Source organism: Bacillus rossius, chromosome 2, assembly GCF_032445375.1.
Source record: "Bacillus rossius redtenbacheri isolate Brsri chromosome 2, Brsri_v3, whole genome shotgun sequence".
NCBI classification, from domain to species: Eukaryota; Metazoa; Arthropoda; class Insecta; order Phasmatodea; family Bacillidae; genus Bacillus; species Bacillus rossius.
The window spans coordinates 133,832,140-134,120,497 of record NC_086331.1 but is presented as its reverse complement, the minus strand read 5'-3'; the positions used below and the strand labels follow the sequence as shown (position 1 = coordinate 134,120,497).

At 40.2% G+C, this 288,358-nt stretch overlaps 1 protein-coding gene and 1 long non-coding RNA gene across 3 annotated transcripts in view; one reads left to right on the top strand and one right to left on the bottom strand.

Annotated features, from left to right (window-relative positions):
* Positions 1 to 48,230: 48,230 nt before the first annotated feature.
* On the bottom strand, positions 48,231 to 229,647 carry LOC134529003 (collagen alpha-1(I) chain-like). The gene is made up of 42 exons (XM_063362670.1): positions 229,460 to 229,647; positions 149,834 to 150,050; positions 139,954 to 140,159; positions 116,391 to 116,621; positions 110,543 to 110,760; positions 94,041 to 94,323; positions 90,117 to 90,216; positions 89,964 to 90,077; positions 89,811 to 89,924; positions 89,658 to 89,771; positions 89,505 to 89,618; positions 89,352 to 89,465; positions 89,199 to 89,312; positions 89,046 to 89,144; positions 88,890 to 89,006; positions 88,734 to 88,850; positions 88,581 to 88,679; positions 88,428 to 88,541; positions 88,275 to 88,388; positions 88,122 to 88,235; positions 87,966 to 88,082; positions 87,810 to 87,926; positions 87,657 to 87,770; positions 87,504 to 87,617; positions 87,348 to 87,464; positions 87,195 to 87,293; positions 87,039 to 87,155; positions 86,883 to 86,999; positions 86,730 to 86,843; positions 86,574 to 86,690; positions 86,418 to 86,534; positions 86,265 to 86,378; positions 86,112 to 86,225; positions 85,956 to 86,072; positions 85,803 to 85,916; positions 85,647 to 85,763; positions 85,494 to 85,607; positions 85,341 to 85,454; positions 85,188 to 85,301; positions 85,035 to 85,148; positions 84,832 to 84,995; positions 48,231 to 49,379 (listed from the first exon to the last, which is right to left on the bottom strand). Exons 2-42 carry the CDS (start codon positions 150,004 to 150,006, stop codon positions 49,330 to 49,332), a joined length of 5,175 nt encoding a protein of 1,724 aa, XP_063218740.1. The 5' UTR covers positions 150,007 to 150,050; positions 229,460 to 229,647; the 3' UTR covers positions 48,231 to 49,329.
* A 55,532-nt stretch (positions 229,648 to 285,179) lies between these two features.
* LOC134529866 (uncharacterized) overlaps positions 285,180 to 288,358 on the top strand; it is a 5,721-nt gene continuing 2,542 nt past the window's right edge. The window contains exon 1 of one of the 2 annotated variants that reach the window (XR_010074724.1): positions 285,180 to 285,758. This is a non-coding gene — a long non-coding RNA (uncharacterized LOC134529866). Of the gene's footprint in view, positions 285,759 to 288,242 lie in introns of those variants that run through there. The other variant, XR_010074723.1, reaches the window with a different exon arrangement.

Here is a 288,358-nt window from a genome sequence, read left to right as displayed (position 1 = left end):
CTGCAGTTTAACGTAATATTACGTCATTCCTATAGTAAATTCTTTTTATTGGTTGCTGATTCTATACGCCATTGTAAGGAAAGAGAGTCCATTATTGGACAGTGAATTCTGCCTTCTTGCTAACGAAATTGCTGTGTTTGTGGACGGGAAGTTCGAGCTAACGATAATACGTAACTGTAATTAATGAGTCGTGAATGAAGTAACTGAATGTGCGCAGAATAGTTGTCTGGGCAAGCGTGTAGGTAAATGGACTCGGATTTCAACATGATTATCAATTACAAAAGGACATATTTAGGAGTGTTCCAATTAGAGACAGTAGTTTAAATCGATAGTTTGATATTTATTTTAACAATACTTTTTAATAGAAATCTAAGGTTAGTGTAGAGTAAGGTGTTTGAGATAATAATTTTATGATGTTTATATGTACCAGGCATGCCGAGATTATTAAGAACGCCTATACATTTTCTATACAAACTGCGTATATAAATTATTTTAAATGTTTATACAGTTTTATTCGCATGTGGGTAAAGTGGAAACGTCCATGTTAAGCGACTTTACCATTTGCAGCGACGACCATGAACCTTACGAATGTGATTTTGGCATTTAATAAATTTCAAAGTACATGATAATCTTTAACTGCAATTTTTTTTTAATCTTATAAACCCATTTCACACTTTTTCATATATGTGAAAAAAAATATTGATATCTGGTTTGTTTTGGTTTATTGAATCTCACATAGTTTGCTCAAGAGAACACTCAGGCTTCGCGGAATCGAGTATAGATATGTTTGTTTCGGGCAGCTGAGTGCAAGCTTGTTAGCGCGCGTGTGGGAAATCTGTCAACCTTGACCGTCAAGTTGAAGGTCAAGGTTGTGACACGTCTTCCTGTAATAGAGTAGAATTGATGTAATAAATTTTTATTTGCAATTTTATTGCTTTATTTCTATAACCTAAGACTTTTTTTTTTTAGTAATTTGCGGCGATATTTTCAAGGATCGAACCAAAGACGAAAATCTATCGAATGAAACATTATGTCAGTAAGCAATTTTTTGATGAATTTGGAATTTTTTCAGTATTTGTAGTTAAAAAATTACAGATTTTCAAGACGGCGGCCAAGATGGCTGAAATGATGGTTAAAAATTAAACTAGTATGGTGGCAGCGAACTCTAGCCAACGATGCGTGTACTAGTGCACCTTGTATCGATTACTGAAAACAATATGGCAGCATCCAGCAGACGAAATCAAGATGGCCGCCATGACGTTATACTGGCTGATGTAGGTAATATCCGCTTTGGCATTAGTGGTAGGTCAGTCTGCCAGTGACTTCCGTGGAGGAAGGATCCTTTGTCATTTTTAATCTAATGACCTCTCCGAGTTCTAACACAGTACTTTTTTTATCAATTTTATTATTAAAATTTAATATATTTTTTTTCATTTTATAGTTCAATAATTACGTATTTTCAATATGGCAGACAAATTTCGAAATAGCGGAATTTTCTTTTTGTTAAAATGTTATTAAGTAAATTTTTAATGAATTTTAAAATTTTTCCCGATTTTCTAATTTACTGTTAATGGATTTTCAAGTTGGTGGACGTGACATCATCCAAGATGGTGACAATGACATATTATTGTAGAGGTAATGACCTCAGTGGCTTGGAGCGGCTTGTCGATAAGGAATTTACTCTGCTTTAAGGAATTTTCCAGCATTTTTAGGGGCTAAAACGATATTTTTTTCTTAAAACAGGCATTTTCCCCTTAAAATTGGGAAATTTCTAGGAATGTTGAGGAGTTTTGATTAATATTTGAGGAATTTTGATGAATTTTTGAGTTATTTTGAGGAATGTTTGACACCAAGTTGGCCGCCGTGACGTCAATAAATCCAAGATGGTGGTCGGTTCCTCGACTCAACCCGGCTCATATTAAGAAACTCTGTGCCCGGGCATACCAATACGGTTGACTGGTCTGGATGAGTGTACAGCCAGTAGTATTGAAGCTGGAGGGGTGGGAGGTAAGGCCGGTGACTGATTTGATTTAGGGAGGGGCAAGAGGTAAGTATGCTGCTTGTCCCAATCGAGGAATAACTAAACAAAAAAAACATTAAATTGCCCTCGAAGGGTTAGAATCAATGACTCTGAGCTCTATGACGTGAGTTTTTTTTAATATTTGATTAAATATGTATTTAAATAATTGTTTTATAAATTTTGCAATTTTTTTCCGATTTCCTATGTTAATATTTATTGATTTTCAAGATGATGAACCTGACGTCATAATACAAAATGGTGGAAAGTCGTAATGAAAATTGCAACGTTCGAGGATTGGGGAGTTAGATGATATCAAAGTGCAATGTTCGGGGAGTGGGGCACTCGATGATGTAATCGTAACCAAAATTGTAATGTTTGTTGAGTGGGATGTTAGCTTCCAAAATGGCGGAAAGTTCTGGAATTCAATATGGCGGGTTAAAATATAGCAGAAGGTTCTAGAAAACAAAAGTGGGCCAAGGTCAAAGGTCAAAGGTGAAGGTCAAATGTCAATGTCAAGGGCATCCAATAGGGGCAACGTGACGTCACAATCCAAGATTGTGGACAGGTCATTGACCGGCACCACGCAACACAGCCTGAAGCCTGCGCAAGACTTCCCTATTACCTACTGCTGGTAAACCATATCCGTTCGAGGACTATGTGAAGAAGTGCGTTTCCAAGATTATGATTACTGCTCTTTACCTATCGTACGACGTATACCTAAGAGTCATTTGAATACAGTATCAAGAAACTATGTCGGTAAGTGGAAAGACTGTGTCATCAAGGTGTCTGTTTGCATCTTGTCTTTAGTAAACCAATTGGAACTGAAAATTAGTCAGTTGAAGCCAATGCAGATTTAAATGTGCATTAGATTCCTAACTTTTGCAAGTGTTCCTGTAGTAGAGTAAAATTCACATAATAAATAATATTATATTTTAATGTTTTGTTTTATTTCTTGCACTGAAACCTAGATTTTAATGGTGAAACATCAAAAAGAAGTTATTTTAGTTAAATAGACTAAATATTTTTAAACAAAGAAATCATTCCTTATATTAACAAGTAAAGTTTTAAAATACTTTTTAGTATGTTTTCTGAATTTCTAGGATAATATATACAGATTTTCAATATGGCGGCAGAGATGGCCGACAAGATAGAGGATGACACGTCTATCTTGTAATAAATACTACTGCACACTATGTAGTTGGTAAAAACTTAAACTTATATGTCGGCCACAAACTCTAGCAGAAGAAAACAAAATGCCGGCATTTAATACGGCCGCCATGATGTCCTACTGGTTTGCGTAATATCTGCCTTGACGAGCTCTGGTAGCCTTCATGGTTCAGAACCGAGGACTCCAAGTACCACGACACAAGTGCGTTTATTATTAAAACTCAATTGAATTTTTCATACATTTAATTTCTTTTATTTTTGAAGTTATACTTCTTTAAGCGCGTTATGAAAAAATGATGGGAATGAAATTTGAATTACTTTCGGAAAAATTATATTTAATTTTACCTGGCCTTTCGAAATTCTAGAATTTCTGAAGGTTTTGACAGCTGAACAAAATAAAATAAGTTTTGTAATATACATACAAACCCTATCATGAAGTAGCAAGTATAATTGCCTTTAAAAATTAAAAAAAAGCTGCATACAAAAAATAATACATACAAATAAAATTATATGGGTGCTTTTATATCTTATACTTTAGTGATTGATATTGAAAAATGGTCCATATCATTAAAAACATTTATTTATTGTAAATATTAGTGATATAAATAATGTTTTTAACGTTTTTAAGTGTGTTTTCAAGTTTACATTTTTATATCAGTTAAATTAGTTTATACTTATTTAGGCGCGTTATGAAAAAAAAAAAAAAAAGAGAATGAATGTTTACAATGCGCGCCCAGCATGCAACGAAAATTGACGGGATGAATAAAGGCTATACTAAAAATAATTCTGTATGTGCTCTTAAATCATATACCTACTTTAGTGATTGATATTAAATACTGATCCATGTAGTTAATAAAAAATTATTAGTTTTAGAAATTTCTGGTAAAAACGTTTTCAAGAGTAGGTATTTTCAAGTGTTTTCATATAACTAAAGTTATGTTCCCATATGTATAATTTAATTGTATTATAAAAATATAAATTATATTATAATTAAATAATTAAAATAAAATATAACAACGAATAATTAACATATTTATTGATTTACATTATTAATTAAAAAATTTCTCTATTATTTTCCTAAATTAAATTATAAATTTTAAGATGTGTTTATATTAATATTTAATACTAAATTTTATTTAAATACTTTAATTTGAACGAATTTATACTTCACTAACCGTATTTATAAAATCACCCTAGTCCTTTTATTATTTTATTTCTGTTAATAATTTGCATGTAAAATTTAGGTATTTTTTTTATTACGCCAAGTAAGTCAAACTTCTAACACACGTACATTAGTTCATGCACACATTTTTTTGGATAATAATTACGGATTTTCAATATGGCAGATTTATAAATGGCGGGAAATTTTAGAAAACTAAATGGCGGACTTGGCGTCAAAATCCAGTATGATGGAATCCAAGATGGCGGTCGGTGTCAAGTTTGAGAAGTCACAGTAACGAAAAGTGCAAAGTTGGGGCACTCGATTACAAAATTGTGGTCTTGACATCATGATACAAGATGGCGGAAAGATCTAGAAAACAAAATGGTTGAATCCAAGATGGTGGAAATAAAAATAACGGCATGGGTAAGGTAGAGTTCAAAGGTCCCCTCCAGAGGCTTATTGGATGCTGGTAAATGGGGATTGGGTACATATCAAACCTACGAAAATTCTTTGGATTGAAAGGGAAATATTTAGTAATTCAGAGAGATTTTTGAAAAATTTTGTGTAATAATTTTCACCAAGTTGAATGCAGAAGTGACGTCACAATCCCAAATGGCGGTCGGCACGTCAGCACCTCAACCATGAACCAGCCGCTGCCCCCAATTCATACACTCTTATAAACATACTCTACAAGGCAATAACCACCTAAAAATATACAACATATTGGCATTAAAGCACATTAAATAAACAAGTGTTAATTTTTTTTATACACAATAGCTGAGCTTGTGGTTTTGAATATGATATTTCGGCATATCATTAAACATCCGCAAGTTATATATATATATATGATTTTTTTAAGAATTTGCTCAAATAGGGGGCAGAAGTTAAGCTATGCTTACGAATATCCACCAGTACCTATAAACAAATGAATTATTGAAGAACCGTAATTTAAAATATTTGAAAAGAAAAATTTTACCAAGAATTAACTGAATATATTATATAATTTTTATCAGTAGACTATATAAAACGGAATATACTTATTAACTTTTTGTGTGACATTGACTAAATTTACAGGTAAAACAAACTACATACTTTGGGAAAATTTTAGGTACTTAGGTATATTGCATTTAAGAATCATTTTATTGCAGATAATAACCGTCAATTTTGTGAAATTTTTCCATACACTCGAGAAAGTAAACAAATATAAGCGTTTTGTAAAAAGAAAACGAACAGTTTAAGTTTTATCGTTCTAGTGTTTAAACGAACATAATTTAGTTAAAATTAAAAAAAAATTCCTAAATATTTGTAAGCACTATGTAAATTAAATTAAAACTTTTAATTAATTTTTGTGATAGAGTTAAAGCCAACATTTTAATAACACACAATTTACAGAACTGCTTCATTTTGAATTAATTGGATTACTTGAATTAATTTTTTATATTTTATTTAGTAGGCCTAATTCCACCTATTAACCAATAATTAAAAAGTAATATATGCACAACAAATTTTTCACTAACAGAAGGAGGTAGGTTCTGTTCTATATTTTAATATGTGATTGTTTCTTATTTTAAAATCATACAACCTAATTATAGTTCAAGAAAATAACTTCTTAAAATATTTTCTATCCGAAAACGTAAAAATTGTAGCAATATGTTGTTACCATATATAATTGTAATCAGCGGAAGAACTTTCAGAATAACACTTTAACAAATGCAAAAATAAATAATAGTCTTGATTACAGAGATTTGATTACTGACTTGCAAAGTCGATGACGTGTAGGTACTCGGCGCAGCGGGACACGTGTTTTAAAGTTTATAATCAGTGGGCGCTTATTACGTTTCCGTCTGGCGTCCGGGAGTGATTGATGTTTTATATGACATTGTTGCGTAAAGCTTTAGACCGAGAAAGCCTATAATTTTCGACGAAGTTGGGCCAGGCTCAGCTGATACCTCTCTCCAGCTCTCCAGATGCGGTCGACTCCGAACCGAACAACGGGTCAGCCACTTGTGCCGGACTCCGTGCAACCTGCCAGAGCCTGGCCCGGCTACTGTCAGTTGTTTCCAGCGTACACAGCTTCTCAACCAGTCAGTGCGTGCACAAAATATGATTTTTTTTTTTGTGAAACGTCTAAGTAATTTTAAAACAACGTTTTCGTGGCGAAACGTTATTGTAAAAACTTTTCGTTGCGAAAAGGACAAATAATATGTACTTGGCCCAAGATATATAATGAGAGCACTATGTCATATATGTTGCTGGGCTCGTTTTCGTTCTCTTCTTTGTGCGATGATTTGTCCCCCGCCCAGAAAAAAAATAGAACCGATAGAGATAGATGAACGAAAGAATAAGGCGGAGATAGTGCGCATGTGCTTGTTTCAGAAAATAGGTATAGGTATCTTATACGGTCAGTTGTGAGCGCCTTGAATTTTATATTTGCTACCAGCGCGCTCGCATTCCTCCTTGTTCAACCAGCAGCGTAGAGAGCGCTGTTGAGACAGTCCCTGCATTTCCCGCATAGATATCGCTACCTGTTATGAATTACAAATTTCATTCAGAGATTTAGGGTGTTCCAAACGGCAGGATTATTTTAAGACCCAGTAACACGCACAGTTTTTAAGAAAATTGTCCTCTTCATCACTTTATATTTCTCTCTCTCTCTCTCTATATATATATATATACATATATATATATATATATATATATATATATATATACAATTTTACCTCTTACGATATATTTACGAGTCTAGGTTTGAATTGCGAAAGAATTTTCACTGGTATCACGTGTCCTGAGTTACAGGCGCTCTTTTTTTTCTTAATATCTCGTTAAAAAGTTTCATACGGGAACTCTACAAAGTTATTTCGACTTTATTTTTATGTCGGAGAACTTGCGTTTTCTTCACGAAAGGCACTCAGTCGCTGTTCCATTTCACCGCAACACCCTTCGCCCGTCTCCGCTTACTTCCATGTCTACGAATCGCTTAACCCTAATTACTTCGTTCCTTCAGGAATACATTTTTATCATCCTCAAAAATAATTTAGTTTCATCCGATACCAAACAAATATATTAAGATGACATCGCCAAATATGTAAAACCAGACTATCTGATAAAAACGAGGACGAGTGCAAAGCGCCAAGGAAGTGGGATAAGGTCAAACTGTTAGACCACTATTATGATCTCGAACGGTGTGCAAATAATGATGCTGAAAACAAAATATCCCAATTTCACAAATTATTTCAAATTGAAAGCTAACGAAGGAAGTAGCATTAACACAGGAATTGAAAAAAAAATCATTTACAACAAATTCTAGTCGCCTCCGCAAATTTGAGAAAATATAGAAGCACCTGAAGCCGAGAAGATCAAAGACTTTGACGAAGCTCTGAGACCAAAACGAAGGAAACGACGCATTAGAATAAAATATTCTGATCATACTTATGATAATGACGATATCTGGGATCACGACGATTTTAATGGCTATGAAGCAGTTGTTACAACAAAAGCCTTTAAAATATTATCAATTAACATTTAAGTTAACATAAAAATATCACAAGAGATAGATCATAGGAAAAGTCTAACATACTGTTAGACAGGTTGAGACGTCTAATTGCTCGAGAAAATGCTGAAAATTTATTCTTAACCAAATAAACATGGATGCGGGCTACACACAATGAATGACTTGTTTATTATTCTGTATGCGTTTGTTAAAACCAGTCACGTGAAACAATGCAGCTTGACTAAAATTGTAGGTGGCTGGAGCAACAATCAAACATATTTGGCCAAACAATATTTCAAACAAAATGAACTGTATTCACGTATTATATCAATTACCGCGATTATATAAGAGGAGGCCAGGTGACAGGTCGCTTGTGGCTTTGTTAGAGTGATGATTGAATCCTTCTTCTAAGTATCCTGTGTTTAGTTTCCCATGACGACTGTCGCTTGCGGGGAACCTGATGACAGTGACGTCGACGATGACTGCGAAGATCCCGACTGAAGGTTTGCCAACGTTACCGACAACACGGATGAGACATTCATGCCCGCAAGGTCGTCAGCTGTCGTTATCACTATAAAAACTATCGTCCTACAGTTTCACTCGCTTTCGCTCAGTATATAAAAATGGTAAAATAACAATATGTAATTAAATATTAAAATAATTTATGCTTAGTTTATTACATCCAGCTTTATTTTCCATGGAGATATAAGATTTTTTATGATGAAATAAAACTAATTCCCTTTTTACAACCTTAAAAGACGAAATCAGAAAAACTGAAAAAGAAAATACAAGTCGTAACTCTAAATGCTTGTTGTTAATTCTTAATGTCTAACCCTTAGAACAAGCAGATACGGAAATATGCATTTTTTTTTCTTTAATTCAAATTTAATACCTTTACACCCTTTAAGGATGGAATTTTTCAAATAATTTAAATAAGTTTCAGTTTATTAATTTCCCCATTTAATTTTATGTCTTATATTATTAGTTTCAGAAATACTTTTTTTTAAATAATTGAAAGCTAACTTCTTTTTCACCCATATAAAAATGAACTTTAATAAACAATAAAAGCGATACGTAAATCTAAATATTAAGGTTTTTTAGTGCTTACTTCAACTGAATATTGGCGGTGTTAGTTAATTTTTTATTAAAAATATACCTAACTGTCTTACCAAATTACGGGTTTAAATTTCACAAAATGGTAACATTGTGGTTGCTAGTTTTTGTATATTAATTATTGGCACCCGATTTTTTTATTATGTTTTTTTAAATTCAAAGTTAAAATTGTTTATCTTAAAACCATATTCACCACCTTTTCACCCATTTGGGCTGGAATATCAAAAAATTAAAAATTGTAGTTGGTACATTATGTGTGTTTATTATTGGTTTCTAGTATCTTAAGTTATGATTGGTTAGTTTCGAAAGTATATTTATCTATTTTTCACCGCTTAGGGGTTGAATTTCGCAAAATTTAAAAATTATTGTTGTTAGTTTTTGTATGATTATTATTGATACATAAGAAAATTTATTTAGTTAAAAATTACGGATTTTTAATATGGAGGATGTGACATATCAATTCATAATGGCAGAAAACAAAAAGATGGAAGTTTCTAGAAAATAAGATGACAGCACTTAATATGGTGGATAATTCTATAATCCAAATGGTGGCAATGTCGTCAGAATTCAAGATGGCGGACAGTTTCAAGGCTAAGGTCGAACTGCCAAGTTCAAAGTGTCAAGGCTAAAGGTACCAATCAGCTTAATGGCCGTTGGTAGATGGACAATTTAAGCCGCTTTCAGAACATTTAGTTCGTTAAAGGAAAAAAAATAATAATTTGCTAAGTTTAGAATTTAGAATTTTTTAATTTTTGATGGAAGATGTTCTCTGAAAAATGTAAAGTTTGGAATATTTTTTTTTTTTAAAGATTTTTGATAGCAAGTTTATCCTTAAAACTGGAAAATTTTATCAATTTTTGCGAATGTTTTATCTTTTTTGCGAATTGTTTGTCAATTTTGGCATATATTTTGGCAGAATTTTGTAGGTGAATGTTAAGTTTCAAGGTCAAGATCATCCAATATGGCGGCCGTCACTCCACAATCCAAGATTGCGGACACCCGGCTCCAACTCCTTAGTCCGACTGCTGTACCAGGATGCACACATATAAACTACTCACGATAAAAAAAAAAGTGAGTTTCTATATGTATTTAAATCATAAATTAAAGAAAACCTGATTTCCTGTTATAGAAATAGTGATTTTATTTTCAAAAGACAGTTACCGAAATTGTGTCCAGTAAAAAAATTTGTGGTAGTGAAAATAAACGCTTTCCTTCTTAAACATACATCGTATGTAAGAACACGAAGCTAAAGAAAGTACTATGCTAGTCAGGTATCGCTTGAAAATTGACATTTAATTTTATAATGTTGTAAATCTTAAATTACTGGTTGAAATACGTTATTTTTAAACTATAATTTTTATCATTTTTATTGAACCAAAAGTAAATTATAATGTCTATTTCGCAAATTCAGAAAAGTGAACACTTGCAAACAATTTAACACGGTTTGAATCTCTTTGATGGCAGTTGAAATGTTTATGACAAAAACATGTCAAGCAAGCGTCGCGTACGAAAGATTTTGCGTGTTCATTGATCATGGCCATAATTGACCTGGTATGATTTAATGAGCATTTTAATCAATCGTGTTTAGGACCTGCTATACGTATAGGGGAAAAAATTTCGTTGAAATTACATTTTATAAAAACTTGAGTCGAAAGTCACCGATAAACTATAGCAATACATATTTCACCTATTGTAAATACATTTAACATTGAGATGAAGTGACAACTAAATGATGTTAACGTCAATATCGCTTGTCAACATATTTATGCCACACTTGTATAATTAACTTGAAGTGAATTTCGTAAGTGGATTGTTCCATTTACATAATATATGAAGGTATCGAAATGTATAACAAAAATATTTCACGTGAATGATTCTTTTCCAGAGAAGAGTATGAATGTATGTATGTATTACATTCGCTAAATACATATTACGCTGTCAGTGTTTCAATTGTATGCTACTGATTATAAGGGGGGTAATATTTTGGTGAACTTTGTAAAGTCGATATGGACGTTGGTATTTTTCAGTTAACCGACCAAGCGGATTAGTGAACTCGTCACATTAAAAATGCAATTATATTTTTGCTCCTTTATAGATGTTCATCCTTTGCTACAAATGTTCTTTTTCCGCAGCTGTTGTTTTTACAGTGAATTTATGACACGTTCGTATCATGTTTATTACGTGCAGCAAATTACGTAATTTTTGTTCGTAACTTCATCAAAACAGGCTACCTCCATTTTTGCTGGAGTTTATTTTTTACCATCATGACACTGATTTAAAGAACCACTTCCTGACAGACTCAAACGTTTTGTGATGTGGTATTTACTGGCGTTAACACAGCTTGATGTTGGTAAATATCTGACGCTCGTTGTGCTTTGTTCCCTGTGGTCTCGTGAACCAAACGCAGGTTCGTATTTAACCGTCACACGCAATGCTGCTTGGATAAAGCAAATTACATCTGTGCTATAGTGGTCAGCATAACAGACGACTAGTGTATGGTTAAGGTTCTGGTCTCAGTGTTTGCACGGGTAAGTTTCACAAGTAGTAGTTTTGTAAACATTCCCTTCCCAAGTGCAGTGGCTAAAGAGAGCTTGTATTCAAGCCTGTGAGCAAACTTCCATTTAACGACACTGCAGAACAAATTAACTACCAGAAAACACGTGGTCTCAAACGCCTTGGTCTGTATATGAGCGTTTGTTTCGGCTCTTTATTATTATTATTTTTTGCTGTCTCCGGCAAGTTTGTATATGCAGATTATAATAAGTAATTACGACACTTAAAATTTCTATACGACAATCGCATGCAAATTACGTGGTAATGTCTACATTTAAACTTTAGTAAACATTCTCTAAGGCACCTAGCCCCTAAATGACACCGCACGCCTATAATTCCCGAATAAAATGCTCAGATTTTAGTCTCCTCACTCTTCCCGCCTTATTGGTGTTTATTTTATACACATTCTACGTACATAAAATTATTGGCGCTGTGAAAAAAAATATTAAAATTACTGACATACGAACTTGGCCACATCAAGTCAAACTGTGCATTACACATGCTTTGTGTCATACATTTTATCTGCTTTAATTCAACGAAAATTGCCAAGATATTCTGTTATAAGCTTATAACCCAATGCTTGGCCCATGTCAATCTCATAATATTATTGATATTGTACCGTTTGTATGAATTTGTATGAAACGTATGTGAATAATTCCAAATGTTTTTACTAAATAAATTGACAAAGTAAAATGTTAGGGGATTATAAGATTAATTCAAAACAAAACCCAATTGAGAATTTTTATATTTGCTGATTTTTCTAACTCTTGTTATATTATTTTCGAGGATATACATATTCTATATGGGAGCCTATTTTAAAATGTGTGACACACGAGACTGTTATATTTGAATTTAGGTTTGGCCGTCTTTTACGTTTACAGATTAATTTAATGTGATTATATAATAGAATAATTTAAATAAAACTTCCCAAATTATTTTAAGGTTTTTAAACATTCAAATCTTTATTTTAAATGCATAATGCAAGTAACAACATTTTAATGTCAAGTTTAATAGAAAAGTATTTTTGTTAAGTATTAATTTAAAAACTCACAAAATTTTCACCCCTCGACTAATATCTCACAAATATGACTATGTAAAAATTCAGATCTACAAATTAAGTCAATATGGCGATATCCTTTAGCCACATAAAACCAAACTCATCCCGCTTCAACAATGGTTAGGTGTAAGTAGTATATAATAATAGGTCCGGCGCCAGGAGTGAGGGTGTGGTGTCGGTGGTGGTATCCGCCATCTTGGATTCTGATGTCACAGATGCCATCTTGGATGACATTGAACTTGACATATGACATTGACCTTGAACTTTCACCTTGACCTTTGACCTTGACCACAGTGGCCACATTTAATTCCACCATCTTAACATCTGAAACCTTCAGCTATTTTTTTTCTGATGACACGTCCGCCATTTTAGATCTGACATCGCAGTCACTTTTTTTGAATCTGACATCATATCCGCCATTTTGTATTCGTCTGCTGGAGGCCACCATCTTGGATACCAAAATCTTTATTTACGAGGTTTGTTCCTAGAGATCGCCAGCATCGCTCTGTCTCATTACATAAGGTCGATGTTCCATTGCCTATCAATGTTGTTATGGCCATTATCGACATATTACATTTAATTTTTTATACAAAATGTATTGGAACCGTGGGGATTATAACCTTGGAAGCTCAGACCTCTGGGTTGGAAAACATATTCCTTTGACCGCACGGCCATCGAGAAATTTACCAGACCTAGGATTAAATAAGGTATATATAAAGTAACACACATATTTGGACTTTTAATACTTTTAGTATGAAGGAATAATAGCATCACTTGCTAGAGGGCATTGCAGCCATATTTATTTCAATACTTGCTACCAGGAGCACTAGTTAACACATATGGTCTGCTATATTGCACTACCGCCATATTGTTTTAATTTTTACCCACTAGAGTTTTCATCACCAGACCATTTTGGCATCTGCCATCTTGCCGACCCTCTTAACTACTGTCTTGAAAATCTGTAATTATTAAACTAGATTTCGGTTACCATAACAAAATTAATAAAATAAATCACTTGTTAAAATGATATATAATTAGATTGATTTCCTTCCATTGTTCGATCCGTGAATGCTGCAAAAAAGGTTATTTTATTAAAAAAAACACTTATTTAATAAAACATTGTCAAAATCCTAAAAGCTTTTCATTCCTCTTCCATTAGCCGCCAGTAAGCTGCCGATGCCATATTGGCCGCCATTTTGAAAATTCTTAGGTAAAAATTAACCCAGAAATTAGAAAAAATCCAAATAATTAAAAAAAAACAGAAATGAATATACTAATTTATTCGATTGATTAACGTTCTTAGTTCAATCCTTGTTCGATCCAAAATTGTATATGCTGGTTAAAAACACATATTTATTCAAATATGTTCAAAATTCTAAAAGTGGCTTAAATTCCTCATCCACCAGCTTCCAGTAAGACGATGATGGCATATTGACCATCATCTTGAAATTTTGTAATAATTCAGCTGGAAATTCGGAATAAAAATCCAAAAATAATCAAAAAATAGCCTATAAATGTATTTATTGACTCGATCGATTTTTAGTCCTTAGTTTGAATCTCGGCCAGTGATAAGTATAATTTTAGCTTAAAATAAATTTTAAGTTATGTTTCCTATTATCTTTAATTTTCTCAGTTGTTTTAATTATGAGTTATCATCTGAGCAATGAATATTTTTTTTTTAAATTTTACATGAATAAATATATTGTAAGTGCTGATTAGGTAACAGAACTTCAGAAAGTTATACAAAACTGTGATAAAATTACTTGTCTCATTAAAAAAAAAAGTACACGCAGAGATGGTTATCTCGAAAATAACCCAGAGCGCACGGAGAAATCCAACAAAATATTGACACAAATAATCAGGAGCACACAGTGAAAACCAACAGAAGTCTTGCAAAATCCAACTCAGTAAATTTTACTTTAAACCATTAATACATATATGTGTATTATGCATAGCTTAATAATACGCGCAGCATATATCTGTTATAAATGTGTATATGCATTTAACATATTTTAATATTCTAAGCATATAATTATATTAAATATGCACACATACGGCTAAACTCTTGCATCACCTGTTCGAGACCAAGCTGGTTTAATTTTCAATACGCGCTACCAGGAGCCCTAGTGTCTTCTGCTAGAGTGCGCTGCCACCATCTTGTTTTCAGTACTCGTTACCAGGAACGCTAGTGTCACATAGTACACACATCATCTGCTAGAGGGTGCAGCCACCATATTATTTTAATTTTCACCCGTTAAATTACAATCGCTAGACTGTCGTGGCATCCGTCAAGTTGGCCATCCTATAAATTTGTAATTATTTAACAATAAATTCGGAAAAAATTCCACAATTCATCAAAAAATAAATAATTAATTTACTGATTGAATAAATCGAATTTCTTCTTTATTTCGATCCCTTTACGATGCAAAAAAAAAAACGTATTTTAGGGCAAAAACACTTATTTAATAAATCTTGGTGAAAAATTCTGAAAGCTGCTTAGATTCCTCATCCACTAGCCGCCAGTGCTACCGATGCCATCTTGGCCGCCATCTTGAAAACTGTAATTATTTAGTTGGAAATTCTGAAATTGTTGTAGTAAACGTGACTATTTAAATATTTAAAATATTAAAATAAAATGTATATTAATTTAATAAATTTACATATTTAAAAATGTAAAAAAACGAAATAATTTTATGCCATTTTATCAGTAGGTTTAAAAATTTGTAAAATTAGTTTTTTAGTGAGTAAACGCCAACAAAAGTTTGACTTAGACGTTTGATGATAAAATTGGTTTTAACTAGCGAACATGTGTCTGGAAAAGATTACAAAAATTCCCATGATTTGTTAAGCAGGAAAGGTTTTCCATATTATGAAGTGTAATAATTTTAATTGCGTTATTATTGAAGTTTTTATTTTATTTTTAAATGTTAACATCTTGTACCTTTTAAAACACATTGTAATATTAATGATTATATACATGAACAAATTTTGTAATTTGTTTAATAGTTTTCTCTGTCTCAAATATCAATTTTTTTTAAATAGTGTTTATATCTTGTCTCCGGTGTATTAAAAAAGCACAGTTTATCAGATGTATTTGGAAATTCATTGTTTTAATATTCAAAAAGTTATAATTGTACATATTCGTATACACCATATTTTTCAGCAGAAAACTAATGACGATGCAGGCCGCGACTTAAGCGCATTTTGCAAAGGAGTCACTGTATTACGCGCAGGTAATGGGTTGAAAGTGGCAGGAAGGCGTAATGACAGTGGAGATTCTTTTGCGCTGTTGTGGGCGGGCAAATGAGCGCCAGCTAGCGAAGTTCGTAGAAGCAAAGTAGTTGATGGAATGCACGAAAGAGTCGGCCAAGCCTGTGTTTATATCAAGGTTCGGTGTACAGCCAGGAACTGGTTAGATAATTTTATGTGCTGCGGCCGGAACCTAAGTACAGAGCTCCCGGCCTGAGGTAGTCTCGACCGCCGCGGACGTGCTCGGGGTGCTAGTGGCCTCCGCGGCTGCCCTCGCCTCTAAACTGCTTCCTCCCACAAGCCGCCACCAGCACCCGCCACTGCTTGCATCCAGTCTGAGCCGTGCTGGCAACACGTGCTTTCATCAACCCGCCGTCGCTGTTTACCACCAGCACCCGCCACTGCTCGCGTCCAGTCCGAGCCGTGCTGGCAACACGTGCTTTCATCAACCCGCCGTCGCTGTTTAACCACCAACACACGCCACTGCTTGCGTCCAGTCCGAGCCGTGCTGGCAAACACGTGCTTTCATCAACCCGCCGTCGCTGTTTAACCACCAACACACGCCACTGATTGCGTCCAGTCCGAGCCGTGCTGGCAAACACGTGCTTTCATCAACCCGCCGTCGCTGTTTACCACCAACACCCGCCACTGCTCGCGTCCAGTCCGAGCCGTGCTGGCAAACACGTGCTTTCATCAACCCGCCGTCGCTGTTTAACCACCAACACACGCCACTGCTTGCGTCCAGTCCGAGCCGTGCTGGCAAACACGTGCTTTCATCAACCCGCCGTCGCTGTTTACCACCAACACCCGCCACTGCTCGCGTCCAGTCCGAGCCGTGCTGGCAAACACGTGCTTTCATCAACCCGCCTTCGCTGTTTACCACCAACACACGCCACTGCTCGCGTCCAGTCTGAGCTGTGCTGGCAAACACGTGCTTTCATCAACCCGCCGTCGCTGTTTACCACCAACACCCGCCACTGCTCGCGTCCAGTCCGAGCCGTGCTGGCAAACACGTGCTTTCATCAACCCGCCTTCGCTGTTTACCACCAACACACGCCACTGCTTGCGTCCAGTCCGAGCCGTGTTGGCAAACACGTGCTTTCATCAACCCGCCGTCGCTGTTTACCACCAACACACGCCACTGCTTGCGTCCAGTCCGAGCTGTGCTGGCAAACACGTGCTTTCATCAACCCGCCGTCGCTGTTTACCACCAACACCCGCCACTGCTCGCGTCCAGTCCGAGCTGTGCTGGCAAACACGTGCTTTCATCAACCCGCCGTCGCTGTTTACCACCAACACACGCCACTGCTCGCGTCCAGTCCGAGCTGTGCTGGCAAACACGTGCTTTCATCAACCCGCCGTCGCTGTTTACCACCAACACACGCCACTGCTCGCTTCCAGTCCGAGCTGTGCTGGCAAACACGTGCTTTCATCAACCCGCCGGCGCTGTTTACCACCAACACACGCAACTGCTCGCGTCCAGTCCGAGCTGTGCTGGCAACACGTGCTTTCATCAACCCGCCGTCGCTGTTTACCACCAACACACGCCACTGCTCGCGTCCAGTCCGAGCTGTGCTGGCAAACACGTGCTTTCATCAACCCGCCGGCGCTGTTTACCACCAACACACGCCACTGCTTGCGTCCAGTCCGAGCTGTGCTGGCAAACACGTGCTTTCATCAACCCGCCGTCGCTGTTTACCACCAACACACGCCACTGCTCGCGTCCAGTCCGAGCCGTGCTGGCAAACACGTGCTTTCATCAACCCGCCGGCGCTGTTTACCACCAACACACGCCACTGCTTGCGTCCAGTCCGAGCTGTGCTGGCAAACACGTGCTTTCATCAACCCGCCGTCGCTGTTTACCACCAACACACGCCACTGCTCGCGTCCAGTCCGAGCCGTGCTGGCAAACACGTGCTTTCATCAACCCGCCGGCGCTGTTTACCACCAACACACGCCACTGCTTGCGTCCAGTCCGAGCTGTGCTGGCAAACACGTGCTTTCATCAACCCGCCGTCGCTGTTTACCACCAACACACGCCACTGCTCGCGTCCAGTCCGAGCCGTGCTGGCAAACACGTGCTTTCATCAACCCGCCGGCGCTGTTTACCACCAACACACGCCACTGCTTGCGTCCAGTCCGAGCTGTGCTGGCAAACACGTGCTTTCATCAACCCGCCGTCGCTGTTTACCACCAACACCCGCCACTGCTCGCGTCCAGTCCGAGCCGTGCTGGCAAACACGTGCTTTCATCAACCCGCCGTCGCTGTTTACCACCAACACACGCCACTGCTCGCGTCCAGTCCGAGCTGTGCTGGCAAACACGTGCTTTCATCAACCCGCCGGCGCTGTTTACCACCAACACACGCCACTGCTTGCGTCCAGTCCGAGCTGTGCTGGCAAACACGTGCTTTCATCAACCCGCCGTCGCTGTTTACCACCAACACACGCCACTGCTCGCGTCCAGTCCGAGCCGTGCTGGCAAACACGTGCTTTCATCAACCCGCCGGCGCTGTTTACCACCAACACACGCCACTGCTTGCGTCCAGTCCGAGCTGTGCTGGCAAACACGTGCTTTCATCAACCCGCCGTCGCTGTTTACCACCAACACACGCCACTGCTCGCGTCCAGTCCGAGCCGTGCTGGCAAACACGTGCTTTCATCAACCCGCCGGCGCTGTTTACCACCAACACACGCCACTGCTCGCGTCCAGTCCGAGCCGTGCTGGCAAACACGTGCTTTCATCAACCCGCCGTCGCTGTTTACCACCAACACACGCCACTGCTCGCGTCCAGTCCGAGCCGTGCTGGCAAACACGTGCTTTCATCAACCCGCCGGCGCTGTTTACCACCAACACACGCCACTGCTTGCGTCCAGTCCGAGCCGTGCTGGCAAACACGTGCTTTCATCAACCCGCCGGCGCTGTTTACCACCAACACACGCCACTGCTTGCGTCCAGTCCGAGCCGTGCTGGCAAACACGTGCTTTCATCAACCCGCCGGCGCTGTTTACCACCAACACACGCCACTGCTTGCGTCCAGTCCGAGCTGTGCTGGCAAACACGTGCTTTCATCAACCCGCCGTCGCTGTTTACCACCAACACCCGCCACTGCTCGCGTCCAGTCCGAGCTGTGCTGGCAAACACGTGCTTTCATCAACCCGCCGTCGCTGTTTACCACCAACACACGCCACTGCTCGCGTCCAGTCCGAGCCGTGCTGGCAAACACGTGCTTTCATCAACCCGCCGGCGCTGTTTACCACCAACACACGCCACTGCTTGCGTCCAGTCCGAGCTGTGCTGGCAAACACGTGCTTTCATCAACCCGCCGTCGCTGTTTACCACCAACACACGCCACTGCTCGCGTCCAGTCCGAGCCGTGCTGGCAAACACGTGCTTTCATCAACCCGCCGTCGCTGTTTACCACCAACACACGCCACTGCTCGCGTCCAGTCCGAGCTGTGCTGGCAAACACGTGCTTTCATCAACCCGCCGGCGCTGTTTACCACCAACACACGCCACTGCTTGCGTCCAGTCCGAGCTGTGCTGGCAAACACGTGCTTTCATCAACCCGCCGTCGCTGTTTACCACCAACACACGCCACTGCTCGCGTCCAGTCCGAGCCGTGCTGGCAAACACGTGCTTTCATCAACCCGCCGTCGCTGTTTACCACCAACACACGCCACTGCTCGCGTCCAGTCCGAGTCGTGCTGGCAAACACGTGCTTTCATCAACCCGCCGGCGCTGTTTACCACCAACACACGCCACTGCTTGCGTCCAGTCCGAGCTGTGCTGGCAAACACGTGCTTTCATCAACCCGCCGTCGCTGTTTACCACCAACACACGCCACTGCTCGCGTCCAGTCCGAGCTGTGCTGGCAAACACGTGCTTTCATCAACCCGCCGGCGCTGTTTACCACCAACACACGCCACTGCTCGCGTCCAGTCCGAGCCGTGCTGGCAAACACGTGCTTTCATCAACCCGCCGTCGCTGTTTACCACCAACACACGCCACTGCTCGCGTCCAGTCCGAGCCGTGCTGGCAAACACGTGCTTTCATCAACCCGCCGGCGCTGTTTACCACCAACACACGCCACTGCTTGCGTCCAGTCCGAGCCGTGCTGGCAAACACGTGCTTTCATCAACCCGCCGGCGCTGTTTACCACCAACACACGCCACTGCTTGCGTCCAGTCCGAGCCGTGCTGGCAAACACGTGCTTTCATCAACCCGCCGGCGCTGTTTACCACCAACACACGCCACTGCTTGCGTCCAGTCCGAGCTGTGCTGGCAAACACGTGCTTTCATCAACCCGCCGTCGCTGTTTACCACCAACACCCGCCACTGCTCACGTCCAGTCCGAGCCGTCCTGGCAAACACGTGCTTTCATCAACCCGCCGTCGCTGTTTACCACCAACACCCGCCACTGCTCGCGTCCAGTCCGAGCCGTGCTGGCAAACACGTGCTTTCATCAACCCGCCGTCGCTGTTTACCACCAACACACGCCACTGCTCGCGTCCAGTCCGAGCCGTGCTGGCAAACACGTGCTTTCATCAACCCGCTGTCGCTGTTTACCACCAGCACGCGACACTGCTCGCGTCCAGTCCGAGCTGTGCTGGCAAACACGTGCTTATATCAACCCGCCGTCGCTGTTTACCACCAACACCCGCCACTGCTCGCGTCCAGTCCGAGCCGTCCTGGCAAACACGTGCTTTCATCAACCCGCCGTCGCTGTTTACCACCAACATACGCCACTGCTCGCGTCCAGTCCGAGCCGTGCTGGCAAACACGTGCTTTCATCAACCCGCCGTCGCTGTTTACCACCAACACACGCCACTGCTTGCGTCCAGTCCGAGCCGTGTTGGCAAACACGTGCTTTCATCAACCCGCCGTCGCTGTTTACCACCAGCACCCGCCACTGCTCGCGTCCAGTCCGAGCTGTGCTGGCAAACACGTGCTTATATCAACCCGCCGTCGCTGTTTACCACCAACATACGCCACTGCTCGCGTCCAGTCCGAGCCGTGCTGGCAAACACGTGCTTTCATCAACCCGCCGTCGCTGTTTACCACCAACACACGCCACTGCTCGCGTCCAGTCCGAGCCGTGCTGGCAAACACGTGCTTTCATCAACCCGCCGTCGCTGTTTACCACCAGCACCCGCCACTGCTCGCGTCCAGTCCGAGCTGTGCTGGCAAACACGTGCTTATATCAACCCGCCGTCGCTGTTTACCACCAACACCCGCCACTGCTCGCGTCCAGTCCGAGCTGTGCTGGCAAACACGTGCTTATATCAACCCGCCGTCGCTGTTTACCACCAACATCCGCCACTGCTCGCGTCCAGTCCGAGCCGTCCTTGCAAACACGTGCTTTCATCAACCCGCCGTCGCTGTTTACCACCAGCACCCGCCACTGCTCGCGTCCAGTCCGAGCTGTGCTGGCAAACACGTGCTTATATCAACCCGCCGTCGCTGTTTACCACCAACACCCGCCACTGCTCGCGTCCAGTCCGAGCCGTCCTGGCAAACACGTGCTTTCATCAACCCGCCGTCGCTGTTTACCACCAACACCCGCCACTGCTCGCGTCCAGTCCGAGCCGTCCTGGCAAACACGTGCTTTCATCAACCCGCCGTCGCTGTTTACCACCAACATACGCCACTGCTCGCGTCCAGTCCGAGCCGTCCTGGCAAACACGTGCTTTCATCAACCCGCCGTCGCTGTTTACCACCAGCACCCGCCACTGCTCGCGTCCAGTCCGAGCTGTGCTGGCAAACACGTGCTTATATCAACCCGCCGTCGCTGTTTACCACCAACACCCGCCACTGCTCGCGTCCAGTCCGAGCCGTCCTGGCAAACACGTGCTTTCATCAACCCGCCGTCGCTGTTTACCCCCAACACCCGCCACTGCTCGCGTCCAGTCCGAGCCGTCCTGGCAAACACGTGCTTTCATCAACCCGCCGTCGCTGTTTACCACCAACATACGCCACTGCTTGCGTCCAGCCTCATGCGCCATGGTCAGGAGTTAAAAGCACTTAATGACCGGCCGCCATATTGCATTTCAGTGATCTTTCATCTTTATTTAATACCCCTTTTTTTCTCAAAGAATAACTAAAATTTACTTTTGATAACTAAACATTTGCCTTTTTTAAGGAAATATTTCTCTTCTTTCGAGGTAAAATATCCTGTTTAATAAAAGGTTTTACCCCTCTTTTCTCTCATAACATCTCATCTGAGTAAAGACATCGAACTTAATTTCAAACAACTATTTTAAAATAAGACAAAAGTTTTAAAATCTATAACCAATTTCAAAAAAATATATATATAATATAAACTAACTTACATAATCGACTATAGGGTACTGGTTAAAACAATGGCAAATGCAAAGTGAAGTTAGTAAAAATTTATTAAATAATCACTTTGTGAATTATAGCACGGGATCAAAAGCAAGGACACTGAAGTAGCACAGTATAGGTACAAGATGGCTTTCAATGTTTGTCTATCTGTGTTAATGAAGGATAATTTTATGCCTATTATATTTTATCAAGAAAAACCCAAATTTTAGTGTAGTATTCAACGTATTTCACGAAACGATACGTTTTTCCGTCATTGACGTTCTTCCGGAAAATGATTAGTTATCAAAGAGCCGTGCGATAGCGTGACTTTGAGAAACGTCTGGATGGAGAGTGTTCGCATAAAGCATATCTTCTCGCCCTAGAGCCAAAATAATTCAATAAATGTGTTTCATTAGGGGATCGGAATGACGGTTATTGGGCCGCGGGGTCGCGTGTTTGAGCAGGGGTAGCTGATAGCGGGGTGTTAGCAGGTGATGTTTACTCTCGGCCGGGGCGGATCTGAGACCGAGTCGGCAGCACAAGCCCGCGGCAATGACCCGCCTCCATCCTGGGCGCATAGCCGGTGTTTTTGTTGTCAGGCCGGCGGGAGGTGATATTTCACTTCTAACAGCTTCCCAATAGTTGCATCCATGCAGCTAGTGACGTACCGCGTCATTATTTCGCCCTAAACTGCGAAAATAACTGTTTTTTTAATGTCGTCATTGTCTTCTGGACTCTTACAACCCTAAAATTAGCAAATAAAATATTAGACTTTTCATCTCTTATATAAAAAAATTGAATAGGTTACTTTTTTACATTTTTCTGAATTTTCTGTCATTTTAGGTTAAATTTATATTTTTTTTATCCTTTTGATTTCCCTCCCCTTATTTTTTTTCTTCATATTTTCAAGAATATGGTTAAGATTAAATATTTAAAAGAAAAATGTTTGCAACAAAATGATATGTACATCTATCACAATCATTTTAATCAAAACTAAGCTCCCACTTCGTTGCTATTTTAAGTCGTAGTAAAGCCTTACTTAAACATGGATCCAGTGTTACTGATCAGCTTTTGTTGATAACACTTCATATATTAGTTTTAAACTAATATTTACGTATTACTTATAAGAACCCACCCACGTGACAATTATTAGGCAGATCTTGAATATTATTATCGAAGAAAAGTAGGAGCACCGGAAAACGACTGCGAAGGCTAAATATCGCATTTTTTAAGTGCTAATTTTATTACTGTGACGTAATATGCAAAATATATTTTAAGATACATTTTGATATTTAAAAACAAAATAAATAAAATACAGTATTTAATAAAAATACGTATATTTATCATTACTATAGATAACTTTACTTTGGGAACCACTCACAGACAATATATAATTAACCTTAAAAATAGCAATAAAAAGTTTTAATTAGTTTGGTAATCATGTGTTTTTAAAACTTTTTCCAAATAAAATAGTTCATAATATTTTATTTAGACATTCATTAGATACGTATCAAATTTTCGTTTAGATAATGATAGATATTTTCTTAAAAATAGCCAATATTAATATTGAAAAAAAAAAATCTTGGGTAGCTAGGCCTATATGTTATGAGATTGTGGGTTAAACTTTGAATTTAATTAATAAACAAATCCAAGATAGGTACTTTTACATGTTTGGAGAAGCTTTGAAAATTTTTGAGAAATGTTACTAATAAAAGTTAAAAAAAACAACTGTACAAGTTCAACGGGTTTGGTCATGCTATATTAACTGATTCGTATTTTAGACCATCGTACGTTTAAAAATAAGGAAAAGAATTAATTTTTGTTAAAATGTGGCAATGTTATGGAAGCGTAAAACCTTTAAAGCGTTTTTTTACTTGGAAATTTAATTTAAATTACTTGTCACTTCCCTCAGATTGTATTTTAGAATTATGTTTTCACAATTGTCTTTATTTGAAAAGTTTCAACATATTGTGAAAAGGTAAAACCACCATTTTTGAAAATAAAATATTAATAATATTTACAAATTAAAATTCATAAACTAATATGAAAATATTATCAATATTTAGAGAAATAAATATTCAATTTATGATGATTATTTTTAAGGAAAAATTTGTTTCGTGCCAAGCAGATATAACAACAAGAAAGTAATTTTATTCTTTATTGACAATGTATTTTACGCCGTTGAATACGCCAGATAATTTTATTTAATTAGTGTGTAGTATCTGATACGATAGTTTATACTGATATCTGATACTGATATTTATTATAGGACTATGAAGCTTGCTAATTGAGGGCATGTCCATAGCTTAATAACTATGACCTGAAGCTACTCACCTCCATTGTCACCTTCATCTTTTAATCCGATATTCTGTCCGGTATTTCGATGGTTGTACACTAGGATATACTACTAGCTAGGCGAACTACTCTTTCCGACCACCATATTTTATATATATATTTTTTGGCATTGCTACTTGTAACGTAAAAAGTGCTCAGTGCTAGTTCGTACAAAGGTTCTTGTAAATTTTGAAATAAGTCAAATATTTTTCGAAGGTTAACGGATTCGAGACTTCCACGTGTGACGCCTCTAAACGCACGGCTACAAGAACTGTCAATCATCACGAGCCGGACAAAAAGAGCAGTCGTTTCAGTGATATTGACCAATTATATGTACTCTTAATATTCATTTTTTCGAAGGAAAAAGTCCAGTTTTGAGGGACGTTTTTCCTTTTTGTTCCCCGAAACTGTCAGGGGCTTGAAATGCACGAAGATGGTTAAAACCCCGTAGAGATATTGCAATTTTTATCACTTGGTGTAGGCCTCAAACCTCAGCTAAAATATGTCATCGTTGGCTTACTAGAGGATGGTAGGTGAGCAATTTAAGCCGCTTTAGGATTTTGATTATTGTTTATTAAATAAGTTTTTATTAACTAAAATAATCATTTTTGGGTCGAGCAGAGATCGAATCAAGAACATAAATCTATCCAATCAATACATTAATTACAGATTTTTGGGTGATTTTTGGATTTTTTCCGGAATTTCTAGCTAGATAATTACATTTTTCCAAGATGGATGACAAGGTAGCATTATCGGCTTACTGGAGGCTGGTAGGTGCGTAATTTAAGCCGGTTTTTTTTTAGGATTTTTAACTTGTTTTATTACATTTGCGTTTTTTTTACCTAGAGTAATAATTTTTCAAACCAAGTACTTAAATAAATCTAATCAATTAATATATTAATAAATGTTTTTTTATGAATTTTTGGAATTTTTTAGAATTTTTAGTTAAATAATTACAGATTTTCAAGATTGCGGCCATGATGGTCGACAAGATGGCGGATGCCACAGTAATAATTACTGCTGCACTCTAGCACGAAAAAATAAACTAATATGGTGGCAGCACTCTCTAGCAGATAAAGTGTGCACTACATGACACTAGCACTTCTGGTAGCAAGTACTGAAAATAAAGATGGGTGCCTCCGGCAAACTAAAACAAGATGGCGGCTCTGATATCAAATTCCAAATTGGCTGCCTCCAGCAGACGAAAACCAGATGGCGGATCCAAGATGGCGGACTTACTTCATACTGGCCGATGTAATATAGGTATGCATTGGTGTAAGTGGTTGGTAAGTCAGTCTATCAGTGGAGGAAATATCCGTCGCCATTTTTTTTGACGAAGACTCCATGACGTAAGTGCGGTTTTCAATTGAAATTTTATTAGAATTACAATAAATAATATGTATATAATTTAAATAATTCAGAATTGTTTGGATAATAATTACAGAGTTTCAAATTGGCGAATGTGACGTCATACTATCAAAATTGCGAAATATATTTTTATTTAAATTTGATTAATTATTATTTCTAAGTTTTAAAATTGTCCTGATTTTTTTTATAATAATTACTGAGTTTCAACTCTGCGACGATAACGATAATAGCAACAATTACATCATAATTAAAGAATTGCGGCCACGACATCCATACAGTCGAGGTCATTCATTACCTACGCGGCTTAGGGAGACTTGTCGACGGGGAATTTAACCCACTTTGGGGAATTTTAGTTATTTATATTATAAATTATTTCGAGGCATTTCCAATTTTTGAAAATTTTACAATTTTTTCACTCTATAATTGAATTTTTTATTTTACAGATTTTTTTTTTTTTTTTTTTTTTTTTTTTTTTTTTTTTTTTTTTTAGTGGATTTTTGAAGTGAAAACTTATTTAGCCGCGTGGAGCGGTTTTTGGTAGGGGCAAAACTGATGGGTTCGCGTCACCGACATGCTAGTGACGTGTTGCGCCAGACTGGCGACGCGCAGCGGTCTGTGTACTTGTATACGCATATATACACTAATACATTGTATATACTCGACTGTATCATGTGCGTGTTGGACTCATTTTTTGGATGGGTAAAATCTTGAGTTCGCGTCACCGACATGCTGTAGTAGCAGTACGTGAAGTTAAATTGACCGCGTTCAGCGATTTTATTTTGTTTATTTTTTACGCAGTGAATGTTGATTATTTGTGGATTAAGTTCATAGTTTTTTTTTATTTTTCAAGGATAAAACTTAATTTATTCTATTTTTAAAGTTATAAGTTTTTCATTTTATTTTATTTTATTTTCCAAGGAATTTTAACGTTATTGTGTGGTATATATTGCGAGTAGGCCTATTGGCTATTTTTTTAGTAGGTAGTTAAGGTGAGGTTATGTTTTTCTTTTGTTTATTTATTCAAGTAGTGAATTTCTTCAAATTTCAGGTTATTTATTTATGTGATGTAATGTTGATTATTTGTGGATTTAAGTTCTTTTGAAGTGAAAACTTCTTTAGCCGCGTGGAGCGGTTTTTGGTAGGGGCAAAACTGATGGGTTCGCATCACCGACATGCTGTAGTAGCAGTAAGTGAAGTTAATTTGACCACGTGAATACATGACCTAGGTCGGACATCACTGGTAAGTCATAGCTGGGTAATGTATTTTTACGTAATTTTTACATACCACTGACATCTGTTGTGACAAAAATATTGGTTGTCTGTAAAGTCGGTTTACGGACGATAGTTTAACGTGACAACGTCATCACAAAACATTGATGAAATGATTGATCCAGAAGAAAAGGAAATATCATATTCGGCCTGAGGCTGAGCCGTAATAGGTTTTTGCAACCAAACCATTTAGGCATTAAAAATATTATATTCTTTGAGGAAGGAAATATTTTTTAATTTTTCTTTCTTTTGTATGATAAAATCTACCTCTGCATACTTTTATGAATAAAATTGAATCATTTTTATTGAATTATCACTATTTTGTATGGATACAAAGGAGTGAAATGAAATGTACAATTTAATTAATAAATTTATTTTTATTTGTATTCATTAATTCAAATATAGCCTATTTATTACTTTTGAAATGTTGCGTGCACCGTACTTATTTTTACAAGTACATAAAACAAATTGAGCAGCTGCCGGGATTCGAACCGACAATCTTTGGAATGGAAGTTAGCGATGCTGACTGCACTGCCACGAGGCCATACTTGAAAAATAATAGTTTCAGATGTTATACATATAGTTATAAAAATTTTGCTCACGGTAGGGGAATAATATTATTTCGTTTTTATAACACGATTTTATAACAAATACGCATCCCAAATACACCAAACTTATTTATAATGTGTTACAATATTTTTTAAAACATTGTGCAAAAGATCCCGGGTGTAATTTGAATTATTATGTGTAACTGTAAAACACCATTGTTGGTTCAAAACGTAGGTGAATATTCAACATTACTTTTAAATAACCGTACCGATTGTGCTGAAAATCGTTGGACGATCGTTAAATTACATAATATTAATAATTCAAACGACGAAAATATGATTGAAAAGTCAAATCGATGGTTGTTCCAATCGAGTGGAAGAGAAATGCCACGCATGTGTACAATGAGCAAACAGGACACATCCGTAGTGGGACATCCGTAGTGGGACACTTTTTCGTGCGTGCAGCCGGCGTTCATCGATTTATTAGACGTTGTCACGTCAAAAATGATGTAAGGATAAATGATATCATGCTGACATCGTACTGATATAATACCAAAATCATTTTCTTACGTACATTTGACGTAGAAATGATGTCATATTACACATTTAAAAACAAAGTTTTAAGTTTTCACTTCTGTTGACAGTTCCCATGACTGGCTATTTTTTTCTTTTAAAAACTGAACATTTCCGGCGAATTTATGGCAAATTTTGAAGGCCAAGGTCATCCAATACGGCCACCGTGACTTCACGATCCAAGATGGCGGACAGCGACCCCAGCACCAGGGCTCTGACCGGCGAAGCTACACCACTAGTGTCTCGTCGTTGTTAGTCCAGTGTGCTCGTCCGTGCCGCTGTATTCATTTGTCATGTCTAAATTCCTTCAACGGAACTCTTGTGTGTCTGACATTCAAGTTTGAATGTTTTCGTCTGTACTGTCGTCGTTGTGTTGTCCGAAATAGCGGTTGAGTTTCATCGTTGGGTTTATCTGCTTGACATAGCTGATATAGGCTTGCTCCCTGTGGGGTTTTTTATTCGCTTTTATTTGTTAATTTGCGTTCTTGAATTGTTCCCACGACAAACAGTGCAGAACTGCAGTGGCGTATGTGCAAGAGTTTGTATGAATTCTAAATTCGCCGTGTGTTGTCGGACGTGTGTGCGCACAGGGTGGCCGCCATGTTGCCGAGATGCGGCCAGAGGAAGCGACCAGTGAGGGTGGCACACTCCCCTTCGCCCCCTGCGTTTCCGCCGGCAGCTCCTCTGGCGTGGTCCACTCATGTCACATGTGTTCGGAAAACACTCGATAAGTGAATTTTCTTTCCTGCGTCTACGGTCTACGTGCTTCATCGCTGGAACAAGTACACCGTTAGAAATTACAGTAAATTTGCGGACTTTTGAACGTCGAAATTAACTCAAATAAACGAAAGGTTCTTCATCATTTCAAATAACTGAATCTTCGTAGTAACCACACCGTAATGTACATAATCTTTGAAAGATTTGTGCAATTGGAGTGCATGACTTGATGTAAGCTTTTGGACATACGCCATTGCTAAGCACATGCACGTGCTTAGCAATGGCGTATGTCCAAAAGCTTCAAGTCACCGTAATGTATGTTTCGTTGTGCACAAAGGTAAACAAACGCACAGGCAAACGAAATTTAACCAGTTTTTGAATGTTTTGTTAGTATACAAAAAAAATCTTATTTTGGATTCATCGGATCGTTACAGAGCGACGAAAATTAGGATCAACACTGCAAAATGGAAACTTCAAAAATATATGAAAACTGATAAAAGGAACAAATCCGACTGTGTAACGTTTATTGTGAGTCGAATGGTGCAGGGCGTGTGTGCTACAGGTTGGTCCAGTTGAAAGAAAACATGAAACAACAATTGAGTGAGATGAAATGTTGCTGCAGGTGGGCTGCGTGTGTCCCGGCCAGGGTCGGGCAGAGCGGGCTACTGCGCATGCGCAGAGGACCAGCGGCCTGACACAGCCCCTGCGGGGACAGGCAGCCCGCACGACGATCAATACCCCTGCCGCCCCTGCTGCGGCCGCAACCAGCAGCACGCGCGCCGCTGCCCGCCCCGTGCTGTCTTCAAACTGGAACACAGTGTTTAGCAAACATGCTCTAGTTTCAAAACAGATCAACAAATTATTAACTTGGAATTCCCGGTGATAAAAAATAAACCTATGCTTTCAATTCAGTTGAGTTTACTTTAAATTACATGTTTACTCATTTGGGATTCATAATTTAAAAATTTAAGATCATTTCAACACAGAAAGTAACTAAATAACTGAATTTATTTACGTCCAAAGTAAACCACCAAGATCAAATAACACTTTCGTTTAAAAATCTACATTTTCTCCTTTAAAGAATTTTTTGGTAAAATAGATTTTAGTTTGAAATGTTGTTAGTTTTGAGTCATATCACATATTATATTTGTGCCAATTCTTTATCTAAATAAATTATTTAGTATACTACCTTAAATATTTTTTTATGTCTGTATGATTGTGACTGCAGTGCAAACTTCTTAATTTATTTTTCCAGAAATACGTAATCAGCTTTTTTTTTTTTGGTTATTTTTCAGTTTAACTTTGGTTTTCTAAGAAAAATGTAAAAATTTAGATTGTGAATTAAAATAAATAAATTTAATTTAAAACTATTATTTAGTTCTTCATATAGCAGAAAATCAAGCAATCAATTTCATTTGCCGCTATAATTTATGGGTAAATTTAAGCTTACGTAAAAATTAACATGCATCTATTACATTAGGATACAAACAAATAATTATTTTACCTAAACCATTTTTTATTTTTTTAAAGTATTTACTTTGTGTGCGAGCTTGTTACAATTATCAACCTGTTGAACTTGCATACTCGGCTATCGAGGTAATGTAGTTATCTTTGAAAGATTTGTGCAATGGAAGTGCATGACTTGATGTAAGCTTTTGGACATGCGCCATTGCTAAGCACTTTTTCTGTAGAAGAAAACTAAAAATACCCAAAAGCAAAAACACAAACTAAGCAAAAAATTGCTGTTGTCAACAGGATATAAACACCACATAATATTCCATAACAGGAATATGGTCAACAAACAAAGAAACAAAGAAAAATGGACTAAGAGAACGAAAAAAAAACCACAAATGATGACAGCACAAAAATATTGAACCCAAAAAATTCAGCACAACAGTTGAAACGAGACAAAAACACGACAAAACGAAAAGACGAAACAAACACTCAGTCGCGCCTGTTTTCGTACCATGTTCGTCTCTGCCTGAGGACGGGAGCAGATAGCAGTTCCCGAAACGTCGCTTGTTTCTGTTTTGGAAAAATATTGTGTTTGTTTCGTCTTTTCGTTTTGTCGTGTGTTTGTCTCGTTTCAACTGTTTGGCTGAATTTTTTTGGGTTCAATATTTTTGTGCTGTCATCATTTGTGGGTTTTTTTTCGTTCTCTTAGTCCAATTTTCTTTGTTTTTCTTTGTTTGTTGACCATATTCCTGTTATGGAATATTATGTGGTGTTTATATCCTGTTGACAACAGCAATTTTTTGCTTAGTTTGTGTTTTTGCTTTTGGGTATTTTTAGTTTTCTTCTACAGAAAAAGTGCTTAGCAATGGCGTATGTCCAAAAGCTTACATAGAGGTAATGTAGGTTCTGTTTACGGTGAAGTATTAGGGAATAGGGAAGACAGACTCTGGATCCAAGGACGTGGAGCGTGGAGCGGGTCTTGACTTTCCGCCATCTTGGATTCTGATGTCACCGCCCTCATCTTGGATGACCTTGACCTTTCACCTTCAACTTTTATGTTTATGTTTAACCTTGACCTTGAACTTAAACCTTGACCTTTTACCATCAAAATTCCGCGATCTTAAAATCGAGTGCCCCACTCCTCAAACATAGCACTTCTCACTACGGTAGAACTTTCCGCCATTTTGGCTTTTGAATTCACGTCTGCCGTCTTTGATCTGACATCACAGACACTTTCTTCGAATCTGAAGTCATGTCCACCACCTTGTTTTCATCTGCTGCAGGCCGCCATCTTGGATACCACCATTTTAGTTTCTGCTGTTTGTTCCTAGAGAGCGCCAGCATCGCTCTGTCTCATGCACTTAAGGTCGATGTTCCATTAGCTACCAATGTTGTTATGACCCTTATTGACACATAAAGTTACATTTTTATACAAAATACATTGAAAGCGAAGTTACAACGTTCCTTCCATATGATAATTATTCGTCAGTGTTAATGAATCCAAGCAACCCACGTGCAGACACATGTTGCGATTATAGTGCGCTTTTAATAAGCATTGAAGTGATAAACCTAGTTTGAAATATTTTACCAATCACTTTCGAAATGGTAAACCAAGAGTAGTGAGAGATAACCAAGTTCAGTTGAAAACGTTTGACGAGATTAAAATACTAAATGATATCTTACGTTAGACTTTGCCGAGTACAAAGCTGGAATTTATAAATAAAAAACACTATTTGTTATGTTTTAATGTGTTAATTTTATGTGTAGTAAGCACATGGTGACTTACGTCGAGGAAATAAACGTAATAGTAACCACTTCAAAAGTTTAGTAAAAATCCTATAATGAAAATAAGGATAAATAAAGAAATTGAATATCATGTGAAAAAAACCGTCAGTTGGCTAATTGAAAATAAACAATCAATTCAAATATTATTTTCTTATCAGTTGAAATATTTCTTGTTCCTTAGCAATCTTCGAGATTATCCAGCACGTGACTTTCAAGTATAAACAGCAGGCAAGACCATCTGGATATTTTCGGTTCCCGAATGCTTTCTTACAATTCCAATAAATTCTCGCCAGCATTATCTAAGCTTATATTTTAACTGTGGATGCCATAACCCGAGACAGCTGTTTAGTTCGACTTGATCCACTTCCTCCGCTCACAGTTCTCTACAGTCCGAAGTGTAGACAGGGAGAGCGGGTGACAGTTCAACAGGAATTCTCACGAGCGGTAGAGGTTTGTGAACTGTCAAAAGCCACGTGTGTAGTACAAGTGCACTGCGGTTCGCTAGAATCGATGATGGAAGGAAAGAGAAGTTCCGTAATAAAGCAGAGCGTAGGCTATGCAACCTGTTAGCACGCCTGCTTCCCTAACACGTCACCGACTCCACTGAGCTCCCCCTGCGCTGGAAGAAAACACGTGCGAACCATCCATTTATCCAATATGTCACCCGCGACAAGTCCATACAGCAGCCCTCTTAACTTCAAAAATCGGTCGCTTTGTTTGTCCTCTCTCCACTCGTTCATCCCGTGGTCAAATTGGGATGATCAAGCAACCTTCCATGGATGTTAACTGGGAGAGTCATCGTGCCGTGATTAATTACCCATTTTAGTGACTGCATTATTCCCCCGCTCTCTCGTGTCATCAATCTTGTTTCGTGTGTGATGCAGGCGTGCTAGACCCTCTCAAAGTGTTTTCAACTAGGTTAAGTGTAAAAGGCATTAAAAACCTCGTGCATTTGTAATATCATTTATGTTTGTTTAGTAATTTATAGTAAATATTTTTAATTTTTGTAGAGTTATTGTAGTACTTACATAATTACAAGAATTTTTTTATATTATAATTTTTTTAAAGTTCATGGGGTGCTATTTTGAGTCCATCTCTCAGTTGTTAACCTTGAGTCATTGCAATCGTTGTTTTGAGTACAAACGATCTTGCGCACAAGTGATATCTCCGCCGATATTTTTATATAGTACACACCACTATACATAGATATTTAATGGAATTTTAAGTTGCCTCTCATGAGTCAAAAAACATGCCAAAGACAGTATTACACATGTTAATAAAACTCAGATACAAAAAAAAAACGATCCAACAATGAAAATATAAAAAAAAGATAAATTTAAGCAAGCAAAATATCAATATACTTTTTCTTTACAGTTGATGTTGTATGCTGCCAATTTTGCTACGAATTTTTAACTGCTGTTATTTACGTCACTTTTATTTTAAATTTAATTTATCTGTTATCCTAACGTATATTTTACTCATGTTAAAAATTAAAAAAATATTTAAATAAAAAAATATATTAATGAACTATCATAAAATATCAAACTTATGTTTTATATGCACATTATCATTTTACACACTTACCAGCTCGTGAGCAGGTCAATAAAACTTGGTATTCTTCAGGAGACTCGAAGTAACTCCGTACTTATCACCAGGCAAGCGAGTCTGCGGTTCAGTGTTCTGCCTGACAGAGACTGCATCAATCCTTCAAATATAGGCTTTGCTAAGTATTTGGGAAAACACAAGTGTATTTTGGAAAGATTTAACTTTTATCTTATTCACCCAGCTGATGAATTATTAAAAATTCTATATGAGTTAATTTTTTGAATTTAAAACTCTCAATTTGCATCTGTTATTAGTCCGAAAAACTAGTGTGGACCATAATTCGATGCCTGGAGCGTTATCGAAAGGACACAGGTGTAATTTCTGCAGCAACGAATTTTTCCTGAGAAAGAACGTCAGTCAAAGCGAGAAAAATTACTCTGTTAATAACACACTACGCAAAATAATAAGTTGTGTTCGGTGTAGCAAGTCATTTACGTGAAGAGAGAGCTTCAAAAGAAAGGCAGAACTTGTAAAGCCAAGCCTACTTACATGATAGAGGACAACGATGGAGCTACTATTCTAAAGCAGTGTGTGCTACATGACGACAATAATTTTCCTTGTCTTGAACATGATAATGTTCATTGCTTTCCTGATCTCGACGAAGAACTGAAATTGAATTGAATTAAATTGAATTGAATGACGATGATTTAAGGAAATCTGAGGATAATGTAAATATCATTACCATAAAATTGAGAATACATTCAAGGACATCTGAAGTAGATCCTCCGAATTTTGGAAAAATGATGGAAACTTAAAAAATAATCATGTAGATAATGAAGAAGCTTGAACATCAAGGGTTTCGAATTTTTACAATAATACAAATGAAGATGCTGACTTCTACGATGGTGGCGATGATGACTCTGAAGCTGGGGACAAGACCAAAGACTGTGATAAAGCACCTAAAGCTGTCAAGATCCAAAACTCTGCTGCAGCCATTAGGCCAAAATTATGGAAACACCATAATTAAATAAATTATTTGGATCAAGCTTACGATGATAACTGGGACGATACTTACTATGCGGACGATATTAAAATACTTGACTTCAGAGATATTAAATATACAACAATAATTACAGGAAGATGATGGCAACACAAGAGATAAGTTATACTCATGGGAAGATCCTAGCATATTGGTCGATCGTCTGAGACTGCTGCGGCCATCGAATAGTGGAGGGAACTACAAGCACATCAACAAAGTAGCCTTCATTCGCAAAGAACAGAGGGAAGCGGGCTACATACAATAATTACATGTGTTTAAAATTTAAAAATTAATGAACTTTTGGATTTAAAAATAATTTTGACGTTATAACGTCTTATAAATCGATGAACGCCGGCTGCACGCACGAAAAATAGTCACGTTCCGCTTGAACCGAGCGTGCAAGAACCGGCCAACCACCGTGCGAGAAAATCTTCTCTAATATAAATCAGGTTAAGGCGGGCTTTCTAACTAATTGTTCCTGATTATATTTAAACAAATTATTTAAATTAAATTTTCAAAAACTGTAAATAATATTTGAAAATTAAAAAGAATGCAATTTTTCATCAATTTTTTCTTATGACGTTATCACGTTAAATTATCGTCCGTAAACCGACTTTACAGACAACCCTCTTTTTGTTATTTCTCGAAATCTTATTTCTAACTAAGACTGGGTTTTCGGAATGCAGCTTCCCTTTTGTAAATGTACTTCCAAATGTGATTCTTTTTTTTAATGTGTTTTTAAATGTGCTGCCTTTTTTTAATATCCTTCCAAATGTGTTTCCTTTTTTGAAAGTGCTTCCAAATGTACTTACTTTATCAATGTGCATCCAAATGTGCTTCCTTTTTTTATTGTGCATCTTTAAGTATAAAGTCGTATCATGATTGGCCTTGTTTTACCTGGTTTTTGAACGCCTGATATTGTACATGATCTGTTAAAAATGTTCGCCGAATATTAAAAAAATAAATGTCATGTGGTTGGGATTCGCTTGGCATATGTGAAGATTTGCTGTTTTTTTTTTTATTTTTCGTGACGGTGTTTTTATGTTCCATATGCGCTGGGTTCTGCTCTGTGTTAGATCACAAGCAATACAACATTTTTTTCGGGGTGGCAATTTTACTTTTGTAGGCTGTTTTTGTACTCTCGTTCCGTTTTTCGTACTTTGAAGCGATCCCAACTAGTACTTTTCATGTAGGTACTGGGATATGATTGCAACAGTGTTGTTACTGTCAGCACGATGGCCTCGGAGCGGCGTGTTGCGCGTATAGGGCGTCTCGGTGCTTCTGGGGTCCAAGTCTTCCTGTTGGCTGACGTGCTTTGCTCCCATGCTTGCTGCAGGTATCGAACACATGGTCCTTAGCACGTGAGTGACTAGCACTTCGTGTGTGCGTGTGTTCTATGACTTTTCTCCTCTGTCCTGCTTTTACGTGTGATACTGATGTGTTTCAGTTATTGTACCCCGGACCTTAGACTGTTTCATATATAATAAATAAATTTAATTAGCTCTGTATAAAACTGGTATCAAACCGTGGACATTATTTCATCGAATCAATCATAATATTAATAGGATTTTTTTTTTAATTTTGGGAATTATTCCCGAATTTCTAGGTTAATTATTATGAATAATGTCCGCAGGCTTTCACAGCCATTGTCTGAAGTATCTTGGCTTCTGGGTTGTAGCCGTGTCCTTGGCGAATAATTCACCAAGGATACGGCTACAACCCATAAGCCAAGCTAATTATCATGAATTTCCAGATGTTGGTCAATATGTCATCATCAGCTCACTGTAGGCTGGTAGGTGAGGAATTTAAGCCGGTTTTAGGATTTTGAAGATGTTTTAGCTAATACGTGTTTTTTGCCAGAATAAATATTTTTGTATCGAACAAGGATCGAGGCGATGGCATAATTCAATCGATTCGAATCAGTTAATTAATGAGTGATTTTTTGAAGAAATTTGGAATTTATTCAAAATTTCTTGCTTAATGATTACAGAATTTCAATATGGCAGCCAAGATGGTTTTACTTATATCTACTGGTTGACGCAATATCTGCCGTGGCATTAGGGGGGGGGGGGGGGTGTCTGTCGGTGGCTTCTGTGGAGGAAGGAAACATCGCTATTTTCACCCTCACCGTGTGTGAGCCGAGGTCTTCATGACGCAGGTGACTTTTTATTAACATTTTGTTTTTTAATTTTTTTATCAATTTTAAAATTTTGGTCGATTTTCTAGCACAACAATAACCGAATTTAAATGTCAACCGTGCCATCATAATTTCAAATGGCGGAAGGTTCTGGAATATAATGTGACGAATGTGACGTAAGCAAGATTGTTATTAGAAATTTATTTAAAATATAATTAAGTAGATTTATTATTTCCTTGCATAAATTACATGTTTACTCTCGCCGGGAATCGAAGCGAAGTCTGAAATTGATTAAAGAACTGAAAATTGAAGTAAACTTTTTAGTTTATTTTTTCTTTCGCAATTTTATTGTAAAAATTAAATAATTTCAAGTTTAAGTTCAAGGTCGTCATGACATCTTTTGGGGCTTTTGAGTAAAAATGCTCCTCTCTGAGGAAATTTTCCCCACTTTTAGGAAATTTCTTTTTCATGGATATTTTGAGGGGAAAGTGGAAAATTTTCTCTAAAAACGGGAATTTGCCCCTCGAAATAGGGAAATTTATAAGAGTTTTGAGGATTTTTCGTTTGATTTTGAGGAAGTTTAAGGAAATTTGACACCAAAAATGGCCGCCGTATGGTCACAATCCCAGTCCACGCACCAGCACCAGTTTCCGCATAACGATTTATATACTACTACGGATGAATCACGTCTGTCGCGTTTACTGAGAACTCCACAGATGACAGCACCGTGCTTACATATTTCTGTTCAATTCACGAAACTATTCCTACCAAAATTCTGTATACCGAGAGCTCAGATGTTACACATAATAGAAAAAAGTAGCAATTTAGCGAAAGTTCGGTTTCTTAAAGGGCGTGCCCACCTCGTCGCAGCGACGCAGGCAGGCGGCTGGTACCTCGTAGTCCACTACCGAGTAAACCAGGCCACCGAAACTTCCTCAGTCATCTAGTCCCCACTCTCTAGCCCATCGACACACACCTGTGACGCCACTCAGTCCTCGCGGCGCGCAGATTAGGCAAACACACAGGTGGAACATGTGTATGGCGGCCGTCAGCTGTGCCTGTGTTGGAGCTTAGATTGGAGGAAAACGCCAACTCGTGTCATTACGTTTGTATTATGAAGATTCCTTTTGGAATTTCAGTACACATATAAACCAGTAATATTTTGTTCTAATTTTCTTCCGAACAGTTTAGCTACAGTCGTTAATAAAGCAGGCCAGAACAGCGGATACAAGTACAAACAAAGTCCGCCATGTTGGTATATGAAAATAAGAAGAATGGCGTGGGGGGGGGGAGGCTTCTCGTCTGACGTAAAGGTAGGCGCCCACTGGCGCGAGGCGATGAGAGGAGAAGCGAAGAGACACGAGGCGGCCAGCGACACAGCAGGGATCTCATTCCGCGCTTCTGCTTTGGGGCCAGTGAGGGGACAGTGAGGGGCCAGTGAGGGGCCAGTGAGGGGACAGTGAGGGGACAGTGAGGGGACAGTGAGGGGACAGTGAGGGGACAGTGAGGAGACAGTGAGGGGACAGTGAGGGGACAGTGAGGGGACAGTGAGGAGACAGTGAGGGGACAGTGAGGGGACAGTGAGGGGACAGTGAGGAGACAGTGAGGGGACAGTGAGGAGACAGTGAGGGGACAGTGAGGGGACAGTGAGGGGACAGTGAGGAGACAGTGAGGGGACAGTGAGGGGACAGTCAGGGGACAGTGAGGGGACAGTGAGGGGACAGTGAGGGGACAGTGAGGGGACAGTGAGGGGACAGTGAGGAGACAGTGAGGGGACAGTGAGGGGACAGTGAGGGGACAGTGAGGAGACAGTGAGGGGACAGTGAGGGGACAGTGAGGGGACAGTGAGGGGACAGTGAGGGGACAGTGAGGGGACAGTGAGGGGACAGTGAGGGGACAGTGAGGAGACAGTGAGGGGACAGTGAGGGGACAGTGAGGGGACAGTGAGGGGACAGTGAGGGGACAGTGAGGGGACAGTGAGGGGACAGTGAGGGGACAGTGAGGAGACAGTGAGGGGACAGTGAGGGGACAGTGAGGGGACAGTGAGGGGACAGTGAGGGGACAGTCAGGGGACAGTCAGGGGACAGTGAGGGGACAGTGAGGGGACAGTGAGGGCACAGTGAGGGGACAGTGAGGGGACAGTGAAGGGCCAGTGAGGGGCCAGTGAGGGGACAGTGAGGGGACAGTGAGGAGACAGTGAGGGGACAGTGAGGGGACAGTGAGGAGACAGTGAGGGGACAGTGAGGGGACAGTGAGGAGACAGTGAGGGGACAGTGAGGGGACAGGGCCTACCCTAAAATAAAAGCCTACCAATTGGTAAATTAACGATACATTGAGCTGCAAGAGCAATTGTGCGCACTGCATTATATTAATATTACTTGTAAATAAAACTTGTTCTTATTTTACCGGTATAAAAACAAAAACTAGACATAACACAATGCTTCCTTTTACGCGCAACTTCTGGTAATATGACAATTTTCGGGTAATACGACGCACTACAAAAAATTGTGGGAAAGCCTTTAAATTTTATTAGGAAGGAAACATTATATTTAACCTAATTAAATAATATATAACGGACTAAAGTAATCGTATATGAGAGTAATATTAATATAATTACTAAAGTTTTGAATATTTAATAGTATAAAAAGAACTTAAATATAGCAAGACAATTTTTCTGCTCTTTATTTAAATATTATTTTTGGCATTCTTTTAAAAAATTATATTCTACAGGCCGATTGTGATTAAAAGTTAAGGTTCATAAATAAATTTTTCTAATTCTCAGCAAATACACATAAAATTGCTAAATAATTTCCAATAAAAACAAATTTTATTCAAGAATAAAACTAAATATCAAGTGCACTATTGCATCATAAAAGCATAATTTATAGGCAAGGGCAAATTTTTTGATAGCTTTCACACACTAAATCATATAAACACGAACACGAAATTTTATTGGAACTATTCTAGAGCAGATCATTTAAAAATGCATTCAAAAATTAAAATACCTGCTGTTTAATAATAGCTTACTGGTAACAATGTTTTAAAGTTATACTTATTTAGGCACTTTATAAAAAATAAAGCGTAAGTAAATTTTTACAATACGCGCGCACCATGCAACGGAAATTTTACAGGATGAAAAAAGAAAGACTACATACAAATAAAAAAATTATATGTACTTTTAAATCTTATACTTTAGTGATGGATATTAAATACAAATCCATGTCATTAAAAAAAAATATTTGTTGCTTATATTAGTGATATGTTTTGTGTTTTTGAACTGTTTCAAATGTATTTCTAAGTTTATTTATATAAGTTGGCTTAGGTTATACTAATTCTTTAGGCATGTTGTGAAAAAATTATGAGAGTGCATTTTTAATATGCGCGCACAGCATGCAACAAAAATTGACGGAATGGAAAAAAGCTTCATACAAGTAATAATTATATATACACGTGTGTTTTTAAACATATACTTTACTGATTAATACTGAATGAGTAGTATAGGAATGGGGGTCCGAGCACAAGGTCCAGGGTCAATATTGTTGATTGTTGATCGCTATATTGGATTGTGACGTCACGGCGGCCATCTTGGATAATGACGTCAACGTTGCACTTTTCGTTACGGTTGCCATCATGGATTGTGACATCATGGCCGCTATCTTGGATGATCTTGAACTTGACCTTGACCTCGGCAGCCATCTGGGATTCCGCAATTTTGTATGCTGCCATTTTGAATTATAGAATGTTCCGCAATTTTCAACAAAGAAATCATCTTTGCACTTTATGTTACGACAGTTGTATTGAAAATATGTAATTATTTGAAAACTTGATGAAAAATTTTAAAATTTATAAATATTAATTAATAAAATTTTAATATAAAAAATTAAATTCCACCATTTTCCAAATGATGGCATCGTTGCTATTTTCATTACGGCCGCTATATTGAAAAATCGTAACTTCTCTCAGCTTGTGAACTTCTCCTTTGTTCAGCAAGGATAAAATTCTAGCACATGCCAGAATTGTTTTGTATTTTTAATATTTTTTTTTTTGTGATTCATTGAGCTTGATTTAACAAAATGTACAATGTTTTTTTCCATGTGCTCCTGATTAATCTTGTTATTATTTTTGGGTTTTCTCCAAGTGCTTCTGGTCATTCCCTATGTGCCTTCGTTGGTTTTCTCCTTGTACTTCTGGTTATTCCTGGCGAGACGACAGATGGTTTTCTCCGAGTGCGTATGATTATTCCTGAAGAAAACATCCCTGCATTATTTTCGAGATGAGACATGCAATTGTATTCAACAAAATAAATAATATTAAACTTAAGAAAACTTGTGTTTAGTATTATTTATTTTGTTTACTTTAACATTTATTTGGATAGAGGAAATTAATCTTACATGAAGATATATAATATGCATATAACATTAACTATGGGGACAAGTCAATATAATCTCTCACTAACCCCGATAAACCTTTTGAAAATAAGTTAATATAAAGATTATATGATTTGAAGATAAAACTATTACTAGATTGATAAATCTCCTATTATACCCTAACAGGGATTACATATAGGAACGAAGCAATAGAAATATGCCTTTATTATTTATTGGAGAAATCTGTATTCAGAGTTTCGTTTAATTCATGAATTCAAGTAACCAAATCAGCACTTACAATATTATTTTATCAGGTGGAATTCAGACAAAAACTATTCATTACCAGATCAATACAATTTGTAGGGACTGAAAAAATTCGCGATTTGAATGACCTCTAGGATGGACTCCACGATCCTCTATGTACGCGGGAATATTACACCATATCATTGGCTACTGACTCGAGACACCTGCTAACTTGGATGCTTATGATTCGATACTTCTTACATTGAGGGTCATTCATTGGCTCACAGTCATTCAGGCAAACTGTGTTCCAATCACTGAAACGGCAATAAGTAGAGACCTGTAAAATTCGCTGATTCATTTCGCGATAGGATAGAGTCCAAATACTTTTAACATTATTTTGCTTCAGTGATTGGGCCAAAGTTTATCTGAAGGACTCTGGGCCAATGAAAAATCTTTAACAGAAGAATTAGCGAATCACGATCATTCCAGTCAACAGGTGTTACGAGTCGGTAACCAATCAGCAGATGTAATTTGCACGAGTGCGTAGAGGATCATGGAGTCTATCCTTTAGGGATTTGAAATCGCTAGAGACCTGAAAAATTCGCGGGTTCATTTCGTGTTATGCTAAAATTCAAATAATTATACCTTAGTGCTGCTTCTGTCATTGGTTCTCTGTTAATCTGGAGGACTGAGGGCCAATTAGAGACCCTCACTCATAGAAGTGTCGAATCACAGGCCACCCAGTCGAGACGACTCACAAGTCAGCAGCCAATGAACAGTTGGCATTTGCCCGAGTGTGTAGAGGATTTTGAGTCTATCCTGGAGGTCATTGAACCCGCGAATTTTTCCGGTCTCTAGAAATCGCGAATTTTACAGGTCTCTAGCAATAAGTTACACGCACTTGGATTCTAGCCTATCGCGAAATGAACCCGTGAATTTTTCCTGTCTCTAACCATTTGTCTTAAAACCACTGTAAAACACTATCATATGGAATTACAACAAAAAAAATAGATTTATTACTCAATTGATAGGGACCGGAAAAATTCGCGGGTTCAATGACCTGCAGGATGAACTCCAAAGTTCTACGTACACTCGGTCAAATGTCACACACTCATTGGCTGCTGTCTTGTGAGACGTCCCAACGTAGCAGCCTGTGATTCGATAAAGCTTTGGTCGGGTGTTTCTCATTGGCCCAGCGTCATCCAGGTGAGTTGTGAGCCAATAGCAGAGGCAGCACTGAGGTATAACTATTTGTATTTTAGCCTATCGCAAAATGAATTCGCTAATTTTTCCGGTCTCTATAAATTGATTACTTTGCCTTGAGACAACTGAGAAACACTGACATGCAAAGTGAATTCCCTTCCGCTTTAGGTCTCGCGAAGCCCCCTTTTGCGAGCGTGAGTGAGCAACCCGCATCCTACATAAAAAAATAAATAATATTTACATTTACACAGCACGTGACGACATCTTTTGGCGAGAATAGTAATTACTTCAACATGTTTCTTGTATGAGATAAATTAACCCTTGCTGACGAAATATTAAAAATTCTATTTATTTAAATGCTTGAATTTTAAACTCTCAGAAAACATCTGGTATTAGTCACAGAAGCTAATATGGATCCCAGTTCGAAGCCTATAGTATTATTGAAAAGGACACCGCTGTAAATACTGAAACAAGGATTTTTCCTGGAGAAAAAATATTAAACATCATGAGAGGACTGAGTGTAATAAATACACAAGGAAGATGACAGCAACAGAAAAGGTTGATTACGCATCGTGGGATAATCCTAACACATTAGTCGATCGTCTGTGACTGCTACTGGCATCGATAAGAGAAGGAAAATATTTCCACCTCAACAAAGTATCCACCATACTCCGTGAACTTAGAAATGCAGGCTACATAAACATTTTTATGATTTGTTTTACTTGCATGTGTATAAAATTCAAAAGTTAATTTTTATTTTATTTAAAAAGTGAATGTTTTATTTCACGTAATCTTATTTCGAGCAAAGAATGAGTTCTCATAATTCAATTTCTAACTTAAAGATGTAAACATTAAAACTAATGAATGTGTGACTAACTAAACGGTGAGTAATAATAAAAACATTTTAGCAATCGAGGAAAGTTCGATAAAATGCAATTAAAATCACTTGGAGCTGTTGGAACATTTTGAGCAGTTGTAGCATTTGAATCTCTTGGAGCACTTCAAACATTTGGCGCTTTGGAGTACTTGGAGCGGTTGGAGCATTTGGAGAATTTGGAACAATTGGAGTTTCGTAACCATTTAGCCAAGTTCGAATCTGATTTGTTAATCTTGAATTTATAGACAATAAAATTATTACATTTAAGAAATGAATTAAAACTGGCTGTTGTTTTGTCTCATGTATGAATGGAAAATGGTTGTTGTTTTCACTCGCGTCTCACGCAAGTCGTTGCTAGTATATAAGTGAGGACTAGAAGCTGCGTCTCTCAGTCTACTTCTGGCTGTGGTGCAGTGCGGATCGTTGACTCACCTCACATATTAGCCTGGTATCACCATTATTAACGTCGACCTGGTTGGAAGGCCTGCCATCAACAGCGCAGACCCCGATGCCTACGACGGTGGCAACCACGCTGATCCTGTTGGCAACGGCGTCAACATTTGCACCTACCATTCCAGCAACTCCTGCAGTGTCTTCAGCAGCAGGACAATGGATGCCAACAGTGCCAGTGACATATATAAAGGTCGCTGCAAAGAATGAAGATCCATCATTCAACTATACGCACTGTGGCAACATAAAACTTCAAAATTCGTGTTGTTATAATAACTCTGAAGGCATAAAATATAAGATCAACAGTTGTTGTAGCCAGTTTATAAACTACGGAAGATTAAAAAGACATATCAGGAATTGTGACATACTGGTTGCGCATTCAATTAGAATAAAACTGTTTATACTGTGGCAAGACTTTTGTTTGCATAAAAATTGCAAATCATTATGAAATATACCACTGTCCTTTTAATGAAATCTAAAATTCTTCTCCGCGTGAAAAATGTGGTAATCAACTGTCATGTGGAACTGCCCTGAAAAGACATGTCAAGACATGTGAAGGACTTCATTCCTACTCTAAGGAGACTGTATAAATCAAGAAATGTTAGTGATGCGTTTGTTTATGTTCTTGTAGTAAAGTATAAATTATTTAATAATTTTTTTTTGTAATTTTGTTATTTTATTTCTCGAATCTGTAATTATATGGTAATTTTAATTAAATTATATTTTTGGCATCAGTCAAGAATCGAACCGAGGTCACGCATATATCGAGTCAATCACTTGTTTAATAAGCGATTTTTTGATGATTTTTTTAATTTTTTCCATTTTTCTGAGTTAATACAGATTTTCAATATGGCGACCAAGATGGCCGACAGTATGGTCGGCGCCCTGGAACAAATAATTACTGCACTCTAGCGGGTAAAAACTAAAGTAATATGGTGGTGGTGCTCTCAGCAGATGACGAAAATGAGATGGTGATCTCCAGCAGACGAAATCAAGATGGCGAATCCAAAATTGCTGCCATGAACTCATACTGGCTGATGTAATATCTGCCTTTGCATTAGTGGTGGGTTGTCAGTCTTCTGTGGCTTCCTTGGAGGAAGGATTCGTTTCATTTTATTTTTTGCCTTTGCCTGGTACTAACCTAGTATCTTTTTATGAATTTTACTATAAAAATTTAATTAAGTATTTTTCCATGAATTTGAAAATTTTACCTGATTTGCTAGCATAACAATTATGGATTTTCAAGATGGCGGACAAATTTCAAAATAATGGAATCGTGTTTTATATATAAAATGTTTTATATTTTTTAAAATATTTCCTGATTGTGTAGCTAAACATTTTTGGTTTTTCAATATGGCGGTGACAAAGAAATTTCAATGGTGATGTTATAATTTTCAAATTGTTGGAATCGAGTTTTTATATTAAAATTTTATTAATTATAATTTTATATATATTTTTTTTTTAATTTTCGTCACATTTTTCCAACTATTACAGATTTTAAATACGGCGGTCGTAAACGAAAAGTGCAAAGATGATTTCGTAATTCAAAATGATGGGAAAACTAACTTCAAAAAGGGTAGAATCCATATAGCTGCAATGGTCAAGGTCATACAAGATGGCGACCGTAACGAAAAGTGAAATTGTGACAGCATCATACAAGATGGCCGCCGTGACATTGCAATCCAAGATGGCGGGCTAAAATCAGCAATCCGAACCCTGGACCCTGCGCTCGGAGTCTTATTCCTATATTACCCGAATGGTGGTCCATATAATTAAAAACTTTTATTTATATTATAAATTAAAAATATAAATTGTGTTTATAAACTTTTTCAAGAGTAGAGTTGCTTGGCTTCTGGGCTGTAGCCGCGTCGAAAGATATCACCGATGACAGAGAAGAGGTAAAATGATGCAACAGTGATGCAACAGTGATGCAACGCTGATTGTGTTTGTGTGCTCCTCAGTTTTCATAAGGATAATGATTGACGGTAACATACTTATTTTATTTTACTAAAAATATTTACAATATATTAATTTGTGTGGGAAGTGTTATTGGTTTGTCCCATTAACATTATAGGAATCATTCATTTAGTGTGATTGAAAATGTAAAAAAGACGCATAGACTTAATAGGTTAGGTTTATAAGAGTAATTTATGTTCGATTGAAGTGTTTTTTTGTTATTTCATTTTATTCAGCTGTAGATCGTGATTTAACATCATCAAAATAGTTGCCAAAACATGTGTCAGTGAACGGATGCGAGAATACAGAGCACGTAATAGTGCATTTTTTTCATTTTATATCATTCCAGCATCCTTACAGTTCTCATTTATTATCTCTTGTTGAATAAAAACACTAAAAAAATTGGTTGTCTGTAAAGTTGGTTTACGGACGATAGTTTAACGTGACAACGTCATAACAAAACATTGATGAAATGATTGCATACTTTTATGAACAGAATTGAATCATTTTTATTGAATTATCACTATTTTGTATGGATACAAAGAAGGAGTGAAATGAAATCTACAATTTAATTGATAAATTTACTTTTATTTGCACTCATTAATTCAAACATGTTTATTACATTACTTTATGAAGAGATTAATTTAACTATAACTTTTATACATGTTTGCTATTTAACTTCTTCCAATCTGTGTTATTCTGTTAAGGATAGGACTATGATAGGAAAAGTAGGAAACGAATGGGAGTGTTTCAAGTTTAACGTGCCTCGAAAAAGTCAAATCGATGGTTAGTGGAAGAGAGATAGATGCAGCGCAAGCGTACAATGAGCGTAACGGGACACAACGTAAAGGGATAATGTGCCTAACGGGACACTTTTTCTTGCGTGCAGCCGGCGTTCATCGATTTATTAGACGTTGTCACGTCAAAAATTCTACTAATCCATAACTCCCTTAGTTGGCACAATTTAGAATCCCTTCAATTTTTTTGTAAATTGTATGATTTTTTTCCAAACCTTTTCTCTGAAAATGTTTGATAAACCAACCAATCCCACCAGGGGATAAATAACACAAGGGTAGAATTTTTAAAAATGCATAATTTCCGTACCGCATACTCTATTAAATCAGTTCTCATTTCTTGTAAAACCTTAAAATATTATCCACAGTTTTCGTTAGAAATATTTTTTTATACGAACAGCCATTTATAGCAAGGGGCGGACAAATAAATCATAACTCCCTTAGTAGGCTATTAAATCCTTTTAAATTGTTTGTAAACCTTAAAAATATTGTAAAAACTTTTGTCTAAAACAAAATATTGTTACAACCAAGCGTTGCTGCAAAGGGATGGAACAAACAGGGTTTAACTAACAACAAAAATCATAACTCCATTAGAAAGCATACTATCAAATTCGTTAAAATTATTTGTAAATATTATATTTTTAATCTAATTTTTTTCTGAAACAATTTTTTATTAGACTTACCATTACTGCAAGAGGTTGAAAAAAAGGGGAAGAAATAAAAAGATTTTAACTTCTGTACCATGTACACCATTAAATCAGTTTTTTTATTGTGAAACCTTAAAATATTATCTACAAATTTCGTCTGAAGTAATTCTTTATACGACCAACCATTACTGCAAAGGGTGAGCCAAAACAGGGAATGATTGATAACAATATTCATAACTCTCTTAGTAAGAAAACTATCAAATACGTTCAAATTGTTTGTAAACTTTAAAAATCTGATCCAAAACTTTTGTCGGAAACTATTTTTGATACAGACAACCTTTGTTGCAAAAGGTGGAAAAAAGAGATTAAAGTACAAAAAAATGTATAATTCCCTTGTTAAACTATAGAATTCATAACATTTGATTGTAAATCTTCTAAAAACTATTTTAAATCTTGGGCTAAAACAATATGTAATAAGATAAACCATTACTGCAATGGATTGGAAAAAAACAGGGGTTGGAATAAAAAACTAAATAGATCTCCCATACCATTCACACTATTGAATCCGTTCTGTTTATTTTAACTTCTTAAATATATTCTAAAACTTTTGTCTGTAATAAATTTTTATGTAACCAACCATTTTTTATGAAAGGAGTGGAATAAACGAGGGTTGAAGGACAGAAAAAATTGTAACTTCCTCAGTAGGCACACATAAGTTGGTATTTCGAAATCTACATACGCCTATAGGCTGTATTGAAAGGGTGTTTTGGTTTTTTTAAGAAATTTAATTTTTTTGTGATGTTGGTCAAGATATCGTTTATTTCTTCTAGAACAGTTAACTTGTGTTTTCTTTGTGATAAAATATTCAAAAATAATAACTTGTTAAATCTTAATTATACTTGCTAACATTTTTTGGGATGTTCTAATTTCGTAAATTGAAATAAATTTAGATTAAACATAACCTTTAATTAAATTAACTTAACAAATAATGGCACGCATCTGTAAAAATTGACACATGAATCACTCAGAAGTTACACAAAACTTTATACAGATATTAATTCATTTGTGTGCTTTTAGTCGGTGAATATCGGTTATCTCACAACAAAAGGGTTCATTAAACTGCAACCTATAAAGGAATCTTGAAAATACAAACACAATATAAAAGACATATGGAACCACTTACCCTTAATTAAGAGCACTGAACAAACTTTTTCTTATATTTCTTATACAAAAATACAATAACAACACTTCGCAATGACATGTATAGCTGTACCTATTAATGTCATTCTAAGCATAATTATAAACATTAACCTACAATGTTATCCTTTTTAACACATTCTTCAATAATTAATCGGTCTTAATCTTTATTTATGTTATAGTTAAGATCACTAAGCAAGAATTAAACACATTTTAATTAAATTGTTTTCAAAAAAACTCACTTGATACATAAAAGTTATTCGACAAATTTCATATAAATATTTTTAGATGTCTAAACTTATACTCTAGCACTTCGGAAGTAGTGTTCAACATTTTTTTTAAAGATATGTCACAGATTGTGTGGGAGTTCACTTGTAGGTTAAACCAAAATACAATGTAAACAATTCACTCGAAACAGTTTTATTTTAAATTATTAAATTTTCGAAACTTACTCTGAAATAATTTTAAATTAATTTTATTTTTCGAACAGAAGAATGGCACATCAAAGGCAACGAACTCTCTTAAGATATTCTAGTCTTGATTTTTATGTAAATCATATTATACTGTATCATCTTTTACACACTGTTTCAAAATGGCAACAGGAATTATAGCTGATTTTATGTTTGCTAAAATATGAAGTTCTTAATGTGAAGATTCACTGAATGCTGGCAGGTATGCCGCAAATGATTATCACCACACCAATCCTTCGTTCTGTAGCGTCTGCGGCTCCGAGAAACCACCTGGAACACAAACAAGTTGTCAGAACAAACTATTCATTAGCGCATTTTGATTTGCACATAGAAATGTTACATAAAACTTCATTCAGTAAATAATATAAACTACGATGTATTTTATATTTTAATTTTATTATGAATCATTAAAAAATATTTTTTTATTAAAACTATTTTTTGAAAGCAAAATGTTTTTGTTATTCTAAAAAAAAATTTCTAGTAATTTACTTGGCAGAAATTAAAAAAATAATTGTCCAATTAATTTAAGTGATTGTTAAAAAATTATTCATTAATAATTAGTAAATTATAAAAACTTGTCCATGTATGATTTTAATAGGCTATTAATTTACAAAAATGTATTCAAAATTTTAAAAATAATAACTTAAAAAAATTATGTATTTTTTAAAACTGCAAAAATAACATACTTTCATTTTACAATATTTTTTTTAGTAAGGAGTCCCTAACTGATTTCAGTACTAAATAAATTAAAAATTATTTAGTTAATATGTGAAACAAAAATTATAAAACGAAATTTTCTTATTCATTATTTATATTATAGTTTATTCTATTAGGAACTATTTGACACATGCTTGACCTCAAATATAAGTTCCACTATGTGTTATTTTATACAGTAATTATCAATATTTCGCTATAAATTAAAGTCAATTTTCTCGGAGAATTGAGGAATTCCACTGTATTAGCATGCCATTGTAACTAAACACTTTCTCAATAAAGTTATGTTAAGAATTTAAACTTTGAAGTGTCAGTTTGGCAAAGCTACATAATTATGCCAGATGTATCCAATTGAAATCTAAAATTTATACGTATTTTATAAGAGACGAAAACATATATGCGTAAGTTAAAAATTCTGCATCAGAATATAATAATTTAGACATTCCATAAGTAATAGAAAAATAATCCATTTTATGATCATACCATTTCTTTTTTTTATTCTGCAGAAACTGAATTTAATACAAGCGCTGAACGATGCTCTACTGCCAGCAGTCCATACTAGAGAGTACATACATGTTCTTTACACAGAAAATAACTTCAAGCAATCGAGCAACGACTAGAGTATCATGCACGTCTCTTCATGTGGGAGGGAGGGCGGTATACTTAGACTCATGCCCGTCTCTTCATGTGGGAGTGAGGGAGGGATACTTGTACTGTTTTCCGATAAAACAATAATTTACTCTAATATATGTAAATTTTATTATTTTTTAAAATTTGTCTATCATTGTTTTTTAAAACAGTACATTAATATCAACAGGATACAAATTGTGTCATATGATTTTCTTACAACACACATGAGTAAACAAGGATGTGATTTAAATATGTGTCAATATTCAATCATTTGTTAGGTACCTTGAATATATTAAATTTTACATTACTTACTGGGGAAAAAATGGGTTTGATCGTGCTTAAATAAAAAACCGTTTAAACAACCATTATTGTAATATTTTAATTCAATTCTATAGTATGTCTGAGGAAGACAATGGCTCTATTTGGGAAGAATTTTTAATACATTTGATTAATCTTAGCCAAAACAAACAGTAAAAATCTTTGGTCTGATGTATGAGGTCTAGCAATAGTTCGTTATAGCTGGTATTAACAACATAAATTTAGATTTAACTTAAGTTGAAAATTAAAAGTTTGCTACTTATATCCTAACATTTTTCTGTCAGTAATATGTTCATTTCCTTAAAAATTAACAATCAATTTTCTAGTTATTTGTGTTTTTTTCTCTGCTTCTGTTTTAATAACTATTAAGGTTTCCTCTGTTGCGGTCAATATTATTTCTTGCTATATGATGAATGTAACAATATTTTAAAAATACTATTTTCCAACTGTTTGAATGCTTATATTCTAAATTTTACTATTATGTACACAAAAAATTGTAGGCTAAATCTTAGGCGGAATGTATTTCAAATTATATAAGAAACACACAATACTCTCACATTTTATGATTTTTAGTTTAGTTATTTCTTTTTTTTTTATGTATTAGCAAGATTCTATAGTAATTTTATGGTTTTGGAAATTTAACAAATAATTTGATGCTTCGAAAATCAATTATTATTTAACTTGCGTATTTATGTCTTATTTTTTATTTTTTAATATTTATTTAATTTAAGATGATGTTTCAACAATGACTGTACAAAATTTTATATTTTATAATTTACTGACATCCTATACGTCTATAAAATCAGATAAGAACGTTATAGCTATGAAACCACCATTTTTCTTCTGAATTATTGAATTTTGTAACAAGGCTAGACTAATACTTCTATTAATAATTCCAAACAGCAAAAACCGTTGAATTTGAAAATAAATAAAATAATTTAAAAATATCATTATAAAATACCTGTTTTGATAATTTGTTGACGATACATATCTACACATATAATAAAGAATAGTGTTTGTCTCCCGGTAGTTCGCGTAGGCACAGACAGAGAGGCCGAGGCCGAGTATACCACTTAAAGAATAATTTTTAGAAACAGATAACTATCAATATCTTGGCAGGAATAATTAGCCATGTTTGTTCCAACTGTGAAAATATTTTTCAGCATATTTCCCTTTGATTATTTTTAATACTTTTCTTTACTGCAGTCGTTTATGGCACTTAAAATTACAGTGTCGAATGAAGATCTGAATAAAATATTTTGCATTTTATTACTTTCTCGGTAATATTTTGTATATTACAAGTTATTTCTTTCAATAATTAATGCTAAATATTTTTTAAAAACTTATAAAATTTATTTGCAAATGGTGTCTTTAAGTTTATATTTCTTCCCGTTAATCTTACTTCAAACATCGTTTTGTTTCATAAGTTTGGGATCCAAATTTGATTGAGTTTTTTTATTGTAGGTTGGCAATGGTGGACCCACGAGAAGAGGCAGATCTAATCACATTTTCCCCATCAACATAGTTTATAATCATCTTCAAATAACAATCATTACGCCATTATAGGCGTCATAAAAAGTTTTAGCATCAGAACGTATTGGAAATTTCTCAAATACTAATATATAGGCTATATATATATAGCTTTTTTAAAACCAAATCGTCATATAAATATTAATTAAACATTTTCAAATGAATTTTTAATGTAAAACTGAATCATGTCCACGCAATTTAAGAACTTTCTATTTGTTTTCGATTAATCATTTTATTTTTATCCAACAGGAAACTGGCTTAAATGCGCTATCCCCCTTATGCTGGATGCAAAAGTCCTAAAGAGCTGAAATTTATTTAATGGTTTTTATAGACTCCAATCAATCATTAATAAATATTTTTTTATTTCACTTATGAAATGGTTTTGGTTGTCTTAAGGCCAAAGCACAGTGAACTAAGATTTTCAGAAATATTTTCGTAACTTGAAGAAATGATTTTTGGTGTAGAAGTAGGCTTCGTGGTAATTTGAACAATTAGAACCAGGTCTATTTATACATGCTTAGTATGAAATCTAACAGGCACACACTCACTAACCAATCATTGTACATTTATTTACAAAACTGTACAAAGTTAAAAGAGGTTCATCGTTGGTCACAGAGCAGCATTAAGATAGTGTACTCCGCACTCTTAGTGTGCAGCGATAAGAGCGAGTGATTTCTGCTGTGCAAAGAACGAATAAATAAGCTATTATAAAATAAATTCTACCTTTATTACCTAATCACTTGTCCAATAAGGATGAATTCATAATATTCATTTCCCTGTTTTGAGAAATTACGATTTGTCAGCGGAAGTGACTCAAATGAAAACATTTGTAAAACTAAGGCAAGTAAAGTAATTTCCTTGAGACCTGTGTGTGTGTAAATTGTTATAACTAAATTTATGGTTTTAAATACCAGTTAGTCTGTATAGGCTATGCTACTCTAGGTAATTTTTGTGTAATTATTCTTATAACAAAGCACGTCAAATATTATTGATACTATAATTTACCATCAGGCATAAATTTATGAAATTTAATGAATTTTCTTGTTTTCTAATAAAATAAAGTAAACAACAGGTGAACAAAATATTTGCGTTATGATTTCTTTACCTATTGAATATAATATTTAATTTTAAGAGCTAAAATACTTGTTGAATTAAATGTTTCATAAACTCTCATGTCCATATGTATTGTATTTCATGCTAGTAAACATTAACGATCGTAATGAATGCAAGCGCGGCTACAGGAATACGTTTCGGGAGATGCTATCGTTGAAAGAATGGAAGCAGTTGCAAAGTATAACATCAAACAAGTCAGTTATTGGCCTTGGAATATTACTAATCCATGGTCTAGTTCTATAAAACGTTTGATGAAAGAAAAGTTTTCCGCAAGATTGTATTGACAAGTCCTCCAAACAAACCCGGCACGGGAGGCTATGCTCCTAGCTCATACCTGGAGTCGCACTTGAACGAATTTGACTAAGAAAACTGACTGTAATTTTTAATAAAAAGTGATTTAAAGAATAAAGTGAAAACATTTTAATGAAACTTCAATTTTAAAAGTTTAATCATAGCTTATAATTTTTTGGTGGTTTAAGTTTTCCAATGATTCTCCCGCATAGAATGTAAATTGTGTTTTTGTATCGTCTAGTATGTTCCGCTTATTTTGGCAACCGATCTTTTGGGAAATTAAGTGTTCTAGTTTTATCATTTTTCAAAGTAATCTTTTTATGAGGACTTTTAAAAAAATTTTACAAGAGTACTTCTGGAAAAATATTATTCCACGGACAGATTGAACAACAGTATTCCACAGAGAGATAAAGTTGTACATAATAGACGATATTTGGTTGACATCTTTTAATTGTTGCCATATTTTATTGAAGGGTACACAAGGGTATGAATGTTTCAAGGCCATGAACCACAGCCTTAAGAACACAAGGCAGTAGAACGCTGGGTTACTTCTAGGTGTAATTATCTTTGAAAGATTTGTGCAATGGGAGTGCATGACTTGATGTAAGCTTTTGGACATACGCCATTGCTAAGCACATGTATGTCTGTAGAAGAAAACTACGAAAAAAACACAAATTAAGCATAAAATTGCTGTTGTCAGGATATAAACACCACACAATACTCCATAACAGGAATATGGTCAACAAACAAAGAAAAACAAAGAAAAATGGACTATCAGAACGAAAAAAAAAAACCCCACAAATGATGACAGCACAAAAATACCGAACCCAAAAAATTCAGCACAACAATTCAAACGAGACAAAAACACAGCAAAACGAAAAGACGAAACAAACATAATAGATTTCCAAAAACAGAAGAGAACGAAAAAAACCCCTCAAATGATGATGGTGTTTTCGTACCATGTGCGTCTCTGCCTGAGGACAGGAGCTGATAGCAGTTCCCGAAACGTCACTTGTTTCTGGTTTGGAAAACTGTTGTGTTTGTTTCGTCTTTCTTTTTGTCGTGTTTTGACTGTTGTGCTGAATTTTTTTTGGGTTCAATATTTTTGTGCTGTCATCATATGAGGGTTTTTTTCGTTCTTTTCTGTTTTTGGAAATATATTATGTTTGTTTCGTCTTTTCGTTTTGCTGTGTTTTTGTCTCGTTTCAACTGTTGTGCTGAATTTTTTGGGTTCGGTATTTTTGTGCTGTCATCATTTGTGGGGGGGGGGGGGGGTTCGTTCTGTTAGTCCATTTTTCTTTGTTTGTTGACCATATTCCTGTTATGGAGTATTGTGTGGTGTTTATATCCTGACAACAGCAATTTTTTGCTTACTTTGTATTTTTGTCATTTGTGTTTTTTTTTTGAAGTTTTCTTCTACAGACATACATGTGCTTAGCAATGGCGTATGTCCAAAAGCTTACATCAAGTCCTTTGCTAATAGTGATTACAAGTAAACTTCTTTGCTCTTATTGATTACAAGTAAACTTCTTTGCTAATAGTGTTTGCAAAAAAATGAAATAACTAACCAGTCCGTAAGAATGAGTCTTACAGAAAATTATTAAATACAAATTCTTGAACGATAGTTTGAGGATTTGCTTAGGTTATATCGAATTGTATTTCAAGTGTTTTTTAACTTGTAAATCATAATTAAATTTTAAAACTTACATCTCAACTGCAATTTATATGTATTTTATCGTTTTGAAAACATGCAAATGTTTTGACTTTGTTGAAACATCTTGTGTCGGTTAGAAATGTTTGGATTTATTTTAATTATTGCAACTGGCATTGTATTAAGTCCTTAGCGTTAAGAAGGTTTATGATTAGTACAAACACTGTTTGAATGCACTGTCGGTTACAAATAATCGTAAAATATTTTAACATGAAACGCTATGTGAGACTTCTTAATTTCACGAAATGCATTTAATTTGAGCGATTTGAGTCAGAAGTATCAATTACTAAAAATAAAGTTTTAAATGACAGCATTCTAGAGCATGCATAGTTGATTATTTACGCACGATAATTATTTGGTAAAAAGTAAAATAAAATGTCCTGTTTCATGTTTCACAACTGACATGTAGAAGGAAACGGAGATATATATTTATCTACTCTTGCAAAAGCGCAAACTGACAGCTGATAGCAGGAGCTCGGAGGTGGTGTGATGTACTCGGCAAAGCAGCGAGCGACTCAGCTCTTCGTTATCAGCGAATGTGAGGGACTATCCTGATACGCGTCACAATGGAGTTCAGTTTTGTTTTGGGACGAACCTGCATCTTCACGACTGCAATTCCTCGCTATTCATAACCAATGTGCTTACATCAAATATCGTTTTATATTTCATGGATAACAGTCTCTTAAGCTCAAACCCCTGCAACTTGTTAATACTCCTTTATACAAAGTGTTCAAAAATGCATAAAGTCATTTGACCCCAACACAACTTTTCTATCAAAAAACCTAGAAAAAGGGGATTGTCTGTAAAGTCGGTTTACGGACGATAATTTTACGCGATAACGTCATAAGAAAACATTGATGAAAAATTGCATACTTTTTAATTTTCAAATAATATTAAAGTTTTTGCAAATTTAATTTAAATAATTTGTTTGAATATAATCACGAACAATTAGTTAAAGCCCGCCTTAACCTGTTTGATATTATAGAAGATTTTCTCGCACGGTGGTTGGCCGGTTCTTGCACGCTCGGCTCAGGTGGAACGTGACAATTTTTCATGCGTGCAGCCGGAGTTCATTAATTTATAAGACGTTATCACGTCAAAAATTCATGATTTAAATATTTTTATATTGTATTATGTTTTACGTGTTTTTTTGATTCGTGAGAAAATAAAAATTATTTATGTGTGGACTATTAAAAATATCCCTTTTAAATAATAATGTACGTTAATCCCGATCTAGATATCACTGAAAAACACAAAATATTTGACTAGTGAAATTTCTCAATGCTGAGAGGCAAAAGGTTACACTCAGTCATACAAGCAACATCCAATTAAAAATTCACAAAAAACAAAAACTGCAAATGCTATCACTAGTTTAGAAATGAAGTTCAATATCCGCAAAATGTGGATTGCAACTTACACAGCGTAACTTGAGTTTCCAAAGGCTACGGCCACCCCTGGGCATACTGAAACTAGATCAGCGCTGGGCGGAGGTCAATCGCAGAAGAAGTTCTTGAAGGACAAGCGAATGGCTTGAGAAGTCGCCCAATCGTAACGAGCATTCGCTGAAAGGAGGGAAAATATGGCAGACAAAACTACGGTACGCCGTCATTCAGCAGCTGTACAAAGCACCTGGCGACCTACTCAACGAGACATGAGTCCGGCAGTATGTTACAGAGACCAATAAAGTACACTTAGGGCCACAATGAAATGAAAAGAAAAACGTCATAGCATTTATGTTATTGAATATAACTGCGGGACAGTTTAGGTGGTCAAAAATGCAAACTTCTGCATTATTATGCATTACATTGCTTACTGCAACGGTCCAAATCGTTTATGCATATCTTATTAATACGTCATATGACGTAATAACCACGCAACAGTAAAAACTACAAAAAGGTATTAGTAAAGTGAACACGTGATTGTGGGCTCTGAGCCAGGGCCACGTACGAGGAGAGACCTCTAGGGCCCAGTGAGACCTCTAGGGCCCAGTCCTCGGCAGTTCCACGCCAGGCCTCGAACAGGAAGTCCCCAGGCGCGGGGTATGATAACTGTTAATAACTGTTACAAGAGCTTACGACTGCACGTCGACATTTCAACTTACAAGCATTATACTCAAGCTAGTCATTCCTCAAAAGAACAAGCCAACAAATGTCAAAACTGATTTTAATAATTCACATTTAAACTAGTCACAAAAATCAACGTACATTTGTGAAGCTATATTTTTCAAAAGTTTAAGTAATTTTATTCGTTTCAGAAATAATAATTGTTTGTAAATATTCAACTTATTTTTTTTTGTATTCCTGTATATATATTTATTTTTACTTATTTCTCAAGTTTATTTTCAATTAAAATGACAATAAAACAAAAAGACATCGCAATTCAGACTTAATTAAAATTGTACCAACATTAATATTTAACAACCTTACAACCTACATTACATGCTTACATTAAAGGCCATTACGTTATTGGGATAAATAACTTGTGGTATTTTAAAATATATATAATTTTGTCCACCATATTGATAGTGCCTTTTTTATATTTCAATAGCTTTTTTTTCAGAACAGGGAAATTAAAACAAAATATATAGATATTAGTTGAATGCACAAACTTTTCATTAAAGAGGGGTGGTAAAAAATGTGGTGAAGACGCTTGACCTTGAAAAGATTACAACTGAATGGACATTTCACCTTTCCTACTGAATCCGCGAAACATGAGTAGACAACCTTTAAACATTCTTTGTTAACTTCTTTAACTACTGCTAACTAATTACATAGAATATTTTAACTCAAGAGCGTATAAATCAGTGGCATCCTTGAGCGTTCATGCGACGGCTAAAATGACCTCTTTCAGGTGACAAGAGCGGGGTCACGCAATTATTACTATCTGATTAGCATAAAGGAGAGCTGGGGTCAAGTCCCGGTATATTCATTCAGATTCCGGTTTTCCGCGCTTTCCTGAGTTCACTGCCGTTTCTTACGATATGTCTTTCTCTGATTTCACTGTTTTGTGTTAGTTGTGTGTAAACTCGTAAAACCTCGATGTCAACAAGATGTACAGCTTAAGTAAAAACACATTTCAGGTGAATGCTTGGCGCGGCCTGTGCTATGAAAGTTTTAAACATCCAAAGCTTTACGGAAGAAAAAAAAAAAAGAAAGTGTAAAAAATTCAATAATTTTTAATAGTAGAAAACACCAAGATTCGTTGAATTTACGTTATCGAAATTGTTGGAGTGTGAGTTTTGAGCATTTGAAAACTTTTAATGCAGCCAGAACCCACGAGTTAACTCACAAAATGTCCACTGAACTATTTATAGCGGCATTGAGCAACTGTAGCAAGTTGAAACCATATAGCCTCGTAACCTTGTAGCCTCGTAGCCTTATAGGCTTTTAGCATTTTAGATTCGTAGACTTGTAGCCTCGTCGCCTTGTAGACTTGTAGCTTCGTAACCAATTAGCCTTGTATCTAGTAAACTTGTAGCCTCGTAGCCATGAATCATTGTAGCCATGTAGCCATGTAGCCATGTAGCCTTATAGTATTGTAGCCTTGTGGCCTCATAGTAAGGGAGCTTTGTAGCCACTAAGCCTCATAGCCATGTAGCCTCGTAGCCCCGTAGCTGTTGTAGCTTCGTAGCCAAGTAGTCAAATGGAGAAAAATGCATCGTATTCTACCGTAACCTGTGACCTATCGTATCCTATTGATAGGATCGTATTGTACTTAATTCTGCGATAGTATTCTACTGATGAGATCGTATCCATTTGATGGAATGTATCCTAATGATGAATCGTATCTTTTGGCTGATATCGTATCCCTTCTGATGGGATCGAATACCTTTGTTGGGAACGAATCCTACAGATGGGATCGAATACTACCGATGAAATGTGTGCCCTAGATGTCGAATGTGTTTCCAGTGTGTATCCCTTTTATTTATTATGTGTCCAATATGTGTCCTTTTTGACGAATGTGTTAATTGACCTTTATTCATGTGATAGTTTATATTCATACAATAGGTCCGACAGTTCGGAGACTATTGTTTGCCGGCTAGAAATATGAAATAATTGTTTAAAATATATATAACAAGTTTTGAACAAACAAGCCGCGTGGTTCGGATAGGTAGGCCTGATATTGGACATGTTATTGGTTGAAATATATTCCGAGCATTGAAAAAGACCTCCTTGGTAAGCAAAGTGATATCGATTAACATATTTATTCAGTCGGACTTCCTTGTCTGCAGTGAGTATAATTAATTAAGTAAACATTTTAAAGCATTAATTATATTTTCATTGGCCAAGGATCGACCCGAGGACTGAAATAAGTCAAATCAATTATTACATTAATAGGTGATTTTTAGAATTTTTTGAATTTCTATTTTAATAGTTACGATTTTTCAAAATGGAGGGTTAATATGTCATCATCGGCTTATTGTAAGCTACTAGATGGGGAATTAAAGGATCTTTTAATGTTTTTCGCCAGTTTTTATTAAATAATTATTTTTTAACTAAAATTATTTTTGTTGTATTGTTAAAGGTTCAAACCAAGGACTGGAATATATCGAATCAATCATTAACTTAATAAGTGATTTTTTAAATATTTTTGAATATTTTTAGGATTTTTTGGGGGGAAAAATTAAATAATTCCAATTTTATTTTTAATGTTATGACCTATTCCCCTATCTGATGAATATTGCCTCTCTCCAAGGAATTATGGCCCATGTGGATTTTTTTATGGAAAATTTGGGATATTTTCCAATAAAGAAAATTTTTCTCGTAAATAGAGAAAATTCTTAGATTTTTGAGGATTTGTGAGTCTTTTTAGAGGAATTTGGAGGAAATTTGACAAGAAGATGGCTGCCATGACGTCCCAATCTAATATGGTGGTCGACACCTGACACTGCGCTCGGACATACTACTGTACACTACTAGCGAGGATGAACAGCTCCTTTAACGGCGGGAGCACGGCAAAATGTCAAAGGAATGTGAATAATCACTATATTTTCTTCAACAGTTAATTTCAAAGCCAGTATAACCAAATTTTGGACCTAAGGATCGACAATTATGTAAAAGCAGAAATTGTTATCAATAAGTACGCTAGACAGAAAAATAAAGAATAATAGATAACAAAAATACAGAGCTTGTTTGCAAAACAAGTAAATAAAAAATACATTAGATACCTATTTGAAAACTGTTGTAGGCTGGACAGCCTTTTCTTTTTAAATCGGCATTTGTTTATGTTTGCAATTTGTTTCTTTAAAGGAAAAAAAATACACTACTGTTCAAAATTAAATGAATGATTAATCTAAAATAATATTCTTTTATTAAAACCTAACCACTTTTCAAACAGTAATAACGATCCACTGTATAAAGACATCTAGGTTAATTCCGTATACAAACACAAATATAGTTTGTACGGTGGTTCCACCTCAGGTTTTTAATAGCTTATATTTTTATTATTTTTTCTCCTTTCATTATTCATTCATATCAAGTAAGCTTTCCATAATTTATTTTCCATGTATCCATAAGTAGTTCTAAAATAAATTCATATGCTGACGATATTGCATGCATTGTTAGATCAGAAGATTAAATACAAACAGTTGCAAATTGTCTAGAACTTTTCCGTCGTGTATAAATTTTGAGAGTAAATGCTACAAAAACGGTGGTATTGAAGCTGGGAGGCACAGAAGAATTTTTTGAATATGTACGCCCTTTTCGATCCATGGATAAGATTAAAATACTAGGTGTGTATTTTCAGGCAGATATAGCTCGCACTGTGCAAAGTAACTGGGGCGTCGTCACGAATAAATTGCGCACTATTAAAATAAGCATGAGATACCGATGTACGAACATATTGCAAAGGGTATCGCTAGTCAATTGTTTTTTACTTGCAAAGATGTGGTTCGTGTCACATATTTTTCCTCTACCCAGAGAATATAATGCTCGTGTTCTATCGTACGTCGGACATCTGGTGAACTCGTATATTTTTAAGTTAGCCAGGCAAGGGGGGCTGGGACTAGTCGATCATGGCGCAAAATGCGAAGCGATTTATCACGCAACAGCTATCGCCACTGCATTACGCCAGACGGACATGTCTGCGTATCTCAAATGAAACAGTCTGGGCGGAATCATATGTATCGAAGAGCCCAAGAAGCCATTGCTACTGCCGTCCCAGCTATGCCTGAAGATTCGACTGCCTCAGTCAAAAGCCTGTACCACAGAACAGCAACATCCCGAGAGTCAGCACAGCCATACAAGTATCCCTGCACGCGGACTTGGGGGTCTCGCAGGCGATACTACCACAACTGCGAACCAGCGGTCAGGATTGTGCTGCCCTAACATGGTCGACGAGGTCCCGATTTTATTCGAACCGACAACCTTAGGATTGGAAGATAGCGATGCTGACCGCACGGCCACGAGGCCATACTTAGGTCCCGATCGTAGGCTTCGAGAGGCGGACACGCCCGAACAATGCCGAATACTCACGATTGGCAAGCCAACACTAAAAAGCGTAGTCCCATAAGAATAAAATTGAGCCAGAACATTATTGTATATGCTGCTCTAAGACATAATAACTATGTACAATATGATGCACAAGACTTTAAATGTTATAGTTTATTCAAACATTTTGTTAGATAATTCTCTTTTTTTTAATTTAGAATTTGTTACAAAAAGGCTGGAACATATTTATGAAAACGAAATGTATTCACAAACCAATTAATATTTTATAATTTTTAAATGTTATACTTATTTAATATTTTACTAAGGTAATGAGCTTTCTCGTAAAATATAAATAAAACTTAAACCAAATATGTGTAGCAAAAAAAAAATTATAATTTTTAAAAGAAAGGCGTAAATGGTCATGTAAATGTAACGGTGTCAAATACGATACTTCAAGCTCTTGAACATTGTGTGGAATTTCCTGTGATTTCCATAGGCGTTTTTAAAAATATTTTAATTTTGCAAAATAGTGCGAGGAACACAAGGACATGACTGTACATGCTGTATGTTATATTGACAGAGAGTGCTTACATGTGCACGCCCTACGGCGCAGGGACTACCATGAACCCGACAAGGGCTTAGAGCCAGCGCTAACCGACACAAGTCATCTCACTGGGAGGTCTAGGCCCACATCAATGCAGTTAGTGGACTACCTTTTAATATTCAAAACGTTTCTTAAACATTTTTTGGCGTTACTATTGCGTCACTCCTCCTATTTCACACACTGTTAGAAATCGCAGTAAATTTACGGACTTTTACACGAAGAATCTAACTTAAACAAACGACAAATTCTTCGTTATTTCAAATAACTGAACTTTCGTAGAAACTACGCCTTATTTCCACTTCCGATTTGTGTGTTTCGTTCTTAACAAAGGAACACATACGTGAAGAAAAGAGGAGTGTTTGTCGTAGACTTAACATGTTTTTGAATGTTTTATTAACATACCAAGAATGTCCTTTTGGATTCATGTTCAAATTAAGCGTACTCTGTGACCATAAATTTACGAAGATAGCCACAAATATACGAAGTTCCCTGGATAAATGGTAAACAGGTCCTTCGTAAATTGAAGGTGACATTTTTAACAGTGCAATTATTATTGTCTCCACAATAAGGGGCTTTTAAATTTCTGAATACTGTAGGGGGTGGGGGAAACTGGCCTCATTGGGGTCTACGCCTATAGCAATGCCTGCACATTAACAAATACCTACTGAAACTTATTAACAAACTATTTACAACTCTATTATAGGATATGGTTTGCGTCCTTTTGTAAATGTATCCATTATAGTTTTTTTGTTACGTTAGGATAGCGCATTTCAAGCCTGAGAGATTAACATTCGAAATAGGATTTATTATATTGACGGAGATCTTAATTTTTTTTGTTAGGAAGTGCCGATATTATTGATAAAATTTCTCAAAAATTAACAATAAGACTCGTTTATATTTTACGAAGTAAAAGTATTTTCACTTAAATCATTTCATGGTTTGCGAATAACCCGTATTTTTATGTTATGAATAAAGATATTTTTGCCGCAATGTCTGTAGATTTTACGAAGAAACCGTACTTCAGCATACTGAAGTGCTAGTTGTACTACAACATTACTTATGAAATTAACACAAAAACATTTTTTTTTTGCTTTAAAATTTTCTTTTATTATTTTTACAGAAATCCAAGTCGAAGTAAAATTACAAAGAAACAGCTTTTTTCCCTTTAAGTACTTACCGTAAACGTTACGAAGATCCATGATAAATATTAAACTGGTTATTCCTTTAAATTAACGATTCATATTTTTACCGTGAAGTTGGTACTATGTTCAATTAAAAATCTGTATTATTGATGTGCATAGCCAGCAACTTGACATGAATAGCTTACTTCAATATGTGGTTGGTCACAGACTGAATGTGTCTGGCCACTGACTGAATGTGTCTGGCCACTGGCTGAATGTGTCTCGCCACTGGCTGAATGTGTCTGGCCACTGACTGAATGTGTCTCGCCACTGACTGAATGTGTCTCGCCACTGACTGAATGTGTCTCGCCACTGACTGAATGTGTCTCGCCACTGGCTGAATGTGTCTGGCCACTGACTGAATGTGTCTCGCCACTGGCTGAATGTGTCTGGCCACTGACTGAATGTGTCTCGCCACTGGCTGAATGTGTCTGGCCACTGACTGAATGTGTCTCGCCACTGACTGAATGTGTCTGGCCACTGACTGAATGTGTCTCGCCACTGACTGAATGTGTCTGGCCACTGGCTGAATGTGTCTGGCCACTGGCTGAATGTGTCTGGCCACTGACTGAATGTGTCTCGCCACTGGCTGAATGTGTCTCGCCACTGGCTGAATGTGTCTGGCCACTGGCTGAATGTGTCTGGCCACTGACTGAATGTGTCTCGCCACTGACTGAATGTGTCTCGCCACTGGCTGAATGTGTCTGGCCACTGACTGAATGTGTCTGGCCACTGACTTAATGTGTCTCGCCACTGACTGAATGTGTCTGGCCACTGACTGAATGTGTCTGGCCACTGGCTGAATGTGTCTGGCCACTGGCTGAATGTGTCTGGCCACTGGCTGAATGTGTCTGGCCACTGACTGAATGTGTCTCGCCACTGGCTGAATGTGTCTGGCCACTGACTGAATGTGTCTGGCCACTGACTGAATGTGTCTGGCCACTGACTGAATGTGTCTGGCCACTGACTGAATGTGTCTGGCCACTGACTGAATGTGTCTGGCCACTGGCTGAATGTGTCTGGCCACTGACTGAATGTGTCTGGCCACTGACTGAATGTGTCTCGCCACTGGCTGAATGTGTCTGGCCACTGACTGAATGTGTCTGGCAACTGACTGAATGTGCCTGGCCACCAGTTACATGCCTGACTACTGAATAGACTTGCCTGACTACTGAATAGACATACCTGGCTACTGAATAGACATGCCTGGCTACCAACTGGTTGCCCTTTGCGTTCCTGGCCACTGAATATATGTGCCTGTCCACGACCGAGCGAACTTTGCCACCAACTTGACATGTTAGCCTGACCAGCTGACTGGACTCGCGTGTCTGATCAACCTATCTGATGTCCCTAGACAACCAATTGGATGTGGTTGGCTACCGACTGTATGTGCCTGGTTAATCAACTGTCATGTATAACTACCCTCAAAACACATGTCAAATCATGCAAAGGACTCGCTTCGACTTCTAAGAAGACACTAGAAATCGAGAAACACACTTTTTTTTGTACTTGTAGAATTTCTGAAATAAAATTTTTATTTGTAATTTTGTCACTTGTTTCCTTGAATCGGTTACTTCTATGTTAAATTTAATGAAATATTTTTTTACATAAAATTTACTTTATTTGCAACGTTCAGGGATCGAACCTAGGGCAGAAGTATTTTTAATCAATAAGTAAATTAATTGCAGATTTTTTGAGAGTTTTTGGTTTTTATTTCGAATTTCTAGGTTAGTAATTACGAATTTCCCAGACGGCGGCCAATATGGCATCGTAGGCTTACTGGCGGCTGGTGGATGAGAAATTTAAGCTTCTTTTAGGATTTTTCACAATGCATTTGTTTTATCTAAAATTACTTTATTGTATCCAGCAAGTATGGAAAACAGACAAAAATCGATCTTATCATTTGTAGAATAGACGATGAAAAATGTATCCATTTTTTTTTAGGATTTTTCACCGTATTTTATCAAATAATTTATGTTGCCTAAAATAAAAAAAAATATCGAGCAAGTATCAAACAAACCACGGAAATCAATTTAATTAATCGTTAATTAATCAATCAGTTTTGTTTTGATTTTGGAATTTTTCAAATTCATAGCTTAATAATTACAAGTTTTCAAAATAGTGGATTCCAAGATGGCGAATGTGGCGTCATCCAATATGGCCGCAGGAGTCCTAATCATAGTAATAGTTTAGAAAACACGCTCGAACATAGTCGAATCCTCACGATTGGTAAGATACAACTGAGTAATCCACCAAGCCATAGTCATAAGAAATACATTGTGCCCGAACATGCTTTTATATACTACTAACCACGATTTTACTTTTTTGCGAAATTCCAGCCCTAAGGGATAAAAATGGGTTCAATATGGTTTTAAGATAAATAATTTTAACTTTGAATTAAAAAAGGGATCGTAAAAAATTAGTAACAATAATAAATTAACGAAAACTACAATCCACAATTTAACATTTTTTGTGAAGTTCAAACCCAAAATTTGGTAAAACGAGTAGGTGTGTTTTTAAAACAAAAAAACTAATACATCCGATTCAATTATAAATATTGTAAGAAACTAAAAAAAAAAAATTACCACTAAAGTTATGTATTGCTAATTTTTTGCGTTTATTAAAATTCGTCTTTAATGGGAGTGTAAACGGGGCAATATAACTATCATTGAATGAATGTTTGGTATTTTACTAAAATTATTTTTATAACAGTACTTTGGCTGTAATGTTAACTTAAGCATTGTTATTCAAATACTCGGATATATTTATAGAAAATAATTACCAAAAATAACAAATTGAGCAATTACATGTGAATAACTTAAGCTTTAGTACTCTGTTACAAAAAAAAATATTTTAGAGTCACGAGTAGGAATGTTTGGTTCAATTGAGACACTGAATCCTGGGTCGGGAGCTGAACAGCCACGGCGGCCATTTTAATTACATCATTTAATGGGGCCATCTTGGATTATGTCAGTTCTGGCGACCACTTGTATTATGTCATTTCCGGCAGCCATTTTGGACTACCTTAACCTTGACTTTGACCCTGATGGCCAGCTTGGATTCCACCATTTTGTTTTCTAGAACATTCCGCCAATTTAAATAATGATTTCAAAAACAAAATTTTTTTTCGTAGGATTTCCGATAATCTTAGTAATATAATACCCCACTCCTGGGCATAGCAATTTTAGTTATGCTACCGTCATCGCATGCCCCACTCCAGTCCGTTGCATTATTAGTTACGATGACATATTGATTTCGTCTGTTGGAGCCAGCCATCTGGTACTCATCTACTGGAGAACGACATCTTGTTTTTATATGAAAGATATCGCCATCTTTGTACCTGGTGTTGGTTCCTAAAGTATGTCACACTCACTTTTCCTCATGCATGTAAGACTGAGTTTCACTTCATACCAGTTCTGTTATAAACCTTTTAAACCAAAAATTTCTTAAAATTTAAATGTATCCCCAAACTTTTCACAATCTTCAGCCATTTTGTATATGATTACAGATGAACCGCCAATTTTTTCTTAAAGACATACCATTTCTTTTTTCTTAATACATAATAATTTATCATATTTACAGGCGTGGACTCTGATATATGTTATCATATATCAAATTAATCTTCTTATCATTACACAGTCGATGAAAACTTATATTTTAAAGTGAAAATATATCTTAATTTTATAATTCCTAGTAAATTAATATCAATTTTTCCATACAATTTTATTTATTTAATGCTGCCTTCATAAGGACGTTGAAAAATTTCTGTTCCTGAAGGTTTAAGGTTTAAGGTTTATGATGGCAGTACAAAATATATAAATTAATATTGATGGAATTAAATTTATTAATTTTTTAAGTCTTATTAAACTAAAAAGTATTTTTACTTTAAAATAAAATTAATCATCAAATATGCAAAGTTGAGATGATTAATTTGATGATTGATAACATATCTGAGATTATACATTTAAATATATATTATGTTTTTAAGAAACAATGGTTTTTTCTTTTAAAAAATGGTGGTTATGACCATCATCATAAACAAAATGGCTAACAATTAAAAAATGGAGGATTTTATAAAATTTTTAGATATTTTTGGTCTATAAGGTTCATAGCAACACTGGTAGGAAATATAAACTCAACCTTTTATGCATGAGGAAAAGTGACTCTGACGTACTTTAGGAACCAACTCCAGAAACAAAGCTGGCGACACCCAGCACATGGAATCAAGATGGTAGTCTCTAGCAGGTGAAAACAAGAAGGCTGCCTCCAGCAGACAAAATCAATATGGTGATGTCATATTAACGCAAAATGCAAAGCACAGGAGTTGGTATCATCATTACTAAAAGTGCAACACACAGGAGTGGGGAGCTCGATTACAAATATGGTGGGAAATTATAAATATAAAATGGAGGCTGTGATGTAATAATTTAAAATTTTAAAATGTTTTAGGGAAAAAATGGTGGATTCCTAGGTGGACATCGATTTCAAAGTTCAAGGTCAAGGTAATCCTAGATAGCTGCAGGAACTGATGTAATCCAAGACGGCTTTCATGGCTCTTCAGCTCCCAATCTAGGACCCAGTGTCCCAGGACGAACTAAACTTACCTACTCTCACGAATAAACCAATATACAATGGAATTCTTGGAAACAACATTTCTGAGAATCACATAAAACTCTTTAGCTCCAGTTAGTAGTAACTTGCATACTGTACCTGAAATTGTGACCCAGGTTCGTTTCCCGGTTGATTCTAATCCATATTTTAGAATCAAGATGAACTTCGTGAACAATATTTTTTGCCAATACGTTTTAGTAGATAGGAATAGCCGATTTTGAGACAGGTAGAGGAGTAAGGAGCCGGCCACCATTTTGCATCTGCCACCTTGGATTTGTGACAGCAATATTGTGCATTATGTTACGGCAGCCATTTTAGATTTTTCAACGTCACACAGTCGCCATCGTGGATTAACTTTACCTTAACCTGGTGACCATTTTGAATTACCTTTACCTATCCAAATTTGACTGTATTGATTTTTCAAATTAGCCTTTTTCAAATTAAGTTTATGCCTCATTTGCTATTTGGTAGTCTGCAGTGGGCCTCTATATTTTTGTCTGTTGTCTACTGCCTACTTAGTTCCAAAGCTTGGAGGTGGTTGTCGCCAGCAACGCCGATTATTTTTTTTGCACAAATATCTAAAGTGGTGGCTCAGAACCGACCCAAGAGATGTCAGCATGTTGGGGTTTGAAGGCAGAGACTTCAGACACATTATTTTGTTAAGTTTTTGTTGACAAATATATTTAGGCAGCTGCAAAACGTTTAACGTAGAATGGGAAACTTGTCGGCAGAGGCTCAAGTGTGTATACCTAAAATCACTTTTTTCAGATTTTAAATTTACAAGGGCATTAATATTACACAGTTTACTGACAGATAAAAAAAAACTAGGTAATGGCCAAACTTCTGTTGGAATTGTTGTTTCTGCTCATAGACCACCATCCACTACAAAGATTTTCTACAAATTAACATACTAAATAAGGCGTTCGTGAGTGTAAATTCAATCAAGTTCATTATTAGCAAGACCGTAGGTCTCTGACGATGGGAAATAGGGTAAGATTCAGAAATCGTGTTCTCTGTACATAAAAATCATGTATCGGGAGTGATAGTTGTCTTGCAACACACTCCCCATCGGGCAATTCACTTATGGACCTTCGCAACTCTTATATCGCTAATAAATATTTTTGCAGAAGAATCCTCTCTGAAGTCCACACTGGATGATGTAATGCCACGATGTCTTCGGCTTCGGTCAGTATTTGATGAACAATTGTTTTATTAAACAAGGGTTTGGTTTATCTGCATCAGTCACTGCATGTAATCCTATGTTCTTCAATGATTATTCCCATTAGCGTTGCGTGGAGTATTCGGATCAGTGGTTCCATATATAACACAAATTGGGCCATGGACAATGGACATCCTTGGTACATGGACGATCTGATATTAATTTATTTGCACAATCTCCCAGAAATCTGCAATGTGGATTGATTTCTAGTGTGTTTAGTATGTTTACCATATTTTGGTAAAGCCTACATTAATAAAAGTCTGTTGAGAAAGCCCTAATTTACTCTGTCAAGGTCAATGTTTACATATGCAGCTGGTCAAGGCATGGATTTAGTAAACAGCTGTATATGACATAGTATTGAAATCCCCTATATAATAGATGTCTTCGGAACTGCGCAACATTGTTTGGTCCAACTATTTTAGGCACGACCAATTTTATTCTATGAAAGAATGCACATGCTATGATTTTACAGTCAGTGCAAAGCAGAGTGATAGGTATAGTCCACAGTATATTCCAGTAGAACACCGTTCCTTTGGGATTGGCAAAGGTCTCTTAGGAGAATCACTGTATTTAACACAAAAAAATCCTATTTATTATTGGTTAATAATGTGGGTCAAATTCATGTGGTATCCTGTCCTTCCATTTGATTTTCTTTTTGCTGCATTGTGAACATTTTTTTTTTGTTATTTCCTCATTTGTAATCTCACCCTCCAGAAGATTCCGCACACCGCTCAGATGAGCTGTGACACTTTGTATGAACGGCATGCTGGCATCGCTACCCATCTGGTGCTATGAGTATAGGTTCATGTAGTGTTTGCCAAAGGTGGTCGCGATTGCTGATGTCTCTCGCAGAGTACTGCCATATATGGTTTTAAATGCATCAATCTCTTTTTCCGTTTTCATTTTTTTTCGCCAAGACGTATGCTTAGCATCTCATTTTGTAATGTGCTATTGTTGTTAAATAATTGCAGCAGTTATTCCGTGCATTTTCAACTAATGGTCGTATTTTCTCCTTTAGCTTCATTTTTTCCCTGATGTTTGTCACTGTCGGCGATACAGCTTCAAAGTATCGAACAGCCTGCTTGTATAAGTACAGGAGCGAGGCTTGCTTCCATCTCACACATGCTCAGTTATATTGGAGGAGGCACCAGATACCGATTTTTACTCTGTGTTCCCACCCTGCCACCATCGTTGTTGGAACGATATCTTGTGTCAGTAGTCTTGTCTGCCGGCGCCTTTAGTTTCGTCTGCGTATTGGGTTTAGTGTGGCGTAGGAGTAAGTGCAGAGGGCATGGGAATTATCTGTAAGGCTGCTGGGATGACGTCATAGCTTTTAACTGAAATGCAGTTATTATTTTAAAGTAAAAATGGTCCAACCTCATACTGAAAGCTTGGCCATGAATAACAAAGTGGTGTCGAAGTACTTGTAGCATATAAACATTATTTGCAACTTGCATAGCTCTAACTAATTCTTGTAACCTTGTGTACTTTGCCATTGTGGTCAAAAGGGTTAAACATAAAATAAATATCACTGCCAAATATTATATTTTTCTGGTCATCTTCTAAGAACAGTAAATTCTGGTCTGTAAACGTCTGTTCTGGCTTGCCTGTTTTGCTTCCCCGAAGGAGCATTCACCAAGTCATTTTCAAGTGGGGTTGAAAGCATGACGAATGTTCCCGATATGATCCATCCTGAAGTATGTGTTCTAATATTTAGAAGCTGATGACCATTATGTGAAATTATGTTCATCCCTCTTCTTTGGGTGCCAACACCTGTAGAAAAATTGTATCTATGGACGTTTGGGATACGATTTTGAATTAATTTTTTTCTATGAAAATTACATACATAGCAAAATTTCACTCTAGTTTATACAATATAAACCAATATTTATTTGCCATCTTCATGGCAAAGATATTTTACTGTTGCTACTGTCAGAACACTGACCTTTACACCCAGCTTGTTTTCAATATTTTTTACCATTACTGAGTTTGTACCAAATGTGAGCCTTGGGAGGCCTCCTTACAGTGTTCCAGACCTACTTATCCATGGCTAGAGAGGGAGCTCTTTGTGTTTGAGGGATTTTCAGGACAACTTTAACTCATCTGGAGATACTATTGTTATGACGAAATTTTTTTTTCTTTATGCCATACTCCGTGCATATCTCCAGTACTCCATTTCTCCTTGCATTTGATTTGTCTTCATCTTTCCCTGTCACTCCCCATGGCATATCATCTTCCTGTTCCTCTTTCCCCATTCGGGCGTCTAAGGTCCCTGCATTTATTTTCCTGTTGTGAGTGTTTAGCTCCACCAATTCTTCTACTAGCAGGGGCGACATATTGCACAGTATTTGCTTTATGGGAACCATTTGTCCAAAGTTTTCGGCTGGGTGTTTGAACTGGTGCTCTCCGGTTCCGCATGGCACTGCAGTTTCACTCGTGCCATGCTTGCCCGAAGCCATGTTGCGCCTGAGCCCACAAGCACCTAGGCACGGCATGCACAGTGCAGTGGGGCAGGTCGCCGTGTGTGTCCCGGCATGTCTGCGGCTGGCCATGCCTGTGTCACCTTATGTTATGCCTTTTATAACTCAACCTTGACCACGTGTACTCCAGTTTTTACCTTTCGTATTTGTAATGCAAACCATTTTCCCTTCTCAGAGCTCGTCAGTTAAAGACATACTTTTCTGTATGATGTCAAAACATTAAAAAAATTCATTTTCAACTCCAACAGGCAGGTTCAGCACACATACTGATTTAAGGTTGCGTGGGGCAATTGCAATGTCAGCCAAAATGGACTCACCTGATGCTGGTCAAATCTCGGATGTACTGCCAGTCGTTTGTATGATCTTCTAACAGTGTGTCATACAAGTCAACTTGATAAATACCCATCGTTGGCTACTGTCCATCTGGACAGCCACAGTTCGTCTTCCTGTATGTGGAGGGTCTCATGCGTCCAGTTGTGTAATTACATTATTTGACACTTCACACAAAGTTTGTTGATGCATTTTGTAGGTGAATGCACATCCACGTTAACAGAATAACATGGCGCTGTTTGTTATGTAGGTAGATGTATGCAGGCAGGGCCTAGCTGAAACAGTCTTTAATCGCACAGACTGAAATTTACACATCTATGTCGAATCCACCCACATATATTCGTGTATATGTACCTCGAACTCCCGAGGCAAAATGCCACTATGCTACAAGAGCAGTTGGTATTTAAAGAACTAAAAATATTATATATAATTTCAAAGTATGTCTCAGTACTAATGATATTTGGTAGGGAGTGCCACATTAAAATATAAAAAAAATCATTTTCCTAGAAGGTAGCATATTTAATTCTAGGGGATGCTGGTGGAGGCCACCACATTTAAAATTAAAAGAGTACCAGATAGATAGTGCCGTTGTTGGCCATCTTTAATTCCAGCCAGGCTACCAGAGAGCACTAGTTTCGGCCAACTTTAATGGAAGTGTCGTCTGCTAGAGAGTGATAGTGTTGTACCACCCTCTACCTTCTTTGATTCAGTACCCTGCCATCTGAGATGGAGAAGTGCAGACACAGTTCATCTAAGGAACTGTTCCATAACGTAGGCTACTTAAAGTTTACAAGAAATATTTTAATCCACCACATCTCCCACCTAATTTTATTCAGTACCACATCGTCTTGGATGCAAAGGTGTAGGCTTAGTCCATAAGCATTCCATAAAAGATGCAAGCACGAGATGCATAAGAATGTTTCCAGCTTATTTCTTGATTAGGGTTCTGTGACATTTTAAAATTAATATTTAAAGTTATGGTACACACTCTGTCCTTTTGTAAGACTTTACTTATTAAATAGTTTATAGTCTAATAGTGCAGTGTTCACTCTCTTTCTCTCTCCTCTTGTAATTCTTTGTTTATTAAATAATTTATAGTCTTAAAGATTGTGTGGACTCTCGGTCTTCTTCTCGAAGTGGTGAAAGACGTCTTGCAGGAAGTGATAAAGACTCGTTGTTTTCATCTTGACGAAAGCTTGTATTTTAACTTTTGGATTACAAATCAGTAAATTTATTGAAATAACAGAGGCCACTCAAGGTGATTCATTATAAACCTGTAATTTTTTGTTTAAAATATTTTTTTATAGTGAGCAGTCTTGTCAACAACACCTGTAGTGATTGCAGTGTGGCTGTACTTTCGAAACAACCAGTATAATTATGGTGATCGAGAAATAGTCCAAGTCCATGCTCATAACACATTCCAGGAATACATTCTGAACATTAAGTTGTCCCAAAAAACTGTTTCTAATACTCCAGAAATGATTTCATTAGCCCAACAAAGGTAACATTTTCACAAACAAACAGCTAATAACAATGTAGCCAGCTTGGCGAGATGTGAACTGGTTACCCTAGAAGCGTAGAATATAAACCAATACAGAACATCACATGAAACAATTATTAATTTAAATTTATAAAAAATTCAATGGTCCTATATCATTTTTGAGGAAACTAACATTATCATATCGTTTATCATTATCCAGGTCTTCAGGGTCTCGGAAATCCTCTTATAAGGAACTTGGAAATGTTTACCAATCCATCGGCGAGTTATATTTATTAAGAATGTGTCAAATAATTTCGTGATTTGGATTTACATCCTTCTTATGCGTAGTTATGCCTAGTACTGACGAAGAAAAATACTAGTGGTTAAGAGTCCTTTATTATCACCACTTCAAAAATTCCATGTGACCAATTATAGAATTCCCCTTTAAAAAACAGTCTTGTTTTGTGACACATGTGTGTGGCCCCCACACGTGTGTTTGGTCTTCTGGTATATATCTTGATTTCATTGTATACTGATTTTAGCAAAGAGTCAACCTTCAATTTGTAGCCATTCCAATAGAGTGATGGAACCTATTATTGTAGGCATGCAAAACCTTTGGTAAGAGTTTGAGCCACATGTAAATTCCTTGAGGTGAAAATCCACAAAAAAGCAAAGATTTGACAGATCTATTACACCTTTCAACCAAATTTGCTTTAAACTCACTGTGATTGTAATAATGATATATATTTTAAGTTTTCATGAGAGCTCTAAATTATGTATTACAAATTTTTGCCTCTGCATCACATTGAATCTTTTTGGAAGGCCCAGCTTCTTTTAAAAATACATCTCATGGCAGCTTCAACCATCATCCCTGCATTTTGATAAACGGGAACTGCAGAGGCATGTTTGCTATAAACATCTATAACTGTCAGGATGTACTTGGAAACACTGTTTATGCATGCCAATGGAAGCATCTTTACTAAATCAATCTGTAATAAATCATGAAGACCAGTTGTCAATACTTTTCTGCAGGGAATATTTTACGAGAGCTCAGGAGAAGCTTACATGCAATTTTAAACTGAGCACTGCTCAATTTGCAATGTAACCGGATTCTTGTATTTCATTAATGAAATATAAGACTTTATTATATGCCAAGTGTGACCAGAAGCCTGGCATGCAATTTAAAATATGAGTCGAGAAACCATTCATTTGAATCTTCACAATATATTAATTCCTTTTTGAATTGTTATTTTTATGCTTTTTGTAACAAGCCAGGTCCTTTTTGCTGCAAGTGAATATTCGGAAACATTCCTTTAGTAACATCACATTTTCAAATAATTCCGAAACAGGGGTATTATTTCATTATTAACATGAATTATATTGTTTTGGTGAAATAAAAACTTATATATTCCCTTAGTAACATCGATTATTGCATTTATAAAGTCCGTAGATACCATCACTTGTTTTTAGGTGAAGCTTGATAAATAAGATAGTGCTTCACCTAGGGATTAATCATAAATAACCTTTGAATAACTAAAATGTTTATCAGAGCGAGCATGAAAGCTCACATTATCACCATCAATGCTAGATTCATCTTTAGATGAACTCCGGTTAAAATAGTATATTTCACGAGGTCTTGATTCACATCCACTTCTTTACCATTATTTTCATTAGGCTGCATGGAGAAAGTAGTCGGTTCAAACTTAAAAAGATCAGAATTTACAGACTTGAATATGTCTTCATTAATTCCATATCGATTCATACAAACGAGTTTCGCCCGAATATATTTGCCCGAACATTCTTAATGACATGACCTAAAACCCGTGCATTGGCAGAAATTATTAAACCATAGGCTGATAGCAAATAGCATTTTGAATACAGAACCCAACAGCAGCAGTTTAACTACCACAATTAAATAAGTCTAGGCGTTTTCACAGTTCGTCATGGAGATGTGGACTTCGAGAAATATGTCCATTCTTACCAGTTGTGGCTGGTTGTTTTACATTTTGAGTTGGAGGCATAGATTTAGAGCATATTACGCTAGATGAAATCAATTTGCCAACATATAAGTACTTTTAAGCCTTCTATTGAGTGAACCAAAGCAGCATTCAAATATTGACCTTACGTTAATTCATGACATCTTCATAATCCTTATGTATGGACAGTGGACAGTCTTTTAAAAGCATTCCATTTAAATCACAATTACCATCGAGATTAGGTATCAAACACGAATCATGCTGAATCTTCAGAGGATCACCTCCGGTTTTTGATATGTTGCAGTTCATGCTTCAATTATGCCCAAATATGAAGGGATATAAACCACAATGATTGTTGCTTTTTTTTGAACGGACAGACTTTAAGATCACGAGCGCAAAGAGCACAAACCTTTCAAGATCTAAATGTTATATGGCTCGGATTCAGTTCGTCAATATGAAAAAGTACGATAACATTGGAATCGTCGCAAAGCAAATGTTTAGGTATTCTTTTATATTTGACATCGGTAAATACTGTAATTTTTTTTGGATTTCTACTCATTGAAAAGTACTCTTGTATTATATCTTGTTTCTCACAAGTGATATCATCGTAAACTACCATAAAATATTCTCCCGCACCACTAGGAGGCACCACATCTGCATTTGTGGTAAATGGGAAGTGTCAGACATTAATTCCTCGGCTGTTGCAACTTTTTAATACAGGTAGGCCCTACATGTTCTCGAAGTGAAGAGAGTGTGACTCCTGCAGTAAAATGAGCAGCAGACAAGTTTTTTTCCACAATAAGATGGCCCTGCGGTTATGCAACGAACAGTTGATCGTAATAAAGATCAATGTCACGAATCACGAGTCCCGATTTCATTATTGGGTGTGATGCTCACTGGCAGTGTCTCGCGCTGTGCCATAATCTCTTTTCCCCTAATAATCTAAAAATATATAAAACAGGTATACCTACTTATGCACAAACCACTCAGTACGCTTTTATGTGTTGTCCAAGAATGAATGTAAAGAGTGCAGAATTAATTAGTTCAGTAATTAAGAAATTACCCATAGCGATTCACTTATATTCTAATCAATAGGGCAGGTCAAGGACAAAGCTTTTTGTGAAATGACCATCGCATGGTTACACGAGGATTAATAAACTTGAAATAGCTTGCAAGCAGAATGACATCAGTTATTCACAAAGCAACAATCTAAGTGACAGACATGTTGCAGATGGTATATTGTTTAAAAAAGCTGCATAAATTACATACATCTCGGAGATTAAATTCTGGGAGAAATTTCCAGCTTGGTGTGTAAATTAATTCATGAGAGTTAAAGTAAACTCAGATCTGCCATAAGATACATAAGTCACAAAAAATAGGAAAGCTTGCGCAAATACTATGGAATATTGCTTTTTATCTTCTCATCACTGGCAACACTAAGCAGTTTGATTTGTCGAGTTGCGGAGTGTAATCAGAAACAATATTTAATTTGAATTGATTGGATATTTTATTTTTAATTTACACAACAGCGCATGTATTGACGAGACTGCTTGCTCTTAAAATTTAATTAATTTTTAAAACAATAAAAAATGTTATAATGAATACCTTGCTTGTCTACATAAATTTACTAACATTACTGATCTATAATCCAAAAGGTAGGGGAAGGTTGGGTAAGATGACGAACATAAGTTTCTTACTTATCTAGCCTTTGGAAAATGCTAATATTTGATGTTCCTATAGTATATGCAATAAAAACATTCCTCTAGTAAATTTTAATAGTTCCAAGAGCACAGTGCAAGAATTTTAATAAACAATTTTTTTTTTTGCATATGTATGCAAAGTCGTTATCTTACCCGTACAGGTGGGTAAACTGACGAACCAGTGAGGATAAGAAGATGAAAATGAATTTAGTGCAGAAAACAGATTGTTCATCACACAGAAAAAATATATATTTTCTAAAAACTATTATAATATTCCGAAAAATATATGTTATACAAGTAGGCCTTGAAAACGGAAAATAAAAATATTGGATCTATAACATCATTGGTTATATATTCATTCATGAATTGTTCCTATCAAAATACATTATAAATTTTAATATTGTTAAGTAACCATTAATTTGTAACAAAAATTATTATAATTAATAAGAATACAAAACTAAATGGCCCTTAAAAAATTAATTACAAAATTCACGTTCCCATGATATAACATTAGCAATAGCTTTATCCCAACCAATGCACTGAAGATGAGCTCAGTATTTACAATAGAACATTTATACTGCAGTTCATTCTTCCCACTCTTCCCACACAGAATACAGTATCTCTCCTTAACAAGTTATATTTCGTCTTCTGTTTATATGTATACAACACTCTCATAGGCAGAGGTCTCTGAGTTATCATTTGTCTAGCTAGTTCCTTTGATTTTGCTGATAATCGGTTTCTTGAAGCTGTCTTGCTTTTTCTTCGAGTCAAACTTCTTTCTTCCTTGCAGTTTCTTCTTTAACGGTTTTGATTTTCTTTAATACTCGCTTTACGGGTAAACTGGATATCAACAATGGAGGGGGTTTCCTGCGCTTATACTTAGTTTTAAGGTCTGCAACAGGAAGAACAGGCAATTAATTTCTGCAGCTTGGTTGGGAGATGGCATTTGACATGTCCGAAGTATGCAATGTCTCTTCTACCTCAGGTGCTGTTGACTATTGTTGTCTATCTGTATATGAAGTTTTTTCTTATTATCTTAGGGAGAAAGCTTTCGTTTCTTAGCCACTGGTGAATCCCCTGGTCCTACAGTATCCACCATTTGTGAGTCATTTGGTCCTACAGTATCCACAACTGGTGAGTCCTGTGGTCCTACAGTATCCACAACTGGTGAGTCCTGTGTACCTACAGTAGCCACAACTGGCGAGTCCTGTGGTCCTACAGTATCCACAACTGGTGAGTCCTGTGTACCTACAGTAGCCACAACTGGCGAGTCCTGTGGTCCTACAGTATCCACAACTGGTGAGTCCTGTGGTCCTACAGTATCCACAACTGGTGAGTCCTGTGGTCATACAGTATCCACAACTGGTGATTCCTGTGGTCCTACAGTATCCACAACTGGTGATTCCTGTGGTCCTACAGTATCCACAACTGGTGAGTCCTGTGGTCCTACAGTATCCACAACTGGTGATTCCTGTGGTCCTACAGTATCCACAACTGGTGAGTCCTGTGGTCCTACAGTATCCACAACTGGTGAGTCCTGTGTACCTACAGTAGCCACAACTGGCGAGTCCTGTGGTCCTACAGTATCCACAACTGGTGATTCCTGTGGTCATACAGTATCCACAACTGGTGATTCCTGTGGTCATACAGTATCCACAACTGGTGATTCCTGTGGTCCTACAGTATCCACAACTGGTGATTTCTGTGGTCCTACAGTATCCACAACTGGTGAGTCCTGTGGTCCTACAGTAGCCACAACCGGTGAGTCCTGTGGTCCTACAGTATCCACAACTGGTGAGTCCTGTGGTCCTACAGTATCCACAACTGGTGAGTCCTGTGGTCCTACAGTATCCACAACTGGTGATTCCTGTGGTCCTACAGTATCCACAACTGGTGATTCCTGTGGTCATACAGTATCCACAACTGGTGATTCCTGTGGTCCTACAGTATCCACAACTGGTGATTTCTGTGGTCCTACAGTATCCACAACTGGTGAGTCCTGTGGTCCTACAGTATCCACAACTGGTGAGTCCTGTGGTCCTACAGTATCCACAACTGGTGATTCCTGTGGTCATACAGTATCCACAACTGGTGATTCCTGTGGTCCTACAGTATCCACAACTGGTGATTTCTGTGGTCCTACAGTATCCACAACTGGTGAGTCCTGTGGTCCTACAGTAGCCACAACCGGTGAGTCCTGTGGTCCTACAGTATCCACAACTGGTGATTCCTGTGGTCATACAGTATCCACAACTGGTGATTCCTGTGGTCATACAGTATCCACAACTGGTGATTCCTGTGGTCCTACAGTATCCACAACTGGTGATTTCTGTGGTCCTACAGTATCCACAACTGGTGAGTCCTGTGGTCCTACAGTAGCCACAACCGGTGAGTCCTGTGGTCCTACAGTATCCACAACTGGTGAGTCCTGTGGTCCTACAGTATCCACAACTGGTGAGTCCTGTGGTCATACAGTATCCACAACTGGTGATTCCTGTGGTCCTACAGTATCCACAACTGGTGATTTCTGTGGTCCTACAGTATCCACAACTGGTGAGTCCTGTGGTCCTACAGTATCCACCACTGGTGACTGCTGTGTACCTACAGTAGCCACAACTGGTGAGTCCTGTGGTCCTACAGTATCCACAACTGGTGATTCCTGTGGTCCTACAGTAGCCACAACCGGTGAGTCCTGTGGTCCTACAGTATCCACAACTGGTGATTCCTGTGATCCTACAGTATCCACAACCGGTGAGTCCTGTGGTCATACAGTATCCACAACTGGTGATTCCTGTGGTCCTACAGTATCCACAACTGGTGATTCCTGTGGTCCTACAGTATCCACAACTGGTGATTCCTGTGGTCCTACAGTATCCACAACTGGTGATTCCTGTGGTCATACAGTATCCACAACTGGTGATTCCTGTGGTCCTACAGTATCCACAACTGGTGATTTCTGTGGTCCTACAGTATCCACAACTGGTGAGTCCTGTGGTCCTACAGTATCCACAACTGGTGAGTCCTGTGGTCCTACAGTATCCACAACTGGTGATTCCTGTGGTCATACAGTATCCACAACTGGTGATTCCTGTGGTCCTACAGTATCCACAACTGGTGATTTCTGTGGTCCTACAGTATCCACAACTGGTGAGTCCTGTGGTCCTACAGTAGCCACAACCGGTGAGTCCTGTGGTCCTACAGTATCCACAACTGGTGATTCCTGTGGTCATACAGTATCCACAACTGGTGATTCCTGTGGTCATACAGTATCCACAACTGGTGATTCCTGTGGTCCTACAGTATCCACAACTGGTGATTTCTGTGGTCCTACAGTATCCACAACTGGTGAGTCCTGTGGTCCTACAGTAGCCACAACCGGTGAGTCCTGTGGTCCTACAGTATCCACAACTGGTGAGTCCTGTGGTCCTACAGTATCCACAACTGGTGAGTCCTGTGGTCATACAGTATCCACAACTGGTGATTCCTGTGGTCCTACAGTATCCACAACTGGTGATTTCTGTGGTCCTACAGTATCCACAACTGGTGAGTCCTGTGGTCCTACAGTATCCACCACTGGTGACTGCTGTGTACCTACAGTAGCCACAACTGGTGAGTCCTGTGGTCCTACAGTATCCACAACTGGTGATTCCTGTGGTCCTACAGTAGCCACAACCGGTGAGTCCTGTGGTCCTACAGTATCCACAACTGGTGATTCCTGTGATCCTACAGTATCCACAACCGGTGAGTCCTGTGGTCATACAGTATCCACAACTGGTGATTCCTGTGGTCCTACAGTATCCACAACTGGTGATTCCTGTGGTCCTACAGTATCCACAACTGGTGAGTCCTATGGTCATACAGTATCCACAACTGGTGATTCCTGTGGTCCTACAGTATCCACAACTGGTGATTCCTGTGGTCCTACAGTATCCACAACTGGTGATTACTGTGGTCCTACAGTATCCACAACCGGTGAGTCCTGTGGTCCTACAGTATCCACAAATGGTGATTCCTGTGGTCCTACAGTAGCCACAACCGGTGAGTCCTGTGGTCCTACAGTATCCACAACCGGTGAGTCCTGTGGTCCTACAGTATCCACAACTGGTGATTCCTGTGGTCCTACAGTATCCACAACCGGTGAGTCCTGTGGTCCAACAGTATCCACAACTGGTGATTCCTGTGGTCCTACAGTAGCCACAACTGGTGATTCCTGTGGTCCTACAGTATCCACAACTGGTGATTCCTGTAGTCCTACAGTATCCACAACCGTTGAGTCCTGTGGTCCTACAGTATCCACAACTGGTGATTCCTGTGGTCCTACAGTATCCACAACCGGTGAGTCCTGTGGTCCTACAGTATCCACAACTGGTGATTCCTGTGGTCCTACAGTATCCACAACTGGTGAGTCCTGTGGTCCTACAGTATCCACCACTGGTGAGTGCTGTGTACCTACAGTAGCCACAACTGGTGAGTCCTGTGGTCATACAGTATACACAAATGGTGAGTCCTGTGGTCCTACAGTATCCACAACTGGTGAGTCATGTGGTCCTACAGTAGCCACCACTGGTGAGTCCTGTGGTCATACAGTAGTGCTGATCAATGTCACTGGTAGATCAGCCGTGGTTTGGGGCTTTTCTGTAGTTGATGAAACTTCAGAAACAACGAAGAAACACCTTTGATTGTTATAATGGTTCCAGGCTGGGAAACAATACAACTCTCATCGTATGTTTCACCCTGCTGTGTCTGTCTGTTTTTCGTTTCAAATAACATACCATTTTCCTGGTGTTTACTCCTATCATAAAACAGAAACAAATAAATAATTTAGAGAAAAAAATATTTATATCGTCATCGTGCCCCTTTCATTAATTCATCTTGCCATAAATGGCCATTTTTACAACTGTGTGTACAAAAGAAACAAATACTATTTCAACATAATAAACATAGATCGCATGCACAGATGTTTTCTTAACACAAGAAAAAATATGGCTGTTAATAATTACTTACCTTGCCATTCTCAATCCTTATTTTCTTGGGCCGAAATCTTACATTGGCCACTCTAAGAACCAACTTTTCGTTCCACAGCACCACAGGTTATAGTCAATGGCGTGCCACAATACATTTCACAAAGTATCCAGCAGGGTTCTCTTTTTCACCTTTTACTATACTGTGCTATGTTATCTGGAAGGAGAAATTCTCGACTCATCATCTTATCCGCTTCGTCATCTTCTTACCTTCCCTTCCCTAATTTGTAAGGTTTTATCAAGATGGAACAACAGAGACTTTAACACATCATGCAGTATTTCTTTCACCGCTTCGAGAATAAGAGAATCGGCCTAAAAATTACTTAATAAACAAATTATTACAAAAAGAGAGAAATAGAATATACACACCACTAGTAGACTATAAACTATTTAATTAACAAAGTATTACAAAAGGAGAAAGTGTGTACTATAACTTAAGTATTAATTACAATATGGCACAGAAAAAATTAATCATGAAATAACCTGGAAACATTCTTATGCATCACGCGCGTACATATAATTAACAATAGTAAACTCTTATGCTATGTATACAACTCTCCATCCAATATGGCACCATTTCCTAATTCCAAGATGGCTGGGGATGTAGAGCACAGAAAGATTTCTTGTGCACTCTATTCATCATATGGAACAGATCATTAGATGCATAATGCAAACAATTATCCATCCAAGATGGTGGGACACTGATTCAATAATGGCGAGAGATATAGCAGATTGAAAGATACTTGTGCACTCTATGCACATTACGGAACATGTCCGTAAATCCACAATAATATCTAATATGGTGAGGGATTGTTTCAAAGATAATGGGAGATAAAGCACATTGAATGATTTATTGTGCACTCAATGCACAATATGGAATGGATTTATAGGTTTACCATTCCTAAACCTCTCCATCCAAGATGGCAGGGAACTGAATCCAAGATGGCATGGTGGTAAAACACATGCGTGGTCTAGCAGATGACACTGCCACGAAAGATGGCTGAAACTAGCACTCTCTGGTAGCCTGTTCTCGAATTAAAGATAGCCGATATTTTTACTATCGTCAGGTAAAATTTAAAAGTGGTTCTCTCTGCCAACATTACCTAGAATAAATGATGGCACCCTCTCGGAAACCAATTGTTGAAATTTAAACGTGGCACTCCCTACTAAAAATTCACTCGTTTTATAGGTTTCCTGAGTGAAATTTTGAAATCGTTCATACTTTATTTATGTATTTAATTCCCAGCTGATGTAGCTTAGTGTCTAAGGTTTCTGCCTTGAAACCTTAACATGCAAGCGTCCCTCAGATCGATCCCGAGCTAACACACTCAAGGTTTTTGTACAAATAAAAACTTTTCGGTAATACTGACAACGCCCACCTCCAGGCTCCGGAACTAAGATGGCGCTCGACAGCAGATAAAAAAGATGGTGGCACTCTGCAGACTATGAAATGGCAGCTGAGGACAAAAAAAATTAAAAAGGTCTAATAAAAATTTTAAAAATTAGAAAATGTCAATTAAAATTTGGGTAGGTCGAAGTCATTCAATATGGCCGCTGGTATGAAGGTCATCCAAGATGTTGGCTGGGTCAAGGTCAAGGTAATCCATGACGGCTTTTAAACATTACAAATCTAAAATTCCGGGTGTAACAAAATGCGCATATATCCAAGATGGCAGATGCATTATGGCGACCAGCTCCTCACTCCTCCGCCTGTCCCAGAGTCGGCAATTTCTATCTACTTGTTTTCTCGTTGTACTAATGTTTCACCCAACAAAGCTATCCCTCATTGATTAATTTTCAGGTCTTGTTTTGTCACTTTCGTGAGTGATAGGTACTAACGGGTAGGCTTACAAACCTCAAGAATGATCAGAGCACTAATTGTAAAATAATTGTTGCTTTAAAACTTAATAATGAAATACAACTTAAGGTTTTGGAACTTATTGTTTGTAGGCCTTAAGTAAGAAATATTATATTTGCTTTAGTTAACTTCAAGTTTCGTTTAACACAGATGCTCGTAACTTTTAGACTCAGGCAGAATGTAGTTACATTAATGGAACGTAATATATAAGGTAACCATAGCAGAGACATCTGTGTACAGCAACATATTCCTTTATCATATAGTGCACGCCTCATGTCTTGTCCCTTTGGTCTTTGCGAGTTTATTAGTACCGAGTGACGGAAGTTATTACGCCGGCTTGAATTAAGTAACTTCGTATGTGCCACGTCAAGGAACTCAGCTTAAAATGCATTTATGACACATGTATGAAAGGTCTGAGTATAGGTGAAAGCTTGTTTTTTTTTTCTGATTAAGCCTGGAAGAGAACAAACAGTTGCGATGGACCGTGAGGACAGACAGCAATAGGTGAGAGTGCGTGGAGGACTGACCTTGCGAGGTGATGAACTCGGGACTCGCTCGCTGGGAGATGAGTTGATCGTTGGGCGGCGGCTGGGCCAGGAAGCCAGGGGGCGCCTCTGGGGCGAGGCCCCCGAACTCGCCGGCCATGTGGAGGCCTGCACCCGGGTCCATGGGGCCGCCTGCACCGACACACCTCCTCAGCCTCGCACACATCGCTACATCACGGCCCTACATGATGGGCGGCTGGGCCAGGAAGCCAGGGGGCGCCTCTGGGGCGAGGCCCCCGAACTCGCCGGCCATGTGGAGGCCTGCACCCGGGTCCATGGGGCCGCCTGCACCGACACACCTCCTCAGCCTCGCACACATCGCTACATCACGGCCCTACATGATGGGCGGCTGGGCCAGGAAGCCAGGGATCGCCTCTGGGGCGAGGCCCCCGAACTCGCCGGCCATGTGGAGGCCTGCACCCGGGTCCATGGGGCCGCCTGCACCGACACACCTCCTCAGCCTCGCACACATCGCTACATCACGGCCCTACATGATGGGCGGCTGGGCCAGGAAGCCAGGGGGCGCCTCTGGGGCGAGGCCCCCGAACTCGCCGGCCATGTGGAGGCCTGCACCCGGGTCCATGGGGCCGCCTGCACCGACACACCTCCTCAGCCTCTAACACATCGCTACATCACGGCCCTACATGATGGGCGGCTGGGCCAGGAAGCCAGGGGGCGCCTCTGGGGCGAGGCCCCCGAACTCGCCGGCCATGTGGAGGCCTGCACCCGGGTCCATGGGGCCGCCTGCACCGACACACCTCCTCAGCCTCGCACACATCGCTACATCACGGCCCTACATGGTGGGCGGCGGCTGGGCCAGGAAGCCAGGGGGCGCCTCTGGGGCGAGGCCCCCGAACTCGCCGGCCATGTGGAGGCCTGCACCCGGGTCCATGGGGCCGCCTGCACCGACACACCTCCTCAGCCTCGCACACATCGCTACATCACGGCCCTACATGATGGGCGGCTGGGCCAGGAAGCCAGGGGGCGCCTCTGGGGCGAGGCCCCCGAACTCGCCGGCCATGTGGAGACCGGCACCCGGGTCCATGGGGCCGCCTGCACCGACACACCTCCTCAGCCTCGCACACATCGCTACATCACGGCCCTACATGATGGGCGGCGGCTGGGCCAGGAAGCCAGGGGGCGCCTCTGGGGCGAGGCCCCCGAACTCGCCGGCCATGTGGAGGCCTGCACCCGGGTCCATGGGGCCGCCTGCACCGACACACCTCCTCAGCCTCGCACACATCGCTACATCACGGCCCTACATGATGGGCGGCTGGGCCAGGATGCCAGGGGGCGCCTCTGGGGCGAGGCCCCCGAACTCGCCGGCCATGTGGAGGCCTGCACCCGGGTTCATGGGGCCGCCTGCACCGACACACCTCCTCAGCCTCGCACACATCGCTACATCACGGCCCTACATGATGGGCGGCTGGGCCAGGATGCCAGGGGGCGCCTCTGGGGCGAGGCCCCCGAACTCGCCGGCCATGTGGAGGCCTGCACCCGGGTCCATGGGGCCGCCTGCACCGACACACCTCCTCAGCCTCGCACACATCGCTACATCACGGCCCTACATGGTGGGCGGCGGCTGGGCCAGGAAGCCAAAGGGCGCCTCTGGGGCGAGGCCCCCGAACTCGCCGGCCATGTGGAGGCCTGCACCCGGGTCCATGGGGCCGCCTGCACCGACACACCTCCTCAGCCTCGCACACATCGCTACATCACGGCCCTACATGGTGGGCGGCGGCTGGGCCAGGAAGCCAGGGGGCGCCTCTGGGGCGAGGCCCCCGAACTCGCCGGCCATGTGGAGGCCTGCACCCGGGTCCATGGGGCCGCCTGCACCGACACACCTCCTCAGCCTCGCACACATCGCTACATCACGGCCCTACATGATGGGTGGCTGGGCCAGGAAGCCAGGGGGCGCCTCTGGGGCGAGGCCCCCGAACTCGCCGGCCATGTGGAGGCCTGCACCCGGGTCCATGGGGCCGCCTGCACCGACACACCTCCTCAGCCTCGCACACATCGCTACATCACGGCCCTACATGATGGGCGGCGGCTGGGCCAGGAAGCCAGGGGGCGCCTCTGGGGCGAGGCCCCCGAACTCGCCGGCCATGTGGAGGCCTGCACCCGGGTCCATGGGGCCGCCTGCACCGACACACCTCCTCAGCCTCGCACACATCGCTACATCACGGCCCTACATGATGGGCGGCGGCTGGGCCAGGAAGCCAGGGGGCGCCTCTGGGGCGAGGCCCCCGAACTCGCCGGCCATGTGGAGGCCTGCACCCGGGTCCATGGGGCCGCCTGCACCGACACACCTCCTCAGCCTCGCACACATCGCTACATCACGGCCCTACATGATGGGCGGCTGGGCCAGGAAGCCAGGGGGCGCCTCTGGGGCGAGGCCCCCGAACTCGCCGGCCATGTGGAGGCCTGCACCCGGGTCCATGGGGCCGCTTGCACCGACACACCTCCTCAGCCTCGCACACATCGCTACATCACGGCCCTACATGATGGGCGGCGGCTGGGCCAGGAAGCCAGGGGGCGCCTCTGGGGCGAGGCCCCCGAACTCGCCGGCCATGTGGAGGCCTGCACCCGGGTCCATGGGGCCGCCTGCACCGACACACCTCCTCAGCCTCGCACACATCGCTACATCACGGCCCTACATGATGGGCGGCTGGGCCAGGATGCCAGGGGGCGCCTCTGGGGCGAGGCCCCCGAACTCGCCGGCCATGTGGAGGCCTGCACCCGGGTTCATGGGGCCGCCTGCACCGACACACCTCCTCAGCCTCGCACACATCGCTACATCACGGCCCTACATGATGGGCGGCTGGGCCAGGATGCCAGGGGGCGCCTCTGGGGCGAGGCCCCCGAACTCGCCGGCCATGTGGAGGCCTGCACCCGGGTCCATGGGGCCGCCTGCACCGACACACCTCCTCAGCCTCGCACACATCGCTACATCACGGCCCTACATGGTGGGCGGCGGCTGGGCCAGGAAGCCAAAGGGCGCCTCTGGGGCGAGGCCCCCGAACTCGCCGGCCATGTGGAGGCCTGCACCCGGGTCCATGGGGCCGCCTGCACCGACACACCTCCTCAGCCTCGCACACATCGCTACATCACGGCCCTACATGGTGGGCGGCGGCTGGGCCAGGAAGCCAGGGGGCGCCTCTGGGGCGAGGCCCCCGAACTCGCCGGCCATGTGGAGGCCTGCACCCGGGTCCATGGGGCCGCCTGCACCGACACACCTCCTCAGCCTCGCACACATCGCTACATCACGGCCCTACATGATGGGTGGCTGGGCCAGGAAGCCAGGGGGCGCCTCTGGGGCGAGGCCCCCGAACTCGCCGGCCATGTGGAGGCCTGCACCCGGGTCCATGGGGCCGCCTGCACCGACACACCTCCTCAGCCTCGCACACATCGCTACATCACGGCCCTACATGATGGGCGGCTGGGCCAGGAAGCCAGGGGGCGCCTCTGGGGCGAGGCCCCCGAACTCGCCGGCCATGTGGAGGCCTGCACCCGGGTCCATGGGGCCGCCTGCACCGACACACCTCCTCAGCCTCGCACACATCGCTACATCACGGCCCTACATGATGGGCGGCTGGGCCAGGAAGCCAGGGGGCGCCTCTGGGGCGAGGCCCCCGAACTCGCCGGCCATGTGGAGGCCTGCACCCGGGTCCATGGGGCCGCCTGCTCCGACACACCTCCTCAGCCTCGCACACATCGCTACATCACGGCCCTACATGATGGGCGGCTGGGCCAGGAAGCCAGGGGGCGCCTCTGGGGCGAGGCCCCCGAACTCGCCGGCCATGTGGAGACCGGCACCCGGGTCCATGGGGCCGCTTGCACCGACACACCTCCTCAGCCTCGCACACATCGCTACATCACGGCCCTACATGATGGGCGGCGGCTGGGCCAGGAAGCCAGGGGGCGCCTCTGGGGCGAGGCCCCCGAACTCGCCGGCCATGTGGAGGCCTGCACCCGGGTCCATGGGGCCGCCTGCACCGACACACCTCCTCAGCCTCGCACACATCGCTACATCACGGCCCTACATGATGGGCGGCGGCTGGGCCAGGAAGCCAGGGGGCGCCTCTGGGGCGAGGCCCCCGAACTCGCCGGCCATGTGGAGGCCTGCACCCGGGTCCATGGGGCCGCCTGCACCGACACACCTCCTCAGCCTCGCACACATCGCTACATCACGGCCCTACATGATGGGCGGCTGGGCCAGGAAGCCAGGGGGCGCCTCTGGGGCGAGGCCCCCGAACTCGCCGGCCATGTGGAGGCCTGCACCCGGGTCCATGGGGCCGCTTGCACCGACACACCTCCTCAGCCTCGCACACATCGCTACATCACGGCCCTACATGATGGGCGGCTGGGCCAGGAAGCCAGGGGGCGCCTCTGGGATGAGGCCCCCGAACTCGCCGGCCATGTGGAGGCCTGCACCCGGGTCCATGGGGCCGCCTGCACCGACACACCTCCTCAGCCTCGCACACATCGCTACATCACGGCCCTACATGATGGGCGGCTGGGCCAGGAAGCCAGGGGGCGCCTCTGGGGCGAGGCCCCCGAACTCGCCGGCCATGTGGAGGCCTGCACCCGGGTCCATGGGGCCGCCTGCACCGACACACCTCCTCAGCCTCGCACACATCGCTACATCACGGCCCTACATGATGGGCGGCTGGGCCAGGAAGCCAGGGGGCGCCTCTGGGGCGAGGCCCCCGAACTCGCCGGCCATGTGGAGACCGGCACCCGGGTCCATGGGGCCGCCTGCACCGACACACCTCCTCAGCCTCGCACACATCGCTACATCACGGCCCTACATGATGGGCGGCTGGGCCAGGAAGCCAGGGGGCGCCTCTGGGGCGAGGCCCCCGAACTCGCCGGCCATGTGGAGGCCTGCACCCGGGTCCATGGGGCCGCCTGCACCGACACACCTCCTCAGCCTCGCACACATCGCTACATCACGGCCCTACATGATGGGCGGCTGGGCCAGGAAGCCAGGGGGCGCCTCTGGGGCGAGGCCCCCGAACTCGCCGGCCATGTGGAGGCCTGCACCCGGGTCCATGGGGCCGCCTGCACCGACACACCTCCTCAGCCTCGCACACATCGCTACATCACGGCCCTACATGATGGGCGGCTGGGCCAGGAAGCCAGGGGGCGCCTCTGGGGCGAGGCCCCCGAACTCGCCGGCCATGTGGAGGCCTGCACCCGGGTCCATGGGGCCGCCTGCACCGACACACCTCCTCAGCCTCGCACACATCGCTACATCACGGCCCTACATGATGGGCGGCTGGGCCAGGAAGCCAGGGGGCGCCTCTGGGGCGAGGCCCCCGAACTCGCCGGCCATGTGGAGGCCTGCACCCGGGTCCATGGGGCCGCCTGCACCGACACACCTCATCACGTTCCCTATTTTACAGCTCGTTGTTTGTTGGGGATGTAAGACTAACTGAATCTAACCGTAGTCTACTTATCAAACATACTAAATCTGCCAGGACCAAAATAACTAATCAACCATTCATTCTACTTAAGGGCGTCATCTGGTCGGGGTGTATGTGTGTTAGTTAGGGCGGTATCGCCTCTAAGAGCAAGGCTCTGAGCTTCTCTTCGTCCATACGTCACCATAACATTGCATGGCGGAGAAATGAAGATGAAGGTGTAATGCAATTCCCTTAAGTGCTTTCTAGAATCTGTACCGGCTGTTTCACGCCTAAAAATTACTCCGAAAACACGCCTTTTAGCCATTTTCACTTTTTTATAAACACAGTTAAAAAACTTACTCCCAAATCAAAAGTAATTCTCGGCCCTCAGCGAATTCTTAATGATTTTCGTAAGCAGACCCCGCTCGGATATCTAGAGTAGTTTTGAACTCGCGTTGTTTGTCCTGAAGCTCTGCGCACCGCGTGTGTGCCCGGGTGGGCGGGGGCCTTAATGCTGCATTCACTGAGGCATGACGGCAACTAATGATGTAATAGCACAATACCATGTAAAAAAGCTTATTTTTTTTACATTCAATTTTAATTATTTTAAAATCATTGTTGTGTATTAAAGAAAATAAAATAAAATTTTGTTTTACACATTCGCTGTATAAAATACCTGCATCGTGTGATTTAACACCAAATGTAGGTGACTAACCTAAAAACCCAACATTGGTGTTAAAATACACGATAATAAATTGAGCTTATATTATGTATCAAAAATAAATTTTAATCAAGTCTTAGGAATAAAAACATGTGTCCAAAAGGCGTATACGCACCTTTGTAAACCCAACACCCGGACAGCCTCAGAAAAAATATAGTCAAACCAATACAAACAACATTTATGAAAATACTAACAAATTTAATAATATTCAAAAACAAAAAATAATAATAAAATGGCAATGGAATGGTATGACAGGGATATAAACCCATAACGAGAGTGGAATGTATCTAACACAATTATTCTTACTCGCCAATCACAAAAATTAGAATCTCAGCATAAACATATACACTAAATTAATCAGTAATAATGTAAATTGCAAATCCACTAAAATAAACGCACACAATCCCCCTCAAAATGAGCCTCGCTCACTGAGACAAAAGTATACAGAGAGTCAATACAAAACATCATTACGAGAAGCGAGAAAATCGACCGTAATATAGGCATACAAACTTATATGTAGATGGATAAAACAACACAATACCAAAACAAATATGGATACAAATAAAAATCAAAAACAACAAAGTCATCATGCGTTATCTAAATAAGACAATCAACACAGAAAAACAAATCTCAATGCTTTCAACATAAAGTAATTCAAAAAGAATGCACCCCTTAAAATAAAATCCAAATTGCAAAAAAACAAAATGTATTTAGATAATAATGTCCTGTAATTGATGAAAAACAAATGAACCACAAAGAAAAATCAATGCAAAAAATTATGCCAAGCATAATCGCAAGACAGATAATTAACATACGGTTGCAGTAATACTCTAGGGAAATAAAAGCATACATGAAAAGACGAAACCTATTTTTTAAAGGAAGAATCAAAACAAAAAAAATGACTTTAAAAATTCACTAGACTTTACCCAGACATAAGTTGATCAGCATAATTACTTTTCCAATACAGCCAGACAATAATAATAATATTAACCACTATACAAGCATTCTAAATCCACCCTGTCAGAAAATAAATCGTCGATATATATATATATAAAATTGAATACTATTGTAAAATTTAAGGGCCTCTAAAATATATAGAACCACCAGATTCTCAAGTATGCACATGTACTGCACCAACGAACATGGCTCGAGAAAAAAATGCTTAAAAAGACACGACAGAATCCGTAAAGCCAAGTCCACTTACACGATGAAGGACAACGATGGAGCTACTATTCTAAAGAAGCGTAGGCTGCGTGAAGTAGATGATCTTCCTTGTCTTGAACGAGATTATGTTCATAGCTCTCCTGATCTCGACAAATAACTTAAATTGAAGGATGCTGTCGGTTTAGGTCTTAAAAAAGGGAAGTTAGGAAGATTGAAGACGATGAAGAAGCTTCGACATCAACGGATTCTTACAGTAATTCTTTCAGCACCTCTTGGTATTGTATTATATTAGACCCATACAAATTGGACTGACAGTTCGAAGACTCTTGTCTGCTAGAAATAAGTCATTACTTTTTTTTTTGAAAGTAATACCAAGTATCAAAAAATATTTCCTCTAGTTTCGTATAAACTTAGTCTATATGCCTGACATTGTACATGGCCTGTTTAGCCAAGTATCGACGTAAATAAAAACCTCTTGGGACGGGGTAACGCCGTGCGCGGCCCGCCTGAGCAGGAAAGGGACGGGGTAATGCCGTGCGCGGCCCGCCTGAGCAGGAAAGGGACGGGGAAACGCCGTGCGCGGCCCGCCTGAGCAGGAAAGGGACGGGGTAACGCCGTGCGCGGCCCGCCTGAGCAGGAAAGGGACGGGGTAACGCCGTGCGCGGCCCGCCTGAGCAGGAAAGGGACGGGGAAACGCCGTGCGCGGCCCGCCTGAGCAGGAAAGGGACGGGGTAACGCCGTGCGCGGCCCGCCTGAGCAGGAAAGGGACGGGGTAACGCCGTGCGCGGCCCGCCTGAGCAGGAAAGGGACGGGGTAACGCCGTGCGCGGCCCGCCTGAGCAGGAAAGGGACGGGGTAACGCCGTGCGCGGCCCGCCTGAGCAGGAAAGGGACGGGGTAACGCCGTGCGCGGCCCGCCTGAGCAGGAAAGGGACGGGGTAACGCCGTGCGCGGCCCGCCTGAGCAGGAAAGGGACGGGGTAACGCCGTGCGCGGCCCGCCTGAGCAGGAAAGGGACGGGGTAACGCCGTGCGCGGCCCGCCTGAGCAGGAAAGGGACGGGGTAACGCCGTGCGCGGCCCGCCTGAGCAGGAAAGGGACGGGGTAACGCCGTGCGCGGCCCGCCTGAGCAGGAAAGGGACGGGGTAACGCCGTGCGCGGCCCGCCTGAGCAGGAAAGGGACGGGGTAACGCCGTGCGCGGCCCGCCTGAGCAGGAAAGGGACGGGGTAACGCCGTGCGCGGCCCGCCTGAGCAGGAAAGGGACGGGGTAACGCCGTGCGCGGCCCACCTGAGCAGGAAAGGGACGGGGTAACGCCGTGCGGTGCCCACCTGAGCAGGAAAGGGACGGGGTAACGCCGTGCGCGGCCCACCTGAGCAGGAAAGGGACGGGGTAACGCCGTGCGCGGCCCACCTGAGCAGGAAAGGGACGGGGTAACGCCGTGCGCGGCCCACCTGAGCAGGAAAGGGACGGGGTAACGCCGTGCGCGGCCCGCCTGGGCAGGAAAGGGACGGGGTAATGCCGTGCGCGGCCCGCCTGGGCAGGAAAGGGACGGGGTAATGCCGTGCGCGGCCCGCCTGAGCAGGAAAGGGACGGGGTAATGCCGTGCGCGGCCCGCCTGAGCAGGAAAGGGACGGGGTAACGCCGTGCGCGGCCCGCCTGGGCAGGAAAGGGACGGGGTAACGCCGTGCGCGGCCCGCCTGGGCAGGAAAGGGACGGGGTAACGCCGTGCGCGGCCCGCCTGAGCAGGAAAGGGACGGGGTAACGCCGTGCGCGGCCCGCCTGAGCAGGAAAGGGACGGGGTAACGCCGTGCGCGGCCCGCCTGAGCAGGAAAGGGACGGCGTAACGTCGTGCGCGGCCCACCTGAGCAGGAAAGGGACGGGGTAATGCCGCGTGCAGTCTCACCTGCGCTGGAGAAAGGCAAGGGCTGGCCGGGCGGGCCCTGGTGCGGGTGGTGGCCGGAGAAGAACTCGTGGTGGAAGGCCGCTGGCCCGCCGTAGCCGAACTCGAACTTGCCGTCGGCGGTGGCGAAGTAGGGGAACCCCGGCGGCGGCTCGTCCAGCCCGCCGGGACTCAGGTTCATGGGGAAGCCTCGCATCTTGCGCGAGCTGCCGAAGAACGGGCCTCGCCCCATGGAAGTGAGCTGCTTCAAGCGGCGCTCTTTGCTGCGCTTGTTCTGGAACCACACCTGAACCCAACAAATAAATCATACTACTGATGGCTTGCAAACCATTTAATTACATACTTATGTGGATCCATAGACAAAAAAAAAACCTTTAAACATAAATTTAAATAGAGTAAAATAGTGTGTTAAATAGAGATTCGAAAAATAATTTTTAGGGAGCAACATGTGTTTCCCGTTAGAAACTACATTTTCCATACCTATGAATATACTACACTCAATTGTGAACAAAACTAAAATAATTAACTCTTTTTTTTTTGCCCTTCAGAAGATGCAATAAATTACAATGATAATAGAATTATTACCTACTATTGAAGATAACACTTTACCTTAAGAGGGAAAAATCATTTTACTAATCTAATTTTATTTCATTTATCGAAAAACTTTGGCCACAGAAAAGTTACAGCGCATGTACTATACAGTTCGTTATCATGCAAGTGGTTTTACAAAAATTTTAAATATTTAAATTTACTTAACTATGAGTTTTTTAATACATTTAACAAGATTTTCGTACAAATAATTAGTCAATCTTTATATTTTAGTGTAAGTTAATAAACTTTTAATAGTAAAATAAACGGGCCTTTTCTGTATGTTGAATCTAAGACAAGGTCCATCCGCACTCCCGAAGCATCCAGAACAGTGGCATGAATAGCACGTCAATCCACGCAGCGGGCTCTGAAAGGCCGCCGAATTCCCAGGCCACTAAGGGAAATAGACGAGTTCGGGCCGCCCTAATCCCGCAAGGTATGCGCGGGTGACACAGTGGCCAGGCCAGACTGCCTCTGGAAAGCTCGTTCAGGTACCTGACACGCGTCACGTGCAGTTCGCTCGTAAAAGTATTTATAAACATATCACAAATTAAACTTACGCCTTAATGACACAAAAAAAAACAGTCCACCAATAGTATTTCTTTGGCATACATTTGCACATCCGATGTCACAATTGTGACGTCCTGGCAGGCATGTTTGTTTCTATTTCCGTGTGCTTGAGCGTGCAAGCGTCCACCACTTCTATGTCGATCATTAAATAGTAATTTGCCATACTGAGCGACCACCTGCTGTCCATCTTGTGTCCACCATGAAAATACGGGTTCGAACTGAGGCGAGGTCAGACTTGAATTATTTGCACGTACACGAACTCCCGTTTCCCGCTCTCACCGATGTTGTCAGTGCACCACTCATCAGTAGTTTACAGTAGTTCCGCCCGTGGCTGTTGCTGGTGCGAGAGGCGTTACCATGACGCCGGGCGAGAAGCCCAAGATGTACATCAAGTTCTGTCCCTGCCCGAACACGCCCGAATATTCACCTTCGGCCAACCTCGGGATTTGTTTTATTTTTGCGCAGGAAATATGAATTCAAATATTAAAAGTGGTCGGTTAGGTTAGCTACATTAAAACACTTTAAAACACCATGGACGGTTAGTTAGGTTAGTATAGCTACATTAAAATAAACAGAGAAATATAACTATATGTAAATAAACCCGAGGTTGGCCGAAGGTGAATATTCGGGCGTGTTCGGGCAGGGACAGAACTTGATGTACATCTTAGGCTTCCCTGCGCGGACACCCTCGCCGAGTGAGCGACCTTATGCCGCGCCATTCTGCCACAAGTGCGTGATTTCACAGACTGCTGCCAACTTTGATCCACGCATATTTACCGGTCTTCTAGTACCGCTGTGTTTGCTAAAGAGCTTCAGAAATTTTTTTTGCCACTTATTATTATTTTTATTAACGCGAGAAAAATTACATTCTGTGAAATAAAACTGAAATATTTCCTACCCATAGGGAAAATACATTTTAAAATTTATTTACCGACTATTTATCGGCATTTTTTTTTTTTGCTAATAATTATGAAAAATCGTATTATTACTTCGCGGTTTCACCCCACTAAAAAAGTAAGTCTTTCGTTTTAAATAAAAATAGTATTAACTGCGCGCATGTGAGTACAGAAATATCGTTGTTTTGAAACAAATCAATGTCATCACACTTCATGTGGCGTTTAAATGGAAACTTATTAGTTTGGAGAGAGCTTATGTCAGTCGGCTTGTTAAAAAATATAACAATTCTTTTAAAATGTTTATTAACGACTGTGCATTGAAAACTGATTTATTAGCAAGAACACTTTGCAATGCGGCCACTTTTGGTTTAAAAGAGGTAATCGCCTCTATTTAATGTTATATATTTCAAAAATTATCTTAAAAATGTTTTTTTTTACTCTTAACTTTAATTTTCTCTTAATATCAACAGTAAAACATAAAGAACGCCTTGTGCATTTTAATGTAAATAATTTGAATTTACAGTGTATTTTTATTTCTGAGAATTTAAAATTAAAAAAATAATAACTAATATATAGCTCGCTTTGTTTTTTGTTGTGAGGGTGAAAATGGGAAACATTTTACAAGTCATTTAAAACTTGGGAACACAAACGACTGCTCTGAAGCGAAATGAAATAAAAACGATGTAAAAAGGCGGGCGGTTGTGGCGGCGGACGGTGAGAAGGGCCAGGGGCGGTTGTGGCGGCGGACGGTGAGAAGGGCCAGGGGCGGTTGTGGCGGCGGACGGTGAGAAGGGCCAGGGGCGGTTGTGGCGGCGGACGGTGAGAAGGGCCAGGGGCGGTTGTGGCGGCGGACGGTGAGAAGGGCCAGGGGCTGTTGGGCCGCGGGTTTCACGAACGCTGGCTTCGAGGTAAATAGTAGACGAGGCGCCCCGCTGCGCGCTTCGCTCAGACACGGGCCTGGCTTTGACGAGCCGCCGGCCGGCGCGGGAGTCTGCAGCGCCCTCTAGCGCAAGGGGCGCATAACCAGCGCTTGTCCGCCAAGTCGGTTCACGGACGATCATTCTACGTGATAGCATCACAAGAAAACATTGATGGAAAATTGCATACTTTTTTCATGTTCAAACATTGTTTATAGTTTTTTTTTTTTCAAATTTAATTTAAATAATTTTTTTAATATAATCACGAACAATTAGTTAAAAAGCCCGCCTTAACCTGTTTGATATTATAGAAGATTTTCTCGCACGGTGGTTGGCCGGTTCTTGCACGCTCGGCTCAGGCGGAACATGTCTATTTTTTGTGCGTGCAGCCGGCGTTCATCGATTTATAAGACGTTATCACGTCAAAAAAGATTTTTAATTACTTTAAAGTATGGCACATTATTCGTGTCCCTGTGTAATAAGTCTGGAAGTGTTGTGGCTGTTTACAACCACAGGTATTTACCGGAAATATGCTGCCACCCGGTTAGCGTTTCAAGGGATATCACTGTCCAAGTTGCGTTGTCTGCCTGCGTTTACTGGTATTGTTCACATGTCTCGTCGTTGTTAGTTCACTGTGTTCGTCTGTGTTGTCGTTTTTTCATGACTAAATTTATTCCACGGAATTCTGTGTTGTCTGATATTTAAGTATGAATGTGTTTATCTTATTTGTCGTCGTTGTGTTGCCAATAATACTTGTTTGGGTACAGTTTTTGGTTTATCTGTTTAACAAAGCTGATGTAGGCTTGTTCTCTGTGGGCTTATGTTTTCATTTCTTAATTTGCGTTCTTAAATTTTTTTCCATGACAAAAAAGTGCATGACGTATATTAAAAAATATTGTATCAAATTGAAATTCCCCATTGCACGAATAATTTATAGAACGTACCACTTACATCATTTTCATATCATTTGGTAGAAAACTTAAAAAAACGTTAAACAAACGCATATTTCATTTTAACTTTTTTTTATGTGATCGGTTACATTAACACTTTCATATACTATTGTTTCAAGCTATGCTTAGAATAATTAAATAATTTCACCGTATTACAAATACTTCCCATTGTTTAAGGATATTTGATACAATCGCACCTTTATTTGAAATAAAGAATACAGATATCAAATATATTATAAAACGTTTTAGATGATTCTTAGTTTGCTTAGTATAACTTAAATAAAATCTCCAATTTTTATAAAAAAGTTCCTCCGAAGCGTGATAAATATAAGAAAAATTTTAGTATTCGCCATAAATTAAATAAAAAAAGCGCTCATTGCACGGCGAAATGTAACAGGTTGAAATTCCAATGCGCATGCGTGTAGAAACTGCTATAGCCACGAGCCTATTCCGTCAAAATGGCGGACCCACGTGTGGTAACGTGCACACGTATATATTAACTTTCGCAAACATCAAGGTGTGGACTGTGCGTATTGGCCTGCTACAGCCAACGTTATGGTATTGAAACTGTCGAGGAATACGTTATATAAACTTGAATAGTCATGAGATATAATCGGAACTTAAAAGTACCTATCAATTATACCTAAGCCAGGAAAACTGTGTTGGAACAAACATGGCGTCATAGATATTTGAAAATTGTGTTGGTTCTTTGTATCATTGCGAACACGGAGCTATATGTTAAGGCCGGTCCACACGCAACGTGTTCAGCAACGATTTACCTGCGCAGGTCACATCGTTGCAGACAAGACGTAGCGTGCAGACAGGAAAACTGCGCAGTTTTGTGAACTGCGCGGAGACGGAACACGGAGAAGGAAAACTGCGGCCAAGAGAATTTATGTCCGCGCAGTTTAGTCGAGCTGCACAGACTTGTCGTAGCGTGTGGACACTTCCTCCGTCTTCTCCGTACACGGGGCTCAGTTCTCCCTCGGTATTTGTGCCGGAACAGTGTAATATGCTCAACGATGACCGATTTGCGACAGTGTTCACGTGAATTTCTAACAGAGTTCATTGGTCTGTACAAGTCCTTTCCGTGTTTGTGGCGGGTCAAATCAAAAGAACATAGCGATAGGGACAAAAAAAGTCAAGCGTATGAAGCACTTGTGCAAAAATACAAAGAGGTTGACATCGCGGCTAACAGAGATAAAATCACACAAAAAAAAACATAAATTCTTTGAGGTCGGTATACCGGAAAGAACTGGCCAAAGTAAGAAATTCTCGCAAATGATAGTGATAGGATAAAACTTGGCTGCAAACTGTGTTGTGTGGACACGGCTGAGCTGCAACCTTTTGTTTGCACAGTTTTGCCTGCGCAGTCAAAACTGTGTACAAAACGTTGCGTGTGGACCGGCCTGTAAGTACTGTTCAAAACAGGAGAGGGGGGGAGGGGAGGTCTGGCAGGCGGCAAGCGCCGCAAGGGTGCGTGGGATAAGTGGCGTGGCCGTGTTTTTGCTGGCAACAGATGCACCGGTGGAGCAGAGACGTTTATAAAGCGGCGAGGCGCTAATCGAGGCCGCATGAGCCTCTGTCTGCAGGTGGCTCGCAGTATGCTTCTTCAACTCCCGGGCGCGTTTTCACTTGTGCTGCTTTTCATGCGTAAAGTACACTTCACAACGTTCTTAAAAACTACACTCATAACTTGTGCAAGTACAGGGTTCAGTGTTTTTTTTTTTTTGACGAGACAACGTCTAATAAATCGATGAACGCCGGCTGCACGCACGAAAAAGTGTCCCGTTACGCACATTGTCCCGTTATGCTGTGTCCCGTTACGCTCATTGTACGCTTGCGCCGCATCTATCTCTCTTCCACTCGATTGGAACAACCATCGATTTGAATTTTTCGAGGCACATTTAACTTGAAACACTCCCATTCGTTTCCTACTTTTCCTATCATCGTCCTATCCTTAACAGAATAACACAGATTGGAAGAAGTTAAATAGCAAACATGTATAAACGTTATAGTTAAAATAATCTGTTCGTTAAAGTAATAAACATATTTGAATTAATGAGTGCAAATAAAAGTAAATGTATAAATTAAATTGTAGATTTCATTTCACTCCTTTATATCCATACAAAATAGTAATAATTCAATAAAAATTATTTAATTTTATTCATAAAAGTATGCAATCATTTCATCAATGTTTTGTTATGACGTTGTCACGTTAAACTATCGTCCGTAAACCGACTTTACAGACAACCAATTTTTTTTCTTACAAATGTTCAATATGTGCACCTTACGTTATACGGCACACATCCAAACCTAAAGTATAATTCTTCCAACACTATGTTTAATAAGTCCGGAGTAATGGAAGCGATAGCCTATTCGATTCTGTGTCTCAACTCTGGCAAATCATTAGGTAATGGCGGAACGTAGACACGATCTTTTATAAAGCCCCAAAGACGTTATGTCAGGTGAACGTGGAGGCCAGCAAAAAAGAGCTCTGTCGTCTCGACCATTACGACCAATCCAACGGCCAGGGACTTCGACGTTCAACCGCTCTCGTGCATTATAGAAATTCCAATGAGGAGGGCTGAAATTACATATTCATTCCTAGCAAATTGCAGAACACTGAACGCTTTACGCTCAGGAGTCGCCATTTTGCGCAAGTGGCGCTGCGAGCGAGAAAACAACAAAGCAGCACTCGCGCATGCGCTTATCTGTTACTCTTTGATTGTGACCTTGAACCAAAACCCTTCACCACTTACAATTGAGACTAATAAAACTAATAACTGGGACATTCTTTTATGGATAGACTGTATATAAATCCCTTTTAAATTTTAAGTGTGGGTAATTTAACTATTTGGAAATAAATTTCTGTACAAAGCTAAGCTTACGATTTTTTTAATTTGTTTATTCATTTTATGTCGTTAAGCTAACCAGGGGCGACTTACAAACTAAACATAACATAGTAAAACAAATAGAAGCGTCCAATCAGGACACGAAACCAAACACCCTCGCAACGAAATGGGCGCTTCAAGCTACTGTGCTGTTTATACTGGCTGTAGTTCAACAGCAGTTATAAAAACTAACGCGAACGCTTGATTTTAGTGAATTAATTACATAAATATCATAATTTTTTTAAAATTTAAATTTGCTATACAGTTGAATAATTTAAGTTTTGAAGTTTTACTTCTTTGGATGCGCTGGGGGTAGAAATTTAGCGTGCAACGGAAATGGAAAGATCTGCGTACGCTCCAAGAACGGAAGTGTAACATGATGTAGCCTACCGCGTGTGCAGCGCTAACGTGCATTTACTCGCCTTTACGAACATCGGGGGCTGAACCACGCGTGTAGGGGTGCCAAATAAGTACCCGGTGTACCTTCCATGTGTGTTGGCAGCCACGGAAAGGAACAATGACAACTCTACTCTCTTGTTCCTCGCTCGCTCCCACGCTGTCGCAGTCGACCCTCGATGCGACCGGATAGATTCTCATTGCAGCAGATATTTTTAAAAAATATCCATTCCACTTCTTGTTCCGTCTTCATGAAATTTCGAAAAAAAAAAAAAAAAAAAAATCCCTTTCTCCTTTCCCTTCTTTTAAACACAACTTTGACACTAATTGATGATTTTTTAAAATTTTCATTCCAAATAAAATGAAAATTTCAGACTACAACTAATTTCTAAAACAGATGTAAATCACTCCCCACATAAAATTAAAACAAAAAAAAAACCTATCCCACTTTCCCACCCCATAGAGCATAATTTTTGTAATTATTGAGTCAATTTTTTACCTTTTGACATGGCCACCATCATGGGTGACCTTTAACTTTGACCCAGCCATCATCTTGAATGATCTTGAACGGGCCATCTTTTGAATGAACTTGACCTACCCAAATTTGACCCTTTAGATTTGTCAAATTTGACATTTAACATTTCATTTGGATCTCAGCCAACATTTCGTTATCTGCCTTCGATCACCATCTTGTTTTTGTCTGCTGTCAGCCGCCATCTTAGTTCCGAAACTTAGAGGTAGGTAGTCTGTGTGACTGAGGAATTATATTTTGTACAAAATCTTCCATGCGGGGTCTCGGGCTCGACCAGCATGTAGAGGTTTGAAGGCAGAGACTTCAGACACTTCATTAGTGTATTGCGAGGGTTATTGCTGGTAACATCACAATTGCGAACAAAGCAGAGATAAAGTTATACCTACATAGGTTACATTATCTCAAACCAACAAACCAAAATGTTCTACCTTTTAAACTTTCCAAAACAGGAAAAGATAATGTCCATATCTGTTCTTAACGTGTTGTTTCTGACAACACCTATCACGCGCCGTGTCACGTGCCGTCCACTGACATAAGGAATGCACGCGTACCTGGCCGGATTACCAGGGTCGTCGCTACCCCCTCACCCCTCCGCTGCCCGCGCATTGTCCTTCCTCAGTGCTCTTATCTATCGCTGAGCGGCCTTGGGAATTCCGCGGGCCACCGCGCGGAGTGGCGTGAAGGGGCACCGCCTCTCTAGACTTTTCGGACGTCGGGCCGACCGACCCGAGATGACGCAACTCGTCACTGCCGCTCTCGTCGGTTCTGGAAAGACGACCCCACTAGTATAAAAGGGTAACGCCGGCCTTTGCGGAAGATCCGAGTGGGTTCCGAGCAATTATGGTGAAGGTAAGAAACTCAGCAAGAAGGACCTACAAAATAATGATTTAATATCATATGTTAACCTTTACCATTTTTTATATATTCAACCGCAAAAGGGGCGAAAAGTTTGTCAATTTTTTTACTTTAGAATTGTATCTGGGAATCTAATCAAGCACATTGTAAGTTATGTGATATTATTTATAAACATGTAAAATCTGCTAACTTTTTTTTACAGTTTGCTGAAGTTCTGCTTTTTTTTAATGTGAAATATTGTAAATATGGTTTTAACATTAACAAAAGTATATTCTGATCAACTCGAACTTTATTTATGATATCTTATTCAACGTTCTCCGAATTATCACCTCTGAAGATTTAACAGGGGCTAATATTATTTTTAAAAATATATGTTATGAAATCCATTTAATCAATATTTGTAAGATCAATTTAAACTTAAACAAATATAAGTTTTTTTAATAATAAATTTGGAATTCACATCGGCGGCAAAAAGGAAAATACGGGATGAGTTTAGTTTTTGTTTGGTTAACGGATATTGCCATATTTACTTAGTTCTACCATTTTAGTTGGGCATCCTTGTGGGAAAACAGGAGAGAAATAAAACATTAGGGGATTTTATTTACGTAATATTAGGCAAACTGTGGATGAAGTTATTTATACGTTAGATAATAAATTTTATATGTTTACTCTTTTTCAAATAAAGATTCAATTGTATTAAATATCCTTCAATACTGTGAGGTATTTGTAATAAGGTGAAATTATTTAATTATTCTAAGCATAGGTAACTTTAACCTAAATAGAGGAAAGTGTTCGTTTAAACCAAATAGGTGATTCATTAACCATTTTTAAAATGGTTTTCCTCATTAAAATGAATGGATGTAAGAGTGATTTCATTAGGTCATATATATACTTGAACACTACAAAACAGAAATTTTTAAAATCAGACACTTCATCTATACTAAAAATTATAAAGGCCTACGCATATCAACATTAAAAAATATTCTTAAACAGTTTTGTTATGAAATAAATATTTTATGCGAATGAAAAATTAATTGTGTATATTTATTTAGAAAAAAATGTTTCTAATTAATAACATACTTTACTTTTAACAGTAAATTTTTAGAAATACTTTGAAATGGTGCAAGTGAAGCCACGGATTTTAAGTTAGTTAGAACTATAACTAAAGTAGATATTTTGTGTGCTTTAAACACCCACCTAACAACTGTGCCAAAGCCAGTATTGTGTGGAAAGTCCGCAGCGGGTAACAAATAGTTTCGTGCGATAAAACTGTCATTACAGTGTTTATGAACCAGGCAAGTATCACCCGTAAATTGACAGCTGCTTTGGAGATGCTTAACGGTGACATCTTGTTTGAAGCTACAAGAATATGCGATGATTGTGTATTTAGTCGTGTAATAAGTCAGTTTATTCCCTACTTGCTGTGCTGTCGCTTACCCTTCTCTCATACTCTTAAATCGTTGGTAATGACGCCATTAGTTTATAGATGTTCTTAGCGTATATTGTGGATGGTAAATTTTAAAAATGTAAATTATCAAGGGATTAATGAAAATGAAAGAAAAAAAAATCTTTTAGAGTAATTTCAAAACTTTTTTTCCGATACACTGATAAAACATTTTTCTATCGTGTAATAGGTTCATTTAGCAAAGCACCGCTGAAGCCAAACCATACGATGCATACATAACTATATTTTGCATACCATTATGATAATAAGTAATTTTTCAACTATATAACCGAGTTATAAATGCTCAATTATGTATTATACACGTGTTATAAAATTATTTAATGTGGAAGTGGGTGAAACTGTGTAAACAGCTTATTTATATTGCACCTGTCTGTCGGTTAACGGCGCTGCATACATTATGTGACCCCGCTTGTAAAAAATAATTTGGGTCCATGTATTTCCTAACAGACCTGCGTTTTATGAAACAACAAATTCTAGAAAAATTGTAGCTTGTGTTTAATCGTGTTTTCTAATGGACGCTAGCGATCCTTCACTCATCAGCGTGTTGGCACACCTTGGAACAGAGGCACTCTGTGAGTAGCTACATGCCAACAGGGGTTTGGATATGGTTTTCTAATGGACGCTAGCGATCCTTCACTCATCAGCGTGTTGGCACACCTTGGAACAGAGGCACTCTGTGAGTAGCTACATGCCAACAGGGGTTTGGATATGGTTTTCTAATGGACGCTAGCGATCCTTCACTCATCAGCGTGTGGCACACCTTGGAACAGAGGCACTCTGTGAGCACATGCCAACAGGGGTTTGGATCTGGTCTTCGTAAATGCAGCGTATTCAGTGAGAATAATGAAACTTACTAGTTATGTGTTAAAATACACTAAACTTATTCCTATTTCGTGGTATAATTTATATTTTGCTCGCTTATATTCTTTCAGAGAAAACCCCCACCAAAAATACCGGGTCTCAAAACTACACTGAATTTATAATATATATACAATATCGTTGAATATCGTAATATATCGTACAACTGTTTCTGTAACACTACTAACTAATATAGACTACGGTTTAAAAAATTTAGCCCACATACGGTTAATTTAATTGCAAGTACTGAGTGGTTACTGTAACTAGCCAAACCTATTACAGAATTATTCTGTTGTCCTTTATCAGCTCATTTTTCACAGAATACGGAACAAACGTAAAGTGCTAGGATGCGTCACGAAAATGAACAAAAAGAGGGAGTTACATTTACGACATAAAAAATGTTTTTCCTGCGGATAATTCATATTAATTACAAAACCATGACAAAATCTAAACGTTAGAGCTCTTACAAAAACCATCAAGTCTTCATAAGCGCCTGCAATTAACTCGCTGGGATAGCGAGTGAATTCGTCGCTCGCATTAGGAGGAGACGTGGCAATCATCTTCGACTTGATCACAAGCAATTTGCGACGATTATACCGTGACGAGAACTTATTAAAAAAGAAAGATAAATTTTAAATTGCCCTTCAGTGACTTCTCTAAGCAAGGGCTTCGTCCACGGTAGCATGGCCATTTTATTTAACGGTAATTTATAATAGTTTTATCGACAGCTGCCGAGTCTAACAAGTGTTTATTATTTGATGTTTAGTAGCCACACGTGTCTTTAGTTCACACTGCTAACATACTTTCAATGGAAGATATTATTTTTCCGGCAGTTTACCGAATTCGTTCACAAAGAATTAAGAATTTCTTTGCGAGATTCTTGAATTTTATTTAACCTAGAGAATGACCAGCGTTGGATTATAAAACTATAATGAAACCTTTAAAATATATATTTAGGATAGCTTTAAGTACCTTTAATTGTTATTTTAGTTGTGTATGTTTAGATGACAGTCTGCTTATCTACGTAAGTTGTAATATCAGGCCACCGTGGTAATTAAATGATTCCAGTAGTCTGTATTTCAAACGTCATATTTATGGTTCTTATTCTTATATATTTGTCAACCTAATGTATGACAAATATTTGAGGAAAATTAATTTTTTCGTTTTACTGTTTAAATTAACATTTTATACATAATCATGGCATAAAACGAATGTTATTGCTTCCCATATTAAACTTACGTTCCAATATTTTAAAATGTTGAGATTAATCACTTCATTTAAAGTTGTTAAATACGAAAACTGAAATGCAAAAAGTTTAAAGTTGGCCATACTCTTACGTTCAGTAATTGCGAACCACGTAGATCACGCAGATTAAGCACACTTATCTGTGGATACTTTACTTGTGGGTCTTTTCTTGGTGTTAATGCGTCATTTACTAGCTTGGCGTTAGAGTAAAATACCTTGTATGAGCTTTAAATCCAAATACATTTAATATAGTATGTGCAAGAAGACAAATGAAACCTGATGGACCATGTTTAAAAATATTTACAGGAATGTTAAGAATTACTTCTTCTATGAATTTAAATACACAAAAAATTATTATGTAAAGCAAATTTGACTATTTTATTGAATTTTAAACGCCATAACAATTGTGAAATGTTTCCGAATATCCTGCGTGAGTGCTCTTGGGCACAATTAACGTGTGTTTTAGTCACAATCTTCACTGAAAATAAGGAACTGGATACCGGTATTCAACACTCGCACTCCGTAGTATCCGGGCTGGAGTCTTGGCCCGACTATGGTCTTCGTGCTTCCAGGCTCACTGCAATTGTTACATCCTCCAGGTCACTGCCGGACCATTGCTGGTGTCTCCTAGCTGTGACGTGAGGTTGATTCAACTCGACCACTGTGTTTCATTTTACTGGTTTGTAATTACTTGATTACATGTTTGTTCTTGCAGAAATTCAGTGTATAAATATTATACACTAAAATGTAAATCTTATTTTAATGAAGATAAGTTTAGTTATGTTAATGGTGTTTGGTCATCCAACGTAATACACCAAGTTAAAATATTTTTCAGTGAGGTAAAATTGATAGTGCAAAGGCTCGGTTCAAGGTTGTTTACCTTGACTTTAACCTTGACCTACATTTATGAATGGATAAACGTTACTCGAGCTAAGTTTGACACCTCGACTAAAATATTACAGCCTAATTACATTTCTATGTAAAATTATCAACATGTTTTGGTTAGATGAACATTTTTGAATTGAAACTTCTTTGGGCGTGATGGGAGTAAAATTTCAAGGCCGAATTTTAATGCAACGTTTTCGTGAAACATTGTTATGAAACGATCTCTGACGCTAGTAGGTTGCGGACGGTGCAGAGAACTCGTTCCCTTGAGTGGGCTCCACGTGGCTTAGTGCGGCTCAGGTTGAACCCCGCCATGCTGCAGGGACAGGCGGGTCGCGGCGGTAGGTACACCCGACTTGCTGGCATCTAATAAGGGAGTGTTTGGGCAGAGGGCAACACAACGGGGTTTCGGCTTATTGTTGTGCACCGCGCCACGGGCCATACTCACAAGAAAATGGTGTTCTTTTAAGTACCTATTATATTAATTACTAGTGTAAATCAGTATTGTTTAACAGTGTTATATGAGTACTGTTTTAGCTGCGTAACTAAATATTTTTTTTCATATCTTGAGCATTTATTTTGCTGTGAGTAATAATTTTGATAATTCATGTTTATTTAGAAAATTGTCTTCTTTTTTTCTTTTTCTCTTTGTCTCTTTGTCGTTTTACCCCTTACGATTTATTTAAGAGTCGATGTTTGAATTGCCATAGAAGTTTCGCTTCTATCACGTGTACTGAGTTACACGGGCTCTTTTTATTTTTAGGTCTACTTTTTTCTCTCGCATTCTTCGTAGTCGTCCGTTGTAACTTATTTCCAAGGAATATATATCTTTATCTAACATTACTTTATAACACATTTGAATACAAAATTTAGAGTATAAATACAAACATTTTATTAGATATAACTCGTGTCGTGTAGCTTAGATGCTATTCCAAATGGGTTCTCTTATAAAAATACCAAACAGCTTTTTACCACCATAAATATAACTGGATTCTTCTCCACACTCTCTATCAAGGAATAAATATGCATGGCTACTGTGACGTCACAACGACCATATAGCAGCCATATTTTGTCCTGTCGTCTTCTAGTGTGTGCTAAAGTCGGGCGCCGTGTTGCTTCACGTTTTCTCCGCTAAAGTGCACCACTCTAAGCAACCCATTAACTGGCTGCCATCTATAAAAATTCCTAAATAACTATCAGAAATTCTAAGAAATCCCAAAATTAACAAAAAAAAATTGTTTTCAATTACAGTCATGAATTCAAGCCCTCGACAGTGTAAAATAGAAATTAAATTTAAAATTAATTATTCTAGTGTAAAAAAATTATCTACTGCCTTACTTTGTGCATAACGGTTTATACTATTTAATTCAAGGTACCGGGTTCAACTATATGTACAATTACGAGTATAGCTGTGAAAACTATTTTGTACATTTTTATATCCATTTCGACGACCACACTGATCAATATTACTATAAGGAATTTTTCATACAAGGCAAATACACGAACGAGTTAATGCGTCACTAACCATTTATGCATATCATGGATATATGCGCATTGTGATTAACCCGAAATTCACGGCCAATTACAATCTTATGGCACGAACATCTCCGAACCACGACCAGTATAATGTTCAGCAACACAAGGTAAACATTACACCTACTGCAGCACCATAATGTCTCAAAACCATGAAGCATAACGTACATCTACACTCACAGGACTTCATACAAACTACATACAGGCATATCAAGACTCTTCGAACCACGAGGCCTATTATATGGACATTATCAAGGAGCTTTATTCATGCGATAGGGTTATAATTTGTGCGCTTTAAATTATACATGTTGTTCATAAAAGAACGTCCAGTTATAAATACTAATAGCATCAACTGTAAGCGTTGTGAAGTTTTAGTTCAAGGTCATAATTAAAGAGTAACTCAAAACAGGTTTAGATAATCGCATGCGCGAGTGCTGCTTTGTTGTTGTCTCGCTTGCAGTGCCACATATGTTGAAAGATTAGCTATGTGCCCAAATATTAGGGGTGAACCTGTAAACTTTATTTGTCAACAGGATGGAGCCCCTCACCATCGTAATCTCTTTGCACGAGAGTGGTTGGACGTCAAAGTCCCTGACTGTTGGATTGGTCGTAATGGTCGAGACAACAGAGCTCTTTTTCGCTGGCCTCCACGTTCACCTGACATAACGCCATGGGATTTTGCCTTTGGGGCTTTATAAAAGATCGCGCCTACGTTCCGCTTCTACCTAATGCTTTGCCAGAGTTTAGACATTGAATTGATGATGCTAATACTTCCATTACTCCGGGCGTGGTAACCAAAGTGTGGGAAGAATTGGACCTTAGGTTGGATGTGTGCCGTATTAACAAAATGTGCACATATTAAACATTTCTAAGAAAAAACCATGTTAGGTTACCTTCAATGTGGTATATGATTTGTTGTAAATAATATAAACTAAACTGTTATACTATACCATTGAAACTGGGACAATCTTTTATGCACATTCTTTATAGCTACTTTTAACACCATGAAACTGTTTTCCTTACAAGATTTCTTCAGTTTGCATTTTATGATGTGGAATTTTCTGAGCATATTTTGAAAAGCTTGGCTTCATTCAAACTCTTAAAAAGAAACAGGCTACTCAGAGAAGGAAGTAATTTTAAATGATGTTATAGCACAGATCTTTATTTCAACACTGGGGAACGCGGACTTAGTTCTAAACCACAGAAATCAGCGCACTACAGCAATTCTGAATGATTAAGGGGAAGGTTGTGACTGCTGGTGGACCAGGTATTTCCCCCGGCTGTGCGGCTTCTATACAACATTATGTTCGCGAAGCGAGGACAACAGAACGTGGGAGTTGTTTAGAAGCGAACGGGCGTACGGAGCATGATTTATTACAATTTCTTGGACATACGCCACTGCAGTTTGCAACGTTTGTGTATTTGTGCCTGATTAGGGAAACAATTGCCAGTTCCCAAAAAGTAACAACAGTTTTGTCATAGGAAACTTTCTGTATTCGTCGGTGTAGTCGTCGTTGTGTTGTCCATAAAATCTGTTTATCCTCATCGATGCCCCGGTTTTGTTGTCTGCCTGCATTTACTGTTATTGTCAAACATTTCTCGTCGCTATTAGCTCACTGGTTTCGTTTGTGCGGTTAGTACATTTTACATGACTAAATTTCTTCCACAAAATTCTTGTGCTGTCGTTTGGAAGTGTTCATATGTAATGACATTGATGTGTTGTCCATAATACCTGTTTAAGTTCATCGTTGAGTTTATCTGTTTGACATGGATGATTTAAGGTAGTTCTCTGTGGGTTTATGTGTTCATATTAATCTTTTATTTGCATTCTTTAGTTGTTTCCTTGACAAAAATTGCAAAACTGCCCTGGCGCATGTCCAAGAAGTGCCCCCACCGCGAAGAGCGGAACAGCGCCTCCTACCTGAATGACCCTCATGGGCAGGCCCGTCTCCTTGGCCAGCTGCTCGCGGATGTGGCGGGTGGGCTTGGGCGTCTGCGAGAAGGCAGTCTTCAGGATCTCCAGCTGCTTGGCCTTGATGGTGGTGCGCGGCCCGCGGCGCTTGGAGCCCGAGTTGCCGTCGTCGGGCGACTTGTTCTCCGTCTGCGAGTCCCGCGTCTCCGGGTCGCCGTCCAGCGAGCCTGCAAGCGCACCACCTGTCCGTCAGCCTGGCCAGTGTCCGTGAGGCTGGGCCTGGCCAGTGTCCGCGAGGCGGGACTAGCTGGTGGCTGGGCCTGGCCAGTGTCCGCGAGGCGGGACTAGCTGGTGGCTGGGCCTGGCCAGTGTCCGCGAGGCGGGACTAGCTGGTGGCTGGGCCTGGCCAGTGTCCGTGAGGCGGGACTAGCTGGTGGCTGGGCCTGGCCAGTGTCCGTGAGGCGGGACTAGCTGGTGGCTGGGCCTGGCCAGTGTCCGTGAGGCGGGACTAGCTGGTGGCTGGGCCTGGCCAGTGTCCGCGAGGCGGGACTAGCTGGTGGCTGGGCCTGGCCAGTGTCCGCGAGGCGGGACTAGCTGGTGGCTGGGCCTGGCCAGTGTCCGTGAGGCGGGACTAGCTGGTAGCTGGGCCTGGCCAGTGTCCGTGAGGCGGGACTAGCTGGTGGCTGGGCCTGGCCAGTGTCCGTGAGGCGGGACTAGCTGGTGGCTGGGCCTGGCTAGTGTCCGCGAGGTGGGACTAGCTGGTGGCTGGGCCTGGCCAGTGTCCGCGAGGCGGGACTAGCTGGTACCTGAGCCTGGGCAGTGTCCGCGAGGCGGGACTAGCTGGTGGCTGGGCCTGGCCAGTGTCCGCGAGGCGGGACAAGCTGATGGCGGGACTAGCTGGTACCTGAGCCTGGCTAGTGTCCGCGAGGCGGGACTAGCTGGTGGCTCGGCCTGGCTAGTGTCCGCGAGGCGGGACTAGCTGGTACCTGAGCCTGGCCAGTGTCCGCGAGGTGGGACTAGCTGGTGGCTGGGCCTGGCCAGTGTCCGTGAGGCTGGGCCTGGCCAGTGTCCGCGAGGCGGGACTAGCTGGTCGCTGGGCCTGGCCAGTGTTCGCGAGGCGGGACTAGCTGGTCGCTGGGCCTGGCCAGTGTCCGCGAGGCGGGACTAGCTGGTGGCTGGACCTGGCTAGTGTCCGCGAGGCGTGACTAGCTGGTACCTGAGCCTGGCCAGTGTCCGCGAGGCGGGACAAGCTGATGGCGGGACTAGCTGGTACCTGAGCCTGGCTAGTGTCCGCGAGGCGGGACTAGCTGGTGGCTGAGCCTGGCTAGTGTCCGCGAGGCGGGACTAGCTGGTACCTGAGCCTGGCCAGTGTCAGCGAGGTGGGACTAGCTGGTGGCTGGGCCTGGCCAGTGTCCGTGAGGCTGGGCCTGGCCAGTGTCCGCGAGGCGGGACTAGCTGGTGGCTGGGCCTGGCCAGTGTCCGCGAGGCGGGACTAGCTGGTACCTGAGCCTGGCCAGTGTCCGCGAGGCGGGACTAGCTGGTACCTGAGCCTGGCCAGTGTCCGTGAAGCGGGACTAGCTGGTACCTGAGCCTGGCCAGTGTCCGTGAAGCGGGACTAGCTGGTACCTGAGCATGGCCAGTGTCCGCAAGGCGGGACTAGCTGGTGGCTGGGCCTGGCCAGTGTCCGCAAGGCGGGACTAGCTGGTGGCTGGGCCTGGCCAGTGTCCGCGAGGCGGGACTAGCTGGTGGCTGGGCCTGGCCAGTGTCCGCGAGGCGGGACTAGCTGGTACCTGAGCCTGGCCAGTGTCCGCGAGGCGGGACTAGCTGGTACCTGAGCCTGGCCAGTGTCCGTGAAGCGGGACTAGCTGGTACCTGAGCATGGCCAGTGTCCGCAAGGCGGGACTAGCTGGTGGCTGGGCCTGGCCAGTGTCCGCGAGGCGGGACTAGCTGGTACCTGAGCCTGGCCAGTGTCCGCGAGGTGGGACTAGCTGGTGGCTGGGCCTGGCCAGTGTCCGTGAGGCTGGGCCTGGCCAGTGTCCGCGAGGCGGGACTAGCTGGTGGCTGGGCCTGGCCAGTGTCCGCGAGGCGGGACTAGCTGGTACCTGAGCCTGGCCAGTGTCCGCGAGGCGGGACTAGCTGGTACCTGAGCCTGGCCAGTGTCCGTGAAGCGGGACTAGCTGGTACCTGAGCATGGCCAGTGTCCGCAAGGCGGGACTAGCTGGTGGCTGGGCCTGGCCAGTGTCCGCGAGGCGGGACTAGCTGGTGGCTGGGCCTGGCCAGTGTCCGCGAGGCGGGACTAGCTGGTGGCTGGGCCTGGCCAGTGTCCGCCAGGCGGGTCTAGCTGGTGGCTGGGCCTGGCCAGTGTCCGCGAGGCGGGACTAGCTGGTGGCTGGGCCTGGCCAGTGTCCGCGAGGCGGGACTAGCTGGTGGCTGGGCCTGTACAGTGTCCGCGAGGCGGAATTAGCTGGTACCTGAGCCTGGCCAGTGTCCGCGAGGCGGGACTAGCTGGTACCTGAGCCTGGCCAGTGTCCGTGAAGCGGGACTAGCTAGTACCTGAGCATGGCCAGTGTCCGCAAGGCGGGACTAGCTGGTGGCTGGGCCTGGCCAGTGTCCGCGAGGCGGGACTAGCTGGTGGCTGGGCCTGTACAGTGTCCGCGAGGCGGGACTAGCTGGTACCTGAGCATGGCCAGTGTCCGCGAGGCGGGACTAGCTGGTGGCTGGGCCTGGCCAGTGTCCGCGAGGCGGGACTAGCTGGTGGCTGGGCCTGGCCAGTGTCCGCGAGGCGGGACTAGCTGGTACCTGAACCTGGCCAGTGTCCGTGAAGCGGGACTAGCTGGTGGCTGGGAATGGCCAGTGTCCGCGAGGCGGGACTAGCTGATGGCTGGGCCTGGCCAGTGTCCGCGAGGCGGGACTAGCTGGTGGCTGGGCCTGGCCAGTGTCCGCGAGGCGGTACTAGCTGGTGGCTGGGCCTGGCCAATGTCCGCGAGGCGGGACTAGCTGGTGGCTGGGCCTGGCCAGTGTCCGCGAGGCGGGACTAGCTGGTACCTGAGCATGGCCAGTGTCCGCGAGGCGGGACTAGCTGGTACCTGAGCATGGCCAGTGTCTGCGAGGCGGGACTAGCTGGTGGCTGGACCTGGCCAGTGTCCGCTTGGCGGGACTAGCCGGTGGCTGGGCCTGGCCAGTGTCTGCGAGGCGGGACTAGCTGGTACCTGAGCATGGCCAGTGTCCGCGAGGCGGGACTAGCTGGTGGCTGGACCTGGCCAGTGTCCACGAGGCGGGACTAGCTGGTGGCTGGACCTGGCTAGTGTCCGCGAGGCGCGACTAGCTGGTACCTGAGCCTTGCCAGTGTCCGCGAGGCGGGACTAGCTGGTGGCTGGGCCTGGCCAGTGTCCGCGAGGCGGGACTAGCTGGTGGCTGGACCTGGCTAGTGTCCGCGAGGCGCGACTAGCTGGTACCTGAGCCTTGCCAGTGTCCGCGAGGCGGGACTAGCTGGTGGCTGGGCCTGGCCAGTGTCCGCGAGGCGGGACTAGCTGGTACCTGAGCATGGCCAGTGTCCGCGAGGCGGGACTAGCTGGTACCTGAGCATGGCCAGTGTCTGCGAGGCGGGACTAGCTGGTGGCTGGACCTGGCCAGTGTCCGCTTGGCGGGACTAGCCGGTGGCTGGGCCTGGCCAGTGTCCGCGAGGCGGGACTAGCTGGTACCTGAGCATGGCCAGTGTCCGCGAGGCGGGACTAGCTGGTGGCTGGACCTGGCTAGTGTCCGCGAGGCGTGACTAGCTGGTACCTGAGCCTTGCCAGTGTCCGCGAGGCGGGACTAGCTGGTGGCTGGGCCTGGCCAGTGTCCGCGAGGCGGGACTAGCTGGTGGCTGGACCTGGCTAGTGTCCGCGAGGCGTGACTAGCTGGTACCTGAGCCTTGCCAGTGTCCGCGAGGCGGGACTAGCTGGTGGCTGGGCCTGGCCAGTGTCCGCGAGGCGGGACTAGCTGGTGGCTGGACCTGGCTAGTGTCCGCGAGGCGTGACTAGCTGGTACCTGAGCCTTGCCAGTGTCCGCGAGGCGGGACTAGCTGGTGGCTGGGCCTGGCCAGTGTCCGCGAGGTGGGACTAGCTGGTGGCTGGGCCTGGCCAGTGTCCGCGAGGTGGGACTAGCTGGTGGCTGGGCCTGGCTAGTGTCCGCGAGGCGGGACTAGCTGGTGGCTGGGCCTGGCTAGTGTCCGCTAGGCGGGACTAGCTTGTGGCTGGGCCTGGCTAGTGTCCGCGAGGCGGGACTAGCTGGTACCTGAGCCTTGCCAGTGTCCGCGAGGTGGGACTAGCTGGTGGCTGGGCCTGGCCAGTGTCCGCGAGGTGGGACTAGCTGGTGGCTGGGCCTGGCTAGTGTCCGCGAGGCGGGACTAGCTTGTACCTGAGCCTTGCCAGTGTCCGCGAGGTGGGACTAGCTGGTGGCTGGGCCTGGCTAGTGTCCGCGAGGCGGGACTAGCTGGTACCTGAGCCTTGCCAGTGTCCGCGAGGTGGGACTAGCTGGTGGCTGGGCCTTGCCAGTGTCCGCGAGGTGGGAATAGCTGGTGGCTGGGCCTTGCCAGTGTCCGCGAGGCGGGACTAGCTGGTACCTGTACCTTGCCAGTGTCCGCGAGGCGGGACTAGCTGGTGGCGGCGGGACTAGCTGGTGGCTTGGCCTGGCCAGTGTCCGCGAGGCGGGACTAGCTGGTACCTGGGCCTGGCCAGTGTCCGCGAGGCGGGACCAGCTTGTGGCGGAATTGTTTCGTGAGCCTAAGTACTTGTGCAATCGTCAGCTGACCTCTAGGCTACCCACAGTCTCCTGTCACTCACGGAGTCATTCCCCCGTTCCTCTCCCGAGAGACCCGCGCCAACCGCGTGGTGTTTAGGACGGCTGACTCTTCGATGACCATCAATTGTCATGTTTGATTAAATAATTATTTTTAGTTTCTATTTTATCAAGGCGTGCAGGTGGGTTTGCTTTACATACACACCTTGTCATGCGGAGCTAACACACCTCCAGTCCTGCTAATTAGGTGTAAGAATGGGAATTTCTATTTGCACTGGCATGTGTTCCGCTGAAGAACAGGCCAACAGGGCGTGGGGGAGAAAGGCGGTTGGAGGAGCAATAAGGGAGCTAGGGTGCAGCCAGTCCGTGGCTTGGCAAGTACCGAGGCTTGTCGCCCGACGTCGCTAGGTGGGTCTGGTCGCCCCGTCTCGCCTACAAGGCTTCAAGTCCGAGTCTGGATTCGAGTCCAGAGCAGAAACACTATGTATTTCTAACAATTTCTCGCTGCACGCCTTCCGAATTTCCGCAACCTAAGCAAAGTTCATCGAAAAAAATTGTAAGAGTTTTTCTCGAGTATTGAGGAACAACTTGACATTGAGAACGTGGGAGATTATTTTTCTACATCGGTTTTGAAACTATATTTTAAAAAAAAATTGCTAAAAGTAACTTTTTTAATGTTTTGAAACCATCGCATTGGAATAACTTGGCATAAACTATTAAATTTGAAGAGAAATTAACCTTTTTTATATTACTATTTAGCTAGTTCAAGCTTCAATGAACATTTAAAGAGATCCTGCTTAATATGTTGCTGATTTCAGTATCCTTCATCGACAAGCCTTAGCAGCATTGCCAATGGCATAGCTACACATTTGTACGCGTCAAGCAGGGATGAAACTATAACTTAAAGAAATATATTATTTTTCCCTGTCACAAAAACATCTTAATATGTAGATAAACCAAATAAAATAACCACCTAGAGATTTCAACAAAACATAAATTTCTCATAGACGTAACATGTGATTCTACTGCCAACTGAAGTGGGAACACCCGGGCAGAGATGCTGCGGTGCGGCACGCACCCTGGTCCTCCGAGTCGTCCTGGCCAGTCTTGCTGTCGTTGGTGAGCGAGCCGGGGCCCGCGACGAGCGGCGGCATGTCGCCCGGCGTGAGCGAGTTGTTGTTGGCCTCGGCGCCGCCGCACAGCGCGCCCTGGGGGTGGTGCTTGAGGCCCGGGCCGCCCCCGGGGGCCGCCGCCGCCGTGCTGTTCTCCTCGTCGTCCTCGTCCTCCGTGCCCGAGCCCAGCAGCGAGTCTGCAACACTCTCCTCCGTCAGCCACACTCTCCTCCGTCAGCCACACTCTCCTCCGTCAGCCACACTCTCCTCGTCAGCCACACTCCCTCGTCAGCCACACTCCCTCGTCAGCCACACTCTTTTCGTCAGCCACACTCTCCTCCGTCAGCCACACTCTCCTCCATCAGCCACACTCTCCTCCGTCAGCCACACTCTCCTCCGTCAGCCACACTCTCTTTCGTCAGCCACACTCTCCTTCGTCAGCCACACTCTCCTCCGTGGACACACTCTCCTCCGTCAGCCACATCACTCTCCTCCGTCAACCACACTCTTCTCCGTCAGCCACACTTTCCTCCGTCCGCCACACTTGTCTCCGTCAGCCACACTCTCCTCCGTCAGCCACACTCTCCTCCGTCAGCCACACTCTCCTCCGTCAGCAACACTATCCTCCGTCAGCAACACTATCCTCCGTCAGCAACACTATCCTCCGTCAGCCACACTCTCCTCCGTCAGCAACACTCTCCTCCGTCAGCAACACTCTCCTCCGTCAGCCACACTCTCCTCCGTCCGCCTCACTCTCCTGTCAGCATCACTCTCCTCCCTCAGCAACACTCTTCTCGTCAGCCACACTCTCCTCCGTCAGCCACACTCTCCTCCGTCAGCAACACTCTCCTCCGTCAGTCACACACACACACTCCTCCGTCAGCAACACCAACACTCTACGTCAGCAACACTCTCCTCCGTCAGGCACACACACACACTCTCCTCCGTCAGCCACACTCTCCTCCGTCAGCAACACTCTCCTCCGCCAGCAACACTCTCCTCCGCCAGCAACACCCACACTCTCCTCCGTGAGCAACATCACTCTCCTTCGTCAGCAACACTCTCCTCCGTCAGGCACACACACACACTCTCTCCTCCGTCAGCAACATCACCCTCTCCTCCGTCAGCAACACCCACACTCTCCACCGTCAGCAACACCAACATTCTCCCTTTAAACTTTCGCTTCATGGTTGCCTTTCATACCCCTCTCATTGCCCTTTTAAAGTGTCTAAATGCGTATACCTAACTTTAAAAAAAGACACCGCAAAGGTTTACATGGTCGTATAATTACGTAAAATCAAAAGGACTTTTGCTGTTTCGTTTTGGTTGAGGACAAAGTAAATCAAACTTTATTTTCAAAGAGCTGGACATTCACTAGACTGTGGACCGAAATGTTCAGATAAGACCAAATGCAGGGCCAACTTTGGACCAGCTTAACAATAACAATAACGTGGGGTGGATGAATACCGTATTATGGGACTCCACGTAAAATTTTGTTTTGATGAATTTTTTAAGTGTTTATTAAATCTTGTACATACAACCATCAGAAATATATCATATAACGTTAATATAAATAATACGCATATCAAGAGAGTTGGTAAATAAATAAATATATATAGGTACTTAAATAGTAATCATTTTACTTAATGTTGGCATGTGCAGTAATTGATAGTGTGGTAAAATGTAAAAATTAAAACATCAAATAATTTTTATTTTGAAATGGTTCATTTGCACTTAGTGTTGAATTTTTTTTGTATATACTGACCCATACTAAAACAAGTATGCCTTTAAAAATACTAAATTTCTACTACGAATGTGTAAGACAAAATAATTAATGTCAAAAGTTAAAACTTTCTTACTTTAAAAAATAATATTTTTTAAATAATGATTCTTCTGTATAAAATCTTAAATCAATAATAAAAATTATGTTTTAAATTATATTATGTGTTTTGTGATTTTATGGTTTCTGTTCAACTACAAAGAAATAACTTTTGTAAGAACTAAGCAATAAATACAATCGATTGAAGGACTGATATTTCAAACCTTACCATTTGATCACAATAACGCATAATAATTAGTACTGTTTTCTTTTTTTTTCAAATAAACTTAATTAACATTTTGTCATAATTATTTTTAAATAATTGTGACTTGTCTGAAAACAATGTATAAATGTATTAAGCGCTGATAACGGTAAACAGCCCACGGCTTAGCACACAGGCATAATGTTGCAGGGCCTCGAAGATAGTAGTAGAGTCCACAACAACCTTCTCACCGCAGCAATGTGTGAGTAAAGTTCTTAGATAAGTACGTGTTTTGTGTTGTCTATCAATCTCTTTATATTTCAGCACATCTTCACACGCTGTTCATGTGGGTTTCCACCTTACGGCGGATGGAAGAAGCAAGACAAATCGCCACTTGTATTCCTGCTTGTATATTATGGCAGAGGCGCTAGATCAAGTGTCCCACGCCGCTCCACTGATAGCCCCACCATGCTGGTGTGGTGTGCTCACGTGGTGTTTGTGGCCAGTCACGGCAGTCGTCGGCCTAGACACAGCAGTGACTGTGACAGCACGTGCGAAGCAGGCAAGGCCACTGCTGGATAGGAGGGAACAGTTGCGTGCCACTAGTCAGCTGGGCGAGGCTGTGTTGGGACACGCCCGTTTCTATGGAAAGGAGACATTGACTGCGTACTAGAACAGACACTGAATGGAGGTGTGTCCACTGGCGCAGCGCCACAGTGAGGCTGTGCTCCACGCACGGCGTCTGTGCGTGTCCACAGCTATCTCCACTCTGTGTGTCCACTGGCACAGAGCCACGGCGAGGCTGTGCTCCGCGCTCGGCGTCTGTGCGTGTCCACAGCTATCTCCACTCTGTGTGTCCACTGGCACAGCGCCACAGCGAGGCTGTGCTCCACGCTCGGCGTCTGTGCGTGTCCACAGCTATCTCCACTCTGTGTGTCCACTGGCGCAGCGCCACAGCGAGGGTGTGCTCCACGCACGGCGTCTGTGCGTGTCCACAGCTATCACCACTCTGTGTGTCCACTGGCGCAGCGCCACAGCGAGGCTGTGCTCCACGCTCGGCGTCTGTGCGTGTCCACAGCTATCACCACTCTGTGTGTCCACTGGCGCAGCACCACAGCGAGGGTGCGCTCCATGCATGGCGTCTGTGCGTGTCCACAGCTATCTCCACTCTGTGTGTCCACTGGCGCAGCGCCACGGCGAGGGTGTGCTCCACGCACGGCGTCTGTGCGTGTCCACAGCTATCTCCACTCTGTGTGTCCACTGGTGCGGCGCCACAGTGAGGCTGTGCTCCACGCTCGGCGTCTGTGCGTGTCCACAGCTATCTCCACTCTGTGTGTCCACTGGTGCGGCGCCACGGCGATGGTGTGCTCCACGCACGGCGTCTGTGCGTGTCCACAGCTATCTCCACTCTGTGTGTCCACTGGTGCGGCGCCACGGCGAGGGTGTGCTCCACGCACGGCGTCTGTGCGTGTCCACAGCTATCTCCACTCTGTGTGTCCACTGGTGCGGCGCCACGGCGAGGGTGTGCTCCACGCACGGCGTCTGTGCGTGTCCACAGCTATCTCCACTCTGTGTGTCCACTGGTGCAGCGCCACAGTGAGGCTGTGCTCCACGCTCGGCATCTGTGCGTGTCCACAGCTATCTCTACTCTGTGTGTCCACTGGCGCAGCGCCACAGCGAGGCTGTGTTCCACGCACGGCGTGTGTGCGTGTCCACAGCTATCTCCACTCTGTGTGTCCACTGGCGCAGCGCCACAGCGAGGCTGTGCTCCTCGCTCGGCGTCTGTGCGTGTCCACAGCTATCTCCACTCTGTGTGTCCACTGGCGCAGCGCCACGGCGAGGCTGTGCTCCGCCCTCGGCGTCTGTGCGTGTCCACAGCTATCACCACTCTGTGTGTCCACTGGCGCAGCGCCACAGTGAGGCTGTGCTCCACGCATGGCGTCTGTGCGTGTCCACAGCTATCTCCACTCTGTGTGTCCACTGGCGCAGCGCCACGGTGAGGCTGTGCTCCTCGCTCGGCGTCTGTGCGTGTCCACAGCTATCTCCACTCTGTGTGTCCACTGGCGCAGCGCCACAGTGAGGCTGTGCTCCACGCTCGGCGTCTGTGCGTGTCCACAGCTATCTCCACTCTGTGTGTCCACTGGCGCAGCGCCACGGTGAGGCTGTGCTCCTCGCTCGGCGTCTGTGCGTGTCCACAGCTATCTCCACTCTGTGTGTCCACTGGCGCAGCGCCACAGTGAGGCTGTGCTCCACGCTCGGCGTCTGTGCGTGTCCACAGCTATCTCCACTCTGTGTGTCCACTGGCGCAGCGCCACGGCGAGGCTGTGCTCCGCCCTCGGCGTCTGTGCGTGTCCACAGCTATCACCACTCTGTGTGTCCACTGGCGCAGCGCCACGGCGAGGCTGTGCTCCGCCCTCGGCGTCTGTGCGTGTCCACAGCTATCTCCACTCTGTGTGTCCACTGGCGCAGCGCCACAGTGAGGCTGTGCTCCACGCTCGGCGTCTGTGCGTGTCCACAGCTATCTCCACTCTGTGTGTCCACTGGCGCAGCGCCACAGCGAGGCTGTGCTCCACGCTCGGCGTCTGTGCGTGTCCACAGCTATCTCCACTCTGTGTGTCCACTGGCGCAGCGCCACAGTGAGGCTGTGCTCCACGCTCGGCGTCTGTGCGTGTCCACAGCTATCTCCACTCTGTGTGTCAACTGGCGCAGCGCCACAGCGAGGCTGTGCTCCACGCTCGGCGTCTGTGCGTGTCCACAGCTATCTCCACTCTGTGTGTCCACTGGCGCAGCGCCACAGTGAGGCTGTGCTCCACGCTCGGCGTCTGTGCGTGTCCACAGCTATCTCCACTCTGTGTGTCCACTGGCGCAGCGCCACAGTGAGGCTGTGCTCCACGCTCGGCGTCTGTGCGTGTCCACAGCTATCTCCACTCTGTGTGTCCACTGGCGCAGCGCCACAGTGAGGCTGTGCTCCACGCTCGGCGTCTGTGCGTGTCCACAGCTATCACCACTCTGTGTGTCCACTGGCGCAGCGCCACAGCGAGGCTGTGCTCCACGCTCGACGTCTGTGCGTGTCCACAGCCTCCTCTTCCCGACGACAGGCGTGGTCTGTATTCTCGGCGGGCTCTTGCACGGACTGAGGCTGACACTTCTTTATGGACTTACTTTACATTTATACACGCAAATAATGTCCAAAATACGCTATTTTTGGCTTAAATCGATCGATCTAAACCAATTACATTCACGGCACACGTCTGCGTCGGGAGCTGCTCTGAGTGGAAAGGAGCGAGAGCGCCGGTCGTGACCAATCCGCGCGCTGCCAGACAGCGAGCTGACTGAGTGCGTTCAGAAGACGAGCAGTCAGGGAATTATTAAGGCAAGACGGTGTAGACATGTCTGTCCCGGTGTGATCTTAAAGACGGTTCATGTCGAAGGAAGTGGTGTTGCTAGCTGTGGCTGGTGGCTCGGCTGCAGCAGTGTGCTTGTCTGGGAGGGAGAGCCCAGTGCGTGACTGCCCTGGGGGGGGGGGGGGGGGGGTTGAAGGTCGCGTCGCTCGGCCACTGCTGAGCCCGGAGTGGCCTGGCTTCTCTGAGCTCCGCCGCTGTGGCTACACGCCCCGCCATCTTGCCGCCTCACGTCCGCCATAGTGGCCGCTGTCTCCGATAACCGAACAAATGTATCAAAGGGATCATCAGTTGAATTATATAGATCATAACTATCCTACACGGCATAGACAGAATATAAATTTACAAATCCCTCTATTTCATAAAACAATATCTCAGAGATTTTTGGAATTTTTTGCTTCCAAAAATTGTTATTCTTCCTGCAAAACTAAAAACTAAAAATTATTTTCAAATGAAAAAATATGTTAATATTTGGCTACATAATTTAACTGATGAAGAGATGGCTTTAGTATTTAAGTAAGTTTTATATATTGTTATAACTTTAACTTTACTTAAATACTAATTTTTATTTAATTATATTTTCTTTTATTCATGGAACAATGTTATAATTTATACGTGTTTAGTTTATACATAATATTGAATTTTAATAAATTGCTCTTTTTAACTTTCATCGTTATATAACTAATGTAAAGTTTCTTAGGTTATATTTTATATATTTTTGTTCAGATATTATACATTTACAAATGTTTACAATCGTCAAAATACCGCATGTAATTTGAAGTGGTTGGATGCACTCACATACAAGCTTGCTTTCGTGAGTGCTAAATTTCCTGGTTAATTAAGTGAATATTGTTAACAAAGTGTAAAAAAATGGAAAATAAATTATTTAAAAAAACATATTTAGTAATTTGTTTAAGTTTATCAAAAGCAAATTTATTCATGATATTTAAATAAACAAGCATTACGTCATCGAGTCGGGAGTCCTCGGTTCGTACCCGACAAATTTAAATTGAATTAATCCTTCCCCATTGTGACTAACAGCAAACAGACCTCCCACCATTACTGCTACTACCAAGTATTATATAGGCCTATAACTCCAAAGAGTGTTGTATCACGTTAGCCATGTTGGATTCCACCATTTTAATATCACTTATTGCCTGCTGGAATGTGCTACGCGAGAGTGCAGTTGTGTAAATCAACAGATCGTCAAATACTATAGCGTCCATCATATTGTTGACCATCTTGGCAGCCAACTTGAAAATCAATAATTATCAAACAAAAATTTCTGGGAAAATTCCAAAAATCATAAAGAATGACCATTTAATAGATTGGTTGATTTGATCAACTTCTGTCTTTGGTTCAATCCTTGGTCATTGCAAAAAAAAATAATTTTAGCTTTAAAAATATTTATTAATATAAACGATCGTTTTTTACGTTCCGCCGCTACCTAATGTTTTGACAGGGTTGAGACACAGAATTGTAGAAGCTTCCATTAATCCGGACTTGTTAACTAAATTTTGTAACGAATAAGACTTTAGTTTGGATGTGTGCCATATAACTTAAGGTGCACCTATTGAACATATGTAAAAAAACTAGGTTAGTTTACCTTAAATTCGACGTATATTTTTTTTATAAATAGTCTAAATTAAATGTTTATAGTATCCCATTGAAACTGGGACATACTTTCATGGAAGCTCTCTATAACGAAAGTTCCTTCATTGCATTCAAATATCTGTACCGGTTGTTTAATGCCTAAAAAAACATTCTTAAAACATGTGTTTTAGACTATTTATCTGTAAGTACAGTCAACAATCGAAATATGGAAATAGACCATTCTGAGCGTGTTCTTAAATGCTTTTCGTGAACAGACGTCACTTGGGTATCTTGCCCCGCCTACCTGGGAACACACACGATGGGCAGATCTTCAGAAGAAACCATACTGCTTATCTTGACTATGCTGCGGCTTTTCTTGTTTATTTTACACAGACTGTCCTGTGTGGCGGGCGGATGAGTGGTTCTATTTCCGTGTTTCGTTTATTATTTGTATTTTAAGGAGAGTGAAAAGGTTTAAATCGCGTGTTTTCAAAATAATGCTTAGAAATTAAAGCCCGGTACAGATTATTGAAAACACTCAAATGCCTTGCATTACATCTTTGTCTTCATTTCTCGGCCATATAATGTTACGGTCACCGCTCATATGCACTGGGAGAAGACTGCGCGCCAGTCCAGAGGAGACACCGCGCTAGAAGCACCAGCGAGCGTCGCGCTTATCATCCCGCCTCTAACACACATACACCTCTGACGAGGCGGGCCCCTTAACTGTCATGTCTGACAAGCCACTAATAACAGTATCAAAACTTTGTTTTGAGGTTGCGAATAATATTTTATAGAACCACAGACAATATTATTTCTTTCAAAATACATTTCAGAATATGTTACTGGGAATAAACTTAAACGTTTTGCGGACTACAAACATTAATCTGAAGCCTTTAAAATTGGAACAAGCAGAATTGTCTGGCTCCTGTGCATGATAACATAATCACTGAAGGAACAAAAAATTATAAGAAAAACTCTCTGGTCCTTTTTACTGAACTTTCGTTCATGAAAAAAAAAACACAATACCACTAAAGATTTTAATAGATCATTGTGTCGTATGATCGTCCCAAACTATTCAAGTTATAGCTACAAGTGTCTTGGTTTAATTAGTGCTCATGCATAACTATTCAAAGAAACATTCGACACTCATCGTTAGTTGACCATCACTTAATGCAAATTGTAGCTCAATGAAAAACTATTAACTTTATAAAAAAACAATAAACTAAACACTTGGGCAGTCTTATTAGTCCAGAAAATAAAGAAAGTGGCCTCGAAAAAAATTGTCCGAAACTGAATTTCTACTTACTGGTAGAATAGACCATGCTTAATAGAATACCAAACGTTTACCGCCGTAGACCTTGTGCGGATAGCCTAAAACGGGTTATTCCGTTTTAAACGGCCGCGCCGCTGTGACGCCAGGTGGGCTCAAGTGACGCGGTGGTTGGTAGTCGCGCACGCGCCAGGCGATGGCAGCGCCACTAGCGGTGGTGAGCGGCGGAGGAGCGACGGAGTGGTCAGGCGGTAGACGTTACGCGATGTGCTGGAAGTCTCGGCGAGCACACAGTGAAGGGCTAAGAGACTTGGAGGGGACAGCAATCGAGGGTCCCTCGGGCAGCAGAAACATAACCGGTCGACAAGGAAGCCTGAAAAGGGGTGATCGGCTCTTCAGTGACCCGGCTATGAATATTGTAGCAGAAGGAGTTGCTGCCGATTGGGCTACGCTGACGCCGTCCATCCATGGTGGTGGTCATATTGGGGTGACCAAGAGGATGACGTCTCCATCAGCTGAAACGGCCGCAACATTCTGCAACGCTTCGCAGGAAAACTAAACGGTTGCGTCGGACAATAAGGTGGGAGAAAACTATGTAATAAACATTTAGGATGGATCATTTCCCAGAGGCTTTTCAAAAGACTAAAATATTGTTAACTTTTTGTACCAGTGTAATCGCGTACTATCAGTTCCATCAACGTAACTATAATAAAATTCTGGAGGATAAAAATTATATTTTTATTAAGTCGTTATGTTCACCTAGGGGTCTTAAGCCGAAAACGTGATGTTAATTCCTAGGTGACAGCGTCATAGAGTATTTCATTAAAATACAGTACTTCCAATAACATACGTCTTTCCCACAGATTTTCAGTAAACCTACCAGAATAATCTCGAAACTCTATTTAACATTCAAATGTGGTAAAATATCCTTAAATTTAATATTAAATATTAAATATAAATCCAGAAAAATAAATGTCATCTCAGTTATGACACAAAAAACTTAAAAAAAATCTTATAAATAAATTTGTAATTTTTTAAGCTCTACATTTCACCGGTGCAACACATCTTCCACGAGACCTCGTTGGTCAGACATTCAACAATTTTAGAGTTAACTTCGTTCATGCATTGCTGCAAATATGTTAAGAGTAACTGACTGATTGATTTATTAATTTCGTGCTATATTTACTCAAGTCAGATATTTTTCACCAGTTATCTCTGGTGAATTTCTTGGTTCAGCTACTTCCCCGTAGAATTAAGTTTGAACTTAATTTCTTCAAAAAAATTCAAAAGGAAAATCCCCAGAAATAATATTAAAATTATCTAAATATGGATAAATTATTCCTAAGTAGGCATTAATTCTTCTTAAAAAGCTAAATTTCAAAGAAAATTTTTTATCGACATTAGTATATATGTTTGTAATGGGAAACAGGATCATTATTAAGGTTATTCATATAATTTAGGGATCGAGCACATGACATTACATTTCGAATGAAGCATGGAACGATTTGAAAAATTACATTATAAAAATTTGTCAAACATCTGCTTAAAAAGGTTAGAATGAATTATTAAAAATAATTTCTTTTTTCATAATAACAATTTATAGTTAAATAAATACCAGTTCAAATAATAAATATACGCCTAAAAATTTTGACTCACAGTAGGTATCGATTACGTTAAATTCGTATTTCTTTTGATTTGCAATCCTGAATTCGAGGCCAAATGGAAAAAAAAGACTATTCTTTATCACGGTGCCAATGTGCTATTCGGAAGCATCATCTACCTCATTTTTATGTTCTGCTGTGATGTAATAAATATGAAGTATTTCTATATTTCTTACAATACTTTAATGAAGCAATTTCCTAAAGATATCAGACTTTTTAGTCAGAAAAAATATATCTCATAAATAAATGTACTTTTAGTTTACACTCAAAATTCAATACGTTTTACAATTCTTTCTCAACGGCCAATCTTAGACATCAAAAATATGAACGTCTGAAACAATATTATCTTAAACTGTGTGCATTAATATTCGGAAAAAATACAGTTTTTAAGTTTGAATTTCATAGCTTATTATTTAGACTTTAATGCTCTGTGGATTTATGTCTTCATTTTTATTTCTTAGTTTGCTATCTTCAGTTTCTTTCCCATGAAAAACAGTGCAAAATCTCCAATGGCGGATGTCCCAGAAACTGCAAGACACTCTCATGTCTTCGGAGATACGCACGGGGTCCACAGGAGTGAGCGTCTGTCATGTTGTCGCGGACTTGAGCGCAAGTACGGCATTAGTTGTCGTGTGGCGGAGATACTCACAGGGTCCCCAGGAGTGAGCGTCTGTCATGTTGTCGCGGACTTGAGCGCAAGTACGGCATTAGTTGTCGTGTGGCGGAGATACTCACAGGGTCCCCAGGAGTGAGCTTCTGGCTTGTTGTCGCGGACTTGAGCGCAAGTACGGCATTAGTTGTCGTGTGGCGGAGATACTCACAGGGTCCCCAGGAGTGAGCTTCTGGCTTGTTGTCGCGGACTTGAGCGCAAGTACGGCATTAGTTGTCGTGTGGCGGAGATACGCACAGGGTCCCCAGGAGTGAGCTTCTGGCTTGTTGTCGCGGACTTGAGCGCAAGTACGGCATTAGTTGTCGTGTGGCGGAGATACGCACAGGGTCCCCAGGAGTGAGCTTCTGGCTTGTTGTCGCGGACTTGAGCGCAAGTACGGCATTAGTTGTCGTGTGGCGGAGATACGCACAGGGTCCCCAGGAGTGAGCTTCTGGCTTGTTGTCGCGGACTTGAGCGCAAGTACGGCATTAGTTGTCCTGCGGCGGAGATACGCACGGGTGCCCAGGAGTGAGCTTCTGGCTTGTTGTCGCGGACTTGAGCGCAAGTACGGCATTAGTTGTCGTGTGGCGGAGATACGCACGGGTGCCCAGGAGTGAGCTTCTGGCTTGTTGTCGCGGACTTGAGCGCAAGTACGGCATTAGTTGTCGTGTGGCGGAGATACGCACGGGTGCCCAGGAGTGAGCTTCTGGCTTGTTATCGCGGACTTGAGCGCAAGTACGGCATTAGTTGTCGTGTGGCGGAGATACGCACGGGTGCCCAGGAGTGAGCTTCTGGCTTGTTGTCGCGGACTTGAGCGCAAGTACGGCATTAGTTGTCGTGCGGCGGAGATACGCACGGGTGCCCAGGAGTGAGCTTCTGGCTTGTTGTCGCGGACTTGAGCGCAAGTACGGCATTAGTTGTCGTGTGGCGGAGATACGCACGGGTGCCCAGGAGTGAGCTTCTGGCTTGTTGTCGCGGACTTGAGCGCAAGTACGGCATTAGTTGTCGTGTGGCGGAGATACGCACGGGTGCCCAGGAGTGAGCTTCTGGCTTGTTGTCGCGGACTTGAGCGCAAGTACGGCATTAGTTGTCGTGCGGCGGAGATACGCACGGGTGCCCAGGAGTGAGCTTCTGGCTTGTTGTCGCGGACTTGAGCGCAAGTACGGCATTAGTTGTCCTGCGGCGGAGATACGCACGGGTGCCCAGGAGTGAGCTTCTGGCTTGTTGTCGCGGACTTAAGCGCAAGTACGGCATTAGTTGTCGTGCGGCGGAGATACGCACGGGTGCCCAGGAGTGAGCTTCTGGCTTGTTGTCGCGGACTTGAGCGCAAGTACTGCATTAGTTGTCGTGTGGCGGAGATACGCACGGGTGCCCAGGAGTGAGCTTCTGGCTTGTTGTCGCGGACATGAGCACAAGTACGGCATTAGTTGTTGTGTGGCGGAGATACGCACGGGTGCCCAGGAGTGAGCTTCTGGCTTGTTGTCGCGGACTTGAGCGCAAGTACGGCATTAGTTGTCCTGCGGCGGAGATACGCACGGGTGCCCAGGAGTGAGCTTCTGGCTTGTTGTCGCGGACTTGAGCGCAAGTACGGCATTAGTTGTCGTGCGGCGGAGATACGCACGGGTGCCCAGGAGTGAGCTTCTGGCTTGTTGTCGCGGACTTGAGCGCAAGTACGGCATTAGTTGTCGTGCGGCGGAGATACGCACGGGTGCCCAGGAGTGAGCTTCTGGCTTGTTGTCGCGGACTTGAGCGCAAGTACGGCATTAGTTGTCGTGCGGCGGAGATACGCACGGGTGCCCAGGAGTGAGCTTCTGGCTTGTTGTCGCGGACTTGAGCACAAGTACGGCATTAGTTGTCGTGTGGCGGAGATACGCACGGGTGCCCAGGAGTGAGCTTCTGGCTTGTTGTCGCGGACTTGAGCGCAAGTACGGCATTAGTTGTCGTGCGGCGGAGATACGCACGGGTGCCCAGGAGTGAGCTTCTGGCTTGTTGTCGCGGACTTGAGCGCAAGTACGGCATTAGTTGTCGTGCGGCGGAGATACGCACGGGTGCCCAGGAGTGAGCTTCTGGCTTGTTGTCGCGGACTTGAGCGCAAGTACGGCATTAGTTGTCGTGCGGCGGAGATACGCACGGGTGCCCAGGAGTGAGCTTCTGGCTTGTTGTCGCGGACTTGAGCACAAGTACGGCATTAGTTGTCGTGTGGCGGAGATACGCACGGGTGCCCAGGAGTGAGCTTCTGGCTTGTTGTCGCGGACTTGAGCGCAAGTACGGCATTAGTTGTCGTGTGGCGGAGATACGCACGGGTGCCCAGGAGTGAGCTTCTGGCTTGTTGTCGCGGACTTGAGCGCAAGTACGGCATTAGTTGTCGTGCGGCGGAGATACGCACGGGTGCCCAGGAGTGAGCTTCTGGCTTGTTGTCGCGGACTTGAGCGCAAGTACGGCATTAGTTGTCGTGCGGCGGAGATACGCACGGGTGCCCAGGAGTGAGCTTCTGGCTTGTTGTCGCGGACTTGAGCGCAAGTACGGCATTAGTTGTCGTGCGGCGGAGATACGCACGGGTGCCCAGGAGTGAGCTTCTGGCTTGTTGTCGCGGACTTGAGCACAAGTACGGCATTAGTTGTCGTGTGGCGGAGATACGCACGGGTGCCCAGGAGTGAGCTTCTGGCTTGTTGTCGCGGACTTGAGCGCAAGTACGGCATTAGTTGTCGTGCGGCGGAGATACGCACGGGTGCCCAGGAGTGAGCTTCTGGCTTGTTGTCGCGGACTTGAGCACAAGTACGGCATTAGTTGTCCTGCGGCGGAGATACGCACGGGTGCCCAGGAGTGAGCTTCTGGCTTGTTGTCGCGGACTTGAGCGCAAGTACGGCATTAGTTGTCCTGCGGCGGAGATACGCACGGGTGCCCAGGAGTGAGCTTCTGGCTTGTTGTCGCGGACTTGAGCGCAAGTATGGCATTAGTTGTCCTGCGGCGGAGATACGCACGGGTGCCGAGGAGTGAGCTTCTGGCTTGTTGTCGCGGACTTGAGCGCAAGTACGGCATTAGTTGTCGTGCGGCGGAGATACGCACGGGTGCCCAGGAGTGAGCTTCTGGCTTGTTGTCGCGGACTTGAGCGCAAGTACGGCATTAGTTGTCCTGCGGCGGAGATACGCACGGGTGCCCAGGAGTGAGCTTCTGGCTTGTTGTCGCGGACTTGAGCGCAAGTACGGCATTAGTTGTCCTGCGGCCGAGATACGCACGGGTGCCCAGGAGTGAGCTTCTGGCTTGTTGTCGCGGACTTGAGCGCAAGTACGGCATTAGTTGTCGTGTGGCGGAGATACGCACGGGTGCCCAGGAGTGAGCTTCTGGCTTGTTGTCGCGGACTTGAGCGCAAGTACGGCATTAGTTGTCCTGCGGCGGAGATACGCACGGGTGCCCAGGAGTGAGCTTCTGGCTTGTTGTCGCGGACTTGAGCGCAAGTACGGCATTAGTTGTCGTGTGGCGGAGATACGCACGGGTGTCCAGGAGTGAGCTTCTGGCTTGTTGTCGCGGACTTGAGCGCAAGTACGGCATTAGTTGTCGTGTGGCGGAGATACGCACAGGGTCCCCAGGAGTGAGCTTCTGGCTTGCTGTCGCGGACTTGAGCGCAAGTACGGCATTAGTTGTCGTGTGGCGGAGATACGCACAGGGTCCCCAGGAGTGAGCTTCTGGCTTGTTGTCGCGGACTTGAGCGCAAGTACGGCATTAGTTGTCCTGCGGCGGAGATACGCACGGGTGCCCAAGAGTGGGCTTCTGGCTTGTTGTCGCGGACTTGAGCGCAAGTACGGCATTAGTTGTCGTGTGGCGGAGATACGCACGGGTCCCCACGAGTGAGCTTCTGGCTTGTTGTCGCGGACTTGAGCGCAAGTACGGCATTAGTTGTCCTGCGCCGGAGATATTCACGGGTGCCCAGGAGTGAGCTTCTGGCTTGTTGTCGCGGACTTGAGCGCAAGTACGGCATTAGTTGTCGTGCGGCGGAGATACGCACGGGTGCCCAGGAGTGAGCTTCTGGCTTGTTGTCGCGGACTTGAGCGCAAGTACGGCATTAGTTGTCCTGCGGCGGAGATACGCACGGGTGCCCAGGAGTGAGCTTCTGGCTTGTTGTCTCGGACTTGAGCGCAAGTACGGCATTAGTTGTCCTGCGGCGGAGATACGCACGGGTGCCCAGGAGTGAGCTTCTGGCTTGTTGTCGCGGACTTGAGCGCAAGTACGGCATTAGTTGTCGTGTGGCGGAGATACGCACGGGTGCCCAGGAGTGAGCTTCTGGCTTGTTGTCGCGGACTTGAGCGCAAGTACGGCATTAGTTGTCGTGTGGCGGAGATACGCACAGGGTCCCCAGGAGTGAGCTTCTGGCTTGTTGTCGCGGACTTGAGCGCAAGTACGGCATTAGTTGTCGTGTGGCGGAGATACGCACAGGGTCCTCAGGAGTGAGCTTCTGGCTTGTTGTCGCGGACTTGAGCGCAAGTACGGCATTAGTTGTCCTGCGGCGGAGATACGCACGGGTGCCCAGGAGTGAGCTTCTGGCTTGTTGTCGCGGACTTGAGCGCAAGTACGGCATTAGTTGTCGTGTGGCGGAGATACGCACAGGGTCCCCAGGAGTGAGCTTCTGGCTTGTTGTCGCGGACTTGAGCGCAAGTACGGCATTAGTTGTCGTGTGGCGGAGATACGCACGGGTGCCCAGGAGTGAGCTTCTGGCTTGTTGTCGCGGACTTGAGCGCAAGTACGGCATTAGTTGTCGTGTGGCGGAGATACGCACGGGTGCCCAGGAGTGAGCTTCTGGCTTGTTGTCGCGGACTTGAGCGCATGTACGGCATTAGTTGTCCTGCGGCGGAGATACGCACGGGTGCCCAGGAGTGAGCTTCTGGCTTGTTGTCGCGGTCTTGAGCGCAAGTACGGCATTAGTTGTCCTGCGGCGGAGATACGCACGGGTGCCCAGGAGTGAGCTTCTGGCTTGTTGTCGCGGACTTGAGCGCAAGTACGGCATTAGTTGTCGTGTGGCGGAGATACTCACAGGGTCCCCAGGAGTGAGCTTCTGGCTTGTTGTCGCGGACTTGAGCGCATGTACGGCATTAGTTGTCGTGTGGCGGAGATACGCACGGGTCCCCAGGAGTGAGCTTCTGGCTTGTTGTCGCGGACTTGAGCGCATGTACGGCATTAGTTGTCCTGCGGCGGAGATACGCACGGGTGCCCAGGAGTGAGCTTCTGGCTTGTTGTCGCGGACTTGAGCGCAAGTACGGCATTAGTTGTCGTGCGGTGGAGATACGCACCGGTCCCCAGGAGTGAGCTTCTGGCTTGTTGTCGCGGACTTGAGCGCAAGTACGGCATTAGTTGTCGTGTGGCGGAGATACGCACAGGGTCCCCAGGAGTGAGCTTCTGGCTTGTTGTCGCGGACTTGAGCGCAAGTACGGCATTAGTTGTCGTGTGGCGGAGATACGCACAGGGTCCCCAGGAGTGAGCTTCTGGCTTGTTGTCGCGGACTTGAGTGCATGTACGGCATTAGTTGTCGTGTGGCGGAGATACGCAAGGGTCCCCAGGAGTGAGCTTCTGGCTTGTTGTCGCGGACTTGAGCGCATGTACGGCATTAGTTGTCCTGCGGCGGAGATACGCACGGGTGCCCAGGAGTGAGCTTCTGGCTTGTTGTCGCGGACTTGAGCGCATGTACGGCATTAGTTGTCCTGCGGCGGAGATACGCACGGGTGCCCAGGAGTGAGCTTCTGGCTTGTTGTCGCGGACTTGAGTGCATGTACGGCATTAGTTGTCGTGTGGCGGAGATACGCAAGGGTCCCCAGGAGTGAGCTTCTGGCTTGTTGTCGCGGACTTGAGTGCATGTACGGCATTAGTTGTCGTGTGGCGGAGATACGCAAGGGTCCCCAGGAGTGAGCTTCTGGCTTGTTGTCGCGGACTTGAGCGCATGTACGGCATTAGTTGTCCTGCGGCGGAGATACGAACGGGTCCCCAGGAGTGAGCTTCTGGCTTGTTGTCGCGGACTTGAGCGCGTGGCCGCACCAGCTGTCCTGCGGTGGAAACAGCGTGTTCTGGCGGCCGGGTTGAACGGTCGCCGGCTCCCCCGGGTTTTGTTCGGGTCTGCGGCGGCGGGCGGGTCCGGAGAAGGTCAGAGGTCCCGCTGCGCTGATTTGTAACCCCTCGGGCAGGGGGGCGCCCCGCCGTGAGGCAAGACTGCCGCCGCGCCTCGCCAGGTAGAGCCGCCAGGCTGTCGGCGCCCGGCGCGCTACCCGCGTGCTGCCAGCCCCCTCGGCGGCGCTTACTGGACCTGAATGTGTCTGTGGTCGAGAGGAAACTGTGCCGTTTAGTGCATTAATACAAAATAATTAATACAACTTCTGAAAGATTTAAAAAAATAATTTCAATATGTTTCCTTGTAAAACTTTTTAATTGTTAATGTTTTAAACTACATAATTTTCCTTCAATCTATACACAAAGCCCTTTTTAAAAAAAAAATCAGTATTTTTTTTTACTATTGTTACGGCACAGCTAGCCCAAACGTGGCCCACTGTGAACCCCCCCCCCCCCCCCCCCCCCCGGTTCTATTCCTTAATGACCCTAGTGCGTCAATCAGAAAACATGCAGTCAAGCCCTAAATTATCGTTGTTTTTTATTTGCAGCGTTCCACAAAAATGCGTGATGTTATATAAGTTGTCAGAGTAGTCTTTTAGAAAAATAAACAAAATTCTGTTGTTATATTATTGTACTGGATGAAAATGAAAAATGCTTCAATGTGTATGCTTAAAGTGCAATTAAAAATAGGTCTGTGAATTTTTTTTATCGTTTTAACGAGAATCTAAACACAATTTTATAAATGTTAAGACCCTGACGTACAGATCAGAGTAACAAACAACTGTCGCATTTTTTTTCACTCGCTGATAGCCCGCCGCTTTGCTCGTGCCAACTTGAGAGTATTGCTGAAATACTACCATTTTACAAAGAGTTATTGATATCTCGAAACCTTTTTCTTACCAAAGAAATAGACAAAATATATTGTCACGTTTGCATAAGATTTCTGCTGCAAAAAAAAAGTTTAAGGTTGAAATTTTGAAAGTGGTTAAGTGTTACTTGTTTAATATTTAATATAAATTATTTAAAGCCGATTTTATAAATCCCGTTCATTAAGGTAAAGTATATCTCCAGGGCGGAGCGCACGGAATGGCCGCCATCTGGGATTCATAGGGAAAATGTTCAAAAAATTCCTCAAAAATCCTTTAAATGACTTAAAAATTTCCCTTTTTCGAAGGGGAAAATTTCCGTTTTAACGGAAAATTTCCTATTTAAGTCCACGAAAATGTCGTTTCTTGAAAAGTGCGCAAATCGGTATAGGACTCCGCAAAAAAATTAGATACAAGCCACTGAGCCTGCATCTTAACCTCAGAATAAACATTTTGGAAAAAAGCCATTCAAACACATCAGTAATCAAGAGGCATATCTATTATTTAAGCAACTAGTATAAATATTACATTTAGATCTCAAACATACTATATTTGAATTGTACATAATTAAACGCATATGTGCTACTTTTATGTTAAAAGTCGCCAGAGTTCAGAATATCACTTTAAACCAATCAAATATTTTTAATAATTCACGGTACATACCGAAACTGAATATTTGGATTTCGAATATTATATGTAAAATAAATAGAGTTTTCCAACTAATGTTCAGCGTATTGTTACAGGCGAGAATGGTAGTACACATAATAGTTTAAGGGTAATTTGGATATGATATTTTTCGTTTATTTAACATTTGATGTTGGTTAAGGTAGAAACTATTAATGTTTGAAACCTAATGACAGTTTTTCGTGATAAAGTTTGAAGTTTGACACAGAGGTGTATTTTTTTGTGTCTTTATGTTTATATTTATGTTTAGGTGAATTCTCACTGTGTTGGGAGTTATGGATTTGCATTCAAGTCTGTATCATATGATTTAAATCAAATATCATGTCTACAATACGAAACTTTTATATATTTTTATATTCCTGGAAAGCTTGCGTGTTCTCGGGCAGCATTCGCTGTGAGTTCCGCACACACGAGACACTCAATAAGTAACTTCTAACTCGCGCACATAAGTACATGCACTAAATTTTTTAATATACTTATTTTTAGAATGGGCTATAGATTGGGTTGTTTGATTGATTGTGTATTAAACTGTTATATATCGTGTACATGTTTTAAAATAGATGCATAGGTTGGCTATCTAGTGTAGAGGTGTGTTAATTTATACGGTGAATTTGTTCTCTCTTTATGCCTGTTGTATTGAGAATAGCAAGCTCTGATCGGTAGGCATTTTAAAATATCAAATTGCGATTGCGTTTCTAAGTCTGTAACTGGTAGGCATGTCAGCAAGAAAACGGGTATGATCGGCCTGCGATCTGGTTTCAGAAACTTCTGACTTGTTCCCGAATAGGATATTTCCTTTTCAAAATGTTTTACGGTATTATAAGTATTCAATGTAATGATTGTTCAATTTTTCCGTGGATGGCAGCCATATACATCATTCTTTTACTGTGAAATGTGTTTTTACAAGCAATTCAGTTTTAAAACACTATATATAATTGTTTTGTGTGTTTGACTAAGAATGCGAACCGTGTAGAAATTCGCGGACAATTATTTACTTAAATATAGACTTTTATACAAATTCTTGTTTTAATTGATTGAACAGTGGGAGGGAAGAGATAGGAGGAGAGAGCTAGAGAGAGAGAGAGAAGATGGCATATTTTGCACTAAATATCTCCACATCGCTGCCTCTTTTTTTTCACCACTTTTTTTGCAGGTTGAAGTTTTTTCTGTAATCTTAATTTTTCTCCCGCTGTGAGGCGGAAGACATTTTCACTTAAAAGCTTAGCATAGCTGGTTATTTGTGCGATCGATAGCATGTAATTTGTGCGCTTGGCGCTGCAAGGGGGGGGGGGGGGTTGCCTTCATGGTAGGGGCCACTGCTCATTACTGACACGCCAGCCCTTGGAGCGCCGCACACTTGAGGATTTACGCTCTTCCTGGAGGAAGGGAGAGGCCAGAGACTGCTTCACTGAACCAGTGCGGTTTCATCTATTAGATCTTCTGTGCTTGTTGCTTGGACATATCTGTGATTGACATTGATCCTATGTCTACCACGAAGGTCAGGACTGTGCCCGAGGCAGTTGATGTTAATGTCACGGCTTGCGGATTTATTACGTAGATTCTGGACACCTCTTCACCTGTTCCGACTCTAGTGAGCTAGACTACCCACCACCAATATATTTGATATGATTTTACAGAAAAACAATCCATAAGCATCAGGTAATGTGTTTAAACTTACCTAATGCTAATAATAAGTTGTGTTCAAACAAGAAAGAAAAGAAAATGTTATTCTGTTGCATTTGACAGACGAAAACAATTATTTACACTTCTGTTACGTAAAATGTTTTTCCTGACATGTAAGACTCCGGGTTACAAAACATAACCATAATAATCATGTGTGTAAGAGATGCTTTAAGTGTTTTGCTGATAATCTTGGTAAATCAGGTCTAATGGATATAGGTATAGTATCGTTACGAGTGGGGAAAACTGGTTCGTAAGGATAGCCCAATAAATTTAATACAGTTTTATTTTCCACTAATATTTTCATCACTAATTAAATCACCACACTTAATGTCGGTTCACAAATCACTAAGTATCTGTCCAGTCCACAGTTCAAACTCCTCACTGGAGCTAGGCTCGATAGTGGTTCGCGCCTTACCTCGCGCCTGTCCTCACACAGTCTCGCGCCACTCAGTCGCACTTGCATGGTCCCGTAACTCCGCGTCGCGCCACTTGCCGGCATTTCACTCATCTCGCCTGATGGAACTGCCAAGGATGCCGGCGTCGCCTCTTTTACACCCTTGGCAGTCTTTCTGGAACCTACTGGAGTTGTTGTGATGTGTCGCGTCATCCCGGGCCGACCTTACGTTAGAAGCATCCAGAAAAAACGGTGATTATTCACGCCACTCCACGCGGACTCCCCAGGCACGTCGAGCCCTCGCCTCCCACGAGCGTATTCTTAAAATGCTAATAAATTGTGACATCGAACAACGATGACTGCATGTTAAACCAGTTATTTTAGCAGTTGATTTGTTTATAACTGAACTTTACATGTCCGTTTATTCAAATAAATCAAATCCTCATTTATTCTCAAAAAATATTAGATAAATATCCTCCTCATTATGATTCGTGAAAAATGTTTCATATAAATGTAAGTTTAAAGATTTATAAAAACCGAGGACATTGGCTAGCTATGTGGGTTAAACCGATAACATAAAAAAGAGAAGGAATGAATTGTGAGCGGCAACACACAGACTCAGACAACGTCAAACAGGTTTAACAAAACTGGAAAAAAAATTGTTGGATGGCACCGCCAAAAATCAATATCGGTTCGCTTTGTTGTGGTGGCTTCGAGTCCCACGAGAGAAGAGACTTGCCCCTGAAGGGATTGTCACCAGTGCTACGTACTTGTGTGGCGGGTGTCCAACCCCACAGGCGCACCTCTTAAAAAAGTGCGCGCGCCCCCCACCCAGAGCCGCGCAGTGGAGGGGGTAACCACGTGACTGGGGAGTGGTCACGTGATGCGTCACATGACCTCCTCCCCTCCTGCCATCCAGACTGAAGTAGGAGTAACCACGAGGTTCTAGAAGGTCGGAGAACAGAGGGGAAGACAGCCCGAGGGCTATATAAACCCTCTAGACCTGCCGCCGCCTGGCCTGACCACCGAGAAGTAGACCGTCACTCTGCCCGGATGAACTACGAACACCGGTATTGGACTTAGGCTCTGCGAAGGGTAAGCTGGACTAAGTAATTTTTTGTCGTCAGTCGACTTAGCACAATTCGCGTGGAGTAATGTCGGAGCAATTTGAGATCGTCGGCGACCAACAACGAGTAAAGTGTCAACCGTGTGGCGACCGAGAGACTCGTTGGAGCAGTTGCGGAGGAGGGCACTAGGCAACAGCGAGTCCGAGACAGAGTCGGACAAGACCAGACGTGTCTAAACACTCGTATTTAGTTACTCGCGGAACTGCAGAGCAATTACGAGTGGGCAATGGTACGGGCAACTGCATGTACGTGACGTCATGTAAACAGTGTGGTTAGACAGCGGCAGGCGTGCCGAGGCAGTGAGTGACTATTGCCGACTTAGACTTTTGTACACCAGATTTGACAGTTACATCAAGTAGGGGTGTTCACTCGGTCCAGAGCCAATCCACGAGCTAGTTATTGTTTGGAAGTTACGAGACACTAGAATGTTTGTGCCAGGTGCGGACAGCATGACAGTCCGGCCAAGGGGGTTCGTGGCCTGTCCTTCGCACCTCTCTGCGCGGTCGTCAGGCGAACTTCAGGTTCCTGGACAACTTGCACCAGCGAAGTCCATCCACTGCGTCGCTAGGTAAGCAGGGCCTGGATGGCCGGTGCTGCCTGCAGTGATGACTCGGCGAGCGAAGCCCGGGACAGGGTGACCCACCGAGTGTTGAGGGAGTGTCCGGCCGTATTGGACCTCCTTGTAGCACCAGGGGTCTGTTGTAAGCCACGAGGCAGGCTTGGACTTACGATATAACGTAAAATATTTTGTAAGATAACGTGTGCATAATCACAACCATAAAATTATCTTGTATTTTTGCCCTTACAACGTCTAATAAATCGATGAACGCCGGCTGCACGCACGAAAAAGGATGACTCATTGTCCCGTTACGCACATTGTCCCGTTACGCGTTGTCCCGTTACGCTCATTGTACGCTTGCGCCGCATCTATCTCTCTTCCACTCGATTGGAACAACCATCGATTTGACTTTTTCGACGCACATTAAACTTGAAACACTCCCATTCGTTTCCTACTTTTCCTATCATCGTCCTATCCTTAACACAATAACACAGATTGGAAGAAGTTAAATAGCAAACGTTTATAAAAGTTATAGTTAAAATAATCCCTTCGTTAAAGTAATAAACATATTTGAATTAATGAGTGCAAATAAAAGTAAATTTATCAATTAAATTGTAGATTTCATTTCACTCCTTCTTTGTATCCATACGAAATAGTGATAACTCAAAAAATGATTCAATTTTATTCATAAAAGTATGCAATCATTTCATCAATGTATTTTATGACGTTGTCACGTTAAACTATCGCCCGTAAACCGAGTATACAGACTACCAATTTTTTTCCTTTGTTAATAGTTGTGTATAAAATTTTGATTATAACCAACTTGTTCCTAATTATGGTGCATACATTGTGACTAGCTCTTGTTTATTTGTTTCATAGTGTAAAGCGAGCAAAGGAACTTTAAAATATTTCCAAGTCTTCTTTGAAGAGTAATAATTAATTATGCTAGCATTTTATGTATTATTGTAATTACTAACACATGCCTTATTTTTGCGTTGGCAGCCAGCTGGTGTATTCAAGCGGGTCAAGTTGAAGACCAAAAACTAATGCTCCCAAGACAACTAGAGTGTGTCGTATAAACATGATTGTTTTTATTTCATTATTTCATGTTAATAAATCGTGTTACACAACATAGTTTTCTTGTGTTGCTCTAGCTAACTCCCTTGTTTCTCCTATCCGGGGGCAACAGCTTTAGAAAGACTAAAGTGTTCTGATTAGTGTAGTCCCTTTGAAATTGAACATCAAATGAACGTTGAATAGAACAAATATTTTGCTGCAAAAATTCACATTTGCGTCTCAAGATCCCTGGTAGCAGTTTTCGCTACCGTGTCACTTTCATGTGATGACGGTGATGCGGTCAATCCCTACATCCGGGCATGACTTAAACATGAACGCCAAGTCCGTATTTCAGCGGTTAGAAGTCTACCGTAAAATTACAAACAAGTCCCTTCGCACTACGCCTAATTGCATTACCGTGACAAACACTCATCCCCGGAGCTTGTACTGAGGTTAGTGGGTGACGCCCTACCTTGGTGTGTCTTCCCCGAGATGTAGTCTTCCTTGCAGATGAACTTGTTGTCGTCGAGCACGTAGAGTTCCTCGCCTGTAGACAGCTGCTTGCGGCACACCATGCACGTGAAGCAGTTCAGGTGGAACACCTTGTCGCGCGCCTTGCGCACCAGGTCGCTGGGCGAGATGCCCTGCGCACAGCCGCCGCACTTGGTGCCGTACCGCCTGCACACACACACACCAGGTCAGAGCCTGAGCACCTCTGCTGCGGCACACCATGCACGTGAAGCAGTTCATGTGGAACACCTTGTCGCGCGCCTTGCGCACCAGGTCGCTGGGCGAGATGCCCTGCGCACAGCCGCCGCACTTGGTGCCGTACCGCCTGCACACACACACACACACACACACACACCAGGTCAGAGCCTGAGCACCTCTGCTGCGGCACACCATGCACGTGAAGCAGTTCAGGTGGAACACCTTGTCGCGCGCCTTGCGCACCAGGTCGCTGGGCGAGATGCCCTGCGCACAGCCGCCGCACTTGGTGCCGTACCGCCTGCACACACACACACCAGGTCAGAGCCTGAGCACCTCTGCTGCGGCACACCATGCACGTGAAGCAGTTCATGTGGAACACCTTGTCGCGCGCCTTGCGCACCAGGTCGCTGGGCGAGATGCCCTGCGCACAGCCGCCGCACTTGGTGCCGTACCGCCTGCACACACACACACCAGGTCAGAGCCTGAGCACCTCTGCTGCGGCACACCATGCACGTGAAGCAGTTCAGATGGAACACCTTGTCGCGCGCCTTGCGCACCAGGTCACTGGGCGAGATGCCCTGCGCACAGCCGCTGCCTTCTGCCAAAAAATCTCAATATAATTAGATAAAATTAAAATGTCCCTATTTGAGAGAAATATTCCCATTTTGAAGGAAAATTTCCTCTTTTATTCCCCAAAAAAAATGCCAGTGGCTTGAAATGTGTCCGTTGATGCTTAAATTCACCATTTACAAGCTTCCAATAAGTCTCTGGTGCGGAGCTTTGACCTTGTACTCTGCCACCATCTTGGATGTGTATGAGGTCATCGTTGAACTATCATTACGGCCCAACTTAAAAAAAAAAACTTTTTTATTTAGCTAGAAAACCGGGTAAAATTTTAAAATTTATAAGTAAACCTTTTTACATTTTGATCATAACATTTATAAAAAAGTTCTGGGTTCGAATGCAGCATTTGCCAAAAAAAATAGTCTTTCTCCCCGTATGGTGGCAGATATCAGACTGATCCCCCACCCTTATGCCAAGGCAGATATTACCTCAGCTAGTATGCCATTATAGCGGCTATATTGTTTTCGTCTTCTGGAGGCCGCCATCTTGTAACCGACATATTATTTTACATCTGCTAGAGGGCACTGTCGCTGTACCAGATTAATTTTGCCCGCTAGAGTTCATTAGTAATTATTACCTTGACATCCCTTATATTTTCGGCGATCTTGGCTGCCATATTGATTTTCTATAAGTATTTAAAATAAATTAAGAAAATTTCCAAAAAGCATCAATAAAATCACTTATTAAAATCATGATTGATTCAATTTATTCCAATCTGCGGTTAGATAACCTGCAGTACAAAGTTAATTTAATTGATTAATTATATGTTATATGGGACACAATAACTAAAATATATCAGTATGACATGAAACAGCGGTACAGAGGAAAAGGAAGGAGTTAGCACACACCAAGTGTTAGTCGCTCATGTGGGAAAGGTCATGCGTTTGATGCCCACCTCAGGCATAGGACCGACTTTGTGTTTTATTTTTCCTTGCATAGAAAATAGCTTCCAATACACGTGAAGTTGAAAGTGTTCACATGCGACTAGTGAAGCGTGTTAGCCACACAGGGCCAGAGACAGAGCCTGGAGGAAGCCGAGAGAGTGACCTACCTGCCGACGCCTGCAGAAAGACTCAGAGCCGCTAGGAGAGGGGGGAGACGCTAGGAGAGGGGGGATAGAAGCTAGGAGAGAGGGAGACGCTAGGAGAGGGGGGATAGAAGCTAGGAGAGGGGGGATAGAAGCTAGGAGAGGGGGAGACGCTAGGAGAGGGGGGAGATGCTAGGAGTGGGGGGAGACACAAGGAGAGGGGGGATACACTAGGAGAGGGGGAGACGCTAGGAGAGGGGTAGAGACGCTAGGAGAGGGGAGAGACGCTAGGAGAAGGGGAGACGCTAGGAGAGGGGGATAGAAGCTAGGAGAGGGGGAGACGCTAGGAGAGGGGGGATAGAAGCTAGGAGAGGGGGATAGAAGCTAGGAGAGGGGGAGATGCTAGGAGAGGGGGGAGACGCTAGGAGTGGGGGGAGACACATGGAGAGGGGGGAGACGCTAGGAGAGGGGTAGAGACGCTAGGAGAGGGGAGAGACGCTAGGAGAGGAGTATATGCTTGGAGAGGTGGAGAGATGCTAGGAGAGGGGAGAGACGCTAGGAGAGGGGGAGACGCTAGGTAAGGGGGAGACACTAGGAGAGTTGGAGAGACGCTAGGAGAGGGGGGATACGCTAGGAGAGGTGGAGAGACGCTAGGAGAGGTGGAGAGACGCTAGGAGAGGGGGGATACGCTAGGAGAGGTGGAGAGATGCTAGGAGAGGGGAGAGACGCTAGGAGAGGGGGAGACGCTAGGTAAGGGGGAGACACTAGGAGAGAGGGAGAGACGCTAGGAGAGGGGGAGAGACGCTAGGAGAGGGGGGAGACGCTAGGAGAGGTGGAGAGACGCTAGGAGAGGGGGATACGCTAGGAGAGGTGGAGAGACGCTAGGAGAGGGGGAGACGCTAGGAGAGGGGAGACACGCTAGGAGAGGGGGGATACGCTAGGAGAGGTGGAGACGCTAGGAGAGAGGGAGACGCTAGGAGAGGGGGAGATGCTAGGAGAGGGGAGACACGCTAGGAGAGGGGGGATACGCTAGGAGAGGTGGAGACGCTAGGAGAGAGGGAGAGACGCTAGGAGAGAGGGAGAGACGCTAGGAGAGGGGGAGACGCTAGGAGAGGGGGAGTCGCTAGGAGAGGGGGAGACGCTTGGAGAGGGGGGAGACGCTAGGAGAGGGGGAGACGCTAGGAAAGGGGAGACACGCTAGGAGAGGGGGAGTCGCTAGGAGAGGGGGAGACGCTAGGAGGCTCGAAACACCATGCCTTTGCTTGCCGGCCGGCTCGCCATCCCAGTGCATAATGCAATCGCTTCAGAGTATCACAAATGGAACAATAACCTTTTAAGTAACATTTGAGCCCCGAAAGAAATTATTTAGTGCTTGTGATCTAACACGGAGGCCCAGGACATATGCCATAAAATAAACCTAGCCACGAATATTTTAAAGCAACATATCTTTATACTGGACAAACGGAGTTTAACCATGGAACCCTCTTTTTTTTCGATACCAGGCGAACATTTTACAAAGTTATGCGCATAGGCCAAACCTTTTACGAACCAAGAGTTGTTTTTTGACGATACTTGACGAATATTCTAAACAGGCATCAACGAACAACGGGACCAATCATGTCCTGAGTACAGACTTAACAATCTCCAATTAATAAAAAGGAAGAAGAAACAGAAAAAATCTATCTTAAAAGGATTCACAATTAGAAGTATAATGAAAAAAGGACTTAAATTCGGAAGCGAAAAAAAAAAATGGGAAGCGCAATCGTAAGCTTAATCAGCGAAAACGAAGCAAAATAAAAAAAAGCACATTTGTAAGCACAATCAAAAAAGGAAGTATATTTGGAAGCTAAATCAAAAAAGGTAGTTGTATTAGTTAGAAATTATATTTCGAGGAATAAAACTGCCCCTTTGGAAATCCAAAATCTAATTTATTTCTCAATTTTGTATAATGCAAGTAAAACAAGTCATTATTGTATTTCATACGAAAACAACATGTTGGATCCAAGATGGCAGCTTCCAGCAGTCGAAAACTAGATGGCTGGCATGACATCATACTGGCTGACATAATGACTTAAATGTAAACTTTTGGACATACGCCATTGCTATGGACACCTGTATTTCGCGATTTCATTTCATGTCAAGGTATTTCACAAAACACTGTAGCTTTTTCTAAGAGTCATGGCAAATTGTGAGGGTGCAGCAGTACGGTGACCACATTCTCATTGGCCCCGTCAAGAGCGGGACGACACCTCTCACCGACCTCAGCCAATAACCACAGGAGAAGAGCTACAGTAGTTTGTGAAATACCTTGACACGAAATGTATTCGCGAAATACAGGTGTCCCTAGCCATTGCTAAGCACATGTATGTCTGTAGAAGAAAACTACAAAAAAACCAAAATACAAAAAACACAAATTAAGCAAAAATTGCTGTTGTCAACAGGACACCACATAATATTCCATGACAGGAATATGGTCAACAAACAAAGAAAAAGAAAGAAAAATGGACTAAGAGAACGAAAAAAAAAAACACAAATGATGAATTTAACCCCAAAAAATTCAGCACAACAGTTGAAACGAAACAAAAACACAACAAAACGTATAGACGAAGCAAACACATTAGTTTTCCAAAACAGAAACAAGCGACGTTTTGGGAACTGCTATAATACCTATCTGACATAATACCTATCTTGGCATTAGTGGTGGAAGGTGAGTCTGCCGGTGGCTTGTGTGGAGGAAGGATCTGTCGTCGTTTTCAATCGAACGACCTCGCCAGATTCCAACCAATGCCTGTTTGTAAATTTCATTATAAAAAATTAATTAATGTAGTTTTTATAAATTTTATCATTTTTCCCTGATTTCTAGTTCAATATTTACGGAATTTCAAGGTGGCAGCCGTATCGAAATGTACAAAGGTGACGTCATTTTCATCCAAGATGGCGGCCGTAACGAAAAGTGCAATGTTCTAGAATAAAATCTGACAACCGTAACGAAAAGTCTAATCTTCTAGAATCCAAAATGGCGGCCAAGGTCAAGGTCATCTAAGATGGCCGCCGTGACGTCACAATCCAAGGTGTCGTTGACAATCACAATCAGGACGCTTCCCCCTGCCACAGTACAAACCGATGTATATTACTAATTTGTACTACTTCCTAGAAATTACCATTTTGTAGCTTATAGCTATTATTTAACAATTTGCACTTCAGACATTTTTCTAAATTTGATCATCTTTTAATAATCAAGTAATCGCTTTCTATAATCATAGTGTTACCTAACGAAGGATCGAACCCCAACCTTCTGTTTATTAGACAAGCATCTAAACCTCACGTCATCGTTCACAAAAACTTTCACAAAGAAATGGGAATGCAACTTTTTCAAACTTATTTTATTAAATAGATTTTCTTCAGTATTAATTGTAAAATGAATTTATTTTTTTCAATTCCTTGGTCGTGGTAATTTTACTGTGACAAATTGTATGCCCCTTTACAATGAAGTAAGTGTGTACATACGACTACAGTGTAGCGACAATAAAATAGAGCGTTACTTAACACTTGTATGTGCTATTTCACATAAACACTCTTATATACATTCAAATGTAGTAATTAAAATAAAATTATTACATTCGTGTATTTTTACAGAAACCTATTGTAAAATTTTGTTTCCTGGAAACATAAGTTTAAAATCCAACAAAATGTACTTTTTTTTTATTAAAAAAGGAACTCTACTGAAATGTGAAATTACTAGACGTTTGCATATGTATTGTACGCAATATTTTCACACTGTGGGTGTAGAACATTCAAAAAGGCATTAATTTACACTGAATCTGTGTGTTTTTTCACCAACGTTAGTTTTTAGAATGTAAACCTGAATTTTGTGTAAATTTACTTGTGAGTAGTTATTTTGTACAAGGAATATGTAAAAATATTCAAACTAAGTAGATGTGCTTTTTCGAACTACACGACAAAAATTAAAAGTACAGGGACACCGAATGTGTAAACTTACACAAATTTACAGGGAATGTATTATTCATCCTTCCTTCCCCTTGTATGAATCAAATCCCGGTCCTTCCAATTACCGAGCTGGCCAATGAGACCACAAAGTGCCTGCGGCCGCTCGGACATCATTACAGTAAATTGGTTCTCATCTTCGGAACACCTTGCCGGCCGCTGTGTAATTGGTGGGTTCATGAGAACCGCTGTCCGCCTTCACCCTCTCCCCAGCTAATGTCACTTAGTCTTGCAAGTATGTAGTTTGTCACTGTCACGTCGCGCTTCTGCCAGCAGCCTCTGGCCCTTGCGACGCTACTGCTAGCCTCTGGCCCTTGCGATGCTACTGCTAGCCTCTGGCCCTTGTGACGCTACTGCTAGCCTCTGGCACAGAGCGACATCCACCAGGGACTTTTGTCAGTAAATTACTTATTGTTTTCCACGTCTTACGAAGTATTGATTTTTGACGTGATAACGTCTTATGAATCGATGAACGCCGGCTGCACGCACAAAAAAGCATGACATTGTCACGTTCCGCCTGAGCCGAGCGTGCAAGCGAGAGCGCGGAACAAGCGATAGAGAGGCACGATCGGCTTGTGACGCATCCATCTCTCTTCCACTCCATCGGCCGATGCGTCCGAGTAGAAGAGAGACAGCGGCGGCACACAACCTACACGTGAACTGTTTTGTCAACTGTTTATAAAGGACGTTATCACGTAAAATCATCGTCCGTTCCAGTGGTTAGCAGTGGCTAAGTGGATTAATGCCTGAAACCTTGAGTTTTATAGTTTTGAAAAGAAAAAAAATACCTTCTTAAAGAGATTTGGAATAAAATACACAAAATAGGTAGTTTATAAAATTCCTCGCCATCCAAACAGTTGTATCACGCGAATACATGATTTTTGTTCGTGCTAGGGTTGACAATAATTTGGTTTTTGTAGTTTCTAAAACAATAAAAAATACTTTAAAAAAATCTTACATAAACCGTAAAGTGTATTTACATTATGGACTTTATTCAAACAATTGAAAAGAAATATGATTATTAGCAAAATAATCAATGTGCTCCTGGATATTCCTGTGCAAACAATTCTGGGTGGAATTTTTTTAATGAGTATTGCTATAAGTGTAAAGTTTTAGTTTTATTAATTAATGTTAAAAAAAAAACTAATAATTTTTAATATGGTGACAATCAAACACTAAAAAAATATATGTATTTTCCAGCCGATTACATGTGTTAGTTAATTTGAGAAATAACATCACATAAAGGAGATTACACAGAAGTCAAGTCAACTCCTTGAGCCCTAGCGAAGCCATCCTTCTAGTTGTAGGTACAGTATTGCAGCAAGGATTTTTCCTTGAGAAAAAATTCTGAGCGCTATGAGTGTATTTTGGGTCCTTACCAAAAAATCATTTGGTTGCAACCAGTGTCAGAAACCCTTTGGTCGAAGATAAGTCTTGAATAAACATCGCAACATATGTACAACCAAGCTGACTAATGATAACAAAGACAAGAGTCTGCAACACCAATAAAGTGGAATGAAGGCAAAATATTAGACTATAATAATCTCGAAGAATGTGAAAATGCTGATGCTAACAACACTATCACTGATCTCGCTAATGATTAAGAATTAAAAGCTAACGAAGAAATTAGCAGCCTCATGGGAAATGAAATAAAATTTACACCAAACTATAGTCGCCTCCGCGAAATTGAGAACAATATTGAAACACCTGAAGCTGACAAGTCCGATCACTGTGATGGAGCTCTGAAACCAAAGTTATGTAAACTACGCATTAAAATAAATATTAACTATCCTGATAATGTTTATGTTAATGACGATCGCTGTAATGATGACGATTTTAATGACTATGAGGCTGGTGTTAAAACAGAAGACTCTAAAGATTTTAAAAGTACTAATAATAATCATGTAAAGAAGTTGACAGCATCTAAAAAGATTTATTACAAATCATGAGAAGATCCTTACATATTGGTAGCAAAATACCGAAAATGTATCTATCAACAAAAAATATGTCTTAAACTTAATGAACTAAGAGATCCAGGCTACATACAATGACTGATTTGTATTACCTGCTTGTGTATAAAATTGAAAAATAAATTTTATTTATGATTTAAAAAAAAATATATTTTATTCCTCGTGCCCTAACTTATAGCTTAAGGCTGATTGCTCGTAATCCATTTTTTTAAACTTAAGAATGTAAAAAAAAAACCATCACCAATGCCTAGAAAAATGGAGAGTTATGAGAAAGTAATTCGAGCCATTGAAACCAGTTGGAGTCAAATGTGATTGGAATCAGTTGGAACAATTGGAGCCATTGTAGCCAAAGTTGCCACATTCAGTTGGGTCAATAGGATTATTTGGAGCCATTGTAGCCACTTGGAGCAATTGGAGCCATTGTCGCCAGTTGGACTAGTAAGAGCATATGGAGCAATTGGAGCAATTAGAGCAATTGTCGCTATTTGACGCGATAGAGCCACTGTATCCAGTTGGAGCAATTGAGTTATTGTAGTCAGTTGGAGTTATTGGAGCAATTGTAGCAGTTTTAGCGTTTGGAGCCATTGAAGCTATTGGTGCATTTGGAGCTAGTAAGATCAGTTTGAGTAATGCTTGAAGATTATTTATGAATATTGATAATAATACTGTCTTTAATCCATCCCTGCAATTCGTAGATTTTATTGGTATATATGCGTGCAATAGAGCTTATATTTCTCGTTTAACTCATCAGGTTATGCTAGTACTGTAGTTCTGACAGTTTAGAGATTCTTATTCTATGTGCTTGACATTGGTCTTGCTTGTTTGAAAGGTATGACAAGGGTCGAAAAAGAAGGTCAAGTGGTTTGAATACACTTGGCCGGACAATGTACGTGACCTGGTTAAAAACTATGCCAAGTATCGAAAAAGAAGGCATCGTGGTTCAGAGATGCTTGACTCATATGCCTGACATTGTACAGACTTAGTTGAAAAAACATACCAACTATCGACAAAGAAGATCTAATAGTTGGGATATGCTTGGCCCATATGCTTTTATTTTGTCGGCTAGTAGGCATAAGTTGCACCGAATCTGGCCTCTATGGAGGCATAGTGATATTGTGTAACATATTTATTCAGCTGGGCAGTTTTATTTTATAGAGTCCTTGTTAGTGGTAAGGATGATTAATTTTATTAATGATTTAAGAGCTAAAAACTTTACTTACTTTGCTTTGTCCGAGGATCGAAGCAACGATGGAAATCGTTTGAATTTATCAATTTACTAACAGGTTAATTTTGAGTGGTTTTTAGAATATTTTCCATATTTTCGTTTTGATAAGTACGGATTTTCAAGATGGTGGTTAATATGACCATCTAGATTCTATGGAGCATTTAAATATATGTGCGTGTCTATTGATTCATTTTTGTGTAGTCTTCCGTTTATTGGAGACTAATAAGTAGAGACCTGCAAAATTCGCGGTTTCGATGGCCTTCAGGATAGACTGCACATACCCCTGTACACTCAGGCAAATAACGCAAGTTCATTGGCTGCCGACTTGTAAGTCGTCTCAGCTGGTTTGTCTGTGATTCGATCCTTCTTTGGTTGAGGGTTTATAACTGGTTGAGATTCGTCCAGATGAACAGTAAGCCAATAGCAAAATCATCTAAAAGGTATATCTGTTTGAATTCTAGCCTATCACCGAATGAATCAACGAATTTTGCAGGTCTCTACTAATAAGGCTTTTTCACTAAAATTGTGGAAGTTTTCGTATCGGGTTGCAGACAGTCACTAAATACTTGGTAATGTTTGATATTGTAAACAGGCTAACTGCACAACGACGTTGAGTCTTTAAAAAGGTGCTTTGCGAATCACACTGTCGTGACATTAGGGGTATTCGCCACATAATGTACTAAGGCAGGTAGTTGATGTTCGCAGAAGCGACTGAAGGAAGAAGTTCTTCCAGTGACGGAACCATTAGGACTGAGTATTTGCCAGACAGCACGAGGTGCAGCGTGTGGAGTACCTGAAGAAGTCGTTCCTGCAGAACAGCTTGCCCTCGCGGCTGAAGCACTTGTCCGTGAGGTTGCCGTGGCAGTCGTAGCAGCGCACGCACTCCGCGTGCCACGTGCGCTCCAGCACGTTCAGCAGGAACTTGTCCAGGATGGGCTTGTCGCAGCCCGCGCACGACATGATCATGGCGGCGGCGCCGGCCTGGTGCGCTGCCGGCGGCTGCACACGCCCTGCCACACACACAGCCTCGCTCACGACTGCTCTGGCTTAGAGACATCACATGCCGAACCACACTACTTAGGTAGAACTGTTACAACTCACAAATACGCAACTTAGAACTGTTCTAACTTAGAAACACGCGGCTTAGAAACATTAAATGCCTAACCACGCAACTTACAACTATTACAACTCACAAATACGCAACTTAGAACTGTTCTAACTTAGAAACATAAAATGCCAAACCACGCAACTTATAATCGTCATAACTTAGAAACACGCGACTTAGAACTGTTCAAACTTAGAAACACGCAACTTAGAAACATCAAATGCCGAACCACACAACTTAGAACTATTACAACTCACAAATACGCAACTTATAACTGTTCAAACTTAGAAACACGCGGCTTAGAAACATAAAATGCCGAACCACACAACTTAGAATCGTCATAACTTAGAAACACGCGACTTAGAAACAGGTATAACTTAGAAAATTCCATCTTGTTTCTTTCTTCGTTATGTGTTTATATATTATTATCACTCTAACTTATGACTAGAGACCGGAAAAATTCGCGGGTTCAATGACCTCCAGGATAGACTCCAAAATCCTCTACACACTCGGGCAAATGCCAACTGTTCATTGGCTGCTGACTTGTGAGTCGTCTCGACTGGGTGGCCTGTGATTCGACACTTCTATGGGCGAGGGTCTCTTATTGACCCTCAGTCCTCCAGATTAACAGTGAACCAATGACAGAAGCAGCACTAAGGTATAATTATTTGAATTTTAGCATAACACGAAAAGAAACCGCGAATTTTTTAGGTCTCTACTTATGACAGATATGATTTCTGTGGATATTTTTTTGACGTGATAACGTCTTATAAATCGATGAACGCCGGCTGCACGCACGAAAAATTGTCACGTTCCGCCTGAGCCGAGCGTGCAAGAACCGGCCAACCACCGTGCAAGAAAGTCTTCTATAATACCAAACAGGTTAAGGCGGGCGTTTTAACTAATATTTTGTGATTATATTTAAACAAATTATTTAAATTAAATTTGCAAAAACTATAAATAATACTTGAAAATTAAAAAGTATGCAATATTTCATCAATGTTTTCTTATGACATTATCACGTAAAATTATCGTCCGTAAACCGACTTTACAGACAAACCCCTTTTTTTTTTCGAAAATTCTAAGTTGTGACTGTTCTAAGTCGTGTCTTTCTAAGTTATGTGTGAATCCCTTTTGATTGACCTTCATCGTCTCTAGTGAAACACACAACCTAGAACTGTCGTGATTTACAAACACGTAACATAGAAAAACACAACGCCGAACCACACAACTTAGAATCGTCATAACTTAAAAACACGCTACTTAGAACAGACATACCTTAGAAAATTCTATCTTGTGTGTTTCTAAGTTGTGTATTTTAAGTTATGACAGCAACCCAAATAAGAGAGAATGAAGTAATAATGTAATAAATGGTTTGCGGGGTATGAGTATCTATGCCCACGGCAAGAACTACAACTTTGCCCGCACTTTTGAAAATCCCGGGTTTTAAACGACCGGAAATCCAACCCGAATCATCTTTGTGGGATGCATAGACAAAACATTAAAATATATCTTTGTATAACTGATTACATTGGTTCTTATCAGTATAAAACTTAGCGCCTCTCCCACCATGTTGGATGTGTGTTTGCATAACTCCGAATAGAAATAAGATATTTCTTTAAAATAATACTATTTAATTCAGCTTTATGCATTATCTAGCTGTAGAATTATAGAAAATTGTATTCTAAAGAGCACGCATGCCATTTCTAGAGAAACAAAACGTTTTCTTTAAAATCGTTTGGAATAATTTTCACAAAAAAATATGATTTGTAATTATTTATAATTAATTATAAAATTCGCAGCTTTAATTTAAAAAAAAACTTTGAACCTAATTTTATGTGGCAAACCTTTAATAAATAAAAATATTGATATTAAAATGCTGTAGCCTATAGGGTAATGTTTTAATATACAAACAGACAAACAAGACCAATATTAAAAGAACTATATGTTTGAGTTCTCAGTAATGTAATTAAATAGTTTTTTCATCATTTTATCTAATGTACCGATTTTTTATCCATATTAATGTTATTATTAGTATAAATGAACGGATGCCTCTGGTGGACAACATAACAATTAATGAATTTACTTTATCATCAAAAATATCTACTACGAACAATCTTCATGGGATGTCGGATAACTCTTAAGGGGCTTAAGTTGTTTGTATGTATTTATGTTATATCAACAAATTATAGGAAAGAAACTGTTTTGAACCTTCAATGCTCCAAATCAATCGCTATACCATTGAAAATGAATTTTTTTGCCTCATCTTGAACTTTGTAGTTCACTTCCAATAGTAAAATTGGTCCTGAAATTATTGAGCACAATACATTTTAGTATAAGCAAGTTTCTGTGCGTTGACTCCACTATAATGTTGTCCCCATTCTCTGGAGCCCCCACAAATTGGGAGATATTATTGACATAATAGACACTAAAATGTAGAGTATCACATAAGCAGCTGAGTGTAGACATAGGGCCTCAGACGGGAAGCAGGCAAAGGAGCTTGTCTAGATAAGATCATTCGTAATTCCTTATGGTGACCTGAGCCATTGTGACTTTGGAGCTTCTCCTAATAATAGGCAATAGGTATACGGCTTGCTAAGGCCGATATGCCTGATAATGTAATTCTACTTCAAGCCTCATTGTGATCCAGGCAGATGATATAATAATCATATAACATCCTCGAAGGTGTAGTTACATGTTGCTTCAGATTTGCCCATAACGGAAAAGAGAAGACTGTTCGACTTGAATCAGAGGAGCTCAAGGAGAAATTAAGTATCTGCGACCAGATGAGCGCCCGAGTGAAAACGGCGACCTAAACCATGACAGTAAAATTACCATAAAAAATAACATTGTGTCTCAAATCATTTTTGTGCACGAATCCTTGTTTCATTTGCAAACTCTCACAATGAATCAATAGCTCTCACGCCCAAACATGTCCTAATTGGTGCTGTCTTCACAAAATATCCCCGAGCTAGATCCAAGCGAGGTAAAACTGAGCTTGCTGTCCAGTTAGCAACTACTTCAACAACACCTTTAACAATCCTGGCATCGATGATCGAAGGATTGTTTGGAACACGTGCAGCAAAGGAGCAGAAGACATCATCCTTCGAAACATGTGCAGGCTGGCAGAGAGGTGGTGCTTAAAGAAGAGAATGTGCCATCATAATGCTGGCGATTGGTCTAGTTCCTGCATCTACTGGAACCTACAAGAGACCTGTTACGAAAGTGTGTATACTTCCAGTGAACCAGTGAATGTATGTTTAAGTATAATAATAGAAAAAATGCACACTTCTGATATCCACTTCTGATTGCCTGCTTTTCATGGTTATGTCTATATTTCACATATTTAATGACACCATGTTTGTACTAGCATTTATCGGGTGAAGTGTGTTTGTGACATAGTAAACACGTGTTTAGATATTTGAAGGGAAAAAAACCTGTTTTGTCTTTCATGTATGCCTACTTGGGGGTGAGGGGGTGGTATTTGGCGAGTGGAGGAGGTTGTGACAGCCATGCTTCTCTTGGAACGAGGTGTTTCTGAGAGCAGGTGCTAGCCGCGGGGTCGACGTGAGGCATGGTTGCATGGTTGCATGGTTACATGCTTGCATGCTTGCATGATTGCATGCTTGCGCTGTTGCCTGGTTGCATGGTTGCCTGGTTGCATGCTTGCCTGGTTGCATGGTTGCATGCTTGCGTTGTTGCCTGGTTGCATGTTTGCATGTTTGCATGGTTGCATGGTTGCCTGGTTGCATGCTTGCCTGGTTACATGGTTGCATGGTTGCATGGTTGGAGATGCACGTTCCTTCGAGTCACCGTCCACTCGTCAATAAACTGTGTGTGAACTGGCCTGTGTTTCCATCACGCCATGAAGGGACATCAGGACAACTGCTATTCCGCTGTCGCGGGACAAATATGCCGGTAATTGGCACAACAGCCACATCGGTGTATATAAATGCGGCTGGGTGAGGAGACAATTGGATTGTGGTGTCACGGCTGCTTATTTAAATTTCCTTGATCCCAGCTGCCATATTGGATTACCTTGACCCCGGGCACCTTCTTGGATGATCTTGACCTTGAAAACTGGCTAAAAGATTACGAAAAAAAGTACCCAAAATTACTCAAACATTCTGGGGAAAATGCAGGTGTCTTGAAAAATCCTAAAGTTCGCCTCCATAATTATATTTAGCGAAGAATAGTAGAAAGATAAATTACTACTCACTTTCAGCTAAATCTTTTTCGAAGAAAGTTGAACTTATATTTTTTGCTTTAAAGTGCAAATATTTTAAGTATTTTATAAATTTTTCACTATTCAAAAATACCAAATTGAATCCGAATCTGTTAAAAATAAGTGTTTGTTACTATAGAACATAGGTAAAATAAATGGTACTATTTCTTGATTAATAGTGAGGTAGATTTATAGATAACCGAAAATTTCAACTTATTTGTCGTAAACACAGTTTTTCATGCCATACATAGATTTGGTAAAAGGAATAGAGTAAATATCGTAATCAAATTTATATTTTCATCAATTTATTATACAATATTCCATTGAAATAGGTTACGTAGGAACCAATTACATTAATAGACACAGGGAAATAAGACAGTTTTCGGGCGTGAGACCCGGTTTTTTGTAAAATAGTTTAAACCTTGAACTTAAATACTTTTTCAATTATAAAAATCAGATTTATTGTTTATTAGCATTGCAAATTATATTTTAGAAAGGCTGGAATCCAAACACAAAAATATCTAGGTAAAAGAGCTAACTCGAAAATTGATTTAATGGTAGTATAAAATTTCTTTCACCAAAAATTCACATTGTGTGGCAAATTTTATTAATGCAATAGCAAACACTGGATGTAGCTGTGAAAGAAGAAGGAAGACAGTATTCTGTAAGATAGTACCTGGTACATTCTATTTTTCTTCAGTATTTTGTAAAAACAATTTTTTGATATTAACTTGAGCAGATTTTTAAGGTTTACGCTCAAATCACCATTCATATCCAGTAATTTCAAACTTCACACCTAATTGCGTTGTGGTTAGTTTTAATTATTTTACTTCGAGATTATCAGGTAGGATAAGATAAGCATTTTGCAGAAAATGGGCACATCCGAAATGTAAGACAATTTCCGAGCGCGGTGCAGCAGGTAAACCGTCGCAGCCGCTTCGTGACCGAGCGGTCTGCTGCAGGCGACAGCAGGTTGCAATGGGCTGCGTCAGCCATGCTGCCTCGCAGCTCCTGCAGTCTGAGCGGAGCTAATTCGCCGGAATGAGTCGAGCGGCCCGGAGAAGGGCACAATGACTGGCCCGAATAGCCCGCAGTCGCTCCTTCATCGACACACCGCGCTCTGCGTCGGTGTAAACGAACTACGAACAAAATACCAGTTCCCCTATTGTTCAATATTTTTACTTCGACAGAGTGTGGAATGTAGCCTATACGTGGAACACGTTGCGTTGTTAAAGTGGGTTATTTGATGTTGGCATATAAGGCTTTAAAAAAAACATTGGAATACAATAAATATTCTTGCAGACATATATAATTTTAAATATATAGCAGGGAAAATTAATGCGCTGCAAATTCTTAAATCCCACTGATCGTCGTGGGAACGCAAAATCAGACTGATTAATTAAATAAGTTACTGTTAAAAGGTACGTAAGCATCATATAAAAGTAGTGTTAACATTATGAAATTCTTATTTCCCAGGATTTTATTTAATAAGCGTTGAATTGTGAACTTTAAAATTCCACATAAAAATATAGCTTATCTCATCCTAGGAGTTATCTTGTAAAACAGTTTAAAAATGTTTTTTTGGCTACTACCTAAGCACCTTTTCACAGTTACCCAACCAATCATAGACTAATACGGTTCTGCACTGGATGTCATGCCTGTTGGTTTTTATGGATAATAAATGGCTTAATTATATGCATTTGAACTACTTTTCAACATACAGTCATACAAGAGAATTCAAATTTTATTGCTGTATCCGATATGTGAGCTTATATAGGCATTATAAATACAGTATAACTTCGATTATCCGTGACCCGATTAACCGGGCATTCTGTTAACCGGGTTCTAAATTTTAAATTAAACTTTTTTTGGGGGGAGGGGGGTACCAAGCTTGCGAAGTGTAATTCGTTAGGGAAGGAACAAGAAAGGAGTAAAACTAAAAACTATGTATTGTGAAAACAAAAAAAGAAAGGTTGTTTCCAAAAGTAAAAAAAAAAAGTAACAGACTTATTTACTAAAACGTAACAAGTAGGCCTACATACGTATCTCTGTAAATACATATTTGCAGAATTGTTTGCTTTTTTAAATTTATATTTACCTTCCGCTGCGGCACGATATTCAAATACAAACTATACACGTACTTATATATTATGGAGACCCACAGAATAAAGTTGCTGCGCTAAAACACAATGTTGGCGGCCACATCACTGCACAGGTACCTAATATGACGTGAGCTATAAACGGCGATTCCCCAGAAAACAGAAGGGCTATAAAGTCGCTGGTTTCAGGGTAAATACTGTATAATCTCACTAATCCGGCACTCCAATAATCCGGCACCCTCCGCCCGCGCCTCCCTCGCCCCACCGCGCATGCGCTCTGTCGTCATCGAGCACGTGGCACGTGGCACGTGCACGTGCTACATATTCACCTGCTGTTTTCAAGTGACAATAGTCTAGTTAAAAAAAATTGGTTGTCTGTAAAGTCGGTTTACGGACGATAGTTTAACGTGACAACGTCATAACAAAACATTGATGAAATAATTGCATACTTTTATGAATAAAATTGAATCATTTTTATTGAATTATCACTATTTTGTATGGATACAAAGGAGTGAAATGAAATTGACAATTTAATTTAATAAATTTACTTTTATTTGCACTCATTAATTCAAATATGTTTATTACTTTAACGAAGAGATTATTTTAACTTTAACTTTTATACATGTTTGCTATTTAACTTCTTCCAATCTGTGTTATTCTGTTAAGGATAGTACGATGATAGGAAAAGTAGGAAACGAATGGGAGTTTTTCAAGTTTAATGTGCCTCGAAAAAGTCAAATCGATGGTTGTTCCAATCGAGTGGAAGAGAGATAGATGCGGCGCAAACGTACTTTGAGCGTAACGGGACAATGAGCGTAACGGGACAATGAGTCATCCTTTTTCGTGCGTGCAGCCGGCGTTCATCGATTTATTATATGTTGTCACGTCAAAATGTCACGTAAACGGAAACACAACACTCCAGCTTTGAAAGATAAAATGGACATTTTAAAGAAGTTAGATCGTGGAGAAAACATGTGCAAACTGCAAAAGAAAATGGAGTTGGGCGTCCTACAGTACATGATCTTAAGAGACAAAAACAAAATATAGTGGACCACGTGAATACGATGGAATCTGGACCAGGAAAGCGTAAAACATTAAGAGTTGGTGATTGTCCAATGATGGAAAACGCTCTCTACATGTGGTTCATGCAACAGCGATCTAAACACACTCCTGTATCTAGAGAAATTCTGAAAGCAAAAGCAATCGAGTTTTATAAAAAAAAATACCAAAAAAGATTATTTTTGTGCCAGTGATAGATGCTGGATAAATTTAAAAAACGAGTTGGTATCCGTCTGTTAACCATATCGAGTGAAAAATTGTCAAGCGACCAATCTGCAGTGCCGCCATTTATCCGGCATTTTAAAGACAACATAGAGGAACTGGGTCTTCTATAATGCAGACGAGCGTGGTCTGTTCTGAAGACTGTTGCCCAATAAAACATTCGTATCCTCTAAAGAAGCGAGCGCACCAGGTCTTAAAGTGAGTAAAGATAGAATCACATTTATGCCGTCTTCAAATGCTACTGGAACACGCCAATTGGATTTGTTAGTGATTGGTAAGGCTAAAAATCCCAGAGCTTTCAAGAAGATTTGTCTACCAGTCTGCTACAAGAACCAATTAAAAAGTCGGGTCATGAGAGAGGTATTCAGTGAATGGTTCCATAAAGACTTTGTCCCAGACGTGAAGAAGTTTATGAAAAGATCCAACTTGTCCACAAAAGCTTAACTCGTACTTGACAATGCTCCAGGCCACCCAAATGAACAAGAACTTAGATCAAGTGATGGGAATATCCAAACCATCTTTCTACCACCAAACTGCACACCTTTATTGCAGCCGATGGATGAAAATGTTATCCAGAAAGTAAAGTCCTTGTATAAAAATAAATTGCTCATACATATTATTTCTCTGTTTTCTCTCTCGCTCACGCATGGAACTCTGTTTCACCTGACTGAATCCAATCATCATGGAAAAAGCTATGGCCTGCAATGAAGGCTGTATCATAGGAAACAGAAGAATGGGATCCAGAAGATAATCTACCTATTGCCGCAAAATTGGTTGCAAAATTTATCAGAAAGAGGATTCGAGACGTGTGAAGAAGATTTAAATCTTGGTTTGAAGGGACCGAAGAAACAGAGCAAATTATGACAGATGAAGAAATATGTGAAGCAGTACAAGAAGAATAAAGCCTTGTAGAAATATTGGAGCCACCAACTACTACAACTGTAAAAGTAAAACCAGATACAGCATTTAATTGTTTCAATACCTGCATAACATGGGCTGAAGAAAACGGTGTATCTGCTAAGATTCTTCGAAACATGCGAGAAAAGGTTTTTAAACAAGGACTACAAGTTGCACAAAAACAGACCTTAATCAAGGATTATTTTAAAACTATGTAATTATGTAGTTAATTGTGAGATATGTTACAGTTATCAAAAAAAAGTGTAGGGCATGAATACAAATACATTATATTCTCTTTATGAAATTCTTTATTATATTTATTATGAATTTTTCTATATAATCCAGTAATCCAAAAATTGCAATAATCCGGCAACCTCTGGTTTTTAATAGTGCCCGATTAGTGAGATTCTACTGTATAGGAACGTCTCTAGTGTACGAACAAAAGTATTTTCAGAATGTTGTTATTACCTCGCAGAAAAGCCGCGCTGTAAGAATATTACCAAAGTATGCTAACACTAAACGCACTTGGATGCAATCGCACAATGCGCAGATGCACACGGGTCACATGCTGATTGGTTGACGAGGACGGGCCAATAACGGCCGGAGAAGAGCCTTAGGAACTCGAGGATGTGTGACAGTCAGAGACAGATTTGCCGGATAAAGTCTAAGGTTGAAGAGAGCATAGGAATAACAAATTGTTTTGGTGTGTTTGGAGTGAGGTTCTGTTATGTAAAAAGAAAGTTGATTTAATGTGTTTTTTTTTTTAATTTTTGATGAAAATTTGATAAAGGTCTTCGAATGTAGGTTATATGAATGACGTTTAGTTATTAGTATTTTATGTAACGACTTAAATTTTATATTAATTTTTATAAAAGTAAAATAATATTTTATTCCGATATTCTATGACGGATGCGTAACCAGAATGCGAAATTATCGTAAAAGGTTAACAAATAAACTAAACAATTTTAATTTATTTTTGAAAAAGGCACAAACATATTTACTGCTCGGGATTAGAACTCAGGACTCGCGACCCTAGGAACAACACAGTGGCTTTGTAAATACCAATTTTAAGATTTATTTTTTTAATTAGCTTCATTTCTGCAGTAATATAAAATGTATAACTGATGGAAAAATAACATTAAAAACTATTTTTCTAAGGATAAAAACCTCATAATGTCTCATTTATCTCTGTATGTATGTTCGCATATAAATAGGCTATGTTTGTAGATGTGTTTTATGTGTGTCCACTTACTGTAACTAACATAAATTTTTCTCTCTCTAAAACGAATTTGTTGGAATAACGTGACTAACAGTTTTATGCTTCGAAATTTAGCTTTTCTTTATATACATAGTAACATTGGGCAATGTAAATACAGCACATTATTCAAACCAATTTCCCTATTTTATAATAAAAATATTTTTGTATAAGATCAATTTTCCCGAATTATTTTGTTAACTATTGTTTCTTAAAATTAATAATAAATTAATTAATGAATTTTAAATAAATGCGATATTATGTATTCACAGCTAAACATTATAACCATCAAAATGAATGTTGACAAACTATGATTGACAGTTTTATGAAAAGCAAACACTACATAATAAAAAGGTAAAAAAATCATTTTTTGTGTTATTAATACATTAAAATACCATACTGGTTTTTATAAAAATTTCTTAAACATTTATGATATAATTGGACCACTCATACCTACTTACATGAATACGTCAATTGAACATTTTCACTTAAAGAATTTGTAAAAAAAACGTTATTTATTACAATTTCATATTTCTTAAATAAAACATTTAATTTTCACAATATTTAAGTTTTTAAACAATAACTATTTTTCTGGAAAAATGTATTATAATCATAGAGTTTTCAGAAAAGGTACCTCACTTAACAAAGCGTAAAATATCACGTAAACATGGTTAAGAATACAAAACTTCCTTTACAAATAAAATAAGACTAGAAAAAATTAAAAAAATTAAATTGGATTCGTAGGAAATAGGCAATTTTGAGGAACACTCGTTCTTGATGAAATATACATTCAATAATTTGACATTCAAAAATTGATGCAGTCAATAATGAAACCTATTATTTAATTTTTTTTATTTTGCAATTATATTTATGTGAATAATTCTAAACACACATTTATATTTTTAATAAAATATGGGCTTAAGATATGTTATTAACATCAAAGGCGTTTTTCTACAAATACAAAGGCCCAATTATATTAAGTAAAAAAATTTTAATTACGAAAAATGTTTACACGTTTTTATATGAACTCAATTTAAAGACGTGTGGACAAAAGGTCGATTGTATAGTACTATATCGTTATGGTTTGAATAATGAACATTGAAAATATTTATTTTTTTTTAATTTGAAACAATAGAATATTACAAATCTTATATGTTATGTAAATTGAGGCGAAAGCTATTATTTTCAATTACACCAAATACATAGATATTAATTGAAATTTTTTTGTTAAGTGGTCACATAAAATGTATTGTTATAAATGGTTTTCAAATAAATTTAAAAAAATTGCAAAGCAGGGTATTCAGGTTGAATCCTTATTAAAGAATCTAATATAAAGTTTTAAATTATTAGAAACTATAACTTTGTGTTGTATGAATTTTTCCATGGTTTTATATAAATCTTGGCAATAATTTGTAAAGTGTAGTGCTTGTTTTTGTCCCTAATAATGCTATGAAATATTTTTTCTTTTTAATTTGTAAAAATGCATGTTATGTTGCCAAATTGGGATATTTGATTCAAATCATGCATGTATATTTATGTAAAATAATATTGAAATTATTTTTTTGACTTTTAATCAAATCATAATTTCGGAATTTTGATGTGAAAACAATGAATTTTGGTATTTAAACTCTTTTATACGAATATATCTTAAATAAATTATATCACTTTTATTTTATCAAGTTATTATTAGCATTATAACTTACTATCAGGTTTTCTTAACTTTATTCATTGATATTAATAATCAAATAAATAAGTTAAGATAAATTAAATTAAAAACATAAAATGTTCTTTTAATGAAAGAAATAATGGCTCACATTAAATAATAAAAATTCCAGTCATGTTTGTTTGGCATTTATATAGGTACCTATAGTTATAAATTAAATTGAAATAATTAATTGAATCACAGAATTATAATATATTTTTATCAGTTTTGGAACTTTTATACTTTGTAAGATAAATTCGGTATTTTAAATAATATATAAATATTAATATAAATTTCTATCTTCTCTTAAACACCTGTTCCGATTTTGTTCCCACTTTTCATATTTTAATAGTTATTTATTTGTTCCTAATCATTAAAAATAATCAGTAGTATTAGAACTGTTCCTCTTACGGTAGGATACGAGGTCTGGTGCGGTCCAGGGAAAAGCAATCTTTAATTATGACGTCACGGCCACCATCTTGGATAACTTTGCCTTGGACTTTTAAATTTGTCATTCAATGCTGACTCAAATTTTTTTCAAAATATAAACATATTTTTAAAATTTTTAAAGAAAAATTCCCGTTTTGATGTAAAATCTCCCAAAAAAAAATTAAAAATTCCCCAACGATCCTATGCACTCCCAAAATTTAACAATTCAAACCTCAAACCTTTGAACCCAGTCATTAAATATACAAGAAATTAAAAACAATCAAAAATATTTTGATAAAAAATTATTTACGTCATTGAGTTTGGAGTTTTTAGTTCCAGTCTTGTGGAAAGCAAATTTAATTTTTCAAATGACATTTTAAAAAAATCATAAAACTAAAAATATTTTAATGCAAATTTTAATTACAAAAATATTTTTAAAAAGAATTTCGCCGACTTAAGAGTGCTTGGTTAGAACCCATCTTGGGGAATTTAAAAAAAATATTCCTTTTATTATTTTTGTCCACAAGCTATACCCCACCAAGGAATATATTATTCTGGACAATGTAATGTAACGACAGCCTTGTTGATCACCTTGTTGGTTTATCGCGTCGTTTGCGTGTATGCTAGTATCAATCTCATCATGCTTCATTTGTTTTCCGACAGAGTGCACGGTTGTCAATCACCTGTCAACTTTACCACCGAAATATTGTTATTATTATATTGAAAATGTCGAAATCATTTTAAAAAAAATCCCTAAATAATTCGGGAAAAGTTATAAAAAAATTCTATAAAAATTTACATATTAATATAATTTTGGTTTAATGATTTCCCGTCCCTTGTACGATCCATGGTTAAGAGGGGGTAAATATTTGAAAGTACTTAATGAATACTAATAAAATGAAATATTATGTTTTTAAATAAAAACTTCTTTACAGTATAAAGCGACGTCTTGGGGACCTAATTAGTATATAACTGTTCCTCCTGTGGCTGGTTCATAGCTCGAGGTTGGAGATTGTCGTCAGCCATATTAGATTGTGACGTCACGGCGGCCATATTGGATGACCCTGACTTTAACATTTGAACTTGAATGGACCTTTGACCCTGACCACCGGCCAGCTTGGATTCCTCCATCTTGGATTCTTGAACCTTCCACCACCTTAAATTCTAGAATTTTCCGCTATCTTGTAATCGAGCACCCCACTCCCCAAACGTTGCACTTTTCTTTACGGTGACATCACCATAGAGCGCCCCATTCATATGTGTTAGAATTTTTCGTGACGGGAGAATCTTCCGCCATTTTGAATAATGATGTCAAATCTGCCAATATGAACTATGATGTCACATCCGCCATATTGAAAACCTGTGATTGTTAAGCTACGAAATTGGAAAAAATAATTTAATTTTGGTAAAAATGTTATTTAAAAACAATTAAAATAAAATTAAAATAAAAACAGTTATGGAACTCAAGAGTCCTCGGTTCGAATCCGATGAAGACAAAAAAAATTGTGGTGTGGTCCTTGCTCCACAGAGGCTACAAGAATACTGATCCCCAGCACTTATATGAAGAAATATATAATGTCAGCCAGTATGACGTCATGGTGGCCATCTTATATCTGCCATTTTGATTGTGTCGGTTAGAGTTTGCAGCCTCCATATTAGTTTATTGTTCATCTATTAGAGTGCAGTTGTATTTTATTACCAGACAGTAAACTATTGTTACGTCCGCCATCTTGTCAACTATCTTGGCCGCATCTTGAATGTCTGTAATTATTAACCTAGAAATTAAGAAAAAATTACAATTATCACTTACATAAATTACTCATTTAAATATTGATTGATTAGTTCGATTTACGCCCATGGTTCAATCCTTGCTCGATGCAAAAAAAAACGTTTATTTTAGCTAAAAACATTTATTTCATTAAATATGGCGAAATACCTGAGAGCTGCTTGAATTCATCATCCACCAGGCACCAATAAGCCACTAATAACACATCGCCCGCAATTTTAAAAATATGCAATTATTAAAACTAAAAATCGGAAAAAAAAATTCAAAAATATAATGATTTTTCCGTCGTTTGCTGTCCTCTATAGTCAGTAGAAAATTTATTTAGGCTTTAAAATATTGAACTAAAAATCATCTCAATTTAACATAACGTAATATGTTCAAGAAATAAAACCCAGAACGTTTTTACGAATAATAAATTTACCACGTTAATTCTACTCTACTACAAATACAAAGAAGTAAATTACTAAAGTCTTAACCGTTCATCGATTATTTCAGTCTTTATGGAGTAGGAAGCGAGTCTTTTGCATGCCTTGGCATGTAATTTCGAGGTATTTACACATGACAGTCGATCACTACAAACAGCACACAGCTCAGAGTTCTAAGTTTCATTAAAAGACAGTGATATATTTCCTGATGCCTCGCACTGAACATGTGCACAAGCATCTTGCCACAGAAGATACATTTTAGTCCTGATGAATGCGCAACCAGTCCATCACAATTCCTGATGTGTCTTTTAAATTTTCCGTTGCGTATAAACTTGCTACGACACCTGTTAAACTGATATTTAATGCGTTCAGATTTATTATTATAAATAATCGAATAATACACACGAATTTTCAGGTTTTTGATGCTGTCGCAGTAGGTTCGGTATGGTAATGGAACGCCACATGTTTTTTCTTCCTTGGTTATAGATTGCACAGTTACTGAACACACTCCTCTAGCATTGTCGGTGGCGGTGGTGCACCTTCCAGCGGGATCCGCCTCGCCATGGAGTTGCTGCAGTCGGGGACATTGCTGTTGTTGAAGGTGACAGGTCAGACTGGACCGGAGATTCGTCAGTTGTTGATGGTTCAGATGGCATCGTCATTTCAGCTTTCAAGTCCGAGTAAGTTTCAACACCGAGGAGTAACTGTCAAAGTCTGTCTTCAAAAATGTGAACTAAGAGTCACAACCAGAGCAAGCTTTTTATCTATCCACTTGCGAAAGTCATGTAACTTTGTGGAGTCCATCATAAATTTCAGTTTGTAGCTTCTCAGTATTTGGAATTATCTGCCGAATAATTGTGAAGTCAGTATAGGACACCACACTGTTTGCGTTGTGACGAATTTAAAGACTTGTTAAATGGACAGTTGCAGTCTTCGTGACGTGTAGCATGCTGTGCTAGCATAAAGGTTTTGCCAAAGAATTTACAAACGGATTCTTGCCTGCTCTTAACTGCCCCAGTGCAGATTTCTTAATGTCAGTGTAGGCATCCAATTAGTTTATTACATCTGATGCACTGAAACAGTGTTCTTTGCATTACATAATTCGGGCATCCGCTTCTTTCATGCCGACTAGTACTTGACGTTGTAGAGAAAGTCATAACATAGTATTTGCACTAGCACGTCAAACATGTCAATGATGGACGTCCATTGTTTATTGAAGTCTCCCAGGTTGCTGGAAACAGTGACGAAACTTCAACCAAGGCAGTTCACGATGTCTCCTTTGCTAATAAAACCGCATCCGTTGAAGTCTCTTGCAGTGATGAGACAGTAGGTGTAGGTTCAGCCACCATTGGGATATCTACTGCCATCGGCGTCGCTGACATCAGGGTCTGCATTGCTGATGGTAGATCTTCCATCAAGGTCGCCATTGGAGCAGCAACTGAATCTCAGGAAACTCACTGAAGAGAGCCGATCCGCACTGCAACACAGCCAGAGTTGGACTGAGGGACCCGTTGGATGGACCTCACGTGTATACCCACGGTTGCTAGTACAATACGTGAGTCAAAGCAACTAGTTTAATTTTTTTAATTAATATTTTTATGATGATAAAATGAAAGTACCTTAAAGATAGAGAAATAAAATCACAAAAATTCCAGTTTTACAAATTTATTTTAAAAATTTCACAAATCACAAATACATATTAGGAAAGGGCAATAAGAATTTTCGAAAGCAAAGTTTTTAACGCTGCACGGACTGTCTTGTCGACTCCAGCTACTGCCTCGTCATTGACTCCTGTTCCAACAGGTTCGCTGGTCTCAGGCACAGGAACACGTGTCATCCTCGGCAGTACTCTCCGGCGACCACTTCGGTGAGACATGGACGACAACGTCCGCTACCATGGCTGCAACTGGACTGTGATTCGGTGCTTGTTGGGACAGGAACATTGTTAGAGCAACGATGGGACCTATGCCGTTTGGGCTTCTGCCTAGATGCATCGCAGGTCGTAACAATTTGGTATTGCACATGCAGACGAAGCGACTACTTCTTCGATGCTGGCTGTAAGGATCGTATTCGGTCTCATGTGAAGAACCGTACAGTTTCCATGTTCACAGAAATCTAGCAGCTACTGATTCGGTTTGTAGGACAGAAGAAAGTGCGAAAACCGCCAGTGTTCAGCGCCTTCATTGCAGGTTTCCGTATATGTGTGCAGACACCCAGCATCCCAGTAGCTGTACTCGACACTGCTGAAGCTAGGTCTTAAGCTCACGTAGGTACACGTTAGCAAGATGGAATGAAAACATATTCTGCAGATTGGACGACAACTGAAGGCTCGAACCGTTGCACGCCCTTAATATATGCATGCTCAGAAAAGTCTATTCGTACCCGGAGAACCATTTCCGAATTACCTGCCAGCTTCTACAGGCTTGGTCGATCTTGTCGCAAACCTGAGGCTGCTCGCGATGCAGTGCACTAAGCTTGCATACTCGGACTGCACGTCGACAGTTTCCGTGGCTCCGACCACAAACTGGCTCGGCCATTTTATTTATTTTCTCGGGTTCGGCGACGAAGATTCTGCAGTAGCATATCGTCCAGAGCGTTTTTCACCTGGTGGTACGGGATTTTACCTTTGTTCCACTCAAGGTCATTTTAATATTTGCAAAGCCATTCGTTGCTCAGTAGATATGTTTGGTGTGAACTGGGACACTAGCTGCTGGCTCGGGATCCGGGATCTGGCCGCCATCTTGGATGACCTCATTGTGTAGTTTAATAGAAGGAGAATATGGTTTATGATGACGGCATGCTTGCTTGTACCTGGCAAAGATTGTTCTTGGACAGTGATTGGTAAATAGCGGTCCGTCGTGTTGCTGGCCAGCTCGGCTATCCTGCTGGCATGAGTGGCCGGAGTTCGCGATGAACAGGGCTGTTTCGGTTCTGGATGCTCAGGCATTCCGAGAGAGCTCCCAGAAGGAGTTCCTGACAAGGGTATGTCCCAACAAGGACCCTCGTGGCATGGCCAAACACGACATTTCGCGATTGTAAAAGTTTGTAAACGCTGCTGTAGGCCGGTGGGTCTCCTTTGAAAAGGCTACTCCCTCTTCCCTAACAATGTATTCCATCACTGTTTCCCCTCACTGTGGTACCCTTCATCAGTTTCTAAAAAATTTATGTCGATTGATTTTTTCATCTTTTCAATCAATCGGTCACAGCCCCCGTCTCGGGCATCGATCTACCGCCCGAAACTTCTCATGGCTTCACCGCCTTACATGTCATTACGACAGGCTTTTCCGAGTATGTAAGGCCTAATGTGAGACTTGAGGGACCCGCCACGTCAGGGATGTATATGTGTTGGTGAGGCGGGATGATAAGCGCGACGCTCGCTGGTGCTTCTAGCGCGGTGTCTCCTCTGGACTGGCGCGCAGTCTTCTCCCAGTGCATATGAGCGGTGACCGTAACATTATATGGCCGAGAAATGAAGATAAATGTTTAATGCAAGTCTCTTAAGTGCTTTCAAGAATCTGTACCGGTTTTTTACGTCTTAAAATTACTCTGAAAACACGAGTTTTTATACATTTTAACTCTTATAAAAATAGTTTAAAAACATAATCCGAAATCAAAAGTACTTTTCGGCCCTCAGCGAACTCTTAAGTGTTTTTCGTAAGCAGACCCCACTCGGATATCTCGAGTAGTTTTGAACTCGCGTTGTTTTCCCTCAAGCTCTGCGCACCGTGTGTGTGTCCGGGTAGGCGGGACCCTTAAGTGGAGGAACACAGATGCTGTTTCTACTAACAATTTTGCCATTTTAAACCACTTTCTTGCCTTCCTATAATATTGTCACGTGCACCTAGCCGGTGCCACCGCCATTTCTGTCACGATCCACCTTCAGAGGGGGGGGCGAGAATCGTAGCTCTTTACATAGAAACAACTCGCTTGGCATCAACTAGTCTTAACTTCATAAAATACTTTACTGTACCTAGGATCATAGGTTCGTCATCCCGTACAGGATGTCTGGTGAGAGCTGAACTAAGGAGATTTTGCAAAATAACATAATACTTAATTAAAATTATTTTATTCTTAAAGTCAAATACTCAACATCATTTTAAAGAACATTTAAATAGCGGGATTACAATTTAAAACAATAATCTCTTTACTTCCTTAACGATTGAACGACCTTACAAGAGAGAGAATGAGAGAACTTCACTAAACACTTCCCTAGTCCTTCCGAATACCTCAAATCATAATTAATACTTAAAATTAAAACAAAGATAAGTCCATACTCACATTTTCCGAAAAGCCTTTCTTGATCGATTACTTTAAAAAAATAACGTAGGGGCCTCTCCTGCCCTTGAAATCCCGAACGAACATTACATTTTAAAAACTATGACGCGTGACCCCTGACGAGGGCCATAGCCTCCGCCCGAAAGCTTGACGACTACATTATGACCTAACTTAAATTAAACGACTCGTGGCCTCTGGCGTCGACCATAGCTTCCGCCCGAAAGCTTGAATTCCTACATCACGAACGAACTAACAACTCGTGACCACAGGTGAGACGCATAGCCTCCGCCTGAGTGAGCCCCGAGTCACCAATCACTTGCGCTTAAATTCGCGCGCCCTGCCGCGCCTACCATAACAAAAGCTCGTTATTGAAGTCAAATTTACTAAACAACTAACTAGAACATCTGGGAAGGCTACCCCCCTCTACCCCAATGTGCAGGCCACACCGCGCGGCTTGTTACGACAGCGCGCCCCAGTAACTGCGGCCCGTGGCTGCGCCAGCGCGCGGCCAAACAAACAAACAAAATTCTGCAAGCCCGCAGCGCGCCGCGCCGGCCCCGTGCCCCAATTACATGGTCACGCCACTTGCGCTGACGAGTGAACAGAGCAGCCAGCCCAGAGTCCCGTCAGTAAAGTCCCTAAATTTGATTTCAACAACCCTGCAAAATTTCAACCCGCGACATAACCCTCCCCTCACAGAGCTCGAGCCCCATCGAGCTACCTCAAAATTACAAATTGTCTTTTTCCATTAAACCATAACTATAAATTCCTCATTTCACAAAAATAATAATTTTCTTAGTTCCTTGCTGTCTGAACATACATCTAGATTCTGCATAAGATTTATTTTAAAACAACAAGTATTCATAAAATTAAATGTAAAACTTTTATCTGGTTTGTTCTCACAGGAACCTTCAGAGGCTCGAGTTCTCAATTCTAAAAAAATTGTTCTGTTAGTGAAGCTCTCTTTACAAATTAAATTACTGTTCTTAGTTTCTCAGTATTCGTTAAACAATGTGCAAATTCTTGATAATTATTATTATTATTTTTTTTTCGGTTTCCGTTTATTACCATACTTCTTTCGTTCTTCAAAAAAAATTAAGTGTCCTTACAGTGTTTCAATTAATTAAACTCTTATCTCGTGAAGGTTGGTGCAACTCCTCGAAGTCAGTGTTGTCGAGAAGAGTAGCTCCCTGGGCTGGCCATCAGCAAACACCACTCAACTCCAACAGCTACTGGACTGGCTTCCAGGGCAGCTCACAACTTCTCCCCACATCTGCTTCGGAGTTGTGCCATCCTCATCACGAACAGATTACAATTCTGAAACATCATCAACAGGCATTACCATCACGCCTGACAAATACAAAACTAACTACTAAACTGCAATCGATGGGCAAGGATGCAAACACACAAAAAAATAAAATTAATTAATTCAACTGCTAACATAAATTATCCCACCCTTAGCATAATCTAATCAGGCAAATAATTTGATAGGAAAAACTTAAGGAAGGGAAACATGACCTCCAATGATTTTCCCTACCTCTTGAGTCTTGATCTTCTCTATACAGCAAATAGTCCCCACGAAGTAACTGGGTTGAAGGTCAGTTCACATGACCCACCCATAACCTCTTCTACTCTTCTTTTCTTCTGGGGGCAACCACAATGCCCACCAATCTCTCTCCATGGTGCCGAACCAGCTATCCCATGAGAGTAAACAACGTAGTCAATAGAAGCGCAGAGGGGAAACACCAATCTCTGGCTTGTCGAGTCATAAAACTGCTTTATCTTCTTCTTCTTCTGAGTAAAAATATCTGACTAACCTTGCTTCTATTCTTCCAAACAGTAAAAGTTCATCAGGTATCTTCATGAAAGAAACATTCTAACTAATAATTCTTCATTTTTCTTCTTCTTTATTTCTGTTAGTTGTAATAGAAGGCCATGTTAGGGAGGTTATAGGGAAAAAGAGTGGCCAATTCCCACCCCATCACCCACCTAGATCATGACTAATTAACTTTTAAACTTTCTATTTCAAACAAATTAAAAAAAAAACATTTTTTTTTATTCAAACTTTTAAACTATAATTACTTTTACTTCATAACCTCAAAAGCTAATCAATAATTCTAAATGAAATTGTGATTTACTGCATCCTTGTTCCATCCGATCTGTTTGTTTATAACCTTTCTTGTAAAGTATAAAATTTTCAAACATTACTAATTCAAAAAAAAATTAAATTCTGGTGTCCTTTGAGTTACAATTAACTTTACTATTTCTTAGCTTGAAATAATTTAAGTTTTCAGAACTATTTCATTGTCTAATTCACAACACTTAAAAATCAACTCAAAACAACAAATCATCAAAATCAATAAGATCATCTGACCTACCTATCAGTACTGTGAACTTGAACTGTTCGTACACATTTATAATAAGCTATTGTATTTAAATTCCAACCTAAATAAGGTTTAAAAAAAACTACTAATCCCTCTGTAAATTAAGAAAATTAACTTTAAAAATTAAACTTAAGGTATTAGTTCTTTTTGACAGCTACCACAACTCACTAGTTCCATTACATTACTATAACCTAAAAAGTTCTGTAAATAATGTTTATAACAAAAAAAAACTCCAGTTACTGTCTTCCATAAAAAAAAATAAAACTTTACATGACCTTATTAATCTCCACTTGTAAGTCCATGGCTGCCAGCTTTCTCTTCTCTTGAATCTTCAGTCTTGGCTCTTGTTTCAGTGATCTTGTATCTTGTCTCTCGAACTCTTGTCATCTTGTAAACTGGACTGCTGCTCAGCTCATCTTAAGGAATCTGTAACAGTTTCAAAAATACATGTTAATTTAAATTACATAATTCCTGTTCTTTGGTCCTAAAAAAAATTGTATTATTAGTACACATTACCCTGAAACAACATTATTATTCATTACCTACATTATTTATGTTACCCTAAAATTCCCATAAGTTTCTAATACTTCCTATCAAAGACATTCTCTCTAAAAAAAAATTTACTTGTGACTCTTAACTTAACAAACTTAAAAAAAACTTTTACACTAGACTTAACTTATTATTCATTCTTAGTTACTAAATTTCTATATGTAAACTTTAGTACTTACAAACAAAAACTGCCTATTTCTCTCTACCTCTTAATCTCTTTCAATTATTACAATAATAATGTTACCTTGCATCTTTAAACTTTCTTCTTTTCAATTAAATTAGACATCTCATAACAATAAAAATTCTGCCTATACTCTTCTTATGGGTGTACAAACCAACAACAAAATTTCAAATTCTCAAGTTTCCTTATATTTAAATTATGCAATACAAATAACCTCTGTGGTGCCTGTACCCTTTTAGGCCTACCACCTTCTCCTCTCACAGCATGACAACTCTTATTCCTCGGGGTCTGTATTCACTGTTACAAATCAAATATCTCAAAAAAATTAAAAACAAATTTATTATTTTAAGAAAACAAAAATTTACATTGAATTTACTATGGAGCCTGGAAATCTTAATGTCTCACAGCAGCTAACATGACTAAATCCCATGGAACCCCAGGTTTACATAACCTGTGCCCAAAAATTTAAGCATACCAGGCTTTCTCTGCACTGGTTTTACAGCATCACACACTATTTAGGGCCCCTGATCTGCCATCAGTCCCAAGGAGTTTTCCCACAACCCCTCTCTACACAAGCGCCTACCGCATTCCTCTCAATTGGCTATCGGTTTTACGGCATTCTTTTGGGATCCGACCATCAAGTTAGGGCTAATCGAACACTAAACCTCCATACTTCCAAACTAATGTAAATCAATTAAATTTTCTCTGTAAATTCTAAAAATCAAAAAAAATTATTCCAACATGCCAAAGAAACTTCCAAAAAAAATTCATAATCTTATCTTCAAACCATTAAAATAAAAATAAATAGATTACTCTGTTTTCTCCTTAATAACTGTAAACTGTCAACAAATATCATGTCGTAAATTTTAACTATGCTTACTGACTCTTAATCATAAAATCTCATTTGTCCTAATTAATAAACAACCGATTTCCTTAAAATCTCACTGTATCTCTCACACTCAAACTTCACTGGCTGAATATCTCAATAAATTCAAAAACAATTATCTAAACTCTTAAAGAAACTCCTCCCCAATTATTCAAATTACTTCACCTTATTTTATTTCATTACTTAAAACACCTTACTCAAAAAAAATTAATTAATTATCTAGCTATCTTCCATTATTATTTATTTACCGAACAAAACTTTCTCCTAAATTAATTTAGTAAAATTCAATTTCACATTAGGCAAGTACACTAACTCTCTACAGCAATGTTTCTCATTTCCCTCCTTCCTAACTGAATCCAATCTTACTTAACCTCCAGGGAATTTACCTCACAAAATAACCAAAAATTTCACTGTAGTGCCTATCTGCTATAGGCCCACTACACAGCAAGGGACTCTAACCCCACCAACAAACTTCATTGAAATGGTACCCTATCCCATACAGGATAGCCACTTCGGTACTACCATGGGGAACTCCTGCCCCAAACTACTCACAACTCTCAGGATTCTCCTGACCCTTAATTCCGTAGTCAGCCCATCTCCTATGGTCTGCGCTACAATTCCCTTTCTTCCCAGGGACACAACGCCTCACCTTAGGGTCCCTCGCCCTAATGAAAACATTAATTTTGTCTCTCTGTTCCCTTGGAGTAAATTCCCTCTACACACAAAAACTATCCTTCCCACTTTTCTCAATGCTTATCGATTTTATAGTGTACCTCCTTAATAATGTTTACAAATCCCAAAAAAATATTTTTAAAACCGAGGTAGAATTTAACTAACAAAAACATAAACAACTTACAACGAAACACTTCTAGCCTATACATCATACACTTCTTAAAATAAATTACTTACATACTGAAAGTTCCTCTTCTCCTAAAACACACTTAAATTTAAATTTATTTAACCAATAGTCTATTTTCTTATCGCTAAGTTACCGTACAGCTGATCAAAACAAGGTCACGGCCTGTCCACGTCTCCGTATGAGCCCGTGACGTCACCGAATTCCATCAGGTGCGCCAACCCTCGCTTGCGGTTCCTCCGTTCTCCGCTAGGTCTCAGCACCTCCCCGTCACGTGTTCACTCTGCCACGTCCACTGACGTGTCGTTCTGAAACAACTCTCAACATTTTTCTAATTAAAACAAAACATCACTATAAATTCTATAACTCTCTTTTACATAAACTCTCGTTTTCTCTTTAATTCCTTTCTAACGTTTATCCTTCCCTCGACTGATTTAATTCGTACGTCTCGTCTCCTACGCGCACGAAAACAAAACAAACTTCTCTTGAAAATAATTCCTATTTACGACAAAAAACTTTATTTTAAATTATAATTCTCTTAACCTACAATCTTAAAATGAACTTCAATTAAATTAAACCACTTGCATTATCTCTAATAAGCATTTAACTTATAACGTATTCTCCTCACGTAATAATCCCCGATATAAATCTACAATAAATTCAACGACTTAAAACAACTTATCACTATAAACTTTATCCTTACAAGTATCCTCAAATAAACATCTGTTACGTCAAAAAAAAAATCTCAAAGACTTCCTCCACTATAGACTAAAATTCCGTAATCCTCTCCTCAAGTAAACTCTTAATAACCTGCTATCAGAAGCTGAAACTAACTTAATAATAAACATAAAAATCTACCTCTCTCTCTCTCCAGAAATAGAACCTATCCGGCGAACTCTACCATTTCTGTCACGTGCACCTAGCCGGTGCCACCGCCATTTCTGTCACGATCCACCTTCAGAGGGGGGGGCGAGAATCGTAGCTCTTTACATAGAAACAACTCGCTTGGCATCAACTAGTCTTAACTTCATAAAATACTTTACTGTACCTAGGATCATAGGTTCGTCATCCCGTACAGGATGTCTGGTGAGAGCTGAACTAAGGAGATTTTGCAAAATAACATAATACTTAATTAAAATTATTTTATTCTTAAAGTCAAATACTCAACATCATTTTAAAGAACATTTAAATAGCGGGATTACAATTTAAAACAATAATCTCTTTACTTCCTTAACGATTGAACGACCTTACAAGAGAGAGAATGAGAGAACTTCACTAAACACTTCCCTAGTCCTTCCGAATACCTCAAATCATAATTAATACTTAAAATTAAAACAAAGATAAGTCCATACTCACATTTTCCGAAAAGCCTTTCTTGATCGATTACTTTAAAAAAATAACGTAGGGGCCTCTCCTGCCCTTGAAATCCCGAACGAACATTACATTTTAAAAACTATGACGCGTGACCCCTGACGAGGGCCATAGCCTCCGCCCGAAAGCTTGACGACTACATTATGACCTAACTTAAATTAAACGACTCGTGGCCTCTGGCGTCGACCATAGCTTCCGCCCGAAAGCTTGAATTCCTACATCACGAACGAACTAACAACTCGTGACCACAGGTGAGACGCATAGCCTCCGCCTGAGTGAGCCCCGAGTCACCAATCACTTGCGCTTAAATTCGCGCGCCCTGCCGCGCCTACCATAACAAAAGCTCGTTATTGAAGTCAAATTTACTAAACAACTAACTAGAACATCTGGGAAGGCTACCCCCCTCTACCCCAATGTGCAGGCCACACCGCGCGGCTTGTTACGACAGCGCGCCCCAGTAACTGCGGCCCGTGGCTGCGCCAGCGCGCGGCCAAACAAACAAACAAAATTCTGCAAGCCCGCAGCGCGCCGCGCCGGCCCCGTGCCCCAATTACATGGTCACGCCACTTGCGCTGACGAGTGAACAGAGCAGCCAGCCCAGACTCCCGTCAGTAAAGTCCCTAAATTTGATTTCAACAACCCTGCAAAATTTCAACCCGCGACAATATTTCAGGAAACCTTACCGTAAGCATTTTAAAAATAGTAATTATTATCTTCCTGCCAAATAGAAGCATGATCGAGCTTTTTGTTTGATTTCTACTCGCGCGTTTTTTAGACAGAGAAATACCGATGTACTCACATCACAGCGGCGCTGTGCCACTATCTGACAGGCGAATACAACACCATCTTATGTCAGGTTGCTGTTTTAGCGTTTTTATCTTGATGAAAAATTAAAATGCTTTTTCATCTTCCATATTCGTCTGTTTTCAACACTGATACTAAGTAATAAATATACTACAGCGTTGGTTTGGAAAAAAAGGAGAAATGGTTTTATGGGAAAATTTTGCACATGATCTCAGCCGTTTTTCTTCAAATTCACTCAGATAAATAACACCATGTGGAGTGGCTAAGTAATCTTCTATTATTTCTCGTAATATACTTTTTTTTCAAAACTAAATTATAGTAATACGACTTCTAAATTAAAGAGGTAAAAAAAGCAAAAAAAATGACTAACAAAAAAGAGAGAAATAATAATTCCAGCAATCGGGACCAGTTCGAGCTAATGCAATTGAAATTATTTGGTGAAGTTGAAGCCAAATGGAATTGAAGCAGTAGGAGCCAAATGCAATTGGACCAGTTGGAGCCAAAAAAAAATTGGAGCAGTTGGAGCCAAATGCAATTGAAGCAGTAGGAGCCAAATGCAATTGGACCAGTTGGAGCCAAAAAAAAATTGGAGCAGTTGGAGCCAAATGCAATTGGAGCAGTTGGAGCCAAATGCAGTTGAAACGGTTTGAAGTGTATGCTGCTGGAGCAGTTGGAGCCAAAACGCAATTGGCGAAGGAGGAAAAGGGGTAAATATTGTTTTAAAAAAACTAATTATATCTCTGAAAGTGATAAAGCATAAGAAAATATATTTGGTACCAATAATTAGCATACAAATACTAACAAACACAATTTTACTATTTTGCGAAATTCATTCTCTAAGGAGTAAACTTGGTTTTAAAATAAATAATTATATCTCCGAATCTAATCAAGTCCGTCCATGAAAGTTATTGGGTGATAATAATAAACATACGAATATTACCAGCCATAATTTTACGATTTGGTGACATTCAACCCCTTGGAGGGAAAAATAGGTTAATAAGGTTTTGAAGTATATAATTATAGATCCGAACCTAATAAAGCATAATAAAATATATTGGGTACCAATAATAAACATACGAAAACTACCAACTACAATTTTACCATTTTGCGGAATTAAAAACCTAAGGAGGAAAAGCGTTAAGTATTTTTTTTAACACGTAAAGTGAACATTTACAGTTCATTTAGATTTAGAAGTAGGAAACTAAAATAACAACTTACATCTGCATTTTTTTTAATTGAGTGAACTTCTTTTAATGAGGTGAAAAGTGTGTTAGTTTTGTTTTATTATAAAAAATATGTATATCTTCATAGAAAATAATTCTGGGTGAAAGAAACTGTGTATAAATAACTCAAGCAATTAACTTCGAAGGTAACTTTTTCCAATTTCCGATATTCGACCCCGAAGGGAGTGAAACGGAGGCGTGTTAATTGAGGTTAGAACTATGCAAAAATAACGAAAATTTTAATTAAATAACAGCATATTTTTACTTTTACATTTTTTTCTATAGAATGCGAACGCAAAAGAGTGAAAAGGCTGTCTTTTTTTATTATTAAAGTTGCATCTCTGAACCCAATCAAGTGGGATGTACACTATGCCGTATGATTTATAAACATGCAAAACCTACCATCTTTATTTACTACGTGCTGAGATTCTATTTCTTTAGGGGTAAGATTTTGTAACTATGTATTTACATTAAAAATTAACGTCTTCTGATCAAATAAAAGATAATTTATTATATTGGAAATTACTAATAAATATGCATTAAGCTACTTTGTTTTAACTAAACGTTCTCAGATATAGGTACCACACTTTAAGTTGAAACATGGGTTAGTATTACTAAAACAAATTTAAGCAAGCCACTAAATCAGCATTTGTTGGATAAATCCAAATTTAATGTAATGTAGGTTGATTATTTTTTATTTTAGAGTATAAATATGAGGTATACAAGGGGTAGGTTTGGTTGTATTTGATTAACGGATATTGCTATATTTACTTAGTCCTTAATTTTTACGTAGGCATCCCTTTTTAAATTGTTTACCTCATGAAATGAAAAAAAAGTGGTAGGTTTTATTTCATCCAGGCGACACGCTAAAACAGATATTATAACATCAGATACTTAACTAAGCATAATAATGTTCGCAGGCTTTCACGGCCATTGTCTGAAGTAGCTTGGCTTCTGGGTTGTAGCCGTGTCCTTGGCAAATTATTCACCAACGTTTCGGTCAACATTGCAGTCACCATCATTAGGAAGCAGTTACCTAGTTAAACGCTTATAATTTGTGTGCATACAGGAATACTAACGAGGCGGAACTTTAGAAAAATGTACTTCCAAAAATTCCTGAAAATTAAAAAAATATATATATTCTGCTTATTTTGTAAGACAATAATTTTCTTTGAAGTAGCTTGGCTTCTGGGTTGTAGCCGTGTCCTTTGGTGAATAATTCATCGACGTTTCGCTCGACATTGCAGTCGCCATCATCAGGGAGCAGTTACATACTCCTTACCTACATTACCTAGGTAACTTCTCCCTGATGATGATGACTGCAATGTCGACCGAAACGTCGGTGAATAATTCGCCAAGGACACGGCTACAACCCAGAAGCCAAGCTACTTTAACTAAGCATGACCAGAAATAAATAAATGTTATTGTTATGAATGTAAATGTACCGTGAGCGGGCCTGCCACGTGTAATACGAGGACGGAGCCGTGTGAACACACGAGCATGGCTGCTCGCGGGTGAAAGCTAGGGTCGTTCACTTCACCGAGATCCAGGCCGAGTCACCGGGCCCGAGCACTCGGGAAGTTTCACTGCGCAGTGACAGCAGCTCGCCGAGTCACATGCTCACGTGCCACAGGTTTCAGTCTCGGTCCTTTTTCACGTTAAACTTACAAATCACACAATTACCGCTGTTTTGATCCAACAAAATGTATTTACTACCATTATATTTCTTTTCATCAGAAAAACTAATAATTCACGATGATTTTTAAATAAACGTAGAGTTTTGATGATATTATTTTTTGACGTGATAACGTCTTATAAATCGATGAACGCCGGCTGCACGCACGAAAAAGCATGACTCATATTCACGTTCCACCTGAGCCGAGCGTTCAAGAACCGGCCAACCACCGTGCGAGAAAATCTTCTATAATATCAAACAGGTTAAGGTATGCAATTTTTCATCAATGTTTTCTTATGACGTTATCACGTAAAATTATCGTCCGTAAACCGACTTTACAGACAACCTCTTTTTTTTAACTTTCGACAATACTCATATGTAGCTTTGGTTTTAGAAAATTAGATATGTATTTTTAACGTTAATGTATTGTAATTGATAATTGTTATTTCATATTCATGTTCAATAAGCGTGCGGTTTTTCCATCCGCCAGTGCAACATGCAAATAAATGAAGATCCAAGTTTTTTTTATAGAAAAGTTTGTTTGGATTGTTTTTCATCGCAGATTTCAAAATCTAGTTACTAGATTATTGTTAAAGTGTATTAAAACCTGACTACCTCAACTGGGTCTGATCTCGTGAACATGCAGCTGAGGGATAGTAAGTAGACACAATGCAACCACGGTGTTCTACCGATTACATTCGCTTTTCAGCAGAACTCACGATACTCAATCATCACATTTGATACATTGTAGAGGATGAATAATATTTTATACATTGCTAGAGACCTGCAAAATTCTCGGTTTCGATGGCCTTCAGGATAGACTGCACATACCCCTGTACACTCGGGCAAATAACGCAAGTTCATTGGCTGCTGACTTTTAAGTCGCCTCAGCTGGTTTGTCTGTGATTCGATCCTTCTTTGGTTGAGGGTTTATATCTGGTTGATATTCGTCCAGATGAACAGTAAGCCAATAGCAAAATTATCTAAGAGGTATATGTGTTTGAATTCTAGCCTATCACCGAATGAATCAGCGAATTTTGCAGGTCTCTATACATTGCTGAAATGCACTGCTTGGTTAGCAAAAGAGCTCACTCGTATAATACACACACTGCAATTAGACTTGTTTGAAAAATTTAATTTGCTGTGAAAAGTCAGTTTGAGAGGTTTTTCTTGTCCTTTATTCCATTATTCCGGCTCTTACACTCACTCACGCTCCGTATAATTTATAGACTTTTGATAAGATTTCATCAAAACATGTAAGAGATGGTAATTTTTTATATGATATTAAGTGACTTATATTTTCTCTTGAAAGTGTGTGATGCTGTCCAAATTCTACCTAAAGTACTGAATATTACACTACTGAATATTTTCATGCTGGGTTATCGGAACTTTACTGTGATTGTAACAGTTCATACTTATCCAAGAAAGTGTTTTTAATGAAGCTCAAATCGCAATGTTACACCAACAAGTTAATTGCCATTAAAGTTAATATTTGGTTTGTGCTTTTAACTGTTTTGGGTTTCATGTGAAGGAACGAGATTTTTTTCGTGTTCAAACTAACGACACCATTATTCTGACTTTAAAAGTAAATGTACGCTAATTGCATCGGCAAGTAAAACCTGAGTACAAAAACCAAAAATTTTAAGAATCAAAACACGTGATTCTGGCAAGGTTGAGTTTGACCTTAAAAAAATATAGTCCCATTGTTTTTTTTTTAACTGATATGGCCAATTCCCATAACGCTACCAAATTTTTTAATATATGATTTTCACAAACTCATAGATGAACATTCGCACATGAGAACTGATTTCTGAGACTGAAACCTGTTCAGCATGGACCGATTCGTATTAAATATACATAGTACGTGCTTATAGTTTAAGGCCTACAAGAATTATTTACAATGATTATACAGCTTGTTTAATAAACTATACGTCATTGATTTGTAAAGAATAGCAAAGTGAAGGCAAATTTTTCTGCTAAGGAAAATAATGTTTCCCATTGTTGATTCCAAAGAATTTTTAAAAGCAGGGGAAAAATTATTACTGTGTGCGTACAGAAAGGTGGGTCTGAAGTACTTCATATTTTAAAAAATAAGACGGTCAAGCGTTAAATACATAGCCTATACGATATATAAAGCGAGTAAAATAAATATCAGTAACCAAACAGGTGATCTGAATGTGACCGACAGCCTTCAGCTGCTAGTTCATTACAGAAAACCGTCGAAAACATACACACGAATGACTTATTTTCAGAAGTACGTTATGAAATTGCAATAGACCTATGTTTTTGAGGTTAAAGTTGAACAACTTTTTGATTGTAAATAAAAGAGAATGTTTTAGCTATGTAACACTAAGCATCTAAAAGGTGGCGTAGTAATGAGTTGTTCGTGAACGATTCGTTAAAAACTAAGGAATCTTTGCCATCTCGGATTCTGCCATTTTTAATTGTGACGTAATGTCCGCCATATTGAAAATCCATTATTTCTATCTAAAACTTTTTACAAATTTTTATATTTTTTAAATATTTAATTACAATTACAATAAAATTTTAATAAATAACCCATGACATGAAGTTTGGAGTCCTCTGTTTGAACCCGGTGAGGGCAAAAATAAATAATTTTTCGCCCTTAATAACAGCTGTCAGACTGAACCCCGCCACTTTTACCAATTCATATATGTCCCAAAAACCCCTTCTCCCCCCTCGGATCATTTTTCATACCCAAAAATGTTATTTTCCCACAATTCTCCACCTCCCCCTAACCACCTAATCAACCCTTTTGAATTCGCTGCCCTTAACCCTTCACCCACTTAAACCCCAAAAATACGTACTAATTTAGTTGTTTACAGGGAGACAAGTGTCGACACCGAGTTCGATACCCACCTTAGTCATTTTCAACTCGTTTATAAATCATCACGTGTAAGCCCCTCGTGAGAGGAATAGTCGTCGATATGTAGAGGCAGGCATTTTTCGCGAAAAATATCTGCCCGCCTATTAGACTGCAACAAGGTATACCCACACCAGAGGTTTCTTCCTTGAGACTGGCGACCGTCCGCGAGAAAAGTCGTTGCCCTATTTGACCGAGCCACTCTGAACGTGTTTGCTTTCGCGCTGAGTTACTGTGATTGGTGTTTAACAATCGACATGTACCGGAAGGCAACTCACCCAATCACGGAACAGAGACGATGCAAGTGATTTTACTTTCAGCTAGTCACGGAATAGATTCGCGAAATAGGCATGTCCTTAACGATAGGTAGAGACCTGTAAAATTCGCGATTTCAAATTTCTAAAGGATAGACTCCATGATCCTCTATGCACTCGTGCAAATTACATCTGCTGATTGGTTACCGACTCGTAATACCTGTTGACTGGAATGATCGTGATTCGCACATTCTTCTGTTAAAGATTTTTCATTGGCCCAGATTCTTTCAGGTAAACTGTGGTCCAATCACTGAAGCAAAATAATGTCAAAAGTATTTGGACTCTATCCTATCGCGAAATGAATCTGCGAATTTTACAGGTCTCTAACGATAGGTTCTCGGTGTTGGGGATTTGTCGCCGACCACTGCCGAGCAGAAGTGCGAGGTGATGGGTGGATTTGACTCCTACCACTGCCGAGCAGAAGTGCAAGGTGATGGGTGGATTTGACTCCGACCACTGCTAAGCAGAAGTGCGAGGTGATGGGTGCAGCTGCACTGGTGTCGACGTGGCTATCATCGCTGCAGACACTCGCCAAGCCCCGTGGTCCTGTGCCGCGGTTCTCCTGGTCGCTGAGGCGAGAGTGCTGTGTGATGCTCGTGTCCAGCCGTCACTGAGGCGAGAGTGCTGTGGTGATGCTCGTGTCCAGCCGTCACTGAGGCGAGAGTGCTGTGTGGTGCTCGTGTCCAGCCGTCACTGAGGCGAGAGTGCTGTGGTGATGCTCGTGTCCAGCCGTCACTGAGGCGAGAGTGCTGTGGTGATGCTCGTGTCCAGCCATCACTGAGGCGAGAGTGCTGTGGTGATGCTCGTGTCCAGCCGTCACTGAGGCGAGAGTGCTGTGGTGATGCTCGTGTCCAGCCGTCACTGAGGCGAGAGTGCTGTGGTGATGCTCGTGTCCAGCCGTCACTGAGGCGAGAGTGCTGTGGTGATGCTCGTGTCCAGCCGTCACTGAGGCGAGAGTGCTGTGGTGATGCTCGTGTCCAGCCGTCACTGAGGCGAGAGTGCTGTGGTGATGCTCGTGTCCAGCCGTCACTGAGGCGAGAGTGCTGTGGTGATGCTCGTGTCCAGCCGTCACTGAGGCGAGAGTGCTGTGGTGATGCTCGTGTCCAGCCGTCACTGAGGCGAGAGTGCTGTGGTGATGCTCGTGTCCAGCCGTCACTGAGGCGAGAGTGCTGTGGTGATGCTCGTGTCCAGCCGTCACTGAGGCGAGAGTGCTGTGGTGATGCTCGTGTCCAGCCGTCACTGAGGCGAGAGTGCTGTGGTGATGCTCGTGTCCAGCCGTCAATGAGGCGAGAGTGCTGTGGTGATGCTCGTGTCCAGCCGTCACTGAGGCGAGAGTGCTGTGGTGATGCTCGTGTGCAGCCGTCACTGAGGCGAGAGTGCTGTGTGATGCTCGTGTCCAGCCGTCACTGAGGCGAGAGTGCTGTGTGATGCTCGTGTCCAGCCGTCACTGAGACGAGAGTGCTGTGTGATGCTCGTGTCCAGCCGTCACTGAGGCGAGAGTGCTGTGGTGATGCTCGTGTCCAGCCGTCACTGAGGCGAGAGTGCTGTGGTGATGCTCGTGTCCAGCCGTCACTGAGGCGAGAGTGCTGTGGTGATGCTCGTGTCCAGCCGTCACTGAGGCGAGAGTGCTGTGGTGATGCTCGTGCCCAGCCGTCACTGAGGCGAGAGTGCTGTGGTGATGCTCGTGTGCAGCCGTCACTGAGGCGAGAGTGCTGTGTGATGCTCGTGTCCAGCCGTCACTGAGGCGAGAGTGCTGTGTGATGCTCGTGTGCAGCCGTCACTGAGGCGAGAGTGCTGTGGTGATGCTCGTGTCCAGCCGTCACTGAGGCGAGAGTGCTGTGGTGATGCTCGTGTCCAGCCGTCACTGAGGCGAGAGTGCTGTGGTGATGCTCGTGTGCAGCCGTCACTGAGGCGAGAGTGCTGTGTGATGCTCGTGTCCAGCCGTCACTGAGGCGAGAGTGCTGTGGTGATGCTCGTGTGCAGCCGTCACTGAGGCGAGAGTGCTGTGGTGATGCTCGTGTGCAGCCGTCACTGAGGCGAGAGTGCTGTGTGATGCTCGTGTCCAGCCGTCACTGAGGCGAGAGTGCTATGGTGAGGCTCGTGTCCAGCCGTCACTGAGGCGAGAGTGCTGTGGTGATGCTCGTGTCCAGCCGTCACTGAGGCGAGAGTGCTGTGTGATGCTCGTGTCCAGCCGTCACTGAGGCGAGAGTGCTGTGTGATGCTCGTGTCCAGCCGTCACTGAGGCGGAAGTGCTGTGGTGATGCTCGTGTCCAGCCGTCACTGAGGCGAGAGTGCTGTGTGATGCTCGTGTCCAGCCGTCACTGAGGCGAGAGTGCTGTGTGATGCTCGTGTCCAGCCGTCACTGAGGCGAGAGTGCTGTGGTGATGCTCGTGTCCAGCCGTCACTGAGGCGAGAGTGCTGTGTGATGCTCGTGTCCAGCCGTCACTGAGGCGAGAGTGCTTTGGTGATGCTCGTGTCCAGCCGTCACTGAGGCGAGAGTGCTGGGGTGATACTCGTGTCCAGCCATCACTTAGGCGAGAGTGCTGTGGTGATGCTCGTGTCCAGACGTCACTGAGGCGAGAGTGCTGTGGTGATGCTCGTGTCCAGCCGTCACTGAGGCGAGAGTTTTGTGGTGATGCTCGTGTGCAGCCGTCACTGAGGCGAGAGTGCTGTGTGATGCTCGTGTCCAGCCGTCACTGAGGCGAGAGTGCTGTGTGATGCTCGTGTCCAGACGTCACTGAGGCGAGAGTGCTGTGTGATGCTCGTGTCCAGCAGTCACTGAGGCGAGAGTGCTGTGGTGATGCTCGTGTCCAGCCGTCACTGAGGCTAGAGTGCTGTGTGATGCTCGTGTCCAGCCGTCACTGAGGCGAGAGTGTTGTGGTGATGCTCGTGTCCAGCCGTCACTGAGGCGAGAGTGCTGTGTGATGCTCGTGTCCAGCCGTCACTGAGGCGAGAGTGCTGTGGTGATGCTCGTGTCCAGCCGTCACTGAGGCGAGAGTGCTGTGTGATGCTCGTGTCCAGCCTTCACTGAGGCGAGAGTGCTGTGTGATGCTCGTGTCCAGCCATCACTGAGGCGAGAGTATTGTGGTGATGCTCGTGTCCAGCCGTCACTGAGGCGAGAGTGCTGTGGTGATGCTCATGTCCAGCCGTCACTGAGGCGAGAGTGCTGTGTGATGCTCGTGTCCAGCCGTCACTGAGGCGAGAGTGCTGTGGTGATGCTCGTGTCCAGCCGTCACTGAGGCGAGAGTGCTGTGTGATGCTCGTGTCCAGCCGTCACTGAGGCGAGAGTGCTGTGGTGATGCTTGTGTCCAGCCGTCACTGAGGCGAGAGTGCTGTGTGATGCTCGTGTCCAGCCGTCACTGAGGCGAGAGTGCTGTGTGATGCTCGTGTCCAGCCGTCACTGAGGCGAGAGTGCTGTGTGATGCTCGTGTCCAGCCGTCACTGAGGCGAGAGTGCTGTGTGATGCTCGTGTCCAGCCGCCCTCCCTCCGTGTGTTCGAGTGAAACGTCTTCGCTGAGGCAGACAGCTGTGATTTGCGAGCGTTAAGAAAGTTACGATCGCATGAGGGGAGTAGTCAGGTACCTGGTGGGGGAGACGGCAGGGGGTGGTGGAAATGACGCAGCATACATGCACACTTGCATGCTTGCACACTTACACACCTGCATACCTGCACACTTGCAGAATCCCACGTTATATGTAATTGTATTCGTGACAGAACTGGCAAAAGTTATTTTATTTCGCAAAACTGTAAATTTCACGTATTGGTTATCAAGAATAACATTTTATAAATTTTACAGCTCATTATTTGCTCACGTTACTGCTGTAACAGTGATTATTGTAATTAGAGACTTCCTTAGTTCATTTACAAGTGATCATGTGCACCAAGGGGTATAGTGTGGAATTTTTCATTATGTCCATCGCATCGCTAGGTTTTTGAAGGGCGCCCAAAATGCCCGGATGAACACTGCTCAGGCAGGAAATCAATGCAGCCTCCTCTCTCTCTGCTCCGCCCAACAAGACAACTACCTTTCCCTCGTCAGTGACGCACGGGTTTCCACTCCCCTCCCCAATGACATGCGTCTCAGAAGACATGACCTTGAGCCGGAACCAACCGCAGTGCAACGAGGTCTCAGGCGCCCCGCTGACAGCTCACCGCGGCAGAACACAGAGGCGACACGAACACAGCGAGGGCAACAAGTCGCAGTGGCAAGTTTGTAGCCTTCTTGCTGGTGTTAGCTAGGCCAGTTGATGGAAACAAAGCTACTTTTAGCTAGGCCGGTTCATAGAAACAAAGCTACTTTAGCTAGGCCAGTTGATGGAAACAAAGCTACTTTAGCTAGGCCAGTTGATGGAAACAAAGCTACTTTAGCTAGGCCGGTTGATAGAAACAAAGCTACTTTAGCTAGGCCAGTTTATGGAAACAAAGCTACTTTAGCTAGGCCGGTTGATAGAAACAAAGCTACTTTAGCTAGGCCAGTTGATGGAAACAAAGCTACTTTAGCTAGGCCAGTTGATGGAAACAAAGCTACTTTAGCTAGGCCGGTTGATAGAAACAAAGCTACTTTAGCTAGGCCGGTTGATGGAAACAAATCTACTTTAGCTAGGCCGGTTGATGGAAACAAAGCTACTTTAGCTAGGCCAGTTGATGGAAACAAAGCTTCTTTAGCTAGGCTGGTTGATGGAAACAAAGCTACTTTAGCTAGGCCAGTTGATGGAAACAAAGCTACTTTAGCTAGGCCAGTTGATGGAAACAAAGCTACTTTAGCTCGGCCGGTTGATGGAAACAAAGCTACTTTAGCTAGACCGGTTGATAGAAACAAAGCTCCTTTAGCTAGGCCAGATGATGGAAACAAAGCTACTTTAGCTAGGCCGGTTGATGGAAACAAAGCTACTTTAGCTAGGCCGGTTGATAGAAACAAAGCTACTTTAGCTAGGCCAGTTGATGGAAACAAAGCTACTTTAGCTAGGCCGGTTGATTGAAACAAAGCTACTTTAGCTAGGCATGTTGATGGAAACAAAGCTACATCAACTTTCGAGAACTTTTTTATTTCAGTAAATAATTTTAGCAAACAAATATTTTATTTCGCTGAATATAAGGGCACTCACATCACCAACACAGGGAGACCAGCTGCCTAACATAACCCAGGGCTTTGCCGTAGAACTAGCACTTTCATTTCGCTTTCTCTAATAAAGCTTTTCGATTTCAGTGCCTGCCATATATATATATATATATATATATATATATATATACATATATATATACCTATATAGGTATATTTTTTGCATCATAACTTGTTCTTCAATTTTACAAAAGCATAAATCATTACATACATAGCCTTACTTATAGTTTTTTTTTTTTTCATTATTCATTACAGACATAAAGTTTTAAATATCGTTTGCTTTACAGACAGACACTAAAATTCTCACTTCCCCTTTGCTCCATTTGTATTGGTGTTTCATACTGTAATTTACTTATAATTAATTACAGCACTTATATGCTCGAAAATATAGAATACCGGAAAGTTGTACTAACATTTTGTTTATTTTATAGTGTTTTATGAGATAGCCTGGTGCCACCCCGGGGTGTTACCGAAAAGTGACAGATGCCACCCGGTTGTGCAGGAATGATTTTATTGGTTTTTCACAGGTTGGCAGCAGCTGAGACATTTTCTTTATAGAAAACGCCGAGCTGTTTACATTAATTACGTTTTTCATTTTAATCTAGAGATGCGCATTGTATTTATTAATATTTTCACTTTGCGTGTACTTCTTTAAATTCTAGTATTTCAGACTTGGGTTCAGTTTGTAGGCTGGGACATAATTTGCTAAGATATTCCAGCTACAACTTCGAGTGAATATTGGTTCTATATCAATGTTGAGTGTTCAGCCATTGATCAGGATATAATTTAGTGTTGTATTATTGACAATAATACTGAAGTCACAAACTCTCGACTAATATCTTTGTTATGTACTTAGTCTTTAAAAAGTTTTGAAAAAAAATAAGATGTCAGAAAAATCATATTTGAAATTCCATTAAACTCAAATTTGCCTTGCCATTAGTTTTAAATGTTATTTTACAATATAAAAATTATTAACTTGTTATTTCAGTTTACCCTTCACTTCATGATTCACATAAAAAAACTTCAGTTGATTGCTAGACCATTTTAGCTAACTGTTCACATTATTTTTAACTTTAAATTGTAGGGAAAGGCGGGCAGAATCGGATCTTCGGGTAAACAGGGCCGCGTATTTCAGAAGTGCACATGGAGATAGAGACACAGTTGCACTCGGCCAATCAGAGAAGCGCGTGACGTCACACAAGCCACGCCCCACGCCTGTCGCCATACACATACGCATGCACACACGCGCACACTCCTTTCTGTTCCTTTCAACAATCCTGGGCCGTTTATTACTATACCGTAGAGACCCGGAAAATTCGCGGGTTCAATGACCTCCAGGATAGACTCCAATATCCTCTACACACTCGGGCAAATGCCAACTGTTCATTGGCTTCTGACTTGTGAGTTGTCTCGACTGGGTGGCCTGTGATTCGACACTTCTATGGGCGAGGGTCTCTTATTGACCCTCAGTCCTCCAGATTAACAGTGAACCAATGACAGAAGCAGCACTAAGGTATAATTATTTGAATTTTAGCATAACACGAAATGAACCCGCGAATTTTCCGGGTTTCTAGCGGTAAGCCTTATGAAAGCCGTATATACGGCTTTCATAAGGCTTACCGACCTGACAAATACTTGAGCCAATTTGAAGACATGAATTGATGGAAGAGTAGAAAGAGTTTAGCAAAATTAACGTGAAAATATCTAGCATTATTTCAGTTATCAAACCAACCACTTGTAAACCTATAAAACGTCCACGCAACTTTTACAAGTCTCGTTGTTGCTATGACATTACATCCACTGGAAAAAAAAACACTTTTAGTAATATTTAATTTTACTCTTGTCATTTTTAAATTTTGTTTATTTTTACCCAAATGTTTATAGCAAAAAAAATTGTTGTATGTACATACTTTGGTTAAAATACACGAATATAGGCTTTAGCCTTAATTAATCACATTGACGTGTTAAACTACACGTTTATGCGTGAAAATAATCACACGATGTACGTTAACTTGTCCTATTTTTATAAATGCACTGTTGGTAGTTCTATAAACAATCTTATGCATTAAAAAATTGCATAATATTTGTCAGAGTAATTTGACGATGACTAAGTATTTGCAGAAGTAAGTACATATATATATATATATATATATATATATATATATATATATATATATATTAAATGGCATATAGACTACTGCTGTTTAAATGTTTTAGTAATACTTACAAGAAGTATTCTGGGGTTGAAAAAAAACAGTGGTAGAAATAAAAAAATATATAATTTCATACCATTTATCCTATTGAATCTGTACTTATTTATTGCTAAGCCTTCAAATAGTATCTACAAGTTTCGTCTGAAATACTTTTTAATAGATTAACCATTACTGCAAGAGGTTGAAAATAACAAGGGTTGAGGGATAAAAAAATGGGTGCGTGTACTTATGTACGCGCGTGAGAAGTTATACTTCTTTGGCATCATTAAAAAATAGTTTTTAATTGCATGCAATGAATTAATTACAATAAAATAATAAAAGGGCTGGAAAAAGATAGTCAACACAGTCAATAAAGTTCAGTTTAAATTTGAAAAATTAAATAAATAAAATTTTGAGAATAATAAATATTTATGACATAATTTGCACTAAATATTATAAGATTCTTAATTTTAAATATTTATTTAATATTTTAACAGAAAATAAATAAATTTAATAATAAATTAAAAAATGTAATTTAAATTTATTCTTTTTTTAAATATTTATTATTTTCTTAATTTAATATTCACTTTTCATTTTTATCAAAAAAATTTCATTAAATTTGTTCATTTATTTTTATTAATATTTATTATTTATTCAATTTGATAATAAATATTAAAAATTAATATTTTATTTGATGATCGATTTTCATTTTTATTACAATACTTTATTAAATGTTTTATTAAATTTATTTCTTTATTTTGTAAATATTAAATAGCCAATAATAAATATTTAACATTAATAATTTAATAATATTTAGTATTAATTATATTAAATAATATTTTAATTTATATCAATAAATAATACATACGGATAGTTAACCACAATTATATTGGAGCACTTGAAAAAGTATATAAGCACAATTTTTTTACTAATATTTACGATTAGAAAATAATATTAATCAAAATATGCAATTTAAATCACTACTGAATATAATTTATTAGCACATATATAATTCGCACTTGTATGAAACTAAAACACGTGTTGTGAAAGTAGAAACTAGAAACATGTGGATAAATATTATAAATATGAAAACAGTGATCAGAGGCGACGAGCGTGCCAACATGCGCGACTAATAGAGGTTCTATTTCTATTTTGTTGGTAGCTTTTTCCCCCCGAGACTTAATGAGCGCTTTAGCGGGCAGCTTCAACCTGTTAATTTTGTGTTACAGTGATGCGCACGCATCTTAAAATTTCACTCTCGTCATTTTATCATAACGCGCCTAAAGAAGTATAACTTCAAAAATAAGTAAAAAAAAAACCTACCGCCGAGATTTGAACCACGGACCTCCATCATTTTGACCGCGCAGAATAACTACTGCTCGGACAGAAGGTTACGAGGAAAATGTGTATTATATTTTATGTCATACCAAAATAATGTGTTTTTTTTTTAAACCTTGGAATTTACTCTTTACTATGACTATTTTAGTTTATCAAAATAAATTCCATGGTAATTTCACTATCATAAAGTTTCATTTGGCACACCAATACGTTTGGTATGTCCCCTAATGTGGGTTTATGTTCATATACGTGGGTCCGCCATCTTCCTGTGAAAATGTCGTCACATGGTGCGCGCGCAGCTTCAACCTGTTAATTTTGTGTTACAGTGATGCGCGCGCATCTTAAAATTTCACTCTCATAATTTTTTCATAACGCGCCTAAAGAAGTATAAATTCAAAAAATTAATAACTCCCCTAGTAAGTACCTACACTACCTATCCAGTTCGTTCGAATTGTTTGTAAACCTTATAAATATTATTACAAACATTTGGCTGAAACAATTTTTGATCAGACGAAATTAAAAAAACTTTATTTACTATAAAATTCTTTAAAATTTAATATAAACCATCTTAATATTATCTTAAACCTTGTTATACTAACACGTATTACTGCAAGGGATAAAATAGTGTTTGAAGATCAAAAATGCATTACTACCTCAGTAGGCATAATATGAAATAAGTTCTAAGCTATTCAATGCTGGATGCATTTAGTCAAGTATATTCTAAACATTTTCGCTGAATGTAATAAAAGAAAATGTTAAATCGATCATTTGGGAATATGGGAGAACATATAGGATATAATGTACAATAAGTTCTTAAAATGTTCCATAATTTTATATATGTTTCAAGAACATTTCCAGAAGAAAAGGGTTCTTCGAAATCTACATACACGTGTAAGCTGTGCCGAAAGGGATTTTTTTAGTGTATTATATATTGCTCGAGAGGTGAATATGTTAAACCAATTATAGTCAATTGCAGGTTCAGTACTTCAGTTTATTAGAACAATTTATTTAAACATTAAGTAAATACAAATTCAAAATTTTTTTTAGAAGTACATAGTAGTTAATAAGATTAAGCTTACAAGAAATAACAATTATTTCAAGGAAGAATGTTTTTACGTGTTTTAAAGTTGTTTGAATGTAATGATATTGTAGTTTAAAATGCAAACACCTATTAGCTGATCTCACAGCCCATGTTGTGTAAGTTTTAAACTGGAATTGTTCAAGCCATTTGGAGAAATCATTATCAGAACTCAAGTTTTCTCTGAATTCACATGAAAATATTTCTGAAGACTCGCAGGTAGAATATAAAAAATAAGGTAACAGCCGGGGAAATGTGGGTACACTAGGTCGTGGGTTTCACGTGAGAAGTTATAACGCCCAAGAATAATGCCTTTTTAAATTTAAAATATTCGGTTTCAAGTTTTTAGTATGGTTTTTATTTGACTCCTGTAGTTGAATTTTTTCCGTTGGATATGCTTTCAGAACAACTGATAGGCATTATACAGTGTTTCTGCTATGGTGAAGTATTGTGAAGTCACGATCATGCATTGGTTTATATTTGCACGTTTTCTGATAGTTTAACGTAAAAAAATAATGACTTTGAACTATATTGGTCCTTTTTTATACTTGTTGGCTGCCTTTAAAGTATTTTTGCATAAATTTTTACGTAATTTAGTTGCTATTTTGAGAATTTTTCTTTGGTTTGCCTAGGTCTCTATTTCTTGAATGTTCTAGAACAATGGAGTTTTTGCGGAGGCTTGTATTCGCCCGAAGTGAAGAGTCACGTATTAGAACTTGGACATTGTCTTAAAGCAGGCACGTGATTGGCCGAGGCAACGACGCGGGCGCCTGGCTATTGTACTGTGAGCGGGCGGTCAGACACCAGTCTCCGCTGGCAGACAACTCGAGAAGTTGGGTTTTCGGGCGGTGGCTGACTTCAACCAAAAATGAGTTATTTGAGTGACAACTTAACGTCGGTTGAACCTTATTTAGAAATAAAAATAATCTAAGAATTCGACCACAGACGGCAACTTATGCCCTGGAGTAGCCTTAGTTATTTTTTATTTTCGCCCCAAGAACCAGTGTGTTCCCGGAAATTGTCGTTGCGTGTGTCAAATAGGTGTTCAGGGGACATAATAAACGTCGATTAATTCGCCAATTTCGTGATGAAAAAAAGTCGTTGAGAAAGGACAGCCATGTTGTCATAAGGAGAAGGGGAAAAAATCATATTTTATGTGTGTAAAAAAGTCACAATAAGTAAGTATAATATGACCTGCAATTTCAGCGACATACTTACTGCAATAATTTATACGAGACTTTGATAAACAAAAAGCAGTGCTCTTCTATGAACTGGAACAGTTGTACCAGTCAGCTAGTAGGAGTCTGTTTAGTTGACAATATGTCTACAGCAGAGAGTCTCTTTTAACGGACTGGATTGAAATGAAAGCGAGACATTAACTAGGATCAAAATTTTGTTTTAACATACTTCAGATGGATGTGTGGGTGTCTTCACTCGCTTTGTCCTTGGAATCAGGTACAGCCTCAGCAGAGAGCGCGTCGCTTCGAATCTGCGACGTTGCCGAAGGGGTAGTTACCACAACGCCGAAATACCACAACGCCGAACGTACAATAACGCCGAATACCATAACGCCGAATGCCAAATTGACCGCAACGCCGACAGCTAGAAAACTGCTGTGTACCACAACGCCGAAATACAGTAAAGCCGAAAAATGTACCACAACCTAACCTAACCTAGGCTAGCCTAACCTAGCCTAACCTAACATAATCTTACCTTACCTAACCTAACCTTTTTGGCAGTCCTGCAATGACATTTTTCGGCGTTAATGTATTTTAGCGTTGTGGTAATTCGGCGTTGTGGTACACAGCAGTTTTCTAGCTGTCGGCGTTGTAGTCAATTTGGCATTCGGCGTTATGGTTTTCAGCGTTATTGTACGTTCGGCGTTGTGGTATTTCGGCGTTGTGGTGCGTCCCCTTGCCTAAGCCGTCTCGCTCGACTGGAGCCGGACACGGGGGTTTCTGTGGTCGCCTGGCACGCTCTTCTCCTGGCAATACGTTCGGCTCGCTCTTGCACGGACTGAGGCACACGTAGGGGACACTGGGTACAGTTGTGACCACTTTGGTTTGTTCTCCAATCATTCTGTTAGTTTATCAGTTAGCTGGGAAAAAAGTAACACGAATAGTAATGTGTTTATTTGTCTACGTAAAAATACTGATATATTGTCCTTAAATACGCTGTATTAGTCATAGAATGAATTTTTTTTTAAAAAAAAAAAAGGAAAGTGTCACAACTTACTTTTGACTGTTGAAAAGCAATGTAGGCTCCTGCTGAGGTTAATGTCGCGCGCTGACTTACGCAATCCTAGGGAACGTGTTCAGACTTACACGCCGCGCCTCTCTTCCCTTATACTCTTCGCCATGTTCCGTATAGTTTCGCGGTTATAACGACTGTCACACCCGTACCCAGTGTGCCCTACTTTCGTGTTTGTGTTTCGAGTGAAATACTTTTATTGGTAATTCTTTTCAAGCGGGAAACCTTTATAATGTTTTAAAGCTTCAGGACGGACTGTGAGAGCCTGGAGTAACGATTGGGATCGATAGCGCAGCCTGAGAGTCACAGAGTTCCGAGCAGCGGTCTCTGGGAAGCCTACGATTCACTCGTCCTTCTGGACATACCCGAATACTCACGTTGGCAAGCCTTCTTTTCACAGATGAGAGAGCCAAACCCGAAGTTCTCCGAAGTTCATGCTAGCTTTTTCTTCCCGTACCACAACTGGTGTATTTATTTGGGGGAAACCGTTTACATGATTTCACAGTATCTTTAATGTAGCTATCCTAACCAAATCAACCGTTCACATTGTTTTAAAGTATTTTTAATGTAGCTAAACTAACCTAATTGACCATTAGTTATCATGAGTTGTATATTTATTTACAATGAACAAAAAAAAACCGAAGATGCACGATCGGGCGTTTGGCTCTCTCGTCTGTTGAAAGAAGGCTTGCCAACGTGAGTATTCGGGTATGTCCAGAAGGACGAGTGAATCGTAGGCTTCCCGCGGTCTCTCGGCCAGCCATGAGTGAGGGCCAAGTTATTCCCCAGTTACGGGATTCACTTGGCTGAGCACATGCTGCAGATATTTTGAGTACATCTGAGTTATTTTAACGCAATTAAATATATTTTAATCACTTTCCTCTTGTAAAGTATTTTCAATCTGGTTCCTTAAATTGCAACTAGAACTATCACAGAAACAACCTTAAATCCAATTACCTATATTGTGTTTGAATAATGATTAAAGTATTTTGTTGTATAATTGAGGAAAACATAATCACTTATAAGGTCAAAGTCATTTAGGCTTCCCTGGGGATCAAACAAATGACCTCACTTTGCAGATAAGGAATGAAATTATATTATAAAAAGTGTTCAGTATATAACTTATCAAGAAGAAATAGCTAGTCTGAACGCTAAAATCCCGATTATAAAAAAACTAACTTCTTAATTAATACCAATTCTAATAAGTAAATATTAATGAAAAGTTACTGAATCATAATATTTCTTTATTTACGTAGTCGATATCTGATATAAATATATGCAGGCTATGTGGTCAATTATAAAACAAAACACATTAATAATTCTCATATGCCAAAAAAAGTTATATTCGTATATTCTAATATGCTGATATACCTATATATATAACCTTTTTTGCATCTACTAACAACTTATTTAGTCAGAACTTAGTTTTCTGCGATTAAAAAACCAGTCGGGAAGACTTTATCATGGCCGTTTTAAAGTAGACATTGCGATATTCTAACCGCTCTCGCGATCCAATAGATTGCCAGTTTACAGTAACAAATTCATTTTGTGGTGAGGTGTATGAAACTATCATTTAGGACCATATCTATTTTTATCTGTGTGACAAACCATTTTTGTGACAGTAAACTTTTGGCATGTTACGAAGTATGGTCGAATCTGCGGCTGTACCATTCACCTTTGACCAAGTTTTACACAAGTTAAAACTTATATTATCTGGACTAAAAATGATTTTTCACAGTGTTGATAAATATAGGCCAGAATTGAAACTAAGTAAAATTAATTATAAAGTGGTAATGCAGTTGAGCGGTTAACTTTAAACATCATTAGAGATATTAAACTACCCATTTCGATAGCTACATTGCGATGTTCGTGATCAGTGGGGTAGCTAATTAACTAAATAAAAAAACTTTTGTATTCAAAAAAATAATTTTTTTAGGAACTACAATATGGTTCACGGAATAAAAATACATGTAACTCACCCCTTCATCGACTCATCAGCTACTTTACCCTAGTCATTGTTGGACCGTCGAAACCTTCCCAGACCTCCCGCTGAAGAACAACACATCCTCGCCGCCTTGCTGCCCACTCTCTTTCTTTACTTCCTCCTTTCCTCCCGTCCCTGCGCGGACGAATACCGCCGCAAGGCAGAGCGGAATGAAGTTCATCGCCCACCTTGCTGCCCACTGGGTTTCTTTACTTTCCTCCTTTCCTCCCGTTCCTGCGCGTACGAATACCGCCGCAAGGCAGAGCGGAACGAAGTTCCTCGCCCGTTTTGCTGCCCACTGGGTTTCTTTACTTTCCTCCTTTCCTCCCGTTCCTGCGCGGACGAATACCGCCGCAAGGCAGAGCGGAATGAAGTTCATCGCCCGCCTTGCTGCCCACTGGGTTTCTTTACTTTCCTCCTTTCCTCCCGTTCCTGCGCGGACGAATACCGCCGCAAGGCAGAGCGGAATGAAGTTCATCGCCCGCCTTGCTGCCCACTGGGTTTCTTTACTTTCCTCCTTTCCTCCCGTTCCTGCGCGGACGAATACCGCCGCAAGGCAGAGCGGAAAGTAGTTCCTCGCCCGTCTTGCTGCCCACTGAGTTTCTTTACTTTCCTCCTTTCCTCCCGTAGCTGTGCGGAAGAATACCGCCGCAAAGGCAGAGCGGAAAGACGTTTCCCTATGATTAATCCTCTTAACAGCAGAACTTAAATCGCGGATGTTACACTACTTGTAGAGCTTCCCAGGACTCATGTTTGCCAACACAATTCTAATCTTTTACATAAACATTACCATTAACAACACTTTACAACAATAATTATTTTATTTTATTAGTTTTTATAGCAAGTTGATTTTCAAACACGATCAAAGCAGTAAATATTGATCTAAACGTGAGCTTTCCCTAGTATGGTTTCATTTCAAATATGTAAAAACTAAAAATTTGACCGTTAGAAATGAAACTATTCATTTAATAATTCCTCAAATGACACAATTCACAAGTACTTTATTTTTCAATCATTTTCATAATGTGGTAAATATCATACTAGAATTATTTCACCTTAAACTCTGATTGTTACAACATTCAATAAGATATGTATTTTAGGTCATAACATCACATTTCATTAGGTTTAGATAGAAACACGTTTACCACAAAACTGTTTTTAATGCCTTCGTATTGCTTTTTAGGAACCCACATCAACCATGTATATATTAGGTACATATATGGGTAAATAAGTGAAATATGTGGTTTCTATCAAATGAGTAGACATACTAAATCGCAACCGAATATACCATTAATTTACCTCAAAAAGGGGAAAAACAAGTAGTTAAAAAATGACTTTGCTTGTGTGTGCACGCAAGCATAAAAACTATTGAAAGAGATATGGTTGTTTATTTGCATGCAAATATGTAAGTGCACTATTTACGACGGCACATTAAAAAATAATAGTTGCCATTAAGTTTCTATCATCAAACAGATGCAACATCCATCGGTAAAGCCCACTCTGCAAATGAAACCCAAGTAATGTATGTTTGATGTGTTTGTTTCATGCTTGACTTTAAAAAGCAACTAAGTTGTTTTATTACACAACAAATTATTTGCAGTTCTCGAATAAATGAGACTAGGTTTACCTTATAGGCCAGTTTGTAAAAGTAGCAATAAAACTGAGAAAGGGGAATTGTTGTTTACTTTAACTTAAAATATTTATGATAGAACGGTTAAATTACAAGCAGTTTGTTTTATATTGAGATTACCCACAGGAATGATTGTGTTCATTTAATGTAAAGTTTAGAAATGCCTCCGAGTCAATGCCTCGAGTTGTTTAATTTATTAGGCTATATTAAGAGTTTATAATGAATGATTCTTTAAGCGAGTGTGAAGTACGTACACATACACATAAATACATACAGACATGTAGATGAACTACAAAAACATATACATATTCTTAAGGAACATAATGCTAAAAAGTAAAAGCATTTTTTCGATACATCAAATACGAAAGCCATGTCCATTGTGATGCATCAAAACTAATGTGACCACACGGCTATCAGCCCTATCTGTCAATCCGAAGCAAACTTTGATTTCATATGTTCGCTTTCATTTCCACCCTAGGGTAATTAGGTATCCAATAATATCCATTGATAACGAAGATTGAACTTAACGACCTGACAATCTTAAAAACACTGTGTAAGTATTATTTCTTTCTGCCGTATTAAAGCGCCTGAAGTGTTAAATAATGGAACTAGGAAACAGAGCCGAAATTTGTTTGGAGTGTGGTTTTTTGTATAGCCTACCCGACGTATTGCTACGCTAACTTGGAGTAGACGCGCCTTCTCGCGTGATACCAGCAGTGTATCCTGAAGAACCCTAGGCCGCAGATGACGTCACTAACCTGTCTAGGAACGCAGCAGTGCTTGCTAGCTGTCTAGGCGACTGTCAGACAAAACCTTTCATTTTTTTATTTTACTTTTTGGCTAAAAATATACCGTTATGTCGAAACATTTATATGGCATTATTGTGTAAGTTGTATTAGCAGAAACTTTCACATAAGTCTGTCTTATCGGTACCTATTCTGTTTTGAATAGTTGAAACCGTAGATGATGTTCAGGAGAAATTTCAATTCTTAAATATTGTCCTTCTAACTTGATTTAAGCTTGGCTGCAGCAGTTTGAAACAAAAAACGTAAAAATTCGAACTAATATTGCGCAAAATAATTTAACTTGCATTTAAATTAAATGGCGATATGCTCACGTCAGCAAATGTTGACAAATGGAAAAAAGGCTTATTCAAATAGCTACGAAGTGAATACAGCTATATGTAAGTTATGCACATAAACAAGTATTGTAATTGTTCGATGGTGTTCCTAAAACATGTTTTTGAATTTTTTAACATCTATGTAATTGTGGTGGAATTTCACTCTTCAAATGTGGTAAATAGCGTGTAAATTAAAATTTTTCTGCACACATTTAAAGGTTATTCCATTGATACCAGGTGAGCATCGTCACAGCATTCGTATGTAATTAAGGCCATGCACCAGAATGCTCGAGTAAACTCAGATAAATCTTGTACCGTGCAGTTGCGATGAACTGGAGACTGCGTTCGGCAGCGACTCTGTGGTCATCTTGAGAAACGTCAAAGCTCTAAGTAACTTAACACAAACCCAACATTTACCACCACTTCATTACTTATTTTGTATTTAAAAAACTGTAGTGTATTTAAAGGCGCTTAAAATATCGAACACACTCGGCAAACTCAAACTTCACTACACACTGTAAAACAAATCGTCAAATTACATGTAAAAAGATTTAGTAATTTAAAATTTTTGTAGTGTTATTTTTAAAAACTAGTATAAATAGTCGGTGTAATTTTCCACAAATGTTTAAAGGAAATCAAATTGTGCTACAGGCTTCGGTAAAAAATACACTTTTATTACAATAACGAACATGTCCAATTACACATTTTGATGTATGCATGAATAAAATTACACATACACCAAGTGTTAAATTAGTCTGTCTTTTTTTTAGTTGACTGTACTTGTACACACATACATCATTGTAAAAGTGCATAATTTTTGTCATTGCAAATTTACTACTTCCAAATAATTGCAAAAAATTAATGTACCTAATATGAAAAATATAATGACAAAACCCTATCTAATTTACAGCGGATTACGGAAGTGGTATTCCCAATACTTGAGCGTTATTTAGTGCACGCAATGGTCAAGTGGTTAAGATTGTAGGCTAACATCCGAAGGTTGTGAGTTCGATAGTACTCTAATTCACTCAGAATGTTGCAAGTATTTACTTGAACGATTAAAGGTGATAAGATTAAAATTCGCTCGAAAGTACGCATTGGTCATTAACAAAAAAATAATAATAAATAATTTTGAAAGTTGTACAAAATTAACACATGTATGTGAAAAATTACACAAAGTTCGGTGGAGGTTTTGCTTCCACACACATTTTGTGTAAAATTGCACAGTTTTTTACATCGAATTTTAACATTTTAAATATCGATGGTTTGCTCTTAATCAGGTGATATTGTTACAATGTAACGAGAAAAAAAAATTTCTTGATAGTTCCTGGGAACATATTTGCTATACAATATAGATACATAGAGTGAGTACAGAACTGACAGCCTTTATTAATTACCTATGCAGATCCACAAACTCCGTTCATCAGGTTTAATAGTTTAGTATTCCATTGACTTAAAACAATGCTAAAACTCTCTAAAATTATGACTTCATAAATAAATTATGGTTTTGGAAAACATAAGTAAGGTGGTAGACTATCAGTAAGCTCTATGAAATATTAATATAACATATGCTATAGCGATTCAGTTATATCAACTGCCTTTACTCAGTTATGAATTGGTTTTAATGGACTATGTGAATAAGAGAGTTCTGTGAGCTTATTGGTTCCGTAATATAATGACTTAACTAGGTATATTTTGAAAGACTATATTTTACTAGTTCATAATTTTGTTTTCGCGGTTGGCTCTATATTCTGGCCTAGATGTGTAGAATATTTTTTTTCTTCTTCTTTAGTAGTCGTATGAAATTAGCATATATATTTCTAGAATATTTTGTGCTAGTAAGTAACGAGTAAATATGTAACCTATAAATTTTTTTTTACCTAAAAAAATTGGCGAATCCAGCTAAAATGTTATTTAAAGTAGATTTGCCTCTAAAACACTATTTGTCGCTAATAAACGTGTTTATGGCAATTATCCGTGGCTATTTAGTTTGGACGAATTTCCATCATCTCTAAAAATGATGTTGCCATGACGATTCTTCGATAACAATAGTATGATGGCCTGGGTTGGTATATTTTTCATAGATTTTTATTTTTTCCGTGGATTTAAACTAAAAAATGTCATTTTATTCGGAATTTTCTCGCCGGTTTTGGGACGAGATCTACCTCCTGTCAAAATTTCAAGTTTCTAGCTCGTCTGGAAGTGTGCCAGAATTTGTATGTATGAATGAGTCAGTGAGTCACACATCGGGCTATATACATATTTAGATACATGGAATATTATAAACACAGCATAAAAAATATTTGTAACGTTACAAAAAAAAATTAGGAAACTGTTGCCAAAATCATTTTTGTAAAAGTACGAGAAAAATGCTGTGAATTCTACGGATTATTGGCAAATGGTATAAACCACGGACTTGCAGTTTTACAAGTTAAATCGTTCACAACTGAGCTTCCAAGGATTTTCCTTTAAAAGAACAAATTTTTTTCCAGTGCATTACTTCAGAAAAAATACGATTTACGAAGGCAGGAACAAAAAAAAAAGAAAAAATCTCAATTTATTTTCCAGGATTTATTATTAGCACATAAAATTAATACAGTAGTTTATAAGCCATATAAAAATTGTACAATAAAACAATGCAAGCATGACTCATTGTATATGTAAAAATAAAACTGTGAACAGGACATATACAGAAACACAATTAAAACAACAAACAACCAGAATGTTTCGTTACCGTTACACAAAAACCGGAAACTGCATTCTTGCAAATATCAAGAAGTCATCTAAATGTGCACTCTACGTATGTATGAACACTACTTTTATTTGTAGTGATTGAATAGTTTATCAAATACAAAGTTGCATTTCTGTTACACAAAAGCTTAAAATTCGCATACATATAGGTAGACATAGGTAGAAACTAGAAATTAATTTAAGTAGTTTCGTTTATCATTCTTTTGAACCAAAAGATTGAAAATAATCGGTGCAGTCACATAAGTGATTGGTCAGTGATTTACCGCTAATAAGTAGTTCTGGGCAGTTACTGGCTCAAACATGTCGGCATGAGAAGAGTGTGATGGTAGCTGCGAAGCAGACGTTTCTAAGTAATTATGAATCTTCTGCAAATATTTCTTAAAACGCACAAGTTTAGAAATGATATAGCACAACCTAGTTTCCCCACAGGAAAAATAACCATATCTATATTTTCTGTGATGATGTGTAAGATAAGTATCTACCTACACGGTATTGTATGACTCACCATAAAAATTACATTTATACATGTTAATTATAATTAAATATAAGTTATTTACTAACAAAAGAGGAAAAAATTTAAACAAGTCATTCCTTAGCAGAGCATGAGATTGTAATTTGTACATCTCATGCAGTGTTGAAGAAGTATTTCTAGTGGGGTGGTTACATGCGGTATGGTTCTGACCCACTTTGTGGAAACATTTGACATTGCATGTTGTACAAATAACCAAAAATTTCACTCTCAGGTGGATATTCTACAAAGAGAAAACATGAAAAGATTTAATAGTAATTTCATTTATTTATAAACACTGTCAACCTTGTAGAGAATATCGTCCACTGACACGTAGATGGCTTCTATCTCTTCTACGGCATCCCGCTGCTAAGTAATGAATGGCTGAACGGTCAATTGCAAGTCTTGCATTTTTATTCTCTTAAGTTGTATTATCATTGGTTCTATTTCGCCCAGGATCTGAAAAAAAACATACTGATTAAATATTTACCGCTCAAACTAAGGATAAACATAGAAGTTTTAAGGGAATATGACTAAACTGTTGAAACTACAGTAAATTTACAGAAGTTTCAATGAATATGGGTCTTAAAAAATTAAACTAACAATTATTTGTATTTTTCGTACTTAAAGAAAATTGAATCTTCTTAAAAATTACTTTTAACTCTATACAAACGCACAAGTTAATTCGACCTGCTTTGTATTCCATCGTGTATTTTGCTCACCATTCCCGAGTCGTGTGTTTCGTGGAGAACATTAGTTTTCCGACACGTGGCAAAAATACTGTATATTGTTGTGAATGTTTGGTTGTATTAGGTTAAGGGACATAAGAAATACTTACGAGTGTTTTTAGGAAAAATATTTCTCAAAAAATATAATTTTCGGAATTTTTTAACAGGAATTTAGGACTGAAGAATGTTACCAAATTATGGTTTTATTTAATGAGTTTACTTGAATTTCAGTTTTTTTTATGATATATTGATCATCATTTCAGTGTTATTTCAATTTTATAACAATTTACTATCCTAATAATATTGAATCATTTTAATAGTTTCCTTTATTATTTTCATTTTGAATCAATGTGGAATATGTTAACCTAAGTGTATGCTGGAACATGAAGCCAAGCTCTTCTTTCTTTCAGGAATCAATTGTTGCCATACTCTAGTCTGTTACCAAGCAGCAGTAGTAGCGGTATTAGTAGTAGCGGTATTAGTAGTAGCGGTATTAGTAGTAGCGGTATTAGTAGTAGCGGTATTAGTAGTAGCGGTATTAGTAGTAGCGGTATTAGTAGTAGCGGTATTAGTAGTAGCGGTATTAGTAGTAGCGGTATTAGTAGTAGCGGTAAATGCTCGTTACCATAGCGACGTGGACTGAGCTCTGCCTGAGTGTACACGTGTGCAATCAAAATACAACTTTTTTTTTTTTAGTCTAGTTCCAAACCTGTTCTACATTTCAAAGAGAGAGGGGCACAAACAAACAATAAAATAAAATAAAATAAAATAAAATAATTAACTAAAACTAATTTTTAGTTGTACATTTTTCTAGTAATTTTGTCAAATGAAATTGCGATATTTCAAGTATAGTTTTCATTATTGGGGAAGTTAGGTAAGCTACATTTATAATACTGTAAAATCTTGTGAATGCTTGGTTATGTTAGGTTAGTTAGGTTTTAAATACTGTAAAATAATGTGGATTATTGGTTAAGGTAGTTGTGCTAGATTTACAAGAGTGTTAATGGTTTGTTAGAAATAACCTATTTTTAAAGTAACTAACTTTAAACTAAGCTTACCAACCATCAACAATAACTTACATATAGCCAACCTAACGAAACCAACCTGCCACCAATTTTACAGGTTTTTTTTTGTTTATCTAACCGAACCTGACCTATCGTGAAAATAATAAACTACTCGCTTTTCCATTAACTCTATTCCTGAATGATTTTAAAAAAAAGTCAAGAACTGAAAAAATAATTTACAATCTTATTTTATTTTTTCGAATGCACCCTCCATTACAGTTACCACCGAATGAAGTAGGGAGTTTTTGCGATGCCTATTAAGTAGCAGGTGGGAAGGCTGTCGTATCATATGTAAGATTAATCAATCAATTGAATCCTATGTGTTTAACAGTTCATTTCATACAGGATTAAACAGCGTGTAAAAACATAAAACAACAAAAAGATATAGCAAGTGTCCAACTCCACTGCAAGACTAGCAAAACAAATTGATACTATAACTAAAATAAAACAACTTTGCATATAATTTACTTCAGTTTTGCTGTACAATTCAATAAAGTTAATAATTAATGTTTCATAAATTATTTGCGGATTAATTTCATTGTGTGCATAATAGCAAAACAGTTATTATTTTATGGAGATTAATTTTGTTGCAGCTGTTGGACTGGTGTGATCTTCACGTGGTTGTTAAATATTCAAAAGAAATAGGAATGCACTGGTTTGGTGGAATAAGGGGGGGGGGGGAAGTATACAATATCACACCTCAAGGTTATTCATCTGTATTTACAATTAATATGTTAGTTCTTATAGAGCACTCAAATATTTTTTGTTTGCATTCATTGGTTTTACTGGGAAACTGCTACAGAAGAAAAGATAACTGTGTCTAAGAAAATAACATTATTGTTGCAGTAAGAATGTAAAATTGTTGGTGAATTGTATGCATTGGCTTCCATTTAAAAGGGTTATTTTTGGTGACAAAATGTTTAGAGAGTTACAACATTCATTGGCGTAAGCTGTCACGGTTACCTTTAAAAGGAGAATTATAATAACTAGGTAGTACTGAGCCGTAATCACGAGGCATGGGTGAAGCTTTCAAGAGGAATCAAATAATTATAATACTGGACCTCGTCTCCAATATAAATTTTTTTTTGCATTTAGAGTTTATGAAAATTTTATACTTACAGGCTATTCCTATTAAAATATGTGATAATTTACGTATAATTTAGAAGATAAAAAATATTCTTTAATAAAAAGTGGAGTTAAATAATGTCATGTTAAATATTACACTAGCTCATAAATATTTGAAGCTAAATTAACTGTTCATACTTTGGCTACAACTTAGATTAGCTTTTGCTTACAAAAAACTTCTTTAGACACAGATGGCATACTTTCTTCAAGTAGTTTGCATGCAAAGTCGAAATGAATTCTGAAAACACGAGTTTTTTTCTACTTCTACAATATAACGATATTATAATATGTGATTATAGCCAATAATTAATTTTCAATGTAAAACTATATGTTCCAATAAAAAGTGTGCATATAACGATATTATAATATGTGATTATAGCCAATAATTAATTTTGAATGTAAAACTATATGTTCCAATAAAAAGTGTGCTGTAATAATGTAATGTTTAATATTACATAAGCTAGTAGAAATATTTATTTATCTCTAATAATTTTAATGTAGCCTATAAGTCAACAACAAATTTTTGATTCAGATTTCAATTAGATTTTTCACGCAAACTTCTTGAAGCAAGTATCACAAATGTAACTGAAGAAGTTTGTTATTAAATGCAAAAGCTAATCCAAATTGTGCCAAAATGTGAACAATTTGGCTTCAAAATGACAAAAATTCCTTTTTTGTTATGTCATTTACTTATATATAATTCTTATATTCACTTATATCTGCAGGATTGTTTTTGAACCTAACTTAAATTTCTTTCATTTGCCTCCATGTTAGGAAAATAACTAACTAATGATAAATTATTTCTCATAATTTTTGTTTTTTAAACAGTACACCAGTAATGACTTAGAAAGTGTAAATGGATGATTATTCACTAGAACAGATTTACAAGCTGAGTACAGTAAATTTATATTATCTACACTTTCCAGGTTATTACTGGTGTATTGTTTGAATTTAGAGTTTTTTTGGTGTACCTTAATATATTATGACTTTACATTTGAACTGTAGGATTACAATTTTAAGTATATGTATACACTATAAATTAATAAAAAAATATTTAATTGATAAAGATTGTTTAATATGTAAATGGTTCATTTATTGCATTTTGATGTTTTGTAGACTGGGTGATCAATGGTACAATGATTGCTATGCTTTAAAATGGCGTATTCTGTAGATATATATTAACATTTCTTTTAATTTTTTTGTGAATTCATCAACTTCACGTGTCTCAGAAGAATTTGTATTATTGCAGAATTGTTTATAAAATTTATCCTAAAACCGTACATTTATCTTATGAAGAGTTATTACTTTTACGGCAATGCTTGTAAAACAAAGAATCAATATTTTTATGTTGTGAGTGAAAATAGTTTTTTTCTTTTTATTTTATGAAGAAACCACATGTTATTATTATAACGTGCTAATATAATCAATTCCTGGCATACTCACGCATTAAATAATATAATTTAATATCAGTTATGAAAACTGTAAATAATTACGTACCATACTTCAAACCTCTCTGGCTGAAAATACACTGCAGTTCATGAGCAGACTTTTCCATGTAGTTTGTTTGCTTCAGGCTGGTAAAGTCATTTACAATGTCTTCTCACTTTGCAAACAAAGGAAATGTTGTAGTCATAACTGTACATACATTTACATTACGGGGAGGTCAGCATGGATAAGCGAATTCGAATTTATTTAGGTTATAAAATACAGCACAATTTCGGGCATGGTCACCCCCCCCCCCCCCCCCCCAATGTTTAATGTTTAATTTAGAACCCGGCTAACCGATTGCCCAGTAAATCGGGTCACGGATAATCGAAGTTCAAATGTTCATGGAATAAGCATCGTAAAAGTGCAGTATACAGATCTTCCAATTCTAAAGTTGTCTATCAGTAATATTTTAAAAATATTGTGAAAAAGAGTGTAATCAGGTAACTTTATTCAATTAATGTACATTTCAAGGTGTCCCAAATATATATGGAAAAAGCAAACCGGACAATGAAAAATGAGTAATGTGATAATTTATCGTGATCTAGCATTTAAAAACAACAATTTTTGAATTTGCAGTACAAGAAAAAAAATTGTACGGATATTGTTTTCATACAGCAGGTCTCGCTCTGCTTTAAAAGTTATGAAAAATAAACTTTTTTTCCGTGGCTGGTATTAACAAATCTACCTGCAGTAAAATAAAATACCTACACTTTCCTTTAAATAATTAAAGACGTGTTGTTTAAAGTAAGGTATAGCCTATGTGGTATACACAAAACCATATTATTGTTTTCATTTATCAGACTTAAGAAACGCTTGCCTAACCAACAGGCAAACACAATTTGTCTTATTTATAACCCCCCTCTTTTTACCCGCAACACAACAGGCCACAAACAAACACAGTAGAACGTGAACATGTTAACCTACTTCGGTTTTTATAAAAACCAATGATTGAAAGTTTGTTAAGAAAACCTCTCTTATCCGCTCGGTACAGTGATGGTCGGTGCTACAAAATACCGTCAGTTTTGAAACGCTGATAACCACGAGACTAACAACTGGGTCGTGTCTGCACGTGTTTTACGCGCAGTATTCGTTTTGCCTGTGACGTCATCGTACCAGTGTATGCGCATGCACGCGACGGTTGCGAATTAGCTCTTTGTGAAGTTATAAACTGGTAGAGAGTGGAAACGCCTTTAGCTGGGACACTGGCTCGGGTGTCACGGCGAAGATCTTTAAAAACCACTGCTAGGACCCAAAGTGAGACTGTAAAAATATTCTCCGGAATATAAGTGAAAATCTAAATTAATTTCAAAATTACAACGTTATGAATTGTAGAGATGCTAGTAATCAGCATCGTAAACACATGTAGAAGTGCAGTATAGCCTACAGATCTTCCAACTCTGAAGACGTCTATCAGTAATATTTTAAAAATATTGTGAAACAGAGTGTACCTAATCAGGTCACCTTATGTAATTAATGCACTTTTCACTGTGTCCCAAATATATATGGAAAAGGCAAACCGGACAATGAAAAATGAGTAAAGTGATAATCTATTGTGATCTAGCATTTAAAAACAAATATTTTTTTTAAATTTGTACTACAAGAAAAAGAAGGGGGATTGTCTGTAAAGTCGGTTTACGGACTATAATTTAACGTGATAACGTCATAAGAAAACATTGATGAAAAATTGCATACTTTTTAATTTTCAAATATTATTTACTGTTTTTGCAAATCTAATTTAAATAAATTGTTTAGATATAATCAAGAACAATTAGTTAAAAAGCCCGCCTTAACCTGTTTGATATTACAGAAGATTTTCTCGCACGGTGGTTGGCGAGTTCTCGCACGCTCGGCTCAGGAGGAACGTGACAATTTCTCGTGCGTGCAGCCGGCGTTCATCGAGTCATAAGACGTTATCACGTCAACATGGTACGTATATGGTTTCCATGCAGCAGGTCAGAGGTAGGGAGCCCGGAAAGCCTGAGTAGGGTCCAGGGTGGTGGATGTCTAACGGGACATGAATGGCCGCGTGGTCGTGTGGCTGGGCGGAGACTGAGGCCTCTGTTTGGGTCGCGCTACGTTCTGTCTGGCTCGCCGGGCCCATGCGAGGGGAAGCCTTCTTTTCACAGACGAGAGAGCGGTTTTTTTTTTTTGACGTGACAACGTCTAATAAATCGATGAAAGCTGGATGCACGCACGAAAAAGTGTCCCGTTACGCACATTGTTCCGTTACTCTGTGTCCCGTTACGCACATTGTACGCTTGCGCCGCATCTATCTCTCTTCCACTCGACTGTTTATAAAGTGAAGTGAAAAGTTAATGTAGTTTTCATTGCTTATTACAACAACAATTTCGGCAATAAAGGTTAATTATTCTTGCATTTTAAAAACCTGATTACTAGTATAATTTCAAGTATTTATCCTTTTATTATTAATATAAAAATATTAAATTTTATTCATAAAGTATGCAATCATTTCATCAATGTTTTGTTATGACGTTATCACGTTAAACTATCGTCCGTAAAGCGACTTTACAGACAACCAAATTTTTTTGTTCATTGTAAATAAATATGGCGATGTTGATAAAAGGAAATATCATAAACAAGGCAACGGTATTTATTTTTAATTGTTTTTAGAGGAAAATACCTAATTGAAGAAACGTACTTCGTGGATTTGTATTTTTTTTCATACCGTATAAAATCTAGGAAGCCTTTGTCTTCCACAAATATTCTCGGGACGCCCCATATTCCGTGAATGTTTATTTTGGACAACTCATGATAACTAATTGTCAATTAGGTTAGGTTAGCTACATTATAAATACTTTAAAACATTGTGGACGGTTGATTTGGTTATGACAGCTACATTAAAGATACTGTGAAATCATGTAAACGGTTTCCTAGCCCTGGATAGCTACATATTAAAAAATTATTTGCTAAGCAACCATAAAATGATTTTGCAGTATTTTTAATGTAGCTATACTTACCTAATATAACCAACCATCCACAATGTTTTAAAGTATTTATAATGTAGCTAACCTTTCCTAATCAACCGCAAAATCTAATGCCACACCGGTTTATTTAATGAGATCGAACGGAAAAAAATTGGTTGTCTGTAAAGTCGGTTTACGGACGATAGTTTAACGTGACAACGTCATAACAAAACATTGATAAAATTATTGCCTACTTTTATGAATAAAGTTTAATCATTTTTATTGAATTATCACTATTTTGTATGGATACAAAGAAGGAGTGAAATGAAATCTATAATTTAAATGATGAATTTACTTTTATTTGCACTCATTAATTCAAATATGTTTATTACTTTAACGAAGAGATTATTTTAACTATAACTTTTATACATGTTTGCTATTTAACTTCTTCCAATCTGTGTTATTCTGTTAAGGATAGGACGATGATAGGAAAAGTAGGAAACGAATGGGAGTGTTTCAAGTTTAATGTGCCTCGAAAAAGTCAAATCGATGGTTGTTCCAATCGAGTGGAAGAGAGATAGATGCGGCGCAAGCGTACAATGAGCGTAACGGTACACAGCGTAACAGGGCAATGTGCGTAACGGGACACTTTTTCGTGCGTGCAGCCGGCGTTCATTGATTTATTGGACGTTGTCACGTCAAAAAATATTTTAGAATTTTTTGGAAAGTATGTTAAGTTATGTACAATAAAATTACAGTAAAATTATTTAAACGATTGTTAGGAATTACCAATAGAAAATGTAGCTAACTTTCCCAACTAACCGTTTGTAATATTTGATAGTATATTTAATGTAGCTAACCAAGCGTTCACACAATTTCAAATTATATGTACTTAATAGGTATAGGTTACCTTACCTAACCAAACATTCACAAAATTTTAAAATATTTTAATTGTTGTTAACCTAGCCCAACCAACTGTCCACAATGTAGCTAACGTAATGTAACCAACCACTCTCATGATTTGATGATTAGTTTAATGTGCCACTGCTTAAAATGGTCAATTATCGTTAAACTACTTTAAGAGAACTTACGTTTAGATAGCGATTAGAATACATGCCATAAAGTATAAAATATATATATTTATTACAAGTTTTACAAAAAAAAATGTGGCTCTCCTTCAGAATCACGTTAAAAATACTGTGAGATTGCATGCATTGACACTTGGGTTTTATTAGCTACATTAAATTATTTTAAATCATTAGAGTTGTACATTAAACATACTATTAAATAATAAGAGAAATGGTTTTGTTAAATAAGCTATATTTTCAATTGGTAATGCCTAACCAACCATTGAAATGAATATACAATATTTTTATGTAGCTAACGTAACCTAACCATCCATACACGCTATTTTTAAGTACTTTTATGCAACTCACCTAACCTAACCACTCTTTAAAATGGTAAACTAATGGTAAAATACTTGAAATATCACAATGCCCTCAAATAGAAAGATTAAAATACATGTCAAGAAATAAAGGAAAGCATTTTGGATTTTTTTCTAGAAAATTAGCTCTTTTTTCAGAATTACCATCAAAAATACAATTTTCTAAAGTTTTTATATTTTCCCATAAGACATACTCTAGTAACTCACCAAAACAGTGTAAATTCATTTGAATGGTCGGTAAGGAATTACCAATTTAAAATGCAGCTAACCTATCGTTAATATTTTATGGTATTTTTAGTGTAGATAACAGCCTATTCAACCGTTTACACTATATCACAAAATGTTTTATGTTTTTGAGATAACTTTACAAACCATTCTCACGATTTTATGTTTTGTTTATATACCTAACCTTTCTACTTAAAGTGGTTAACTGCTTGAATTATCAAAACACCCTATTAAAGAATAATAGGAAAACATGACCTAAAGCAAAGAATAAGAATTTTAATCTTGTTATTAATTTTTTTAAATAAAAATACTTTCCTTTATAATAATATAAACGGAAAAGTATACTATGTAATTTTATTACTTTCATGCCGTTGGCTATTTGCGATATCATTAAACATTGATATAACTTAAAATTCATGAAACATGTGTCCTTTCTTAAAAAATATACAAATTAGACTTTGTAAGACCTATATTTGATGAAAATTTAACTAAAAAGAACAAAGAACTGAGACGAACGAAGACAGAGGAAAATTCACTGCTTATATGAATAGCTACTATACAGGATCAGCATGGACTCGGTGAAATGTCAAAAAAAAATTTAGATTGTGTGTTTTGGACGAAAATACAACAGCAGATTGCAGGGTCTATGCCATGGGCGAAATCATGATGAACTGTAAATATTCAAGGTTTTAAACACGCATGTGATACTTATATATTCAGTTAATACAAAACAAGTAGCCTACAAGTAAACGAATAATAAGTTAATAAAATTTAACTTACCTGCAAAAACGTTACCTAAGCTGCTAAAACCACAATCTTCTAAGGTATCTTGGTTGTCTCATCGGCCAGTATCTCAACACGTGTACATACGTAAGAATAATGAACTCGTGCAAATTACTCATCAGCATGTGCGAGTCTTCAGCCATATTCAGTGCTGTGATGGAGTTGGTTCATCGTACCCAACAAAATAAAAACAGATACGCCAACAAAGTGGTTTAGAATAGCTAACAGAATTAATTGTTGCCGCTATAAAACATTTGTTTGAACTGTTGAAGTTTAAGCAAACATACGGTTTAGTTGGAGAATTTCAATGATGTATTTGGCTAAACTAAATATTAGTTTCAAGTGTTGAACCAACCAAATAATTTCTTGGCATAATAAATAATTTTCAAACAAATGAATTTTTATGGGAACATTTTTTGTTTGTTTGCACATCTAGCGTTTAGCACGATCAAATAAACGTTCGGTAGAATCAAATAAATATTGTCCGAACAAAACAGCCCTCATGAAAACAAATGTATTTGGCTCATAGAAAAAATTCATTTTCTCAGTGTACCCCACTATTATCACACGATAAAAAACCCTCCGTAAGTCATTTATGGGTTCACTATAGCATTATTACTCTGAGGAAATAAGACGTTCACACCTTCAAAACTAATGCCCACTGAATCTTTATAAATCCTCTGAACTCTTAAAATGCTAGCATGAGAGTTCAAACTGGCCAGACTGCAGAAATTTTTTTTTTTTTTTTCAGAACAACTGGTTGTACCCAGAGAATCTATATAAACTTCCTTTTTAAGTAAGTTATTTAGACTTTTCTTCTTGTAAAGACGAAGAAACTCTGTAAAGGGCGTTAATGTTTACTATGCGTGGTTAAGCCTACAGTGACTCCTAGATAGTAGTGCATGGGAAGGGCATAAGGTGTAGAGACTACCGGTACTACATGAAGAGGAGTCGCAGCTGCGTACATTGAAATGGCCAAAACCTTAAAGGTTCTGAGATTGAAGGGATTGAACTTTCCGGGGAAATTTTAAGGTGATTAGTGATTGTTGATTGTACAGAAATTTACTCGCATATTTCCAGATACCGTTGAGACTCTGAGTTGATCTCCCCATGATTCCTCTTGCCACTCTAAGTTTTCCACGTGAAACTAGTTCCGCCGCAAATGTTGTTCGTATGTGTACGAGTCTTGAAAGTTTCTCGGTCTGCTTGTCCATGACGCCTGCCCATTGAATTCGAACGCCACTCTGCTGTCTTTCTAACCACATTTTAATATCAATATTGGAAAATCTACAGCAATACGTTCACTTCAAAACCCAGGATTACTGAGTCCAAGCAATTAGAACAGTTATTGAGTCTTTACTCACAATCTGATACAAGATAACCTTTCTCCAAACCAAATTATTCGCAAAAAGGCACCAAACCCAGGTAGTGGCAAGTTTTTTTCGATCACTGTAACATAATCTCCATATAATTATGTGTTCCAAAAGTGAAAAACCCCACGGTATTTCAGGGCAGCCTTACACAACCAGGGAATAAAATCTTTGTAAAAAAGGGAAATAAACAGTGCATTCAACAAATAAGGAACGGGGGGAAAGGTGAGCTATTCTTTCAGCACACGTCAGTGATGAGCAAACATCTCCCACAGTAACAAGCAGATTCACATGTCTTCAAGTTGCAAATGAAGTAATAATACGAAACTCTGACACGAAATTTAACGAATAATTCTTTAAAATAATGCTGAGTGTGATAAATATACGAAAAGTATTGATTTGGGGGGGGGGGGGTGTGGAGTTAACATTTTTTTTTCCTTTTTAAAACATAACTAATTCTGTTTGACAAGATGATAATTTAAGATAATACAACAGGAGTATCGAACGCGTCGCACGCAAATGCCTCAACGCTGAACATGGGACATTTCCCCCTGGAGCGGAATTATCATCGCCTGCGTGTTTGAGGTTATACTTCTTTAGGCGCGCTGAAGTTGAAACTCTAGCATGCACCAGAAACGCAATGAAAAAATTGGTTGTCTGTAAAGTCGGTTTACGGACGATAGTTTAACGTGACGACGTCATAACAAAACATTGATGAAATGATTACATACTTTTATGAATAAAATTGAATCATTTTTATTTTAATAATAAAAGAATACATACTTAAAATTATACTAGTAATTAGATTTTTAAAATGCAAGAATAATTAACCTTTATTGCCGAAATTCTTGTTGTAATAAGCAATGAAAACCACATTAACTTTTCACTTCACTTTATAAACAGTCGAGTGGAAGAGAGATAAATGCGGCGCAAGCGTACAATGAGCGTAACGGGACACAGCGTAACGGGACACTTTTTTGTGCGTGCAGCCGGCGTTCATCGATTTATTAGACGTTGTCAGATCAAAAAAGCGGGCATTACACAATGTAAATTTAACAAATTGAAAGTCAAATGCGCATGCATGCAGAAACAGCTATAGCCACGAGGCGAAGAAGTCAAGATGGCGGACCCACGTGTGGCAACATGAACCCGTATATATTAACCATCGCAAACAACAGGGGATGTAATAAATGTAGGCCTATTGGTGTGCCAAAAGTAAACTTTGTGGTAGTCAGGCCATTCTGGAATACATTTTGTAAACTTTAATAGTCATAACAAAATATAATCGCAACTTTAAAAATATTTATAATTTTGCAGGTAGGAAAATTGTGTTGAAACAAACATGGCGTCTAAGTTAGTTAACAATTTGTTTGTTCTCTAAAGAATTACGAACGCGGCGTTATCTTTGAAGTATTTTCAAAACTAAAAGTTAAAGTTTAGTATATACATTAAAACAAAATTAGCCTAAATCATTTCAAAACACGCATTATAACACTAAGTACCTAAATTTATGTACACTAGGTTTTGCTTAGGCTAAACGATAGAAATCAGTCTGTAAATACTTCTTAAAAACAAACCTTAAAATTATTGAGCTGATTCAACATTTAAAATTTAACAGTACAAATTTAATCACAAAATTAATTTATTCAACATGGTGTCGAATATTTGCAGGCTATCAAGTTCTTGTGTCTCTACAGTATGATGAACGCTGCGCAATCTCTACACATTTCAATGATAACTAAGGATTGTTAAAATTGTAATGTTTATTTTTAAGTTTTCATAATTTTTTTATGACTCTAAATTATAACATAAAGTTTTACAGGATAGTTATAGGCCTACTACTATAAAGTTTAGTTTGCCACACCAATACGCTTAATGCAGTCCTCGAGGTTCGCGAAAGTAAGTACCTATATACGGGTGAATCACGCATGTCCGCCATCTTTCGAGATTTCTAAGACTTCCACAGCAGCATCGTGTTTACACATTTCCGTTCCAATCGACTTTCGTTCCCTTCACGAAGTTACTCCTACCAAAAACGTAGAGACCTGCAAAATTCGCGGATTCATTCGGTGATAGGCTAGAATTCAAACACATATACCTCTTAGATAATTTTGCTATTGGCTTACTGTTCATCTGGACGAATCTCAACCAGTTATAGTCCCTCATCCAAAGAAGGATCGAATCACAGACAAACCAACTGAGACGACTTACAATTCGGCAGCCAATGAACTTGCGTTATTTGTCCGAGTGTACAGTGGTATGTGCAGTCTATCCTGAAGGCCATCGAAACCGCGAATTTTGCAGGTCTCTACAAATAAGGTATACCGAGAGCTAAGACGTTCACACATCAACAAAAGAATGGCGATGCTAACTGCAGTTATTGAAGAGAAACGTTTTTAGGAAATTTACAAGGAGAAAAATGAGTAGGTATTGTGTTACATGGGTGGAAATTTGTGCCATGAGACAATGGTGGGGCTGAAAGTTGGGGTTCGTTCGTGATTTTTGTTCGTGAATTCCGACAGAAACTGTGGGAGCTATCTGGAACTGTAAACTTGCTAGTAACGATGAGAAAATGCTTATAAAACATGACAGTTTACATTATAACCACGGTAATTTAATACCATAGGTAATGTTAATGGATGGTGTTGGTTGTGTAGGAGGTGTCGGATAGCGGGACTACAAGCCACCTTAGACTGGGCCATATTTTGCATTAATTCTAATAAAAATGATAAATATTTATACTTAGCAATTGTTTAAGTGATTTTGATGGGTGCTAAACTTCACAAGCACACTACAGGCAATTTATAATAAAACAAATATAAATGTAGAATTATTTAAATTAATGTGAGATAAAAGTAATTAAATGGTATCGCCGCCATTGCCTTCCATTTTAAATAGGTTCTAAATGTCTGCCTTGCTGCTTTAGATGTGAGAGCGAGTTTCCATGGATTCTCCTCGTAAATTGCCATTTCTTTTCCGGTGTAGGTTTTCGAACCTTTTGACGTGACAACGTCTAATAAATCGATGAACGCCGGCTGCACGCACGAAAAAGTGTCCCGTTACGCTGTGTCCCGTTACGCTCATTGTACGCTTGTGCCGCATCTATCTCTCTTCCACTCGATTGGAACAACCATCGATTTGACTTTTTCGAGGCACATTAAACTTGAAACACTCCCATTCGTTTCCTACTTTTCCTATCATCGTCCTATCCTTAACGGAATAACACAGATTGGAAGAAGTTAAATAGCAAACATGTATAAAAGTTACAGTTAAAATAATCTGTTCGTTAAAGTAATAAACATATTTGAATGAATGAGTACAAATAAAAGTAAATGTATCAATTAAATAGTCAATTTCATTTCACTCGTTCTTTGTATCCATATAAACTAGTGATAATTCAATAAAAATGATTCAATTTTATTCATAAAAGTATGCAATCATTTCATCAATGTTTTGTTATGACGTGGTCACGGTAAACTATCGTCCGTGAACCGACTTTACAGACAACCAATTTTTTTTCGAAGCAGCTTGGAATACGTGTGGCGAAGCAGCCTGAGCTGCAGCGCGCGATGTGGGCCAGGCGCAGCGCCAGTCTGTGTGCGGGACTTGGGGAACCGCGCGGCCGCACAGACGCAGACAAAATGGCGGCCGCGCGGCAGGTTCCCGCTCGCCAGATTGATTTTATGAGCCTGCCTCTCTCGGCGAACCATCCCTCTGCTTCGCTCTCAACCAGCAACGAATACCTTCGTCGTGTGTCTGCAAGCACTTCGCCACGCGAGAGTGTGCGACCGATACCTGCACACGTGTCCGATGGCAGTTCGTGAGTCGGCCTGCGTCGCGCTGTTCAGGAGCGGGATTCCCAACCAACTATTCAACTCAAATAAACCAAGACTTCTTCGTTATTTCAAGTAACCGAATCTTCGTAAAAAAAAAGCTATGCTGTATTTAAAATTTCCGAGTTGAAAGCTTCGTTCTAAACAAAGGTTGAACACTCACGTAAACAAAAGAAGAGTATTTTTGTATGTTTTGATCCTATACGAAGTAAGGTAAAGGCACCTATTATGGGACCCCTTTTAAATAAAATTCATATATTTTTATTAAGTGAACATAAATTAACATTTGACATCTAATAAATCACTTGATATGTTTAAATATAAAATGCAATATATACATATTGTTTTAAACTAATAAATTTACGTCCTATGCAAAAAAAGGAAGACACTGCACTTTTCCAAAGGAAAAAAAAGGTTTCCTAATATGGGACACATTATTTCTTTATCCTCTTTTGGCACTGAGGACACACAAAGTGACTGTCAGTGGCACCACAATGTTCATGAGCCCAACGACAGCAGACAATACACTGTATCCACTGTTCGCCATGTTTGTCATCTGAAAATATGCATCCACAGAAGAGGCACTCAGCATCGTTGTCTTCTTCACCAGAGCTATCTGATAAGATGTCGAAATCATCATCCGACTCGTCGCTGCTGGATTGTTCCATTAATCTTCTTGTACAACTTCGTGATCTTGTCTTTTGTGAGTTGGCAGAAGGTTTTTTCGTCAGGGTTTTATGACATTTCCATGCAGCTTCTTTTTTAATTTTTGCTGTTGTTGCTCTTTCCAAACTCAAACTTCTCAAACTTACAAACTTCAGGAGATCAGATTTGTAAGGCGATGAGGTTATTACAGATGCTTTGCCACATCTTCGGCTTTGTAAATTTGCTGAAAGACTAGGAAGTAGCTTAATGTCTTTAGGAGATAGGTGTGATGTCCATAGTTTGAGCAGGACTATCATCAGAAGGCCCTGTGCCAGAAAAATGTGGGCGATCCATAGGCAGAACAGGGTGAGAATTAGATGGTCCTGCACCAGTTGATGTGTCATTCGAAGTGGCGATGATAGTTGCACTGGTATGAACATCTCTATCAAGAATTTCTTGACAACTGTGAATTACAAAGTCACATTCACGAAACCCATCACTGTTGAATGGGTACAATCCTGTTTTGCGGAATGCATTGACAGCTATTTCCATTGTTGCAGCTCGTTGATATGCTGCACTGAACAACTTTGCAACCAAGAGTGGTGTTACAATACGGTTAGGGTTGTTTCTTAAAAAATACTGTATTTCTGAGGCATAATAGGTTTTCAGTGGCTTCATGAAGCCTACATCCAGTGGCTGCATTTTGTGTGAACTGTGAGGAGGGATACAAATGATTGATACGTGGTTCTCTCTAGCCAATCGTATCACATCAACATTTCTGGTGTGTGAGTAGTGGCCATCGAGAACAAGAAGAACAGGGTCTTCAAGTGATGGCTTTGTATATTCAATAAAATGATCAAACCACTTTGTGAACAAATCCCCCTGAATCCATCCAGAAGGGTGGCATCCCCAAATAGAACCAGCTGGTGCCCCATCCATGAGTTCTATTTTCATATTCTTCCTTGGCCACACTATCAATGAAGGGACAAAAGAACCAACTGCATTCATGCAAGTAACGACTGTTATGAGTGACCCTCTCTCAGCTGATGTCAGTGCAGCTACTTCTCGTTTTCCTTTCAGGGATATTACCATCTCAGCTCTGTGCTGTACCACAGTTACCCCAGTCTCGTCAACATTGTACAACCTGTGAGGACGGCCTTTAATTTTGTCAAATTCAGTTACATAGAGCTCAAAAAATTTTTTTACATTTTCAGGACTGAAACCTTTTACTCTGGCGTGAGAAATGCCTTGGGGAACTCTTAATGACAACTGTGGATGACGCTTTAAGAAAGAACCCATCCACTTCTTACCAGCTGATTTATTTTTTTCTGAGAATGGATGTTTGATACCATTAGCAATGGCGAGTTGGAAGGCCATCCTTTTAATATCACATTTCCTCAACCCATAAAACCTTTTATCCATCTCAATGCAGTATGTTACAAGTTCATTTTCTAGTTTACAGCTTAATGTAGGCCTTCTTCCTAATGGCACATTTACCAAATCATCAGAACGCAATTCAGTATTTTTCACATACCTTTCCACTGTGCTTTTTGGTACCCCAAAATGTTTCGCTGCTGACTTGTAACCCATAGTACCTGTTTGTACAGCTTTGACAGCTAGGATCATCTGCTCCTTGTCCCATTTCTTCCTTTTCGGATTTCGGCTAGGATCCATCTAAAAGAAAAACATTAATATGAAGGGTAATAATAAAGTTCAAATCAATGTCATTTTAGGCAAAGAAAACTGTTAATTTATGACTATGAATTTATATTCTAAGACTAGCATTAATTATGATATATGTCATTACAGTTTGTTAATAACGAGAATTATATTACTATATACTAGATATGAAGCAATTTAATTACATTTTAACATAATAAATAATCATTGTATTGTAACAAGGCGATAGTTAAATGATATTCTGATGTTTAAATGCATAATACTTTATTTAGCAGGAAGCTCTTAATATGAGACCCGGTTCCTAATATGAGATAGTATCCCATAAAAGGGTACTCTGTAGGTCTCATAATAGGAGCCATCAATATGCAACAAAAGACATTGTGTTGCGGATACAAAAAGTGCACAAAACACAATCTCACTAGCATGCACATAACCACTCATCTATATAGCAATGATCGTGTATGAATGTTATAACAAGTAACCTTACCTTGATTTATATGTAAGCCGTTTCTGTAATCTCGGTGGAAAACTCGATAGCTCGTAAAACACAAAATAGGTAACCACGCTTGTCTACACATTCGCTCGCTAATGAAAACAATACACACGCAAGAAAACGTTCACTGCACCGAGTTAGTGTATTGTCCGCTAGAGTTCAGGAGCTCCCGGCTGAGAAAGTCTAGGTTCTCATATTAGGAAAGGTCTCATAATAGGTGCTTTTACCTTATATTCTTCTGTGTTCGTGTTCAAAGTAAGTGGTTTCAGTATTCGTAAATTTACGAACATCCCTGGATAATTTGTAACGAGCGGTCTTCGTAAATTTAAGGTGAAAATGTTAAACAGTGCAGTATTAACTCTAAACCTTTGAAAACATAAAAACCTAAAAATCTCACATTATTGAATAATGAATGCGTAGCCCAAATTTAGGTCCTATCACCATAATTATATTAACTAGTTTAAACATAAATTGTTTAAGATGTTCTGCAAATATCACAGTTTGGATTTTAAAATCATTTTTAAATAACACCAACTTCACTGAATCCTTTTTAAGAAACTGAATTTAGCCTACATCAAATAATGTAAATAGGTTTCATATAGGTATAATTCAAACACACCACAGTACGACCTGAAGGACACGCACGAGAAAAACAACCGAGGCCTAGGGCTACGCTGTTAGAAATTATAGTCAATTTTTCGGACGTTATTACGAAGAATTGAATATAATAAACGAAAAGTTATTCGTAATTTCAAGTAATTGAGTCTGCGTAGAAACTACGGTGTGTTTCGACTCCCGAGTTGTAGTCGTGATTCGTTCTTAACGAAGATAAAACCGCTTGGAAAAAAAAAAGGTGTTCGTTGCTATAGACTTAAGAATGTTTTGTTAACACACCAAATTATTCTTTTGGATTCATGTTCGAAGTAAGTGTACGTATCACTTGTAATTCTTCGTGAATTGAAGGTAAAAACGGTTAACAGTGCAGGCACTCAGCGAGAGCTGTGAAAGAAAGCGACTCGCCATGCTACCAATCCAAAGATACCAGTACTACGCCTGGGAAAGTTCACGTACTTGTGTGCCGGTAAGCCGAACGGAGAAAATCAATTTCAAGTATGTTTGGCGGAGCTAACCAACTTCTTCCGTCGCGTTACAAACACGCGAGCTCTTCACGAAGACCGTGTTGGCTCTCTGGTCGCCCTCAGGTACTCGGAGACCACCCCAGCACTGAGTGAACTCCCCGGCAGAAACCCTCCTGCCAGGCCGGACGCGACAAGGCGAGACGGCACGACATGACACAAGTCACGGCTCCATTGCACACTTGACGCAGTGTTTTGGACATGCGCCATTGCAGGTTTGCACTGTTTGTCAAGGAACAATTTCGAAAATCAAACAAATAAATTTAAAAAAAATGAAGATAAAATGACGGGACGACGGGAACAGATGTCAGTTCCCGAAACGTCGTAACTTGTTCTCATTGGAAACCTTCTGTGTTCGTCAGTGCTATTGTCGTTGTGTTGACCGTAGTACTTGTTTATCTTCAGCGCTGTGTTTATATGTTTGCTGCGTTGTCCAGGTTTGTTGACTGCCTGCATTTAATCTGTCTCGTTGTTACCCCACTGTATTCGCCTGTGTTGTTGTATGTAGGCTATTAGTTTTCATGACTAAGTTCCTTCAATGGACTTCTTGTGCTGTCTGTTATTTATATGTTGAACATTTTTGCCCGTGCTGAATCATTCTTGTTTTCTGTACATTTTTATCTCCATATCTTTTATTTATCTATTTTTTGATTTTCGGTATTTTTCCATGACAAACGGTGCAAAACAGCAATGGCCTATGTCCAAAAAATCTGCATTCAATCAAAATTCACCACTGCATGAATCATTCAAATATCGTTCCATTGCAGACTCTTCGCTCATATAATTTAATGAGCACCGAGTTACTATCCAAGTGTTTCAGATCCTACTTTAATCTTGGAAGTCTCTTTATCGCAACCCGTAGTGTGGGTACATTGACGTCTTGCCTAAAAAATTTGTGAACTTTTCACTTATAATGTATGTAATAGTACAGTATCCACCCTGATGTTAGTTTATTTCTGCACAGAACTTGTGCTTCTTTTGACCACTATATTCGCCTAAGATAATATTTTAATTTTAAAAGTAAAATCAATACGATTTTATAACTGTGTCATAGGCCCTATCTGTTGGTGTATTTTTACGCTATTTTATATAAATGTACATATGCATTGAATATAACAAGATTTTACCACTAATGCCAGTTACATTTACACAAAACACATTGTAAAATTAACATTTTACTATGAATGTGTGTAGTGGTATCTACTTCATTCAGAAATATACAGGTATTTTTGGTAGATTTAGTCTGTTGATCTACGATGTTCACTGTAAAGTTATTTCTAAATTTATCACTATTAAATGAAAAAAAAATCATGCAAAACTGAGTGAACTGGTCAGAATCGAAATCACGATCTGGATAGTGCTCGTCTAGTGGCTTGATCTTCACCATCGTACACACTGATTAATCATAAGATAGTGAAAATAGTAGCTAAACGATGTTTTTGAACTAATGATATATAAATATAAGGCACATTATGAACTTAAATTTAATAATATTTTGTGAATACGTATGTGTATTTTGCAGATAATTGGTCATTGTCTATTTACACTTAGAAAAATTATGCACATTTCAATAATATAATTATGATATGTGTTCAAAATACTGTAGCGTAGCGGAAACTCGTAGGACATTTATTAACTTAACATTTATTGTATGCTTATTTTCACATAGGCTATAGATACATCCAAATGTATCACTAAACAGGTAAGATATTTTTATTTAAGATTTATAGTCAAGTAGTTTTAACAGAGGTCTAGAGTACAATTTGGTTTTCTAGAAACATTGTGTAAGTAACGTACGCCTAATGTTTTTTTAATCACACGAAGAAAATGTAAAAGTATTAAATATTTGTATAGAATCTATGTAATTTTTATAACGTTTTTACATTGAAAGACTCTTTCGTAGCTTCTTGAAAGTCGATGGTGTGTTAATTAAAGGAAAAACTAAATATTTTTTATACAACTATTTTGAATTCAGTTAGTTTGTCGAAGAACGGCGGTTTCTGAAATGCAGTAGCCTGTTTATTTACATGAGTCAAAAGAAATACAATGCAAACACTGTGTAATCAAACAGTGTAACCAACGATACAATGTAGACATGTTCGTTGTTAAGTATGTGTTCTTAAAAAGGTTTTGCTGGTAATAGATGAGAATGAATATACGTGTAACATTGTGTGTGCATAAACGGTGACTTATATGTGGCTTAGTTTTGAGCAGCAGTGTACGGTAACTAAACAACTAAATTTTTAGTTGGATTATTTATTTGAAATTATTATGTTTCTAATGCTAAGAGAATATAACTAATGTTAAGAGCATATAAATTCAGCTTACATTATTTCGAAGTAAGTAAAAAGCGCTATTTTATATTTTGTTTTCATGATGAGCATTTATTTTTAGAAACGTTACTAAGTGTTGCTGCAAGGTAGGCTACATACTAAACCCTCTTAAAGTACTTAGTTGATAATTAATATATGCAAGATAAAATGTATCCGGTAAATTGACTCTCAGCTCATGAAAGAAAGACAAAACAAAACGAATACCTTGATGAAAAAACCCGAAATTTAGAATATAAAATAAAAATTCTGATTGATCTAGTAAAATAAAATACAGAAAAGCGTTGGTTAAAATTTATTTAAAATACGGCAGATTGAAATGTTTCGAAAGCCTGAATACGCATAGGTAAGATAGGATAGTTTAAGCGAAACTATTACGTCATATTATACTTATATTTTATATGAAGCGATATTTAAGTAACAACCAAAATTTATATACCACTCAGATTATAAGCTCAATACGTCGTAAGTAAACATTTAAAATACCACTTATAATATTTCTTTGGATTTAGCCTACGTTTCATTACACGGTATTTTTCACGTCTTTATTAGTAGCATTTATTGTCATAAGCACACGTAGGTCCTATAAAGTTGGTAGGTAGGTACCTACAAAATATTTTGATATGAATTTATAATTCCAACCAAAATTTCAAACTAGACAATTTACTTTACGTCTGAGGTAATTTTATAATAATTTTACATTATGTTGATTTAAAATGCTAAGCAAGTTTGAACTATACATACCACAATCGATGGTCACAGACAGAAAAATTTGATTTTAGCTTCACCGGGCTCTTTCTTTTCGCTTGCACATCACTTGCATTTCCTACACCGGGCTGTTGAGTTATGCGCTGTAAAACGTATTGTGTGCAGCATTTCCTTGGTAAGTGTAAATTATCTTCAGCAATCTTACAAATATGTCCCGCTAGCATGTCGCCGTACGCCTTTACATTTCATTAAGCCCTATATCTACATAAAATGACTCGCAAAACCACTTAACATTTAAGGAAAAACGTAAGCTTACTAAGGTGTGAAACGTGCTTAGACTATCTGCGATAAATAATTGTTTTCCAACTATTAATTATATTATGGCTGAAATTAACTTTCACTAACCTATTATATGTTAAATAATTTTTATATACAAAAACTAGTCGCTAAATTAAAGCTCCCCGATAGTTACTTCGGCTAATATTTTATGACTGAAGACTTCGAAATCACACAATATTTGACGGTTTTAAGCTCAAATTCCCAAAACATTCGTTTTATTTTTACGTTTATGACAGTTTGCTTTAGTAACCAGTACCCACATACCGTGCTAAAACCACTATGTATAGCCTTTAAAGATTCTATTTTCTACATAGTATCCATACGGAACGTGGAAACCAAGACAAAACCTTTCCGCATAAGTTGAAATTAGGTTTAGTAAATTTACGGACATTCAAACTAATCATTTGTGTTAAATAAACGAAGATTGTTCGTAATTTCAGACAACTGTAACTTCGAAGAAACTTCGCCGTACTTCGACTTCCGAGTATATCCTACTGCTTGTTTGTCGGTGTAAATGAGGTAAATACGTTTGTGCAAGAAATAATTGCTGTTTTTGCAGAAGTCGTAAACAGTTTTTGAATGTTTTGCTATTATACCAAGATTATTCTTGTGGGTTCATGTTTAAAGTAAGTGAACTTAGTACCCGTGAATTTACGAAGATGACAATACATTTACGAAGATATCTGGATAATTTATAACTACTGTTATTCGTAAATTTGCATCTAATGATACTAGATAAAGATAAGTTACAAGTAAATTTCAATAAATGAAACCAACATGTTCCATTTTGCAAACGGTGAAGAACAACGTAGAAATGCGGGGAGGCGCATTTGTATCAAAACTACTTATTGTTTCATTACATTCAGGTTTTCCAATTATAATTTATTACAATATAACCTAATAACCTCTCCTACACTCCTGCAAGTCAGTCCAACGAAGAAGTCGCCTCAAATAGGGCTATGTGAAGAGTTGTTCGTTTGTAATTTCAGATAACTGGTTATTCGTAGAAACTGCGCCGCATTTCAAATTCCGAGTTCAGGATACATACACGCGTGGAAGAAATGTGTGTGTTATTTTCAGTCGTCTTCATCGCAGTGTAAGAATGCTTTGTTTATATAGCTACTAAGATTATTGTTGTGGGTTCTTGTTCTAAGTAAGGAAAAATTTTTATCCGCAAAATTTACGACGATAACGATAAATTTACAAAGATCCTTGGATAATTTATAACCAGCGTTCTTCGTACGTAAGTTTAAGGTGAAAATTTTTAACAGTACGATTTACGAACATTTTACATTGAAAACACTATTTCATATAACTTACATTGTAAACTCTTTATAAAGTAACTCGATTTAAAGACAAATTCCTTAAAACGTCGAAATAGCTTGACTTTGGTTGGTTTTCCTTGTTTTCTATACAATAACACACCCTAAGTATATAGTGACACGCTCACACTATTTAACAACAACAGGTATCATTAAACAGTACTATCTAAGTTGCCGAAGTTGATAAGAACTGCAGCTGTGTACATTCTTTTGTTTGCTGTTTTGTTGTTGTATTATCTAGCACGTGTTTACTTCGACTGACGTACCGGGGGTTCTAAGAAATTTTGTCCTTTGTTTTTGTATGACGAACTTGCACATGTTTACCTCGGTCACTAGACTTTTGTCAAGTTGTTATCTGTTATCATTTTCGCAGTTGCTTACAGACTTTCGAACTGTAAACATGGCGAGTAAACGAAAATCTTTGTGTATTGACGAAAAGGTTTTATTAATGCGTTCAATAGAGGCGGGAGAAAAGATCAGTGATGGAAAACGCTTTGGATTCAGCCGCTCTACTGTGCCTACAATATGGAAAAACAAAGAAAAAATTCTGCAAGCAGAGGAGAATGGAAAATCTGCTAATAAATTAAAGAAACCTCAATACGAAATGTGGTTCAAGCAATGCTATCATGGTTTTATAGACAACGCCAGAATAATATGCCCGTCTCGGGGCCGGTCATATTATTATAGAATAGTTAAATGATATCTTTTATTTCTCTCCATTAAACGACCACTCTCTATAACGCCGCAAATTGCTCAGTCCGTTAAGTGCCGTTATATAGATTTTACACTGTATATAAAATAGTCATGTCTTCAGAAATTAATAAGTTATTTTCTAACTAAAAATCAATGTTCAAGAAATCATGTGTGATGATATATATGTAATTAATAAATATTATCTATGTTCTAATGTAACGAATACGATAATTCATAATTCATTGCAAATGACTGATGAATTAGATATAGATAACACGAGCCAGCCCTACTATAGGTTTTGTGGTCTACTTATATATTTTTTCGTTGATTTTTCAAAGCCATCATATCACTTAACAGCATGCGTTTATATTTGATTAGGCTATGAGATTTGTAAACATATGAATACAGAATAATTTCTACAGTTATGTTGTGCACCAAGTACGTAGTAAACACACCATTTTTCGCCACTCGAGAGTTTACTCATAACCACAAGAATATGACTGGTCTCACGTCAACACAAATACTTCTTAGTACGATTTCTTAAACACTTGAGGAATAGTAAATAATTATTCCGTTTCTGTGTTGGTGATTAAAAGCATCGTTATGTTATTTATTGTTTTGATTAGGACGAGATTACATCAGAAACGACTTCAGCACTTTCTCAATTCTGTATTGTAGTAACCCAAGTTTAAGATTTGTATTGTAATTAATAATAGTATAAAATCTATACAAGAACTTATTATAAAAACATATATATGTATTTCTTAATTTTTGTACTAATGTTCAGCCTCTCTGAAAGTGCAGCTAAAGCGCGGGCGTTTCAAAAAGTAAGGAATGGTTTAAGGTTTAAATATTTTTAATTTATTTTAACATTAAATCCCTAAAATACTATAGTACCTATTATGTTGATACATCCTAAGCATTAAAAATAACTTTGCAATTGTAAGCTTTTGTACAAGAAAGGCTTTAGCTAGATATGTTATAACCATATGACACACCTTCCTTTTGTCCACTTCATTTCAAAGAATTTGCCGCGAAATCAGCCTACGGAATATTAAACAGAGAAAATTTCTATAAATTAGACTCATAACATAAATTATAAAGATTTAAAACAGTAAACATCGCTGTGAAAGTAAAATTTAAGCTATTCAAGAAGATTGCTGACGCGCATTTTAGGAAAACCAAGCCACTTGACTCTGTTATAAAGTGGCATCGCCTGTCCCTCTATTGCGAACAAATCTTTCGGATCCACTTTTTAGAACTTACATTACTTGCAGATGTATACACATTTCATTAAATTGTCCTCGTGTTACTGGCTCACCTCCACACAATCCAGTGACGGACTTCGGATATAACTCCAAAATAAGACATAACGTCTATAACTGACCAGCCACAGATAACCAGCGTTGAATGGTCCTGACTTTTGTTTTCAAACACTAATTTTCAGCTACGTTTCAGCTAGTAGTTGCAGTCTTATATGAGACCCACTTATTACTGCCGCAGTTAAATTTTTGTATCACTGTTACAATTCAGTAGCCCTACGTGTTCGTTTAAAATTGTTTTTGTTCAGGTAAATAAACATTAATAGCTTTATTTAATGGCACCAATTTAATGGCCACATGAAAAAAAAAACATTGCAAAAACAGGAAAAAATACAGCTTTCAAAGTTCGTACAAATTACTATGGTTAATGGATTACATAAATTCGTAAGTATTCCATATATTTATTTAAAACTCTTAGGTAGCCTATATTTTCGAATTAAACGCCCTAATGCTAATGTAACCTATTATGCTTTTGGATTTGTTTTTTTTTATACCTATAGGTATATAGCTATACACGCAGGCGTTCGAGTTAGAGATGACAATTGCCGTGTGTTCGGTTTTGAAGGGGAAAAAAACTGTACGTGAGGGGCCTATAACGAAAGTTAATAAAGAATGTAGGTACTTTTCAAAATAAAAAGCTCAGAGAAAAAATTATTTATTTTAAAATTGTTAATTTTCGTAAAAGAATGTAGCTCAACGTTAAAGGTCCTGTCGTTGAATTATTTATTTCTTTATACGTGACAGGCATGCGATTAAATATTTTTTGACGTAAAATATTTTTTTCTTTTAATTCAGTAATGTTTTTTTTTATTTACAACTTTAAAATAATTTCATCAGAACACATTAGATTTTCATTAACATGGATCTAGGCCTAACAATTATAGCCAAACCAACAATCAAGAATTTGTTTTGTTTGCCGCAGGAGTGATTAGTGGTTTCCCATACCTTCTGATATTATCTTCACACATAGAAAAATCATTGTGAGGTTATTCGCTTGGTTTACTGGTGCCCAATATACATATATGTGCCTACTTATCTGGCAACGAATAGGCTAGGTGTACACACCTTGTTACTGCCATTATATTAAGATAGCCAAGACTTTTAAATGTCATACTGATAAAAAATTATTTTGTTATACTTTTTTGTGGTTTTTCCTTATGTTCCTTTAAATAAATACTTGAAACAACAGTAAACGTGTTCTTTGTAAATTTATATATCACGTTTTCTGATAGCAAGCTTTAAGAAACTTTTATTTCATGTTTAAAGAATTGTTAAATGGAAAAATAAAAATTTAGGCTAAAGTGAGATGCCTCAAGACACTACTTTTTCTAGCCTTAAGTACTCTTAAATAAAACTAGGATGAAAATTGTTGAAGTACAATTGAGTACCTATACGTAACCTTAACTCATTTTAAAACAGGCTAATAGAAATTTATAAAATTAAGTATATATATTGCTCCTTTGGTAATGTTTAATGCCTTTCAACAAGTCTAAAATAGTTCCATATTCGGAACATATTGGGCCCAGTACCTACATTTATAATTTGATTTTATTTTACATGGTATTAATATATCGTAAAGAGCGTGGTCATTACAGAGGGTTTATGCTATGTCTTTTAAGTAAAGGCTTCTTATTACCTACTGGTTTTATTCACAATTAACACCTACTCAGCGAGAAAGCATGTGCATCGGCTGGTGTTTCATGAATTGAACATTATAGGTACATAGGCTATCTGCTGAGATCAAATGCCGACAGTTTAAAATCAAATATTACGATTCTGATTTACCTAAGCATTGGGTAGTATCAATTCTAACCACAGTTCGATAATTATTACTAGGATCCGATAAAGAACATAAGACAAATGTAAGGCCTAAACACGCAACAAAAAAAAAACATTAATTTCTGCCTCTCGGCCAAAGCGATTAAAACTGTCCGTAACGTACAATATTTTTTTCAGTAAAAGGCATACAGATATCTGTTAATAACTGACAGTATATAGTTTAATACTAGCTACAAAAAAAATCTGTAAAACCACAGCAACAAAAAAAGTATAAATGAAAGAATATTGCATGAAAACTAGCCGTGAGCCTGTAGTTTAGTTGTATAAGTGTAGGGAGGGCGCGCTGCACTGTCTCAGAGTCGGTCTCAGTGCGCGGCCAGGGCGGGCAGGGGGAGGGTCAGCGGGGTTCACCTATGTTGTGCGAGGTGGTGACGGCGCAGCACGCGCCCGCCGGACCACCATGGGCCACCAGCGGGTGCTGCGGGTGGCCGCCGAGGCCGAGGAAGGTGGGCGCGCCCGCGGTGGTCGCCAGGACGCCAGGCGCTGCCGTCTCGCGCCCGCCGAACTTGCCGTGAACAGGCGTCGTGTTGTCGGCACGCGCCGCACGCGCGCAAGCACAGCCTCAGTCGCTCAGACCCGCACTCATCGCACGCCACTCGCCCGCCTGCGTCCCGCGCGCCTGTGTGTGGGAGCCGGTGCGTCGCCTTCGCCCTGGCCGCTGCCACTGAGCCGCGCGGCGCGCTCGGACCCCCTCTTCCCCTCCGCGCGCCCTCCCCTCGCCCGCCCCTCGCCCTCCCCTCCCGCGCGCGCGGCCACGCCCATCACGTGACTGCGCGCGGCGCAACCTGCGCATGCGCCCGGCCGGCCCGTCGCCATGGCGACCCGCGCGCGCGCCGCCCATTGGCCGGAGGGCGTTGCTACGCGACCCCCTCCCCTCCGGCAGTGGGGGCGACACACCGGCGCAGATACCGTGCATGTTTGCTGATAGCCTAATGGTTATCGCCCTGCCGCGGGCATGAATGCGCCGGCATGGGTAAACAATAGCCAGTCGATGTACCTATCAGGCCTTCCAGATATGGTCCACGTGGATTTATAGCACTCCTCTCGTCGACTCTGCGTTAAACGTTGCGACTTGAAAACTGCTTGTGTTGTGTTTGCTCGTGTTTTTTTTTTAACCGGTTCACGTTTCAAAATATTAAAAAAAAACTGGTTCTCAAGAGTAGACATTTCAAAACAATCAGTTGTAGTCGAGTAGACCTAAAGAAATTCGGACGATTGGTAAAATACAAGACTAAACCCGTACTTCATTAGAGATACGGAAATTTCGCGCATTCATTTAGTCGAAAGTATTTAGTTGCACCGTGTTCGTGATTAGACCACAGTTATTTGGCCACGCCCCTCTACGACCGCGAGCCAATGATGCTAGGAGACAAGTAAGCGAATCATGTAGTGCCAATTAACAGGGTTAAAAATGTTCTCGCTAAGAAACTAACCAATGGGAAAGAAAACATGGGTTGAGTACACCTATGACTTGGAATTCTACCCTGAGGCCAGACGAATGCGCTAGATTTTCGAGGTCTCTACTAATTAAATAGATAATTATATCTTATTTTAAGAATTCAAGATATTCAAGTGTTTGGGCATAATGTTTTTTTTTTTATTTCGTGTTCAAAGGAACATTTACCAGAACTCTGCTTAGTAAGATCCTTTTTCACTTCTTGTGCGTCCTTCCATACCACAAATATCTAACCGGGATCTGTACTTTTAGAAATAAAGTAAATTTAACGAAATTTTAATTAAGAATGCACCTCAATAAACGAAGGATTCTTCGGAAATCCAGATAACTTGATCTTCACAAAATCTTCACCGGATCCCGTCTTCCGAACACGGAGCTAACTAACATTCATCGAAGAAAAGAGAGTGTTTTTTTTTTGTACCACTTAACAAGTTTCACAAAAACACATAAGAATCAAGTTAAAGTACTTAAATAAACTTCTAGCTACCCAAAATTTACGAAGATATCAACTTAAATCTACGAAGATCGTTGCTGCAAAAAAAATGTTTGTTCCAGTGTTTTTGGTCCACATTTTCTTAATTATATTAACCGTATAAGAAAGAAAAATTGTTTATTAATTTTTTTAATAACAAATTCAGTTACTATTGCTAAAAAGAATATTTTTACTACAGGCCAATAATTGTAACCTCAAGAAATATTATTGTTTAAATAAACCAAATCGGACATTATCAGATGAAATAAAAATTACAAGCAATACAACTTACAATCATATAGTTGATTTAATACAAAGTTTAGGTATTTAATTTTGAACAAAAATTTGTACTAACAATTTTTTTGCTGTAATGTAAAGGAAGTATTTTTACATTGTTTAATGTGTTTAGTGCTTTGTCAACTACCTACTTAACCAGTCATGTTCTTTGTTTAATTGGTAATAATTTTCAACAGTTTAGACTCCAAAAGCGAACTGGCGTGGGCCTAGGGACACATGCATGTGCGGCGATTACGTGCGACACTAAAAATTCCCAACAGGAAAAATAAAACTTGAAGCATGCAACAAATCTCATTTTTATCAACTAGGTATCTAGTAGGCATATAAAAAAGTAACACAGGCCTACCTATTGTAAAAGATTAAATAGTCTAAATAGCATTACGCTTAATTAGACGTTGAATGATAGATATAACTAAGTTCTTCTAAAATTTTCTCAGTTCTCTACCAACTTAGTGGTTGACATAGCGCTGAAAGAAATGTACACATTAAAAAATTTAAAACTTTACTGTTCAACAAAATTTGGAATTTAATAATTAATATTACTTATAGCATGTTATACATAGTTGTTATATCGCTCGTATTCTTTAACATTGATGAATCCATTTTGGTTTATTTAAACGTTAATATTTCTTTGAGGTTATACAATTGTTGGCTTGTAATATAAATTTTTATTTTAAAGCAATGGTAGATAATTTTGTTATTTAAAATGTTGATACACTATTTTTCTTGCTTTAAGGGTAATAGGTATAGGGACCTGAAAAATTCGCGGGTAAAATGACCTGCAGGATGAACTCCATAATTCTACGTACACTCAGTCAAATGTCACCCACTCATTGGATGCTGTCTTGTGAGACGTCCCAGCGTAGCAGCCTGTGATTCGATAAAGCTTTGGTTGGGTGTTTCTCATTGGCCCAGAGACATCCAGGTGAGTTGTGAGCCAATAGCAGAGGCAGCACTGAGGTATAACTATTTGAATTCTAGCCTATCGCGAAATGAATCCGCGAATTTTTCCGGTCTCTAGTAATAAGTAGGCCTATATGTAGAGACCCGGAAAATTCGCGGGTTCATTTCGTGTTATGCTAAAATTCAAATAATTATACCTTAGTGCTGCTTCTGTCATTGGTTCATTGTTAATCTGGAAGACTGAGGGCCAATTAGTGAACCTCACTCATAGAAGTGTCGAATCACAGGCCACGCAGTCGAGACGACTCACAAGTCAGCAGCCAAAGAACAGTTGGCATTTGCCCGAGTGTGTAGAGGATATTGGAGTCTATCCTGGAGGTCATTGAACCCGCGAATTTTCCTGGTCTCTACCTATATGTAGGCTATACACTGGAACAAAAATTTTTATTTGGAGAAAAAATCATTTGTCATGGAAAAAAAGTTATTTTATGGTGAATCATTAGAGCCACGGGAATTTCGCGGATTCAATTAGTCTCAAGCTAGAATGCAAACCTTCACACTCTCACACTATGTTCATGATTGGACTGCAGTTATATGGACACGCCCCTCTACGACCGTGAGCCAATGATGCCCAGCTAGGAGAGAAGTAAGCGAATCAGGTAGTGCCAAATAACAAGGTTAAAAATGTTCTCGCTAAGAAATCAACCAATGGGAAAGTAAACATGGGTCGAGCCCACCTATAACTTTGAATTCTATCCTGAGGCCAGAGAAATCCGCGAAATTTCCGGGACTCTATGAATCATTCTCAGAAGCCAGCAATGCATTATTACTAGGGGCATGCAGATTTCGCGAAAAGATTTCGAGACTAGCTGAAAGTTAAAACACTGTAGCATTGTCTGTGTTCCGTTATTGGGTGATTTTCTTTCAGTTACATGTCGATTGTTACAACACCAATCACAATAACTCAGTACGGAAGCAAAAGCGTAATGAATGGCTCGGTCAAATAAGGCAACGACTCCTCTCGCAGACGGCCGCCAATCACAAGGAAACACTCGCTGGCGTGGGTATACCTTGTTGCAGTCTTGCCTAAGTGCGATCTGATTATTTCGTGAAAAATTCATGCCCCTCATGCATATATTCTGAAACTTTTCACAGAGGCCTTAATATTTATTTTACTAGGTGTAGGTAGTGCTTATGTGCTTACCAGAATGCAATAGACGTATATTTGAAGTGCATGCACTTAATAAGTCAGTCATAAACAACTCATTTATTTTGTTTTGTGTAAAACTATTTCATATAATTTATTCAAATAATAAACCAAGTTCCTACATAGGTATATAGTTTTAAGCGTACAGTATGCTGTCTACTTATGAAATGTGCACGCACCTCTAAGGACCTCTTGACTACGAAGTATCCTTTACTTTGTTGAAATTAAGAGGATCTACACAAACTGGCCGAACGCTTGGTCTATTGGTCTGGGTTTGATTCACGGTCGAGTCGGGGACTTCACCGCGTAGAAAATTGTCTCCCCTTATCCATGACTGGCTGGTGTGGTTCCCTTCAATTCCACGCACATCAAACCACTGCATGTGAACCTCAGGTGCGTCGTAGCGTCCGAACTGCGCTCACAGTTGTGCAGGATGTGAGCGCATCTTCACCTGAAAACAGTGGTTCACATTAAGTTGTAATTTCTGGTTGTCAAACTCTTGCGAATAGTTCATCAACGAGAAGTAATGTCTCCTTTTTAAGCTGGAATTTATAGGGAGATACTTTTTTGACGAACAACCTTTACTTCAAGAAGAAATGCTTGCTCGTCAGTAGAGACCGGAAAAATTCGTGAATTAATTTCGCGACAGGCTAAAATACAAATAGTTATACCTCAGTGCTGCCTCTGCTATTGGCTCACAACTCACCTGGATGTCTCTGGGCCAATGAGAAACACTCAATCAAAGCTTTATCGAATCACAGGCTGCTACGCTGGGACGTCTCTCAAGACAACAGCCAATGGGTGGGTGACATTTGACCGAGTGTACGTAGAACTATGGAGTTCATCCTGCAGGTCATTGAATCTGCGAATTTTTCCGGTCCCTACTCGTCAGATACAAATTGCTAGGTCCATGTATTTTTCGCGAAAAGATTTCGAGACTAGCTGGGAGTTAAAACACTTTAGCATCGTCTGTGTTTCGTGATTGGTCGAGTTTCTTTCAGCACACCAATCACAGCAATTCAGCGCAGAAGCAAACATGTCCTGAATGGCTCTGTCGAATAAGGCAATGGCTTCTCAAGCAGACGACCGCCAATCACAAGAAGAAACCACTGGTGTTGGTGTACCTACCTTGTTGGAGTCTAACGGGCATTCAGATTTTTTCGCGAAACATACATGCCCCTACCAATGGCTTATTTAATTACTTGCATAAAATAATTGTAACTTCTTGATGAGACATGATTTGAATAGTGTATAATTAACTTAGAATATAGGTAGGGACCGGAAAAATTCGCAGGTTCAATGACCTGCAGGATGAACTCCAAAGTTCTACGTACACTCGGTCAAATGTCACCCACTCATTTGGCTGCTGTCTTGTGAGACGTCCCAGCGTAGCAACCTGTGATTCAATAAAGCTTTGGTTGGGTGTTTCTCATTGGCCCAGAGTCATCCAGGTGAGTTGTGAGCCAATAGCAGAGGCAGCACTGAGGTATAACTATTTGTATTTTAGCCTATCGCGAAATGAATTCGCGAATTTTTCCGGTCTCTAAATATAGGCGTGGTTCAAAGTTTTACTGTATTATGTAACGGTTGGTCTATGTGAATCACTACTATCTCCATAATAGGTAGAGACTGGAAAAATTCGCGAGTTCAATGACCTCCAGGATAGATTACACGATCCTCTGCCTACTTGGGCAAACGGCGCCCGTTCATTGGGTAGGTACCTACTGAATTTTGAGGCGTCTCAATTGGGTAACTTTTGATTGAATAATTCTTTGATTTATTGTCTCTAATTGGCCAAGAGTCCTACATATTAACAGTGAACCAATAGCAGAAACAGCACAACGGTATAATTATTTGAATTTTAGCATATCACGAAATGAACCCGCGAATTTTTCCTGTCTCTAATAATGGGCTACCAAGGTTTTTTCTACATTAACTTCATAAAATTAAAAAAGAATCTTTTTTTTAGTTGATAATGAAATATAAATTTTATAATGTTAATTTTTACAAAGTTTTGTAAGCAAAAATAAGTTGAAAATCAATAATGCCTGTATATAGTCTAAATCTATACTAATATTATAAAACTGAAGAGTTTGTTTGTTCGTTTGTTTGTTTTAACGCGCTAATCTCAGGAACCACTGGTCCAATTTAAAAATTATTTCAGTGTTGGATAGTACATTTATCGAGGAAGGCTATAGGCTATATTATATTATCAATAACATTAGGGATCCTTACTAAAAGTCCAATTTAGAATCAAATGCGTTGGAGGGGGTTAGATACAACATGCAGTACACGTATGAAGTGTGTGTTGACAATGCCGCAGGCGCTAGAAGTTTCTTTCCTATTGCCTATTAACATTGTTGCCACGCACTAGATGCCTTATCATTCTTAATTTCCCCATACAAGTAAACAACACCCGTGTGATATTAACAACGAAGCAATCAGTACCCTCATAAGAGTTCAATTAGTATTTAAATACTTTTTATCACTTTAAATCGCAAACCTAAAATATTGTTATTTTTCCTCTCTCTGTGTTTAATTTGTTTTTATTGCCCTTTTTTTTCAAGTATATATATTTTACAGAGTTTAAACTTCACAGTAATGTTCTTTATGTTACGCAGGATGACATTTTCCGAAAATTAGATCCCATGGGTGGTTAAAACCAGGCAACAGTGGGTACTTTGTCTGCATGAGAACAGGATTTTGCATTGTTCATGCCTTCTGCGTCTCCATGGCAACGGGCATCGCGCGGCAGTGGCGTACCCACAAGGAGGGGCATGTATAATGAGCGGCGCAAGAGTGATCTGCCTGTAGACTGCCGTAGCGAAGTACGTGTACATCAGTTGTACATTGCGTGCACGAGTCGGGAAACCATCGGTGCTATTCATTTTCTCTCCGGTACATTATACAGCAGTGTAATAAGTTTTCACTTAATTTTTTTTATTTACCATTACTGTAACTGGGAGATGTGGCTTATTTTTTTCCATTAGTATAGCCGTGCGAAGCCGGGTCGGGCAGCTAGTACGTAATAACTAGAGACCGGAAAAAAATCGCGGGTTCATTTCGTGATATGCTAAAATTCAAATAATTATACCGTTGTGCTGTTTCTGCTATTGGTTCACTGTTAATATGTAGGACTCTTGGCCAATTAGAGACAATCAATCAAAGAAGTATCCAATCACAAATTACCCAATTGAGACGCCTCAAAATTCAGTACCTAATGAACGGGCGCCGTTTGCCCAAGTAGGCAGAGGATCGTGTAATCTATCCTGGAGGTCATTGAACTCGCCAATTTTTCCAGTCTCTAGTAATAACTTATAGAAGTGTGAATATTTTAATTTTTCTGCTTGCTTATAAATTTGTTAGCAAACAAAACTGTCAATATAAGAAAGTGGTACAGTTTTGCGTTTTAAATAAGTAGTGCGTTAGTCTATTCTACAATAAGCGATGTAGACAACAACCAACATTACTTACCAACATAGCCTATCTCTCCCCATGATCAAAACTCTGTAGGATTCCCAGGGACTCCCCCCCCCCCCCCTTTTCACCGTCTATGCCCTTTGCATCGCAGAATAAACATTACCTTATGCTCTATGAAGTTTTGAGTGATAAAAATGAGCTTTACCTATTTTGCGACAGTATTTTCATTACATGGTGTAATTAGGAAAATAAAAGGTATCCAGCATATAGCCTATTTGATGAAACCTTATTTAAAGTTATCTATTTAGGTAAATAATTATTTTATAGATCATATAAGCTAGTACAATTTGCTAAAGCACACGCAAACAAAGCTTGTTTTAAAATTTTCTTGTATAATTAGTACACTGTTAAAAATTTTCACATTTAGTTTACGAAGAACGCTCGTTACAAATTATCCTGGGATCTTCGTAGTTTTACGGCTGTTTTCGTAAATTTACGGACACTAGGTTCAATTACTTTGAACATGAATCTTAAGGAATATTCTTGGTACATTAACAAAACATTCAAACAACTGGTTAAGTCCACAGTATATACACTCTTATTTTGTCCATGAGTGTGTTTATCTATGTTTACAACGAAACATAATACTGGGAAGTCTAAATACGGCGTAGTTTCTACGAAAATTCAATTTTTTTTTGACGTGACAACGTCTAATAAATCGATGAACGCCGGCTGCACGCACGAAAAAGTGTCCCATTACGCACATTGTTCCGTTACGCTGTGTCCCATTACGCTCATTGTTCCGTTACGCTGTGTCCCGTTACGCTAATTTTTCCGTTACCCTGTGTTACGTTACGCTGTCGGCGAGTGCAGTATTAATATAGGTTATGTTACAATTGACTAAAAATTATGGTGATTCATATAATTGATGATGGATATTTGATTACAGTTTATTTATATGAAAACTTGTTCATAATTATATTTAAACTTTATAGCTAAACGCCAGTTTTTAAAATTAATTACAAGTCATCTACACGTGAAATGTTTCGTCGACTGTTTATAAAGTGAAGTGAAAAGTTAATGTGGTTTTCATTGCTTATTACAACAATAATTTCGGCAAAAAAGGTTAATTATTCTTGCATTTTAAAAATCTGATTACTAGTATAATTTCAAGTATTTATTCTTTTATTATTAAAATAAAAAAAATATTCAATTTTATTCATAAAAGTATGCAATCATTTCATCAATGTTTTTTTATGACGTTGTCACGTTAAACTATCGTCCGTAAACCGACTTTACAGACAACCAATTTTCATACCAAGATTTTTTTTTGTCATTACAAATAACTCTTCGTTTATCTGAGTTGAATTCTTCGTTGAAAAGTCCGTAAATTTAGGAAATTGCTAACAGTGTACGAACTACAGATTAAGACTTAGTCCTTAAACGACGAGGTAGGCTACGCATGGTGCGCGATCTTAGATCGTTAAACGTGTTCTAGTCTGTTGGGAACTATTTTTTGCAGCGTTTTTATGCCGCATGGTTTTGTACAGAGTTTAAAGGGGATGGAACCACCAAGATTTTAGTTATTAGTAATATTGGTCTCTGAACTAAGAGCTCATGCCTACATTTAATCATTTCAGGGATTAGTTCATGTAACTTCTCTCTCGTGTGAATAAAATCGCTGTTGTAAAGCATTGTTGCCCTTGAATTGTTTGTACTAACTTTCTAGAAATGTTTAAAATTATTCCTACCTAAATATCTTGTTTCAAATTGAAGGCACTTTTTCAAACTAATTTCTTTGAATTTTCTATCATCAGCGATAATAACACCAAATGATTTTAACATGGTCCTAAGGCCCTACTGACGTAATCTGTAAAATCTAATGAATCGATGGTGGCACTTTTGAATTTACGTTCAAAGGGGTCTATTTAAATTAATGAATTGAAGCTATTTTGATAGGCTAAATACTCGTGGTTTAAGTTTTAAAACATCGTTTATAATGTGATGGATTAAATAGGAAGATTTATTTTTCACTCACTAGCTTAATTCCACACCGGTTGTGACTTGGTTTTATTGGACAGTAAATTTTTAAAAAATTAACTAAATGGGTACCCAAGCAATTCTTTCCACCAGGCACATTTTCTTTAGAACAATTTGGTGCATATAAAACAATTTGCCAAATAGTTTTTTTTACATTTTTATAATCCGAAAATGTATACTAAAATCAGAAAAAGTTTGGGGTGTTATGCTTTGGTATGTTATCTCTTGTCTGAACTCTAAAGCAGATACACTGTTAAAAATGTTCAACATCGAGTAACGAAGAACGCTGGGTACAAATTATCCAGGGATCTTCGTAAATGGACGTCTTTCTTCGTAAATTTACTGGCACTGATTTTCATTTCCTTTGAACATGAATCAAAAAGGATATTCTTGGTATATTAACAAAACATTAAAGAAACTGGATTGATCTACATAAAAACACACTTTATTACGCTAATGTTTGTGTTTAACTTTGTTTTGAACGAAACATACCATTCGGAAGTCGAAATACGGCGTAATTTTATGAAGAATAAGTTATTCGAAATTACGAAGTACTCTTCGTTTATTCGAGTTAAACTCTTCGTTTGAAAGTACGTAAATTTACTCTACTTTCCAACAGTGTACGCACGTCGCTTGGCGCCCACTTGCAAGTCAGCGAGGCGGGAGGATAAGGGCGACGCTCGCTGGCGCTTCTAGCGCGGCGTCGCCTCTAAGCGCAATGCTCTGAATCTGAACTGGCGCGCAGTCTTCTCGTCGTGCACAGGACAACTTCGACAGCTCAGCGGGAAACATAACATTTCAAAAGCAGGTGTAATACAAGTCCCTTGAGTGGTTTTAAGAGTTTCTACCGCGTGTTTCATGCCTTAAACATGAAACATTTAGCCTGTGTGCTCTATCAGACGGCAATAAACACGTATTTGAAGTGCGTGCACTTGATAAGTCAGTCATAAGAAACTTATTTATTTTGTGGTCGTATAAACCCATTTCTAGGGACTGGAAAAATTCGCGGTTTCAATGGCCTCTAGGATAGACTCTACGATCCTCTATGTACTTATTGAAATTACACTTGCTGATTGGCTACTACCTGTCAATTGGAATGCTTGTGATTCGCTGGGTTTTTTTTTGTTGAGTACCTATTCTTCATTGGCTTAGGGTCATTCAGGTAAACTGTGGTCCAATCACTGAAGCAGCATGAAGTTGAACTAGTTTGGATTCTAGTCTATCGCGAAATGAATCCACGAATTTTTCAGGTCTCTACACATAACTAGAGACCCGTGAATTTCGCGGATTCAATGACCTCCAGGATAGACTCCAATATCCTCTACACACTCGGGCAAATGCCAACTGTTCATTGGCTGCTGACTTGCGAGTCGTCTCGACTGGGTGGCCTGTGATTCGACACTTCTATGAGTGAGGGTCTCTAATTGGCCCTCAGTCCTCCAGATTAACAGAGAACCAATGATAGAAGCAGCACTAAGGTATAATTATTTGAATTTTAGCATAACACGAAATGAACCCGCGAAATTCACGGGTCTCTACACATAACTAGAGACCGGAAAAATTCGCGATTTCAATGACCTGTAGGATATAATCCATGATCCTCTATGCAGGCGGGAAGATTAGCCTACATCTGCTCATTGGCTACTGACTCGTGACACCTGTTAACTATGGGACGCTAGTGATTCGATACTTCTTTTGTTGAAGTTTTTTCATTGGCCGAGTGTCATTCACATGAACTGTGGCCCAATCACTGATGCGGTAAAAAGGCAAACGTATTTTGATTCTAGCCTATCACGAAAAGAATCCGCGAATTTTTCCGGTCTCTACACACAACATATTCAATTAAATCAACCAAGTCGCTACACACACAGTTTCAAGCGCACAGCCTCCTGCCGACCTACCGCTTGTTCTGGAAACACGCAAGGACGAAGCCTGGAGGGTGAGGGGCCTGTGGTTCCCCTCATAGATCCGCGACTGAAAACATTTCACAGTTCCTTAATGGGCCCGCCTCGTCAGGGGTGTGTCTGTGTTAGTGAGGCGGGATGATAAGCGCGACGCTCGCTGGTGCTTCTAGCGCGGTGTCTCCTCTGGACTGGCGCGCAGTCTTCTCCCAGTGCATATGAGCGGTGACCGTAACATTATATGGCCGAGAAATTAAGACAAAGATGTAATGCAAAGTCCCTTAAATGCTTTCATGAATCTGTACTGATTTCTTTACGCCTAAAAATTACTCTGAAAACATGCGTTTTAGCCTTTTAAGCCCTTCTAAAAATACAGTTTAAAAACTTAATCCGGAATCAAAGGTACTTTCCGGGCCTCAGCGAGCTCTTAAGTGCTGTTCGCGAGCAGACCCCGCTGGGCTAGCTGTGGCACCGCGAGTGCCCGGGCGGGCAGCGAGGAGTGGACGCACGGCTGGAGGGGGCAGAGAGCAGGAAGCTAGCGGCAGACTCCACGCTCCCACAGGCCGTGCAACACCGCGCTAAACATTTTTACTAGGGAGGCCTGTTCGCGAGCAGACCCCGCTGGGCTAGCTGTGGCACCGCGAGTGCCCGGGCGGGCAGCGAGGAGTGGACGCACGGCTGGAGGGGGCAGAGAGCAGGAAGCTAGCGGCAGACTCCACGCTCCCACAGGCCGTGCAACACCGCGCTAAACATTTTTACTAGGGAGGCCTGTTCGCGAGCAGACCCCGCTGGGCTAGCTGTGGCACCGCGAGTGCCCGGGCGGGCAGCGAGGAGTGGACGCACGGCTGGAGGGGGCAGAGAGCAGGAAGCTAGCGGCAGACTCCACGCTCCCACAGGCCGTGCAACACCGCGCTAAACATTTTTACTAGGGAGGCCTGTTCGCGAGCAGACCCCGCTGGGCTAGCTGTGGCACCGCGAGTGCCCGGGCGGGCAGCGAGGAGTGGACGCACGGCTGGAGGGGGCAGAGAGCAGGAAGCTAGCGGCAGACTCCACGCTCCCACAGGCCGTGCAACACCGCGCTAAACATTTTTACTAGGGAGGCCTGTTCGCGAGCAGACCCCGCTGGGCTAGCTGTGGCACCGCGAGTGCCCGGGCGGGCAGCGAGGAGTGGACGCACGGCTGGAGGGGGCAGAGAGCAGGAAGCTAGCGGCAGACTCCACGCTCCCACAGGCCGTGCAACACCGCGCTAAACATTTTTACTAGGGAGGCCTGTTCGCGAGCAGACCCCGCTGGGCTAGCTGTGGCACCGCGAGTGCCCGGGCGGGCAGCGAGGAGTGGACGCACGGCTGGAGGGGGCAGAGAGCAGGAAGCTAGCGGCAGACTCCACGCTCCCACAGGCCGTGCAACACCGCGCTAAACATTTTTACTAGGGAGGCCTGTTCGCGAGCAGACCCCGCTGGGCTAGCTGTGGCACCGCGAGTGCCCGGGCGGGCAGCGAGGAGTGGACGCACGGCTGGAGGGGGCAGAGAGCAGGAAGCTAGCGGCAGACTCCACGCTCCCACAGGCCGTGCAACACCGCGCTAAACATTTTTACTAGGGAGGCCTGTTCGCGAGCAGACCCCGCTGGGCTAGCTGTGGCACCGCGAGTGCCCGGGCGGGCAGCGAGGAGTGGACGCACGGCTGGAGGGGGCAGAGAGCAGGAAGCTAGCGGCAGACTCCACGCTCCCACAGGCCGTGCAACACCGCGCTAAACATTTTTACTAGGGAGGCCTGTTCGCGAGCAGACCCCGCTGGGCTAGCTGTGGCACCGCGAGTGCCCGGGCGGGCAGCGAGGAGTGGACGCACGGCTGGAGGGGGCAGAGAGCAGGAAGCTAGCGGCAGACTCCACGCTCCCACAGGCCGTGCAACACCGCGCTATGTCGCTTCTCTGAGCCGCCTCCACGGAAACTCTCGGGAGAACAACATAGTCGCCAAACTATTATATATAAGTGCACTTATTATTAGTAGACCCCCCCGGAAAATTCGCGGGTTCATTTCGTGTTATGCTAAAATTCAAATAATTATACCTTAGTGCTGCTTCTCCCATTGGTTCACTGTTAATCTGGAGGACTGAGGGCCAATTAGAGACCCTCACTCATAGAAGTGTCGAATCACAGGCCACCCAGTCGAGACGACTCACAAGTCAGCAGCCAATGAACAGTTGGCATTTGCCCGAGTGTGTAGAGGATATTGGAGTCTATCCTGGAGGTCATTGAACCCGCGAATTTTCCGGGTCTATAAATATTAGTACAGACCTGTACAATTCGCGGATTCATTTCGCGATAAGTAGTATAGGAATGGGGCTTCTGGCACAGGCTTCCAGGCTGTGGTGCTGTGTGTCCTTTCCGCCATATTGGATTGTGACGTCACGGCGGCCATCTTGGATGACCTTGACCTTGACCTTTGACCTTGACCTTTAATTTGATCCTCAAAAATCACCAAAATCCGCCAAAATTGGGCAAAATTTGCCCAAAATTCCTCAAAATTCGCCAAAATTTACATTTATGTGGAAAAAAATTCCGCCAAAAAATCTCAAATAATTCCACAGTTCAAAAATTAGGATTTCGAAAATCCTCAAAAGTCGCTTTGCCCTAGAAAAAACGTAAACTCCTAAAAGCGGCTTAAAACTCCTAAGAGCTAGCCGCTTATAAGCCGCCGACCTTGAAAATAAGGATGTCATGGCAGCCATATTGGATGATGAAGTCACCGTTGCAAATTTTGTTTCGGCCGCCATCTTTAACTTTTTTATTTATTATCCGATTTTAATGAAAAAAAATTTAAAAATTATAAAAAAAATCCATTTAATAAAATTTTAATAAAATATTTATAAAAATTATATTTTTACGACACGGAGTTCGGAGTCCTCGGTTCGAACCCGGTGAGGGCAAAAAAATTAAAAATGACGACCGATCCTTCCCCCCCGCGGTGGCTGCAGGCATACTGACTCCCACCACTTTTTTTTTTCAAAGCATATATATCGTCAGGTAGTATGACGTCATGTCCGCCATCTTGTCCTCGTCTGCTGGAAGCCATCATCAGTGTATCGTCGGCGAGAGTGCGCTGACGCCATGTTAGTTTAATTCTTATCCGCTAGAGTGCAGTAATCATTTATTATTGCTGTGACACCCGACATCTTGTCATTTGGCCGCCATCTTGAAAATCCGTAATTATTTAGCTAGAAATTCGGGAAAAGTTCCAAAATTCATTAAATAAATCACTCATTAATTTACATATTGATTCGATCGATTCACGTCCTCGGTTCGATACCCGATCGATGCAATAATGTTTAATTTTATGAAAAAATAATAATTTCAATAAACCATGTTAAACTTTCGTAAAGAGACTTTAAATCCTTTACTACCATCATCCTATCAGACGTCAAGACTACCATATTGGAAATTCGTAATTTTAATGCTAGAGATTCGGGAAAAAGTTCAAAATTCATTAAATAAATTTGTAATCAATATACTGATTGATTGGATCGACTAAGGTCCGTGGTTCGATCCCTTGTCGATACAAAACAACATTAATATTTTAAAAAAGTACCACTAAAGTGTAAGGTTTGAGAAAATAAAAAACACCGCAAGTTCTTTTAAAAAAACTTTTATTTCATACATACTACACTACTACAAGTACAAAAAAAAACACTGACAAATTACTAAAGTTTTGTGGATTTCTCGATTCAAACATTCTTCTTATTGTACGGACTAAGCCTTTTACATGACTTTAAATGTCTATACGATCCGTTCATCACCACAGCCAGAGACGGACTGAAGTTCATATCACTTATATAGTCTCATTAGCCGGTACAACACATGAGTCGAAACAATAACCATGTTCATTATACGTCTCGGAGCATTTTTTATAATGACGATGTAAGCTATCGAGACGTGAAATTAGTTTATTACATTTTATACACTGAAATTGTATTCTTTGAACATTATTAGAACAACCGCTCCTTTCATGTCTGCGCGCATTTGAAATTCTAGTAAATGATGCGTCACAATATTTGCACTGATGCGATGCACGCTCTTCATGAATTGAAGTCTGGAATACAGATGGTGAAACTTCAGCTGATGGTGGAACAGCACTTATCGAAGTCTCCTCCAGCGTTGTCAGAGGCGTTGCCAACGGGATCTGCTCCAACATCGTCGGCGCCGACGTCATGGTTCTCGTAGTCGATGGTACATCCCCCATCGAGTACGACGTTAAAGTCGGTAAAGATGCCATCGAAGTCTCAAGAACAGGCAATTACGCGACTTATACACCAGAAGAATCAAACTAGGTGATCCGTACACCGTCAACGGCAGTAACAAACTAAGCGTCCTGCTGTATAGGACTCGTTTATATACATTAACCGGTTTGAATAATACGCTAGTCAAATCAAGAACAATTTACTAAAATACTAGAGTCAAAACAACATTAAAAAAATAGAAGCACCATCAACAAAAAAGGAAACACATTTGGAAGCACCTTCAAAAAAGGAAAAACAATAGGAAGCACCGAAAACGAAAAAACAGCACATTTGGAAGCACCGACAACGAAAAGGCAGCACATTTGGAAGCACCGTCATCGAAAAGGCAGCACATTTGGAAGCACCGACTACCAAAAGGCAGCACATTTGTAAGCACCGACTACGAACAGACAGCACATTTGACAGCACCGACAACGAAAAGGCAGCACATTTGGAAGCACCGACTACGAAAAGGCAGCACATTTGGAAGCACCGACTACGAAAAGGCAGCACATTTGGAAGCACCGACAACGAAAAGGCAGCACATTTGGCAGCAACGACAACGAAAAGGCAGCACATTTGGAAGCACCGACAACGAAAAGGCAGCACATTTGGAAGCACCGACAACGAAAAGGCAGCACATTTGGAAGCACCGACAACGAAAAGGCAGCACATTTGGAAGCACCGACAACGAAAATGGCAGCACATTCTGGAAGCACCGACAACGAAAAGGCAGCACATTCGGAAGCACCGACAACGAAAAGGCAGCACATTTGGAAGCACCGACAACGAAAAGGCAGCACATTCGGAAGCACCGACAACGAAAAGGCAGCACATTCGGAAGCACCGACAACGAAAAGGCAGCACATTTGGAAGCACCGACAACGAAAAGGCAGCACATTTGGAAGCACCGACAACGAAAAGGCAGCACATTTGGAAGCACCGACAACGAAAAGACAGCACATTTGGAAGCACCGACAACGAAAAGGCAGCACATTTGGCAGCACCGACAACGAAAAGGCAGCACATTTGGAAGCACCGACAACGAAAAGGCAGCACATTTGGAAGCACCGACAACGAAAAGGCAGCACATTTGGCAGCACCGACAACGAAAAGGCAGCACATTTGGAAGAACCGACAACGAAAAGGCAGCACATTTGGAAGCACCGACAACGAAAAGGCAGCACATTTGGAAGCACCGACAACGAAAAGGCAGTACATTTGGAAGCACCATCGAATAAGGAAGCACATTTTGGAAGCACCATCGAATAAGGAATCACACTTGGAAGCTCCATCGAATAAGGAAGCACACTTGGAAGCTCCATCAACAAAAAAAAAAGGCAAAAAGGAAGCACAAGTTACGAGATCTAAGTCTTAGTTAGAAATCAGAATACAAGAAATAAAAACCTTAAATTTTTATAATTTAAATTATTTATTTTATTTCTTTACATTATACAAATGCAAGTAAAACAAGCCATTATTGTATGTAGCCAGCTTTCCTCAGTTCCTTGAGTATGAAGGATATTTCTTTGATGCACAAATAGTTTCCTGCACAAAGCGAACCATGTAGAAGTCTTAGCCGGTCAACCAATATGTTTGGATCTTTCCATGATGTGTAATCATTCTCCTCTACCACCATCTTCCTTGCACCTTTATAATAAATATTATGATCTCTGGTGTCTTCCGTTTTACCACCAACCTCAGGGTAACTTTCATGTTTGAGACGGTGATCATCACAAGCTTGATCAGATTTATTTAATATATCACGACGTTTCCACCGTTTCGGTCTCAGGACACCTCCACATTCTTCGATCTTGGCAGCTCTAGGCGTTTCATCATAGTCTATGTCTTTGTCAACAGCCTCAGAGTCACTGTAACAATCACTGTAGAAGGAATCGTCTTCACCCAATTTACCGTAATAATTCGATGTTGATGATGTTGAAGTGTCTTCATCGTCTTCATGCTTCCTTTTTAGGAGTCCATCATTTTTACAAAGTAGGAAAGATCTACTTGAATTCGGCTGGAATATATTCTCACTTTTCACGTTAAGGATTCTTCCATTGTCTTCATTCTTCCGTAAATCATCAACCTCCTTCAATTTAAGTTCTTTGTCGAGATCGGAAGAGCCAAGAAAATTATTGTGATGATGCAGATCACTCTTCCTTAGGCTAGTAGATTCATCGTTGTCCTCTTGCTTGTACGCAGGCTTGGCGCTACAAGTTCTGCCATGTCTTTTTAGGCTCTCTCTCCGCGTAAACGACTTGCTACATCGAACACAACTTATCATATTGCGCAGAGGATTTTTAACACAGTCATTCTTCTCGTGTTGTCTTTTATTCTTTCTCAAGATAAACTCTTTACTGCAAAACTTACACCTATGTTCATTCGATACAGCGTCAGATCCCAAATCGGAATTCATATTAGTTACTGAGACTAATGCCAGATACCAATTGAGTGTTTTAAATTAAATCCAATACTTAAATAGAAATTTTTTCATATTTCATCAGCGAGAATTAATATATCTCATGCAAAAGTACTTTATGCATGTAGTTCTGCTTTTCAACAACAGATGTCGCCACATGTTGCTTGCAGGTAAATAATATTTAGTTCTTTTATGCGGGATGCGGGATGCTCACTAACGATCGCAAAAGAAGGATGGCTTCGCTAGACTCAAAGGAAAAGGAAGTTCGTCTTGCATGTTGGTGCTCTACAGATGTCTCATGGCGTAATATTAATTTGACTGAGTAATGATATTTTTTAATTCCACCTGATAAAAATATTGCAAGTTTTGATTTAGTAGCAGAAATTATCGAATTAAATGTAACTCCAAATAAAATGACATGTCTCATTAGACAAAAAAAAAATCCATGCAGAGATAGATCTCTCACAAATAATCAGGAGCACTCGGTGAAAACCATCAGATGTATAGTCAGGAATAATCAGAAACACTTGGAGAAAGCCATCAATATAATAACAAGAATAATCAGGAGCACACGGATAAAACTACCATAATATTGACAAGAATAATCAGGAGCACACGGAGGAAACCGCCACAAGTTTTCTTTGATATCATAAAATTTCAGAAAAAAAAAATAAATAATAAAAATAAATAAAAAATTAAAAAAAAATGAAATAAAAAAATACGTAAATAGATTCTGCTAGCTTGTGAACTTCTCATTGTTGAGCAAAGATATAGTTCTAGTACAAGCCAGAATTTTATGTATTTTTTTATTTCATTTTTTTTTAAATTTTTTATTTATTTTTATTATTTATTTTTTTTTTCTGAAATTTTATGATATCAAAGAAAACTTGTGGCGGTTTCCTCCGTGTGCTCCTGATTATTCTTGTCAATATTATGGTGGTTTTCTCCGTGTGCTCCCGTTTATTCTTGACAGTATTATGGTGGATTTATCCGTGTGCTCCTGATTATTCTTGACAATATTATGGTAGTTTTATCCGTGTGCTCCTGATTATTCTTGTTATTATATTGATGGCTTTCTCCAAGTGTTTCTGATTATTCCTGACTATACATCTGATGGTTTTCACCGAGTGCTCCTGATTATTTGTGAGAGATCTATCTCTGCATGGATTTTTTTTTTTTGTCTAATGAGACATGTCATTTTATTTGGAGTTACATTTAATTCGATAATTTCTGCTACTAAATCAAAACTTGCAATATTTTTATCAGGTGGAATTAAAAAATATCATTACTCAGTCAAATTAATATTACGCCATGAGACATCTGTAGAGCACCAACATGCAAGACGAACTTCCTTTTCCTTTGAGTCTAGCGAAGCCATCCTTCTTTTGCGATCGTTAGTGAGCATCCCGCATCCCGCATAAAAGAACTAAATATTATTTACCTGCAAGCAACATGTGGCGACATCTGTTGTTGAAAAGCAGAACTACATGCATAAAGTACTTTTGCATGAGATATATTAATTCTCGCTGATGAAATATGAAAAAATTTCTATTTAAGTATTGGATTTAATTTAAAACACTCAATTGGTATCTGGCATTAGTCTCAGTAACTAATATGAATTCCGATTTGGGATCTGACGCTGTATCGAAAGAACATAGGTGTAAGTTTTGCAGTAAAGAGTTTATCTTGAGAAAGAATAAAAGACAACACGAGATGAATGACTGTGTTAAAAATCCTCTGCGCAATATGATAAGTTGTGTTCGATGTAGCAAGTCGTTTACGCGGAGAGAGAGCCTAAAAAGACATGGCAGAACTTGTAGCGCCAAGCCTGCGTACAAGCAAGAGGACAACGATGAATCTACTAGCCTAAGGAAGAGTGATCTGCATCATCACAATAATTTTCTTGGCTCTTCCGATCTCGACAAAGAACTTAAATTGAAGGAGGTTGATGATTTACGGAAGAATGAAGACAATGGAAGAATCCTTAACGTGAAAAGTGAGAATATATTCCAGCCGAATTCAAGTAGATCTTTCCTACTTTGTAAAAATGATGGACTCCTAAAAAGGAAGCATGAAGACGATGAAGACACTTCAACATCATCAACATCGAATTATTACGGTAAATTGGGTGAAGACGATTCCTTCTACAGTGATTGTTACAGTGACTCTGAGGCTGTTGACAAAGACATAGACTATGATGAAACGCCTAGAGCTGCCAAGATCGAAGAATGTGGAGGTGTCCTGAGACCGAAACGGTGGAAACGTCGTGATATATTAAATAAATCTGATCAAGCTTGTGATGATCACCGTCTCAAACATGAAAGTTACCCTGAGGTTGGTGGTAAAACGGAAGACACCAGAGATCATAATATTTATTATAAAGGTGCAAGGAAGATGGTGGTAGAGGAGAATGATTACACATCATGGAAAGATCCAAACATATTGGTTGACCGGCTAAGACTTCTACATGGTTCGCTTTGTGCAGGAAACTATTTGTGCATCAAAGAAATATCCTTCATACTCAAGGAACTGAGGAAAGCTGGCTACATACAATAATGGCTTGTTTTACTTGCATTTGTATAATGTAAAGAAATAAAATAAATAATTTAAATTATAAAAATTTAAGGTTTTTATTTCTTGTATTCTGATTTCTAACTAAGACTTAGATCTCGTAACTTGTGCTTCCTTTTTGCCTTTTTTTTTTTTGTTGATGGAGCTTCCAAGTGTGCTTCCTTATTCGATGGAGCTTCCAAGTGTGATTCCTTATTCGATGGTGCTTCAAAAATGTGCTTCCTTATTCGATGGTGCTTCCAAATGTGCTGCCTTTTCGTTGTCGGTGCTTCCAAATGTGCTGCCTTTTCGTTGTCGGTGCTTCCAAATGTGCTGCCTTTTCGTTGTCGGTGCTTCCAAATGTGCTGCCTTTTCGTTGTCGGTGCTGCCAAATGTGCTGCCTTTTCGTTGTCGGTGCTTCCAAATGTGCTGCCTTTTCGTTGTCGGTGCTTCCAAATGTGCTGCCTTTTCGTTGTCGGTGCTGCCAAATGTGCTGCCTTTTCGTTGTCGGTGCTTCCAAATGTGCTGTCTTTTCGTTGTCGGTGCTTCCAAATGTGCTGCCTTTTCGTTGTCGGTGCTTCCAAATGTGCTGCCTTTTCGTTGTCGGTGCTTCCAAATGTGCTGCCTTTTCGTTGTCGGTGCTTCCGAATGTGCTGCCTTTTCGTTGTCGGTGCTTCCGAATGTGCTGCCTTTTCGTTGTCGGTGCTTCCAAATGTGCTGCCTTTTCGTTGTCGGTGCTTCCGAATGTGCTGCCTTTTCGTTGTCGGTGCTTCCAGAATGTGCTGCCATTTTCGTTGTCGGTGCTTCCAAATGTGCTGCCTTTTCGTTGTCGGTGCTTCCAAATGTGCTGCCTTTTCGTTGTCGGTGCTTCCAAATGTGCTGCCTTTTCGTTGTCGGTGCTTCCAAATGTGCTGCCTTTTCGTTGTCGGTGCTGCCAAATGTGCTGCCTTTTCGTTGTCGGTGCTTCCAAATGTGCTGCCTTTTCGTAGTCGGTGCTTCCAAATGTGCTGCCTTTTCGTAGTCGGTGCTTCCAAATGTGCTGCCTTTTCGTTGTCGGTGCTGTCAAATGTGCTGTCTGTTCGTAGTCGGTGCTTACAAATGTGCTGCCTTTTGGTAGTCGGTGCTTCCAAATGTGCTGCCTTTTCGATGACGGTGCTTCCAAATGTGCTGCCTTTTCGTTGTCGGTGCTTCCAAATGTGCTGTTTTTTCGTTTTCGGTGCTTCCTATTGTTTTTCCTTTTTTGAAGGTGCTTCCAAATGTGTTTCCTTTTTTGTTGATGGTGCTTCTATTTTTTTAATGTTGTTTTGACTCTAGTATTTTAGTAAATTGTTCTTGATTTGACTAGCGTATTATTCAAACCGGTTAATGTATATAAACGAGTCCTATACAGCAGGACGCTTAGTTTGTTACTGCCGTTGACGGTGTACGGATCACCTAGTTTGATTCTTCTGGTGTATAAGTCGCGTAATTGCCTGTTCTTGAGACTTCGATGGCATCTTTACCGACTTTAACGTCGTACTCGATGGAGGATGTACCATCGACTACGAGAACCATGACGTCGGCGCCGACGATGTTGGAGCAGATCCCGTTGGCAACGCCTCTGACAACGCTGGAGGAGACTTCGATAAGTGCTGTTCCACCATCAGCTGAAGTTTCACCATCTGTATTCCAGACTTCAATTCATGAAGAGCGTGCATCGCATCAGTGCAAATATTGTGACGCATCATTTACTAGAATTTCAAATGCGCGCAGACATGAAAGGAGCGGTGGTTCTAATAATGTTCAAAGAATACAATTTCAGTGTATAAAATGTAATAAACTAATTTCACGTCTCGATAGCTTACATCGTCATTATAAAAAATGCTCCGAGACGTATAATGAACATGGTTATTGTTTCGACTCATGTGTTGTACCGGCTAATGAGACTATATAAGTGATATGAACTTCAGTCCGTCTCTGGCTGTGGTGATGAACGGATCGTATAGACATTTAAAGTCATGTAAAAGGCTTAGTCCGTACAATAAGAAGAATGTTTGAATCGAGAAATCCACAAAACTTTAGTAATTTGTCAGTGTTTTTTTTTGTACTTGTAGTAGTGTAGTATGTATGAAATAAAAGTTTTTTTAAAAGAACTTGCGGTGTTTTTTATTTTCTCAAACCTTACACTTTAGTGGTACTTTTTTAAAATATTAATGTTGTTTTGTATCGACAAGGGATCGAACCACGGACCTTAGTCGATCCAATCAATCAGTATATTGATTACAAATTTATTTAATGAATTTTGAACTTTTTCCCGAATCTCTAGCATTAAAATTACGAATTTCCAATATGGTAGTCTTGACGTCTGATAGGATGATGGTAGTAAAGGATTTAAAGTCTCTTTACGAAAGTTTAACATGGTTTATTGAAATTATTATTTTTTCATAAAATTAAACATTATTGCATCGATCGGGTATCGAACCGAGGACGTGAATCGATCGAATCAATTTGTAAATTAATGAGTGATTTATTTAATGAATTTTGGAACTTTTCCCGAATTTCTAGCTAAATAATTACGGATTTTCAAGATGGCGGCCAAATGACAAGATGTCGGGTGTCACAGCAATAATAAATGATTACTGCACTCTAGCGGATAAGAATTAAACTAACATGGCGTCAGCGCACTCTCGCCGACGATACACTGATGATGGCTTCCAGCAGACGAGGACAAGATGGCGGACATGACGTCATACTACCTGACGATATATATGCTTTGAAAAAAAAAAAGTGGTGGGAGTCAGTATGCCTGCAGCCACCGCGGGGGGGAAGGATCGGTCGTCATTTTTAATTTTTTTGCCCTCACCGGGTTCGAACCGAGGACTCCGAACTCCGTGTCGTAAAAATATAATTTTTATAAATATTTTATTAAAATTTTATTAAATGGATTTTTTTTATAATTTTTAAATTTTTTTTCATTAAAATCGGATAATAAATAAAAAAGTTAAAGATGGCGGCCGAAACAAAATTTGCAACGGTGACTTCATCATCCAATATGGCTGCCATGACATCCTTATTTTCAAGGTCGGCGGCTTATAAGCGGCTAGCTCTTAGGAGTTTTAAGCCGCTTTTAGGAGTTTACGTTTTTTCTAGGGCAAAGCGACTTTTGAGGATTTTCGAAATCCTAATTTTTGAACTGTGGAATTATTTGAGATTTTTTGGCGGAATTTTTTTCCACATAAATGTAAATTTTGGCGAATTTTGAGGAATTTTGGGCAAATTTTGCCCAATTTTGGCGGATTTTGGCGATTTTTGAGGATCAAATTAAAGGTCAAGGTCAAAGGTCAAGGTCAAGGTCATCCAAGATGGCCGCCGTGACGTCACAATCCAATATGGCGGAAAGGACACACAGCACCACAGCCTGGAAGCCTGTGCCAGAAGCCCCATTCCTATACTACTGCGATAGGATAGAGTCCAAATACTTTTGACATTATTTTGATTGGGCCACAGTTTATCTGAAGGACTCCGGGCCAATGAAAAATCTTTAACAGAATAATTAGCGAATCACGATCATTCCAGTCAACAGGTGTTACGAGTCGGTAACCAATCAGCAGATGTAATTTGCACGAGTGCATAGAGGATCATGGAGTCTATCCTTTAGGTAAGTATTTGAAATCGCGAATTTTTCCGGTCTCTAATTATTAGGGACCGGAAAAATTCGCGGGTTCAATGACCTGCAGGATGAACTCCAAAGTTCTACGTACACTCGGACAAATTTCACCCATTCATTGGCTGCTGTCTTGAGAGACGTCCCAACGTAGCAGCCTGTGACTCGATAAAGCTTTGGTTGGGTGTTTCTCATTGGCCCAGCGACATCCAGGTGAGTTGTGAGCCAATAACATAGGCAGCACTAAGGTATAATTATTTGTATTTTAGCCTATCGCGAAATGAATACGCGAATTTTTCCGGTCTCTACTAATTACTTGTCGTGTATGTACGATCGCATCTGGCTTGCTTCGTAAGAAATACCGGCCAACTGAATTTTTGATATATAGGTAGCCTATACATAAACCTACTGATATCATCACAGTAAAGTGGCCAACATTTTACATGTTACAGTTTCTTGTTTTAACTTCAATTTGTTTAAAGTCTACATTTTTATTGACTAACATTTCCCTAGAACAACAACGAACTCCTTCAAGTAGGAGACCGGATCTATTTGTTACACAGAGCTAGTTGTTGATATACTGCCACACACATCACTGGAAGTAGTTCGTCCGATCGTGGACACTGTATAGAAAAATTATTGTGTTGTTTTATACAAAATGTATGTGGAGTCACCCCGAACTACACGTGTTTATGTATTTTTTGTCTTGTGTTCAAGAAAAATACTACCAAAAGTGTAAAAAGTACAATTACTATGGTTTGCTAAATATGTCATAGATGTTAGTGTATGTTTATTTGTGTTATATAAATTCATGCAAGTGTTAAACTAATAGGCGTCCTATTTTTTGGCAGACTAGGTACTGCAGTTGTATAAACAAACTTATGTCATTTTAAAAGTGCATTTAATTTGTCACAACGACCAAAGAAACTAAAAAAAACTGCAATTTATTTTAATATTTATACTGACAAAAATATATTTAATTTACATTAGGTTACGAAAGTAGTTTTCCTTTTCTTCATGTTTATGGTCTTGGGTCATCATGCTTGACTGAAGATCAGGAGGTCATGTGTAGAGACCCGTGAATTTCGCGGATTCAATGACCTCCAGGATAGACTCCAATATCCTCTACACATTCGGGCAAATGCCAACTGTTCATTGGCTGCTGACTTGTGAGTCGTCTCGACTGGGTGGCTTGTGATTCGACACTTCTATGGGCGAGGGTCTCTAATTGGCCCTCAGTCCTCCAGATTAACAGAGAACCAATGACAGAAGCAGCACTAAGGTAAAATTATTTGAATTTTAGCATAACACGAAATGAATCCGCGAAATTCACGGGTCTCTAGTCATGTGTTAGATCCTCCGCCAGGACACTCGGATTATAGGAATTCATAACTGATCATTAAACTGTGATAAATTTAAATCTAATCTAAGCATATATTAATAACATCTATAATCTAGAAAAAGCAAAATAGTTTACGATGTATTGCAAATTAACGTTTTAAGTGTGGATGTAAAACTAACCCATACCTATTTGTGGTAAATTTACAAATGCATGCATTTGTACAACACGGAGTAAAATTACACCAACAGCTATGGCAATTGTAATGTTACACTAAATCCATTCAAGTAGAAAGGCATCATTCCGTTGCAATAATAAAATATTAGGTTTGACACTAATAATAATCGTTAGGGACTGGAAAAATTCGCGGTTTGAATGACCTCTAGGATGGACTCCACGATCCTCTATGTACGCGGGAATATTACACCAGCTCATTGGCTACTGACTCGTGACACCTGCTAACTGGGATGCTTATGATTCGATACTTCTTACGTTGAGGGTCATTCACTGGCTCACAGTCCTTCAGGCAAACTGTGTTCCAATCACTGAAGCGGCAATAGGTTACACGCACTTGGATTCTAGCCTATCGCGAAATGAACCCGCGAATTTTTCCTGTCTCTAATAATCGTTTATGCAGGAGTTTCAGGTTAACATTGTTGCTTTATAGGGATGGAAAAACTTTTCATCAAATCGATGTATCAGTTTTTCGATATATCGTTTGAATTATATCGATACCAATAAAATATCGGTTTTAAAATATTGGTATAGCCTGTTTTCGATGTATCGTTATATATTGAATTTAAACTTTTACTAACACTTAACTTGTAGGATAGACTCCACAGTCCTTTAAATACTCGCGGAAATGACACCTGTTCATTGACTACTGACGCGTGAGACGTCTCAACTAGGCTGTCCGTAATTCGGCACTTTCTTGGTTTAGTGTTTCCCATTGGCTCACAATTCCCCGGATAAAATGTGGGCCAATCGCAGAAGTGGTACGAAGGTATAGTTGTTTTGATGCTAGCCTATCGCGAAATGAATGCGCGAATTTTGCATGTCTGTACATATATCTAAGCTAACAGTTACTAGACTTGCGTCCACGTCACCGGCCACTGACCTTGCCCAACAGTCACCTGTCACTGCACTGCAGTGCTTCAACTTACCAAACAATGGAATTCCATACTGAGAACTTTAATACTTCCCTTTTCCCCCTCCTTTAAAATAATAATTTGTTCTTCCCGAAGCCTTCGGTTCATAATATTTTTCTGCAAACATTTATTTACAGATAATTTTAATGACTTTTTTAAAGTAAAAAATATATTATTTTATTCAAATTCGAACCCATCGGAAAATAATATCGGTATCAAAAATTTTCGTCATTAAAATATCGATGTCAAATTATAGATATTTTGAACCTTAAAAATCTATATTTCCTATATATCGATATATCGTTGCCATCTCTATTGCTGTAATAACAACCAGTTATTTAAGGTGTTATCATTCAGAAAAATGGGACTTCACTTTCAGTAGGCTATATTACGCCACGTCAAGTAATATGTCGGGTGATAAAAACTAAGAAAATGCATTTGCATGATGTTTTCCATGTTTATAAAGACACAGAAAATACTGACACTTGTTAGATTTTATACCGAATAATCATTGATCTCGTTCAATGTTCTAACACACTTGTACAATTGATATAGCAGTTTATCGAACTGTTCTCTGACGGACCAAAATTTTTAATGGAAGAATTCTTACTGAAAGCATCCCAATTAAGAATATTAAGAACTTTCCATCAAATATGTGCGAATATTAGCTTATCTGTTTGCTTAAAGAAATTCATTAATGCACCACAGAATTGGTGTGATTCTGAGCAAGCTACGTGTGACTATCAGGATTCCTTTATATATATATATATATATATATATATATATATATATATTCAATCTGTACAGCACAAGTAACCAGCCTCAGTAAAGTAACTAGATTTTGTAGGCTCAATGTGGGAATTTTATTCAATAATTTAGGTGAAGTGTATAAAAAATACAAGGTTCAGTGTCAAGATATTTACAAATGTGGACGAGGTAGGAGTTACAAGGGTACAAAAACCACGTGAGGTCATATCGACGAAAGGCATAAAACACATGTGAGCTGCGACGTTTGTGGAATGATGCATTGTTGTTACTGCAGCCGTGGCTGTAAGTGCAAGTGGCAATTCCATCCCGGAAATACATAGTTCTGTTACGAGACTATTATGAAACTAAGAGGCTACGAGGCTACGAGACTATAAGGCTACATGGCTACGAGGCTACTTTAGTACGAAGCTACAAGTCTACGGGGCTACAAGCCTACGAGGCTACTAGACTACGAGGCTACATGACTACAAAGCTACCGGAGTACAAGACTACGGGGCTACGAGGATACGAAGCTACATGACTCCAACTGCCTACAATAGCTCCATTCAGTTATGAGAATTAATTTATCTATTAAAAAAAAAACTTGTTGCAAGTAGTTCCAAATCTTGTCAACATTTGTCGACACATGGTGTGTTGTACAGACTGTCGCTGTTTCATGTGAGACGCAGGATGCTCACTCACGATCGCAACATAAGGAGGGCTTCGCTATACCTCAGGGGAAGTGGAAAATTCTGCATGATAGTGTTTCTCAGTTGTTTAAAAAAAAAAGTAATTGCCTGAGTAATGAATGTTTTTTGTCTGAATTCCAGCTGATAAAAATATTACAAATGATGATTTGGTTACAGAAATTCACTAATTAAACGAAATTCTGAATAAAATTGATTGTCTCATTATGAAAAAACTAATACATGCAGGGATTTTTTTCTTAGGAATAACCAGGAGCACACGTAGACAACCAACAGCAGTCTCACCAGGAATAGCCAGGAGCACTTGGAAAAAACCAACAAAATAGTTTCAGGAATAATCAGGAGCACACGAAGATAACCAGCCAAATATTGACAGGAGTAATCAGGAGCACACGGAGATAACCAGCCAAACATTGACATGAATATTCAGTAGCACACGGACTATTTACAACAAATCACAAATCAAATTTAAGGTAAACCAACCTAGTTTTTCTTTAGTTATATGGCACATATACGACATAAATTCCAATTCTTCCCACACTTTGATGAATACTTCCAGAGTAATGGAAATAATAGCCTCTTTAATTATGTGTCTCAACTCTGGCAAATCATTAGGTAGCGGCGTGACGTAGACACGATCATTTATAAAGCCCCAAAGAAAAGAATCGCATGGCGTTACGTCAGGTGAACGTGGAGGCCAGCGAAAAAGAGCTCTGTCGTCTCGACCATTACAACCAGTCCAACGGTCAGGGACTTCGACGTTCAACCACTCTCGTGCAGGGAGATACCCAATGGGGAGGGGCTCCATCCTGTTGCCTAATAAATTTAACAGGTTCGCCCTCTGCTAACTGGGGAAAGAGTCACTCTTTCAACAAAGGTGCCGCTGCAAGCGAGAAAACAAAAAAGAAGTATTCGCGTAAGCGCTTGTCCAGAACTGTTTGTGTTACTCTTCAATTGTGACTTTGAACCATCACTCTACAACACTTACAGTTGAAACTATTAAAATTTATAACTGGGACATTATTTTATGGACATACTGTATAACTGTGTGAGATCGTCAAGAACTGTCAAAAGTAGGTATTCACTATGCTACGAGCAGTAGAAAATATATTTGACTATTGAGAGAAGACGGGGCCTTATTGTGACGTATGTGATACTCAGCTGTGACGTACAAGCGGATAATCTGCGGCACAGCTGCATATTATGTTGGACACCAGGTGTCAGCAGTTGCCGGCTTAAAAACCAGCTGGGAAAACAAGCTTATCGTCCAACAGCATGCTTCTCTTGAGGCACGGGAAAGAACCAACTGTTCGCCTGTCGGAACTTGAGTTTTTGGTTCCAGATAGACAACGGTCAGATTACAACTTAAGTTTTTATTAAAGAAAACTCTGTTGCTTGAATTTATAAATCTCGTGTATAAACAAAGTGCTTACAAATCGTGGAGCATAAATTTAATTAGTGAAAGGCAATAAGTCACAGGCGCAAAAAGTATCACGCAAGATTTTTATTTGGTGTATTCTGAGATTGATAAAATTTTGCAAACATTATATTCAATACAACATAAAGTTCACTGTCTGCACGATATTTCGAAAGTCTAACCACTTCTTTAAGAATAACTTTGGTATTTATTGATGGAATTTTGCAGAATTGAAGTTTAAAACAAGAAAAATTACTGTGTTCACCTTATATCAAAAGACATTCCCGTATTTACATTTTTTTTTTAAAAAATTCACCTCATAGATATTTCCCACTCCTTAAAACTTTTTTTTTGTTATTTCTTAAAATTTTGCACACCTAAGGTTAAAATAAGATTAAAATTACTGTCGGCAGCTAACTATAAAAAAAAAGATATCTTCCTTCCAGTTGGGCTTAATCAGATACTTCAGATTATTAGCTATAAACTTGAAAAAGAACTATTGAATTTCAGTTATCCTAAAATAGTATTTGTAAACATTATTATTCGTGATAAAATTAACCAGGCAGTGAACGAGGTTGTGCACTGGACTCGAGTAGTAGCCTACACTTTGGCTCCGACTGGGCCTGGAATGAGGATGGGGTCAATGACCGACCACCATGACGTCACGGCGGCCATTTTGGTATCAAATTTTCTCAAAATTCCTCAAAAAAGGACTCAAAATTCCTCAAAATCCCCTAAATGGGGGGGGGGGGGGAATTCCCCGTTTTAAGGGAATATATCCCATTTTATTCCTCAAAAATTCAAAAATTCAAAATTCGAAATGCCTCAAAGATTGTCACATTTAAAAGAACAAAATGTACTCATAAAGGCTTAAATTCTCCATCGACAAGCCTCCAAATATCCTTTGGAGGGGAGCTTTGACCTTGACCATGACCATAAACTTTATATTCTTTAATGTTTGACCAAAAAATTCCCATCAATATAAAAATAACATGATGATAATTTTTAAAAATCTTCGAAGTTTTCGGTGTTTTTATTTAGGGTTTTAACATTTAAAAAAAATTATGTTATCAGATAACTTAGAAAGAAAAAAAAAGCTTATTGGGGTTACCTGTTACATATTGCGTTATTATTGTAAACTAATGAATCTATGAATGTAGGCCTATATAAAACTTAGTAAGAAATATGTTATAGGGCCTATCACAAACGGAGATGAAAGTCCGTTTCACTCGCTGTTGGTATTGTGCCAGCTGAGATCAGCGAACAGCACGTTTCTCTAAGCGCAAACCGGCGCTAGAAACTAGCGCTCGTGACGCGGTGCGCTGGTTCTAGGAACTGTCAGTTCACTTCTCACAAGACTTCACACGAGTTCATACCAGTAACTACCACAGCTGCATCTGCTTCGAGCAGGTGGTACGAGTGTTTGTAAGTTTTGTCAAGTGGGGGAGGAACTACGAATTTGCAAAACGGAATTTCCCTTAGGTTATGCCCATTGACATAATGAAGTTCGGAAATTATTTCGAAGTGTTTAAAACATTTGACGTAATTAAGTTTAAAAATTGTGAATTATATTGGTAAGAACAAAGCGACAAAACTTAAAATACAGTATGTCCATTAAAGTATGTCCCAGTTTCGATGGTATTTTAATTGAGACCATTTAAACAAATCCTACATCAAACTGAAGGTAAACTAACATTGATTTTCCTTGCAAGTGTTCAGTTATACAGCACACATCCAACCCAAAGGGCAATTCTTCCCACTCTTTAGTCAACACGACCGAGAAAAGGGAAAAATCGCATGTAGTTTCATGTGAGGTGAACCGTGGAGGCCAGCAAGAAAGAGAAATTATTGGAATTTTGTGAGAGTACATGAAATGGAATCGAAATAAACCAATATTAATGAAATAAGTAAAACAATTTGAAATGAAACGAATTCAATTATTCGATCTTTTGAATGCTAACGAAATAAATCGAAATAAAAAATTGAAATTAATTGAAATTACACCTTACTCGATAGATCAAAGTGAAACAATCGAAATAATCTGAAACTAAACAAATGGAAATGAAATACAACCAAATGTAACGAAATGAATTGAAAACTAATGTATCAAACAAAATGATTGTCAACAATATAAATTAACAAAAATGAATCCAAATGCAGGGAAATATATTAAATTTTTATTGAAAATACATAAAATTGAATTGAAATAAACCAATGTTAACTGGAAAAAAAATTCGCTGTCTGTAAATCGGTTTAGGGGAAGTCCGGGCAAAGCGCATAGGCCGGGTAAAACGAATAAAGGCAGTATTAACTGAACGACAACTGATGGCTCTAGCCTACTCGCCCAGGAGGTGGAGCTACCTATCGGCCCTCGAAGGAACTCGGTACGAGATGGACATCGACAGGAACGGCGCATACAGATAATTACAAAAGATTTTGCAAGATTTGTTAAGATTTTATAAAGGTGAGTTGTTTAAAACTACTCAAGAAGTTTTAACACCAGAATAATTATTACTGTATCATATGATACCCATACAATGGCCTACATGTATAGCATATAACGTAAATAGTAACGTGTCAGTAAATTTTATTTACTCTCATTGTTCTGTAATGGCTGCAAAGCGGGTAAAGTGAATAGGGCAAAGTGAATAGCTATTCACTATGCCCGGATTAATATTATTAGCTATTCACTTTGCCCTGACATCAATTTTATGATACAAACATGATTAATATTGATATTTAAAGTAACTACCGAATGCGTGTCCCGAGTGTGCATGTCGTATCATTCAGTAGAATAACACCGTAAAATTACAGTGGAGAATAAACTGCTGTTCGTGGAATGTTGACAATGTTAGAATTAATTTTATTTTTATAAATTAGATATTATTCTCTTTATGTAACAAACGGTTATATTTCTTTAACATGTAAATATTGATTTGTATAAAAACTGAGTTATAAAATATAAGTATTAAAATTACGAAGCAGGATCTTTTTACTCTATACAAAACTTATTTTATACTAAGATTTTAAACACTCGTCTTCCAGTGCTTTTAATCCTACCACATATTTGTTGTTCTTAAACTTTTCGTTTAGTGGTATAATGTTATAACTTTCAGCATGCAGTTGCGGTAGGAACTCACACTTAATGAATAAATTAAATAATTCTAAATTTAGGCCTATGTGTTTTCATAATAAGTTAATAATTTTGCATAGTTTCCGTAATGCTCATAAATATTACACCATACAATCAGTACACGACATTTTATATCAAAATGAACTCTATCCACAGATGGTGTATAAATACAAGAGAACAACCAACTAAGGAAACTGGTCGGAGGAAACCATGAAACGAGCGATAGAAGAATGTGAAGTTAATTCAATAAATTCTGTTGCTACAAAATATGGAATACCCTTTGCAACTCTTTATAGACATTGTAAGTCAGGTTCAAGCAAAAAGCGGCTTGGTAGGTTCAGAACTGTTTTCACAGATGAACAAGAAATTGAACTTTTAGAATATATACAAGAAATGGACAGCATCTTTTACGGTTTGACAAGACGTGAATTCATAAGACTAGCATATGACTTCGCCCAGAAAAAAACAACATAGCTCATCCATCAAACTGGGATAAGAATCGTAGTGCTGGTAATGAGTGGCTTATGGTATTTCAGCAAATGCATCCGGAAATTTCGCTCAGACAGCCGGAACCGACAACAATCGCTAGAGCAAGGGGCTTTAATCGGCCGCAAGTTGATAGGTTTTACAAGATTTTATGGGACCAGATAGAGAAATATAATGTGAGTGCAAGCACATTGTTCAACATGGACGAAACAGGCATTCAGACGACGACAAATAAACCCCCTAAAATTCTCTCAGTTTGTGGAAAGAAACAGGTAGGAATAATCTCAAGTGCAGAAAGAGGAACATTTTCTACAGTGATTTGTTGTTGTATAATGCTGCTGGAGGTTTCATTCCACCCTTCTTAATTTTTGCTAGAAAGCGCATGCAAGAGACACTGCTGGATGATGCGCCACCAGGAACACAAGCAACGTGCACAGACAATGGATGGAGTAATGGTGAAGCATTCTTGCAGTGGCTGCAATTCTTTGTTGAACATGTCCACCCTAAACCAGAAAAAAAAAAATCTGCTTTTGCTTGACAACCACGAATCACACAAATTTTACCCTGCTCTTCAGTTTGCCACTGAAAATAATGTGCTTTTTGGTCTTTTGCTCCACACACCACTCACAAAATGCAGCCTCTTGACCGAGCTGTTTACGGGCCTTTGAAGAAATAGTTTTAACAAGAAGTAAATTCGTTTCAGAATGGACCATGCTGGTAGAGTTATCAACCAATACGATATTTCTAAATTGCTTTCCCCAGCATACTTGAAAGCTGCCTCAACACAGAATGCTGTAAGCGGATTCAAGTCTGCTGGCTTGTGGCCCTACAACCCAAATATCTTTGGTGATGAAGATTATGCTCCTGCTTTAGTGCCGGATAGAAATGCAAATGAAAATGGTAGTGGAGAAGCAGTAGTGCATAGCAATTATTGTTCCAGCATTGTCCCTGGCACTTCAAATGTTTTAGAAGGTGAAGCAGGATCATCAGATGCTTGCAGGACTAGTCCAAGAGACATTAGACCCCTGCCAACTGCATCTCGCAAGCAAAACACAAGAAAAAGAAAATCCCAGCAAGCTGAAGTACTAACTTGCACTCCAGTTAAGGTCTACCAAAAGATGAAACTGGAACAAAATGCTAAAAAATGCACTACTCTTCACATTTCAGCAAAGAAAAAATTGTTGATACTGAAGAAGAGTGAAAAACACGTCGAAAGCACAGAATCAGAATACAGTTGTCAAATATGTGAAGCACCATATGAGGATCCCCCAACAGAAGACTGGATTCAGTGTGCTCTGTGCAAACTCTGGAGTCATGAGTCCTGCACTTCATATTGTGGAACTGGACAATACTTGTGTCGTGAGTGTGAGTTAGGTGACATAATTTAATATACCTAACGCTGCAACATCTCAAGCATGATGTTTTAAAGTGTAACAGAATTTCAGAATATGCCTTAGTTGGGACTTGTATGCTTTTCTATTACAATATAAATATTAGGGCCTACATAAACATTAAGTAAGTTACATTGCAGCCTATATTGTTTATGAAAAAAAAAATTAAATATGACAAATTAAAGCTTATTATTTACAAGAGAAGTAACTTGCCACTTAAGTTTTAACTGTCAAGTCATAGCTAAATTGTACTGGCTTAATATTGTTATTGATATCATTGTTATTCACTTTGCCCTTTGCTCTTATTCGCTTTGGACCTATACAAGGGCAAAGCGAATAATGTGTGTGATATTTTAAAATAAATAATTTAAACAATGTAAAATTTAAAATAAAATTTAATTTTGGCAAAAATTAATAGTACATAAAACAACGAATCAACACAACAAATTTCAGTCACCTGAGTTATTTAATGACATGCAGATATTAGTTTAAAATTAAGTTATTTGCTTTGCCCGGACTTCCCCTACGGGCAATAGTTTAAAGTGACTACGTCATAACAAAACATTGATGAAATGATTGAATACTTTTATGAATAAAATTGAATAATTTTTATTGAATTATCACTATTTTGTATGGATACAAAGAAGGAGTGAAATTAAATCTACTATTTAATTGATAAATTTACTTTTATTTGCACTCATTAATTCAAATATGTTTATTACTTTAACGAACAGATTATTTTAACTATAACTTTTATACATGTTTGCTATTTAACTTCTTACAATCTGTGTTATTCTGTTAAGGATAGGACGATGATAGGAAAAGTAGGAAACGAATGGGAGTGTTTCAAGTTGAATGTGCCTCGAAAAAGTCAAATCGATGGTTGTTCCAATCGAGTGGAAGAGAGATAGATGCGGCGCAAGCGTGCAATGAGCGTAACGGGACACAGCATAACGGGACAATGTGCGTAACGGGACACATTTTCGTGCGTGCAGCAGGTGTTCATCGATTTATTAGACGTTGTCACGTCAAAAACGATTTGAATTAAAAGGAATTGAATGAAACGATGTATTGTATTGTTAGGAAATAAATCGCGACCCATCCGGCGGCCAGGGACTGTGGACTGGCGTGCCAGAGGGAGGTGGCACACAGAGATTGTTCCGACCTTACGGCCTGCGTTCTCGCGTTCCCCTCCCACATATGCGCCCTAATAGGTAGAGACCCGTGAATTTCGCGGATTCAATGACCTCCAGGATAGACTACAATATCCTCTACACACTCGGGCAAATGCCACCTGTTCACTGGCTGCTGACTTGTGAGTCGTCTCGACTGGGTGGCTTGTGATTCGACACTTCTATGAGTGAGGGTCTCTAATTGGCCCTCAGTCCTCCAGATTAACAGTGAACCAATGACAGAAGCAGCACTAAGGTATAATTATTTGAATTTTAGCATAACACGAGATGAACCCGCGAAATGCACGGGTCTCTACTAATAGGGTAGGGTGGGAGTAGTTGAAACATGCCAGAGCGGCTCTGGTTTGGTCCAGCCCGGCACAGTCGCCGCCGCGCTCAGCTGACCAGACAGTCGGTGCGACACGCGCATTGTGCTGCGGGGCGCGGCAACTGCCCGCTGATGGATGGCCGGGAACAAGGCGCGACTCAGGGGCTTCCAGGAACCCGGCCCTCCCGGGGTCACGCCCCATCAGCAGGGCCCCGCTCCACGGCGCGCACAGAACCAGCGTATACTGTGGCTGCTCACAGCAGTGGCGTAGCCAGGATTTGTGTATGGGGGGTGTTAAGAAGCATGCCCCCCCCCCTCGCATAAAAGAGTGGGGGGTCCGGGGGTCCTTCCCCGGGAAAATTTGGATTTTAATGTGTAAAATAGTGCTATTTTAGCAGTTTTCGGTTCTTAAATTTAAATATTGTAGTGGTAAAATTTTTATTAATTTTTAATATGAAATTTGTTTGAGTGATGAATAAGAAATTTAATTAAAGATTTGGGGCTAAAGGGGGGGGGGGGGTTTGAACCCCTAAACCCCCCCCCCCCCTGGCTACGCCCCTGGCTCACAGACGAGACAGCCAAACTCCCGATCCTGCATCTTCGGGGTTTTTTTGTTCATTATAATAAATATGGCGGTGTTGATAAAAGGAAAGACCATAAACAAGGCAACGGTATTTATTTGTAATTTTTTTTTTAAGGAAAATACCTAATTGAAGAAACGTACTTCGTGGATTTGTACAGTTTTCATGCCGTATAAAATCTAGGAAGTCTTTGTCTTCCACAAATATTCTCGGGACGCCCCATATTCCGTGAATGTTTATTTTGGACAACTCATGATTACTAATGGAATGGTCAATTAGGTTAGGCTAGCTACATTATAAATACTTTAAAACATTGTGGACGGTTGATTTGGTTAGGATAGCTACATTAAAGATACTGTGAAATCATGTAAACGGTTTCCTAGCCCTGGATAGCTACATATTAAAAAGTTATTTGCTAAGCAACCATAAAATGATTTTACAGTATTTTTAATGTAGATATACTTACCTAATATAACCAACCATCCACAATGTTTTAAAGTATTTATAATGTAGCTAACCTATCCTAATCGACCGCAAATTTTAATGCCACACCGGTTTATATCATGAGATAGAACAGAAAAAAAAAGCGAGCATGAACTTCGGGGAACTTCGGGTGTGGCTTTCTCGTCTGTGAAATGTAGGCTTCCCGTTTGTTACGGTCGAAGTTGTCTCAAACCCGATTTTAGACAGGTAAGAAACCAATGAAAGCTAGGCGGGGACAGGGCGCCAACATATTCATTTTGGATAAAATAACGACGGTGTTACCAGCCAATGTTTCATAAAGACGGGAGCGTGGTGATAAAATGGTTTTTTGGTAGCAGTTGTATCAAAAGCACTACATGGTGCTTTAAAAATGTTAGTCAGTGAGGTGCTTCTTTAAGTATCTTTCAAGTCCTTAACTGTTTGCTGTTGTGGCCAACTGTGGCTAAGGGTTTTTTTTTTTCAAATAACTTGCCTTCCTCCACTACGATCTTGGTCCAATTCCCGGTGGTAAACTTCTGGAATTATTAGCAAGTTAGACATTACCATGAACAGAATTTGTCAGAATTCGTCGGTTTCCTCCATTTAAGCATGTCTTTGATTCTTCATGACACCATTTAGGTATATTCTCCATTTGGTTTTTGGAAATGAGCTCGATATCAACGAAACGTTAGTTCTATCACTTACTTATTTGCTGTTGTGAAGCCATTAGGAAAGTCACTGTCTGTTTTTTTTTTGTTTTTTTAACATTATATCTGTGACTACTCAACGTCATGTTTCCCATTAACAAAGAGCACTGTAACGAAATAAATGGTTCGAAACTTGGAAGACACCCCTACCTCACAATACACTATTACAGTGATTCTCAATTAAGTGGGGGAAAAATACCTTGTCTATAGAGACACACGTACCAAACGTCAAAACCAACATTAATAGTACTTAGATGAAAATAGTAACTTCGAAGTCAGGCGTAGAAGCAGAGGAGCAGATATGCCAATTAGCAAAGTTGCGGGGAGGGAGAAAGACTATAAAATCACCCAAAATGGCCTAACAACCCACTAAGAAAATTCTCTAAAAGACTCAAAATGACATATTTTCAAGGGGAACATTTTCATTTTTTTAATAAAAAGTTTCCTTTTCGAGGAAAAATTTCTTATTTTATTTCACAAAAATGCAGGATGTCTTGAAACGTCCCCAAAGCAACTTAATATTTCCCCATCAGCAACCGAAATTTCTTTAAAATAGACGGAAATATCCACAAAGAGGCTTAAAGACCACAAATGTCAGGCGTTCAAGTGAGGAGTCAGCCGTCTGGATGACCTTGACCTTTGAAAGCCCCAAAAACGACTCAATAGTCCCCATAAAGGCTCAATGTGCCCCTTTTTCAAGATATAAATTCCCTTTTTCGAGAAAAATTTCCCTTTTTGTACGAAAATTTCTCATCAAATAATCTAAAAGATAAAAAATAAAAAAAGTGCAAAAATCTACTTACAAGCTTCCAGTAAGCTGCTGGAATCATCTTGGCCACTTTAAAGAATGAAAAATTCATTAAAAATAATATAAAAATCATTTTTAAAAGACTAGAAAAAATTAATAAAATGTATTAACAGTAGGTAGGCTATATTAAAAAGGTTTTTACATCATCGGGTTCATAGGGTATGGTTTGAAGTACGCCGATGATCAGTTCATAAAAAATTCCAAATAATTAAAAATGTCAAAACCGGTTAGTAAAAAAAATTGAAAATGAGAATTAAAAAAAAACACCTTTATATTGCAATCTTATGACACCGACTCTGGAGTCCTTGGTTAGGACATGTAAAATACAACTTTTAAAATGAAAAATAACTTATTCCCAACATATTTAATAAATTATTATGACCATGGAAATATTGCAATCTTGGACGGAATAATGAATGAGAAATGCTGCGGAGGGGGGGGGGGGGGGGGGTAACATGTGACGAGTGAGGTGTCTAAATGAAGCGGAGTGGAATAATAATGTCGTCTGCTGGGTCGCCATCTTGGATGACGTCAGCGTGTTGCGAGGGGGCGGAGGAGCGCGACGTGTTGAGTGGAGTGTCAAATGAACCAGGGTGAATGGGGAAGTGGATTTCCATCACCAGATACTGGGGTCGCCATCTTGGATGACCGCCATATTACTCGAACAACATAAATAGTTGGAAGCTTTGCCACGAACGAGCACCAGTGTCGCGGTGTTCATTTTAATATTTTTATAAAAAGCGCATCATGAGCTGTTGTATTAGAACAAGGTAATAACAAGTGTTAACATGTAGCCCACCTGAACAGGAGTAAGCTAAAAACAGATTTGTTATTAGATGCAAGAATATAAATAAAATTACTTAGTTAACTGTTCATCACGCCTACCAAAGAGATAAAGGATTGTGCTTCCAACTACCATTCTAAAATAAACACAGCAAATCACACACACACACACACACACACACACACACAACACGCAGTGAGTCCCAAGCGAAAACCACTCACAGAAAGGAACTGGCGTTCCAAGAAAACAGTCTAGCCAAGCCATTACCACCACTCCTCTCTCAACCAGAAGAACTGTACCAAGGGGTGAGAAACAATGAGACTGGTAGACGGCAAAACAGTTAGGAAAGCAGACTCCACCAACTGCCAACAGGTATCCATAACTCAGTAGTGTGAGATAAAACCTCCGTACGAAAGCATTGCGACAAGTAAAGTTATACATCATGGAGAATGAAGGCGAAACCTGCAGAAATATAATATATATACATACACATATATATTGTTACGAGAATAATGTGTCATAGTGCATAAGCCTCTGGCCACTTACTGAAGTAATCCATTGCTACCAGAATGTAGTGGATACCATTAAGACGGCGGAAGTTTTTAGAAAACAAAATGATGGCTGTGACGTCATAATCCAATGTTTCGGAGGTCAAGATGAGGGCCAGGGCTAAAGTAATCCAAGTTGGCGCCTGATCAGTGTCAAGGTCAAAGGTCAAGGCAATCCGATTTGCCCGCCGGGGTCAAGGTAAAGATGTAATATCAAGGGAATTCAAGATGGTCAACGGAGTCACGGTCAAGTTCAAGTGTAGAGGTCATATAATATGGCTGCCGGGGTCAAGGCCAAGGTCATCCAAGATGGCCACTGTGACGTCATAATCCACGATGTTGGACCCGGCTCTCGACTCCAGCTCCATTCATGTGGGCCCACTGGCCCACTACTATGGCCATCACGTCAGTGTTCAGTGGTCTACATACAAACTACGACTGGATAACACACTTTATTTCTCGCCAGCCGCCAGCGATGTTTCATTGCGCTTGAGGAAAACCAGTAATAAATAATAATTGGACAGCGTGTCTTGCAGCGTGATGCCCAACTGTAAATCACGATACATGATTAGAGTCTCGGAAATTTCGCGGATTCCTCTGGCCTCAGGATAGAATTCAAAGTTATAGGTGTGCTCGACACATGTTTACTTTCCCATTGGTTGATTTCTTAGCGAGAACATTTTTATCCTTGTTATTTGGCACTACCTGATTCGCTTACTTGTCTCCTAGCTGGACATCATTGGCTCACGGTCGTAGAGGGGCGTGTCCAGATAACTGCGGTCCAATCATGAACACAGTGCGACAGTGTGGAGGTTTGCATTCTAGCTTGCAACAAAATGAATTCGCGAAAATTCCGTGGCTCTATACATGATGACAACAGACACACACCGGAGCAATTGCCTCTAAGCAGCGAAGCAATGGCTACTTGTAGTCCACACCAGACAGCTGCCAGCGAAGTACAGTATAACTAGAGACAGGAAAAATTCACGGGTTCATTTCGCGATAGGCTAGAATCCAAGTGCGTGTAACTTATTGCCGCTTTAGTGATTGGAACACAGTTTGCCTGAAAGACTGTGAGCCAATGAATGACCCTCAACGTAAGAAGTATCGAATCATAAGCATCCCAGTTAGCAGGTGTCACGAGTCAGTAGCCAATGAGCTGGTGTAATATTCCCGCGTACATAGAGGATCGTGGAGTCCATCCTAGAGGTCATTCAAACCGCGAATTTTTCCAGTCCCTAAGTATAACATAATACTCTACTTCGTTACCTGAAAACAGAGTTGTTAATGAAGTGACTATGCTCTGTCTTTACTCTAAGAGTTTCCGTTGTCTTTATAGTTTCGATGTTCGTATAACTGTGCGATTTATTCGATAAAATCAAATAAGATTTTTTTTTTGTCGGAGTGGCAGATGTCTCGTTTCACACCCTCGCGAGTGTAGGATATACACGCCACGTAAACTTGACAAATGAGAGGGTTTGAAGGTGTGCACATTAGTCCCTAATTAGCAGCTCATTTCTCAAAAGACGTGTGTGCGGAGAGATGGCGTGAAGGGAGGGGCGGTCTGGTTGGGCGACATGTGTCCCTCATCAACTGCTACAACCACGTGGCTGGCAGACTGCGCTCTGCCGTGCTTCCCTACAAATCATGCGTCGTCGTCATTAGTGGTGAGTGACACCCGGTTCATCTCTCTCTATAATACCGCTAAACAAGACCAGAGCTCGCGATTCGCAGAAGTCTCTCCGGGAGATTGTGTCTACTCGAACTCTACTACAAACAACAATCCCACACAGGTTCAAAGTACGTACATGAAATTTAAAAAATTATATATATATTTTTAATAGACTTTCTATCTTTAAAGCCAGACTAATTTATCTACAGAATATTTAAGATAACTTAAGATATTTATTTGTAAAAAACTGAGAATAAACACTACCATATAATTTTTGACGTGATAACGTCTTATAAATCGATGAACGCCGGCTGCACGCACGAAAAAGCATGACTCATTGTCACGTTCCGCCTGAGCCGAGCGTGCAAGAACCGGCCAACCACCGTGCGAGAAAATATTCTTTAATATTAAAAAGGTTAACGCCGGCTTTTTAACTAATTGTTCGTGATTATATTCAAACAAATTATTTAAATTAAATTTGCAAAAACTGTAAATAATATTTGAAAATCAAAACGTATGCAATTTTTATCAATGTTTTCTTATGACGTTAACACGTAAAATTATCGTCCGTATACCGACTTTACAGACAACACCTTTTTTTCTTATAAACACTGCCGTAGTCCCGTTTATTAAAATTATTTACTGCTTCGCTCACCGCGTACTTAGTAGGGATTTCTTATATGTTAAAACTACATAAATTATTTGAATGAATCTGCGAACTTTGGTGTTCATGCCAGTTGCAGACGCAATATTTCACGAAACTCCCATTTCAGTGCATAATGTTTACCAAATCTCAGTAACATTGAAGATTTAAATTAAATAACTATTTTTTACAATATTAGCTTTAAATTTTTCCTAAATAAACATTAATTTTATCTGTAATTACTTAAATATGTATGTTCAAAGCACATTAATTATTATTCTTTTATTGTGCCGACTTTTAAGATGAAATTTAGTCTATTGTTTTTAAGAAGTTATCCTCGACAGTAATGTTTACACCGTCATACAAAAGAGTTCACTGTGAAAACATATGTTTTACAGTAAATAAAAAATCGATTTGTAGTTGAATTTTATTTCAAGTGAATAATACGACCACACAATAATGAAATACTTTAGAAACATAAATTTACTTTTGTTAATATTCTTTAAAACTTAATATAATATTGTAGAGTATAAAACTTGTTAGTTTAATGCAGGAACTATTTACTTAGTCTTAATCCGAAATTCGTGTTTTCTGTAGTTATATATATATATTTATTTTTAAAAGGGTTAATATATATTTTTTAACTGTACTTTAAAATAACTTAGTAAATAATACGTAAAAAAAAGTGTTTGCTGCAATATTTTTTAGCTGTTTTTGTTTATATTTGATAAAAAATGGGTGTTTATCCAAAACTTATTTGATCTGAGACCGCCTTTAGAGCCACGGTGTTAGACATAAGGGCTTCAGTTTTAGGAATTTGCTTATAAAACGAGCGAGGCGGTGTCACGTCAGTGACAGATAAAGAGAAAGCATTGGCGCCAGGTGCGACGGTGTTCAATGCACAAGATATCGTGCAAAAGTAAGGCTTTGTTCAATACGAATGTAAAAATATTTACAGTTTCGTACGCAATTTTTATAATTTCTTAAGAGCCCATCTACAATAGTCCGAACCTGTGCGTGGTCCGTGTCCTTATCCGAATGTGAGTGACGTCACTTTGTCTCACCGAAAACTTCCCTGTCCACAATAAATTGCGATGTCCGATGTCCGTATGTATTGATTTCTAAAGTTGTCACCAGAGCGCAGTAAATGTGCCAAACCAAATGTTTTTGATTATTGTTTTGATGCTTTGTAGTTTGAGATTGAACTTATGAAAGTTATGTAAGTTATAAGTGACTAACAACACCTTCAAATTCCTTCAATAACAAAAACAAACACCACGTTTTCAAACGGGAACCGGAAATTAAAATATCGTGAGTGTTCTGTTTTTCTGTGTCCGAAGTCTTCGGACCAGGTAGGTTCGGACCTTCGCCCACTTGACGCATGACGTCAGAGGGTCACGTGGACCAATCAGCGACGAGTGTCCTTCGGACACATTTTAGGACATTGCTATTGTAGACGGGCCATAAGACTCCCAATCAACTAACAAAACAGGGGTTTGGGGGAACTACTGGCTTAATGAGCGTGTTTGAGGATGGTAAAACATATCTTGGTTTGGTGTTGGGAAGAGAAGTCATTGAATTTCTTGAAATTTTGAACAAACGTTTTCAGGGAGAAAAATGAACTGTTTCTGGCCTTTGTTCTGCAGTAGAACACGCAGTTGATTGCCTTAATACAATCAGGACTGCAGCAAAGTTTCTTTTTTATTTGAAGAATGACATCTGAAGATCTGCGAACTTGACTTAGAGGAGCTGAAATTACCAAGAAAATGAGAGTGCCCAAAAAATTATGAGAAGGAACCGAACCACCCCATTTTCAGTCATTTGAAGAGACGTACAGGTGAGAATACTTTGAGATAGTAGAAACGGCTGTACAAGGACTTCAAAACCGGATCTTATAACAACGTGGAAGGAAGAAACATATGTTGATGGAGAATATTCTACTAAATATAAAACAATAGTAAATACTAAATACATAATACAAAGGTCTTGACGAGGTAGCCATGTACCCAGAAATTGACATTCATTCATTACAAAGCGTGCTCGACCTTTTCACTATGAAAAATTATGTAAAATGTGTTGCAGATGCAAAAAAAGGTTTTTACTTTCCATTAAAAATTAAGTTAGAGAGCTGTTTGTTAATGTGGAAGCTTTAGTAAGACCTATGCTTATAAGCCCAGCATCAAGCTGTGAAGCTGAACGTAGTTTCAGTGCCCTAATACGGGTAAAACCTTATTTGAGATCCACAAATATCCCAAAAGAGGCTTAATCACACAGCTTATGTCATGTGCACAATTCCCTATTAGACCAAGTCAAAACAAAAAAGGTCGCCCGAATTTTTATATTGACGTGTCCCGACAACAGCGTCCCATGCTGGAGTGGCTTGAGGTGGGTTGAACACCCCCCCCCCCCCCCCCGGGGTGTGATGTACTCAGTCGTCACTGTTGAACAGCTCCTGTTGATGGAGGTCATTGCACCACAGGAGACTCAGGTGGCGGAGGTCCCTTGACCGTGGTTCGAGAACGCGATGAAGTGTGAGGTGGCAGAGGTGCCTCACCAGGGAATGAAGCAGATGGTATGGCCGGAAAATCGGAGGTCTTAAAGATAGGAGCTTGGGAGCTCGACGCAAGTGGCGGTACCTTAATGCTTGCCTGTTTACAAGCTTGTCTTCGAGGGCACAACTGTGAACCATCCACATGAGGGCCCTCGCAGTTAGGACACTTAGGGGTGCTGTCCGGTGGGTGAGGACAGTCCTTGCTAAGGTGGGATTCGGCACACTTCATACATTGAGGCATCCTGTAGCAGGCCCGGGCTGAGTGACCATACCACTGACAGTTGAAGCATTGAGTAGGGCCGTTTGGTGTGTAGTGCTCCGCTTTCACCAGAAAGGGGCCGATGTGGCGAATTGTGTGTAGTTCCCGTTCCTGTGTGTGGCTCTCAAGGGTTATCAAGTAGAGTGGCATGTATCCCAGTGATCGGGTGATTTTGGGGTCACTTAGTTTCCGGATATTGGCATCGCGGAAGCCCTGGGAGGCCAGACTATCAGCAATGTCTTGAGTGTCGAGTCCTTGGGGCAGCCGAAATAATGTCTTTGCATTGCGGGCCGACATCATTGGATAGGTAAAGGGTTCCATCCCCTTATCAATAAGAAGCTGAAGAAGTGATGTGTGAACTGCATGTGTAGAGGGGTCTAATCGGATATTGTGCCCTGCTTGGTGCACCTGAAAAGTTCCCGACTGTTGCTCCAAAGAGCGAAGGAAAACCATGGGCTTGTCGCCCAGTGACCCGCGACAGTAGATCGAGGGTGGCGCTCGGTGCGAATAGAGCCAAGACGAGTAGGGTGCTCGGTGCGAGTGGGGCCAAGACGAGTAGGGTGCTCGGTGCGAATAGGGCCAAGACTACTCTGGTTTTGGTTTGGTGGTTGAGTGGTGGTGTTCCTCCGCAGCTTGTGTGGGCGGGATATGCCCTGAGAGGTGTCTGTTCTCGTAGCCGTCTGTGTTGCAGAAGCCCTGCTGAAAGAGTCATTGGAGGATGACTGTCTGGGGGACTGTTTGCGCTTGGGGTTCTTGACGCGCTGAGAGCCAGTGTTGAGATCGTCATGACTGGAAACCCAGTTGGCTGCAGAACCTACGGTGAGGATGCTGAACCGACTGCCGAACACTTGCGACGAGGGGGCGCCACATTGGGAGGAGTCATCCATCTGTTCCTCTAGGTGAGAGTCAGCGACAGGGCGAGGCTGAGAGAATGCGAGCCCGCAATAAATTGTTTCATATAGCAGTGGACGATCACCCTGGGTGGGAGCGACATCTATTACTTGAGTAGGAGGCGTTTCAGGGATGAGCAGCACAGTACTGCCCTCCTAAGAAAGAAAGCCTTAACTCCATTTTTTTCGATTTTTTTTTTTTTTACATATTCTGAAGCTTTGGAACAGAATACACCTTTCTACGCTACAAAAACAGTGTCATAACGAATCTTTGCCGGTTTAAATCGCTAGTGAAAAAAGCCATAAGTCCAAAAGTTAGGGCAAAACTAAGGAAGAAGGCCTTATGTTGACTATTTGAAGGAAGAAAGCCTTAAGTACACCTGTCTTTGTACTTAAGGCTTTCTTTCTTACGGTTTTCAATAGTTGACATAGGTGTACACGATGCCTTAGGTGCTTCTAAATAAATTAAAAGTGAATCTCTTGTCATTTACACTTTAAATAAATATTCGCCACATCATATTTTTTTAGAAAAAAAAGTAATTGTTACTTGTAGAGACTCTTTTAGCCTCTGTGCTGCCATCTCTGTTCGGGAGTAATTATTATAATATTTCTCCAGGACAGAGATGGCAGCACTGTGTGGAACACAAAATCTGCAGGCAATATTATGTGCCACTGCGTTGGTACATATGAGTCTATGGAATGGCTAAAATGATTGTTACTTTCGTTGTCAACATTAAGTACTGTTTATTGTCATGTTTGTGGTTTATTTATCCATCATATATACCCAAAGTGCAACAATGTAAGTCAAAATAATTTATTTAACTTAATTTATGTCAGGCATTAGTAACAATAATTCAGACCATAGCAAAGATAATTTGGTACTAGACTGTGAACAATGTACAGAATGGAAACACCACATTGACCAAAGTAACGCAGCCAGAACTTTGTACAGAAAACATGGAGATGAAGAACCATGTGGGAACAAAGTTTATTTTACAGCTGATTTACAAAAAGTCATTATGTTACCAAGAATGGAAGGTTTCAAGTCTGCAATGTTTACAAAGCGCATCATTGCATTCAATGAGAATTTTGTTCCTGTTAGTGGCAAACAAAAATCTTTGAAACCTCTAGCTGTCATATGGCATGAAGGCATACCTAGAAGAAAGAAAGAGGACATAGTTATTGCATTCAATGCTTTTTTACTACACTGCAGAGACATACACCACATAGTTTTATGGCTGGACAACTGCTCCGGACAGAATAAGAATTGGTGCTTGCTCACGTATCTTGTGCATATTATTGTCAATTCTGAGTATGTATCCACACACGTTATTGAGTTGTATTTCTTTGAGCCAGGCCATACGTTTATGGCTGCTGATTCTTTCCACCACCAAGTAGAGCAATCCCTACACCGCCATTTTAAGGTGTATGACTTCAAGGATTTTCAAGACTCTGTTGCAAAGGCTAACACTGGAAAAACTGATGTCAAATATTTGGGTACGACAACTTTTCTGACTTGCCATCCTGTGTTTCATTTCACAAACTTAAGAATGATGAAAACCGTCCTCTTTTAAGTGACATAGTCTACATCAAGGCAGAAAAAGGAAACAACAATCTACAATATAAGTCATGTTATGATGAATTTTCCCCAACAATAAACCTTGACTTCATGACCATGAAAGGCCTGTCCACTGCTTTAAAACCTCCAATATTCAAAACATCTACAAGAGGTGTCTGCCCAGATAAAAAACAAGATATACTGAAAAAACTTGTACCACTCATGCCAGAGAGTCGCAGACAATTTTGGAAAGTCCTGCCTGTAAACAATGTTCCAGATCTGTGTATCTCTGACGATAAGTAATGGATGAGAAATGTACATAACACAGTTAGTTCTTATACCATAACTTTTGACTTTATATAATATTGCAATGACTGTGCAGCATGCTGTAATTAATAGTTTGTTTGCTGAAGTTTTTGCTAGAAATGATTGATAATAAACTCAAGTATTAGTTGTTAATTTTGCATACATTTTAATTAATTTTTTTATTTGTATTGTTAATGTAATTGTATTGCTGCTTACACATGTTCACAGTAAATTTAGATTTCTTTTACGTTCTGTTAGTGAGACAGTAAGTTTTGTTGGAGATAAGGTTTTCTTCCTTAAAAGTACATATCTGTATAACCATTTTTTCTAGGTATGAACACCTTAACTCCATTTTTAATACATTCCGTATATAAAATATGTTTAAAAACCATATCATAATACTTTTACTTACTAAGGATTACATATAAATGTAATAAATTGTGCAAATATAAATTAGTATAGGCTGGCCAAGAAAAAATGTTCTTTTTGCTCTCCTGTAAAATTTGGTTTATTGGAGTTAAGGCTTTCTTGCTTAGGAGGGCAGAGTAGATATGCCTGGAGGGGCATCCTGTAGAGCCTGGGACTTCGGACAAGCAGAGGCTATGTCACTGGTCAGCTCTGGAGAGCTGGTGTGTCCACTAGGGGAGGGTCCGTTCATGCGTTGCTTCCAAACATTAAGTAAAACAAGGTTCGAGTCTAGTCGGGTTTATGAGCGGAGGCTTTTCCCTACTGCTATTGCGCACTTGCAGGGGTCAAAAGCACTGGTCTCACGACTACGACTATCGGAACGGTTCGACGATCTGACCTACCTATCCGATTCTCTGGCCTTGGTCGAAGACCTCGGTCCTCCCCTGGCTCGGGATGGGCGCAGACTATTGCTTGGGTCCATTCCAAACCTCAAGCAGTCCGCCCCCTTACCCGAAGAGGGTTCGGCGCCAGAAATATAGTCACTACTAAACCTAAATTAACTACAAGAGCACTGAACTAAACAAATCTAAGCTAAAGTCCACAGTTGCACTGCACGCTTAAAAACAAAAGAAATTTGTCAGAAAACTGCACTGAAACAGAAAAGTAAATATTAGCTTTCACAACCAATAGCACCCTGAATCGCCAGATTTGTCTGGAGTAAAGATCTCTGACTGGTACAGTGCAAGCCAAGCTTATATACAAGTCGGTTACACTATCATTACAGTCAATATTTAGATATTTAGCCTTTGCAGCATGTTCTATAATATGTCACTGACTGTCCTAATAATATGCTGATTTCTGAATCTCGGGATGCTCCCAACACGAGCAGAAGCCCACTCCTTCCCTGAGTAATGCCACAATGAATCCCAATTATTTACATTCTGCAGCAGGCATCACCATCTTACAGGATAACTAGCTTAGGCATAGATATTAGGTAAAATTACCCTGTGGTGTCGGGGCAGCCATGTTTGTTTCAGGGATGAGCCTATAGCACTCGCACAAGGGGGCCGAGACCAAATGCAGGACACGACAATATCTACTACTGAATGAACATGTAATCAGTTTGAAGTTTAAAAAATAGATGAATGAGTTCATTATTTTATGTTTTATTTCATTTTGACATTTTGTCATGTCCACCAGTTTGGCCTCGGCTGGTAGGATAGCACAAGCCCCAAGTGCGCCACCCATCCTACATAATCTATGGGGAGGAAAGTTAGTTCGCCACCCGCCCCTAGATGGCAGACAAAGGGGAATGTAAATTAAGGAAACTTTGTCTACCTGCCCAGCCTAATTCAGGACAAATATGTAAATACCCAGTGTTGTATCAAGAAGCCTTTAAATTATACAAGTGAATGTAAATAGTATTGTAATTCGAATATGTATGCACAGGAAGGGTACAGATGTGCCCTCCCTGATGAATATGTACATACATTGTATATTTACTCTGGCTCAGCTAAGCCAGGCAGAAAGCTCTTCCCAATAATTCTGGGTAAATAAATGTGGCAAAATACTTGAGCAGTATTATTAAGGAAGCGACCTCTCTGGAGGACCACTCCTTCTCCTTCCTCCTCTGGTAGGCAGCGCCCTCTCTGCAGGACTGCTCCTCATCCTCCCTCCTCTGGTAGGCAGCGACCTCTCTGGGGGACCGCTCCTACCTCTCCCTTCTCTTGGGCAGCGATCCCTGCCCGGGAACCGCTCCCGCTCCTCCCCTCTGCCCCTCCATTCCACAGAAGCCCGGGACAAGTCAATTTGAGGCCCAACGTGGGGCCAGTCAGCTTGGATAAGCTGAGGACCACGCCCTGCCTCTACGAGAGCTATCAGCACAGCCGGAGCAATCATCCCCTTCCAGGAGTGAAGACAACACCTGGTGGCGCCCAACAGAAATATCGCAATGGAGTCTACACCATGTGCCGCCCCAGATTGCCGTACCCAGGATGGACCCCAAACGCCCTGCGTGTGTTGCAGGACATTATTCCACTTGCAGTGTCTGGGACACAATAATCGAGACATCGATCCCCAAGACTTCATCCACATATGCCAAACCTGCCGAGAACAATTGCGGGACCAGAAGCCAACGTCAGTTGTACCACGCCGATGCTTCGCCCAAGACTGCCCACGGACTGCCCTAGTGCTTACCACCTGCAAGAGCTGCTATCGGGAGTACCATCTATCCTGCCTAGGCTGGGATGACACCCCACTGAACCTCGCGGAACTCTCTTTCAAGTGCGGGATATGTAGGAACACCCCAGAAATTCCCAGTGGCGCCGAAACGAAGATGACACCAAGGCCTTTCCGGGGACAAGACCATGAGGATCCTGTCAAACAGCTCCAGCACTGGGAGCAGGCCCTACAGACCCAGGGGATTCCCCAGGGCGAATGGATTGACCATGTCGGAGGACTACTAATGGGAGAAGCTACTGGATGGTGGAAGAGTCATGAAGGACTTTATGACACCTGGGAAGATTTCGCCTCAAGTTTCGCCAACCAGTTCGGCAGCCTGCCACGAATCGCGGAACTTACTGCCCAGTTGTTCAGCCGCAAGCAGAAGGACAGCAAGGAAATAGAGAGTTTCCTCGCCCGCAAGAAGAAACTATATGAACGCCTCTACCCTGATAGAAACGTGAAGGAATTCCTTTCTACGGCACTGGAATTGGTCAGACCCAACCTACGGCCATTCCTCAGACACCCACCTCCCACAGATTGGGCAGAGCTACATCTCCGAGCAACCGCAGTACAACGGGACTATCAAGAGACCCGAAGTACTCCCACGGGAAAAGTGAACGCCTTCCCCACTCAGGAGGAGAAACCCGTCAGCTGCCAGGAGGTACCAAAATGCTGGTACTGCCCGGAGAGGCACCTCAACGCAGAATGCCCGGTTCGACGCCAACGGCGGGACACCCAGGACAAGAAGCCCTTGCAGGGAAACGCCTAAGGGGAAAGAAACCTACCTCCGAAACCTTCCCCAAGGGAATGGAGGAATACAAGAACCCACTTGCCATATCAAGAGAACCAGAGGGAGCTGGGCAAGTGACGAGCATCCAGCAGGACCACCCTCGGGTCCTACCCCACCTTGCTGTACAGCGGGCCCTCACCAAATCTATGCATTACTGGATTCTGCAGCCACTACCAGTTACGTAAAAACCGAGTGGGTTCAGCAGACTGGAGCCGCCATGACCACACAAGTACAGTATGCCCAACTGGCACAACGAAACACCCGTATTATGCTCCAAGGCAGGGCCTCCTTGAGGTGCCACATTGGAGACAGGGAAGTGCCAGTTTCCTGCTGGGTAGCCGAAGACCTCCATGAAGACATGATACTGGGGCAAGACTGGCATATTGAACAAAAGGCTGTTATGGATTTCGAAGCAGAGCGGATATGTTTTGGAAGAGCTCCACGCCAAACCCTCTACTGGGTAGCCCGGCGAGTAACTGAGACATCACTACTGTAACTATCATTGGCAGACCTACAACAAGCCTTCCCTGAGTCTCTTCAACAACAATTGGTTGATATGCTCCAGCCCTATAGAGTTGTCTTCATGCCCAATGGAAACCTGCCACGGACTTCAAGTGCATGTCACCAAATCACGCTGAAAGACAACCGTCCCATCTACTGTAGGCCAGGGGATCCCCCACACCACAAGCGGAAGTTGATTGCATAACAGGTGGCTGAAATGCGGGAGGCAAATATCATAGAGCCCAGCCGGTCTCCATACAACTCGAAAATTGTCATAGTGACAAAAAAGGACAAGACGCCACGCTATTGCATTAACTTCCAGCCGCTGAATGAGGCGACAGTCAGTGCCACGCCCCCAGCAGTAAATATCCACGAAACACTTAAAGCCATTGGGACAGCCCGGGTATTTTCCACCCTGGATCTTAAATCAGGGTACTGGCAGATCCCCATGCACCCAGACTCCAAGCATTTGACTGCCTTCACCACTCCGACAGGGGAGCGTTATCAGTTCAAAGTCATGCCCTTTGGCTTGAAGAACGCCCCTAGTACATTCCAGCAAATGATGTCACAGGATGTGTTACAGGATCTCATTGGGCAATGCTGCTTTGCCTACCTTGATGACATTATTATTTTTTCCAACTCTTGGGAGGAGCACCTAACCCATCTAGCACAAGTACTGGAACGGTGTCAGTTACACCATCTAACTTGTCATCTAAAAAAATGTCACTTTGGAAAGAGCCAACTGGAGTACCTGGGACACATCGTATCAGCAGATGGAAACGAAGCTAATCCAGACAAAATACAGGCCATCATGGAAGCTGAAGCGCCCAGATCGGTACGTCAAGTCCGGAAGCTATTGGGTCTCTGCAATTGGATCAGGGAATTTGTACCACATTTCTCTAGTATCTGCCAACCCATTACCGATCTGCTGAGCCCCCAAGTGCACTTTCACTGGGGGGCCGAACAAGCACAAGCCCTGGCAGACCTCCGCAAGACATTCTCCCAGATCAAGAGGCTAGGCCGACCCGACCCAACCCAGCCATTCACTCTACAAACAGATGCCAGCCAAAAGGGACTAGGAGCGGTACTATACCAGAAACCGACTCCGGGAAACCGAAGGATCATCTCCTATGCCAGCACCAAGCTATCACCAGCAGAACAAAAATACCACAGCAATGAGCTGGAGTGCTTGGCCATCATGTGGGCCATCAAGCGATTTCAGCCATACCTGGAAGACCAGCATTTCATGTTGCGCACCGACAACAGGGCACTTACGTGGCTGGGATCCATGAAGGACAGTAAGGCAATACTTGCCCGCTGGGCATTGATGCTACAGGAGTTTGATTTCACCATTGAACATTGTGCCGGGAAGGACAATGAGTTCGCAGATGCCTTGTCCCGAGCACCCACAGGGCCACCACTGGAAGATGACTTCCAAGACTACGACAGGATGGTCGCAGACCCAAACCCACTCCCTCCAACAGCAAAGGAAAGGATGAGCCTACAGCAAACGGGGATCCCAGGGGAAAGTCTCTACCAAGACATAACACAGGGCCAACAAGCAGACCCGGGCATTTGTATGATGGTGCAGCGCTTGCAGCGCATACATAATACCCCACCTTCTGAGCAATCGCCCGCTGATCAACAGTTTGCTCGCACCCACCGCCTCCACCCCGCTGGCCTAGTGAGATGGCCTGACAAGGGGGCCAACCCACAACTATTAGTTCCCCGAGCCTTAAGGGAAAAGGTAGTAAGGGAATACCATGATGCGGATCTCGCCGGCCACCCCGGCATGGCGGAAACCCGGAGGGCAATTCAAAAGGGATAAACCTGGGACGGGATAAAGAGGGATGTGGAAGAGTATGTAGGGCAATGCTATCGGTGCAACACGGCCAAAGCACACCGACCTGCGGGGCCCGACCACCTTCATCCTCGCCGCCCAGAGAAACTCTGGGAAACAGTAGCAGCCGACCTCATGGGGCCATACCCCAAGAGTGCCCGGGGAAATCAATTCCTATTAATAGTTACCGACCTTTTCTCCCGATGGGTGGAGGCATTTCCCTTGAGAAACTCTAAAGCCCCAAAGTTAATACAAGCCTTGGAGAATGAAGTCTTCTCATGCTGGGGATATCCCAAACAGATCCTTACAGACAATGGGAAGCAATTCACTGGAGAACAATGGGGCACAGCCTGCAAGCGATGGCGAGTGAACCGAATGGACCACCGCACTGTACCATCCCAGGGGGAACCCCACAGAGCGAAGGAATCAAGAAATTAAAAAGGGAATACGAATTCGGCTTGGGGAAGACCACCGCCAATGGGACTCGCATATCCCATCGATATTATTCTCCCTTCGGAACAGATACAATGAAGCGCTTGGCTGCAGCCCCAGCCAGTTGCTGCTGGGAAACGAACTTCCCCGACCTGGAGAATGGGAGTTACTCACTACCCAACCCCAACAAGCCGAAGAAACACAGGAGCAAATTCCGCACACCGGAGCCGAAGCTGAAGCCCGACAACAAGCCACCAGAGAACACCAGTCTCAATACCACCAAAGGGTTCACCCTGCGTCTCCTGAAGGAGTGCAAGAATCAACACTCCAAGTAGGCTCTCCAGTCCATGCCAGAGGCTACGACCACGGGACCGACTCACCAAACCGGCATGGTACAGGTTGTCATAAAGCGAAGTGTAGTGGCCAGTATAGAGGAGCCAGCCCTGGGACTGAAGCCCAGCGTGCTGACTCCTGGCATGTGCAACGATCCCAGCCAAGGCCACAGAGGGAGGGGGGCGAATTGTCATGTCCACCAGTTTGGCCTCGGCTGGTAGGATAGCACAAGCCCCAAGTGCGCCACCCATCCTACATAATCTATGGGGAGGAAAGTTAGTTCGCCACCCGCCCCTAGATGGCAGACAAAGGGGAATGTAAATTAAGGAAACTTTGTCTACCTGCCCAGCCTAATTCAGGACAAATATGTAAATACCCAGTGTTGTATCAAGAAGCCTTTAAATTATACAAGTGAATGTAAATAGTATTGTAATTCGAATATGTATGCACAGGAAGGGTACAGATGTGCCCTCCCTGATGAATATGTACATACATTGTATATTTACTCTGGCTGAGCTAAGCCAGGCAGAAAGCTCTTCCCAATAATTCTGGGTAAATAAAAGCGGCAGAATACTTGAGCAGTATTATTAAGGAAGCGACCTCTCTGGAGGACCACTCCTTCTCCTTCCTCCTCTTGGGCAGCGATCCCTGCTCGGGAACCACTCCCGCTCCTCCCCTCTGCTCCTCCATACCACAGAAACCCGGGACAAGTCAATTTATAATTAGTTTGTAATGCTACTGTTTTCTTCTTTAATTTAAAATACATTCTAGTTTTGGTTCTTTTCCAAATCTTTACAAACACTTATTTTATTACGATTAGGAAAAGTTCAAATAAAGTATTTATCAACTTTCAACCATTTTGTTTCAGAATTTATTCCCTGCCAGTTATTTCTTAAATCAATCATACTAGTATTTTTATTCTGTAAAAAAAATTAATCAAGATAACAAGTAAAATCATTGACCGTAAGATATGAAAGCTTAGTTTTGAGGTGAAAGCCCCCGCTTGTGCGGGGAATTCCATACCTCAATGGAGAGGCGTGGTTTGAGGGCATGTGTATGCAATGAATTAAAACATTATTACTTAAATTACTAAAAAATACAAACGTTCTACTAGCACATACAATGTTAGTAAGCTACTATACATACAAGAAGTGAGCTGCATGGACCATTACTTTAACTGTATTGTGCTGAATAAACTAGCCCTATTTGGTTACTTATCGATATGTTGATGTTTTAATGATATTTTGTTTATTTCGAAGATTGACAGCCTGTATTCAAAAGTAAACATCCTTATAAAATTGATACTTTATGGCATATCACGAACTTTTGTAATTAGCGATTTTTAATACCCCGCTAGGGACAATTGACTTTCAGATTTTTTGTAAGCAAGCTAAAATTTTAAAACCATTGTTAGGTAATCGTTCTTTGGTGTAAATATGTCGTTATTTAGTGATGCAGTAAGCAAGCCTTGAAAGACATAAGGTGAATTCTAGGGATTAGCGTAGCATATGTCCCATTTCATGATTAGGGACTGCTATTTACAATCTAATTAGTTCACAATCAGTTTACAATCTAATCAGTTTACAATTTAATTAGTTCAGAATTATATTGATTTATTGTGAAATTTAGTTTAGGGCCTATAAGAAAAAAAAATTTTGCACCTGAACTCAAGGTTTTAGTGACACTATAAACTCCATTGTTCTGAAACCGTTAAAAGATACTTATTCATTTATTTGAATTACATCTTGGCAGAAACTTGACGCTAGCCGATAGTGCGCCTCTAGTCTCACAGGCCGCGATGCCTCTCCGACGCCTCTGAAAGCCGTGTGCCACGAACATGCCCGCGCGTGCAACATGGTGCAACGAGTGTGAGTGCACCGAACGACCTGCAGCTAGCACCGGGTAACCTAATTTTTTTTTCCCCTAACCTAACTAAAACTAAGTGTATTTTGGAGGGGTCCGGGTTAGGGAGGGACCTAGGTGCGTCTCAGGCCGAAGCCTATACGCCTAGTCATGATGGGATTAGCCATGCAGGGAGAGGGTCGCATGCATCATGTGCTAGGAGGGGATTGGCCAGCCATGCCAACGATTGGCGCCATGACTAACTCCCCTCACTCTTAAATCTAGACTATAACTAGAGATAGGTTGGGCCCAGGTAAAACCTGCATAGACACAGGGAAAACCCTGGGCACAGTCAAGTGGGATGCAAATTGGCATGCATTACGTGTAGGAATTTACAGGAGACAGAGGATGGTCTGGATGAAGTGTTGGACAGAGTAGAAAAGAGTCTGCCATGCGGGGGTTGGGCACTTGGACTCGTGGTCCGCTTTGCTAATTGCCCAGTACTGGATTTAGTGACCAGGGATGCAAGCGCCCCTGGTGGTGAGTGGTTGCACTGACCACTCACTCCGCCGCCAGTCAGCACCTAAAAAACTAAGAAACTAAGACAGAAACAGATAAATGACTTACAAACTAGGCATTTCGTTACGAAATATGCAAACACCCAACTCAAGGATGGACGTGCAGTGCTTAAGATAAAACTAAAATAATAACTATAAATATATTTTTTTTATTATTATTTTTTTTAGACACATAAAAAAAATCCAAAAAAGTTCCGAACATGCACGAACACATACGAACAGACGTGCGCGAAAAGCGCGGGTTTTTAGTTGAACAATGTCGGCGATAACAGATCAATTAGAAAATTGCGTTTTTAATGAAAGTGAACATACCATATCCGGATACATGAATTCTGAAACAAAATATAATAATTTTTTGGATTGGCTTAAAAATGGATATTTTTTTTCTGTAGAGACAGTAGAGTGCATGTCAAAGCAGGTAATAAATATTTCTGTTTGAAATAAGTGATTTGATCATAGTTTATATTATGATGTACTTTGTTTATGTAGTATGAGCTGGAAAAAATATATATTTTTTAGATATTTATGAGGCTCATTTCTAGAATGCGATACAAGGGCGCAGTAGCGTAGATAGGATTTCTATTTGGTGGGGGGTGAGCACATTTAGTTATTCACCCAACCCTTCCAATAAAGCGGGTGGTCCGGTGGCCCTCCCCTGGAAAAAAAAAGATTTCAAGGTCTAAATAGGTGCTATTTAAGCCTTTTTCATGCCACAATTCAGAATATATAACTGGCAGAAAATACTATATTTTTGTAAGAAATTTGGTTTGTGTGAACAATTTAATAATTATTTAAATGGCCTTCGAAGCTCTTATGCAAACTGCTTGCCAATTGAAACAATCAAATTGAAATGCAGTACATATCTTGGAATTTAGTTTACCGTCAAAAACTGAATGCTAGAACTTGACTGCTTCAAACTGCATTGTTGTAAGGACCAAACGGGTGTCACCCTGGTCGACCGAGGAAGGCGTTTTACGGCCATGAGTAATGGGGGTTTTCAGCCTGAATACCCGACCTTAGCCCTCTCTGTGCGGGAAGGGAAGCCTCTGCCCTTTGTTAGGGTGAATCGTACCTTAGCTTGACCGACCTTACAGACATCTACTTCAAGAGTTTTACACGTTGCAGTGGCCAGTGTTTTTAGGTAGTGAATTCGACATTTTTCCCTTTTTTTGGGGGGGGGGGGCTACCCCTCTGGGCCTCCCCCCTTGCTTAGCCACTGCAAGGGCGCCCATACCTATGGGCAGGGGAGGGCCGTGTCCCCCCCCCCCCCCCCGCATCTTTCAGGAAAAGGAATAAAATTAGATGTTTTTGAGTATTTTTGCCAAATTTTGAGTAATTTTAGGAATTTGTTTAGATATTTTTGAAGGTCTGCCCCCTCCCCTTATGAACAATCATATGGTCTTGCCCCCCCCCCCCCCAAAAAAACTTTCATATGGGCGCCCTTCATACAATACCATACATTTGTAGTTCAGGTTTATTTCCTAAGTTAGGAATGCACTCGTTTAAATATTGAAAACAAAGTGAAAAGTTGGTTAAGTTAGATCAGCTACATTAAAGAAAAACTACTGAAGCATGGGTGATTGGTTAGGTTAAGTAGGTTCATTACAAATTGTCCAATATTGCATTATAGTGACGTCGTCCAGGGCTACGCCCATCTGAGCCCGATGTGCCACCACCTCCCTCCCCTCCTGTTAATCCTCCCGGCTGACGTGTTTTAAATAGCGCGCCGCCGCAAGAGGGCGCTGTAGAATCAGTGCTTCGCTCCCCAAGATATAATAATACTGTGCAAATCTTTTGTTTTGTTGCCCAAGTGCCATAAGTTTTTATATTAAAATTTATTGTAATTTTTATGCATTTCAATCACTAACCACGTGCGCGGCACGACGGGAGACAGGGTAACTGTTCAGGGCGCTTGGCGCCAAACGTCCCCCCCCCCCCCCTCTCCACCCCGCTACCTCTGCGGCCATTGCTCGCGCAGTCGCTTCCCGTCGCTACCTGAAGAAAGACGCTCCGTTCCGGCTCTCCGAGGACTTCGCCTTTGTGTGTCTATCGAGGTGGTTGGACCACAGCTGTGCCTGTCGT

What these genes read in the sequence shown, in the direction of transcription:
- LOC134529003 (XM_063362670.1), bottom strand. Translation starts at nt 150,006, where the DNA reads ATGATCATGTCGTGCGCGGGCTGCGACAAGCCCATCCTGGACAAGTTC. An exon ending in GCCCAGCCGCCGCCCATCAT is followed by an intron (nt 88,680 to 88,733) that starts GTAGGGCCGTGA and finishes TGTCGGTGCAAG; the next exon opens with CGGCCCCATGGACCCGGGTG. An exon ending in CTGGCCCAGCCGCCCATCAT is followed by an intron (nt 86,226 to 86,264) that starts GTAGGGCCGTGA and finishes GAGGCTGAGGAG; the next exon opens with GTGTGTCGGTGCAGGCGGCC.